This window comes from Talpa occidentalis, unplaced genomic scaffold (assembly GCF_014898055.3).
Source record: "Talpa occidentalis isolate TD23 unplaced genomic scaffold, MPIMG_talOcc4v2.1 talOcc4.9, whole genome shotgun sequence".
Classification (NCBI taxonomy): Eukaryota; Metazoa; Chordata; class Mammalia; order Eulipotyphla; family Talpidae; genus Talpa; species Talpa occidentalis.
Window position 1 is genome coordinate 22,075,251 of NW_023605305.1, and position 287,027 is coordinate 22,362,277.

Here is a 287,027-nt window from a genome sequence, read left to right on the forward strand (position 1 = left end):
TGCTTCAGGTGTCCCCCACTCTCACCTGTGCCCTCATTCATTCTCTCACCCAGCCAATACTGAGCACCTAGTGTTTGCTAGGCACTTTTCTGGGCAACAAATACTGGTCAAATAGTTGCACAGAGGAATATTTAACCATAGGCTGATGGCTGCGCTCAGAGAGAAACCTGCAGAGTTGGGAGAGTGTGGGGCTTGCTGGGGTTGGCAGTGAGGGGCCCAGAGTTGTCAGGGATGTTCTCTAGGAAATGGCTTTTGAGCTGAGATTCAAAGGGTTAAGAAGAATCAGCCAGGTGAGAGGGAATGAGTGTGTGTATAATTTTGAGTGGAGGGAACACTGATCCCCAGGCCCCTGGAGTGAGGGAGCATGGATTCCCTAGGCACCTAAAAGAAGGCCCTTGTGTCTGGGAACAGGAAGGGGGTTCAACAGGAGTCGGCTGGAGCAGAGTTGGGCTTCCACCTAGATCCAGACTGCAGGGAGCCTTACAGACTCTAGGCAGGGTGGTCAGTTCACATTTTAAAAGATGGCACAGGTTGCAGTGTGGAAACCAAACTCCTCTCTGCCTGGAATGCTGCCCCCAACCATTTAGCCCTGGGCAGAGGGAACTACAGGGTCCAAAAGGCCTTGCATCTGAAGGGAAGTGATGTTACTTCCCTTCCCCAGTGGAAGGTAGGAGGCAGTTTCTCTGCCCAGCAACAGCCCAGCCAATGAGATAATGCCATAAACCAACCAATGAACAACTGCCACACATCAAACCCCCAGTTTGCTCCAATCAACTCTTTGCTTATGATAGACCCTCTCAGATCTATATAAGTTGGTTCTGGCATTTGTTCTGGAAGGAAGGGTGTGTTTGTCTTGCCATGAGATAAGCACTTTCCAAATTGCCTTTGGTTTTTTTTTTTTTTTTTTGAATAAGCTCATTTTATTGGTGAAACTTTGTATTAGAGCTCAACACTTCCTGAGCTCACTGATCCTGCACAGACACCTGTCATGGAGCTGGTGGTGTGCTGGCAGACGCTTAACACTGATTTTCCAAAATGGGGGGGGGGGGGGAAACGCCCCATTTGTGGCTTTTGCTGATTTTAAGAAATATGCCCACCATGGCTGCTTTGAAGTTACCTACCTGATTTCACTGGATACGGGGTTTGAAGGGGATACCCACAGTCTGATCTAGGAAGTGCTATGAGCCACTGTGGTCCACTGCTGCCCGATCAAAGAGTGCAGGAGCCCATGCCTGCAGTCTGGCCAGGTCTGGGTTTGGCCCACCTGGCCTCAAGCTGCCATCTTCTGGGCATAAGGGGCATTTTGGCTTTTCTGACCTGACCCCTTGTGCTCCACCCCCACCCCGTGTCCTGAATGACTGCCTGGCCATGCTACTCCCTCTCCCCAGTATGGTGACTTACCCTCACTCCCCACCCCCACCCCATTTATCTGGCAGTTGGGGGCTTCTGCATTTCAGCTCTGCTTACCCCTAATGGTTTCCCAATTCAGCTGTTCCCTCTGATCCTTATCTCACATGCCAGCAGACCCACCTTCCTTAAATCCTGTTCTTGCCTATGATAGAAGCCCACCATGCTCCCTCCACTCTGGCAAGGTGAGGTGCAGATTCCGCACCCTGGCTCTCTCTGACTGTACATCAGCCAGGCCTGCTCACAGTTCCTTTCATCTTGAATTATGTCTCAGGTTATTTGCACATACCTCTCCCTGGCCTGAAATGTCCTCCCTTTTCCTTCTCAGCTATCTTCCAGGCCCAGCTTTTTAGTCTCAGAGGCTCACCCCATCTGCCTTCACCCCCTCTGAACTTGGATACACACAGTTTGGTTGAGGGGGGCAGCATGGTGTCATGGCCGGGGCACAGGCTATGGAGCCAGACTTCCTGGGACTGAGTCTGGGTTCCTCTTCTATTCACTGTGTGACCTTGAGGGGCAGGTCACCTCATGCTGCTGTGCCTCACTTTCCTCCTCTGTGAAATAGGGATGATCATGATGATAACAGATGACCTGGGCATGAGGGTTAAATCAGGCACTGCTGGTAATACACTTAGAAAGGTTTCTGGCACATAGCAAGATTTTAGTAAACCCCAGAGGGTATCTTCAGCTGTAAGGCATCCTTCTAGCAAGTCTAGTGCAGCCCCAGCCACCCCCTGAGCACCTGTCTTCAGTTCCAGTCCCCCTTCTTGCTCTGAGCCCAGGCAGCTCTCCCTGGCTCCTCTGCTGGTCCTTTGAAGGGACCCTCTTTAGCTCTCGGGCACCCTCTTCTATGTGGTCAGTGTTCCGGCCAGTGGCTAGAGCATGACATCAATCTGTGCACACATCTGGGGTTCCTGACCTGGTCCTTTATGGGGAAAGTCTTGGGAATCCACAGAAACTGCTCAAATGTCAACAACTTTCAGGGGACCTGGAATTTTGCAATGCACATGTCAGTAATTTTTTCATTGGAGAAGCATGGAAATGAAATTAAATGAGACGCATGCTCTAAGAAACACTGGAAAATCCCAGCCACACCCGAGGAAGCCACAGGGACACAAGTCCAGGAAACCCAGCTGGATCAGAGCATGAAGAGCTGGCCAAAGTGACCTAACTAACAACCACTCACTCTTCTCTTGCTTGTTTCATCCTCGCGATGTAGTCACAGGGAAGCAAGGAGGACCCAGTTGTTTAAAAACAAATGGGAGAAAACCCTAAAATGGGGGGAATCATGTCCATCCACTTCATTTTTTTTCTTCTATAGATTTGGAAGGCACAGACTTGAGGCAGTGTGGACAGGGTATAGGGGCTATTGCTTCTCCTGACCCCAAGGGGCAAGGGAAGGAGTTTCCTGGTAGCAGAGTTTGGTTAATTTCCCAAGGGGACGTAAAGTGGCCAGCATCCGACAGGGGCTTGCTTCCCCTTTGAGATCCTGCATCAGGACCCCGGGGCCCTGTGTGTCAGGAGGAATGGAACATGGGGGACACACTGGGTTGCCTTGTCTTTGAAACCCCCATTTGTTCTTCCCCCAAGCATGCTTCAAGTCCCGGCAGGCAGGGAGGTGGCTGGGGCAGGCTGGGAAGATGTCATCATCCGTGAGAATGGCTGCAGCCAGGGCCCAGGCTGGGCCGACAGGCATGTGGCCAGTGGATCAGAGCTCCACCATCTTTCAGGACACAGAGGGGAAGTGGGCTGTAAGCCGGAAAGGTGGCAGTTGGCACAACAAAAGCAGGGCCGGCCTTGGCGGAGGCCAGGGCTCCCTGATGGGTTTACTTTCTGCCTGGTGATTACCCATTACCTCCCGTCAGTGCCTGATAAACCGTTATCATGGAATTATCTGCCGTGGGCTCCAGCATCAGTATGAAATCCATTACTGTCCGTCAAGCCCTGTGGCTAATGGGAAAAACCCGGCAGCTGCCCGGTGCGCCAGGCGGGGCTCGGACAGATCCGTTATCTGTCTATTACTCCAGCAATCACACCTCGTAATGGAATCTTGGATGGGAAATGACAAGAAGTCCCAGGATATGTCATTGTGACGGCCAGCTGATGGGCGGGGCCGCCTGCACGCTCTAGAGTAGAGTGTGGTGGAGAGGGGACCCTAGGGGCTGGCCCTAGTGCCAGGCCCACGAACTGGAGGTCAGTCCTTTGCTTGTGGCCCAGGAGCAGATTCCCAGTACAAAGCCTGCTAGAGGCTCGATGGGTGGACATGTGGACAGGTGGATCTATGGTCGGGTGGGGGGTGGGGTAAGAGCTACATCCCAACAGCGTGGAGTCTGTGCTTCCTTCTGTCCTTACTGGCTCCCCCTTCCTGGGCTGAGTGCCACCCTGTGCATGGGCAGAGGTCCATGCTGCAGCAGCACATGGTGTGGCCCTGGGGTCAGCCCTGATTGCAGCCCTGATTGACCACTCCCCAGCAGCATGAGCCTCCATGTAGGATTGTAGCAGTTGGCTGATACTCTGCAGTGTGTATGGGGCGGGGGTGGGCAGAAGAGGGGGCATCCCCATCTTACTCCTCCCTGTTTCTAACAGTCACTTACAGGAAGCATGGACTTGTTCAGTACATTGGCTTTGGAGCCAGTGGGGGTTTCAATCCTGACTCTGAGGCCGAGTCTGCTACTTGACATGGAGTTGTGTCATTCTGGGACAGTGGGACTAATGTAGTGGAGTAGAAAGGACCGAGGAGCACCACCCCCTCTGAGACTTCATTTCCTCTCTCCCCTTGCTCACTCTGCTTCAGCTGCACTGGCCTCTCGGGGGTCCTCGAACATGTCAGGTTCACTCCTGCCTCACGGCCTCAGGGTCTCTGTGCCTGTGGTTCCTTCTCCAGAGCTGCTGGAGGAGGCCTGAGGCTGTCACAGCCCTGGTCTGGAAAGGTGGGGAGGACGAGGCTGTGGCTCGTCTCAGAGCTCAGTGCGGCCTGGGAGCAGGAGCAGCCTCCGTAAGCACGCAGACGTGCTCTGCAGGCGTAGGGCTAGGTGGTGACCGAGCTGGAGGGCTCAGGCTAAGTAAGTGACACGAAAATGGAGGCCTGAGGCCAAGCCCGGCAGGACCAGCAGTGGTCAGAGAAGGTGCCCATGTCACTGAGCTCTTTATAGGGGTTATCTTTTTGAGTCCTCATGATAGTAGTTGAGGCTCACCCCATTATTATCATCTCCACTTTATAGATGAGGAAACTGAGTCCTAAGGGGTTGAGTAAGCTGTGATGAGCTGAGACTGGGGTGCAGACAGCCTGGGTCCAGGGCCTGACTCTGAAATTCCTGATCACGTCACACACATAAACACACACACACACACACACACACACACACACACACACACACAACCTCCCACCCCCCACACACCCACACCCCCCCATACACTCCCCACACCCACCCCCACACACCCACCCACACACCCACACCCGCCCACACCCCCCACACCCGCCCACACCCCCCCCCACACCCACACCCCCACACACCAACCCACACCCACACCCACACACACCCACACCACACACACACCCCCCACACACACCCACACCCCCCCATACACCCACACCCCCCATCCACCCACACACCCACACACACCCACACACCCACACCCACCCACACACCCACACCCACCCACACACCCACACCCACACCCACACACACCCCCCACCCCAGACCGATGCCCCCCAGCAGAATTCCTTTAGCCCGTACTAGTCATCAGCCTCCACATTCCCCAATGTGTCAAGTTGAATTAACTCATGGAAGCAGAAGAGGGTCTTGGGTGGGGTGAAATTGGGGAGCCGCTAAGCAACCTCCTAGCTTGGCTCGGCCCCGAGGAGACTCCCAAACCCAATTAGCAGTTTTATTAAAGACAATTGGATTAGAGGCCTCTGCAGCAAACATTTACTTGGCTTGAGCTGGGGGAGTTTATTCATTTTTCATTAATGTGTCTGCATCTCTCTCAATTGTCGGCCCTTGGAGCTCCTGGCTGGCTGGACACCCCCCTGGCTGTGTCTCCTCTCACCTGCCCAACCCCAGCTCTTCTCCAGCACCGGGACAACATCTTGCTTCTCAGCCCCCTACCCTGGAGGGGCTCTCCAGCAAATCTATGGCTGAAGGCAGAAGAGAGGTACTGGAGGCAGAGGGGTGGCTTGTCCTCTCCACTGTCCCCCAACCTCACCTGCCAGCTTAACAAAGGTCCTTTCCTTTGAAGCAAAGAGGGGACTTCACCACCCACCCCCTCCTTTACTGCTTTCCCCTCTGGACTGGGCACTGTGTCTCCTCTGCTGGAAAGTCTTTCCCCAGTTCTTTGTGGGGCTCCTTGCCCTGCAAGTCTAAGCTCAGCTATCACCTCTTCAGTGAGACCCTCCCTGATGACAATTCCTCAGGTGACCGCCCCAAGGTTTGCATTATATCACCACCCCCTTATTTCCTCTGTAGCTTGTATCCAAGTGGACATTATTTTATTTTACGTTTGTTAGATAAGTAAATAATCCTCAGAGCAATCCTGCAGTGCTAATACGATATTATCTCCATTTTACTGATTGGGAAATAAAGGCACAGAGAGACTAAGTAACCTTCTAAGGTCGCATAGCAGGTTGGTGGTATTGCTTGGAGTAAACCCAAGTTCAGTGAAGGCAGAGACCCTGCTCTTTCCTTGCCAGTCCTCTTAGTGAATGTAGGGTCCTGAGATGACCCTCTTGCTTGCACAACTTCATTCAAGCACAGAGAACACTAGGAGCCCCGGGTGGGTGGTGTGTTGGCCCCCAGCCTGCTGACCGCTCCAAAGCAGAGGTGGGGCTGTGGAGCCAGGCCCAGGAAGGGCAGCCAGGGGCCTCGAGTCCTCTGATCCCCAGCCCAGTGGGGCCAGGAGGCTTTGCCACATGCAGTGGCGTGTATACCTCCCACTGTAGATATTAATTTGGGGGTTTATAGAAAAATCCATAAGCTGTGAGTTATCCAGGGCGGCGGTCGCAGGGAGAGGCACAAAATCAATAGTGAGAGATTGTCCTATTTCACGGCTTCTGTAAACGGGGCTGCTTGGGCCACTCCAGGCTGGGTGCAGGCAGGCAGGCGGAGGTCAGTGGGCTGCCTGGGCCTCCAACACAGTGCCTCTGGCTGCCTGCCCTGGGGGAGGCTTGTTGCAGCGCCTGCTGGGGCTGATTTGTATTCTCCCTCGGCACTGTCAAAGGGCTCGGTAAATATTTATTAACACTTCTCTGCAGGCGAGAGCGTCTTCTTGGCTGCGGCTCCTTGGGCATCAGACTGTGGCAGCGCTACTGCTCCGATGCTCCACGCTGCACCCGGGGGCTGGCCTGTGTTAAACAGCAAGGAGGCCCAGGCAGAGCAGGAAACAGATCTCAGCCTTGGGTGGAGCACAGTTTCATCATCAAGGAGGCCTCCTGGGATTTTGAAAAGAAGCAAAAGTTTTGGCTGAGCTACCCTAGTCTTGGGCAACACCTCTCTCGGTCTCCTGCCCTTTGCAAGCTCAGCCCACACTTGGCCACGTCTTAGCTGAAATCAGAGGTTCTTGAACAATGGTGTCTAATGGAAAGATGCAACAGTGAGCCTCATCTATTAAGTAGCCACGTTAAAAAAGATAAAAAGAGCGGGTGAACTTTAATATCTTTCATTTAACCCGAATATCATCATTTCAATGCATCATCAAAATTAAAAGTTGCTAATGAGATGTTTTAAATTCTTTTTGCCACAGCAGTCTTTAAAGCTGGGCATGCACGTTATACTTAGAGCACATCTAAATTTGGATTAACCATAACTCAAGGGCCCAGCAGCCACATGAGTCCGTGGTGTTGAACAGCTCGGTTCTGGAGAGCACTGTATAGTCGTGTCTGAGCCCGGTGCCACCCAACCAGACCCAGGGTGGTGTTGGGGATGGATCTGGTGGTGTGACCATCTAGTGCTGCCCATCAAACATATCCAGATATTTCTGGGACTAGTGTGCCAAGTGGGTGTCAGGCCACCCTGGGGCTCTATTTTCCATATATACTGGGTGTGACTTGTTCTGTCTACCCTCTGAGGTTCTGGGTCACAATCCCAGGGTTCCAGGACCTCATGGAGATTGCAAATATATGGAGTGACATCTAACAACGAGAAGACCCCAAGGTGCCCCTGAGCTACCTTGGGGCATGCATGGTCTACTAAAGCACTGACCTTTTTCCTGCATGGTGGAGTCCTAGTTACTATTTGCTCAGACCCCACATCTGTTTTGTGAACTTTAAGGTGTTCCCTGGGGCCTTTGGGATATTTCTCACCTCAAGTCACCTGGGATTTGGTCTGGGTGGCCAGCACACTCCAGGAAGCCATGCTAAAAGCTCAGCACTCACCACCAGCTGTTTGTGGTCAGTCCTGGGCCTGTCAAGGAGTGGAGGGTGCTTGAGGCGTAGGCTCCTGCCCCACAGACCACCCCCAGCCTGTGGTATGGCCATGACTGAGCATCCTGGGTCACTCCCCTCTTACTCCCAGGGAGCTTGTGCTGGAATGGCACAGATGTCCTGGATGACTGCAGTCACATAAAATGTGCAGAGAGGTGGAGAGGAGGTTGGGAAGCCAGGATTTGAAATGTTTTTTTTCTCTTTAACAGTCTTTACCTTTGTGAGCTGGGGGAAACATCATCTCTTACTGCCACCCTGATTTCCAGGTTGAGGTCTCGGTATTGGAATAATCACCAGGATCTAGCTCACACCAGCTCTACCTTTCACCCCTTGGAAAGAGGAGGAACTTTTGATTGATAGATTTAAAGAACAAGGTGCCCTGTGTGCTCAGTGCAGGTCTTTCCTCTGTGAGAGGTTTCCCATCTGCCCTCTTCCCCATGGCGGGGCAGGCCCTGCCCACTGGCGACAGGGCTGCAGTGCAGGGGCAAGGGCCAGTGCAGGGTCCATCTTGACAAGGCCACGTGACTCTTGCACCTAAACCACGTCCTTCTATGTTCTAAAGCTGGTGGTTTGATCTCCATTTGTTTGATTCTTGTGGGAAGAGGCGGAGGGACTTATTGGGCTTCCGTAAGCCTCATTAGTGTCAAAAAATCATCTTGTCTGAAAATTAAAAAAGGATATGGATAATGTTTTTAAAAAGTCAGGGGTTTTTGCCAAAGACTTGGCTTCAAATCCACTGCCCGCTGGGCATTGTCCTTGACACTTCACATAGGACATCCCACTGAATGCCAAAGATATTTTATCACATGGTGAAGGTGTGCAATAAAAGGAGCCTGGTTGTGGGGAGACTAGGCACGTCACCCAGCCGGTAGGGTGCCGGCCTGCTACTTACTACCACATGACCTTGGACAAGGTGTGGTTTCCCTACTTACTGTGTGACCTTAGGAAAATTACTTCTCTGAGCATCAGTTTTCCCAGCTATCAAATGAGAGTATCAAGAGTTCCTTCTCCCTGTGATCCCAGTATGCATCTCGTGGAGCTGCCACATGATGGGCAACATTTACCATGGAACTGGAGGGACGTAGGGGGAGGGGTGAGCCATAGATTCCAGCCAAGGACAAATCTGGAAACTCCAGAAATTGGCTGTCTTAGCCTCCCCTGTCCTTTCTTTTCCATATCTGCCCAGTATCCTTTCAAAAACCCACCCAGCACCCACCATGGGGACGTGGAGAATGTTCTGTGGAGAGTGTTCACCTGCCAACTCAGTGTTTTGGGTCGATTTCACGCCAACATGTTTCAGCATTTGACATCACCAGATCAGGCCTCTTTATTTCCTTGCAGAATTGTGGATTTTTCTCATAAAGTGTTTACTGGGTATGTAAAATATAATCACAGCTTTATGAATATGAACTAGATTATTTTAATGATTGCAGGTAATTTAAAACTTAAGGGCAATCACATTTCCCAGCCACCTTATGGTGCTTTAAAAGCACGAGTGAGCGCTTCTAAAGAGCCGTGGTCTCGCTCCCCTGCTCTTTGGCAACATCCCTGCTCCAGCCTAGTGTTACCGTTATCTGATTATTGTAATTGATGACATTAGGAATAAGGAATTTGTACAGAATGATACAGGCGCCTGTCATGCCACAGTGGTTTTATTCATTGTTGGAGAAGTTCATAAAGTTGAAAGGAAGCCTGTACGTGGGCTAACGCAGCACAAAGCATGTTTCAGTCCTTCCTGACTTCGTAAATAGAATGATTCATTCCCGAATCCTATTTGAGCTGATCATTGAAATAAGCCCCGAGCACCCAGTTCCCTCCTGCTCTGCATCCCTGGGAGTTGCTGTCACCCAGCCGGTCCACAGTCAGCTCCGGGGGGCCTACTTTCCTCTTCACTCATCTTTACTGCTGAGCGCACCCCCCGTCTCCCTTGGGGGGCCCTCTCCCCAGTTTGCAGTTTGGCTGCAAAGCCAGTGCCTTTTGGTTCTGACCACAGATAACACATACAGGGATCTGAATGCCCTAGAACCCCAGCTTCTTTTTTTAGAGGGCCATTGAAAATCTCTATGGGTTTTTGCTGTCCATTTTGTAATGAAGTGTTTATCATTCATTGAAAGTTGCTGTTGCCCTCAAACAAAAGCAATTGGTTATTTTACTGAAAAACGGGTTTTGGAAACAACTACAAAAAGGCAGTTTTGAAAGTGCAGCCTCCTGAGAAGACACAAGAGCACTTCTCAGACCCAAAGGGGGCACCCCTGTGTAGAGGGGCCTTCCCTGCCCAAGAAGGTGCCTCCCTCTTTGCTCTGCGGGAAGCATCGCACTTCCCGTGGGCGACGGAAGGTAGGCTGGGACCTGCGGCTTGCATCTGTGCATATGTAGGAGCTCTTCCAGCTTCCTGACCTTGTTTTTGTAAGGTTTCAGTACATTACTTTTCATGTAACAATGTGCAGGTATGGCATTCAACGTCATATGGATTATTCACTGCAATGCTTCCCAACCATCTTGTGATACAGACTTTATTATTCCCATTTTAAAGAGGAGAACACTGAGGCTCAATCACTTACCTAAGAAATACAATTTAGTTAATGGCAGTGACAAGATTCAAACCCAGATTGGTTCAGTTCTTACTTGCTATAATGCGGTCTTTAGAGAAAGAAGGTAGAGGAATGGAGGGGTGTGCATGCGGGAAAGTGGGGGTGCAGGGGCCTGAATATTTGGGGGGCATTCCTGATTAATAGCTTTTGGTTTTTCTGGAAACTGGGAGTCCTGGGAGAAAGAGAGGAGGAGTTAATTAAGTGATGATTGGAGATCTGTGGCGAGGAGAGGAATTTAAAAAAAAAAAGGGGGTTTTGGGGGCAAGGTGGGAGGGTTGGTTGATGAGAAGCATTTAGGCGCTGAGAGATGAAGTGAGAGAGGGTGGTCTCTGTGAAGGAGAGACTCCAGGCTGCGTGGTTGCGTGGTGGCCTTGAGCCCTGCCTGGTGGCTATGGAGATGAAGAGGGGTGAGAGAGCAGGTGTCTCATGTTCCTCACCATGAGGGGGCAGCCTGCTGACCCTAGAGGACCACACCCAGCTGCCCCCACACCCGTGTGCCCCCCACATCACCGCCCTGGCTGGCCCAGAGCCACGTTCTACAGGGTGACTGCAGATTTCCGGCTTGGGGACATGGTTAAGACAGGACGATTTTCCTCTCATTCCTGCTAATTTGCTGCTTCTGCTTAAGCTCGTAAAAAGTTTGCTAGCAAAACCATTCCGGCCTGAGTTCCTGCTGGAGCCTGCTGAGCTGCTGTAATTAAGCTTTGATTAGCCGTCTATAAATCCCCTTTTGGAAGCCAGTGTTGCCCTTGGAGGGCCACGGGTAACACTCGCTGCCTGTGCGCCCCAGAACTTGGGTCAAGTCTTCCAACCGTGGTGGCCAGTGAGCAGGTCAGGGCTGATGCAGGCCTGGTTCTCTGTGGGGCGAGGCGGGCCTTGTAGGGAAAGACCCAGGATGGCCCGGCCCCTCCTGCAATGCGGGCAGGGCTCTGGGAACTGAGGGTGCTGGAAGGAGTGTTCCTTCCGCAGGGCCCTCCCTGGCCTCTGTTTTACAACTCAGAACAATAGACCCTGGCCAAATATATTTTTCTACCATCACAAGCTTGTTGCAAAGTCAGTTTTATAGATGTACTAAACCTGCCTTTTAAATTATCGTCAAGTGTAATAAAACGGCAGAAAATCGTCAATTTTCCTAAGAATGTGAGTAAAGTGAAAGTTAGTTACATGTCGGCGTGGAAGCCGCAGTCCAGCTGTGACTCTGATCAGAAATAAGCCCTGAAAGCTTTGTGGGAACAGCTGTTTGCGAATGGAACAGCCAGGCTTAGATTTTATTGTGAGGAGGTAGAGGACTGGGCCCAGCATGTCTGTAAACTCAGGCAGAGGTCAGCGAGGTGGGGATGAGGGGTTCACATGTGCTCCTCCAAGACCCCCACCCCACCAGCCTCCAGCTAAGAGCTGAGATGGTCCTGGGTGGTCTGGACTGTGTGATGGGAAAGAGCTGTGGGGGCATGAGGAGAGTTCACAATTGGCCATCACCCCCCACCCCCAAAACCACAATAATGGTGGGCAGTGTTTGCCATGCTCCCTGGTGTAAATGGCTCCAAGTACCGAGGGGGTGGAGAGGGGAGAGACGCCTAATAATCCACTACCCTGGTTTCCCAGGACATGGACCCAGTGGATTTAAACCACTTCAAGGACATAGAGAGTAGTGACATGACTAAACTCAAGGCATTTTGAACACTTGTTATTTTTATTTATAATATAGTTAGTTATAATTAGTTTATTTAATTTTAGTCGACACCATTTAATTTTTTAAAATGGCTATGGTTAAAAATGTTTGAAAAATGAACCATCCACTCTGACGAGCCAGTTAAAGCCCCTCCCACATGCCCCTGGGAACAGGTTTGGGGGTGTCCTGCTGGCTGGCAGAGTCCCCCAAGGCAGGCTACCTCCCCTTGCTGGCTGTTGGATCCTTGCCAAGAGCTCAGTGTTTGGAGCTCAACAAATGTTTCTAGAATTTATGAATAACAGGTGGCAGGAAATGTCCCTTGCAACGCGTTTTCTTGTGGCAGAACTGATTCAAAGCCAAATAGCTCTTCCCTCCTAATGACCAGGGCTGCCAGGGACCCCACCAGGCAATCCCTCCTCTATCCACCTCCTTGGCGGGGCTCTGCTGCCTTCTGGGCAGCTAAAACCATAGAAAGAGGGTAGATCTCGGAGTTAGACATTCTAAGCTCAGATCCTGGCTCCAGCTCCTCCGTGCTGTGTGTCCTTGAACGTGGCACTTCATTTCTCCGAGGTACATCAGATAAGTGGAAATAATCTCTTCTTCCTTCAACAAATATTTATTGAGCACCTGCTAGGTGCCAGGCACTATCACAAATGTCACAGACACACAAAAGAACAGAGCACAGCAGAAAAGGTGGGCACGCATATTTAGCAATCGTTTACAAAGCATCATGAATTGTGACATGTGCTAGGAAGGAAAAGGAAAAGGGTATGAGGACCGTGGCAGAGAGACTGCTGCAGAGAGGGTCGAGGCTTCCAGTGAGGAAACACCATATAAGTTGAACCCAAACTCTAAACTGGTCCTACTCATGTCAGCTTCTCACCCTGGCATCTGGTCTCCAGATGCTCACCTCCAGCCTCTCACCGTGGTTTACCAGGGACTCCCCGCTAGAAACTCCCCATGTGCCCCACAGCCTGCCCCGCCAGAGCCATGTGTGTGACTGGCTCTCAATCCTTTCTCCAAGGATGGAGCAAGGAGCAATGACTTGGGGGTGGCCCTGCCTCCCCAGGGTTTTGTATGGTCCACTAATTGCATCGATTTAACACCAGAGCAAGCGGCCAAAGAGGGAATACTTTGGTATTATCATCAACCAGCGAGAAAGAATTGACTTATTTTGACTATATACTTTAATGAAGTTCAATAAATATTGAGCTGAATTGACTCAAATAATCTGATAACAACCAAAGCTACTCTATTGAAGACTTACGGGTCATATGCATCAATTATACTTGTCATCTAATTCCCATGTGACCTCTGGGAGAAGAACTTTCTTTAGTATTGGTCCTCAAATTGAGTTTCAGAGAGGTCAAGGGACTTGTCCAGAGCCACACAGCTGGAAGGGGATAGAGGCAGAATTGAAGCCACCCAGTGTGGTCCAGGCCCATGTTCTTAACTCCACTCTGAATGATTTCCTCCTGTTTGTGCCTCAGTTTCTCCCTTTGGAGAAGGGATGAAGATAGTGCTAACCTGATAACCTGGCATGGTGGTAACCTGGAGTTTTGCTGGGCCCTCAAAGTGCTGGGGGTGAGGGTGAGTTCACTTGACTTCTGACATCATCAGTCCCCACTGGTCCTGGGGGACCCTGCTTGCCTTGCTGGGAACAAGGTGTTCCAGAGCATGAGCAGCCACTTGTCTTCCACGGCATCCTCTGGGTTTATATTCAAGGGCTGCTCTGGGCCTGGACGAAGCATCTCGTGAAATGCTGTTTATCTCAGCGCACAGAGCAGGGCTGCCTGTGGACGAGGCTAGCAGGCCCGCTAATCCCCGCATGCTTCCCCCCCCCCCCATACTCCTGCCGCCTCTGCACTTCTCAGAAATACTTTCTAAGTGTCAGATGCAGCTTGTGGCTTCCCTGTGCCAACAGGGCTCGGGAGCACTGGCAGCCAGCACTGTTGGCTGCCCCAAGACACGGAGGTGGCCTTGCTGGTCCTGGGTTTGCGCGGGCTTGGGGTGGGGGGTCTCAAGGAGGTGGGAGTCAGACCGGGATGTCGGTCTGATATCCCACTATCCAGAAAGGTCTTACCTTTCCAAAATTCTTCCCCATCCAATCCTGATCTAGTGCATTATATCGCCCCCTCCCCTCACTAATGTCCTAGGGTGAAGAAGGCTTAGCTCCTGAAGGCCAATTAGATATCTGATATGATATCTAAAGTGGCTGAGATTAGCAGGACCTGGATGCCTGCAAGGTCCTCCCAGGGCTGGGAATGCCCAGAGTCCAGTTGAAGGAGTCCCTGAGGCAGGTGTCGGAGCACTGGCTTGGGGGTCGGAGGCAACCCAAGGTCTAACCTGACTGCCTCCTAATGGGCGGGTGTGTGTGTGACCTTATTGAAACACTGGCCTATTGGGAGGATTAGAAGAGAGAATGCACATGAAGGGGCTAGCACAGTCCCTGCCTCCTGCTGAGCACTGAGACCCTGCAGATCCTGGCCAGGGGCCCTGCGTTTCCTCTGCCTGCTGCTGGCCCCTCAGGACAGGGTGTCTAGCTGCCTCTGCTCATTTCTCTTGGCTCTCACCCTGGCCCAGGTCAGACCTTCTCAGTGGGACATGGGCCTCTCGGTTGTTCAGCTTCTTTTGAGCTTGCAGGCTGCCCCTCCATCCTCTCACCTGTCCCTCTGCTGTGCTAGCTTCACCCCCTGTTCAACTTAAAACTGCACCCAACTCTTTGTCCATCTGCTCTTGACTCACTGCTGGGCCCTTAGGTTCTCCTAGTGCCCGCACCTGCCTCTGCTGGGGCCAGGAGTCCTGGGGCCCCAGGAGCTGCTAGTCGCTGGTCTTAGTGCTAGAACATCAGGTTAGAGATACCTCCCTTTCACCCACATCTCTGGGCTTGGCTTGCTTGGGGTGCAAAGGAGCACACTGTTCCTGGAAAGGAAAGGCTTTCCCCAGGCCCTGCCAAGGCTAGACTATGCTTAGGCTGCTCCTTCCTCTGCTTACGGGCAGGACGCACTGTTCTGGGGTTGGACAGGGAGGTGATCTGAGTTCCAGGAGGAAGGTCCCTAGGAATTATGGACCCGTTGGCTCTTTAGGGAATGTGTCTCCAACAAGCCGCTTTTCTGGTGCTCTAAGTAAGAAATTCTGCCTTCATTATCTCGGTTAGCCTCCAAGGAAATAAAAATATTTCACCCCTTTGACATGGTTTGTGCACTATTTTGCTTTTACAACCATTCCCTTTTAAGTGCATTAAGGTTTAAGCTCCTCAAATCCTGTTTAAGTACATGGGGATAAGTTGTCAATGAGTGAGGCAATAAATAGAGAACTAGCAAGGGTTGAGAATTTCCTCTTCTTTCCTTCTTTGCCCCCCACCCCCCACTTGCTAAAGCCCACACCCTTTCAGAGCCAGACAGGGGATTGATGTTTCCTTACTGTGAGGGGGAGCAGAGTTCAGTGTCTGGACATGGGGCTTGTCTGGTCTCTCAGCCTGTGCCAGCCCCAGGTCATGGCTGGCTCCTGGCAGTCTGGGGATCTTACACCCCCTTTCTTAGCACCCTCGTTGGTGTCTATCTTGGTTAGATTCTCTAGAAGCAGAACCAGAGAGAGGAACTTTCTTGCCTGTAATGAGCTGAGTGCCCTCTAAAGAAGGGAAGTGAGGAAGCAGGGTCAGGCCGGCTAAGTTCATGGTCTCCGCTGGAGTCTAGCTTTGGGCTGGTCCTGCGGGGAGCTCTGGAACACAGACTGCTTCTTGGAGCTGGTCCCATCTTAAGGAAATGGGGAAGCCTTTCCTATGTCCACCTTGTAAGTCATTGGCTGGGAGCTACCCCAGGTGGTGGGAGATGGGAAACAAAACCTGGGGTGGGGGTCGGGGGGCACCTGGGAGGCCTCACCTGGAAGTCAGTACCAGCCAAGCAGAGGAATGAGTGCCCCGACCAGGTGAAGCTCATCTGGGCAGTAACCCTACTCTGCCCACTACAGTGGCCCATTGTCTCCACAGCGAGCTTGTCTCCCTCTCACCAGGCTTCCGCTTACCCTGAACAAGGTTTTGCTGTGGGCCAAGTCCCCTGTGGAACATCTCATAGCCATCGCACTATTTTTGCCAGAAGCTCACTAGGCAGTGGTTCTGAGCACTTATGTACTGAGGAGGCTCAGAGAGGTTGAGCAAGTAATCCAAGGTCACACAGCTGTTGGGTGGCAGTACCAGGATTCAAATCTACAAAGACCTATTCTGATCCATGTGCTTGTTAGGCCTTCCCAGCTCCACTCTGGGGGACCTTCATTATCTCCGACAGCTCTTGCTTAGCATCTTCTAAATAGTTTCCCACATTTAGGAAGAAGCCAAGGGTGTGGGCCCCACTTTACATGTCGTCCTTACCCACAGAGGTCACTCCTTGTGGTTTCTGGTTCCACGCCCTTCATCCCGTACAGGTGCACACCTCTGCCCCCATCTCTGCAACTTGGCCCTGACTGGGGTCCTACCTCCACCATTTCCAGAGGCCCCAGTTCTGCCGAGAGTTGAAATAACTGACTTGCTCAGAGGGACCCGGTGCTGCCACCACCGTCTGTGTTGACACTTCCTTCAAGACAGGGCTTCCTAAAGGCAACAGACATCTGTCCCTGATAGTCAGAGGCTCACCTGTGGTCAGACGCTGGAGGCTGGGATTCTGTGTTGTCAACAAATTGATGAGGATGCGGCTGTCAGTGGAAAGGGGCTGGAGAGAGGGTGCCCAGGGCTTCAGAAAGAGCCGTCCCCTGCGGGGGCCCTCTGCTGGGCTGGGGCAGAGAATGGTAGCAGGACACTGACAGAAGTGGGGGGGTGGAATATGAAGATGCTGGCACAGTGTGAGCTGACCCTAGGTCCAGGAAATCGAGCTGGTTATGGCACAGAGGCAGGTAACAGCCAGCGGGGTGGAAGCTGTCACTGGTGCTCGCGATAGCTGGTCCTTTTCTCCATCCTGTATACCCGGGAGCCATTCTCCTGCCTGTGTTTGCAGTTGGGCCACATCCAGTGCTTAGTTCTAGTCTATGAAACGTGAGTGGAAGGAAAGTATGTCACTTCCAGGCTGAGGCAGTAAAAGCACTTATATGATTCTTCAGTCCATTTATTCCTCTGAGACAATTATAGAGGAGGCCTTGTGTTCAGATGGTAAAGCTGCAAGATCAAAGCAGCCTGGGCCACCAATTTCCACAATGAAGGGCAGCTGAGGGCTGCCAGACCTGCAGAGAAGTAAATGTGGTGAAGTAAACATCACTGACATCATTGTGATAAGCCACCAAGACATTGGACTGTTTGTTGTTGCAGCCTAGCCTACCCCACCCCCCACCTCACCTCACCTCACCCCACCCAACCCCACCTCACCCCACCTCACCCCACCTCACCCCACACTATGCCACCCTACCCCACCCCACCCCACCCCACCCCACCCCACCCCACCCACCCCATCCCATCCCATCCCATCCCATCCCACCCCATCCCATCCCACCCCATCCCATCCCATCCCATCCCATCCCATCCCATCCCGTCCCGTCCCATCCCATCCCATCCCATCCTGACTAATACAGTCAGAATTTATTGCTCACCTACCTACCATGTGCCCAATATGGTGGTAAATGCTTTACATGTACTATCTCACTTTACACGGATCCCCCTCTGGGTAGGACGTGCTGTTAACTACATTTACAGACAAGGAAACTGAGGCTTAGCAGGGTTAAGTAACTTCCACAAGTTATCACATAACTAGTGCTGACAATCAAGCCCAGGTCTGACCCCAGAGACAGCGTTGCCAGCACATGCCTTTCAGAGAGGCCACCTTAACTCTTTTGCTCTTGTTGTGTTCCAGGCCCCAGGGCTTGGTAGGGTGGAAAGGCAGAAGCAAAAACTGAGTCAGGGCTCTAAGCATAAGTGGGGTCCCTGTGTGGGGTCGGCCAAGGGCCTTGGACAATAGGTCTCTGCTCTTATGGAGTTCACAGTCTGATGGAGGGAGCAGCCAGGCAAAAGTGTGGAAGTTAGAATGAGAGAGAGAGGGGGAGAGAGAGAGAGAGAGAGAGAGAGAGAGTGTGTGTGTGTGTCCCAGTGTTTGTGTCCCAGTGTGTGTGTTCTAGACCAGAAAGATCAAGTGGAAGCCCCTGCTCCAGCCTTACTGGGGAGAGGTGGAGGTGCTGGCGGGGGGGTGCTTTGGGTCTGCCCTCTACTCATCAATCCTTGCCGAGGGGACCCAGTCTCCTGTACCTGTTTAAGGGGCAGGGAACCTGATTAGTGTACCCCTTCCTGCTTCTCAGGTTATAGAGGGGGCTCGCGATGCTGGGAGCAGAGTGGACTGTGGTCCTACCTTCATTCCCCACAGGCAGTGAGAGCAGTGCTGTTTGGCTCAGTTTCAGGTGTTGTAGAGTGAAGGACTGAATCCTTAGCTGGTAATCCCAGCATATAGAGAGCACGTAGAAGAGAGAGCAGCAGACAGATGTGGGTTCAAATCCAGTTTTCACAATTGCCCCTGAGTGACCTTGAACAAGTCTCCTTCTAATGGTCAGTATCATCTTCTGAGAAATCAGGACAGAGGCATTCCCTGTGAGGGGATGGCTTGTCGTGAGGGCTAAGTGGCATGTCGTGAGTTTCTTTCTTCCTCCCTGCCCACCCTTTTGTGTATGCTCCCTCCAAAAGCCTCTGGAGGACAGAGGCCAGGCCACAGGCCCTCTCTAGATGGGGCGTTCTCCTTGGACCCTTTTCTGGAGCCAGGAGGGAGGACTGCCCGAGGGGGCCTCTGGGGAGCTGCGGGTGGCCCTGCCTTCATCCAGAAAAGAAGGATCAACTTGCACATAAAGCTCCCCCAACTTCTCCCAGCATCACGTCCCCAGAGGGAGTTTGCAGGCGGGGTAATGTATGGCTCCATTTTTAGATGTTGCCGAATTCCATTTGCTGGAGATCTGTGTTTTATTGCCGTATCAGTGTTTCTAAATTGCACTATATTTTCTTAGCTTGATGGGAATTTACAGCACCAGGATTGGTGCGAAATTGGGCTCTCCCCGAGGCTCGGAAATCACTGGGGTCGATGGCAATGGCTGCTGTTTCTGCTAATTATTCATATTAAGAAAAACCTGAATCTGAGAAAGGACACCCAGGAGGCCCCTTGGGTGAGGCATTTGTGAGGGCTAGGAGGTCTGCGGCTGCTCCCCCTGTGGGAATCTGAGCTGCCTAGCATGGGGTGGGAGGCTGCGGCATGGGGTGCTGAGGCAGAGACAAATTCCAGGCTGGGGAGCAGGGGAGGGCATGGCCAGCAGCAGTCCTGGAGCCTGGCGTGTCCCAGGGGACACTAGACAGCCAGAGTAACAGGGGCATAATGTTGCGCATTTCAACAGCCCTTTAGTGGCCTCAAAGCACTCTGTGTCTTCTGGATCCTCCTGTGGGGAACAAAGGAGAGAGACTATCAATCCCATTTTACAGATGAGGAAACTGAGGGCCTTGGGGACCCATCACACGATAGAGCTGGGATGAGAACCCAGGACTATCTGACTCCAAATGGGCATAGTCTCTCCCAGCACACTTTGTGGGCTTTGTCTCCTCTCTATCTCCACACTGAAGGCGGGGGTGGGGGAGGGCCCTAGCTCTGAGTCACGTATTGCGCTAAAGATCCCCAGCACCATCCTATTTAAACCTCTTAGAGGTGGGTATTACTCAACCCATTTTATAGAATGACATCAGGATCTTAAGCCACTTTGGCAAGGTCACACAGGCCCTCCTAAGTGGCGAAACTGAGGTTCAGCCCAGAGGCTCTGATTCCAAAGCCCTTTATTAGCCACCTCGCTCTGCTGTTTGGGGTAATGCCAGCCAATCTGAGTAGGTGTGAGTCACCCGACTCTGGGGTAGGACTCCAGATGCATTCTGGGAGTCAGATGGCGCCTGTCTAGTGCTGACATTCAGCAGGCTGCAGCTTTCATGACAGAGGCAGGGTGCGCCAACTGCACCTGCGCTTGATGTTCACAATTCCCAGCTCCAGCCTCCCGGGATAACACGGCAGCACTCAGAGCCTTGGACAGGGAGAGCAAGGAGTCCCGGGGACCCAGCAGAGGACTGCAGGAAGTTTCTGGCCTGTCCCTCTGGCAGGTTCCGGCAGTTTATCTCACTTGGCAGTGATCCTCTGTCTAAAAGCACGTCCGACGTTTTGTGCAATAAAGTTAATGGACTTCTCCATCTTAGAGCAGCTGAATTCTCTTGGAGCAGATGCTGAGGGTTATGGATGTTCTAATTAGGAAGCTGCCTTTGGCACTGAGGAGAGGAGGGGAGGTTTGTGATGTCGCACGCCCTGCAAAGACCCCCTGCCAAACTGCTCTCTCCACGCCGGCCAGGGCAGGCAGGCTGCAGCAGACGAGAGCGATGTTGCCTTCCCTCTCTCAGCAACCACTTTCCTTCCAGCACCACCGGGTCCTCATTTCCAGAATGGTCCAAGAGGACCAGACGAGATGGCCTTGGCCTCCTAAGTCTGAGCAACCACAAACAGGCTTTAGTGTTGCAATCAAATAAAACTTACAACCAAGTTAATCTGACACATTTATTGATGTGTATAATTGTTATTGGACTGCACCGCAATTAGGCATAAATGGTAGGTCGTTCCTGTGCGCGACTGTAATTAGTAATTCTCGTTTTTGGCCCAATCAAGTTTGCATTTTTTTTTTTTATAAGCATGGAAGCTCCCCCGTGTCTATAAACATTGATCATTGACTGTTTTCTGATTCACTTATTCCTTTATTCATCCATTTATTTTTCAAAGCTATAAAATGGTGCTTTGGAGATCTCATTCTAATGCTTATTGGGTGGTATGGATGAGTCATTCTGCGTCTCTTGGCTTTAGTTTACATAGCTGTAAAATGGGAGTGAATCCCCAGCCTGCAGCCAGTGATGTTTAGGGGGTCACTGCTGAGACCTCATCCTCTCCAGGCAGGTAGGGCTGGGAAACTTCTGGTTTTCTACTGCCCAGCCCTTGGGAAACGTGGGGTAGTTTGAGTGCCCACATAGGGCAGAAGGCTCTTATTAAATGCTTGATCTGCTCTTGTCCCAGAGGATGTCTTATCATGCTTTAGAGAATTCTTAGTGACTTGAGACAAAATTGGGGAGAAGGTGGGGAAGCTGGTCCTCATAATCCACTGAAAGCAGAGGCTTTGGGTCAAAGAGATTGGAGAGAGACCAAAACCCTTCTGGAGGAAAGTTTCCCACATTAAGGAGCGACTGGGAAAATGGCCTGGAGCAGGCAGGGACTGTGGGGGCTCTCAGTGAGACCAGAGCTGCGGGCAGGCACATGGAGGGTGGGGGAGGGTAGGGCAGAAAGCCAGGGGGCCTGCACTAGGAGAGTGAGGTGTTAGTGGCTCCTTGAGCTGGGAGACAGCAGCCCTGTTAACTTTGCCCTGGCACTTACCCACTGCAGTGTGGGCAACTTATTTGGACTTTCTGATTCTCAGACTGTTCATCTTTGAAATGGGATCACTGCAGACTGAGGTCAATGTCTTGAATATATTTCCTGCCCTTACTACTTCTGCACAAACAGCCCAAACTCTGACACTTGCATGGCTTTTCCTGATGCTTTATCCTGCCCAGGGTCCACCTTACAGCCTGTGGCTGGGCTCAACAGCCTCTGGAGACCAGCCTAAGCCAAAGATTGTGCATATGTACTCCAGCTCCTGCACCCCTGAGTGGGAAACTCTTGGGTTGCATGTTCTACTTGCTTTTCGACGTCCTGGTGACATGAAGCCCCAGTGGCTTCCCATCTTTACTCTCACATCCCATTGGGAACTAGCAGCTCAGTTTTCAAGGGGCTCCAGCTGTTGAGGAATTGGGAACAGAGGCTGAGCCAGCTCTGCTGGCACTTGGGTTGTGGAAAACCAAGGACTGGACACTCCTAGGATGGAGGCAGGATGGGGGGCTTGTCTGGTGGGAAGCCACGTGGTCCAGGGCAGATTGCTGCTCCGGAAGCCATCTCCATGGGCCTCCTCATCCCAGCTCCTGTCTGGAGGCCGAGGCAGGCAATAAATCCCTTTGGTAGAGCTGGTCCCAGCATGGGCCACCCTGCAGAAAGGCTTCATCAGCGGCCTCATTTGCATAAGATAATGAAACCGCAGTAAAAATAGTAAAAGAAAAAATGGCCTGGCAACTTTGTTTCCATAATGACAGATGCTTCTTAAACACTCAGCTTCTGTTTCCTAAGGAAGTGCCATTAAGGCCTTCCGGGAGCCAAGTGCCCTGCCCAACCTGATTCTTGGGTTGGTGACCTGCAGCCCTGGGAGTGCTCGGGCCCTGACCTCTGCCTGCGCCTGGCAGGCTCCAAATGGATAGACTGGGGAGACAGGAGCAGGAAAAGCAGCTGACAGAAGAGCAGAGAAGGGTCTCTCATAGTCCAACACTGTGCCTTTGCCATGTGTTTTCATAGGAAGATTTTCCTTCACTTATGCACCTGCTGCTCGGGGCAGTCCAATGGGCATCCCCACCACACAGGAGTGGGAACTCAATCTTGAGAATGGGCCAAGGTCACCTGCTGAAATCAAGGTGGTGAAGGGCCATAAAGCTTGTCTTATTTAGAGTCCTTGTCTAAATAGGTAGTTTTGAGACAGGGTCCCTGACTCGGGTGGTGGTGCGTGCCTGGGGAAGGTGGAGCCAGCCCTTTGGGTCTCAGACTTCTGTGCTCTGAGCAGCTTGTATAGGTATGCATAAATCAAGGGGATAGTTACTTGGGACATGACTCCTCCAGACCTAGAATCTCCTTCCCAATCATGTTGTCCCGATACCGCTGAGGCCCTGGAGTTCTGCCGGCCGCCCATACTTTCTCTCTGGGTTGTGAGTCCAGCGAGACCAGAATTTCAAGCACTGTAGCCCACTGAGTCCTGGTTTTCACTCGTTTCTGCAGCTGTTTCCAGGGCTTTGGCTTGGCTAACCTGGCACTGGTGGACTAGAAGTTTGCATATTTTAGGAGGCCTGCCCAATCCACATAGCTTTCTTTGGAATTTTCCAGTTTTCTCAATATTCTTAAAGCAAAGACCCTGGGTCCAACAATACAACCATGACTACTCTGTGTGATCCCCTTGTGACCCCTGGCTACAGTGGATTGGACCAGCTGACCCAAACTTGCCCAGTCATAGCCACACTTCCAGAAATTAGAACAGGGGCCTCAAGAGACTGAGCAATGTTGGGGGGGACCTTTGGACTATAGGGCCATGGTGAATCAGAGTCTGAGCTGTGTTAGGGTCTGCAGTGAGCATGAAAGGAGATAGTGTTGTTAAAAACTTAGCATGGCACCTGCTACCTAGGAAGCCCTAAATAGGGTTCATAGGAGGACCTGGGAGGTTCTGGATGCAAACTTGTCTCCACCAATGACATCTGCTTGCATGCATGGGATCTGGGAGGCAGGAGGGAAGCAGAGGCTATTGTCCTGACCTGCCTTGGCCCTGTTGTAGTGACAGGGGCTCCTCAGCAGCATCACTACATTCTCTAGCTCCAGATTCCCAGAGGGCAAGAAGCAGTTGTGTTGGGGGTGGTGGAGGCAGCAGCTTCTTGGCCCAGGCTTCCTGGCCCGATGACTGGATGACAGCCCTGGGGGTATGTTTTGGCCTCATAGTTCTAGTACAGCCTCAGAAGTTACTGTCCTGGAGGGGTTATTTCTGGGAGCCAGTGGAAGCCCAGTCTGGTTTTGCACCCTTGGCGTCCATTGCTTCTGTAAACATCTGCATTGTTCCTCCCTGCTGAAAATGTCTCATCCTGGACCCAGATTATGTGTAGAGTTTCCCCTTCCTGAGAGTAACTGACTTAGACCATTCTTGTTTGCACTTTGAAAAAGCTCATGCAAGCTCTGATTGGCCAAAGTTGGATAAGATGCCCACTCAACGCCCCAACAGTGGCCAGTGGGCAGTGTCCCAAAGGGCATGGCAACTCCCCAGGGAGCTATGTGGGCTGAGGTGGGTTGAGGAGGGACGTGCCCCCCAGAAGTGAAGCCAGAAGTCAGGTGATATCAGGGTCAGACGCTGGCCCCTCTGTGTCTGACGAGAGTCCTACCTGGACAGTGGAGCTCTGGGGGAGCCCACACAGCTGAAGTGCCCTCTGGCTCCCAGGAGAGAAGATGAGCAGAAAACACAAGTCCAGGGGGGGCCTGTTTTCTAGAAACATTTCTTTATTTAAAATTTAAAACCATATTACTTCATACAGCAAACTGTGCACTTTGATATATCACAGTGTCTTAAAAAGGAAAATAATTGGATTTGTTTGGAAATTTATTTACATCAGCCTAGAATGATTGGCAAGTAACACAGTTACTATGAAACCCAAATTGTTACAAAATGTTTACAAAAAACTATATTCATAGAAATTCTGCATGTCCACAAAGGGCATCCCCTGAATGGCCCAAAGACCAGTGTGTGGGAACCGTGTTGAGCGGGAGTGGGGGGGCATCCAGGCACTCTGGTCTGGGTGGTGGGACAGGTCTGGGGTCTCCCATGGTGCTGTCTGGGGACCCAAGTCCCCATCCCAGGAGGCCCAGCCAGGAAGTCGGCCCAGGCAGAGGTGGGCTGGGGGATTGAGCACAGTGGCATGAGGGCCCTGGAGCCTCCAGTTCTGTTTCAGGGCATTGGGCTCAGATGTGTTCTGGCCAGGGACTGAGACAGTCCTACCAATAGGTGCAGGTTAGCCTGATGCATGGGGTCAAGATAGGCTGTGAACCATGGGACCCTGTTCTGGATCTCTTCTCTCGCTTGCTCCAGAGATGCTCTGGCCCATGGCAGGGCAGGCCCGATAGTTAAGGATTGGAATTGGGAAGAACAGACAGATTTGGGTGGGACAGAGATGGAGGTTGGGGGTGTTGCAGGGGAGAGGCCCTCTGCTAAATGCCATGCAGGGGAGATACAACGAGGGAGAGAAGGCAGATGGCATGGGCTGTGCTAGGACAGGCAGTGCTCAGGCCGCTCATCTTTCACCCCGTCACTGTTCTGCTCATTCCCAGCCCCTCAGCCACTCTCTGACAGCTGGCCTCTGGGTCAGCTGGGACTGGGGAGGTTGTCAAATGGGACAACTCTTGGCTGGCATTATTGGGTCTGCAGCTGCTTTCCTACAACTAGAGGGCTCAGAGTTTGGATCTGTGAAAGATGTGGGGTGTTTTGAGATCTTCTGTTCTAGAAGGCAGGGGATGGAGGGAGGTCCATAACTAGTGCATCTGGACACTGCTGGCAGACTGGCAGTGTCCCTGGGGCCATTCTCATTAAAATAATGTCTTCCCCAGCTAGGAGCTGTGCCTTTGCATGTGGGTGAGACTCCGAGACAGAGACCATTGCCACCTTGACTATCCCATCTTTCTAGGGTATTCCCGGTGAAGCTTGACACCTACCTGGCTCTGGGCAGGCAGGTCTGCTACAGGTCTCAGGGCCAAGTACTAGTGTGACACTGCTCCCCAGCACAGGCCTAGCTGTCCTTGGCCACTCTTGCTCTGGACCCCTCTCCCCTACTTTTCCCCTGTCTTCTCCCCTACCTTTCCCCTGTCGTCTCCCCCACCTTCCTCCTGTCCTCCCCCCAAGCACGCACAAGGCCCATTCACCAGCCCCCTCTAGCTCTGTCATCTTCCCTGTCTGGAGCTTTGACAAGTTCAGGCACTCTGCAGCCCTGGCCCCAGGCCACTTCTGTCCCAGGTAACCCCGGCTTTGCTGCCGCAGCCCCCATCTCTCACCTGGTCCCCATCCATACTGGCTGGGTTATGTACACTCTGTGTGCAGACGTGCAGGGAGGGGCGCGTATACACATGGGCTACAGGTCATATATACACTGTGCATATATATATATATACAGCATATATATATATCTTTTTACATTCATACACATATTGTACAGAACATTAACCTTCTACCAAAAAGGTTTGTGACTTCACATATGGCCTCAGCTCTAAAACTTTAACTCGAGGACAACTCCAGACTGCAGCGAGTGCTTGGTTCATACCTACATGGGGACAGAGGGCAGAGCTCTTCCCTGGTGGCAAGCAGCTGGACCTGTTCTAGATGTGTCCATCCAACCTGGGAGGCTGTTGCAGATGTATCCACTTCAGAGACTTGTCTACCAAGTTGGACTCATTTGTTGCATCTGTCCACGGGGCGGGGCCTGTCCCAGATGTTAAGTCCATACATCTGTTTGTCTAAGCTGATAGGCCCTTTCCAGAATGCTATCCACACCAGACCATTCCAGACATGGGCCAGAGTTTGGCATATTCGAGATGTTTGTGCAGATAGCTGGGAATGGCTGGGGAGGGACCAGCTTCGTGCTGCGTGATGAAAAATCAGCTGCAAAGCCCTCCCCCCACATCATCCCTGGAAAGAAGGCAGAGAGGGAGCATCTGATTGTTCTTGGTGAGTGTCTGGGTCTGACTTCCGCTCTCCTCCAGTTTAAGCAGGGGAGAACTTTGAGCCATTTGGAGCCCTCCACAGGCTGAGCCAGAATCCCTGTCTGCCAGTGCTGGGCAGTGGGAGGGAGCCAGGGTGTGTTCTTCTAGTTGAGGCAGAGTCTCGGCTGTGCGGAGGGAAGGGCACACCCCTCAGAGATAGGGGGTCAGCTCACTGATCAAGGGGACATCATCCCTCTCAAGGGCCACCTGAGTGCAAAGCTCTCAGGGTTTTCTTGTCTGTCCATGGCAGAGGCCAGTCACAGGTCAAGGGGAGAGAGATGAGGAAGCTTCACTGTCCAACAGCCCCAGGGTGGGGTGTGCGGTGTCCTCACTGCTGCCCTTCAATCTGGCCAGTCTGAACAGGTTGAGAGGAGGCACTGGCACGTTGGTTGGGCTAGGAGATGGGGATGGAAGATGGGGCACTCCACTGGTGAAGGCTGGTGTGGGGGACCCCCCAAGGGGAATAGTCCCACCTTCTGTGCCAATCCAAACCAGCGGTTACGCTTCCCAGTCACCCACCCAGCCACCTCTTCAGTGCTTGTGTGTGCGCACACACCCACTGCTCCCCCCCTCCACGGTCACTCCCGCTGGCAGGTAGGTGTAGATTTTAATTTTTGCTGGGGGCCTCTCCCTCCATGCCCAAGATACAGGGGAACGCTCAGGACCCTGGGAGACAGCTCACACTCAGGCAGAGCAGTTGCTACTGCACTTTGAACACTGGGCTGGTCTCAAAGACAAACAGGACATCAGGCAGAGGCGGCACGCCGGCCATGCACACGGACATAAGGCTTGAACAGGAGAGAAGATTGGGCAGTATGTCACCCCACAGCCACTGCAGAGTCTGAAAAATCAGTTCCATATCTTTCAGGGGGTTCTCTAGTTGCATTGTGCCTCTACTAGCCACCGTCTTCTCCTCCTTCATGGAAAGATCTCCCTACCCCTCGCTGCCTCCTTCCTTCCTCCCATCACAGTCTGTATGTGCATAGCCTCAGAAGAACATAACATGTTCATGGAGTGCTGGACGAAGCCCCCACTGGCGTGGGGACATGTGTATGGATGTGGGCGTGTGCTGTGAAATTATACTGGACAAAGGAAGATAGTGGTTAATCGCTATGGTTGGTTGAAAGCAAATTGGAAATAACATCATTAGAGTCCTGTTATTTGGGAATTGCAAAGACATGTTTCCCCTCCAACAGGACACTGCCTTGAGCAAAGGAGTCACCAGCCAGGAGTCCCTGAAGTGTTTTGCCCCCACTTGGCCAGTCTCCCTGTGACTACGTTGATCCAATTTGGCAAATCTTTGTGACATAGGATCTCTCCCCATGACAGAAGTGCAAACAGACCCTGGCTCCCTGCCTTCCTGATTGTCTCTGCCCCTGCTGTGAGCTGGAACGTGTAAGTTTACGCACACGTGTGTGAGCACACAAACCCCCACAGACCCCAGTTCCATGGCTTCTCATGAACAACGTGCACCGATGGCGCTGCATGTCTGTCTGGTTCTGTCCTCCCATTCTCTCCTGCACACCCACACACACAGGCAGACACCTGATGACATGGCTTCTCCCTTTAAATATATTTGGCAATGCTGCTGGTTTTATCTTGTCATCCACCCTCTGCCATTTGGTGCACAAATGTGTGCATGCATGAACACGCACACACTCGTGCATGTATATGTACAAGTGTATACTCACCAGAACCCCATTACAACATGGCTTTTCCTGTTTTTACATGTACGGGGCTCTGCTGCTTGACCATATTTATCTCCTGCATCCCCAATTCACATACATGTTCATGCACACACACACATCAGAACAGTAGGATCCTCCTATTATTGCATGCCCTGGACTCTGTCATGTGTCCAAATCTGTCCTTCACTCCCAGCCCCCAAAGCTCACTCATACGAAGACAAAGACACACATAAATGCATGCACACGCACACACACGCACACGCGTGCACACTCCTACCCATGGAAGCTCATGTCAGCAGGGCTCTTGCTATCATCACACGCGTTGGTTCTGTTGCGGTCCGGCCCTCTCTCCCCAGCCTCCTGTGCACACCGCCTGTCAGAGCTGCTGTGATTCTGGGAACCAGCTGCTTGGGTCCTGCAGCTCACAGTTTAGAAGATGGAGCGTATTTATCCTATGAGCCCACTGTGCTCGCCTGCTTTGGGAGTCCCTGGGGGGAGCTAGAGATTACCCTTCACTCAGCTGAGAAGGTCCTTGAGCCTGAAATGCAGCTCCTCTCTAACCAGGCCCCTGAGCAGAATCAGGAGAGGGGTGGGAGGAGGGTGGCCGGCGTCTCCTGGGTCCCTGTCCAGAGCCGCTGCTCCCTTTCTCCTGCTCAGAGGCTGCCCTCTGTGACCATGGGAAGTCCCGCTGGTCCCATTCTGTTTTCTTTAAGGACACTTTGCTCCTAACCCTTTTATGTCCCATTCTTTTCCCAGGGTCCTAAAATCACAGCCCTCTAGAGCCACCATCACCGCCAGCTGGCCCACCCTCACTGGTACCTCATTGGCTGCTATTTCTCCGTTGTTCCCCCCAAGTCCCACAAGGTCCCAGCTGCTCTGGACATGAGACCAAGGGCCATGATGGCCTTGTCTCTCTGCATGGGTCTTTGGTTAATCTCCAGGAGGCAGCTTGCTCACTGCCCTCCCTTGGGGCTGCTACCAATATGATATCCTGCCCTGGAAAGCTTTCTTTTCCTGGGGAGTAGCTTTAGGGTTAGCAAGTCTGGAGGCCAGTAGTTCTTTAGGGCCCTTCTGGCTTTCTCCACCTACCCCAAAGTTAGCTCATGCAGTGGGACGCCACCCCTCCTTGCGGGGGTTGTGACGACTTTCACTATAATCTAGGCTACCCTTCTTTCAAGATGACAGAAGGAAGTCAAGGTCAACTGGCCAGATGGGAAGTTGCTGATGAGTAGATGGCCAAGAGCCTAAGCTCCCAAATGCTATAAGGGTGTAGAAAACAGCTTGGGAATAAGCACAGTAAGGTCCAAGGCTCAAGAGCCCATGAGATTCCCATGATATCCACTGGTCCTCTGGGCTCCAAATATCGGCTGAGTCTCTGGGTCTCCTTTGCGAGAGATTCAGGGGGTCCTCACTCCTCTGGTCGGAAAATGGAGAAAATTTGTTTGGACATTTCCCCACCTTATACTCCCAGAGTCCTCCTAGAGGAATCGGAGCCAATGGGACATTGTCCATCAGGATTCAAAATGGCGGCCTCCATGCATTCTCCTTTTCTCCTATACCTGAACTCCGTTTCTCCCCTGTGGGGCTCTCTGTTTTCAAAACAGGGGCTACCACGGGTGGTGCCAAGTACTGGAGATCAAGACTGTGTAAGCAGCTCCTGAGGGATGAAGTCCTTCTTCTGCCCAGGTATGTGGTGCTGCCATCCCCCACCTTCAGCTACCATTGGCTGCCACGCTGTGAAATCCCTAAGGTGCCCAAGATTTGCATCTTTCGTCTCACGGTCAAGCCCAGGAGGCCTGAGCTCCTGGGGAAGAAGTGGTGATAGAAGAGCTGTTCCCCAATTTCTTTGGCCTCTGCAGGGCCATGGTTGTCACTTCTGACCATGGAGAGAGTTGAGGGGCAGGTGAGTTTGGCCTGAGAGAGGCATGTGCTTCCTTTGGCCTTGGCTGTCTTGGCTGGCAGCTTTAGAAACCCATAGAAGAAACAAGAGAAGAGTGAAGCCCAAGCAACTGGCCTGGGGGCCTGCTGGTTTCCCAGTGGGAGAGGGCAGAGGGCCCCTGGCCCATTAGCCAGGCAGCCGCTCTGGTCCCCAAGCCCAGTAGGGGGACAGGGGACGCTCCTTCCAGTCTCCTTTGCTTTCCTCCATCCTGCCCCCAGGCCTGTGGGCCCCACCACACCTGTGCCTAGGGGAACACAGGGGCCAGTGATGTGCTGCAGGTCATGCTGTCCTTGCCCGGGAGCCGGCGGTCATTGAATGTGTGCATGTTGATGACAGCGTCAGTTTTGACCATCATGGGAGGCTGTGGCTTGTGCTTGACACGACGCTGGCAGGTAAGGGAGAAACGGATCTCGTCGGCCACGGTGCTGCAGAAGGAACGCTGAGGAGGGGGAGGAGAAATGAAAAGGGGCACATGGGTCAGGCCTGGCCCTGCAGCTCCAACCAGAAACCCCGCTTCCTCCCAGAGCCGGTGCTAAGGCCACCAGGTCTGGCTCACGCCTCCACTCCATCCACCCTCCCTCCACGCAAGATGATCAGTCTATGTGGCAGCCTACAAAGCCTCACGTTCTTGTTTGGAGACTTGGGTAGGTAGGAGCATCTTGTCCCCATCCTACAGATGAGGGCACTGAGGGTCTGATTGGCATGCACATCTGATTTTTCCTCACTTGTTTAGAGGCCAGAAACAGCCAGTTTTGTCCTGTGACCCCAACCTCCACCAAACTCCTGGCCCAGAGCTAGAGCTTAAGAAACACTGGAATGTATGGATGAGCCTTTCCCCAGAGGGGGTCCAGCTGAGAGGCTGGCACTCAGGGAGGTCTAGCATGTGAATCTCAAGGTGGGCAACTGGGAGGAGCTCCCTGGGTGGCTGTGGCCACCTCTGACCTGTGTCTCTGGGGGATGCAAGAGGACAACACACGTGCAGTGCAGGTCACAGGTATCCACGGCTGCGGCTTCTACGAGACCAACAGCCAGAGGTGGTCCTGCGGCTTGTCCAGGAAGCAGGGGGAGCCCTCTGTGCCACAACTTATTTGGTGAGGCTGAGCATCAGCACCTAGGCAGACTGTGCAGGGAAACAGGCCTGGCTTGGAATCCTGGCTCTGTCTCTTGCCAGCTGTGTGGTCCCTCTGCTCACCCAATCAACACAGAATGTCATCCCATCTCAGCTCCTTGTCTTCATTCTGAAAATATTTGTTGAGACCCTACTTGCATGGGCCCTGTTCTAGGTGCTAGCCACACCGCAGTGAAAAAGCTCAGGACCTATGGGCTAATGATGGGATAGAAACAGATAACAAGCGTGAGAGCAAACAAATAATTTTAGGTAGTGAGAACTACTATTAAGAGAATAAGTCAGTTAATGGGATAGAGAGGGGTTGGAAGGGGAGATGGTGGGAGCTTACTTGAGAGGGTGACATTTGGGTTAAAACCTGAATGACCAGAAGATGCCAAGAATTTGGGATCCAGGAGAAGAGCACTGAAGATGGCCGGAGCAGCCCTGCAAAGACCCCGAGGCAGAAACGCACTTGGTGCACTACGGGCTAGAAAGGAGGCCAGTGTGTATGGAGCGGAGCAAGAGAGGAGAGGGTGGGAAGGAGTGGGCAGGAGAGCTGGGTGGGCACCAGGTCCCGTAGGCTTCTTGGCAGCACGTGGAGCTCATTACAATGGTAATGGGAATTCCTACAGAATTTGGTTGGTCTTTTTTGATGGATCATTTTTAGCCATTCCCTATTATTGAGCATTTAGGTTCATTCCTCTTTTTTTCATGTTATAATTAACACTTTGACAAACATCCTTGTAAATAAAACTGCACAAATCCTTGGCTGCTTCCATTGGGAGAATTTCTAGTTGTAGAAACTGACTAGTCAAAATGTGTTGACATTTTAAAAGACTGACCATACTGCAAAGCTACCTTCCAGAAATGTACTCTCAAGGAGCTCCCTAGCAATGCTGCAGCACACCCCTTTCCCCGAGTCCATGTTAACCCTAACACGAGAATGAGCTTCCCTCCTCTTTGCTGACTCAGGGTGACTGGTTACAAAGGACTCTCTCATTTTTGGTGGGTGGCGGACTAGCCTGCTGCTTTTCACTCCGCTCTCCTGCATGGACTCAGCTGCAGTCTCCTTGCACACTGGCTCTGCAGGCCTCCAAACTTGTCTGGGGGAGGTGCCTCCCCTCCAGCTCAGAGCCCTCAACTCAGGTGCACATTTAAATCACCCTGGGCACTTTCTTAAGACACCACTGCCAGGCTCCCCCACAGACCAATTAAAAGAAGAGTCTCTGGGCGCAGGGCCAGGGCATTAACACTTAAACTCTCCCTGAGATGCTAATTTGCTACCTGGACCCAGATCCGCTACCCAGCTACACTTGAATTAATCAGGTGGGTTGGGCCTTGTTTTACCATGCTTGGGCTAGCCTCTTAGCTCCTCTTTAAACTTTTGGTATGGAAATTTCCAAACATATGCAGGAGTAGAGAGAACAGTATAATGAACCCCTCTGTGCCCATCTCCCAAGCTTCAACAGTTGAGGGGGGCGGGGGGGTGGGTGGTGTGCGGCTGGCAAGGCTTCCTGGAGGGGCGGCTGCAGGGGGGGCTGTGCTGAGGGTGGCTTAGACACGGCCATGTGCCGGCATGTGGCTGTGAAGCCAGCGCCCATCTCCCGCTCCCGCCTCTTGCTGTGCCGTTCTCGGGACTTACCTGCTCTCGTTCTGCTGTTTTGCGGAGCTTGTACACGAACTCGCCCACGGCCACGAGCACGGAGAGGACCAGGCCGGCGGCCAGGACGATGAAGATGCCCCCGATCTTCTGGATGCCGAGGGCGCTGGCCTCTTTGTTTTCCTCCTCGGGACACCCGCTGCCCCGCCACCACTTCTCCTTCATGATGTGCAGCTTGTCCTCCTCCTGCAGCTGCAGGATGGCGATGGTGATCTTGTCCCGGTATGGCGAGCCTGGGAGGGGAGGCCCTGGCTGTCAGCGCCTGCACCCGCCCCGGCACCCCTTCCAGTACCCTGGCTGGTGCCCGCCACCACCCAGCCCTCTCAGTATGCTAATAAAAGGAAGTGCCTGCTGTCAGAGGCCCCTCTGTATTTTCTCATGGGAATAATTTTGGGTTATGACATCACGCGGGTTTCAGGTGTACGGCTGAATTAATATCTGTACACACAACCTCATATCTGCCACCAGAATTCTAACTTCCACCCATCACCATGAGGTCCACCCCATCTATCCTCCTTCCCTACCCCTCTGCACACTTCCAGCAGGTGCCACTTAAGTGTATATATGGCATCTGGGTGGCAGGAAGGGTCCTGCCTTGGGGTGGGGCGTCTCGCTTGTGAACACCGTTCTCCTCGCTGGCTCAGTGTGTCCGAGCTGCGTCAACAGGTGTGAGGTCAGGGCCAGCAGGGGCCTGAGCCCCGACGCCCAGCCTGTGCTCGCCCCACTCTCCTCTGCAGGGGGCAGGGCTGCCCTCACGTGCTGTGAGGCTCACCCTCCGCCCCTTCATCTCTGAGTCCAGGAAGTGACATTTTTCTGGGCTCAATGGAACGTGCTGGGTGGGGGAGCAGGAGACTGTGTGCATGTGTGTACATGGGGGCCCCGCCCGTCCCTATCCCTGCAGCCCCTCGCTCACCCATGGGCGTGCCAATGCCATAGCCCTTGGAGTCGATGAGGCCCCCGATCTGGGTGAGGTTGCAGTTCCTCTGGGTGATATACTCGATGGTCGTGGACTCCATGAGCAGTGCGTAGTCCGCCGTCAGGGTCCTCTGGATGCCCTCCTCATTGTTCTTCACCAGCGCCGAGGGCTTGCTGCTCATGAAGGCCCACATCTTCTCGAAAGTGGAGATCTTGGATTTCTGGACCATAAGGGGAGGGAAGATGAACACACAGTTACTGAACACACCAAGGACCAAGCATTGCTCATCCGCTTGCCAGGGCAGGGTCATAGAGTTTCCCGCTGTCCTCAGAGGGAGGAAGTGCTGCCCAGTGCTCAATGAGGAAATGGAGGCACTGGGAGGGCAGACTCCAAATGCACAGAGAGCGGGGATCAAGCAGAGACTCACTCAGGCCCACCTACCTGGAAACCCTGGGCTCTTTGCTATGGCACAAGAGGTTGTCAGACTGATATTGGCAAATGAATTTTCCCTTATGTATATTAAACAATTTCATGTTCAGGCCCTGTTCTAAGTGCTTTATCTGCACCGGAGGTGGTACAGTCATTAGGCCCATTTTACAGATGGGGACATTGAGGCATGGTTAGTAACTTCCTAAGGTTACTCAGGAGCAATGTGCCAACTAGAGTCCATGCCCCTAATCACTCAGTTGTACCCTCACTCCCCACATTGAGAGCAGAGGGGAAGAGGTGCCTTGAGAGCAAAGCCGGAGGTTCTAGGACTTCCACTCCTATTTCCACCAAAGCAGGTGACTCATGCACTGTGTGTCAGGCAGAGGTGAAAACAGCTGAGTGGGAAGGAGAGGGGATGGCCAGAGGAGGGGTCTGTGAGCCTTCTGTCCCCTTACCATGGTGGTCCCCAGCATGTTTGGGGCTGGATGCTGCTGTGGGAAGGAATCAGCATCTATGAGTCCAGGCCTTGCCCCACCTGGCCTGGCAGGGGAGATTCAGAGAAGGTGCTGGAGTGTGGGGGCAGGCTGAATGCCCCCTGCTTTCTGAGGGAATTGGGTGGATCAGGACGATGGCATTCACGAGGATTCTTGGAGTGTAGTGCCTGCCAGCTGCCTGCTCCCAGCAGGATCAGCCCTGCCCCCACTGGTCCCAGAGGAGCAGGTGGCTCTGCAGGTCCCATTGTCTCTGGCTGTTTCCAAGTGTGACTGTGCCTGTCTGTGATGTCAGCCTGTCTGACTGGCACCCAGCCCAGTCCTGGCGTGCGTGCAGGCATGGGCTTGCCACAACAGGCTGGTGAAGCACTGGGGGCTGGGGAGGAGGCTATGCCTGGCAGGAGTTGGGCAGGAAGGCTGGGAGGACAGTGGCCTTCAGGGGCTTCCTAGCTCTAGTAGGGCTGTCCCCTCCCAGATGGCTCTGTAGACCCATGCGTGCCTGGGGTGGAACGAGTCCTGAAGCAGCAGGCAGGTCCCCACTTGGAATCCCATCTGAGCTTAGAATCTGCCAAAGGCTGGTGCTCCTTCTTTGGGTACAGGGCCTGAGGGCACCTTCACAGACAAGCAGCCATTTCCCCATCTGTAAATTTACCAAAGCTTAAGGTGTGGGAGGGCTCAGATGCTCAAACCCCTCTAAGGATGTCATCAGAGCTGCAAGCTGCCTGGTCCAGCTCCCCCACGTCTTCAGTCATTCCTCCATTCAGCTATTCTGATTCTCCAGCTGCTCCACCTCAGTTTTGCTTCCTCTCAACTCTTGCCTCCTCGCCTTCTGTGCCCTCGCACTCCACCTTCCCAGCTGGTCCTGCCTCTGCTCTTGGAGCCCTGGATGCCCTCCCCAGGAGCTACTCTTACCTTTAACAGTATTCCTGATTTCTGGCCTTCTGGACCCCAGAAATTTCTTATTTTCTAGATGATTTCTGATGTCCAGGTTCTCTCCTCCAGCTTCCTTTCTCAGCCTGCTACTTTCCTGTCCAGAAGCTCTGTGTTAGGAAGCTTCTAACTGGCTCCAGCGAGCCTGTCTCTGCATACTTTACCCTTGTGCAGTCCCCTCCCCTGGAGTGTGGGCTGGTCTGGTGACTTGCTGAACCATCTCCCCAGCCCTGTGAGTGACAGGTGTCACTCCTTAGCCGAGAGTGCTAGAGACTGACTTTCATCTTGCCTGCATTCTCTGTGGCTCTTCCCTTCGCTGCTCTGATGGAAGCTGGTGGCCAAGCTGGGAGCCCCCTCATAGAGAGGTTCGGAGGGAGGGCAGCCTCTAACAAATAGGCAGCAGGGCGGTGAAGCTCTTGGTCCACTGACCCAGGAGGAAAACCAAACCAGTGACCCTGTGAGCAAGCTTGGGGTGGGACCTTGAGATGCTTCAGCCTCAGCTGACACCTTGAGTGCAGCCTGAGGCCCTGCACGGACTGGTGTGGCCTTCTTACCCCACAGACCCTGAGAGCATAAATGTTGTCGTTCTAAGACACTCCATTTGGGGAATTTATGATGCAGCAATAGATGACTGATACACTCTTTTAACTGCATACTCACATAAGCTACTTCTGTTTCCAATAAAGTTTTTTTTTTTTTTTCAGGTAATCATGTCCAGCTACTCCTCTAATCAGATTATCCGAGTCCAATCATCCTTGCTGGCCAGATACACATGTTCCTCAGATACCCTGTCCTGGTTATTATAACTAGAGATTGTTCTCCCATCAGGTGGCTTTAGCACTTTACCAGCCTCTTCATCCCAGTCTCTCCTGCTTTCCAACTTCTCTCTCTTCCACCAGAGCTGAGAACCAGAGTTTGATGAGGTTACCAGGGCTCTCCTTACACATCCTATGTATCCATGCATCCATCCTTACTCCATCCATCCATCCATCCATCCATCCATCCATCCATCCATCCATCCATCCATCCTTCCTTCGTTCCACCCATTCATCTATCCCCTCATTCGTAACAATCATATTCTCTCCCTGGCACCCACATTATTGACATGCTAATTCAGTTCATTGCCTAACTATCTATCTCATCCTTTGCTATCATCCATCCATTTGTTCATCTAGCCAATCATCTGTCCATCCACCAATCCATACATCCATCCTCTTACCCCATCTCTCCATCTCTCCACCACCCATCCACCTCTCTACCGCATCCACCTCACTTTCCCATGCAACCAGTCAGTCATCAGTAAATCTCAAGCCTCAGCAAAAGTGACTTGATGGTGAGTTCAGGGAGCCTGTCCCCACCATGTGTCTCAGAATGGATAAACATTTCTCCTCTTTCTCTAGCTCCTTCCTGCATCCTCCCCCAGTACCCCATCCCTCCAATACCTAGGCCTGCCTGACATCAAAACAGATGTTCTTTCCAGTAATATTTCACCATAAATGGAGAGGAAATTCCAGTTGGGGACTGGAAGGATTGTCAAGGCAGATGCGAAAGGACAGATGCCAAGAGCTTGGGCCAGTTGAGGTGACAATAAGCCTTGAACTTGGCTGTCATTGCTGATTTCAAGTGGTTCTACTGTCCCAGCAATAGCTGTCAACAAACTCACCCTCCACCACCTTTAGCCAGATGCCTCTGAGATCTGCTTCCCTACAGTGGCCACTCACTGTGCTTATCCTCTATCTTGGGACCCCCGATCTTAACCACCTCCACCTGTTGCCACCTGTTATTAACCACCTCCACCTGTTATTCTTAAGTCCTGTCTTCTGTTCTTGAGAAATTCCACAATTCCAGAGCATAGCCCTCTGTGGGATACAGCCAGGGCCCCTCCTAGAACCCATTCTCCTGGGTCTGGCCCCCAGGGATCTGAGTTCCCATCACAGGCCTGAGCTATAGTTACCATCCCAGGAAATGGAGCCCCACATGCCTAAGACTCCTGCATCATCCTGCCTGTCCCAGCTCCGGTGGGAACCCTAATAAGCATTGCTTCAGGGCCAGTCACCCAAATCAATTAATGGAATCATTTGGAGCAGCCAATACAAGGCGATGTGCCAGGACAAAGAGGCTTTTTTTTATCAGTGAAATTGGCAAGAAAGTAAGTTTCAGGCTCATGACTTTCAATTCCAGCCTCCTCAAAGAAGTAAATTGATTTTCTCCAACTGAAGATACTTAATCTTGAGAATTTAACATTTCTGTACAAGAAAATGTATATAGGTGTATATATAAATATATATCAATTCCAAAGGGAGCTGAATCGCAGAGAACGTGTGTGGGGAGGCAGTGGCAATGTGATTCCATGCAAGACCTTGAGTATTTTCCATATGGGAAAGGAGAGCTTTTCCCAAATTAACTGGCTTTCTTATCCCTGGGTGTAGGATCTTTGGCCTTATCGACTCCACTCACTCTAACAGTTAATCATGTCTCTTGGGTTACTTCTGTGGGGACCAGGAGGACTCTGAGTCTACGGCGCCTGCTTGCTACTGCCGCCCACTGGCCCAGGACGGACTTTCTGACCTGCTGGGTATCTGCACAGGCTCCAGAGGCTGGTCCCTGCAGGGGGTACCTAGGAGGTGAGGGCTGCAGGCTGTCCCCTACAGGGGGAGTCAGGAGGGGAAAGCTGCAGGTCAGAGGTGGAGGTCCAGGGAGAAGGTAGCTCTATTGCATGGACTCTGGCATCACACCAACTTGGATGCAGAACCCAACTGCTTCTGTGATCACAGGCCAGTGATGTCACAGCTCTGAGTCTCACTTTCCGCATCTGTAAAATGGGGGTTAGCTTAGCACAGAGCATGGTCCCTAGCAAGTGCTTAGTTAAGTGGCTGGCGTCATTATATCTCTGGCTCCTTAAGTCTCTTAACGGCTGTTTTCTCATCTAGAAATTAGGGGTATTTTTGCTGTGCTGAATTGCTAAAGAAACAGAACGACACAAAATTCGGGGTAGACACGCCAATGCCGACGGGCCAGGCAGGGTACGGTACGTAGGTGAGGGATGCTGCGTGGAATTCCGATAAACTGGAGAAGCTGTTGTCTTCCCAAGGTCACTTCTGACAATTCTTCTCTGGGATTCCCCAGCTCAGAGAGGCCAGATCTTTCACATTTTCAAGAAGTTAGAAATATGAATTTTTTAAATGCAAAAGTCTCCCAATTTTAAAATGCTGGCAACTAATTAAATATACATAAGGAATGCGTGGCTCCCCTTCCAAATCACCTCTGTGGGCTGAACAGGCCTATGAATCACTGGTAAAAGCAGACACTGAGTCACGTGCAGGTGGACCAGATCAGTGTGGCTCTAAGCAGTGATATGAGTTATCCTACTGAATCATCACAGTGACTCCGGGAGGTAGGTCTGTTATATACCCATTACATGGATGAGCACAGTGAGGCCCAGAGGGGGCCTCAGTAACTTAGCAGTTATTAACAACTTTGCACCATCACTCCCTGCTTCTGTTAATCTGTAGCTGCTCCTGTCTCCCCACTCTGGGTCTCTTGTCTTCTGAGGACCCCTGGCTCCTCTTGAAGTGTTTCATTCTGTGCAGAGGCAGTTGACCACCCTGTGACACAGGCACCAATGTCCCCTCGCAATCCCCTTCCGAGGGACTTAGAAGAAGGGAGATTCTCCAGTGCCCACTGGCTGGTTCTTCTCCATTATGCTCCAGTCAAGTCCTTTGCTGGGGGTTGGGGGGAGCTATGGGCCAAAGGAGAGCAGACCAGGCCTGCTGCCCTGTCCCCTGGGCCAGCCGCTGGAGGCACATCCAGGGGAGAAAGCCTTTGATTTACGTGTTTTGTGTGCCTGGCACGGGGCTGACCGTGGTACATCCAGGAGCTCAATCAAATCCTCTTGCTAATTGCCACGAGTTGGGAAAGAGCGTCCATGTCACAAGGTGAGCCAATGGAGGCCTGGAGAAGTGAAGTGACTTCCAAGGTCACCGAGCAGAGTCGGCACCCATGACTCAAGTCCTGTCCTGACTTTAAGATCCACAATTAGGGGCTGCGCCAGGCTGCACCCTGAATTCCACCTGCTCCCTGCATTTTCCTCCTTCCTGCCCTGCTTCCACTTGGAGGCATGGCTGAGGCTGCTCTGATGAGAGCCCAGAAGCTGGGCCAGGAGCAACAGCGCTGAGATCAGGGAGCCTGCCTGCTGAGCGAAGAGTCTGCCATAGCAGGGGGCTTCCCCAAGTGCCCTCCATGCTCAGTTACTGGGATGGGGTGAACCGGAGCAAGAGGGAGGGCTTGACAGTGCCTAGGGTTGTGGGATCCTGGCCTTCACGGCCCCAGCTCCCATCCTTTTCCAAAGCGCTGTCGCACACAGTCCCACCCACATGGGGCGTGCCTCCCCCACCACCTCACCAGGGAGGACTCACTCCCAGGGGAGCTGTCTTCTGCCGTCATCCCCCTTCAAAGCTGCCGGCCCTCCCCAGCGAGAATGTACTTCCCCAACATTCTCCTTTACATTTTGCCTACATATTTTTACAGCCAAACAGTGCTTTCAAAGGCCTCCTTTTTCATCTCCTAATTAATTTTTATCTTCCAAGACGGAGGGAGGACAACACAGGAGACGCTGTTTGTGATATCTGCTGCTCCCCAACAACTGTTCGAATAAAATTTCCCTTGGAAAGATGGGTCTGCCTCTAGCCACGCAGTCTCCATGGCTGCAGGGGGTGGGGGTGCTGGGGTAAGGATCTGGAGCCCCACCCCGGAAGTTGCTTCCTGCTGTTGCCATATTTGGATAGAAAGGATTTTCTCTCTCATTCTGCTCTCAGCCATAGGGGCATTTTACGATGGTTTGGGGCATTTTACGATGGTATGGGGCTTTTTACAGCAGTTTGCAGCCTCACCAGTAACACAGGCTGGCCAAGTCAGGTTCATCTGCTGGACACTCCAGGACACGCCACTACTACTCAGCTGCTGTCCTCAACACGGTCTCTTGCATTTGCTCCACTTGGCTCCTTTTATCCCATCCTTTAATTCAACAATGGCATCCACTCAACATGAAATATCTGAGCAGCCATGGTGTGCCAGGACTGTTGGAGGCTGGGGGTACAGCTCGACAGACTGGTTCCCCTCTTCCCAAGTGACTTTGGGACTGTGGCTGAATATTTAGAGAGGCAATGTGGACTCAGCGACTGAGAGCACTGGCGACTGAGAGCACTGCACTGAGACAGACAGCCTAGGTTCAAATCCCAGCTCTGCATTTTACTAGGCGTGTGACATCAGGCCAGCTCGGGTTACTTTCTGAGCCTGACTTTCATTATGTATAAAATAGATGATGACAAGCAAGCCTCTGCCTTCCAGGGTTGTTCCAGGGTGAGACGAGTAAATATAGCTATAGCGCTTGGACTCTGCCTGGCACATAGTAAGTGCTCAGTAAAGGCAATTACTGTTGACTGCCAGTGGCTCCCAGGCATCTGTTCAACCCCAGTGCCAGCACATGCACAGACAAAGGACCACAGGAGAAGACGCTGCGGTGGCTGTGGGAGGGCGCTGCATGTGCGGACAGCATATTTAATCTTACATCCTGGCTCTCCACCACTGACGTGCTGTGCGATCACGGGCACATCATCCACATGCCCCACCCGCTCCATCCCTCACCATGGGCCTCTATTTCTCTAGGCTAAACGCAGGCTCCCTTCCAGCTCTAGCTTGCAGTCACATTAAGGAGGTTGCACTGGCCTGGGGTGAGTGGAGGGTGGGGAGGTATGACTAGGAAGCCCAGCTCTGGAGGGCAGGGGCAGGAAACAGAGGCAGGGGAGGAAGCAAGCTTGCCCGGGACCTCCTAGTGCTCTGCTCCCAGCCTGGGTTGCCACACGCAGACTCCTCTCCGCCTACCCGACAGCCTCGCAGCTGCTGCCAGCCAAAGGGAGCCTGGGAAGAAGAGCTTCCTTAGAATTAAAGCAGGAGATGATGTGACCAGACAGAAAGAAGAATTAACTGATTGGGAGAGCAAGTGGAGCTGGTTCTGTAGGGGGGCTGGGCGCTGCTGTTTCTGGCTGAAGTCCCTTGTGTGTGGGGCCCATGAGCACCAGCGTCCCAGCTGGGTGACAGCGTCTGTTCCTGCGCTGCCCTCCTCACTGCACTGTTTGCAGGAAGGTGATGAGGGCGGGGCAGACTGCGGGTCCTACTTGATGCTGGGGACAGCAGCTCGGTGGGGAACTGGGCTGAGGCTCTTGGAAACCAATCTGAGCATCTGAGCATGGAGGGAGGCAAGGGCATCCAATCGGCGGCGATGAGCCGGTGCTGGGCCTATTTATGCTGCTTCTCTTTGATCGGGAGCCCTGCTCAGAGGCGGGCTCATGGGTAATGCATGAGAGATGCTCTGGCACAGTCAAAGGGCCGGGCCGCAGCCTGGGGGTGGGCACAACCAGGCACACGCGCACGCACCCACCCAAGCCGGGCCGTCACACACACATGCATGCAGAGGCTGTAGCATACATCGCCCTCCTCCCACCTAGGCACATTTGTGGGGACATTCAGGCAGATGGACGTGCTTACACTCTGCGCATAAGACATCTGGCATACACTCGTGTATACTCACAGGCACACAGCCACATATCCAGAGACGCTCGCCAGAGCACACCCACCCAGATGCACACACTGTCCGTGCACAAAGGCACATCTGCACCCACACAGGCAGACCCTGTGCAAGGCCTCACGTGGGTGCAGACCTCCACAAAAACACACTTACATGTATGATATATACTGCTATGCGCACAAACATGTACTCACATGCTCATCTGTTCACACTCATGGACACACGCACAGGGTTCCAGAGGGCTTCTCATGCACCCACGGCAGTGCTTCCACGTTCCCCTCACTCCAAATGCATGGTCATAACCTTGCAGGCGGGAAGGCTGCGTTTACCATTTCTCATGGGCGGCAGCACCATCCAGTGGGGTACCCTTAGCAACCCTTTTCTCTTCACTAAGCATCTACCCTCAAGGAGGGGCAGTGAGTGGAGTTAAGGCAGAGTGCAGGTACCCAGGAGGTGGAAGGCTTTTCCATCCAACCCTTCCTATTGCCCTGGCTCAAGCCTCATTGGAGGTTCCATCCATCACTCAAAGATAGCCTGGAAAGAGGTGAGGGCTGGGGCAGGGAAATCCCCAAGGTTCCCAGACTGATTAAGAGCAATTGGCTAATGAACAAATACATGAATGAATGGACGTGGAGCCAGAGCTCCCAAGTCCTGCCTGTGTCTGAGAAGTGATCGGAGCGGGGCTTCTCTAAATGCGGTTCCCGGGCCAGCGGCACCCGCTGCACCTGCACATTCTCATTCTCACCCAGACCTGAACCGAAGCTCTGAGGGTGCAGGGCCAGCAATCTGGGTTCCCCAGGCTCTCCAGGTGATCTGAATAGACCCTCAAGCCAGAACCATGATGAGAACGTGGGCTTGGGAGGAAGACGGCTCCGGGTCAGCACCTGGCTCCTTTAGCTGCGTACTCTTGGATGAGCTGCTTAGATGCTCTGCACCTCAGTTTCCCCACATGCAAAGTGGAAATAATTACAGTGCCTGTGTCACAGGATTGGTCTTGAAGATTAAGCGAGGCCAGGCATTCAGCACAGCGCCTGGCCCGCCCGGAGCTCTCAGCAGCTGCAGCGATTATTATCATCACTTTTCTTTCTGAAGAACATTTACAGCTACCGGCTCTCAGGAGTGGGCAGCTCCTAAACCCTCAGCTACTCTGGCAGAAGGTGAACAAACACAGAGGAGGCTGAGCCAACACTCTACAAAGCAGGAGGAGCAGCTACAGCCAGATCCCTGTTAGAGTAGAAGCCTGAGCGGGTGAGGGGCTTTATGTGGACACCAGCCTTCCAAGGGCGTGGCACGCTACGGGAGTCTGTAAGCTCTTGCTCAAGAGCTCACTTCCTCTTTTGAGGATGAGCCTCTGCTGTCCTCAGTGGTGGAGAACTCGTCCCCATGCCAGCCCAATCTCTTAGAGATGGACCCAAACCATGGGCAGGAAGTCCACTGTCCCCAGAGCCAGGCGTCAGGGCTCACGCATTGCTCATGCTTGTGTCTGGGCTGCCCTTCTTTCCCTTCTCCTGCCGCAGCTCTCCACCTGAACTCCTCTGCTGATTTAAGGAAACAGCACATCCACGCTGCTTGCCCCAAGTACAGAATCTTCTAGGATCTGTGCTGGGATCAACCCAAGTGGCCATTTTGCCTCAGTTCCCCTGAGTCAATTGGCCCCAAAAAGAGAGGGGCTGAGTCCTGGGAATGTCTGCCCCGCTGGCTCTGTGGTTAGGGAAGCGCAGTGAAGGGTGAGGGAAGGTCAGCTCCTGGTGCTACAAAGGGAGAGGGCCTCACCTTGAAGAAGGTCATGGTGGCCCCATCCTTGACAGCCCCATACTCAATTTTGGTTTGCTTGGCCAAGTCATCCGCAGAGTCGATGGGGGATTCCATTCGCTCCACGGTCAGAAAGGCAGCCAGGTTGGCCGTGTAGGAAGAGATGATGATGAGCGTGAAGAACCACCAGATGCCACCAATGATGCGCGTGGAGAGGGCCTTGGGCATCAGTTCAGACCCTGGCAGAAGAGAGGAGACAGGTGGTTCCAGACAGTTACAGACTGGGGCTGCCCTGCTCACTCCCTGGGGGCATGGACTCCACTAACAGTCTAGTTAACAGCCTAGATCCTTCCCCAGACCAGTGGTTCTCGGTGTCTCCCTGACCAGCCGCATCAGCATCACTGGGAGTTTGTTAGAAATGCACATTCTTGGGCCCCAGCCCAGGACCTACTGAATCAGCAACTTCAGGGGTGGGCCCAGAGGGTTTGAGAAGCCCTCTAGGTGATCTGATGCAAGCTAACATGTAAAACTTTCTGCCAAGATACAATCGCACATGCATGTTTCACAGGCTTGTCAGACACTCCGCTGCCCATCTGTGGACCACTCAGGTGGGTCAGAACCCCTTGGGGGTCAGAAATCCTGGGTTCTGGAATGAATCCTGATCCTAACTCCCTTTGTGATCCCGTGCCAGACACTTCTCCTCTCTGGGTTCTGCAAAGATTGGAGAATTGTCCTTCCTCTGTCCCCGCCTCACATAAATACTGCGATGCTGCAATGATATAATTTGAGGAGAAATTGTGTTGGAAATACAAGAGGTATACAAATAGAAGATTGCTATGCAGTGCTTTGCAGGAGGAGAAAAATCAACATTTTTTGAAGCTCTTTGCCAAAATAGATCTCTCTTCCTCCCCGACCTTGGGTGTGGAGCACAATTTAGACGAAACCTTCTAACTGAAGTAATTAACTAGGCAGCTTTCAAGAGATTTAAATAGCAAGTGACTCCTGAACTTTCCAGAATATTTGGACCTGCAATCTGAAAAGCATTTGCTTTGATATGAATGATTTTTTTTTTTCTCAAAGAAATCACTCAAGGGAGAGTTTTTCAAATACATAACTATTTTTCTCCCTCCTAATCAAAACCTCGCAGGGACTACATCGGGGGCCAGGGCTTTTGAATAGCAGCAGGAGGTGGAAGAGGAGAAGCTATTACTGCATCGAGGGGCTTCCAGGTCTTCCCCAACTGTCACCGAACAAAGATGATGGACAAAGCAGCAAGGTGAGGCTTCCGGATACTCATTAATACTGGAAACAGAATGAGGTGTTTCCCTTGAGAGCTGCTTGCCACTTCCCAGCTGCTGGAGACCATCGGGGCTTCTCAGTTTTCCCTCGCAACCAGCCCCCGAGTCTCACCTGGAGCCCTCCCCCAGATTGCTTCAACCTAGGGCTAGCGCTGGCCCCCCTAAGGGAGACTGACTTAAGTTAGTTTGCTTGGTGAGCTCTGCCAGACTGTTGGACCCCAACTCAGATCTGAGCCCCTGCCCTGGCCTTTGTCATGGCTGGAGGTCTCTATTGGGGTGGGGGTACTTATATCTCTTTTTCTTCTCCTTCAATTGAGTGGCCAGCACAGGGCCTGGCCTGTAGTGGGTACTCGGGACACAGTGGAGTGTCATTCATTTATTCTTCCATTTGGCATTTGCTGGTCGATGTCCGCTGAGGACATACACAGGTGGACATGGAAATAGTTCTCTGTCCCTCGGGTTCCCTTCCCTGTCCTGGTCCCTAGTCACTCACTGGCCATCAGTGGGCTCTATTATAGCAGAGACGTTGGTTGCTTTATTCCCCAAGACAAGGGGTTCTGGGTTTGTGACTCAAAAGGCAGAAGCAATGACCCAGGCCGGCAGGGCTGGGGAGGGTTCTCCCTGGGGATTTTCCTGGATGGGGCTTCTCTGTGCCCAGCCTCTAGCCCATGGTATCTCTGCACCACACCCCTGGCATCCAGAGTGGGTACTCTACTTTCTGAGATAGCTGAGTGGCTGCAGCACCTTCCCAAGGGTGGGCCTCCAGCCAGGTGCAGCACCTGGCTCTCCCTCAGCAGGATGTAAGGGTGTAAGATCCCCATCTCTGATGTACTCAGGCTGAAGTCCCTACCGCAGACATGACCCTCCCTACTCCCAGGCTCTCCACAGCCAGGTCCTGTCCCCACTACATCCAGAAGTTCTCTTAGTCCATCTCTGCCCTCCACCCCCATCACCAGTATCTGGGTTCAGGACTGCCCATCTCATTCCTGCAATGGCCTCCCACCCAGCCCCCCAAGCCCCCGTCTCTCCCCTTTCCTATTGACAGTCCAACTTTGCTCAGCCAGATTTATTGTGGTGAGGCCTACATGGGGTTGGCCCCAGCAAGCAGGCTGCTCTCCGCCCATTACAGCTGGAGCAGGAGGGACTGGGGTGATCCCTGCATGCATGGATGGGGTGGCTCATCTGCTCTCTCCTCAGCCCCGGAGCCAGCCCAGCCACGCAGTGGTGGTGGCCAGGGAGCTTTCTAGGTGCATCTGGCTTTCTGATGGCTCAGCAGGCTGAAGCCGCCCTTGGGGATGGATGGGCTCTGCTGACTCCACAGAGGCCAAGGGCACCCTTGGAGGAGAAGCACCTCTGAGAGGAGGATTGTCCCTGGGAGGAGCACTCCTGGGAAGAGGAGCACCCTGGGGAGAAGGGCCCAGGAGAGGGCACTTACCTTGCTGCATCAGGGACCCCATTCCAAACCAGAAGCTGTTCAGCAGAGTGAAGTTGTTTTCCACCACCTCGGAGCCAGGGTTGCAGGGGTGGGCATCGTACCACTCATAAGGGCTGAACCTATGGCAGGAAGGGGAGCAATGAGTCTGAGCTGTGGGGGCCTAGGGGAAGGTGGCCAGGCCCCAGGAGTAGCGGTTTAGCAACACTGACGGGTCGACCACTTTCGGCATCAGTGTCCTCACTGCTCTGCTGGGCAGGCAGGGGAGGGGAAACCAGGGCCATTTTGCTTCTTCTTCTTTATTGCCAGTGCCCTTTTCTGGTGATAAAAGTAATTTAGCAGAATGTCTCAAAAGTAAGTGCACATGCCCTTCAACCTAGCGCGTCTGCAGCTCATCATCCACCCCAGGAAAAACACTTGTGCATGATGGTGTTTATCAAAGCATTGTTTGTAACATGGGAAGCAACCTCGACGTCCTTCAATAGAAGAATGATTAAATAAACAATGCCACAACCATACTTTGAATATCCTGCATCTCTTAAACAAGGACGAGATACTTCTAGATGTACCGGCAGGGGAAGATCTTCCGCACATATTGTTTGGTTTATAAAAAGAGTGATAAAAATAAGAACAAGATGATCACATCTATATAAATAGATTCCTGAAGACCCAGCTATACACCTGTGTCTGTGGGTTTGTATAGAAAGGCAGACCCAAGAGTCTGGAAGGATCCATACCTAAAAAAATGTTAGTGTTTGCTCTGAGGAGGGGCATTAGAACAGCAGAAGGCATTTCAGGGAGGCCTAGTCTCTATATGTACTATATGAGCATCTAAAAATGAAAATGAGCTTTTGAATTACTTATATACTTTAAAAAAAAAAAAACCTTAAAGCGGAAAAACACATTGTGAGATATTCCAGTTGTATGGAAGAACCCAAGAAGAAAGTGAAAGTACTTCAGGGTCCCGTTCCCTGAGGAGAACAATGTGCTAGATAATTTTTTGGACTTTTCCCGTTGAATATACAAATTATTTAAAGTGCCCCCCTCCACCTTCTAAGAAAGAGAAGTCCTGATCGGGGGAGGGATCTGGTCTGCTGTGGGCACGAGGTCAGGTGGAGAAATCAACCTGAGAGCAGGAGGAGGGGATGGAGCTAAGGGGCTGAGAGGCTGCCGTGGTGGTGGGTGGGGCCGATGCTGAGCAGAGACCTGGCAGGGAGAAGCGTCCCTGGAACTGTGCGACAACGTGCTGGAAGTGTGACGCTGTGCCTCGTCCTTCTTGTCTCCCTACAAAAAGCTTTACTAAATCATACACTCATCACCAAAGCTCCCGTGAGAAGAACTTTGTTTTCATGCAGCTGGAAATCTTACTGTTAGGGAATTCCAAAGTGAGGCTTCAAACCAAGATGGGGATTTTCAAAGGAAACGATCACAAACTGGCTGGAGGCGCTGAAATCCACAAGGCAGAGAGGCAGGACAGAGAAGAGGGGAGAGGTTGTTTGGAGAAGGGCTTTTTGGAGAAAGATTCTGGAGAGATGTGCATTGGGTGGTCCCGCTCCCCTGGGAAGTCAGGGAGAGGGGCTTCCAGAGGGCTGCTGGGGGGCTGGGCAGGTGACCCTACAAGAGCAGATGTGGTGGGCAAAGCCTGGGGAGGCCAGGGAACGGGCAGACTGGTGTTTCTAGAAGGAGGCAGGGGAGTGTCACAGCGGGACCAGACAGCGGCCCTGGGCACACTGGGCAGCGATGCTCCCCTTGGGCCAGGTGGGCCCCTGCAGAAGAGAGACATGTCTGGAGACCAATTTACCTCAGTCCCTATCACTCCCTGCTGCCTATGTCTTATGCTTCCTGTTCTGCCCATGTGCACCTGTGCTTGTCACCTCTGATTTAAAGTGACAAATGTGGGTTTAAAGCCCAACTCCATCAAGAAAAAGCTTTTTGACTTTGGGCTATGACTTAACCTCTGAGCCTCAGTTTCTGCTTCTGTTAAGTGGGGATACTTATAATCTCTCACTGGACAGCCCTGAGGATCTGGCAGGACAGGTATGAATCATGTTGCGTGAGTGCCACCAACATCACAAGCGCATGATGCTGCTGTTCATGGCTCTGTGGCCAAGACCCTTGGCTCTCTCCTCTCTCCTCAGGTGTCCAGTGTCACTGCAACAATGCCAGAAATTCTACCTCTTCCAGAAAGTCTCCCCGGATTGATCTGGGGACGGGGGCTCCTACATCCCGGCCAGGAGGCTGGGGTGGAAAGCAGGCTGGCTGCCAGGAGCCGATGAGAGGCCAGGAGCTAGCTGGGTGGAGGGGGATGGGACACGTATCAAGTGGGCAGAACTGATGCTGGAAAAGACTGAGCTTTTTTTTTTTTTTTTTTTTTTTTGAGGCGGTGGGGCGCTGAGAGGCCAGCTGGAGCTGCTAAAATTATGGCGAGAGCTCCAGAGAGTGGCTCCTGGCTTTTTCAAAGACTTGTTAGGTCATTAGACACAAGAGGCGTAATGAAGGCTTCTCTGTGGCAGCCTGGGCTCCGGCTAGGCTGAGCAAGCAGGCAGCACCAGGCCAGCCGGCAGCAAAGGGCTTCCAAGGCAGGACAATTTCATCTCTCACATCCTTCCCTTTGGTCTCTCTCTGTGTGGGAGGAGGGAGCAAACGGGAGGAGGGGGAGAGGGAAGACTTTCAAAGAAGACTCAAGAGAAAAAAAGGCTGAAATACCAAGTCCTTGGATCTCAAATTGCCTCTCCAGAGAAGTCTCTCTTTGCAACCTGTTAGGATTTAGAGAATAAAGAACCAGGGCAGGCGCAGGGGCTGGAGCCTAGAGGGAGGGGGCAGAGGGCCCAGCTGGGGAGGGGGTGGGGAGCTGGGCAGAGCAGCCACCAACTTGAGGCTGGGGCAGAACACATGCCCGGTGGCCAGAGATGTTGGCTGCAGGTAAAATACTTGGTGACCTGAGTTCATTGCTGGAATGGCCGTGGCCAGAACTGAGCCTCTCTGAGCCCCAGATATCTCCCTTCCATGGGCGTCTGTAAGAATTTGGTAAGATAATGACTGTGATGCAGAGCACGGTGCTGGGCAAACACCAGGTGCTCAGTAAACACTGGGTTTTGCCGGACCCCAGGCACCTGCTGCCGCCTTCCACCAGCAAGGACGTGCTATGTCCATGTCATGGGAGCAAGCGAATGTGCAAGGGTGTTGCTAGCATGTGTCCCAGACAGGCGTGTGCCCCGCTTCTGCTTGTGTGCATGTGGTGAGTGACCCCCTGCTGGTGAGGGTTAGATGGACACAGTCTGTTTTCCAAGTTGCCAGCTACCCGCTGGGCACCTGCTGCACCTGGAACTTCTGACTGCCTGGCCTTAGTGCTGCCGCTGGGGTATTCTTCACATCTCCTAGGCCTGCTTCTAGGACCTGGGATGCAGCTGCTGCCTCTCAGGGTCACACACACAGGTGGGACCGGTAAAGACTGGGGGATTCAAGCCTGAGGGCCATAGAACATTTCCTAAAGCATAAGAAGGGATCTGAGCCTCAGGGAGGGAGAAGCGGGCATAGCAGTAGCCTGAGCCTTTACCTTCCATGCCAACGGCTGAGACTGTGGGGATTTCCTGGCTCCTAAGCCTGCCGCCTTGAACCAGAGCACTGACGAAGGCGCCACCCTTACCTGGCGATGACAAAGAGGACACAGCTGACTCCAAGGTAGGCGAGGAGCACATACATCCAGATGTCCGGGGACAGGGGGTTGAGGAAGGAGAAGACGCTGGGGTTGGTGCCATTGGGCTTGCGATACAGGATGCTCACGCCGAGGGTCATGAAGGGCTTGGAGAAGTCAATGGCCTTCTCACGGACGTGGGTGATGGTCAGGGGAGCCACGGCCAGATCTGCCTTCTGCAGCGAGAGACGTAGAGAAACAGACAACAAAGCCCAAGAGTTGCAGGAGACAGAACATCCCTTCTTGAAAGTGGGGAGAGGAGGGAGTGAAATTTAGTCTGTTGCCTGGGCCCCAAGTCACTAAACCACTCTTCAGCTTCAACATTTACCAAATCTTCTTCTGGGCCAGGCCTTGCTCAGGGTGCTGGGGAAGTGCCCGAACTTAACTCCTACGCCCTAAGGGCTCATGGTCTGAAGGAAGAGGTACTGACACACAGAGAATGGAGCTCTGGGAAAGCTGTGACCATGTGGTCCATCCTCTGCTTTGTGAGACGCGTACAACTCAGCAACCTCCAAACATTTACTTATTTGTGATTTTCAAACATCACAAGGACAAAGAATCCACAGCAACTCTTATTTAAATGTTTTTTTCTTCTATGTACTTCTTGACTAATTCATCCCGTTCTGGGTACTCTACATATCCTCAAATCCCCCAAAACCAGTTGGACAAAAACAATGCCCTCCGGGCCTCCCTGGTGGCGCAAGGCGTTAAGCACTGCACTATGAAGCAATCCGCAGCCTCTGCAGCACGAATTCGATCCCCGGCCGGCCAGGGAGCAACCCACACAGCACAGCAGACCTCTCCTGTCTCGCCCGCTGCTCCCCTCAGCAGTGTATTTCAGTCAGTCAGTCTGTTCTGCTCCCCGGACTGTCTCTGGTGAATCCTCTCATGCCCGACACAACTCTAGCCTGTACCCCAGCTCTTGCATGCATAAAAAAATAAATCTTAAAAAAAAAATGCCCTCCCTGGAGGCGGGGGGGTGCAGAGAAGAAACTAAACAGGCGAACAAACCCAGAGCCATCTTCAGTAGGTGAGGGGAGGGAAAGAACAAAGCCCAGGAGGAGGAGAGCGCTGTGTGTAAAGCTAGGAGTGTTCATATGTCGAAAATTTTTAGCCCATCGCAGTTTTAATGAGGGGAATAATTAAAGTTCCATCTCTCTGGGCTGAGCTTTTCCTGATTAAAAATCTACAATCCCTCATTCCTCTCTCTGGCCTCAGCCCACTGCTCTCCCCTACGTGAGGCTGCATTTGGCGGCTTCCTGTTCATCACATTCCCTTCTTCACCTCCACACTTCGCATACCTTTTGGTCTGCTTGGAATGTTCTCTCCCTATTGTCTAACCCTTACGCCTTCCATAGATGCTATCTCTTCCAGCAAGTCCTCTGTGATCCTCTCTAATTGTAAACTCTTTTTGTAACAGGGTGGTCCCAGGAAAAGAAGAGGTTCTGGGTTCCCTGCCCCATCCAAGGGAGGGTGGAGTTAAGCAGGGAGAAGAAGCTGGAGGGGAGACTAGAAAAGGAAGGAGGAAAGATGGAGAGCCAGAAGGAGACCTGGAGGAGGCACGTGGAGCAGAGAGACATGTGAAGAGCGCGCGCTTGCTTCTTGGCCCTGGACTGGTTAAAACAGACGTGGGTGAGCGACCTGCGGGCGGTTACAATGGCAGGGTTTATCTTGATTTTGCTCCTTTTGTCCCGGATGTGCGGGGGCCCCTTCTGCCCCTCCCCTGTGGGTCCCCACCAGAAGGTGCCTTAGAGGCTAGGCTTTCAGGCCTCAGTGGCCCTGCTTTACGCCAACCCTGTTTGGCTGGACATTTACCCATTGGGGGGATGGGTAACTTTGGGTGCTTGATTTGGAAACTTATTCTTCCCCTTTTCTGCACTGCTCACCAACTCTATTAAAGTTCTTTTCCACTGAAGGTCTTACGCACTAGAGTGTTTTGTCCTGATGTGGTGGATGACAGAACCTATTTAGAGCGGGCAAGTTTGGGGGTTCTGGGGTGCTCCTCTCCATGCCCTTTAACATCTTGAAGCTCTCTCTGCCCTATAGTAAGGTCCTAACCTGCTCAGTTCAAATGGCAGTATGTGTGGTCATGGGACTGCTTGTCTTATCTGCCTATTTTTTGGTGTGGTTGGGACTGTGTAATTTACTTCTTTGTTTCCACATTCCTAAGCCCATCTCAGCTTCTATAATATTTGCTGGTTAATAATGTTTCCCTCTGAGAGGCTGTGCCCGGGGTTCCTGTAGATATCTACACATCAGAACCCAGTTATCACTTCCCTTCTTGCCTTCTTCAAGAGGGGGCAGGGCAGAAAGGGAGGCTGGGTCCTAAAGACCAGCACGAAAGACCCCTTTGTTTAGGAGGAGGGCTGCCGCTGAGTCCCTCTCAACGCAACATTCTCTAGGCAGTCATTCACTGACTCGGTCCAGTTTCATCCAACCATCCATCCCCCAGAGTCATCCATGCAGTATTTTGAGGTGCACAAAGGATACACAGCTGAGCCAAGGAGGCTTGATTTCTGCCATTATGGACTGTATAGTCTAATGGGGGAGATGGACATTAATCAAATTGCCTGCAAAATGGAAGCTGTTAATACTATCTTTAACTCTACAAACCTCATGAGAAGAACCAGAAATCAAGTTGCAATCAGACTTCAAGGAGGGGAGGATGGGATGAGTAGAACCCCAGCTCCCAAAAGGCTCTGTGGTGGCCCTGGCTAGATGGAGCATTCAGGCAAACATTTGGCAGTGGTGCTGCTCATCCTGCTGCTTCCCCTTCTAGTGGCAGCCCCCACACCTGGCCCCTGACACTTGGGGTCCAAGGATTCAATGAACTTCAGGATCCAGGGAAGACAGGGAGGAGGAGCCTATGGCAAAGGATGGTTTTATACTGGGGCCTTCCTTTTGTAAATTTCTGAATGTGTGAGTTGGAACTTGCTCTGATTTGAAGGGAAATACACAGCTGCTATGACCCCAGAGACAATTCAGTTTAGGGTGTGTACAAAGGGAAATAACAAAAGGAGAGAGAATTACAAGGAAAGGCTCAGAGAGACTAACATGTGTTTGCTTAAGACCCACTGTACCAGCCTGGGATAATGGGGTAAGAGACTCAACTCATGTTGCTCCCAGTTACATAAACCCCTATGGGGGTGCTGTACATAGACTCTGACTGGGATGGGAGACAGGGTGGGAATCCCTGGAAGGTCCCATTCAATTCTGAAGTTCTAGGACCCTATATAATCCTCTATATGACAGTGGGCTTTTGATTCTAGAGCATGGCTTTTCTAAGCTCTGTCCCTCTGAAGAGACCCTATTCTAACTCCCCAGTCATCATCACTGTTCAGAAAGCCTTTGGAATGGTCTCTGGGAACTCCAGTGGATTCATAGGAAGAATCTCACAGTCAATGGTGGCAAACCTTCCTTTGACTTTTGATGACAAGTTGGATGAAAATGTTGATGACAAACACACAAGGTGTTGGTAGCCAGTGCTTGCTCCATCATAAGTGTTCCAGGACCGGTGAGGAGGCTGGCACAGGATACAGCTCTCGTTCCAAGCCCAGATTCTCAGAGCCTTCAGAGCTTCCCCCACTCTCCGTACTCTCTGTTATAACAGGGTTGAGAGGCGGGCATCTGCATCCTATGCCTACAACAGCAAGACTGCTGGCCAACCTGACCTTCTTTATGAAGAATTTTGTTGTGTGTTCTCCTTTAGGCTGTAGGAAGGCTGAAAATTCTCCACTTCAATTTTGGTTTAGGCAGGGATACTACTTTTCACACTTGGCTACAATTACCCTGAAAAAGGCATGGTTTTCTCCAACTTCCCTTGAAAGGGTGGAACAGATGTCAAGCCTTTGCTGTTTCAGTTCATTACTCAGAATGAAAGGTCCAATCTTGGCAGGTTCTTCCTACTTGTGCAAGCTTTCTTTGAGGATGATTCATAAAATCATAGGCTGTCAGAACTGGACAGGAGAACTTTGAGATTATCTATTCCAACCTTGTATTTTTTTATGGAGGGAAACTGAGGCTCAGAGAAGGTCCAAGGTCTTTACTCTCAGATTTATAGGAGTCATGTCCTTGAATAAACCAAACCTCTGACTTGTCCAACAGATTCATTCATCTATGAATGAGTTTTCAGAAGAAATCTCCCTGGTGATGACTCTCGTAGCACCAGGTATTTCTGCTTCTGACACTGGTCAGTTGGATTTTAGAGGTGCTGGATGATTCCCCTGGCTTCTGCCCCCACTGGCCCATAAACCCATGAGAGCAGAGCCTGAGCCAGTCTCTTTTCATGATTTTGTGGCCCACCCCAGCACAGTGAGTGGTCTTAGCAGGGTTTCAGTAGAGCCATGGAGACTCAGAGAAGGGGACATTGCTGTTTTAGGGGAGATGGCCAGGGAGCAAGTCTCAGAGCCTGCTGGCTGAGCTCAAGAGGGCAAAGCAAGTCACAGATGGTGTCAGTAGGTGATTACCCAAGTTTAACAAAACACAGTGTTCCTTGTAAGGCCCCAGGTACCATCCTTGACAATGCACACCTCTCGGGACTGAAGTGCTAGCGATTCCCGAGGGTCAGTGTGCAGCACCTGTGGTGCGCACACCACTTCCTGAGCTGAAGGCTGCTTCACTGCAGACACCGCTCCTCTCCCTGGGCCACGCCCTTCTTTGGAGTCCCTACTCTGCTAACCAGTTACCTCCACTCATACCTTCAGAGATGCCTAGAACCCATGGGAGTAATTTAAGGCATGGATGTGAGAAGACTTTGGAGAGAGGGGGAAATGAGAGAAAGCAGGCAGTAAAAGTGAAGGCAGTGACTATTAGGAATGGGGTGATGGATGGAGAAATCACTGTCCTGTCTAATCACGCTAGTTGCTCCCACGGTTAGGGGTGACTTGGGGGAGGTGGGAGTATCAGCAGGCGGAGCAAGCACCTCCAGCTGTCCCATCTTCCTCCATAACCCCGGCTCCCTGAAGGCTATGTAGCATGGGACAGAGGTGAGCAGTGTCCAGAGGACTTTTAAGTGCTGCTGGCCAGAGGCCCCACCCAGGGCCTCCAAATGGACCTCCGGGGGCAGATATTTGCAAAGGCAGGCATTCATCACTTTTACATCTACGTTCAGGCCCTTAATAAGGAAGTAATAATATTGCCAAGCCTTTACCAAGCTTTCTATGAGCTAGTGAGAAGACTAATTATCCGACGACACTAATAAATGGTTATGATGTTATTAAAAATGGCACCAAGCTAGGATTAATAGGTTCATCAATTGCAGGGAATTGGGTTTAACAAGGTCCCCTGCATGGCCCGTTAAGGCCATAGCATTGATGGATCCTGGGATGCATGGAGGCCATGCATGAGGCTCCTCTTCTCTTTAGCTGAGGGTCAGCTTAGGTGGGTCTGGCTGCTGCTGGGCTGTTCTGAAAACACCTGCTTGCAAAGGGCTCTTCAAAGCTCTCAAGTCGCTGGAGCCCCTGGGCGTGGTGAGATTGGCATCGGCCCTGCTCACTCCTGCATGTGGACCTGCTCTCCATGGGATCCTCTCCTCCTCCCCAGCCCAGCTCCCGGCCTCAGAACTCATGGGGAGCCCACATTCCAGAGCCCCACTCATAAAGCAGGGGGAACAGATAAGAGGGAGATGTCTCTGGGGCCTGCTAGCTAATTTCCATAATAATTACAGTTATTACTAATACAGGTGACAACACCACTCCCTTCCATTTACACTGACTTCTACAATCTAAGGGCTGCTTTCCGCCAGTTGTCTCCTCTGAGTCTCACTACAAGCCGGGAAGGAGGCGGGGCAGGCGCTATTATTTTTCCTGTCGAGTTAGGAAATTGGAGCTCAGGGAGTTAATGGAACTTCCTGAAGCCCCTTCCCAGCCTTGAAGGAGTAACCACTAATGAAAAAATAAAAATATTATCAGCGAATACTGATACAGTGAACAATATGTATTTCACGCACTTGTGTAAACTTAGTCCTCACAATAGTCTTATGGGGTAGGTTCTATTATTATCATTCCCATTTTACAGATAAGAAAATAGGGCATAGATTGGATAAGAAACTTGTCCAGGAGCACACAGCTGGAACGGGGCTGCGTGGGGATCAATCTCAGCCCCAGTTTATGCTCTGCATTATTAGCCTCTCTGGCCAGCCTTGCATGAGAGCCCAATTTCCTGGGGCCTCGGAAGCCCCTGCACTGGTAAGGCTCTGCTTAAGCCTTTGCTCTGAGTTCCAGCCTCCTTTGCCCTCCCAACCTCCAAAGCCGAGGTGAGCAGGAGGACTAGCAGAAGACTCCGAGGCTGCCTGCCCCCACCCAGGGAGGCCGGGCAGTAATAATATGGTTGACTGGCAGCTTTCAGGCTGCAAAGGCCTACTGCACGAGCCCACCTCCTCCCTGGCTCCTTGTGGAGGTCAAGAAAGGGGGCTTAGAAAGCAGAGAGCCTCCAAAGACTCCACCACCTTGAAGCCCAGCCCCATCACCTTGTTCTGCCTCAGCTACCCTGACAGTAAAATCGGTGGCCAGGATATGTGACAGAGAAATATAGGAGGTCTTGTGTCCATCAGGTCTCTGCCTTTGATAGAAATAGCTTCCAGAAGTTGAGGGCCCTGAGCCGGAAGGCAGGTAATATTTGTCACATGCCAAGGGGTCCTCACTGAAGTCCCACAATAACCAGTATTATAAATTGCTAATTAGTCCTACTTTAGAAGTGAAGGGGTGGAGGCTCTGGGAGGTGGATGAATTTACCTGGTTGCATGTCTATGAGGTGGAAAAGCCAGGACTTGACCCCAGGCCTGCTGGGCCTGCAGCCTCCCCTAGCTGCTGGTATCTGTGTGCTTACCCATCTCACAAAGTTGCCTCTGCACTAGGGCTTGCTGTGGGCCAGGCCCTATACCTAGTACGTCCCTCTACTTTCCAGTCTCAGGACCCTCCTAAGAGGAAGGAGGAATTAACGCTCTCCTCACTTGACAGATGAGGAACAGTGAGAAGTCCCGAACGACATAGCCAGTGAGTGAGGAACCCAGGGCGTCCTGGTGCCCATGCTGTGGTGGCCTAGACTGGTTTTTCTCTGTCTTTCTCCCAGTGTCCTACAAACCCCACACCCCCCTCTAGCTGCTCCACCTCCCCAAAGCTCCATCTGCTTGTTTTGGCTCCTTGCTCCCCAGGGGCCTCTCCCCATCTCAGGCAGAGTATGGTTCTGCCTCCAGCCAAGGAGAGGCGCTTTCCATCCCTGTGTGCCTCGCCCACCCCGTTCTCCCAGTCCCTAGCTCCCTGGACCACCTGCCTCCTCACTGGATCCAAAGGGCTAGATCTTCAAGGCAGTGACAGACCTAGCCCGGGCCCCAGAATTTGGCGATGTTTTCATTGGTGCCTCCCCTGGCCATCCTTTGGTAGCTCAGCAGGAGCTGAGGAAATCCTCCAGAGGGGACTCATGGAAGATGCCTGTGGGGAAGTCTGAGTCAGACAGGCCAGTGCCTATGTGCTTGCGCGGAGGGGGCATCTGGGAGTTGGGGAGCATGGGTAAGGCAGGTCCAAGGAGATATCTTCCTCCCAGGAGCTAGCCCCACCATCTCCTGGCCCGGGGCTATCAGGATGCCTCACCCTGCCAAGCACACAGGTCTCGGGCCGGTCCCCTGGTGCTCCCGCCCCACTCACGTGGTCGATGAGCTCCTTGATCATGCCGTTCCACTGGCCCTTGTCGTCCTGGGCCCCGTATTTGCCATCCTCCACCAGCCGGATCTCGTAGGAGAAGCCCAGGATGTGGGACAGTTCCTTGAGCAGGTCAATGCAGTAGCCCTCGAACCTGTCGTTCCCGAACAGGGTCCTGTCGGACTTGCGGAACATGACGAAGGGCTCCTCCTGCAGGGGCAGAGGAGACAGGGGCTGGCTCAGGCTGAGTGGGTGAAGGCAGGCAGGCTGGTGCTCCAGCAGATGCAGCTGGGCCACATGTCCACATACTCATGAGAAGGGAGGGCACTTGATTACGGTGGCGTTTCATCATTCTCTCAACTTTGACACTGTAGGACCCTAGGGCTAGGGGAGCAGAGACCCTCGAGGGGGTCCTGGGGTGCAGAGAGCCACTGGCAGTCTCTTGCCAAGCTCCTGCTGCACCAGAGGCTCGATCCTCTGACCCTGGGTCCCCAGTAACGCCACCTCAAGATCCTGTCCCAGCCCACAAGCGATTTACTCTAGATTTTCGACAGTCCTTTGGGATGCTTCAGAGAAAGAGGTAGGGGGTGTCTGTCTCCCCAACAGGTTCCTGCCTCCCCACGGATTCTGAGACAACCACTTCTTGCTCTCACTGGGGAAAGCTGGGTCCTTTGGTTTAGACTCCACGCCAAGTCCCAGTGCCTCTCGCCTGCCTCCAACCAGGAAGCAGCTCATGAAGTTGGAGAAGACAGACCAAGGGCCGGGGAGTGCTGGGCTGGCTGGAGCAAAGGGGACGTTGTTAGCATGTATGCCTCCTTTGTGCAAATTCTTCTCTGGGAATGCGGAGGCACCGGGCCGGGTGAGCAGGTCCTGAGTGGGGCTTCAGTCCCAACCATCCTTTCGGTCGGAGGCGCGTGCAGCGAGCAAACTGCACGACTGCACCTGTTGCTAAGGGAAGACCTGTAGATGAGGTTCCATCTTCCCCAGAGGGCTGCCAACCACAAGCAGGTTCCTGAGCAAAACTACCACTCTCTGTAAAATGGGGATAATAACAGAACCTACCTGACAGGGCTGTTATGAGAATTAAAACAATCTACGAAAAGCACTTAGAATAGTGCCCAGCAAACATAAGCTACCATTACCATCATCATCATCATCATCATCATCGTCATCACCACCACCACCATCATTAACATCATTATCTCTTTCTGTGCGCCAGGCGTCCTGTTTCTGCAGTGATCTTCCCCAGCCTAGAGACCTCACCCAATGTCATCAAAGGTGAAAAATCATCGCTGGCAGCGGAAAACCATTTCGAGAAAGGTCCCCGAGCTAGATCACTTCCTGACCCTCTCTCCATGCCCCTCCCTGGCCCTATCCTCTAAAATTAGCACTTCATTTGTGAAGCCACCACTGCCCCAGAATCTATACATCTCCATATAAATACGCTGCCTTCGGAGCAGCTGTAAAATGCCATTAATTTCGGGAAGTGCTTTGCGGATGGCATACATATTTAACAGCCAAAGCCCAGAGCATTAAAATGGTGCTCGGCTTAGTAATGTGTCTCTAGACCTGCAACATTTCCTAGGGGGTAATTCTGAACTCCGCCAACTACTTATTCATGGACTATTTCACAATTTATTACTGGAAATGTCCAGACAGCCAATTCACAAGCTCTCTCGGCTGCTAATCGATTGCTCAGTGAAGGTGCCCTCAATTTCATAACTTCACGCTCTCCTATTGCTCTGGGAGAACGGCCACAGGAGCAGGGGTAATATTTCTCTTCAACAAGTCACAGAAAACAGGGGTCCAGAAATATAACCTTTCCCGACTTTTCATTGCCAGGGCTCTTAGATGAGTTTCTCTCGATCACTTATACCCACATGAAAGCCAGGCCTAACGCTAAGCTTCTCCCGGCAGAAGACCTGCGGATTTGGAAGAAGGGGCCTTGTGGGTTTGGGGTAAACCCAGGGTTGACCATCTCATAGGTGTGCTCTGCAGGCCCTGCCTGACTCAGGTGGTCACAAAGCATGGCCTCAAGTATGTCCAGTACCCCTGGCACATCCCTGGATATTCTGCCAGCCCAGGTCTGCTCTGACACCGAGGCTGAGTGCCCGGGACCCACGGCCTTGGCCTCTGCTTGTCAGAAGCATGCCAGAGGCCCGGTGTCCCGAATCCCTGCAGCTGGCTAGCAGGGTGGCTGTCCCAGCCCATGTCTGGGCCTTAGGTTTTCTGTGTCCACTGCTGGGTGCCATGGGCCCTGCCTGGTGGCTGAGTCTATGTGGGTCACGATGTGTGCACAGCACAAAAACACCCACCGGTGCGTGTCCAGACACCTGTGCTAAGCTGGCCCCACACCCACATGTACCCACACACAAGCCAGCGCTGCCGCTCACTTCAGCAGCCAAAAGAATGCTGAACCTTCAAAAGCAGGGCCCCCAGGAGCGAGCCGGTGTGCTTTCTCGTTGTGTGAGCTGAGGTTTGGGTGGATGAATTTTTCATGAGCTTGTGGAAGAGCGGAACCTGATCAGAGGCTGGGCCAGGCGGGGAGGGGTGTAGAGGGGCGGGGAGGGCAGGCTTCCAGATGCCTGTGGCTGCGCTTCTGGCTTTAGCAGCAGGAAGGCCGCCTGCAGATCTGAGGGGCCAGAGGGGGTAGGTTCGGGGCTCTGCCCATCTTTCTGCCCAGCGTAAGGCACCCTTAAGCACTCAACCCTAGAGTTCAAGATAGGAGAGGAGAGGAGAGGAGCTGGGTTGGGGGGGTCACCCGCACACAGCTGATGCCTCTGCCACATCCAGATTCTGGGGAACAGAATGAGGAGGAGGATCCCCTATCATGAGGGGTTTGAGTCCGGGCCCTGTTCTCTAGGGCAAAGCATTGGATATTCCTGCACTCCTGCCTTGGTACCTGCCTGTCACTCAAAGTTCTGTTGCCCTGACAACGCACTTCCAGACAGACAGGGACCAGTGCTCTCAGCAGGAGGTGCTGACCCTACTTACAGGCTGCCAAGCATGGGACTGGGGCTGGGTTTTCAGCCCGAGCCATAGGCCTGGGCCAGGTTGGACCACTCCCCACAACTGGTGCACTGTCTTCAAGAACCCCAACCTGAGAGCACCCCAGGCCTCTAGCAGACCATACTGACTTTAAGGGGCACCCCTTGGGGCATGTGGATCAGTTCCAGGTTTTCAGGTAGCCCCACACCAGTCCATTCACGGAGTGGGGGTCTCTCAGGAGTGTCCGAGGACATTTCAGCTCTACGCGGACTTTCTTAGAGCCCAGTGTCAGGGCTGTGTCATCGACTGTCCCCACCAGCAATTGCCAGGGTCATCCTTCCTTTCCCAGCCTGCAGGAAAGCCTGGGCATCTCTCACTGCCCAGAAGTAGACCCAACCCTTCATGACCTCTGGGCAGTGGGAATGGAGAGGGCTGAGCCTCAGGACCCGCAGACCACGTGAGGATCTGAAACTACACATGGTCAGTTGAGATGGTCAGCGGGCATCTGCCTCAAGTGGCCAGCAGCTGTGCCAGAGGTTGAGGTATGGGGCTTAGGGGCAGGGAATTGTCATGTTGTCAGGGCCAGGAGCTCAGACCACGGCAGGGCAGGGGATGAGGCAGTGGCTGAGATCTGGAGTTTTAGGTATCAGTAGGAGACAAGAGCTAAGGGGCTCAGGAGGTCACAGCCCTCAGGCTTTTGGGGGCCAGTGAGAAAACACCTATATAAGAGCAACCAGCTGTGAGCCCTAGGGAGCGGCGGGGTCTGTGGTGAATCAGGGCACATCCACCGGGCCTGGCGGGCACCCACAGGCAAGTTCAAAATTGATAACGTGCCCTGTGTGGGAGATGACCTCTGTGACCACAGGCAGGGGGCAGGCTTCTGCGGAGTTCAACATTCTGTTTGTGGTCAGAAGCAGAGACTTTCTCCAGGACTCTCACTCTGACTACTATATTAAACCTGAGCTCACTGGGCACTGGGTTTGTAATCAATAATGATAATGATAATGATAATAGCAGCTATTACTTAACAGCATGCACTCTGCCATTTATAGTTATTAAATCATTCATCCTCTCAACTCAATGAAGTAGAAAGAACTATTATGCCCTTTATTTTCAGATGAGGAAACTGAGGCAGAGGGGCTAAGCCATTCTTCAGGATCATACAAGTAAGCAATGAAAGAAAAGTCAGGGCTCAAACCCAAAGATTTGTCCTTTCAACCATCACTCAGCTTCACCCCTGTGCCCTGTCACACTGCATGTCCCAGAGCTGCTGGGCCCAGAAGGGCTTTGCTCCTTCCGAGCTCAGGGAGCCTGAGAAGTAGCAGGATGCTGGGAGCGAGACCTGCAGTGAGCAACGAAGGGCAGCAACCAGGACCTTTGCAAGAAGTTGTGGGGCCTCTCCTGGTAGCGCAGGCGGTTGAGCGCAGCGCTGTGAAGCTGTCCTCAGCCTCTGCAGGGCAAGTTCGATCCCGGCCTGCTGGCGAGGGTCCCACATGGCGTGATGTGGCAGACCTCTCCTATCTCACCTGCTGCTCCCCTCAGCAGTGTATTTCAGTCAGTCTAGTCTGCCTGTCCTGTTCCCCACTCCGTCTCTGGTGAATCCTCTCACCCTCCTGTGCATCTGGTCTGTGCCCCGATTCTTGTATGCATGAATAAATAAATCTTTCAAAAAAAAAAAAAAAGTTGTGAGCGTCTCCCGGGAAGTTTCGGGAACAGCATGGGATGTCTGCTGGACTCTGTCTCTGCGGTTGTAGGAAAGTCCCCAGTGTCTTTGCAGAGGGCCTTACGCCCTTGAAATAAGGATGCTGCCGACTTGATGGAGCGTCACCCTTCAGGTGTGTGTATTTTGCATCCTTTTGGTAAATTGTCTTTCGCTGGCCTCTCACTCTTGGACTATTGTTTTGTAGCTGAATCATCTCAGCCCATTTAATCATCTCCACCTAGTCTCGGAAAGCATACTAGTTTTACCTTTTTTAAATCTTGTATGTGAAGTGTTTTATTTATATCTCACATTTTATGCAGCACTGCTTTTAATCTTTTACCACCTTTTTACTATTTTATTTTTACCCTTTTATATTTTACTTTGTCACCCTTTTATCCTTTTGCTTTTTGACATTTTGGTTTTTACTTTTTTTCACCTTGTCTAGCCAGGGCTGTTAATTATTTATTTTAATTTTTTGTCTTTCCTGATAGCTTTCGTTTTTATCTCATTCCTTATTTTCTTTTTTCTCTTTATTTTACTTTTAACCTTTTTATTTTGTTCTCTTTCCACTCGCCTTTCATCATTTCTATTTTTATCCACATCCATATTCCTTTAATTGCTCATCAGTTTTCACGCTAATTTCTTTGCTCTTTTTGTTGCTGTTTAATCTTCTAGATTATTTTAGTTAACAAAAAGTCGATCACTAACAAAAGACAAGCTGTGTACTTTGGGGGAAGATACCAGTGGAAGGCGCACCCCAAAAGTGCTGTGCAGGCTCCAGCCTCTAACCCTGGCTCCATCAGCAGAGGGCCCAGACCACCTTCGATCTCCAACACCCAACACTTTTTTCTTAACATTATGTTCATTGAAGTCAAGTAGGTTTACATCATTATATTGGCTTTGGGGGTTATAGGTTTAAACCTCTACAAATGTATGTTTTCACACCCTGCCCACTACGAGCACCCCGATAATCACCCATGATGTGGTTATGATTAAAGGCCACAGTCGCTCCCCAGAAGCTGATGGTGCCCTGGCGTCTGCGCTCACTGGGGCTCCAGGTGAGTGGGATTCACTGTTATTTCCTTCCTGCCCCGAGGTGCCTGCCACCCCGCCATCCAGCATGTACCTGGTGAATCTCCCCAGAGGGAGGCCCCCACTCCCCAGTGGGGTCTGGCTAAACTGCTCCGATAGGAGGCAGGTGGACAAAGCTATCCGAGTACCGTGCAGGGCTGGGTGACCCCTCCAGCCCAGTTCCCAGATTCCGTCCCCTGGCAGGCTCTCTCTACCACAATACCCCAACAAGGCGGCACCCCCTTTGGGGACCAAACATACTGGCTCTATTGTAAGGAGAAGCTGATCAGCACATGAATTGTCCTCAAAGAGTCTTTGGTCAGAATCTGCTGGACTGGCCGGCTGCCTCCCCACCACATGGCCCGGCCTGGGTCCCCAAGAGCAGTGCTGTGTCTCTGAGGGAGTGTGCCAAGCCTCCGGACATCCACAGGTCTTCTGCGAGGGACCGGCATGTAGAATGGCCACCGTGCTGGTCAGTCCCGGGGGGCCAGTGGCCTGGGTCTGTCCTCCCCACCCAGAGCGCCAAGGGCGGCTGCATGACCCAAGGGCCACTCTTTGAGTTGAATGGTCAGAAGAACAGCCCTGAGGAGTGAAGGGTGGGAGCATGGCCAAGCGCTCTTGGGGAGGAGAGCTGTGGGGTGTGGCCACAGCCAGGGTGACTGTGCAGCCTTTTCCCTGGGAACTGAGATGGGAGAGGTGGACCCCAATTCCTGGTACAGAGACAGTTTTATCTCCTTTCCACCACTCATGGTTCCTGCTCAGGCATCAGGGAGGGGCTCAGGGAGTAGGTGGGGTGAGAGGCAATAATGCAGGTCTCTGAGAAGCACTGGCCACCAGGTCTCAGGCAGGCAGGAGGACTAAACCCTCTGCCTTTGGGAAATGGCTGCTCAGTTGCCCCCTGGGGCCTTTAGCCCATGGCCATGGGCAGAGATGCTGTGTTCCAAATGCTCTCTGAGGGCTTCCAAGCAATCCTTAATGTTTCCATCCTCCTGCACCTCCTCTCCACCATCTTCCAGGCTCCCAGCAGCCGGGAAGTGTAACTATGGAGGGGTTTCTCAGCTCTAAGGCCCCCCTCCCTACCCCTCATGCCCTCCTGCCAACTCTTACCAGCACTGTGGTGACAATGAGTGACCTGTTTGTCAGGGAGTCGGTGACATTAGGGCCCCGGCCTTTGGCAACTTCCGTGATGTTGAGTCCCTCGGCAGGACTCCACACCCCGACCTGGGTGGATAGACAGACAGAGATTAGAGGGGCGAGTCCCAGCCTCTCCATCCTTCCCCTGCACCAGCAAGGTCATCATCTCATTCCCACTATTCAGATCATCCCCTTCGCTGCTAGCAGGTGTTGAACTCACCTTCCTGATAGCCCTGCCGCCTCCCTCCTTCATAGAGGAGACCCCCTAAGTGTTCGAATCTGATCTGCCACCTCCCCTTGCTGGCAAACCCATCACTGCTGAAGGGGAACTGCAGAGGGAGAGGGTAGACAGCTCAGGTTGCTCAGAAGAAACCAGCTTGGGGTAGTGCAGATGCCAGGAACCAGGGGTTCTGGGTCATAGCCAGGTCCTGTACTCCCAAGAGTCACTCTGAGCCTAGTGGGCTGCCCACCTTCTGGGGAAGACCCTGGGCACCTAATTGCTTCCTCATTGGGTCTTAGCCCCAGGGCTAGCTTCTGGGGCCTCATGCCTTCCAAAGGCCAGGACAGAGCTGGAGCAAGGGAGATGTTCACTAAACATCTGTGGGATGGGCGAGGAGCCCAGCAGGCTGGGCAGGAGGCTGGTCTGGGTAGTTGTTCGGGGTGGGGCTTGATAGAACAAAGAGTGGACACCCCTCACCACAGGTCTTGGATGCCATTGGGTTTGATGGCAGGTTGCTTTGTGGTTTTACTTCTAAAGTTGGCAGATACCTGGCCAAGGTGACTTTCTGTCGCTCCCCATAGTGCCCTATATTGATATCAGGTCCAAGGCTGAAGGGAGGTAATTACTCTAATGTCCTGGACCTCTTGAAGGTTCTTTGGATCCATCTCTGCCCCATCACAGCTTCTTGCCCTCAAGGAAGGTTTCAGCCTATCTACTCTGTCCTTGGCCCAGTTGGGGCTACTCAGGAAATTTAATCAATTAAACAGAGAGATCAAATGCAAACATCCCATTAAAAGAGCTGTGCAAATCAGATAGCAGAGAGACATGTAATTATGCTTGGGTAATTCTGCCTTAATCCTCCCAAAGCCACTGGCTGGAGCTGGCTGGATCAGCTATGACCCGGCTTAGCAAACAGAAGTGATGATACAAGACGCAGTGTGGCCATGTTTGGGGGCTCATCATCCTCTCTAGGCAGGACCTCTGTCTATGCAGACCCTCCTGTCCCCCCAAGTCGAGGGGAGACAAGCAGATAGCATCAAAGGGGCTCTTCTCTCTGAGAAGGGGCTGAGTTCAGAAGTAGGTTTGGCACAAGGGCCCCTAACAGCTCCCCTGGGTGCAGGAGGCCTCAACAGACATCTGTCCAGTGGCCCAGTGAATAGCAGGAACTCTCACCAGAAAGCATCTATTGAGCTCCAACTGTATGCCCCAACAGACACCAGGTGCTATGAGATGTGAGAAGTTAGGATTGAGGAGGGTCCAGCTAGTGGACGCTCTGCCCACAATCCAGGTGGCTGTGACCAGGAAATTCTGGTGGGTGCCTCTGCAGGTCAGCCTTGTCTGGGTATAGCAATTTTTGAGTATTAGTTATGGTCAATTTGCCAGTTTCAGGGAGGGCTGTTGGGAGAAGGATGCTGTGGGTGGGCTCAGATGGGAAGAGCGCACTGATGATCAGTTACTAATGTCTGCCATGGGCACGGGCATGGGAAGTGGTATCAGGTCTGCCGTCTGATCACCAGCCTTAGATTTTAGGTGATCGACAGAGATAGATCACCAAGAGAGGAAGAGTAGACAGCAGTTTGCAGTAGTACTGCCAGAGGAGGAAGGGGCCTCCCCAGCACTGCTGGAGTTTAAACAGAAGAGGGAAGACCACCTAATGAGAATGCTTATGGTTTGTATAGGTGGACCCACTGGCCCCCAGGGTCTCAGAGCAGAAGTCACAGCCCTGGTCTTTAAGGGACAGAGGCTCTACAAGGCATGAAAGAGTTACAGAGAAATGGTGTGGGTTCCCTGGTCACACCTCCCCAGCACAGGGGTTCCTTAGGTCCTTGGGAAATTTAGGAATGAATGGAGTGACCCTGACCACAAGGTGCAACCCAGGCACAGCCAGATCTGTGCCTGAAAGCGTGAGCCAAGGAGACAGGTCATTCTTGCTGCCAGGGTGATTATGCAGGGCCTGGAGGGAGGATGTGTAGACAATGGGGTTGTCTGGGGGAGGGGCAGCGGAAGCTAGGCCTGGAGAGCAGGTTTGGGAGAGGCAGAAGGGCCCTGTGATGGGTGGATTTAACGAGGGCACCAGGGAGACCGGGCAGTTTCAGACCAGAGCAGAGCTGTGCCTGGGAGGCTTCATCGTGTGGGTGCTGAAATGGCCAGAGGACTCAGTAGTACAGGTGAAAAGCCAGGTCAGGATGTGAAAATAATCCAAGAAAGAGGCCTGAGCCAGCTGGTAGGGGAGGAAAGGAGAGTGGTCAAGGCCTCCTGAAAGCCCACAGGCATCAGAGGTGGCCCCTCCGCTTCCTGGTCTCTGCTCCAGGCACTTTGCACACCCCGCTCTCAAGGTTGGCGAGGTGTCCTTGTGGTTCCCAGGGCCAGTCCGCTATGGGAGAGGGTATGTCCGAGTCCCTGGCCCAAGCTCCCAGGGGACTCTGAGAATTGGGGCTAATGTTAAATTCCCCCTTCTCAGCCTGGCAGCCTGGCTCTGACAGAATATGCTGATGGTTCCCAGGGTCAGAATCTGCCCCTACAAACATTTCCTCTGATAGCCAGATGGGAGAGAGAGCACAGCTCCAGGTGGGCCTGCAGTCCTCATCCAAACTCCCTGGAACTAGAAAAGCTTTAGAAATCCAGTGCTTCTAGAATCAGCATCCATCTGCTTCAAGGGTAAGATTCCCCTCTAGTCTCCCAGACAAGCATTCACTGCTTAATCTCTGCTTAAATGCTCCCAGTGACAGGGAGCTCACTACTCCTCAGCAGGCATCGCCTTGCCATTAGAAACTTCCTCTTATCAAGGACATGTCTGTGTTCCTTGAAGGGATTTAGAGACAGCTGTTTGCCCTATGAGCCTTCCATTTCTCTTCCCAGGCTAAGCACCTATAACGGCTCACAGGGTGATGGTCTGGGGTCTGCTGTGGCCAGGACCCTGGGTTCTGCACCCTCCAATTTGACCTGGCCTTTGAAGCACAGGCCATTCCAGGTGATGCCAGACCCTCTCCAGGCAGGTGGGTTGGGCCTGGCCCCCTCTTTCTGGGCCTCTGCCTGGGCTCTGTGCTGGGGGGTATCGGAGCCCCTGTGCCACTCCTGACATCCCTCTCCTGAGCCCACGCACCTTCTCTAGGCCATCCTCCTTCAGGCTGATGATGTCCAGATCGAAATCCGTCCGTAAGCCACTGGTTTTGTTGAAAACAATCCGTCCAGTTAATCCTTCCCATTGAGCCTGCCGGAGGGGAGAGGGCAGAGCGGCAATTCCTCGGGCTCATAAATCATCATTCGGTACAACTGTACAATGCTTCATTTTAATTACTCCTTGCACTGATACTGTTCCCCCAAGACCATGATTAATTAATAATCACCTCCATCATTGCTCGGGCTGTGGTGCGAGCCAGCGATTTCCATAAATTCTATTATGCTCTTTAGCCAGCTTTACATTTGCACCTTCTCGTGTACAACATCGATCTCGGATGCGCTCAAATGAACCCCCCGCCTCGAAGTCCTAAGAAGGGGGAGCCCATGTCAGATCCCCAGAAAGGGCAAGGAGGCGGTGGACAGAGCTGGGGGAAAAAAGCTAAGGGACATCGCCAGCCCTGGTTGTGAACCTGGACACTCGGGGTCACCCCCAGACAGCTGGGGGAGAGAGAGGTCCCCCCACCCCCCCGCCCCAGTCCCCTGCATCCACTGGCTCAGGACTCTGGGTCAGGGTGCTGGGCCCAGCCGTCGCTGTGTGACCGGGGGACCTCTTTCACCTCTCTGCCTCAAGCGCCTCATCTATAAAATGGAGCTAATGATAGTATCCATCTTACCAAAATGCGATGAAGGTGAAATGAGATAAGTCACATAAAATATTTAGAACGGTATCTGCTACACCTGAGTCCTGAATAAATGGGTCGGCAAACTGTGGTGATCAGCCCAAACAGGTCTGTGCTGGTTTTGGTAAACACTCGTCACAGCCACACCCAAGCATTTACATCTTATCTCTGGTCGGCTTTGTGCCCTGCAGGTGGATGGCTGACTGTCTGGGCCCATGATATTTGCTATCAGGCGCCCCCCACAGTTTGTGGACCCTGTTCTAGAGAATACCTTTCCTGTGGGCCCAGAGAGTCAGCTCTGCAAGGCCCTTCCCACAGGAACCTGCACGGTAGCCCCATGGGCCAGGCGGGGGTGGGATCACAGACCAGGAAGCAGCCCCACTGGGGGTCTGTGGTCCCCAAGCTCAAGAGTGAACAAGAGGCAAAACTGAGTTGGAGTTTGGGGTCCTAGAGCCCCACCTCTTCAGCTGCAGCCCCATTCCCTCCCCTCCCTTGTGAGTCGCACATGATAAATGCTCCAAAGGTGTGGGCTTTCTGTGGCCGGGAGGAAAGAAATGAGCGCACATATCCTGGAGTCCCCGGGAACACAGGAACTCTGGGGACTGGAGTGAGTCCAGGAGCTCATGCGGCCCCACTGTCCAGAAGGGTGGGGTGGGAGGGCAGTGTTCGAGCGAGCGTACAGGCCGCAGGGGAAGGTCCTTGTTTGGCCCATGCGGTTCAAAACACACTGGGAGTCAGGATACCTCTGCAGAGTCTGACAGAGGCCCCAGAGTCTCTCCCTGACTGCAGGCCCCTGGGGAGCCTTGCTCACACGCACAATTTTTCACTCAAGTTCACGGCGGCACAGATCCCTGCGGGCCTATCTCGAGAGCCCACACTAAGAGCCTTGGGACTCTCCAAGCACTTGGCTCTAAAGCCTTCTGGCAAATGTGGTGATGGGCACTTGGGAAATGTGCTCAGGAGGTGTGTGTGTGTGTGGGGGGGGGGGCTGTCCAGCAACAGCAGGGAGAATATAGCTCTGCACAGGGCTCTACCCAGCTTGAGCTCCGCACAGGGGAAAGGTCTCTACCTCACAGGTGTTCAAAAGGTGCAGCCGGTGCTTAGCCTGGTGTCTGGCATATTCAACCCTGACGAGGTGGTAGAGGCGATCATTTTCCCTTTGTTGCTTCCTTCCGTGGTGCCCCCTTGATTAGATCTGGCCCCTGGCAGGGGTGCTTGTGGTCTGTGGCCATGGCCTGAGGCATCAGCGGAAGCCCCATCATAGAGCCCTGAACTCCTTTCCTGTCCAGCCCATCTGGGTCCCACCACGGTCTTGCCCCAGGTGGGTGTCATCTACACCCCCATTTTACAGTCATGGACACTGAGGCACAAAGAGGGACTGAGCTAGTCAGGTCCAAGGTAGCAGTGGTGCGGGGCTCGCTGGTTCCTTCTCTGCAGGAGCAGAGCGGAAGGGGCTGGGGGCGTGTGTCCAAGTGGAGTGGGGGGAGCTTATGGGACCCAGGGAAATGGAGCGGGGATGGGGATGAGCTGACCCACCAGAGAAGGTGGAGGCTGTGGCTTGACTCCACAAAGAGGCTCTGTCTCCCTCCCATTGGCCCCCCAGTCCTTCCACCCAGCCCCTCCCCATCCCTTGGCTCCCCCTCTCTGCCAGTCCCCAATTCCTAAGGCTACCTTGAGGCGGGGCGGCGGGGGTGGGGGGGCCCAGGGGAAATCACAGTAGGTGTCTTCAAACCTGCCCTGGGAGGGGAAGCCTTCTTCCTTGTCAGCTACAGAGGAATTAAATGCCAGCAGGTGCGTGGCCTGTCTGTGGGCGGCTGGGCAGGGCCAGGGCTGGGGCAGGAGGCTGCTGGCAGCTCCTCCCCGTGACATTTCCCTGCCCGCCTGCCCCTTCCAACCGCCGCTCAGGCCTCGCTAAATGAAAGATGCTTCACACGCTCTGAACTCCGGCCTGGTATTTTCCAGCTCCTCTCGAAAATGCCAAGTCTTTAAAATGATTTACTGTCATGCAGTCAGATGGGGAAAGATGGGGAGATGGGCACTTGGAAATGGTCTGAAGGAAGCCTGTGTGCTGGACTCAGGCCGGGCATCCGGCCCTGGTTGTGGCCAACCGTGGGTGAGTGTGTGGTGGTTCTGGGCCTCGGTCCCCAGAGCGCTCAGGTGGAGGTGAGAGAAAGGTGTGTCAGAAAAGGGCTCCATAAAGGAGCGTGAGTATGAGGCCATCCACTGGGCTGGGGCCAGGAACAGGAGGGCCAGCACACCAGCCTGGGGTGCTCAGCTCCGGGTGGCAGCTCTCCTTTCTGTCCCTAGGGCAGGGAACAGTCCCTTCAGGGCTTCATAGCCGCTCCTCAGGCATTCTGAGGGGTGAGAGGTGATCAGGATGGGGGTCCTTGAAGCTACTGAGATCCCTTTCAGCTGGAAACTTAGCACTGAACAAGAACCTGCTGTGGCGACAGTCGCGATGAGGGAAATAATGGCGAAGAGCAGTCAACCTGAGTACCTGCTCTGTGCCAGGTGCTGTCCTAAGGGCTTCAGACTTACCATAACTCACCGGACCCTACAACACCCTGCCGTTACCTCTGCAGTAAAGACAGGGACCTGAAGCAGAGAGAGGTTCAGTAATTTGCCCAAGGCCACACAACTCAAGTGTGGTTAAGCTGTGAAACCACTTTTTTTCTGCCTCTGAAGGCTCCTGGGATTGTGGGATCATGAAGTCAATGGCTGCCCAGGCCAGCCAGGCCATGCTCAGGACATGGGACAGTCGGACTTCCTGTGTCGTTTGCCTGGGCTGGAGGAGCAGGGACCCAGCACTGACACCGCAGTCCCTTCTGGAGGTTCATGTGGATTGGAAATCCATTCCGTCTGAGTCCCAAGCGGAGCCTTTGACCCCTGCGCACTGAGCATACGGCCCCCAGGGAGACAACCCTGGGGAGGAGTGTGGGGTGGGGTGCAGATCCTCACCTCCTTGATGAAGTTCATGAAGCGGCCGCCAAAGCGCCAGGCCTTGTGTCGATGGCACTGCAGGGAGTTCACGGTCATCTGGGGCGCCCGCTGGTAGCACACGGACACGATGTGGACAGCGTCGTACAGCAAGGCCGCGTCGGTCTGGAGGGGAGCGCCCAGGGCCTGCCTGAGAGCGGCTCCCACGCCTCCAGAGGCCTTGGCCACCCTGTCCCACCTCCTTCCCCTCTGCTGCCATGGTGCTTGGGATCCTAGGGAGGGAGAGGCCCTGAGGCGCCAGAGGTGGCCCTGTCTTGCCCCCGGTGAGCAGCAGACTTGGGTGACTGCTGCTCTGTAGACATCCCCACTCCTGCCTTCTGCAGCATAGATCTCCTCTGCCAGTGCCCCCACCCCACCTCATTGCCCTCGTTACTAGGCACTGACCACACCGTCTCCTTCCTGCCTTCCCAGTTGCCGGCTGGCCACGGCCAGAAGATCTCCCTCTGCTCCAGGCCCCTGATCCCCACCCCAGCTCTCTGTAACCATGCTTAACGACCAGGTCCCAGTGGGTGGGTCTGTGCCTGATCCCTAGCCTAAGCCTCACGTCTAGCTGACACACAGCAAGTCTAAATAAGGGGAGTGGTGGAGGGAAGACAGAACCAGGGAGGGAGGAAGAAGAGGCGCCCCCAGTTCGGGCCACCGCTGTACCATCATCACTCCGTCCAACAGGCCAGACTCGGCCCGGGGAGCCGCCTGCAGCCGTTCCATGGACCACTTCTCCACGATGGCGGAGACGTGGGGGTTGTCCACGTTGAGGATGCGGAACCCGGTCAGGTTCACCCCCGAGTAGCGGTAGGGCTCCAGGTCTAACGCGTACAGATCCTGAGAGAGAGAGGCGGGTTAACATGGGGGCCCTGCAGTTAGCCCCAGGCCCACCCCTCCACTTACTCTGCCCCACAGCTCCTGCAAAGCCCAAGGGTGAGGCTCAGTGCTAGAGCCCCCACAGGAGCACTGTTCTTAGAGTCCATTTGACTTGGAATCCCCATCTGCCCCGTGGCTGCCCCCACAGCCTCCTTGCTGGACTTCTCGGGGAACTGACTCAGCCTGTTTCTTCATCTGCAAAATGGGCATGTTCCGTCTTTATGGGACCCAGCGAGGCAGCTCCCACACAAGGCCCGGCCTTCAATATGAAAGTAACTTGATCACGGTTACCACGGTCATTTCCTCCCCAGGGGTGGCTGGGTCTGGGCATCTCCAGGTAACCCAGAGGGAGACTGAAGGAGCATTTTATCGTCCAAGGAAGGTATTTTGGGCCAGCTCTTCTCCCCAGGACCCAGGAATCACCAGTGCCCTCTCCTCTCCCCTCAACCCCCCCCATCCAGAGTCAGGCCAGCCTGTTCCTGAGGACCAGTCACATCTAGCCCAGGACCCTGGGCAGGACAGTGGGCCTCAGCTCCCTACCTGTCCCCGACCCTGTAGCTCCAGCTCTGCACAGTGGGCTGGCAAGAAGAGGCAGCAAAGGGGCAAGGGAGGGCAGGCAGAGGAGAGTCAAAGTTAGGTAGCGTGTCCTGTCAGTGTCGCGGGAAACCTGTTCACAGACCCCAGGGGTGGATAATTCTCCAAGCATGCAGCTGGGTTTGATTTCCCTGTCAGCGCCTGGTTAAAGGCCCAGATTTGGGTCAACTTGTAGATTTTTGTCTGCAGAAAAGAAAATCCCCAAGGTTGTGTTTTATTGCCCCGCAGGACATTAATCCACGTTGTATCTTAGCAGTCTATCCTAGCAGTCTTATTCTATGTTTTTTTTCTTTCTCCCAAATACCCATAAATACTCAATCCCTCAAACGCTCTTTGAGCCAGCGCCGCCACCCTGCTGGCTCCCTATTAATGAGTTGCATACATCTTTGACACATGCTCATTCTGTCTATGCACGAGGCATGTTTTTTACCTCTTGAAAAATGCAGTTTGACAGCCTAGATTGCCCTGTCCCACTAGTGGGGAAACTGAGTCTTAAGGTCATTATCTATCTCAGCCCCTCCTCATCTATTGTCTATTCCACACTCTCCCCTTACTAGGTTGCCTTCCACCCTTTCCCCTGTACACTGTCTAGCCCTCTGACCTGGCCACTCTATCTCCGGCTGGACAGCAGTGGCTGGGTCACTATACTGCCCCTCCTTGGCTGCAGCCATCTGGAATAACAGCAGCCCCGTCAGTCCCAGCTTTGGTGTAATGGATGATGGCTGCAGAAGGTGAAAGACACTCCCTGGGGCTCTTTTGCACTGTGCTGGCTCTCTCTGGTTTCTTAACTGTCCCTAACTGATGCAGAACTTCTATTCTCCTGAACCCCCAAAACAAGCCCCTTGTGGAATGCATTGTGTTTGTTCCCTCTTTGGAGATTTAGGGAATGGGGGTGAGGCTTGGGCATATTTGAGCCTGCAGCAAGATAGATTTTAGTCCCAGCCTTGTCCAAACAAATCCAGCTCTGAATTGGGATGGGGAAGGGCTGTTGGGAGCGGGAAGCAGGGTCTTCAGCAGATGGGGGGTTGCCATGGAGTTGGCCAGAGGGCATCTACATGGCCCTAATATTGGGGGGAGTAAAGGGAGCACAGAGCTCAGCTCTGCCCATGGAGCCCCCCATCTGTTCATGAAGTAGGTATTTCACAGCATTCCTTTTACACTTGAGGAGGCAGGGTGACAGGTGACTTGCCGGTCACAGAGATGGTAAAGGGCAGAGCTGACCTTGTACCCAGCTCCATTTCTATGGTGCTGGAGATGGCTCTCACTAGCTTGTGAGAGGTAGTTGTTAGCATTCCTTCCTGACTCCGCATGTGGTGAGATCACCTTGGTAGTGTGATATGGATGGAAGGAGTATTTACACCATGGGAAGTGGCAGGTGCTAGAAATCTCATCCCTTTGGAGAGTGGTTTGCACACTGTTGTCTGCTGTATTCAGAGACCCTTGTGCTTTATATTCCCAGGGACTGTCCAACACAAGATATGTATCAGAATTGTCTTTGTAGCTTTTGGGGGAAAGGTATTGACCATACAGAGTCTGGAGGGGGGTGGGTGCAGTAACTCTGCATTTTGAGAAGTAACAAACTACGTGGTTATTCCTGACTGGGAAACACGGAGAGGGGGTTCTTGGCTTTGATGGGGGTAGGGATACCTAAGAAATCACTGAAGAACAGGAGAGCAGAGGACACACTGGAAGGAGGCCTCTTTCCATACCCCCTTTTGAGCACAGTTACAGAGGCAGCCTGAGTAAAGGTTAGCAGCACTGACCATGAGGCCTGGCCATCTGGGGTCAGTTCCAGCTGCTTTCCCTGCCTGATAGCCTCATTTGCAAAATGGGGATGAAAACAGTGCCTACTGTGAATGTTGCCAGGAGGAAGAAATGGGTCAATAGTTGTACTCAGAAGGTGACTGATGCAGAGAAGACATCATGTGAGTGTTTGACAAATATTCACATTCTTCCCCCTCTGGCAGCAGGTGTGATGGCTGGCGGGCACACTCCCAAGGCCACTGGAGGAGAATATTGAAAGAGAGGAACAAGAGCTCTTCCCCCAACTGTCTTTGAAGGCAGCGAGTCCGGGGAGATGGGGATTTTGTTGTGCACAGTGGGGTATGTAGGCTTGGGGCCATGTAGGCTTGGGGCCATGGAAGAGAAGCTAAGCTCTGCCTCCAGAGGGGCACACTCCTCACTCTGCCCCTGCACCGGGCACCAGTCTCTCCTACGATTCAGTGTAGACCTAATATCTAATGCTTGAAAGATGCCCCAAACACTAGCATATGTAGGGCTCCAGGAACAGGTTCACCCCGTCTTGGAAGCTCTCTCCTCAGCGGGGCTCAGGCCCTCAGCCTCTGGACCAGTGTTTGGCCTGCAGGTGCACAGAGGGGCTGCAGGCAGTCACAGCCTGGGAGGGGCTCGATGGGGTGAGCAGTGCTAGGGTCACCTTTGCCCGGTCCCCCTGAGCGTGAGCTTAGTTGCCAAGTGTAGCAGGACTTGTGGCACCAATGTGCCATCCCCCTGTGACATGAGGCCGGTGACAACAGGGAGCTGGTAAAGAGGCCTCTTTGTCCAGCTTCAACTATTTGTCCAAACTGCCCTGGACTGAGATCCCCTAATGCTGTACACAGTGAACTGTGCACAACCTTGCTGCTTGGCAAAAAGTTGCTGTTCTCGATGCCAAATGTTGACACACTGAATTCAGTATCGACGAGGGACCTTTTAGAAACATTCAGCATAACATAATAGACTAATTCATTAGCACCCCATGGGTCTGACTGGATAGAAGCTGAAGCTCAGAAAACATTGCCTTAAGGAATGACAGATGAAAATATCTTTCCCATGATGTAACTGTTATTGCCGGGAAGTGGCATTAATTGTGATTGCCTATCTATTAATTTATTATAATTCTTTTTTCACCTCCAGGCTTTTACCTACACATGACATGTAGCAGGGGCTCAGCTGGGGCTGATTAACGTGGGGTTATCTGGGAATGGCTCAAAGCTGGCTGGAACAGATAATGGCAGCTGGGGTAATTAAAATGTCTTCTGTGTGGGAGAAGCAAGTTTGGGGAATTTTTTAGAGGCAAAGAGTCAGTGATGTGGATTTCCTAAAGGGAAGGAGATAAATGCCAAATGCCACTGCCCTTCCAAATGCAGCCACCACTGACCAATGGGCACGAAGAGGCAGGATCACGAGGCAGACATCTGCGCCAACAGGGCTGGGGGAGAATCCTGGAGCTGGAAGCTGGATGTGGGGTGGGCAGGGGCCCTGGGGCCATAGCCAATGCCCTGGCACATGGAGGGCTGTGGGGTCCTATGTGCTAGGTACAAACACACACACACACACACACACACACACACACACACACACACTCACATTCTACTGCAGAACTGTCTGTATTGCTGATACTGTGTCCCCTGACCCTCGGGAAAGGACAAAGGGTGTGAACAGTAGTGAGCAAGGCCAGAGGTCAGAAGCCAAGGCCTCCACCACTGATCTGCTATGAGACTGTGGGCGAATCACTCAACTTCTCTGGACCCTGTTGGCCAGTCAACAGGGAATGCACTCTGCCTTGTGAAGAGGAAAATCAGTGAGGTGGAGAAAGGGTTTTGAAATCTGTGAAGTGTGGGTGCTGCTGGGATTTGTGGACGCTCCATTCCCCCCATTAGTGTCAATCACCAGATCTGGAAGACTATGGCCACGTGGAATCGGAGCCACTGGAGGAGGCCAGGTAACGCTTGGTGCAGCTCTCAGGGTGACGGGTTTTGGCAGAGGGCTTAGGTGCTGGACAGCTCCTGGCTGCTAAAGATCCTGGCTTGGCCCCTTTCCTGTTGAATGACCTTTCTGAGCCTCAGTTTCGACTGTCTATAAAACTGGGAGATCCTATCTCTCTTGGGGAGTTGTTTTGAATTTTGGATGAAGTGGTTATTAATACCACCGTGGCATTAATGCCAGACAATGTTCTAAGCACTTCACCAATGGCAACATACTTAGTGCTTTGCGTAGCAATCCTATGAGGTAGTGCTGCCACTGGGCCATTGTATCGATAGAAAAAGAGGTAGAGAGAGATGAGAGTGGCCCGAGTCTGTGGTGCTATCATGTTACTATGGTTTTTTTTTAGAGATTTATTTATTTATTTATACAAGCACTGGGTATAGTCAGAGGCACGGGAGGGTGAGAGAATTCACCAGAGCCAGAGCAGGGAACAGAACAGGCAGACTGATGAAGTACACTGCTGAGGGGAGCAGCGGGCGGCAGGAGAGGTCTGTGTGCCATGTGGGACCCTCGCCTGGGGGCTGGGGATCGAACCCGCACTGCAGAGGCTGTGGACAGTTTCGCAGTCCAGCACTCAACCGCTGCGCCACCGGGGAGGCCCTATCATGTTACTATGTTACTGTAATGAGGATGCTGGTAATTTCCCTGGTTACTTTCTACTTTGTATTGTATTCATTCATTCATTCATTCATTTATTCATTAGGCAGGGAAGCAGTGAGGAGCAACTACCATGTGTCACACATTATTTGGGCATATAGAGGTGACCCAGGCACAGTCCTTGATCCTTATATGCATGAGGGAAGGCCACCAGCTGGAGAACTCTGTATTGGCTCCATCATGGGGTTGGGGCCTCCCTCCTACTCAAGGGTTTAGTTCAGTACCTGGGGCCTCTGAGAGCATTTATATATATATGGCTTCCTGGGAAATGAGAACATGAATGATCAAACTAAGGAAATGAAAGAATAAGAGAAATAGATGCTGTCTGGGGCTAGAGGAGGACCCGGGGCACCTGGACCCTGGCCTATACATCCCTCTAAAAGCTCCAAGCAGGACCCCAGGTGGATGACAGCATGATTCTGGAGCACCTGGATCCCTGGTGGTGCCTTCTCTAGAGTCTTGCCTGGAAGTTCAGGCCAGGCCACATTGCTGAGGGACCCAAGCTCCAGGCCCTGCTGCTGCCCAACTATGCAAGGGCACATCCCCTCTGGACTTGGAATGAGGGCAGGTGCTGGGGGAGCTGCTTTGAAGTGCATATTTAAAGTTAGGATTGAGAAGGTGCCTGGTCTCTGTTACCAGCTTCTGGGATCCCTGGAGGTTCCCAGATCTGGTCCTGGGCTCTCTATGGGCACAGGTGTGGGGGCGGGGAGGGGAAGGGTAATGAGCAATGGTGTTCTGGTAAATTCTCAATAACCAGCTCTCAGGGGAGGAGCATTTGGAGCATTTGCAAACTGTGGTTGACATAAGCTTCCGCCGTGTGAATAAGCTTCCGCCGTGGCTGATTCCAAGTTACGGGTGTGATGTCACTGAACCTGGTGCTGGGAGGAGATGAGCACAACAGGCCCTTGCAACCAGCTGCCTCCAGTGCTCTGCTGAGCACTCATTGGCCTCCTGGCTTTTCTTGTGCTGTTCTCCTGTGTGGCATACCCTCCCCCTCTCTTGGTGGACACCCAATGATCCTTGGAGGCTCTGCTCAAGCAACTGCTTTCCTTAAAGTGAACTCTCCCACCTTCCACCAGGCTCTCAGCACCTGGCATCTCCTTGCTGTGCCCCATGGCTGTCTGTCCAGCCTGTGATGTTACTTCTCCCCAAGTGACACCCCAGGGGTGAGGGTCTCTTTCTTCTGCTGCACAGGCTGTACATAGAGATACAGACCAGGCAGGATGGGAGCTCCAGGAGGGCCGGGCCTTGTCCAATCATCTTGAGCTACTCAGACAAGCACAGGCACTGGTGAGGGGTGGTAACTGGGTGCTAGATGAATAGATGACTTAGTGAGAGGCCCATGGGGCTGCAGGAGCTTGGTTCAGTGGCAGGGTGGCAGCGATGCTGTCACTCACCCCATGCCCTGGCTAGGTCCGAGAGACATCCAAAGGCATCTAGTTCCAAGCAAGGCGGCTGGGTGCTGGTGCCCCTTTGGTACCAGGATCTCTTTACTTGCTGATCTCAGGCCACAGCTAATTATCATAATGGGTTTAAATGGCCCTGCATGTTCTCAGAGTTTGGACAGGACCCATCTGGAGCCTGCAGGTGGGCTGGTTGGTTGTCAGTGAGTGGGCAGACTTCAGCAAGGATACTAGAGGAATCTGAAGTAGCAATTCCAGCCGTTGAGGCCTGAGATCTGCGTGGGGCAACGTGGACTGTCACCATCATCCCACACACTGAGATTCTACAGCTCTTCATAGGTGCCAGGCACATCACCCAGCATTTTACTCTATTAACTCGTTTTGTCCTCACAACGATGCTAGGAGGGAGATGCCATTCTCATGCCCACTTTACAGAGGAAGAAACTGGAGCAGGAGCTCTATGTCAAGGCCAGCAAGCAGGTTCCGGAGTCCCTGCTATTGGTGACAACACGATATCACTTCTCAAAATGGGCATGCACAGGGGACCCTTGAGCCCTCCCCAAGGCCACACCTATAGGCCAAGGGGCCAGGTCCAGCCTGAATCTCCTGTAGCTGCTGCAGCTGTCCCCACCGGGCTGCCCCTGCTGAGACCCATGCTGCCCAGGGCCGGGAGGTACGTTACCAGGGTGGTGAAGATGAAGTGGTAGTACTCGGTCATCATGCCCATGGCCATGGCCTGCGGGAAAGCAGAGCGTTACCAACCCACATGGGTGAGTCAGGTGGTGGGTGGGGGTCACTTGAAGGGAGCTGTTCTCTAAGACCACCTCTAAACAGTGACAACGACTGGCTGGGGGACAGCAGTGCACTTCACACTGGGGTGTGCAGCAGATTAAAGGGCAGATTTTTGCTTCCTAGCCCCCCGCTACCCCATGCCAAGAGTCCAGACTCCTCAGGGCTGATGCACACAGCATCTCTGGGCCTGCCAGGCATAGATGTACCGACAGAATGGGCCCAAGACCACCTTCTCCAGGGCACTGGACCCCACTCTGCTGACCTCTGTCCTGGCTCCGGAGAGAAATCCAGAAGGTGGGGCGACTACCATCCATCCAGGACCGAGGAGGGATCCTGCCCCAAGCCTGAGCCTCTCCAAAAGGGCTGAGATTTGAGGCACCCCTGCATCCCAGGCCTGGCTGACCACAGAGGAAGCCATGGTGCCATGGGACAGTTCTCCCATGCGATCACGAAGCTGTGCTTTACATGCTACAGTGGGGGTGGGGGTGGGGTGTGTGTGTGTTTGTGTGTGTGTGTGTGTAATATATCTTACTAGGAACCTATAATCTATGCACTAAGGACTATAGTGCATTTTCAGCAGAGTTCGTCAGAGTGCTGAGCCCACACAGCACTCGGGGGAATGTCACTCTATGAAGCAATGTGGGAAACGCTGTCTGTCTCTGGCTCCTGGGGACTCGCAACCCACACCCCCTTGGAGAGACTCCGGGGAGCCCTCAGTCTGCAGCCTTGCCTAGCCTTGTCTATAAAGTTCAGGGTTTAGCTGAGCATCAAGTCTTTTTTCCAGAAGTTTTCAAGTCAGACAGTTAGGAGTAAATTCTGGCTTCCTGACCAGATGACCTTGGATGCATTACCTTCCCTTGAGCCTCAATCTCATTACCTGTAAACTGGGCATGAAAATCACCCCCACTTCCAGGAGGAGCTACAGTGTGCCTGCCTCAGGAAACCCAACTGTCACTGTCATCGTCACAAGAGAAGGGACGCAGGGGCACGGTGGCTAGGAGAGCGAGGGTGAGGGCCGCGCACTTCCTCGGCAGCGCCTGTGAGGATGCCCACACGCCCACCTGGGCTGGTCACGAGGACAAACTCTTCTCTTGCCTTGTCTCCCTGACCCTTGTGACTATGAGGTTCTGTTCTTTGCTCTATCTGCAGAGGAGGGGTTCATTTGGGTGCGCTTTCTGGGGAGCACTCCTGGCAGGTGTGGCGTCAGGACTCAGGTGTCAAGGGCACTTTCTAGCTACTGTGTGAGGGGCCCTATGTGAGGCCTCTTCTCAGGGAGATGGAGGCTGCTGGGCGGCTTGGGTGTCCCCTGGGAGGGTCCAGCTGGAAGGTGGCACAGGACCCCCCCAGGTCTTGAAAGCACTCCTGGTCCCTGCTCACTGCCCCTCCTGGCACTCCCTGGCCCCTGGGCCCCCTCTTGCCACCTGCATCTCGCAGGGGCACGTCAGGGCCTCACAGAATGCCTCCTCTAAACACGGGGAGCTCTCGGGGACCACATAATTGCCTTTGACACAAAGCACTGGCTTGAATGGGCTGCGGAGCACCAGGAGGGGGCCGTGGGCGATTTCACTGTTTCTTAGGGGCTGGCAGAGCTTGCTCCCGTTCCCATGAGGGGCTGCGTCTGGAATGAAGGCTTGCCCTGGACCGAGATTCCTTCTCCTCCCCCACGACACTGCAGTGCTGAGCAGATGGTGCGTGGAGCCTCGATAAACCTCCTAGTAATAGGAGAGTTAACACCAAGTGCTGCAGGCTGGGGGGATTAGTCTCCAGAAGAGGTGATGGGGAGCTGCAGGGGCTGCCCCGAGACCCCTGGAGCCTCTCCGTGCTTCCTAAAGTGTTCTGTCCTTCGTGGCTTTTTTAGGTCTCTCTCAGCAGTGCCTGCCTCCCACCAACACGGAGGTGGCAGGGACATCGGCATTCACGCGTGCCCGCGTGCACCAGGCCTGGTAGTAGCAGCTCATCCGTCGTCTCATTCCACCCGCACACCGACTGGGAGGACAAAGACCACAGTGTCCATTTCACTGCTGGTCAAACTGAGGCTCAGAGAGGCAAAGTGACCCCCCGCCCCCGCCGCCAAGGTCATGCGCAGAAAGGGGCAGAGCAAGGGATCTGACCAAATGGAACTGACATCACACCTTATCTGCAGAAGGGAGGTGGGGAAGCAGCAGGCAGGTCCCCATGGCCCTCCCCCTGCCCAGCGCTCCTCACCTGCTTGAGGATCTGGGCAGCCATGGTGTGGCTGCAGTCGAAGATAATGCGGAATTCTCGGCCTCGCTTCATCTCCTTGAGCAGTGGGCGGGAGTCGTCAGAGTCGAGGGGGAGCTGGCGGATCTTCAGGCGGATGTTGTATCTCGACGGGGCCATGATGAGCTCCTGCAGCCGGATGAGCCCTGAGGCGACAGGAACATGTGTGCATACCTGTGTCCACGGCTGCAGGCACCCCCAGACGCGGTGCACACATGCCCATGTCACAGGACTGCAGACACACATGCACACATGGCCCATGGATGTATCCAGACAGGGCGTGAGCACCCTCAGGCACAGATATGTGTGAGCAGTTGTACACACCTGCACGTGCACCTAGAGGTATATGTATAGACAGACAGAGATGCACACACACAAGCTTGTTTACACAGACAGGACACACCTTAGGCTGATAAACATGTGTGCAAATGCAGATTAAGGTGTGTGCATACACAGATGCATGTACACACATGTAGTTTCAAAAGTAGGCACAGATAGGACAGCAAATTCCCACTGACCACACCCATCCTCTCCTCTCTTGACCCAGGGTGGATGAGTGGACAGATGTGTGGAACCCCAACCACAGGCCACCCCACCCCTGCAACATGGTGAGGCTGGGGACCTGCTGCCAGGCTGTGGGTGCAGGTGGTGGCTCCGGGGGCAACTGTACTGACTGCTGGACTGGAATGGGAGAAGTCAGGGGGTATTTGTGCCTCAGTGACCCTCACCTACTCTTTCAGGACCAACGCAACCACCTCCTCCTCGAGGTCAACCTCTATTGCTGTGTCCAAACCCTCCTCCCAACCCCTCAAATCAGTGGCCTGCCCCCTTAGCATCAGCCTCCTCTAGCCTCGTCTCAGTCCACTGTCCTGCCGAAAGCTCCTCAACCTCACAGGCTTGGTTCTCTCGCCCCAAGCACAGGGCTGGCCCTTAGGTGACACTCAACACAGATTTCCATAATTGGGTGAGTTGCTGTTTTTTTTTCCCCATACTGAAAAATCCATCCTGCACCGTAGCATTTTGCTAAACCACTTAATCTGGGGACTTCCAGGGAAAACTGAATGTCACTTCCTGGAGACAAATGACTTGCTTAGGTCTAATTAAGTTCATTTCTGTCCTTATTTCAAGGTCCATTCTTGCTGACTCCTCTCTGCCTAGCCTGGAAGCAACCCTGTTGTTATTCTCTGCCTACCCCACTGAGCCAGGCCCACGCAGGCCATCTCCTCCCACTTGCCTGGTTCCCTGCCCACCCTCAGGCCTCAGTTTCCACATCTGGCTGCATTATCCTCTCGTCCATTTCCTCACCGACGTCACTCTGGTTTTCTTTTGGGGAACAACTCCCCCGGGCTCAGTTGGTGTGATGCAGCAGGGGTCTCCCCCCAGTGCCAGGGCACAGCATGGAGCCACGCCATGGCCAGTCAGCACACACACTGCTCTAGGCATAGGGCGGGGCCTAGAGACGGATGTGTGATACTAGGGAGTGACTGCCAGAAATTGTGCTGGAGCAACTTAAACCCCTTTTCCATTTAACTTCAAATAGGGAGGATGTAAGTCTGGGGCTCGCCATATAAAACCTGGGAAGGATTATAATAGGGCAGAAGTCAGGAAGGACAGAGGGAAAGTTAAGTCCTGATGACATCCATTTGAGCCTCTGCACCTAAAGGAACCTGAAGCTGAACTTACTCCTGAACTTTCCAGTAAGGGCAGCCTACAACCCTCATCCTTAACCCTCTCTTTTTGCTTAAGCTATTTTGTGTTGGGTTAAAGTTTGCCATCAGCAGTCATAATGTCCTTGATCTGAAGAGTCCCCTCCACTCCCAGCCCATTTGAAAAGGCTTCCCACAGAGTCCCAGTTTCCAAAGCCATTTTCTGGTACATGTACCCATGTCTATTCAGTCTCTCACCCCTATTCCTAAGGGTGGAATGTCAGGGAAGCAATCTGATTGGTGCCCATCAGCCACTGGTGGCAAAGGACAGAGTAAACCCCTGGGATGAAGCCTCCCAAGTGCTCCCTATCGAGCTTTGTTGTGACTTGATTGGGGGCAGGTATCCGGAGCCCCAGCCCCTGGAAGGTCTCAGGCCCAGGTGCCTGTGTTGGGAGAGCCTCTGGACCAACAGCTGCCCCAACACTCAATACCAGACTTGATGGTGAGGAAGAGGATATGACCTCAGGTCAACTGACCTCAGGAGGGAGGGACCACAAGCTCAAACACACACCCAGCTCCTCCCCGCCCCCAACTGCTTCCAGAAATTCTTCATTTGACTAAATGGTGCCGCCCACTCATACCTGTTACCTCTAAGGCCCAGAGTCACACTTTGCTCCCACTCGCTCAGTTTTCAGACTCACGCACAGCATCAGCAGGCATGTGGGTTTTGGGGATTGGGGACATGAGGACAGGGACAACCTGGATTGTGGAGTAGAGGCCGCCAGAGCCCTCTTGTCAACCAAGCGCACTGCCCCGTGTAATGTAAAGTGACCCACATTCTCCAGCAGCAGATGTCAGGCCTCCTTCCCATCAGTGTATTCCCAGCGGAGGCAGGAGGCTCGACTCGGCCCACCCCAACAGAGCACTGGGTTCCTTTGTTTGCCTGAGATGAGCTTTCCTTCCCGGCTGCTTCCCTAATCAATCTCTCTCAAAATATCTGCAGTGAATCATGGTTGGTGGAATCATGCTTTTTACTTACAAAGCACTTCTGCACTCGTTACCCTGCGTAACCATCCCCCGGTCCTAGACGGCATGCAAAGCAATGCTACAGACAGAGAAACTGAGGCCTACGGAAGTTTGGTGGCCACCGCCCCCCCCACACACACCCCAAGTTCCTCCCAGCAATGGTCAAAATTTGAGACCTGGGTCCTTTTTTCTACCCATGGTCATTCTAAGCTCCTTCCTTCGACCTAGGCTTGTCTTTGTGTTCAGAGCAGTTAGGAAGATGGCCCAGGGCAGAGCTCATAGGGCAAACTCTGTTGGCTCCTGTGATAATCATTCTCATATTGCCATGATGATTTGGCATCTGGAAATCACAGGCCAAACTAACATCCAAGGTTGTTTACATCATGCCATCCCTATGATTGCAGAGGGCATAAACATACTATCAACTCTCCAGCCACAAACCCTAACCTCCTTGTTTTGCTCCCTGCCCAACAGGGTATGTCCCTACCTGCCAACATTTGCCCCTGTGGTCATAAAGACTCTTGCCCCTGCTTTCCCCTCACCCTTACCTCCTGCCCCCTACCTTCTGCCCAGCCCAGGTGCTTCGCCAGGTGACCCTGGGTGGCACAGGGTGCCGGCTCCTGCCTTGAGGGCACCCAAGTAACACTCTAATCAATGTCATGTCACTACTTCTCTGGGCCATCTCTTGTTCATACCTACTAAATCCTGGGTACATTGCAAGGGTAACCCTAATTCTTCATACACACCCCATAGCCACACCTTTTGCCATGTAATAACTTTGTGGTGAGCACCCTCCACATGGGCAGGGGGCCTGGACCACCCATGACACTGGGCTCAACCATGTGACCTGCTCAGAACAACAGGGTAGCAGCAGGCGTGACACAGGGGATGCTGGAATGGTGCCCCCTGCACCCGTGCCACTGTTGTGACAACTTGCCTGAGTTAGCTGTGAAGATGCACGACACATGGAGGAGACCCAGTCACCCTTGTCACCTCAGCCCGGGCTAACCCAGATCACTCAATACTCAGCTTCCCACAGGCAGGGCAGTTTCCTGGTCCAGCCGAGACCAGGAAAACCACAGAGTAGGCACTGAGTCTGCAGATGTTTGTGAGCTGAACAGACACCTGTTGTCTGGAGCCACTGAATCTGATGAACCACTAGGTTTGTCAGACAGGATGGCTGCAGAAATGGGTGACCTATACGTCTCTGCTAGCATCTGGGAGCCGTGGCTCACCTGGGTGGCAATGTGCCAGTCCCAAGAGACGGCTGGATTTGGGAGGAGCCACTCAAGGGCAATCCCGTTCCTGACCGTGCTTGGAGGAGCAGGCAGGGGCCCAGTGAGCTCTGCAGGGTGGTCTGCTAGAAACAGATTCTCCGCCCTGACAGAAGACATGAGTCAAATTAAGAACATTTCCTTTGGTACCCGCCATTCTTGAATCCTCTCCCCAGCCAGACTGTCCTCTGCTAACATGGCCACGCCCATTCTACCTCCTGCTCTGCTGATGTGGTTCTCTCCGCTGTGACGCTTCACAGCTCCTCTCCCAGCCCATCCAGCTTCAGGGTCCCGCTCGTGGCTCGCCCCTCTGGTCAGTCAGCCAGACTCACCGAAGTCCCAGAGTTTCCTCTCCCCAAGTGTCTTTAGCTCTACTAAAGGACATGGCACTTGATTCTTAGTTTGGATAACAGGGAATGACCCTCTGGGTGGGCACCTGCTCCCCATACAATATCTCAAAAGAAGATGTGAAACCACATTCTCATTTCTTTTTCCTCCTCCTAGTGCCCAACATACTCTTTCAAGCAAAATATAGTTGTAGTTTATTTTAACTTGACTTTCAATTCAACTCAATTCAACAGCACCATCATGCCAGTCTCTGCTAAGCTCTAACAGAAAGTTCCTGCTCTGGAAGCAGAAACAGCTGGAAAGATAGACACAGACATCTATTAAAATGGGCTGCAGAAACACTGGAGGTAACTTGGAGCTGAGCAGGAGCACCCCTCAAAGGCAGGAAGCACTGGGCCAGGTTAGGGAAGCCCTGCCTTCAACGATGCCCAGTCTGGTGCTATTGCAAAACTTAGGAGAAGCTTGTAGAATCCTGAGATAAATAAATAACTTCCCGGCTGTCTTTTCTGAGGGATTCTCTCCCCACGAGTCCCACTACCCATTAGGAGGTAATCAAGAGCTGACATTGAATCGCAGGCAGCTGAGAGCTGGAGGGCTCTTTCAGGCTGCATGCTGCAGCTCTTGACCTGACACGTGGGCAGAGCAGGGCTAGATGGGTTAAGTGACTTGCCACGGTCACTCTCTATTAAGAGGCTGGGCTAAGGAACGTCTTGGAACTCGAGTCTTTTGGAAAGAAAGAGGAGGAGAGCAAACAGCTCTGTGCTACTTAGAGAGCCTCAGAGCCTGTGCACACATAACTGCCAGCTTGTGTCCAAAGTCTGAGTGTGGAGCCAGCAGGGAACTGGATGTGCTCACTACAGATGGGAATGTGCAAGCAGAGGATGCAGGTGCTCAGGTGGCAGGTGTGGCTGTGATGGTGCAGGCATAGGTGCAGGCATGCAGGTAGGAGTGCAGGTGCTCCGGTGGGTGCTGAGTATGCTGCTGGGGTGAGGTGGCAGGTGAAGGCGAGGCAGGTGTGAGGGAGACTGGGGCAGAGTGAGCTGTGCCTGCAGCTAGTAGGGAGCTCAGGGATGAGCGACAAGGTAATTGCATGAAGCTTGGCTGACCTCCCCCCTCCCAAGCAAGTGCTGACCTTTTCCCCAGGGACTGCTGAGTGGGCCAAGCAGTTAAGAGCCCGATCCCTTTCCCGCCCCCAGCCCTGCCAGGCCTGACCACCCACCTACCTGTACTGTCATCATAGACCACGGTGGCCGACCGCCACTTGAGGTACTGGACCAGGTCGAGGATGGCGTGGCTGAGAGAGGCGTAGTCAGGGTAGAGGTTCACGTAGAAGGTGTCCTTGTTGTCCAGCGGGTGGTGCTTCCAGCGCAGCTGGATGTGGGGCACCTCCAGGGCATTGCAGATGGACTGGACGGCATTGGTGCAGGAGCCCTGTGACGGCCCGAAGATGGCCACCACGCCCAGCGCCAGCTGGTCACAGGCTGCAGAGAGGAGGGCAAATGGCTCAGGGATCAGTGCTGGACCTCGCCATGCAGCTGGGGGCCGATGGCAAGGGGGGCAGTAGTGGTGATGATCCCATAGACACGTGGGGAAAGCAACTCTTTAAGAGGTGACCACCGCCAAGCTTTGGGACTCTGTTTCCTTATCTGAAACGGCTGGAAAAGCCCCGGCCTCATGGAACCACAGGCAGGTCCCAGGAGATCCCGTGTGCACGACCCTCCGCACAGCGTTCACGATACAGAAACGATCACTTTTGAAGCTGACGTCAGCGTGATGACACAAGCTGACACAGCTCCACACCAGTCCTGGCTCTGGGTGGGGACGTGAGAAACACACAGGAATCAAGCACCTGCTGGCTGATGACTCTTGAACCTCCAGCCCTGGCCTGTCCCTGAAATCTAACTGGTACCTCTCACCTCCTCTCAACACCGCCACTTATGTGTCCAAGAGGCATCTCCAGCTAACGTGTCCACACCGTTACCTCGTTCCTCTAGCCTCCCTGTCTCTGCAAGAGGCAGCTCCACTGCCCCGGTGCCTTAGGCCAAATCCTGGTTTCATCTTGATTCCTCTTGTTTTCTCATACCCCACATCCCACTCCACAAGCAACTCCTGTTGCTTCACCTTTGAAATACACCAGAGCCTGACCGCTTTTTGCCACTCCTAGCCTGGTCCAAGCCACAGTAATCATCTTTCAATTGATGATTATAGAAATCTCCTCCCTCTGGTTCCAGCTTCCTCAGTAATCCTCCCGGCCATCTGCTCTGCACTCGGCAGCTGGAGCGAGCTTTCACAGCCCAAGGTGGAGTGCACTGTTCCTTTGCTCCAAGGGCTCCTGACTCACTCGTGTAAAAGCCAAAGCCACTTACAGTGCCTGATGAGCCCTATTCCCCACCCCCAGGACCCTCCCCACCCTGCCTCTCAGCCATGATCTCTACTTTTCTGACTTCCTCTCTGGTCCTTCTTCCCCATCCTCACAGCACTCAAGTCCCACTGGCTTCCATGATCTTCTTCCAACATCCTAGGCATTCCCTGACTCCCTGCCCCAGGGTCTTTGCACTTGCTATTCCTCCTGGCTGGAATGCTCTTCCCTCAGATAGTCACATACCTCCTCCCCCCCCTCCCTTCAAGTCTCTTCATCTGTGTGTATTAGGGGGGCAACATACTTGCTCCTTCTTTAACAAAAAAACCTTCATCACAACCTGGAAAGCCAGGTGGGAATGGAAACTTCTCATTCATGTGGAACTGGAGCCCCCACCTCCTCCTCTTTGATTGCTGGCTTCACCCTGACCCTTCTGGGCCGTGTGCTCTCACATGTCTGAGCTCTGTCCATCCCAGGCCACCCCCAGGCCACCTCTCAGAGTGTAACTATGGCAGTGTGGCTCGCCTTCCAGAGGACAGCCTCTTGGGCAAGGTCAGTTGGCCAGGAAATTCAGGGTTCTAGGTTCATGGGGCAAAAACAGAGCACAGGTTCCTAGTAGGAAAGTCCCTTTGGTTCCACTCACCCCTTGTCCTGGGAGAGTTCTGGCCAGAGGAGGGTGAAGGCAGCCCTTCAAAGCACAGGCACTGAGAAATGGGTCCTCTTGCCTGGGCTAAGGGTACACCAGTGAAATCAAAGACACAGTGTACTTGTGAGTCTGCCTTAATGTGTGGTCTCCAGAGTGCTTTACCTTTCCACTGACATCCGCCCTCCTCCCTCACTGTCTCCTGGGAATATCATATAAGAAAGTTATCTTTCCTGAAACTCAAGAACCTGAAACCCCCAAGAACCCAGAGAATGCCACTGGCCAGGTGAAAGGCCAGCACCCCTGGGGGGAGTCTGCTGGAACCACTGGAACATGAGACAGGACAGCCACATGCAAGAGTCCGCACGGGTGAGCCAGAGGGCCTCTCCTGCGTGACTCCTCCTGATTGATGCCAGGTGCAGAAGAGGACAGACAGCAGGGCACATGGTGCCTTCTTGGGACTGGAGGCCAAGTCAGGGAAATGCAGTTTTGTCCCTGCTGCTGTTACCCTGGCATCAAGAACCTGGGGTAGCTCTCTGTGCGAGATAACCCCTGTGATAACAATGCTTCAAGAACAGGACCTTGGGGTGTCCAATTTAAGAATGGCCCTCCTTTCAGTGCCATGCCCCCAGGAGGCCATGCTGTAGCCTGCACCACTGCCCAGCCCTGCTGCTCCTTCCTGCTGCCATTCACACTGAGTGGATATGCCGAGCCTCTGTGCCAAGCAATTTGACCCTCTAACAGCAGGCATGCCCTGAGTAAGAGATTACCCATGAATCACTTTGAGGCATGGAAGTCAGATATCAACATGGAGAAGTGACAATGAGTAAGTGACAGCTGACCAGGCCAGTCACTCTCTCTTGCTCAAGTCTAAGACAGCGGGCACCCTACAAAATCTGTAGGCTTCCTTCATATTCTACTTCCCGCTTCTGTTTTGACCCTTTGAGGTGGCCACTGATGTCTCTGCTTTCTTTTCCCTCTAGGACCTTTAGACTGATGACTTAGCCCAGTGACTGGTGTGGCTCACTGCCTCTCACTATCATCACCACCTCTCACTACTACCCCTAAGAGTCTGCCTTTTGCATTTCCCTCTTTGACCTATCCCTTGAATCAGGTGGGCAAATACTCTCCTGCCAACCCAACCTCACCCGCCCAATCTCTTAGATCATGCCCCTGCTCTGGCCCAACATCTGGCTATCCTGTTTGACTGCAATAAGAAAGAGTGGGCCAAACACATATTATGGTGATGCAGAGGACTGTAAGAGAGATCTTGAAGGAAGTGGTTTTGACATTGTAAATATCATGACAAAGGTAACTGTAATGGCAGTCATGATGGTAGATGTGAACAATACTGTTAGATATGGTTGGTGATCACGGTGATGACACTGATGAGAGTGGAATAGGTGATAGTGTTGATGTGACATACTGTTGGGATGGTGATGATGGGGTTGCAATGATAAATATGTCAATGGCATGGTGATAATGGTAATGCTGATGGTAGTGATGATGATGGTGATGTTGGTATGGTAATGCTGAAAGAGAAGGTGGTAACAATGCTGACAGTGATGATGGTAATGGCGGTGTGATGAAGACGCTGAAGCCATGACATCATGGTGGTGATGATAGCAGGGGGAGATGCTGGCAGAGGTGATGGAGGAATGGTGAAGATGCCAATGCCCCAGCAGGAACAGTGGTGATGACAGTGGGGATGGTGTGGTGATGTTCGCTTAGATGAGACTGGTGATGAGGATGCGGCTGTCATGGCAGTGAAGGAGAAGATGGCAGGAGGGGCGCTGATGGTGGTGGTGATGGTGTGAAGAGTGGAGGTGATGCCATCATTGATACTGGTGACAGAACTTGTGGTCATGGTGTGTTGGTGCTGATACTGGTGGCAATGTTGGCAATATGGTGATGATGGCCGTGCTGGCTTTCATTCTGCCAGAGACCCAGTGACTAATTCTCACTGTTGCGGGGGGCAAGGGCCTGTGCTGCCTTCACCTATTTCTTGGCTGCTCTCCACATCCCTTTTCCTGTCCCTTCCATGTTCCTTCCACCCTGAGGATGTCTCTGCCTGGAAGAACACTGTTGTCCCCAAGGAACCGGGGCAGGTTGTGGTAGCAACAGCAGCAGCAGCAGCAGCAGCAGTAGTAGGCTTATCTCCAGATGTTTCCAAGGCAGCAGCCAGTCCTTGTTCTGGCAGCCCTTAGCACATACACTGCAGTAATTTCATTATTTGTGGCTTCAATTTTGAATCCATTTTCTGGTCATTTTACAGTAACTCAGTGGTTCACAGTCTTTGCAGGCAGCCACAGCCTGAATGCAGTCCCCTCCCCTTCTCCATGGCAATTGTAGTTATAGCAAAAATTATCCCAATCAATTTGTGTCTTAAAAGGAATTGAGCAGCCCAGAGAATAAGTGAAGGCAGAGGATCCTGGGGAGTGCTGGGTCGATTCCAGGCCCGCTCGGTCAGGCTTGGAGAGAAACACAGCTACCCGAGCTGCTGGCCCGGAGCTGCCTGGCAGCCACTCATCTTTTAATTTTCCACAAAACATTTACAGATGAAGACAATACATGAAAGCCCCTTTCAGAGGGGAAAGGCTTCCTGAGCCCCAAATGGAGGGAAGAACTAATATTCAACCAGGCTCCGTGCCGCTGCCTGCCTCCCCCTGGGGCCTGCGGTGGTGGTCCAGCAGGTGGAAGAGGGAGTGGTGAAGGAACCTGCGCCTGCAGAGAAGGAATTATCATCAGGTTAATTAGAATTAGGCCCAAGTTCACCCCCTGCAAGGGTCTAATGATGCTCCCAAGGAATACATTTTTAAAAAGCAAAGATCAAAAGAAAACATGAAAATCACGGGAACTTGGAGCTCCCTGAGGGCTGGGGGGTGCTTAATAGGGAGCATGATCCAACAGCAGAAATGCCTCCTGGGTTAGACAGCAGGGCTTCCCGCCACAGCAGGGCTCTGTCTTAGGTATAATCAGAGGGGCATTAAGGGGGAGTGATGGCAGAGAGGAGACACAATTTTTTTTTGAGCTATAGCAAGATAAAGTATATTCATTTTAAATACAAACTTTCATGAAATTTTACATATAACTGCACTTATGTCACTACCACTTGGATCAAAATACAGAACATTTCCAACACCTAAGAAGGTTCCCTTGTCAGGTACTATTCACTGCTCACTCCTCCCTGCCCAGAGGTAACCATAGTGTACACAAGCCACATCAGCTCTGGGAAGCTCATCTGTGATGTTGTGTGTGTCAAGATATTGTCCTTTTTTTATTGCCAATGGTAATTCATTTGTATAACTATACCCCAAGGCACCCACTGTCCTGTTGATGGCGTTTTAATTTATTTCCACCTTTTGGCTACTGTCAGTAAAGCGGCTTGGACATCCCCACAGGTAGACACACCTAGCTTTAGGAGATCTTCTGGACATTTCCCCGAGAATTTGGATCAGTTTTCATTCTCACCAGCTTTGTGTAGAGAAAATAAACCTCAACCCCTACCTCCCACCCAACACATAAAAATCAATTTGGGGTAGATCATAGAGCTTACTATGAAAGAAAAACAATAGAGCTTCTAGAAGAGAACTTGGAAATACCTTCATGAACTTAGGATCAACAAAAAAACACATGATGGAAAATATTGATAAATTGGATTTCTTTAAATTAGGAACTTTGCTCTTCAAAATAAACTACTGAGAGTGAAAACCAAACTCATTAGTGACAGACGTAGGCAACACATATTTCCAACAAAGGACTCTTAGCAGGATATATAAAAAACTACAAATCAATAAGAAAATGACAAGCAACTTGATTTTTGAAATTGGTTGAAAGGCTCAAAAAGGCACTCCAGGAAAGAGAAGATTTAAATGATGTTAACATATCAGAAATTGTTCCACATCTGGCTCCTCAGGAAATACAAAATAAAGCCACACAGATGCCCACACGAGATCACCCAAGTGGCCAAAATTGAAAACAAGACAGACTTTATCAAGAGTTATAAGAGAGTAGAACAACTGTCCCGTCAGCCGTTGCCAGAGGGAGTGCAGGTCAGTGAAGCAACTTTGGAAAATTGTTTGGCTGAAGAATTGTTAAACTGCGGTATATTCATATATTGGAACACGGTCCATGAAGAGCAGTGGGCTTCTGCTGCCTGCCACACCGCAGAGGAACGTCGTGGGTGTACTGAAGGGTGAAAGGCACAAGATTTGCAAAAGCACGCACTGGTGGTTTCATTCATACAAAGTTCAAAAACAGGCAAGAGGAGCTTCTGACAGCAGCAGTCAACAGTGGTCCTGCGGCAGAGCCGTGAAGAGCAAAGGCATGTGCAAGGTGGTGGAAGAGAGGGACAGTGATCACATGCACACCTACACACATATACACACAACATACAACAGCCAAGCCTGTGAATGAAAAGTCCAGAGTGTAATAAATTGGAAGCAGGGGATTTGATCTGATCTGGGATCTCAGGGAGGGCTCGCCAAGGACCCAAAGTTGGAGAGCAGAAGGATGAGCTAGCAAGACAAAGGGCAGAGGGCATGCATGGGATGGGGCAAGGGAATTACAAGCAGAGGAAACGGAAGCATGGCACCCCGAGGTGGTGCTGAGGGAGTGACTGGCAGGGATGGGACAAGACTGGACATACTTGGACAAGACTGGACAGACTCTCATCCTGATCTGGGGAAAGTGGGGTAGGCTCCAATCAAGTCATGTGACGTGGTGTAAGGCAGGGAGGGGCTGTGGTTCTGGTCACTTGGGGTTCAAGTCTGGAATTCCAGAGTTGGACGTTTCTGCTTGGGGCTGCCCACCCACCACCCGGGAGCTCCCGTGGTATGGACTATGAGTCCAGCCAGAGGACTTGCCTTCGAGGCGCTGAAGTGCTGCCTGGGGCTAGCTGCGGGCTGGGAAAGCCCCGGCACTATACTGCAGGCGCCCCGCCAGGGAGTCACTGTATCATTCTATGATTTCTAGGAAAAACGGACAGGAGATCCAGCATCGCCGTGGGGGGCTGTGTCATGTAGGCCTCGGCATGCGATTCCAGGCATTTGTTGTGTCCTGACTTTCTCACTGAGCAGCTGTGGCTGAGGTTAGTCATCTTGTAGCTGGGCGAGGTCAGGCAGAGGGTGCCAGCAGGAACTCCCGGCAGAGGGTAGAGACCTGACTGCACAGTGCTGGCCACAGGGCTGGGGACCGAGGGGGTGGGGGGGTGGGCAGGAGGAGGGCACATCAGCACAGAGGGAGGGGTGACCAGCAAAGGCTAACAGGGTGGGGTGCCACTAGTCATTCTGTTGGCTCTGAGACTCAGGGGAATGGACTAAAAAAATGTCAGCAGTGACTATGTTCAATGTTAGGGATGCTCTGACCATGAGCACACAGGGCAAGGAGGGGTGGGGTAGGTGGGGCAGGGACTAGCTGTGAGTGCACAAGGCCTGAGGGCCCTGACCTGATAGTTCAGTCTGTGGAGAGCAAGGCAGCCACATAGTAACAGCAAAGTTGCACTGGCACTTGCTACATGCCAGGTACTGTGCTAAGCACGTAACAGAGGTGTGCCCATTTTGCAGGTGAGAAAACTGAGGCATGGGCATTACTTCCAGTCACACAACTAGTATCAGAGTTGGCCCATCAAGTCAGGCAGTCTGGCTCCAAGTCCATGCTAGCAGCCTCTCTGGGCTCAGATGTTTACCCACAGTGAGGTTTTGGCAAACAAGCAGGCAGCACTTGGCAAGTCTGCACCTGGAAACACAGGGGACCTTGATAAGCTACAGGGAATCCCTCAGAAAGACCAAGGGACCCGTATGGGTGGGCCTCTATCCTCCCTAGAAGCGTGGATGATGCTGTGCCTAAGCTTAGCTGACAGAGGTGCTGGACAAAGGTGCACAGGCTCCCACACCCCAGCCTCACATCAGTGACTCACTGAATCATTCAACCATCAATTTACTGAGCACTTACTACATGTCGGTGTTTTAGGTACCGGGACTGTATCAGTGCACGAGAGAGGTTCCTTTCACTCATGCCAGGGAGAAGGGAGAAGCCTAAACACACACAATGACTCAGCTAGAAACTGTGATAGGGAACTTGAAGAAGAAAAGCAGGGGGCCGTGATGGTGTATCATAGGGAGAATGACCTGGGAATAGTTGTCCCTGGGAATCAGATTGCTTAAGCCCAAGATTTTTAAATGGAGTTCCATGGAACTCCAGGGTTCTATGGAAGTTATCTCCAGAGTTATATAAGCCTTGAAATTAAATTTCAATATATTATATACATAACATGCATATGTATATATGTATTATAATATATGTGAACTATATTTCCTAAAGCAGTAACCAAGACGCACACTTGTATACTTAAATGTGTTACATGCCTCACTGGGAACTGTCAGCTCCTTTGGGCGTTGACAGATTACCTTGTTTTTTGTGTGTGAGGATCTTGGAACAAAATTCTCTGTCCTTCTGTGCAGTTATTGGAGTTTATTGTAAATGTATCACTAATGAGGACAGATGCAGCCCAACATTTGTTTTTTATTTTACTTTTAATGTGTGTGTGTGTGTGATGGGGGAGACTTTAATTGGATATGCTACAACTTATTTTTATAAATTATGATTTCTTTGTTATTATGTAGACAAAACAAAATATAGAAACATATTGAATACTGAAGCTGATTCAGACTTCAAGAGTCATCCATGGCCCCTGGGGCCAAGTTGTTACAGTCACTGAAGCAGTCCTGTTGTTTTTACTGTCTTTTTATGGCATGTAAGTGCTGCACGTTTGAACTTACACATTGTCAGTTTGATGTAAATATTTAAAAAATTGAAAATTAAAAAAAATGCTTGAAAATGCCAGCTTCAGTTCAGAGGTATGGGAGACCAGGGTTAGCCTCCTTACTGCTACCTCCCAGCCTCATATCCTACCCCCACCCTTCACCCCCCACCACCCTCCTGTGACCTCTCATTCCCTCACAGCCTGTGCCAGTGACCTGGGAATTCCTGACGAAGACCCACCATTCCTGAGGGATGACACAACCTGAGCTGAGCTGGAATATAGGCAGGATCCCAAACCAGGAGGGAAAGGCTCTAATTTCCATGCCCACCCAGAGCTCCGGCCCATTTTCAGGACCTCGGATAGCAGACAGCCCTGCTCCTTAGGTAGGGAAGAGAGACCAGTCTGGGGTCTGAACACTCACCCTTCTTAGTGGCTTCAAAGCTGTCGTGGAAGTGAATCCTCTGGATGTCGTAGGTCAAGGTTGTATTGGGCAGCAGAGTCCTGTTCCTGTTGATAATGTTGGCAGAAAATCGAAAGGCATGTTCTTCCGCGTTCATGACCTGGGCATTGGGGCCGTCTGCATACTCAAAGATTCCTCCTGTGAGAGATGGGTAAAATTGTATGTAATGGAGAAGGGAGGGGGAAGCTAACAAAGATGTTTGGCTCAGAAGATTCTGTGGACAAGATCTTTCCCCCTAAAATGTTCAATAATACCCTAGATAATTCCCATATACTGAAATTGTACTAGACCATAAGAAATATGAAAATCCTCCTAGTTCATTTTACTCAGCTATCAAATTGCTGACAACAGAGACTGACAAACATAACCAAAATAAAATAAACAACTTATGAATATTTCTATGAAAATTCTTGATAAAGTTCCAGCCAATAGAATCTACTAGAATATTACAAGGATATCATACCATGACCCAGATGAGTTGTATTCAGGCATGTAAGGGTAGTTCAATATAAAGAAATCTATGAATATCATTCCATCACATCAATAGCTCAAAGGAAAAAAAAAACACAATAAACTCACAAAATATAGGAAGGCATTTGATAAAATCCAATATCTACTACTGTTAAGAATGCTTACTAAACTGGCACCAGAAAAGATACTTCCTTGAAGCATCTTTAGCTCAAATTGGCCTTTAATATTACATTGATGATGAAACAGTAGAGGCATTTTCATTACAGGAAAAAAAAGAGGGAGGGTAAGAATTCACAACACACCATGAACCAATGAAATAAGAAAAAAATTTAGAGGCACACCTCTTGGAAAGAGAAAAATTCTTGATAGCAAATTATATAAATGCTTTCTAAAAACTCTTCAGATAAACCCTGAACATTAAAACTAGTAAGAGCTGGAATGAACCAAGGCAAGTTACCACAAATTCATGGTGCTTTTTCATATCAGCAACAACCAGTGAGAAAACTTAATGGCAAAAGGATTTCCTTTATAATATCAAGAAAAATATACAATAACCAGCCAAATAAGAAGTATGGAATTCCAGTATTAAAAATGATGAGAACACGGTAAGCAGGAGAGATAAGGGTAGACTTAAATTAGGAGGTGTGTCATGAACCTGGATAGTTGGGTTCAAGGGTCAAGGTGTCAGGTTTCTCCAAATTAAATTTTCAGCTAATGCAATTCTAATGAGAATCATGGAGGATTTTCTTTCGTTTAGACAAAAATGACTCTAAAATGCATCTGGAAAACCAAAAAGGTAGTAACAGTCTAAAAAGAGATGAGAAGTGACTTGAACTGCCAGATTTAAAATATATAAAAAAGCCAAAATAATTAAAACTATGTTCTCATAGTTTTAGAAATGTGGAAATATAAATAGCTCAATAATAGAATGAAAGAAAAAGCTCCCAGAAAGAGATTCAAGTAGAGATAGGTAAGACATAAGAAAGGGGGCTATATCCAATGGGCAGGTAAGAGATGAATTATTCATTGGTTGTGCTGGAACAATTACTCAATTTATTTGGGAGAAATTTAAGTTAGATTCAATCTTAAACTATATATCAAAATAAGTTCCAGATGGATTAAAGATAGAATAGCAAGAAATTAAGGCAAAGAAGGAGGAAAGAAAAGCAACAAAAATATAGGTGAATATGATACCATACTGAAGAGCAGGCCTTTCTGGGAATTCCCAAAAAGTCAGAAGCCCTTGAATATTGATAATCCCATAGAAATAATATAATAGATATATACATGTCATATATATGAGATATATATATATAATTTGACTACCATAAACAAGATTAAATGGCAAAAACAAAGTTGAAAATTTTATAGCATATATGGCAATATGAAGGTTGATGCTCTATTTTTCAAAAAAGTACTTAAAACTCAACAAAAAAAAAAGACAAAAACATTCCAATGGAAAATATGCAAAGGGCAAGCATAGCTGTTTAACAAAAGCAAAAATACTACTACAAAGGAACTATTCATGTAAGAAGAAACGTGCATTCTCTCTAGCAATCAAATAAACCCAACTAAAGTCTCTTTTTTTGGGTCAATCCCATCAGCAAACAAAGAAAAAAAAATGGTGAGGGTGTTTGGAAACAGTTTGCTTAACTATTGGTGAAAGTGGCCCACCACCTTCCTTGGAAGCCACTAGAAATACATCAGAAGCCTTAAAAGTGGTCATACCTTTGACTCAAGACTTTGGCTTCTAGCAATTGACTCCAAGAGTGACTGAGTGCACAGGCCACATGGGAGAGGGTGCTAGGGCTGTCAACACCAGGGAAATCATAAGCAAGCTGCAATTTGCTATGTATTTCCATATTATGGCAAAATTTAGTATTTAAGAAATACCCACAATATATTTTTAAGTGAAAAGATGAAGGTGATAAAGCAGGAGATGCTGTGTGACCCCAAGTTAGAAGAGGAAGAACTGAAAGAAGAGGGAGAAGCTTTATTATTAACGCAATAGGAGACATTTCAATAGTCCTACCTGATTAATTTTTTATGTTTTTAATGCTTTGCTAAATTTTCCAAATGCACCTTATTAATTTTTTTTAGATTTATTTATTTACACAAGAGCTGAGGTACAGGCCAGATGTGCAGGGGGTGAGAGGATTCACCAGAGACAGAATGGGGAGCAGAACAGGCAGGCTGAATGAAATACACTGCTGAGGGGAGCAGCCGGTGAGACAGGAGAGGTCTGCTGCGCCATGTGGGTTTCTCCGTGGCCGGCCGGGATTGAACCTGCGCTGCAGAGACTGTGCACAGCTTTACAGTGCGGCACTTAACCGCCTGAGCCACCAGGTAGGCCCCAAATGCACCTTATTTTTTTTAAAAAAGGCAACTTCACTAAGGGTTTATTTACATTTAAGAAATCCCACAAAATTCACCTTAAGTATACAAAGATCATTAGTAAATGCACTGAGTCCTGTGATCACCACCCCGATCCAGCTTCTAAATATTTCCATCACCCCAAGCAGATCCCTGTGCCCACTCATGGCCAGGCCATCATTGTCCTCACCCCCAGCCCCAAGGCAACCACTAACTTAACTTCTGTCTCTAGAGATTTGTCTTTTCTGGACATTTCATATAAATGCAAACACTCATCTGGCTTTATCACTTAGCAGAGTGTTTTTGAGGTTTATCCATGTTGTAACAGGGATCAGTGTATCATTCCTTTTTATTGTAAAATAATCTTAGTTTGTATGGATATACCATATTTTATCCATTCGCCAATAGATGGGTATTTGGGTTGTTTCGATCGTTTTGAAAATTAAAAAATAAAAATAAATGCTTTTGAAAATGAAGAAATACATCACCCCGCCCCCCATACTCTAGCAGGCTCACAGAGTGTAACGCACAGTAGGTGTGCACGTAGTCCATGTGGGTGTGCATAAGCGTGAGGAGTGCATGCACACAGACAGGAAGAGCACACTCAAAACACTGAGGGGCTCTTTCTGGGAGGTAGGATTATGGGTGACTTTAATTTCCTTCTCTGTGTTTTTCCTGCATTTTCAAAAAGTTCTGCAGGGAACATGTGTTACATTTCTAATCAGAAAAGTCATGATGTGATCATGTCTGTGTATTTAAAGGAAAAGAAATGATCAAAGCATCATATGACCCAATAATTCCATTTCTAGGAATATAAATTTACACAAAGTTAGAGATACAGAAACACATTTATGTATAAGGATAATCTTGACATAAGGTTGAGAAAAATAGAAACAACTTAATGTCCAAAAACAGGAGAGTACTCAAAATATTAAGATCCACCCATATGGCAGAACAACTTGCTGGCATTCACAGTCGAGGTATGGAATGGCATGGAATGGTGTCTGGGTCTTGCTCTGAAGGGAGTGGATGCAGAGAGGGCACAGACAAGGCAGGCTGCTGGCTGCTGGGCCTGGGTGGTGGCTACACTGAGATTCATTTTGCTATTCTCCCCTAGTGTCTATGACAACACCCTTCAAAATAGAACTTTAAAATCACGGTGTAATGAAGCAAAAATACCAAATTCTGGTAGCGCAATCAGAAAAGAAACATAATATTATTTGCAGATGCTTACTACTGTTCTCTAAAACTCAAGAATCAGATGAAAACCCAGTAGGAACTAAACAGAGAACACATTGAAAGGCCAGCACACAAATATCGAAAAACACAGCCTTCGCATATATCAGCAATAAACTGTGAGGAATTATAAGGAATAAGAGACTCTATTCACAAAAGCAACAAGGAAAAAATAAAATACTTTGCAATAAACGTGCAATTCCTATATCAAGAAAACTACAAAACTTTACTGGGGCACATAAAAGAAGACTTGAATAAATGGTGAGACATAACTTTCTCCGGGAAAGGAAGGCTCAATATTGTAAAGATGTCAGTTCCCCTCAAATTAATTTATAAATTTAATGCAATTCCAATTAAAATCAAAAAGGACATACCAGAGGGCATACACCACAATGTTAACAGAGGTTCTTTCTAGAAAGTAAAAAGATAATGGATTGCTTTTGCTTAGTGCTTTTTCTCTGCAAGTTCTCTGCATTGAAGGAGAGCTTTGGTAATAAGGGAAAAAGCTTTAAAAAATGCTTTTAAAGAATATTTAATGACATAGAAAGTGCTAATCCTCCCTCCTCCCCCCAAGCAACAAATAATATTAGTTTGATGCCTACTTATCAAATAAAAAGTACGCGTTTATATTTACAGCAAAAGGGAAGGATTTTTACCAACACGTTCTTTACTAGTATCTCTAAGCAGAGGAGGTTTGCTCTTTGCATTCCCTTGATCTTTTTCAAATTATTTACAATCACTTTCATGATTATTTTATAATTATGACACAATAAACAATTATGATGCTTTATAATATAGTCATATACATATCTATTAATAATCATATTAAATTATTTTTATTATTTTAAAATGTAAAATTTTACAATGTCTTTGAGTCGGAGAAGAGGTCTGGTTAAAGCACAGTCCCATCCCAAATCAGGGTCAAAGGCCGTGGGGCAAAGAGTAATTTCCTGGGGCTTCACACCTGCTTCTGGGCCCCTCAGGCCTTGGCAGGAGGTGAGGACAGGAGGGGAGGATCCTTCAAAGGGTTGTGCTCATGGCTCAGGCACTGAGACTCCAGCCAGGGGGCAGGGGGCTCAGTCTCAGACTATGTAGCCATACAGCTTTCCCCCTGCCACTGGGCCCTGTCAGCCCTGGGCCCCTATTTTCCAGGGGTGCTCAGTCACCAACTCTGCAATTCCTGCAGTGATGCTAGGTGTGGAAGACAGAGGGGAAGAGCTCAGACAACAGCCGGGCCTCAGCCCGCACCCTGGCTCCAGCCAGGCAGGAAGTCATTCCCTCTCTCTGAGACTTCGCTTGTCCCTCTGCACAAGGAGGCACCTACTCCCAAGAGCCCATTGTTGTGAAGAAAACAATGGAGCTAGTTGTAGGGTGGTGAGGAGTTCAGAAAGGCAGTTATTAAAGGAGGAGAGACGGTATCATTTAGAAAAACAAGGTATTTCTGGCTTTCATGTTCTAGGGCAGGAGATGACAAGTTTTTTTCTGTAAAGGACCAGATAGTAAACATCTTGGTTTCTGTGGGCTGGAGAGTCTTACTCAACTCTGCCATTGTGACTATATGTGAATAAATGGTGGCAGCTGCATTTCAATAAAACTTTATTTGTGAGAACAAGCAGGGGGCCTGTGGTTTGACCCTTGTTCTAGGGGAAGGGCAACTTTTATCTCAGAAGTACTTCAGGGCCTGGATGGAGACTTTAAGACTATTAAAGTACTAGATGCAGGCAAAACAAAGAAAGAAGGGATGCTGAAGGGACTCACATGCCCAGAAGTTCACATCACCTGCCTCTGCTCTGGGAAGAGTCTGTAGTCAATGACTAATACTGGGGCTCAACAGGGTGGTCCCTTTGCTTCAGCGTGGGGGTAATTCTGTGGTGCTTACACGCTCCAGTCCACCCAACACCCCCCACCTTGTATCAGGCAAAGGCCAGTCTTACCTGAGGATGCATCTTTGCCCCCAGTCCTGTCCTGCTTTGCTTACTCCCTGACAGGGTTTTCCTAAAGTGCATTCTCCCCCTCTGTCAACCCCATGCATTCTAATCCCTGCCTCCATCTGCATCTGGGGGTCCCGACCTAAGTTGGGAGTGCCATTACTTGGGGATAATATCGATCACACTTATTCTTTCAGGCTTTTGGAGGAAGGCAAGATGGTACTAACCTCAGTAACTGACAAGCCATTGAGGGTATTTCTACTCTCTCCCTTCTGGGTCGTCTCACCCCCTGTTCTTTCTGTGCAGGCAGGGGCTTTGTGAAACTCAGGCTTCTGATGGGCAGGGATTCGATTTCAAGCCCCACCCCATGGAAGAAAGGCTGTTTTAGGTTTTGGCTGCTGGAGAGAGCACCCATTCCCTTGGAGGCAGCTCCCCCATTCAATTGGCTCCTCTCCATTCTCTCTTCCCATACATTCCTCATGATCGTTATTTAAAGAGGCTAATAAGTAGGTTGGCACCGTTGATTAATGCATAATCTTAATCATGATTGCATAGTGTAATTGGCATTAATTTGAAGAGCCAGTTCATTATGAAAATAATTGTCACTGCTTTCTGCTTTAATAAAATGGAGCAGAGACACCAGGGTTGCCGAGGAAATGGGGTAGGGTGTGTGTGCGCGAGTGTGAGAGAGCGAGAGAGAGGGAGAGTGTGTGTGTGTGTGTGTGTGTGTGTGTGTGTGTGTGTTGGGATGAGTTGCAGAAGATGCGAGCAGGGGTGGAGCACGGGTGCAGCTGGAACTTCTCGAAACAAAATCTTGAGTGGAAGCCCAATGTCTAAAACAAACAATAATAATAATCACAACAACAACTGATTATGTGTTGGGGGTGATGCTGAGTGCTTTCCACCCACTTCATGTAATCCTCGCAGGAAATGCTGACAACCTCATTAAGTGGGAGCTAGAGCTGCCCCATTCCACACGAGAGAAACTGAGGCCCCGAAAGTTGAGGTTGTTGAAACATCTATGTGGCAAATTCTCTTCCGCCACCAAAACCCGTTTGCTAGACCTAATACTCAAATTTCCAGGGATTTTTGAAAGCCACTTATTAAATCATTGGCAGCTTGAAATTGGCTATGGTGAGAGTAGTTACACCATAGAGACAAGCAGATCCTATAATTAGGACTTTTTTCTGGAGAGCATGTTTACGAGCATACCAATACCCAGCCCACGTCCCTCCTCTGGACTCTTAAAGACTTGAGGTCACAGCTCCTGAGAAGCTGCAGATCAGGGCTCCAGCACACACAGCCTGAAAGCTGCTGCCCACTGCCAACCTCAGCTACAGTGAACCCGGGGCCTGGCTGGGTGAAGGAGGGCTTGAACGAGATCTGCCAACAGGAACCAACTTCCTTCTTGCTCTTTCTACCAGGATTTGTTGCCCTATGTTTTGAGACACATTCTGAGAACTGTACGTATAAATGCCCACGTTTTTAAGATTGTTGTTCATAGCTCTGGGACTGCGCCCACCCGGTGGAAAGTCTCTGCCTCCCAGGCACACATGCTCGGGTACCCTGTGTCAAACCGAACGTGACCTCACCTACTCACTGCTGCCTTGCCACTCTCATCAGTAAGGTCAAGGCCCTGGGGGCGGTCCCACCCAGGGGCAGGTGGCCCCAGACAGCCCATAGCCCGTGATTTCATGACAATCCAGGGCTGGTCTGGAGTCTGCTGAGATGTCCCTTTCTTTTTTTTCCTTTCCTTTCCTCCCCTTTAAAAAATTTATTTATTTTTATTTAAATCGCAGTGCATTATAACATTATGTAAGTTCCAGGCGAGCCCCTCTCTTGACCAACTTTGTGCTGTGCATCGGCTCTTGCCAAAGCATCCTGCATACACAGCCCAACACAGGGCGCCTGGGGCTCGGGCAGGGGTGCCTGTGCAGCCGCGCTGTGCCTGTGACCGAGTCCCTGGGATACTCAAGTTTCCAGGCACCACCTCTCCTCCGGGGTCTGAGTCTGCTCTTTCTTTTTTAGTGTGCTTTGTTCTTTTTCTGGAGTTTCCAAGGTGTCTCAGAGATTAATTGAGACGCTTATCAGCGAGATTGTTGCTAACAGCCTCTTCCAGGGCCCGCCTCCCTGTCTGTTCTGATCAGGGCTCTCTCTTCTCCCTGCCAGGGCCCCCGCGGCTTGTGCAGCTCATGAGTTGCAAGATGCAGGCTTTGCTCTCTATGGTTCCTTAGCCAGTCCTTCGAGGACCCTGGTGGTGCCTTGGAACTTGTTTCTTTCTTGGGCCTCTCTACTGTTGTCTCGGCAGGAGGAAGAGGTGGGGGAAGAGCTGGTTTTCCCCGCTGGCCATAGTGTGTGGTTTATAAGCAGAGCCCTGCGGGGCAGGTCCAGGAATGGGCTTTCGGAGGTGCTGGACAAAGAAGGAGCGAAGGAGCGAGCGTGGATTTCCTCTTGTTCATGCCTTATGTTCATTCATTCATTCATTCATTCATCATGCAGTTTATTGGCTATGCCTACAAACAAAGCCCTATGCTGGGCACCGGTTGAGCCAGAGACAGGTCAGGCATGCTCCCACTCCCCAGAAGAGAGGAGTGGAGGGACACAAATAAAAACAATAAAAGAGTAAAAGCTCTTCACAGGGTGAGAAAGCTGGGGAGGTCTCAGAGAAGAAGGAGAGGTGGGTGACTTCCTGGAGAGATGGCTTCTGACCAGCTCCAGGCAGGTAGTGGGAGGAGCTCAGCAGCCAGCAGGGCAGGGTGGCCTCCCTCTCCTGTCAGTGATCGGCTGAGAGAAGGAGAAGGGGCTGGGAGGACACATCAAAGACGACCCAGAGTCAGGACAGGAGGGAAGCCAGTTGTGCGAGTGGACCTGTGGCCAGATGGCCCACGGTGTGTGAGTGTGCCTGCCACTTTCCAGCCTTGTGACCTTGGGCAAGTCCCTTCAATGCCCTGTGCCTCCTCCTCAGCGTCTGAAAACAGGGACATTAAGAGCACTCCAACAGAGGGCTCTCGAGAGGCTTAACTGTCATGAATCATCCATGGCACATTGTGAGCCCTCAACAGGGGGTAAGAAATGATTGTTATGAGGTGATATGAGGAGATAGATGAAGCTGGGGAGGCTTTAACTGGAGGGGGCCATGGAGAGAAAGAGCAGCTCTGAGGACATGCGCTCCTGCGGGGTCCCGGGGGAGAGGCTCCTGATAGAGTCCTGGGGCCTGGTGGCAGTTGTTTTAATTGATCTGGTGATATGCCGAGCTTTGTCTGTATAATTCAGGGACACGAAAGTCAAATATTGCAGAATCGACCGTGTCGGGAGGATGGCTGGAGGCTCCCGTGCTGCCCAGAGACCCTGATGACCGATGGGCTGTCATCAGGCGGAGGAGCAGGAGCCAGGGCTGTCGTGAGAGGCAGCTGTGGAGGGGCCCAGGGAGCAGTGAGCGCCCTTGCCAGGGGGTCTGAGGAATGAAGACCTGGACTCCCCATGTGGCCACCTGACACACCAGAAGCTGTCACACCTCCTGGATGGGCAGAGCTGCCACTCAGCCCACCCTCCAGCACATGTGCCCACAGCAGACAGGCAAAGCCCCTAGGCTGGTATCTGAGGCCCCCTCCCACCCCGAGGGACCAATCTCCAGCCTCAGTGGCTCCAGCAGGAACTGCCCACCCACCTGCATATCTCATCCTCCCTTTCATGGCTCCCTCCCTGCCTGTGTGCCCTTCCTCTGCCTGGGTCATCCTTCCTTCCTTCTCTGTTTCATCTTTCAAGTCTGGCTTCCATGTTTCTCTTCTGAGCCTCATGGAGCAGGCATTGTCTTTATTTCCTTGACTCACTCCAGCAGCCACCTACAGAGCCTGGCATGCTGACTCTCAAATGCTCGCTCACAGGGACGCAGACATGGCCAGCACATGGGACAGGCCACAAGAACCAGGGAGTTGAGCTCAGCAGTGGGCTCCACCCAGGAGGCAGGAAGCTGGTGCATGAACCTCAGATTCCTCATCCCTCAGGGGCTGATCCTGAGGTTGAGCTACACAATTCCTAAAGGGGGCCAGTGGGACATAGCCCTAGCCGCCCACAGGTGACCCATTTGCTGACCCGCCTTCCCTGGCTCCCCTCCCTTCCCAGCCTTGCTTCTCTGTTTCTGAGGACACCTCCTTGCTTGCTAACCCCTCACAAGGCCTGAGTTTGGGGGCCAGACGGCCTGTGGGCTCTGATGCATCCTCTGGACCCTCCCTGGTTATGTTTGGTCATTCAGCAGGCAGGGGCAGCTGTCTTCTTGGCATCTTTTCTTGCCCAAAATGCCCAATACTCTTATTGCAGAGGATGCCGAGACCAGCCTGTTTATATGAAAGTGCTCATGTGTGTACATACACATGCACGCACACGCTGCTTGTTTTTAAGAGCCCATTCCGGTTTAGGACTTTGATATTTAAATGACAAAGCAGAAAACCCACACATATCCTCAGACCATCTGCCAAGAACATGCCCAGCCAGGGGACACCCAGGTCCTGAGTTTTCTAGCCCAGCCTACTTCCAGTCCAGCCAGGATGGGATGTCACTAGATGAGGAAGCCATGACTGAGTGCCACCAATAGGCCCTCCAGACCCCTGCCCCTTGCACAGATGAGCAGGCCATGCCTGGGGACATGGCTAGTGGCTGCAGAGATAGGACATGGTTCCCCCTGGTTTTGAGTGGACCCTACAACCGGCCGGAACTGGGGCTGGTCTCCAAGCACCTGGGGCACCTGCTCCACAGTGGTATCAGCATCTGAAAGACAGCCCTGCCTTCAGCAGCCCTCTGTGCCAGCCTGCCCGCCCACAGCGCTGCCCCGATAATGCCAATCTCAGGCCACTCTGGGTATGGAGTGGGCAGAGGCCAGGGGCAGAGGAGAAAAACCTGGGAAATTGGCGGAGAAGGAAAGAGGCAGCATGTTCTGCATTATTACTCCCATCTTCATGTTTTAAATATCAATTGCTATGCAGGTTAAATACTTATTCAGATGCCTTTTAGCTTAAAAGCAAGCTAATTGATCTCTGGAGATCCTGAATGAACAGTGAAGAAACTGCACTAATTATAGAATCAACTTCCACTTCTCTATTTTGTTTTGTTTCTTCCCTGACAATGCTGCTGGAGTGGAGAGAGGAGCTTGGTGGAGCAAGAACACATGTTGTTTTCATTAGGCAGCAACAACAGAGCTGGCTCTGCCGCTGCTCCCCGCCCCGCCCCTGTGTGGCCCCTGACTGTGGAGTGAGCTGACCCAGGCCAGACTCCTGGACATACCTGCCCCAGGTGGTGCCCTCAAAGGCAGCGATTAAAGATGCTGAATCCACTGTGGTTGTCTGCCCTCAACTCATCCATCCTCTCCTTCTGCCTCTACAAAAAAAAACAAGCAATCCACCCAACCCAAATGCTGCTCAAACTGCCCAGGTCTGGGGTCAGAGCTGGTGACTTGGCACTGGCCCCCTGGAATCAGATTGTGCAGCCCTGCTTTACCGCGGCACCCTTCGGGTGCCCCAGCTCCCTGAAGCCTATACCCAAGGGGGGGCCTTGGGTTGCTCAGCTAGTCACGGTAGGATACTGTCTCCTGCTTGGGAGAAACTGGTCTACTGCATTCTCTTCTCACTCTCCCCAGGTTCTGACTCCATCTACTCCGCAGCCTTGGGGGGAGCAGAGGAGGCACCTCGGGCTGGGCTGGAGAGAGTTGTGTGGCTGCTATTTCAGGACATCAAGCATCTGCCGTCAATGGACAGGCAGGCTCAAGGCTTCCAGATGTCTGGGAAAGCAGCAGTTCAGCACAGCCGAGCAGCTTGCTTTTCTGCAGGACTTCTCTGGGCATTTCCTCAGCTCACATGCTGCCCCCGAGAGCGGGAGAGTAAGCCACGTTCCCCAAACTCACTTGACAACCGCGGAAACCTTCTTTGGCAGAGCATCTCACCGGAAATATGCTTTGGGAATTGCTGTGTCACAGTGATTTGGGAAAAAGTTTGCTTTCCTTTCCCCTTTCTGAGGTGTTAGCTTTTGGAGGTCCAGGGCTAGAGCCTCACATCTGTGCGCCCCACATACCTGGTCTCCAGTCCTTGGCACCAGAGACACACAGGAAAGGAAGAAGGAGACAAGCTGAGTATTCCATCTACTTAACACCAGGGGCTCCATATGACAGATTTTCTTTTTGACTGGATTGATCCTGGGACACCAGTAACTGGTTGTTTTAACACAGCTTAGAGGTGTGATTACTCTGGCAGGCGCTCATTAATGTGCTGGTGTGTGCGCATGTGCGTGTGCCTGAGCACCTGGGCAGGTGCTCACCGGGGTGGAGGCACAGCAGGGAGGGAAGCTCGTGGGGAGCCAATTCATCAGCCCATGCTTTGTGCCTCTCTCCCCAAGGCATTGCGTTGAAATAAGAGATTCTGACTTAATTATGATCATTAGCAAATGAGGCTGCTCGCATCTTCACAAGCTCTCAGTGCCGACAAAAGGATTCCCGGGCGACCTTGGCTCCCACTGATTCCACCTCCCACTGACTCCTAGAAAGTTAGCTGAGTATCAGAGCTTGCTCATCACTTTCCTGTGCCTGGCACATAGTAGGCACTCAATAAATATTTCTCAACTATAAATGCAAGTCTAAGCAAGCATGAAATGACTAAACAACAAAGCTCCAGGGAGGTTACCAAGTGGATGGCGGCTTTTAAGCAGAGTGACTGCCTCGGGGTGACAAAAGGGGACAACACAAAATGTAAGACTAGGATTCAGGGCTTTTAAGCAGTGGGGTGGGGGGTATTCCCTTATAGGAGCATCCAGATCAGAAAGCTGAACACTGTTGCCAAAAGTCACACACACTCCTGATCCCTTCTTGTCACACCCATTCAGAAAGCCCCAGGCACTTTCTAACAGACAGAACATCAGGTGCAGTGGCAGAACTGGAGCAAAGTTGCAATCTCAAAATTTGCATGGACTGTCAGCAGCCATGGAGAAAAGGAGGAGCTTGAATTTTTAAAATACAGGTTTTAAAGACACCATCTGCTAAACCCTGCACTTTGAACAAATGCAGAGGCAGAATTCTCTGCATAGCTATCTGCTGTGGGTTTGCAAGAGCGCCAAAAACAGTTCAGGAATTGTGCCACAGAAGTGAGAATCACCAGCACTTATTGGGCCTACATTCTAATACTTCTCCACTCATTATTTCATTTGATCCTCACAAGCCCATGAGGTGCAGTCCATGATTATTTTCATTTTTTAGAGGCAGAGACAGAAACACAGAGAGTTAGTGATTTGTCCCTAACTGCAGCTCCTGCAGATGTAAGTCACGCTCTGCTCTGGTGTGATGCAGGAGCCTAAGGTTGAGATAGCACACGGTGACAAAACAGAGCATCTAGACCAGAAGCGAGATGGAATCTGCTTCCTAAACCTCACCTGGGAAAGGATCCCACCTGGCTGTTAACACCAGCGTCCTTAAATCCATCGGTGATTCCTAAATTAGCATTCTGAGATTCATGTTTAATGTTTGGTAAACGGTGTGCGGCTCTCAATCTACACTGCGGTTTTATAGTCTTTTCCAACTAATCCTTTCGCGGACTTAAAAGGTTATCATTAACAACAACAAAAACGTCAAGTATTTCCAAGCAGGGAATTAGACCACAAGAATAAAACAAGGGAAACCTTGTTTTCCAAAAAGATCAAGTGGAGGCTGCCTTCCTTCCAGCAGGGGCCCCGCTGGGCCTGGGTGCACCGGCTGTCGCCCCTGCCCAGGAGAGGGGTGCTCTGCCCACCGCCACGCATGCCGCCTTTGATGCGACGGCAGCCTCCAGGCTGTGGGTAAGGAACAGGTTTTTGTCTGGTTAAGGAGCTCTGTCTTGTGATCCACCTTCATGTCTTCCCCGATGTCTCAACTCAACATTTCTGAAATCAAATACAGCCTTTTCTCCCCAAATCTCATTTTCTCAGGGCTTTCCATCTCAGGGAAAGGCACCAATGGCCTTCAGTGACCCAGCCTGGAAACCTCGGTGTCGTCGTCACCTCCCACCCCCATCTCCCACGTCACCCTTTGCCCCCCAATGACTCTGGTCCGTCTTGCCCCGTCCCCACTACCACTCTCCAGCTCACGTCCTGCACCACAGCACTGGCCTCCTGCCTCCCACGCTCTTCTTCTCCCCCTTCTCGTCTCCAAGTCCCCTTCCGTGCATCTGCCTGGCGAATCCCAAAGCACAACTTGCTGAAGGCCCTGCTCGGCCCACTCTCTCCCTGGCTTTCTTCTGCTCAGAGATCAGGGCCATCGTATTCCTGATTTTTGAGGTCTTCAAAAGCCTGGCCCCTCATCTATCTCCTTGCCTTACCTCCCACTAAGCCACGCCAAATGCAGTTCAGCCACATCAGGCAGGTTCCCAGCCACGCCATGCAGTGCCTCGTCTTTGTGCCTCTGCTCATGACGTGATGCTTCTTGTTGGTGGCGGCACAGCACGAGGTCCCTCTCATGCAGTGGGACTGGGCAAATGCTTTACGCATACACCCTGATGAACCCTCACAACAGCCCTGAATAGTAGATTCTCACCATATTATGAATGAGGAAATTGATATTCAGATAGTTTCAGATTCCCAAGGCTCACACCTGGAACCCAGGTGTATCCAGGTATGGCCTCTTAAACAACACCAATTGTCCCAAGCACCTGTTTCCATGTTGGTCCCCCCAGTTAGACTGCAGGGCCTTCAAGGGATGGGTGGTCTGGAGCCCGGCACAACACCAGGAAACAGAGTCACTGGGAATAAAACCCATGTCTTTGCCCTGTGTGAATGAATCCTCAGGATGGCCTTTCTTTAATTCATTCATTAATTCAAGTTTTCACTGAACACTTACTATACACCCAGGATTATACCAGACACTGGGATATACTGTGTTGATCTAAGCAAACAAGCCCCCCTTTATGGGCCAACCTTCCTGTGGTAACAGCTATGAAAGAAACAAACCAGACGAGATCATAGCTTATTTCTAAATTAAATTCAAAGCCACAAATGTTCATTGGTACTTTCTCAACAGAAAAATGAATGCTTCAGTCATCTACCTGGGTCGCTGACAGACTGAGGGGTAAAGGGCCAAATAAAGAAATAATTAACAAACATAAGGGTGACAACTGTTATGTTGTGATAAATGGATGGTGTTTTAGGCAATGAAAATGGCAAGGAAGAATCCTGGAAGACTTCTTAGAGGAGGTGATATTTAAGGCGGTCCTTGAAGAGTGAGCAGAAGTTGAGCAGAGCCATGAAAGTACTGACTCAGCAGAAGAGGAGAAGGGTAGAGCATCAAAGAGTCTGGTGATTTTGGCAAGCAGGCAAGAACCAGGTGTGGTCATGTGGACGCCATTTCCCCCCAGGTATCAGCTTTTCTCACTCCCTGACTCAGAACAGACGAGCTGCCTCGAGGAGCCACTGTTTCTTCTCTAGAGCTGCTCTGCTCTGCTCTCCGCGGACAGTCATTGTATCCCTGCAGTGTCTCCCAGCACATGCTGTGGCTGCCAGTGAGCTCAGAAGCAGTGAACTAGAGAGTCTTACAAGGAAGCAGAGCTCCCAGCATCTCCCAGTCCTGCCTGCAGCTGGAGAGCATCCTTGTCTTCAGGAGAAAGGCGGAGGGTGCAGGGAAAAGGAGGCACAAAGCCTCCCTGGGACAGCCAAGCTCCCACCCTCAGCAGAAGCATGCAGCCTGTGGATACTGGTGGATGCTTCTTAACTCCCAGCTCTCAAGAACAAGGCCCATGTCCCACCCTTGGGCTCAGCCCAGCTGCAGGCCTAGGACCATGGCTATGAAGACTTGGGATGAATTAAGTTGATGCAGCACCTGAGGTTCTGTGCAGGGCCAGCCCCAGCCCCTCTGCCATTCCGGGTGCACAGCCTCAGATGAGCTTGCCATTCTCTGTGCATCTTAACCACAGATTTGGGGGCTGATCTTGCTAGTACATGAGCACAGTCAATACCATTTAAGTATTAGTATAATTGTCTGTGTGACCTTGTAGCACTGCTTAACCCCATCTGTGCTGCCTGTGTGCCTGGCTCTGGGAGAACATCTTCATGTCTCGGTTTTCCCGCAAGGACCAGAGTATAGTGATCTGGAGCCAGACTGTTTTGGTGCAATTCACATCCCCAGCTCAGCTCCCAACCAGCTGAGAGTCACCGCCGCTGCATGTCAGTCTTACATCTGTGAAATGGGAATTCTGCACAGGTTAGTGGAGGTGACGTGGCCTGTGGCCTGGTGCCATCAGAGACCTCGGGCCATGCATCCCTGCTGCTCTCTGCCTGAGGCTCAGAACAAGGCCTGCTCTTGGACTGACAGTTCCTGGACCAGCCTCACCTTTTGCTGTTGGGGTAGACTGTGATTCTCTACCCTGGCTCCGGATCTGTCCAGCATCTGCCCCTTCTTCCTGCCTCTGTCCACCTGATGTTACCTGGAGCCTTGACCCAATTGCCACCCAGGCACCAGCTCCATGCTCCAGCCCTGTTCTCCTCTGGGCCCCTTCCACCCTGCCATTCCTGTTCTCCGCAAGAGGGAGTCCTGGCTGCCCCAGTGCCATTCCCCACACCCATGCCTGGGTTTTGCTCCAGCCCAGGGCCTCTTGCTGCTTGCCTGGTAATGGTTGGGGGAGTGAGCTGATGGGCAAAAAAGAGGCTCCATTTCTCTCTGGGACCAATTTGTGAGTTTTCAGCAGCAGCTCTCACTCTCCGTTTCTGCCTCATCTCTGCTGCCTGCTGCTCCCTCTCGTTCCACTGCCTGTTAGGATTCTGAAAGAGGCCAGAGTGGTGGGAATCACCCTCAGCCTGCCGGCCAGCCAGTAGGTGAAGCCAGCGCCCTTCCTGTGGTATGTGTGGGGGGAGGAAGTGGGGTGCAGTGGGAAAGGGACTCTAGGGAGGCTGAATACTGGGGGGACATACAGATGCATAACCACCCCCTTGGGTGCTGTTTGTGCTTGAAAATTGGGCAGTAACACAGCCTGGGCTTTGCACAGAGCAGGTTTTCTGCCCTTGTCAGCTGATAACAGGCTGGTGCAGGGCCAGCCTCAGCCCCTCTGCCATTCGGGTGCACAGCCCCGGATGAGCTCGCCATGCTCTGTGCGTCTTAACCACAGATTTGGGGGCTGATCTTGCTAGTACATGAGCACAGTCAAATACTGTTTAAGTATTAGTGTAATTGTCTGTGTGACCTTGTAGCACTGCTTAACCTCTCTGAGCCATATCTTGTTTCACAGGGTTTTGTGAGGACTGAATGCTGCACGTGTAGCCCACAGCAGAGCTTGGGGCACGGAGAACTCTGATGAGCGACAGTAGCGTCATTTCATGACCATATTTCATTGATTCCAAATCACACTTTTTTTTCTCCCACATCCCTGAAATGGAGATGTACTTGCAATAGGTGATAAGAAAGCACCGTGTCATAGTTTAATTGGTGGCATTTTTTTTTCTTTCTTAGGGAAGTATATAAAATTATGTATCTTATAGTCAGTGGTGTTTTAGAATTTATGAGCTCAAAGCAGACCAAGGCTAGAGGGAAAGCTCCCACGGAGGGCCCGGCCCCGTGTGTCCTGAGGTCACACCACCTGTCTTGTCTACTCCCTCACACAGATGAGTCTCTGGTCACCTGGGCCTCTGCTGCCACCTCCCTGACATCTGTCCTTTCTTTCCTCTAGGAGTCTGCACTTCATGCCCTTCCAGACAGGGAGGTTCGGAGTCCTTAGGTAGAGGGGCTTTGCTCTCATGCTGCTCACTGGGGCTCAATAGAGGGTGAGGCCCATGTGGTCACAGCCCCAGGTGGAGGCCAGGGGAGAGGGGGGTGGTCCAGCAGTGGGTGTGATCCAGTCCTCATTGGGTCACTAGTGGGGAGCTCTGCCCCTCTAGTAGCCCCTGGACTGTGGGAAGACGCACACAGACCAGCTGGCTGTGAGCCTAGCAGTGTGTAGTCAGAAAAGGGACAGTGTCCAGAGTCCTGGCTGCTTCGTGGCTCCTGGGGAAGGTGGAGGAATCTGAGAACCCCAGCAAAGACAAGATTTGGGGGAAGTCAGCTTGTGGGTTCTGTGCTATGGTGCACACCTGCTACCCTCAGCCAAGGAGCACCCCCAGGCCCTTGAAAGTTCTGCTGCCACCTCAACTCCTTCACCTTCCTCCCTGGGGATCCCCCTTATTTGAACCTCCCATGACTGAGCCACTAAATGGTTAAATGTCCAGCCCCACACAGGGCTTTGATTGGCTACTGTCACTCCCCTACTAGACTGGTGGTCACAGACTATTAAGAAACATCTCCCTAGCTCCCCCAAGGTCTCAGCTCAGACTTTCAGTCTCCTGGGTACTGGCGCCGATGATATGGGTCGCCTCAACTGGGAGCAGGGATCCAACCTCTCCTCCAACCCAGAACTCACCAATAGAGCAATGAGTGGCATGGCCTAGTTGCCCGCTGCAGCCTGGGAGCCCACACCAGGCAAGGAGCGGCACAGGCCCTCACCCTTGGTCTGCGGAACCATTAAATATGCAGAATCTCATCTTGTTCCCGGGCAGCTGAGGGCTCTGAGTCGCAGGAGGTGACATTGCTCTCCAACAGGTAAGTTGTTCAACAGATGGGCAGTCGAGTGGCAAAGAAATACATTATTAATGTTTCTGGTTAAATTAACTGATTAAAACCACCCCAGGTAAAAATGTACGTATCAGCGCTTTGCCTGCAGCAAATGAGGGATAAATGGGATATGGCTGCGTCTTTGTAATGAAACACAGACAGGGGCTGTCTGGAAAGGTTTTCTCTCTTCAGCGGCAGCGGCAGGAGGTGGGGGGCAGGAGGCCGATCCATCTGTTAAAGGGACCTCAACTGATTGGGGCGGGGAGAGGCCCAAGGGGGCTTCCTCAGGCCTGCATGGAGACCTGAGAGATCTGGAGCCTCTGACCCCTGGATTTTTGGGCCCAAGGAGAAGCAGGGGAGCAGGAGGTGGGATGAAGCCTGGCCCTGTGGACTTTATACAAGCCAACCTCCTGGTGGAGTCTACTTCCTAGTCTGTAAATTCAAGAGAAGAATGAAAAGATCCTGAATGCTTTTCCCAACTCTTCTCTACATCTTAAGCTTCTAGGATAGCAGCCTAAGACCCCTGCACTCACCTTGTCTTTACCCTCAGTAGATAACCTAATGGGCAGCTGAGCCCCATCTGGGATGTTTCCAGACACTCTCTATTCTGGCATTAGCATAAAAGGGCACTCAGGCATCTAAGCTGTCGATTACACATACACACACACATATGTGCACACATACACAGGCATGTACACATACAGGCGTGTGCATATTCAGAGCTCCCACATGCAACTGTACACATGTGCACACAGCTGGACAGAATAGCAAAGTTGGCCATGGGTGCTTATGGGCAGGAGGGTACAGGGCACACCCAGCTTGGGCACATTTCAGAGCCAGTGCTGGAGGTGTAAGGCAGGGAGGGCACTGCTGGGGCAGAGGATCAAGGGCCACTTTGCTCATCAACAAAATAGGTTTCATTCCAGGGTTTGGGGAGCTCCCAGAGGCTGTGACCCAATTCAGATAAGAGTGAGGTTTTGCATAAATTAACCAAGTAATCACAGCCCCACCAGGGCTTCTCTACCAGTGATCTGGAGCCTCTGGAGTCCCCATACCCCAGACCTGACTGCTCCTGGAAAAGCAGGGCTGATGCTCCTACCCATACCTTCCAACCTCCTGCCCCACGAGGCCTCAGGTGCTGGTGGCCAAGGGCCAGGAGAGATTGAGTAAGAGAAGTTGTTTTCCTCCATCTCTAATCTGCCAGCTGTGTATGTGTGTGTGTGTGTGTGTGTGTGTGTGTGTGTGTGTGTGTGTGTTGGGCGGGGTGGGGGGAGATAGAGGGTGGCAAGGGGTGTGGATTCGGTGCCTATCACCCACTGCAACCACTGAGTACCATGATGGAGAAACGGGGGTGGCCCCAGCTGGAAGCCTTGTAACTACGCCCAGCCCCAGAGGAGGCCCTTGAGGAGGTCAGCTGGCATTAAGGTATCATTAGCTGTTTACCCTGAGAAAGTTCACACTTTGGAGGCTGCGCTTGAGCTGTCAGAAACACTGCATGCGGGAGTCGGCAGCCCTGCCGACTGTGCTCCCCAGGGCCCAGCAAAGCAAATATTTAGCAGGCGCCCGGCTCTTGAGCACACGTGCACACACCTACGCTCACGGGGCACAGCATGCCAGCACACAGATATAAACATCCACACACTTACTCCCTAGGCACACAGAGACCCAGAAGCACACTTGCCATTGATATACAAACATACACAGCTGCAGACATGCATACACAGACCCACACTCTCGGGAGAACAGGGTGTCACCATATGCACAGAGTGCTTACTATGTGTCAAGCATTATTTCCAAGTGGTTCGTATGCATGATCTAATCCATTTCTCCTGACAACCCTAAATAAACATTTCAGATGATAAAACTGAGGTTCCAGCAGCCAACTCCACAGCTAGTGCTCTTGTCATTCACTACACTGACACACACCTGCCACCCACAGGCATGTGTTCACTGGATACATGTGCAGATATGGATACACAATCACACAGAGGCAAACTGGGGCTCACACACATGAACATTCACGTGTGGGCACGTGCATGCACAGACACACAGTAGCACGCTTAAAGGGCTTCCTTTCCAGCTCATGGACCTCTTTCTTCCTAGTCCCCCCAGGGGTCTGGACACAATGCCCCAGGAAGCCAGCTCAGGCCCTCTGAGCCCTTCCCTGCAAGCTGCCCGGCTCCTGGCTGATGTGGATAACAGAGCCGGCAAGCAGGAGTGTGGGCTTTGATCAGGAGCAAGTCCAGATGGTGGCAGTAAGCCCCAGATGTTGTATGGAAACAAACAAGCCTGCTGAAGTTGGGAGCTGTGCTCCGGCATGGCCCTGTCACGGGCGGGGCTCAGCTGGGGGTGGGGCCAGTGCGGCCACTTCCACAGGCCAAGTTTGACACAAGAGCCTAGCAATAGAAGGGTCAGACTTCTCCAGAGCCCTGGGAAGTTCAGCAAAACACAATTTGGGTTTTAGCAGCCCAGGAGAGGGGAGGGGGTGTTGGCTGGGGGACCCTAAGCAACTCTCACTCATCTCTGCCCCATGAGCCTGGCCCACTTGGGAACCCAGGCCTGACCCGCTGCCTTCAAGCCACTAAATACCCCTCCCTGCCCACCAGGAGTCATCACTCACTCATTCCCAAGGTCTCCTCCACTGGTTCCCCAGGTCACTAAAGGCTGATGGAAGCTTCTAATTTTCAAGGTCGTTGCTCACTCTCTTCCCACGTCATTGCACGATGATTTGGCTAGTCACTGCAGAGATCCTTAAGACCCTTTCCTGCTGACTCCTGAGATCACAGAGATTCCTAGTGCCAGTCTTGAGCATTCCTGGGGCCCTACTTCAACATTAGGAAGGCCTAATTCTGCCCTCTGCCTCCTAACAAAAGTGCTTAAGCAGCGCAAGATTCTGACTTGATAGCACCACAGGGGTGGGGGTGGGGGGTATGGGTAGAGAGGGCTTCAAGTGAACTTGGTAATTAACATGCAGTGTACAAACTTGAGGGTCCTCCCTCCTTTCCTGTCTCATCCCTATTTTTTCCTCCTGTCCCCTCCCCATCCCAGCCTCTTTTTAGCAGACTCTCCCCCACCTACGGAGAAGCAATCTGCTATTGTCTCTGGGGCCACAAGCCAGGGCCTCCTCACCTCTCAGACTCCCCAATATTTTTTGTTCACTCTCATTTTTTACTCTAGAGAAAGATCAGAGAAGTCACTGAGTCTGCATGGATTCTCCTGGAAAATTTGCATGAAAAGAGGTGATACGCCAAAGAAATGAAGCTCTAAGAGTAGAATTTCAGACACAGAACTACAAGGAGCGCCCTTAGAGCTGAGCAGACACAGCTCCCTTCCCCAGGTACTGACTGAATTGCTAAGTAAGGAAAACATATACAAATAAAGTGTCATGTCCTGACATTTGATAATTTAAGTCGAACGTCTAAGAGCATCTGCTTAATTACACACGGAGCGTGTGTGAACACGAAGACACAGGTTCCAGGGGACGAGAAGACCCCTGCTCACAAGCCCGAATAGCTGTGCAGCCCGGGGCGAGCAGACATCAAGATTTGTCTTTTGAGGTTAAATTAAAGCCCCCGTTTCATTTTTGACGCAACACAATTCTTCTCATTTTCTCCATCTACCTCCAGAAACCAGGGCCTTAAGTGGAAAAGATGCATGGAATAGCAAATGCAATTCAACAAATATTATGACATGCTCTTCATCACTAGCCCTAAATATTTAACGGTTCAACTTTATGGGCTTTTCATTTTGTTTTATTTTCCTTTTTGCCAGATGCGATGAATTTAGCACTTAACAGGCCCTGTGCTGTGGAACTGCTGGTGTCCTAGTTTGCAAAATGCACAAAGTGAATTTTATTCAGGTACTTGTGACCTCGGTCCACTGAGGCCACCGCGCCTTATCTCAGCTCTGCCCAGCTGGCTTTCTATAAAAAAATAAAAGCGAGATAGGGGGAGGGAAGGGGGAAGGGGAGGAAAGAACGGAGAGGGTCGTAAAGCCTCCCTCAGCCAATTCATTCCTGTTTAATCCATCTCCTCGCTACAGAAAACTCCTTTGTGGTGATAAGACCAAAGGTCGGTAATAGATTTCAACAGGTTCCAAGAGGCTGTTGACTGCTTCGAGCCAAGTGGGAGAGTGTGAGGCTCCCTGAGAGGCAGGGGGAGAGAGATAATTGGAGACCTGGAGCCCCCGTTTGCCCTCCGGTTCCTGACTTCGCAGATTTAAGAAGAAAAAGAGATTGTCTAGAATGCTGCCTCTGGAATTGTGTGCGCGAAGGAAAGAGATCAGAGGTGGGGGCACTGGGACTTGCCTGACACCCCTGGAGCTGATGGCACAAGCCCACTTGTCTTGTTCAAAGAGAGAGAGAGTGAGCTGGGAGGGAGGCCAGAGACTCTCCTGCAAGTGGGAACTGCTTCTGGAGAACTAGGGAGGCCTTGGAGTCATCTTGGAGGTGCCTTCAGAGCTGAGTCTCAATGGAGAGGGAGGGCAGAGGTGAGTAGAGGCAGGGGCTGGGTGACTTCGCCAGTGGTTCTTAGCAAAACCCCGAGTGTGCAATGCAGTGTAAGCAGACACGGAATCCCTAAAGCATGGGTTAGCCCACAGCCCCTCTAGCCCAGGGAGAGCTCCACATTGTCACTCCAACCTGTCCCTGCAGCTGCCAGGTGAACAAAGGAGGGTGCACCTGCCAGGTGTGTCTCAACAAAAGTGGCAGTGGCCTGGGGTGGGAGGAGCAATGACGTCAGCTTTTACCCTACTAAACCAGTAGCTACCAACACAGGCCTTGGCAAGGCATTCTGCTCATATGCCTGGGGGGACAGTGTGTGGGACACGGCCCCAACAGCCGGCCGCGCCAGGCTGTGGAGGGAGGGCCAGCTGGCCGCTCCTGTTCTCAAAACCCTCCTTGGCTTTATATCTCCCCGGGAATCCAGCCTAGATGTCAGGCAGGCCAAAAACAAAACAAAACAAAAAGTCCCTCCCCCCAACCTATCTCAGCCTCATTCTCTTATGTGCTCTGGACATAGCGGGCCCCTCACTGTCCCCTATTATGCAGGAGGAAAATGTTCTGATGGAAGTAATATCAACTATTCTCAAGGAAGGAGAGGTGAGGGGGCACCCTAATCAGCCTGGGGTGCGCTGTCAGAAGACACTTCCTGGAGGAGACCGGCACCTGGGGTGGACCCTGCAGAACTGGTTATACACACAAACAGAACAGCTCGGCTCACACTTATTCAGAACTTACTGTATATAAGCTCATCATCAGTGCTTTGCCCATTTCTTGAAATCCTAAAATCTCCCCCATGGCATATATACAATTATTACAGATGAGGAAAATGAGTCATAGAGCAGTAAAGGCCACCTCACACAAGTCCACCCCACTTGTAAAGGACAGAGCTGGGCTTCAGAATCAGGCCTACATGCTAGTTCCCTTGCCAACCCCCTGGACTGTGAGTCTTTGCAGTCAGAGACTGTGACTTGCTCCTGGTACCCAGCATGGGCTCCGGCAGAGACCAGGCATTGTGAATGTTGCTGGGTAGGTTGATGGACAAATGAATGAGTTTAGGTATATTTTCATCTGAAATGGATCCAGGCAGTGACAAGATATAAGATGACAAATCAGTAAAAAATCAAACCTTCTATTTGTCCTAGAACAGTCATTCCCAAAACACATGTGGTGATAGGGTATGAATTCCTGGAAAAGCGCAGTACAAAATGGTGCCAGAGTTAGGGGAGTTTGAACTGAGTTAAACAAAGCTGAACGAGGTCTCTTAACTCAGGGCTTCTTACATTCATTTGGTTGGTGAATGTCTCTTGGGGCTGGAGTCCCAGCAAAAATTTGGGATGCACCACCTTTGAGTCGCCTTCTTTGGAATATAAGAGCTCTTATGTGATCTACTATGGAGCAACAAATGAGCACCTCAGAACCCACACCTGGAGGCTCACTCTCCTTTCCCAGCTATGCTCAGCCAACTGCAGAGGCAGTAGAACCAGTTACTCTCCGTGGGGGGAGGAGAGGCTTGCTGACCCCTGTATCTGGCCCGGCTCGGCTCTGCATAGCACAGCCCAGGACCATGTCCTTCTAGCACTGGGCTGCCTTCTGGCCACTGTCACAAGCAGCTGGTGGAGCCAGTTTCTTTGGGGTCTCCCCTCCATTCAGTCTGTTTGAGGTATTTGTCCCAAGTTTCCATACCAGCATGCTCTTTCTCTATAAAGTAAATATGCCAAATTATTACCGACCTGAGATGGCTCTTAATAAAAGCATGATAAACACGGAAATTCAATAAGGAGGGAGGCTGAATAGAAACAGAAACACCTGCCTGCTCTTACTGCTGAAAGAGGCTCCATCTCAGCGCCAGCCTCCTGGAAAGAGAGGCACGAAGGGGCCCTCCTTCTGCAGGTCTCAGCCAGGCTCACCTCCTCATAGGTCCTCTCTGATCATCCTTAAGAAGCCATCTCCCTGCTACCCCTCTCTGTGAATCCTACTGGTGTCCTTCATAGTTCTTAGTCCATTTTGTAATTATCCATGTATTGATCTACTTGTTTATTATCTACCACCCTTACCAGGCTGCAAGTTTCATGTGACGTGGGCAATGACTGTTTTATTCCCCACCCTGTCCTCAGGGCCCTGCACGGCGCTGGCACGCAGTAGGTGGCTGCTCTTGCCTCTCTTGCCTGGGGAGAAAAGCATTTTCCTTTGCCATACACCTCAGAGCTGAGACATCTGGGGAGAGTCCATCTTCCTGATTTGGCATCAGGATCCGATGAGAGCTTCTCCAACCCACTCCCACAGAGCGGCGTGTGCGGCTCCTTCTGTCTGGGTCTCAGATGCTCTGTCTCTGGAGCCTGGCACGGAGCCCTGTCTGTTCCCCCGCGGGCTGGCGCGGGTAACTTGCGGTCCACTCCTGTCACTCCCCATCTCTCAGTAGACCGTCCATCTGATCCTCACCCTGTCTGGTCCTGCTTGGGTCTGGATCAACCCTTCTGCCAGCCACTCACCCCTGCCCATCCTGGGTGAAGCTGATCTACGCTTAGGGTTTTCTTGGGGCCCAATATCCCGCATACTACTGGCCTCTAAGCTGATTCTTCCTTTCTTCCCACTAAGATGAAGGGCCTGTGGGCTGTGAGCCTGCTGCTGAGAAATTCCTGCTGCTCCACCTGGCTGACTGACACTAGTTTCGACAGGGCTTAATCGTATTCCGGTTCTGATTTTTCTCATGTACAGGACTCCTAGGTGTAGAAAACCGGAACTGGGGTTTGGTTAGCAACCCTAATCTCTAGAAATTCAACAAATATCACCCCCAGGCAAGTGATGCCCACGGTCTGCTCTGGCCCTCAGGGCTGTCTGGGTCCCAGCCCTCTTCTCCACCGGGGTTGCTGCTTTGGGAGACACCCGGGCATTTCTGAGGACATCCTCGCCTTTCTTTGTCCACTGCCAGGGCCACGGGGCTTCTGTGTCCTTTCCTTTGTGGGGTCAGACCCAGAGGGCATGGAAGCCACATTCCCACATTTTCTTCCTAAAGGTGACTCAGGAGACAGGATGAGCACCCTAGAGCCAGGGACCCCTCTCCACTGAGGAGCTTCTGGGCCAAGACAAGATGCCGCATTTTCCAAGCTGCTACTTCATGCATGCCTTCTCGTGCCGCGTCCTCAATGGGCTCTATTCTTTTGTTCTCAACTGTTTTGAAGAAAAGCAGAGGTGGATAGACCTGGCATTCTCACGGATGCATCCACAGCTGGCTCTTGCCTGTACACACATGGTGGCCAGGTACTAGGCCTGTGTGCTCACGGTGGCCTCTCCAGCCCAGTGCCTGGCATGCACCTCTCTCTTGAATGAAGCTACTGGGACAACGGAGGAGGGAGAGTCATGGCAAACCCCAAATCACGGCAAACACTAACAACCAAAACATGCCAAATACACACTTAGTGTCAGCTGATTCAGCTACAATCACATCCAATATGTAGAAAAACATTTACCATTCATGCCGCAGTCTGTTCCACTGTCTGTCTCTCTCTAAGCTCTCTTTTGTGTGTGAACAGAGAACAAAGCCCACACTAACATGGCTTGTCACCGAGCGGACTGAGCTCTTTGCTTTCTAAATGGCTTGGCAGCACCCAAGGGCCAAGACGGCCAACATGGCAGCTTCAGGGTCTCATCTTGCGAGTGGTGGCCCCCTCATGCATCCACTCCCCCATCTTTGCCAAGTGACCTCACTGTGCGGGAGGTGTCAGACGCCAGGCCATGCGTGACAAGCAGGTATTTTCATTGTGTTTTCATCAACGTTCTCCCCTTTGACTCACAGAGTGCTGGGTGTGGGGGGTGTTTTCATGTTGTCTATGAAAACGATATGGACCTAGAGGTAACAGGTAGTCTGAGACCTGGCATCTTCTGAAAGATGGGATCGCTGATTGGTAATAGACTTGACTTTGCTTCACATCTGCTCCAATATTTTCCTTATGATTATGTATTTTCCCACCGTTCATCTACAAGCCAGCTAATCCACCCATAGATAACTCACTACATCATAATCAAAGGTGGACTATCTCTGGTTGCTTTGGCTGGTTGGAGGCAGAAGTCACTCATGTGTCTTACACAATTTCTCCAGTACTACTTCCAAGTTCAGGGGCAAGTAGGTACAGTGAAGGGACACAGGGCTGGCAGAACTCACCTGCTCTGCCCGGTGGACTGCTGAGACGGGGGAGTCCTGAGCTGCCACCATGCCCCTCTCCTCCTGCTTCTGCGGGGAAGGGAGACCTTGCATGCGGACTTCTCACCTGCCTCCACTCCGTACTGCTGGTCCCCGGGGGTGGGGAATGAGTGACCCGAGGTTCAGGGTACACTGGGCTGGAATTCCAAGTGGGCAGGACCTGAGCAGTAAGGGCCCTGGGGTTACCCTCTGCTCTCTGTTTCAGCGTCTTTGTGAATGGGTGGGCAGGTGGGGACAGGTCTGCTTTGAAAGCCTGGCCATGTTGGGGAACGTGAAATGGTGGTGGGTTGAGGGGAGAGGATCTCACACAGATGCTTATTGAGCTTCTACATGTGCCAGGCTAAATTCCGGTCCTCAAGGCACTTACAGTCCAGTGGGAAGAGAAGGAAATAGACAAGGAAATATACATGTGTTGGGAGGTGTTGACTGCTATGGAAAAACAAGTGCACAGAAATGGCTATAAATGAGGTTGGGGACTGGGATGGGAGGGTAGGAAAATTCATCAACAGTCACTCTTTTGACAAAGATCTATTTGCGTTGGCTCCAGCTGATCACTGGTTATTTCCTAAGATCTCAATTTCTCTCTGATTGGCATAAAAACCTTGGCATTTACACACCCCGTCTTAGGAAAACACCACACCACCTCCCTGTGGGCCAGTAGCTCCTGGGCCTCACGGGGATCCCACTGGTGGTTCTAAATGTGCCCAAGGTTGAGTTGTTCTAGTTCAGACAAGCAAGGCATGTTCTAGTATTTCCTTCCCACATCTTAGGTTTTCATTCTCTCCCATAAAGGCTTGCTTTCCTCTTTTCAACCTGACGATGATTCTCTTTGACAAAGAAGAGAATGGACGTTCTCTGCATTATTTATCTCTCCCTGTGGCCAAAGTAGCTCCATTCCACTCTGGAATCTGTTTGTAGTTTCCTTTTCTTCCCTGAGATACAAGTTTCTGGGAGAGCACATTTAGGAGGTAAAAACGGGAAAAGTGCAGGGCAATAGCATTTTCGTTTTCTTTTCAGAAAGCAGTCCTAGGGAGTGGGGGGTTGCAAGTCTTCGAGCACACCATCAATTTGCGGTTAATTGGTTTAGAATTCATTAACCACATTTTCCTGCCTGCCTCTGCCTGTCTGGAACGGTGCTTGAGTTTTCCGATTCTTTGAGTTGCCAAACTAATAATTCACCTACTTTATTTCCTGACTCGCAGTTAGTTTGTTTTAGTCTAAATAATGCATATTCAGCTTCATTAGCATATATTTGGATCATTTCCGACTTGAATGTATTCAATCCCATCAATTTACCATTAGCGGGATCATTCAGGAGGGAAGTTTCCATATCTTTCATGCTTGTTCAGTCCTCCTCTTTACTGGATGTGGGGGCAGGGCAGGGAGAAGAGATGGGGAAGGGAAGGAGAAGGAGAGATGGTCTTTGCCACACACAGAACTCTCACGGGTCCTGTTATCCAGAATTCAGAGGCCTCCCTTTGTCTGAACTGGACGAGCAAATCCAAATGTGGTTGGGAATCTGGAAGCTAATGCCAGTACCGGGAGATGGAGAAGCCTGAAAATACACCGTCAGTGGTGACTCTTGAAGGTTTTTTCAGCTACCCAACCGATTCTCAGATTCTCTGATACCAGATGGTTGGCCAATGATTCCATGCAACTAACCGCCAGCGTTAGCACAGACCCTGGGGGTTCAGAACTTAGTGCACAGGTCTGCCCCCCTTCAGGTGATAGCGTAAGTCCTGGGCCACCTGTCCTTCTGATGGACCAGCTAGAAATTCCCTCCTCAGGTGCCATAATTCCATAGCATGGCTCAGAGAACTCAGAAAAAAATTATTCACATTTACTGGTTTATTATAAAAGATACAACTCAGTAAGTGAAGTGGGAGGGGTGTACTGGCAAAGCATAGGAGGGAGGTAGTGCTGGCACGGCCTCTGCATGACCACCCTGCCTGCACTGGAAGCTCTCGCCATGTCATTTAGGGGTTGTTATGGGGGACTGATTATAGAGGCATGATGAAGCAGATCATTGGTCATTGGCAAGTGAGCTCAATCACTTGCTCACCTCCCTTCCCTGGAGGTGTTGGGGATCGGGATGGAAGTTCCAAGCTTCTAATCAAGGCTTGGACTTTCTGGCTACCAGCCCCCATCCTGAAGTGATGTAGGTGCCCGCCAAGATCATCTCATTAGGAAAAATGTCTTCCCTGTCACCCTCATATCTCAGGAAATACCAAGAGTTTTTAGGAATCTGCATCAGGAACTGAGGACAAAGACCAAATATATTTCTTAATATACCACAGTGACATTCTGCTAGGTAGATGGGCAGCCAGGATGGATAGCCAGGGACTTTCAAAAAGCAAATTGCAATTGATGATGAGTTTCATTAGGGAAACATGATATTCATTCACTCTGCCAATTACTGACCCCGGTACATGCCAGGCAGCCATGGTAAATGAAGCCGCCTGAAGCCGCGTGCCACAGAACATACAGCATGAAGGAAGTGGTGCCTGTTATCAAACAGACACATGTGATTGTAGGTAACAGAACATACATCCATTTATTAGCCTCTCTCTGGCTCCCCTTACCCCCTTTGCTAGGCCTGGAGCAATGGGAAGAAGGCAAGAGAGGGCTCAGTTACTCCACAAGTGATAGAGAAATTGAGACATGGCAGGGAAGGTACCAGAAAAGGAGGTGCAGCACCAGGAAGGGAGCCAGGAAGGTAGCTAAAGAGGGGAGAGGAGAGAGGAGTCGTGGCTCCTGGAGAGCTGTGAAGGAAGGATGACAGTGAAGACACTGAGCAAGTGTGTGCTGCGCCATGGACGCGGACCTGCTGCCCCTTCTCGCCACACTAAGGCTGCATCTTCCTCTGGGAGGAGTGGGCGGGCGGGGGTGTGCATCTTACTACAAAGACAGGTGAGGCTGCACAGCAGGACACTGGGAGAGATCAGTTACCTTTTGTTTATTATTACAGTCTGCAATAAGATGCATGAAGGCGAAGAACAGAACTAGGGGATGCGTGGAGGTGTATCTGAAGACGGGATCTTTGAGTTAATACCTGAAGGATAATAGCGGAGGTGAGTGCAGGGAGGAGCCTTCCATCAGGAGCAACAGCGAGGTGAACTCCCTGAGACAGGGAAGAGCCCAGCTTCTTCCTGAAGCAAAGTCATCCTGGCCGGGGCAGGGGAAAGCCGTGGGCTCAGGGGAGGAAGAAGGTGAGGTTCAGGAAGGTGTCTGGGTGACTGGGAAAGGGAATCACATCATGGAGTCTGCAAGCGGGAGAGTGGAGGGGCTCAGTCAGGGCACTCACCTCTTGGACCTCTGTCTGGGCTGCGTGCCAGGAAGGCGGGGATGGGGGTGTAGAGGGTGGGTCCCTTAGACCCAGAGCAGCTCCGGGGACCAGGGTGAGAGGCAGTTGTGAAGACTGAATTCAGACTTGCACAAAAGGCCAGGGTGAGGAGCCCTGGTTTCTTACCATCCTGTGCAGCCCAGAGGCAAGGGAAGGGCCAGAATCCAGAGCCTGGGTGTTAGAGCCAAAGGAGCCTCGGGTTTGGGGGAGCCTGAGTCCCTGAGACTCCTGGCCATAGGACACAAGGACAAGAATGCAAGTCAAATGGAAGAGGAAGTACTGCTTTATGAGTCACTAGATGTGCAGAGCCCTCTACACCCACGCTCCTTCCCCTTTCCCATATCTTCCTGGAAGTGCTGTTCTGGAAAATACAGTATAAATTGAGAGAGGTAAACCTCAACTTGTCATGAAATGAGGGGCGTGTTACAAAGCCGGTGGGAAGGCCTTCTGGAATGGAATGGAAGAGTCTCAGCAAACTGGAGCAACAGACTAACTCTAAAAGGATGAAAGTCCCTGGCATGGGGTAGGCAGGACACAGCTTCACAATAGCCCCTCAAGCGATCAGCAGGCCCCACCTGAGGCAGCTTCCCAGAAAGCTTGGTAATCAGCCGCCATGTTGATGCAGGAGAGAATCTACAGGGAAGAGGTGATATCTTGCTCCACTCTGCACGCAAGGATGGAATTGGACTGTTTTGAGGTCCAATTTGACGCTGGAAGGTGGAGCTATTATCAGGTCTTGTGAGCTATTTCTCATCATGGCTTAACTATTTAAGACCTCATAGATAAACAAACAGCATGAGTTTATTGTGATTTAATGAAACAGAAATCTTGGTGGAGAAAAACTAACTCAAAGACATAGATATTCCCGCCTCCACCACGCCCCCACCCCCTGCCAACCCCATCCCTATATGACTGGGACAGGGACAACTAAGACCCACTTCCTGCCCCTGTGGAACTGACAGTCCAGCTGAGACAAGTTAGATACCAAAGGAAGCAGGAAGGGAGGGAAGAGAGGAGGGAGGGCGAAGGGCAGGGAGCATGGAAGAAAGAAACACTTCCAACTGTGATGGCCTCAGGCCTATAAAGAATGGTTAAAGTCCACCTCTATTCATCAGAACGCAAGGGTCATAACCTCCAGGGACTGACCCGGTCAGAGGCCACTGCCGTATGTGTCAGCTAAACGGTCTCAGATAAGTGCTGCCCAGGCTGCAGAGAATGGTCTCTGCTGGACACTGTGGCCTCTGCCGACCTCGCCTGCCAGCAGGCCTTCTGAGTGGGCACACATTCTTTTATCAACAAACAACAAATAAACATTTCCTTAAGAAATACCTGGGTACCCAGACTGGGTCGAGTGGTAGGAATGAACCCATGAACAAGACCTAGTCTGTGCCCCTCAGCGGCTCATGGGTGGGCAGGAGAGAAAAACACAATTTTAAGGCCATTGGCAAGTGCAGAAAAGAGAGGCGGGCACAGCTGTCTGGAGGGCGGGGCTGGAGTGGGGGGCGCTGCTCCAAAGTACAGCATGCCAGACGGCCCCCACCCCTGGGGCGCTGTGCTGGCCCTAACCCAGAGGGAAAGGACACACCATTCTGTGCCAAACATGGGGGTACAGACCTGATTTCTCCCCCAGAAAACACATTAGGATGCTTTCTGCTGAATCCAGCCCTCCAGAAGCCCAGAGCTAAGCCACCGACCACGGCACAGGGCTTTCCAGTGATTGAACAGGAAAACCACGACTTGCTGCTGCCAGAGAGGGAATCAATACTGTCAGTCAGGAGCCCACAGTGCCGTGTTTCTGCTCACTGGAGAAATGCGTTTTCAGCCTAAACTGACTCTGAGTTCTCGCTGCTAAAAGACCAGGAGAGGAACGTGCTTCCTGCGTCAGTCACAGCTGGAGTGGCTTTCCTGCCGCCCCCCCCAGCAGTCCGCATCCCCCACATGCCACTCTGCTAGGACAGTGGTCCCCCACCCTCCTCCAGGCTGTGTTCCGAACGGAAATTGCTGTGGTATAATTTAAGCCAATTCCCCGACCCTAGTCATCAGTTGAAGGGTAAGCAGCCCATCCAAGTGGGGGTCTTTCAAAACAGGAGCCATCACAGCATAACAAATGAAAATATAAGTTCCCAGAGACTCTGGGGACATGAGGGAAGCTGAGGGTTGAGAGAGGGAGAGAGAGAGAGAGAAAAAGCGAGAGAAAGACTGGTCCCCATTCAGCCTGTCCCTATGGCTAAGCCAACCAACCCTTCTGCGTGCAGCTCTGTGAGCCAATGTGATCCAATGAATGCTGCAACTGACATTCCTGCCACTTGAGATGAGAGTTCTAGCCCTTGCAATCAAAGCCTAATGTCCCTCTAGCACGGTGCACAGAAGTGGAACATGAAAAGCTGATCGTGCACCCACTGAGGGAGCCAGTGGGAGAGGCACAGTCCCAAGGGATGACATAACCCAATGGGTAACAGCACAGTCAGAACAGCAGGCTTTCTCCAGGAGAGATGCTGCAAAGGGCGGAGCAGGAGAAATGCTTCTGAAAACAACAACAGAGAGAGACCCTGCCCTTGGCTTTGTGCATTTGCAGGCAGAGGACAAGCCTCTTCTGCAGACAGTGAACAGGGTCATTTGACTGGAGCCTACACCCACCGTCCCAGCTTAGAGACGGGGCGCAAACCACATGAAGAAGAGAGAAGAGGCGCCGCATGGGGGGGGGGGTGATTCCAAAGATCCATTCTGAGGGCACAGCGCTGGGGTCCTCACCAACCCCCTCAAGGAAACGGCAAAGAATTAGAAGCTCACCAGGATGAGTTACAGAGGCAGTTCGTAACACTGAGTAAACTGGTTGAAGGCTGTCAATAATGCTGTTGTCATCTTCGTAAGGTTTTAAGTCAAGGAAGCCTCAGTGCACCCCTCTACCCCCACAGGCCAACTTTATAATTGCAAGCAAGTTTCTGTGCCCAGAATGTTGCTAGTTCTTACAGAATGGGGCTGGGAGAATTCCACGTAAATCAGGGGACGGGGACAAGAGTGGAGACGAGGAAGGGACACCCGGAGAACTGGGTCACTAGAGCTGTTCTGGACCATCCAGACTCTCCCTCACCACACCTGGGAGTGTGCAGGCAAAATCCTGGCAGACCTCTCAAGTCTGCATCCCACCAACCAAGGTTCTACTTGTTCTAGACACTGTTCTAGAAGTGAAGCAAGCAACAAGGAAAGGAGCAAGGCAGCCACAGGCCGTAATGAAGATACCAGATAACATTCACGTCCAGAATCTCTCGGCCAGGAGATGAAGGCCCAGGGAGGGTAGGTGTTGCACCCTACGCAGGAGCCCCAGGGGCTGAAACCCAGCTCCCCTTTGCTGCACCCCAGCTGCTTCTCCACCTCCATTCTGTGGCCCTGGTAACCCCAGGGATGCCTTGTGGCTCTATCCAGATCTGTCTGACAGTCTCCGGGGCAGCCCCCGGGAGAATGCCTCCATAGCTGGTGTCCCTGTCTCACCAGGTACATATTTAGAAGGTTGTCTGTCTCCAGCCTACACCTGTTGCCCCAATCATTAAAGGAATCCACCTGCACTTACAAAAGTGTCCAGGTTTGGACAATAAATTATATGTCTCCCCATCTGTGGAGCACCCAAGGCTCTGGACTCTGTACCACCTTGGTGTCACAGTGAATGTTCTGCATCTTCTGCAAATGTTGGACCACATAAGGTATCACGCCGCATTCCCCAGCCACCCACTAATCTGGATGCTGCATTTGAGCAGCCTGCAGAGGGAGAGGCCTCTCCTGACATGGCCCCCCTGCCTGGCCTCATTGCTACTCCAGCTATGGCTCTGCCTTGCCTGTTAACCCCGCTCTGGCCAACGATTTCTCCTGAAGACAGCACCCACACTCACTGCATCAGAACCTCCTGGAGAGAACCAGTGGTGCCCTGGCACTGGAGAGCACCACTCAGTGTTTGCTGAGCTGGAGAGGAAACTAAACACCCTTAGGTGACTACATCTCAGAGAGGGGAATGGGCCCCCAGTTTGACCTGAACACATGCAATTTATTTATTTTTTTTTTTAAAGATTTATTTATTTATTTATACAAGCACTGGGTACAGTCAGAAGTTGCGGGAGGGTGAGAGAATTCACCAGAGCCAGAGCGGGGAGGAGAGCAGGCAGACTGAAGAAATACACTGCTGAGGGGAGCAGTGGGCAGCAGGAGAGGTCTGCGTGCCATGTGGGACCCTCACCCAGAGGCCGGGGATCAAACCGGCGCTGCAGAGGCTGCGGGCAGCTTCGCAACCCAGCGCTCAACCGCTGCGCCAACGGGGAGGCCCTACATGCAATTTAAATATCACTTCCTTGCAAGAAAAGTCAACGAACTTTTCTGTGTGTATTGGGCCCCCCAGCCTTTACATCCCCAGGTTCCTGAGTCCTCCCCTCCCCCCAATGGTGTCTGGCTTCTTGGCCTTCAGGATCCTGGGCTAGCAGCCCTCCCTGCCCAGCAATGACTGGTATGGGGAAGGTGCAGTTGTCTGCGATGGCATGGCTTCAGCTCAGGGTGGACACCAAAGGACCTAGAGGCAGGCCCTGAGCCAGGGAGCAGCGGCCTACCTGCGCATCCACCCAGGCGGCCAGGCCCCTCCCCGCAGCCCAGCCGGCACAGCTGGGCAGCAGCAGGCGGCCTCTTCATGCAAATTAAATAAAACAACCTTTTATCTGTTGGCTGATTCCCTCTTTTGAAGAAATCAACTACAAATTCATTTTTCGGGAGAAGCAATTATGATGATGGATGGAATGTCAGAGAAAGGGAATCAAACAGCAGCCTAGAGGCCCAGGCTGGGGGTGACTTCCCGGGACAGAAGAGTGGCTGGCATGCTCTGCCCCTCCCTGCCCCCTTGCAGTTCGGAGGGTGGAGGTGGGAGCGCCTGCTGCACCTTAGCTAGCAGTATGCTATGGTTCAGTAAGAAGAGTTTCGAAAAGGCATGAGACATAACTTCTATTCAGTAAATCACAAGCAGTTATTGTGCTGGGAGCTCTAGGCCTCACCTCACGTAGTCTTCACAATTGCTCTGCAAAGACTATTTTACCCCTTGCATAGATGGAGAAACCAAGATGCACTAACTGACATGCGTAAGATCACGTAGCTGAAAGGGGACAGAACTAGGACCCTGCCTTCATCCCATGCAATGTGCCCTCCAAGGAACAGCCCCAGCAGCCAGGCAGTGCAGCCCTGTGCCCTCCAACCTGGCTCCAGTTTGCAGATGGGAAAATGGAGGCTAGATCCAGGCCATGGAGCCAATCATTGGAGGAATCCATACACTTATTTAACCAATTATTTAACCAGTTTCAGGTACTGTTCAAGGACACAGTGCTCCAGGTTCTGGGCCAAGGGCTTGAGCTGCCCTAGCCTATAGATTGGGAGATTTGGAGAATAAAAAAAGCCTGTGGGCTCAACACAGGACCTCAGGGGCAGCCCAGCAACACCGCACCCCTATGGTATGGAGAGGACAGTGGAGGATTGCATGATTCTGGGTGCCAGCTCAGAGTCAGGAGCCCCTGCCACTCAAGGAAGGGCTGAGCTGATGGCAGCGTCTACCAGCCTGTCAGTTCTGGGGAATCCTTTGCAGAGATGGTCTGGGCTTCCACTTCAAAGGCTCTTCCGGTAAAGACCTGCTAATTGTTTGAAACACATTTTCAGTGAAGTGTGAATTCTCTCCCTCTCCAAGACTCCTGTGCATTCCAGGAGAGCTCAAGCTGCAGGAGCCAGAGAGGTTGTTCCCTTGTCAGAGCAGAGGGCGATGAGGGCACCGGGCACAAAACCCCATCCCGTTGGCCACCTCAGCCCTTGGGTGCGCATCATCCTAGGAAAGTTGAGGTGACACCCTGGAGCTATCAACCCAGGGGAGGTGGGGACTGAACCCTGGGGGCTCAGTGGGCTGAGGACCTGGGGCTCATGACAGACTACCCACCATGGGGTGACAGTAGGTTACCCATCTATTCAAAGTTATGGCTAACAATCCCATGAGGCTTGCTGTGAGGGGTCATGTTCAATAGAATCATATACCCCTACTCACTACCACCCACGTTGAAGCCCAAGAAACCGGGACTATTATTTTGTCCCTTTCTAGAGAGAAGGACATGGAGGCAATGAGAGTTTAAGTCACTTGGCCAAGGTCACCATCCTGTGCCAGGCAGAGCAGAGGGGACCAGCCCCTGAGCAGCCAGTCCGCTCTGGTGCAGGAAGCAGGCTATAGGGGGATAACGCCTGGGAAGAAGCTAGTGACTGCAACTCATCCTCCCCTGTGCCAGGCACCAGCAAGGCAAGGAAACCGAGGCCACTGGAGGAAAGAACATGAGCCTTAGAGCCGCAAGTTCCCAGTTGGGGTGGGGTGGGGGGCGCAAGGGAAGTAAATCTGCCTTTCTCTGACTTCAGCGCCTTCTCCATAGAATGGAAATTACAGTACCCACCAGCAAGGTCATTTCCAGGAGCTGAGAAAATCAGGCACTCGCATGACCCTGAGAGTAAGAGGCTCCTTAAGTTTTGTGCCCGAGGCACCTCATTAGTTTCTTCCTTGTCCTAGCCCTGGAGATAATTACAGGTTCAGAATTTGGTCCAGAAATTTCCTGGCAAGAGTAGACAGTAAGTGAGCAAATGGATAAAAGAAGAATGAATGAATAGTAGCTGAATTAATGCCCATCAGCTATTGCTCACTCAGTCGCGCCGGACCCTGTGCGGGGCTCCAGGCTGAGGATGTGTGGGCCCTGTTCCGGGGGATCTGGCAGCCTGGGCGGCACGCCCCGTCTCTGCCTTAAGCTGCCCAACCAGCGGCAGGTCTCCATCAGGCACTGGCTCAGTCTGGCCCAGCAAGCACCTGCCAGGGCCTGGCTGTTGTCAGGCTACAGCAGATCTGGGGGAGGTGAGGCTTGGCTCTCAGTACCTCTCACTCCCAGCTCGGGGCCTGCACTTCAGGCTGGGCATTAGGGGAAATCTGAGGAAGCCACCCCCTTCCACCTGGCTCATCAGCAGGTCCAGACGGGCTCCTCAAAGGGTGGCAGCAAGAACAAGGGTGAGAAGATAGAAGGGTGGAGGGGTTAGCAGGAGCGAGCAGCATTCCAGGGTCTGCTCTGCTAGGATGCAGAACAGCTGGAAGGCACCGGTGCCCTGGGCACTTCTGAGACCTGCTCCCTGGAGGTCAGCGTTAGACATGGCCAAGGGGCAACTGGTTCGAAGTCCTTGAGGCTGCAAGGGTCCGCAGGCCTCCCCTTGGTTTCTGCAGCCCCCTCACCCCCAAGTACGCAGGGGATCTGGGGGTGTGACAGGAAATTGAGACTGGAAGGATATTAGGGCAGGGGGAGAGAAGGAGAGGAGCAAGGGAAGAGGAGAGCAGAGGGGGAGGAGGAGAAGCTGAGATGAACGGCCCCCATGTCTAGGGCCACAGAGCACCCAGGATAGCACAGAAGGGAAGAGGAGCAGGGTGCTGGTGCAGAGGAGAAGAAGGCAGTCCTGCCATTCATGTCAGGAAGTCCACTGCACCTCACCCTCCCCTGCAGCCCCTACAGCCCCTACAGCCCCTACAGCCGCTACAGCCCGCTCCTCCTGTCCTCTTCCTGAGACCTCTGCAGACCTCCCAGCTAGGGCATGTGACCCAGCAGCCTCCCTGACAGAAAAATGGGAGAACAAGAGCTTCCATTGCTCCGGGTTGCTCTTATTTTCCAAGGGAATGTCGGCGGGAGCTCAGCCTGTGCCTGGCGGGGCACAGAGAGGGCAGAGCAACGGGCAGCAGGCACCATGCTTGCTTACATTGTGGCCACAGTGGCTGAGCAGAGCCCCACGCCCGCTCCAACCAGAAAGCCAGGGCCGAACAGGCCCAGGCGCCCGCACAGCGAGGCCACGCGGCCCCTCCCGACGGCAGCAGGTGTGCCCCGGGCCCCGCCCCCTGACCGCTGGCCACACTGTTCATTAAGCAAATGGTTCACAGTGGCCAACGATCAGCGGAGCACGAGGGTGGACGCGCTCCTGAGTCGGCTTCATCAAAGGCCAGCGCCAAGCTAATTTAAAGATCTAAGTGGAACATATTTCTCCTGATGCGGCAGTTTCAATCGACTTGTATTGTCTCCAAATAAACACTGGAGTCACAGCAATTAGTTTTCTGGACAGAGTGCCAGTTTAGGGGAGAAGGGGCAGCAACGTGCAGAGGGGGTGGGGGAGCACGATGGGACCGTGCAGCGAGAGGGGGTCTGAGCCAGACTCGGCGCCAGGCTGGGTCCTCTCCAGGCAGGGGAGGGCGCTCAGGACATGGGGTTCAGCTGGGGTCCAGGTGTCCATCACAGATTTCAGAACTGGCGGGCACTGGTGACAGTGTTAAGACTGATGCTGCAACATCATTTCCATAACAGACAGGAGGACACTGGGGGCCTGAGAGACAGTGCGGGTGGCTCCAAGATGTCCATCAAGTCAGAGGGAGGGCCGGGGCTTCCTGACTCGGCTGTTAAATGTCACTGATACTGCTCTACATGCTGTGATTTCCAAGGTGCTGGTGATGTGATAGTGTCACGAATGAGCACCTAGCCCTGGAGGGTGGATGACTACTCTCCCTTCAGGGTTGAAGAAGCTGGAGCTCAGAGAGGTTAGGTGATTTGTCCAAGGCCCTCAGCTGATGAGGACTGGAGTTTCTAGAAAGTACGGGTGCAGAACAGGGGAGGGGGGAGGGGAGAAGGCAGCACAGGGGAAAAGGAGGGGACTGTTCCAGAGCTGACAACTACCTGCAGCCCACTCCATGACCTAGACTTTCTATTCCTCATCGTGGGACCCAATGTACTCCTAGGTGCCTTTTTGCTTTTTCCTCTTCTCTCAACCTCAGAGTAGCAGACAACTCCACTGCTCAGTGACCATGGCATTTGCCCGCTTCTCCCTTCTCCATCACGTGGGCATCCAGGCCCTCCTCATCTCCTGCCTGGACCATGGAGCCCTCCTACCCATCTGCTCTCAGCTTCCAGTTCCGCCGCTCCCTCGGCTCTGCTGGGTTCTTCTTCCCCAGGCTCCGGTCGACTCCCTCTTTTGCTCAGAGGCCATCAAGACAGGAGGCCACCTACTGAGTCAAGTCCAAATTCTCCCTCCTGGCATCCAATCCCCCAACCCACCAACCCCCACAATCCCTGCCCTCTGACTGCGGGGTTCTCTAGTGTTCCCACATGCTCTTTCCCTCACTGGGTTCAAGTTTCAGCTCGGGGCATCCTGCCATGGCATGCCTTCCAGAGAGCTCACCCCTTGCCTCCTTCACCCGTACCCTCCAGTCTGTTCCTCAAAGTGCTCTCAACAACTGCACCTGCCATCTTGGGGTTTTGGTTCTCCTGCCCCCTTATGCAAGGCTGGCTTTCTTCAGGCCCTCTCCTCAGGGAGCAGCCGCACCGCACAGGCACTTGACCCTTGGTGAGTAAAGAACTGCCTGCCGGTCCACAGTTGTACTCTGCTTCGGTGCCCAGTGGCACTGCACAGCCCTTCTAATGGCCCCATCACTCTATCACTCATCTTTGCACTGTAGCTAAAATGGGAAACCTCTTCCTCCAGGCAGTCCCCTACCTTACACCTATCTTAGTCCACCATATGATGGAGTGTTTGTAAAGGGCTAATATTTCATAACTTGGCTTATAGTTTTCCTAAGATTGAAAGGTCAAATCTTGCTTACCCTGTTCCCCCACATAATAACTGGTACCAAATAAATATTTGATACCGAGTAAATATTTCTTGGGCATAACAAAGAGAATGAAAAATTGATCCAGAAAACATTTTCCTAAAACTTCCTTACTCCCAGCTAAACTCTGGGTTGGCTGAGGTCCTACTGTGCACCAAACACCATGCTGAATGAATTTCTGCTTACCAGGTCTTGCACTGGGAGAGGCCCTACTGTGTGCTGAGAGCCTCATGCCAAGAAATCATCTACGGTGCACCAGGTTGAGTTGGCTGTGGATCATGTAATATTTTCACTGTGTAGAAGTCTTGTATGGATGAGTTCCCATGATGGGAGTGGCAACTATGTACACCTACTGTGTGCTAGGTCCTGACCAAGGCACTGGGGAAGCAGGGCAAGCAAAAGCCAGCCCATGTTTTCAAGAGCCTCACAGTCTGCCTGGGACCAGCAGTAAATGGGAGAGGAGGGGATGGAGGAAAGCACAGGGAGATTAATAATAACTATTTATTCTGGCAAATTATGAGCGTGTGTAGGGCCATCTGTGCACATAGCTCCATGCCCGCTCCTTGCCAGCAAGGCCCAGCACAGGAGCCCCCCTCGGCTCTGGGGAGCAGCTGGGCCTTCCATCAACTTGTCACCGCCTGCGGGAAGGGGGCACCGACCTCCTTGTCACCAGTCCTCCAGTCCACTGCCCACCAGGTAGACAGGCAGCAGCTCTTCTAAAAATACGGCCAAGGTCGATGGTACACTGAGGGTTCCTCCCTGCTGCCGAAGCTGAGCTGGTCCCTCCACAGGCTGGAGGATGCTCAGACACCAGGGCACACAGGGCAGTCCTGGGGACTCCCTGAGGATAGGTCAAGGGCACAGCTGGGCAGTTCAGAGAGTTTGGGAAGGAAGGCGCCACACCATCTGTGGGGAGCTGGATTCACCAGTGGGTGAGGGCAGGGCCTGGGGAGCTCTTTCTGGACACCCAGCCAGCAGCAAGCTCTTTCCAGCCCTGCTTGGTTCCACCAGAAGGTCAGAGACGGACCTGGGTCCTGGCCCCAAACAGACAGACCTGAGTCTTTCCTCAACTTCCTCTTGACCAGATCCCAGACTGAACCTTGACTTTAACTGTAACTGATCCCAGTTACCTACTAAACCCCAATATTCCTGGTGGCTTCAAGTTCCCTTGACTGAGGCTGCTAGAAGACTTCTATCTTCCTGATCTCCAAAACAGGTGAAAAGGCACTGCTAAGAAAAGCCATTGAGGCCACATAGGGCTTTGAGTCCCAGTGGTCTGGAAAGAGGCTGGAAAGAACATGTACCCTACAGTAAAATAATAACAATAATGACGGCTGGCATTCACTGAGCACTTGCGTACAGGTAACACTTTAAGTGCTTTGCATGTATTAATTCCTTTCTTCCACATAACAACCTCATTTTACAGATAAGGAACAGAGGCACAGAGTGGTCAAGCAACTTTCCCAAAGTCACACAGTTGGTAACTGTCAGTCAGAATCTGAATTCAGGCTACCTGGCTACCTATGCATGTGTGTGCCCATTATACTGGAGTTGCTAGGAGTAGGTGCCAGCTCATGCTCTCACACACAAAGGTACTTGTGCACGTGCATACGCGTATGCACGCGCGCACACACACACACACACACACACACACACACAAACTCCCCTCCCCCATCTCATTTTCTTTCTTGGAAAATTGCGATGAAATGATTATTATTACCCCAGTCCGAGAGGTGTAGAAATGGGGACTCTGAAAGGAGAACTGGCTTGCCAAAGACAGCACTGCTGAGAGGCGATTAAGTTGATATTCAGACTGAGATTTTTAGATATAATCATTCCTGCTTACAGAATGCATTCCACTGAACATGAGCAAAAAGAATTGACAACACATATAATTGCACCATCCAAAGAACACCGCTGTTTGCATTTTGGTACAGATCCTTCCAGTCTTTTCTCCATCTATAAAATAATATTTTGCAATAAAGGAAAATATTTTTCTAATGTGGGTACTCGGTGTTTTCCTAACAGCCCCTAGCAGCTGAGTGTTTCGGTGGTGGCCAGTCCTTCAGCCTGTCTTCCGCACTCCCAATAGACCGGGTCTCCAGGAGAAACACCGAGAACGGGTCTGGCAACCTGTGTCTGGGCTGGGCTGTACCCTCTTTGGCGGGCACCACAGAGCAGGCATGACAAGGACGGCGGCATAGTTGGTACCCTCCATCTCACTGCACAATTTGCTCTGGTCAAAGAAGGAGTCATCGCGAGATTTGTCTGCTTATTCTTGGGGACTGTCTTGAAAAAACATGATGCTGCAGACCCCAACTAGGGCTTTGGGGATCACAACTGGAGGGAAGGAGCTGATCTCATGAGCCTTTCTGTGTCCTCACCTCCCAATGACATGTTATCCCTACGCTATGCTGTGGTGCAGGGGAGGTCGGAGATGGGGTGGGGCCCCTGGAGCCTCAGCTGCAGGTTGGAATCAGGGGTCAGTCAAGCCAGGGCAGAATGAATGTGCTTGGACCCAAAGGGAACATTTCCCAGGGCAACAGTAAGAAATGAGAAGACATGAGCACGCCACTGGGAACAGGCGCCCTGTGGAAGGAGCTGGGGGCCCAGGAAGCCACACCTCTGGGGGTCACCAGCACTCCTGCAGCTGCAGCTCACAGGTGGGAGGCAGCACACAGGGGCCTTGGAGGGTCAGTGCATGTGAGCAGAGGGCGCACAGGAGACTCCAAGTTCCACAGCACCTTCTGAAGGGAAGGCCCACCACAGCCCTCACCAGGGACAGGAATGGACCAAGGACAAGGGCACCTGAGAAAAGGGACAGCAAGAACCTGGGGTCCTTGGGCCCAGAGCAAGGACATGTGGAGGAGGGAGAGCAGACACCCTGGGGTCTTCATCTCTCCTTCCTTCTCCTTTGTCTTTGTCCGACATCCCCCCTGGGGAGGCCATGTGACTGCTGGGGGCCAAGCCGCCAAGCCCAAGGCTCCTGTCCTACTTGTGTCCGCCCCGCCAGTGCCGTCTTGCGCAGATTAATGAGGCCACGGCTGAGGCCCTGCGCCGGGGGACTGGCCTTGTTTCTAGGTGACCAGGTACTTGAGCCCAAATTAACTTTGACTACCCTTTGAGCTCACCCCTCAGGCAGGGCAGGAGAAGGAAGGGGGAAGGGAGGAAGAAAAGGTGGCATGAAAAGAAGGGGGCAGAGAGGAGGGAGGTGAGGGAGAAGGGAGCAGGCGGGCAGCAGAGGGCAGCAAGGGGCAGGAGGACGCAAGCAGAGGAGCAGAGTCCCGGGGCAGGAGGACCAGGTCTGGAGCAGGCAGAGTGTGGCTGTCCCTGCTGCCCCCTGCTCTGCCCGAAGGCCCCTGGGGCTTGTGCAAAGAGGACTTCATGTGAGGAGGAGCAAAGGAGATGGATATCCTGCAGGTCAGCCTCCTCGGCCTTCGTGCTTGGGGCAGGACTAGCCGCCTCGCGTCACAGATGCGGAAGCAGGTCCAGAGACGGGACTTGAATGAAATCACGGGCCAGTGGGAGTGGCAGGACTGCAGCCCAGGCCTCCTGACTCCCTGTCCAGTGCTCTTTCTGACTCCCTGTCCAGTGCTCTCTGCTGTACAATCTGCGTCATATGGTGAAAGTCCACTTATCTCTCAAAACACTACTTAAGGAACCCCTCCTCAGGCAGTCTCCTCAGGATTCCCCAAACTCCTACAGTGCTTCCCAGGACCCCAGAGTCTGGGGTCCTCTCCCCTGAATGCCTGAGCAGGTGCGTGGGCAGCGAGTCTGCCCCACTTCCCAACACAGAGCAGGCACTGCATGAACGAGTGAGTGAATATATGAATGAATAAATGGGATGAGGCTCTGGGGTCAGATAAATCTGGGTGTAAATCCCTGCTCCTCCTCTCATTAGCTCTGCGAGCATCAGCCTCTCTGAACCTCAGTTTTCTCATCTCAGACTCTCTGAACTTTGGTTTTCTCATCTCTTAAATGGATCTGTTGCAGAGTTGGAATATAAATTATAGCATGATCCCTCATTTATTCATTTGTACACGTATTGAGCTTCTTCTGTGTGCCAAGCAGGCCCTGTGATGTGCGCACAGGATAAACAGGTGGTCCATGCCCCCTCACAGCATTTAGGGCTTGGTGTGGCAAACAAACAATACAAAAGAAAGTGAAAGAACATTCAATCAAGTCAGTGCTAGGAAGGAAGACAAAGTGAGGTGGCAGAGAATGAGGGTGTGGGGGCCTGATTTGGATGGGTGGTCAGGGGAGACCTCTGTAAGCGTGGAAAGTCAAGGTCTGAAGGATTTGGAGTCCGCCGCGTGATGGGGAACAGCTTTCCAGCAGAGGGAACAGCATGCGCAGCACTGTACAGGCAGATGGCGGGGTGCATTGGGTCACCTTTGAGGTGTCCACTTTGTGTTCTTGGAAGGGACTCTGACAGCTGCCCAAGCAGAAGAGGAGGAGGAGAAGGAGCCTGTCTGTGCAGGCTGGCCCCCTCTGCTGGCACCAGGCACACCCTGGCACAGTCCTAGCCTCCCAGTCCTTAGTTGAAAGGAAGTGCTGGAAGCCAGCTAAATAAAGACACCCCACCTCCCTGGTGGCACAAGGGGTTAAGATGTAACCTATGAAGCAATACACAGCCACTGCAGCATGAGTTCGATCCCCAGCCACGGAGCTACCCACATGGCGCAGCAGACCTCTCCTGACTCATCCACTGCACCCCTCAGCAGTGTATCTCAGTGGATCCACCTGTTCTGCTCCCCACTCTGTCTCTGGTGGGATCCTCCCACTCCCCACGCCTCTGGCCTGTACCCCAGTTCTTGTATGCATAAATAAATAAAAAAATCTTTAAAAAAAATCAAGACTCCCCAGTAAGCCTCTCACTGGGGCTGTGGCAAGTGCTTGGGGTGGCAGCAGGATCAGAGAGGGATGCTGGGCTGGCACAAGCTGCAGAGGAGGGCAGTCCAAGGAGGCCTCTCTGAGGGTAGGAGGTTGACTGAGATCTGCAGGATGAGGGGACCAGGGGGCAGGGCAAGCAGAGGGTTTGAATCTTAGCCCAAGAGCATGGCGAGCTGCTGACAGCGTGAAGCAGGGGGCGTCTGTGATGGAACCTGCAGATACCACGTGTGAACAGATGGCGGGGCGGGGGCCAGAGCAGATGCAAGAGCAGCTGAAGTGGTGATTACAATGGCCCAGGGCAGGTAGAAAGAATGGAAAGAAAATGGCCCTGGGTGTGCTCAGAAGGTGACATCACAGGGTGCGGTAACAGGCTCGGCCAGGGAGGGGGAGCAGCGGCGAGCTGTGGGTTTCCAGCTTGTGGCAGTGCACAGGACACCTGATGCTGCCCTTTGCTCTTTGCTGGGAGTCGGGTGCCTGAGGTGTCCAAGTGGAGCTGTGGACAAGGACTTGGAGACCCAGGTCCTGCGGCTCAGAGACATACACACATGGGCTTCGTTAGTTAATAATCAAAGTGGCCCTAGAAGAGCTGGGAGGAAGGTGGGGGGTATAAATAGGGACCCCAGGGCCTCTGGGGCAGGAGGAAGTGTCTGGATGGCACAGGGACCCCTAAGAGCCACTGCTGGGTCTCCCTCTCCCGAGGGTGCCTCTGCACTCAGGCTGTCCTTGTCCTCTCTCCCCCATGGGGCCACCGTGCCCAGCCCTGGCTCAGACCAGCTGACCTGAGAAGGAAAGGGAAGCCGAGGAGAGTGGGGTCTGAGGCGGCCATGAGGGCGAGAGGAGGTGGAGGGCACAGGCTCAAGAGGGGAGAGAATTGCCAGGAGAGGAGCTGTAGAAGGGTCCCTAAGACAGAGGGTTCTCCAGGCCCAGATGGAGGGAGGGCATTGCTGGACTGGCCCTCCCGGATTGGCCCTGGCCGTGCTCTCCTAGGACACCTGACATGCAAAGTTGGGGATCTCACCACTGCACTAGCCTGGGATCCCCGGGGACACTGGACCTGCTTGCCCCCGCCTGCATTTCCCAGTGCGGTCACATCGAGGACATGCTCAAGAAAGGGCACCAATGCCCTTCAGTGGCAGAAGCCATGAGCAAAGGCAGAGGGCCAAGTGTGCCCGAGGCGGACTGCAGAGAAGCCTGAGCCAACCTCTCCTTGCAGGCCAGCACTGAGCAAGCACCAGGAGCCAGCAGGGGAGCCGAGTGGGTGCAGAGCTGAGTGGGGGATGGGCACCTCTGGGCCTTTAGGGGTGGGGGAAGGGGCTGAGGCTGGAGGTGGAAAAACAGGTCTGTGTCCAAGAACAGGTCCCAGGGGCGAAACCTGACTAGTGTCAGGAAAGTGTCCATACCCACGTGCATGGACACATGTGGGTCCACGCAACACACATGCAAGCCACATGCAAACACCTGCGTATCCACAAGGACACACCCGCACATATCCATGCACAGATAAAAACACAAACAGACAGCCAGGGACATGTAAGTTCAGGCCACACCAAGGGGCATCAACACACAAGTGTGGAACGGGCACATGCCTGCAGGAGTGCACAGAGGGGCACCCTCCCATGTGCACACACACTACACACCAGGAGCCCTGGGGCAAGGATTATTCCTCCAAGCGCAGGCAGAGGCCCAGGCTGGCTCTGTGTTAGGTGGGGGTGCTGTAGCAGTGTTAAGCAGAGGTTTCACCCACGTGGGCCCCTAGCCCTAGGAAGCCCTAAATGGCCCTAAGCAGAGTAAGGGGGTGCCCAGAATGGGCTTCAAGCTCACTGATTTGCTGGGGTTTGGACGTCAGCCCGCCAGCTGCTTCCCCTCCTAAAATAGCAGTCGTCGATAAGTGACAGCCCACCTGGCTAATGGCAGGGCCTGGCACGGGTTGTCACAACCCTGCCAGCAGCCTGGGATGGGGCAGGCATGGAACGCGGGGGCTGGGCCCAACCCCACATTGCCCTGACTATACCTCCCCATCTCCATGCCCCCCAGGAAGCACACATGTGCACACATGTACCGTGGACAAGCAGAGAGGCCGACGGCAGGGCACTGCTAGAGAGAAACACAGGCCCCGAGTCACCATGGACCCTCACGTCCCTGAGCATAGAAGCTCAGACACATCCCCAATGAACACATGCGTGTACACACACACACACAGACACACAGACACACCCTTGCCAGATGCACAAGGCCACAGGGCAAAGGCACATCCATCCACATACAGCAGAGCCCCACAGACAGTATTATGCAGGCAGCACCGAGCACACACATGCCTCTCAAACACCCCCAGCATCCCCAGAACACACAAACCACACACACTGAGGCTCGCACATATTGGCCACAGCAGCCGGAGGCTCAGGCATACCCTGGCAGGCACTGTATAGTCACAGATGCATCAGATGCACCCAGGCAGCTGGGACCACAGCCACACATGCAGACACACCTTGCACACACAGGCACTCACGCACAAGCACGGTGTGTGTGCCCACCTTCTGCAGGAGGGTCCTGTCATTGCCTCCCCTCCCTCTTCTTCCTGGACAGAGATAAGATCTGATGTTGGCTGGTCACGCATCAGGGGTGGACATGACCAAAGTCAAGGTCTTCACGATGAATCTGGTCTCAGGATCTGGACCAGATTCTTAGAGCTGGTGGGTGACCGTGCTGAGAGCCAGACTCTGGGTGCCTCCTCCTCTCCCAGGAGGCCAGGCTCTCTGCAGCCAGTGGGACATCCAGAGGGCCTCTGGGAGGGGCCTGACCATGACATTCTGCTGCTCACCTGCTCAGCACTCAGCCTGGGGAGCAGAGACCCCCAAGGAACTCTGATACCCCTCCTACCTCACAACCAACTCCTCCTTCCAGTTCAAGCCAGCAACAGCCGGGCCAGTGGACAGGGAAGCAGAACCTTGGAAGAGGGGCCTGGGGTGGACGCGGCCAGGTGTGATGGGGCCACCTTGGCTGGAGACTGGACCGAGGGTGCTGTGTCAGCACAAGGCCAGAAGAGGAAAGTTATTTAGGAAGATTAAGTGAGTAGTGCAGCATTTCACCAACAGCCATTAAATGACTCGAAGCCGCGATTGTGAAACTGCCACGATTTACTGGGAGGGCAGATTCCGAGACACTCCAGAGAGAGCCACGCCACTCACTCCTTCCTCGTGGGCGTGTGGATAGACGGGTTTCTGTCTCCAGGGAGAGGGCCACTCAGGGCCACGTCCACCCCCACGCGGCTCCCTGGGTCAGCACACTCCATCTCCATCCTTGCAAGTCCCGAAGGATTCCTGCAGGAGCCTGCCCCAGGCCCCAGCATCCCGGAGGGTGGGGGGTAAGTAGGGGGAGCACAGGGCAGAGGCCTGTGCTCAGAGGTAGGTGGGACAGGATAAGGCCCTGATGGGACAGTTGGTGCCAACAGGTGATGAGCGCATCATTAAGGACTCATGGCTCTAATCTCGCTACTTTGGTAGATTTTGAAATTTTCTAAAGCAAAAAATATATATATATACACACACACACACACACACACACATATATAATATATATATATATATAAAGCTTTGGATCCCCCTCTTAGAGGTAATCCCCCTCTTAGAGGTAATACCATTCATTCACTTAATCACTCGTTCATTCACTCCATTTTCTTGGAGGCCCTGCTCTCTGAGAACTTGCTGGCCAAGAGTGGACTCATCTGCATCCTTTCTGAGGCCCAGAAGGAAGACCCCCTCAGCTGGACCTGGGGGTCACAGAGCAGAGGATGCCCCGTAGGTCTGGAGTGACAAGTAGGACAATGCCTGCAGAGTGAGGGGCTCAGTGGTTGGCTTCTTTGGGGACTGGATGCTGTTTGCAAGGCTGCAGAGATGGGAGGGGGTGAAGCTGGCAGGGGGCTGGGCTAGCACAAGGGAGGATGTTACTCAAGGCAATTGCTGGGCTGTTCTTTTAGATGAGCCAGGCTCCCATGCAGGGCAGGGGTGAGGACCCGTGTGTCTGGGGGAGCTAGCTGGTGGCAGAGGGAATAGGGCAGGGGATCCCCACACCGGGGGGGTACCACAGCGTGCCAGGTCAGTGCCAGACAGCACCCTTCCCCTACCTCTCCCATTCCGGGGAGGTGCACGTGCCACTTGCGGACCACTGCAGAAGCAGAGGCTCTGCCAAGCAGGCCCGGATAAAGCTGGTGGGGTGCTATGCCCTCAGCAGGGCCTGCAGTCAACTAAGAGAGAAGGAAATGAGATACTTCCACTGCAGAGAACTTTCCAGGGCAGGCGTGTGGGGCGGGGGGTGTGGGTGATTCTGAGAGGCTCCCATGTGCCTACATGTTCTGTGACGATGGGGACGATGCCTGTGCCAGGGTTTAATGCACTACTTGGCACCTGCTGCATGATTCAGAAATACTGTTGAGTGAATGAAGTGAAAGGCAGGTGAGGCTGCTGGATGTCCCTGGAGCAGGGGACGCTGAGGACAAAAGCAAAGGGGGCCTGGCTGGCTGCACAGTGGCCTCAGGGCTTCGAGACCCACCTCTGGGCTGAGCCCACGCTCCTCTGCCCCATTCCAGAATCTCTAAGACATAGGAGGGTAGGTGGGAAGACTGGAACCCCATGGCTGGCCCCCAGGCCCTCCCCATTAGCACCTCCAAGAGTCCTGCCACTAATCTCTCCCTTCATACCTGGTGGCCCCCTAGGGTCCTCTGGGACACAGCACTACCTGCCCGTCCTGCTTCCTGGTACACTAGTCCCTACCCCCACCCATGAAGACCAACTGGGTCCAGGGAGTGAGGACCCCAAGGCCCCTTGTAGCCCAGGATCAGCAGGGGGTTTGGGGGCTACAATTCTACGGAGAAGAAAGGGTGAAGGCTTGGCCTTTCTCAGGGAACCACTATACACACATCATTATCATCACAACTTTGGGGTGGGCCAGTGATCACCCCCAAATTGGAATAGGGTTTAGAGAGATGATCTGCCCTTGACTGTCATATCCTAGACTTATCCTCCTTGCAATCTCTGGTTTCTGCCAATATCTATACAGTGAGTGCCCGTGTGTGTACACACACCTACAGCACCCCCCAAGCCCTCCCCACCACCAGCCCCCAAGCGCCCACCACCCCCACCTCAGACCTGCTGGCTCGGGCCCCGGGCTGGGGGTGAAGGGGCGCGCAGAAGCAGGCAGCAAAGGGGCCTAGGCTTGATTTCCAAAGTCTGAAATAGCCCACGACAAATTATCTTTGTTCTGACAGACTGATTAGCATAATTATCCCATCAGAGGGAAAAAAAAACAGGAGGGAGAGGACAGAGGCAGACAGAGAGACCTTCCAGGGCACAGACAAAGACAGCAACAGGCACCCAGAGGCAGCACCTTGGAGGCAGCAGTGCCCCAAAGAATGAGCAGAATGCTGGCCCCAGGCAAGTGCCGAGGGAGTCCCCATCCTGCTTCCCCGGGCAGCGGGACTCAGGGCGGCTTCAGGAGTCGCGTCCTAAAGGCTGTGCCCACACCAATCTCAAGGTCCTGCCAGCTGACAGCAGCGCCCTGAGACAGCAGAGCCCAGATGAGCCAGACAGAACTGTTTTGCCAAAGGTCGCAAAGACCCTTGCAGCAAGGTTGTCCTGCTTTAATTCCCGCGCCTCCCCTTGTCCCAGCCTCCTTTCTGAGGAGCCCAGCATGAGCTGGTGCTCTGTGCCAGGCGCTCGGGACTCAGCAGGGACCAGGACAGTCTCTGTCCTTGCTCTGGGAGGAGGACAGAGCAACCCAGCCAGGTAATTTCAATCCGATTAACTGGACTAAAAGCAAGAGTGCAGGACACACGAGCAGGCCGTGGAGGGGAGAGCTGGAAGGGCTTCCCAGTAAGGGAGCTAGGAAGGATGGGGTCACAGCTAGGCTGACCAGGGGGAGCATTGCCCCCCATGGGTCAGACAGCCTGACAGATGCTGCTGATCCCGAGCTGCCGAGCACCGGCGGCCTCTGAACGGTTTGCTTATTAGCTTCTGTCCTAGGGAAAGACCCCGGCCAGTCGACACTCACCATTTCTCGCACATCTCCCCCAGTCCCGGGTACATGCACCCTCTCTGTCCGGGTACATGAACCCTCAGTGTCCATGCTCAGAAAGGGGCTGCAGATAGAAGGTGCCAGGCTTGGTTCTTGCTCCTTCCACGCTCTCCTCTTGAGGAGCTCCAGGGGTTAGTCCCAGGCCCAGACTCACTACTCAGGAAAGTACTAGAATGATGCTTTCAGGGAAAGGGTTGACCACAGGAGAAAGCCAAGCAGCCCAGTGGGTCTGAAGAAGACCTGGGGGGCCTGAGCAGAGCCAGGGCACTCTAGCAGTGAGGGTTGATTTACCCTTGGGGGGGCAGTTAGTACAGAGGGGAGCAAAGGACAGAATATGAATAGATCAGAGAAAGAGATAGAAAGGAAGAAAAAGAATCATCAAGACAGTAGAAGAGAGAAGGACACACAGAGAGACAGAGGCTATGAGATGAAGAGACAGAAGAGAATGAAGAGAGAGAGGGGGGAGAGAAGGACCAAGCCAGGTGAAGAAAGACCAATACAAAGAGATGGGGCGGGAGTGGGGAGCAGGCGGCCAGGAGGGAGGCAGAAAATGCTAGAGAGAAGTAAACAGCGGACAATTCTCTGGAGTGGGTGGAGGTGGGGAGGGGCAGCAGAAAGACAGGGAGGGTGGAGGGAAACCGAAGCAGGGAGCACCAGGAAGGAGAAAGGGGTGCGGAGGAGACGAGAAGGGGGTGCATCTGCGTCCAGGCCAGATCAAGCCTGGGGTCAAGGCCCTGGGAGGGGAGGCTGCATGCCCAGTGTCCTCTAATCCATCTGTCTGTCCACGGGAGCTAGTCCGCAGTCTTCCACTCCATCAGGCTGGCAGGTCTTCCTCCCTCTTGCCTCCTGCCCACTTGGCTCCTTAAGTGTGTCTGGGGGAGGCGGGCAGTGGAGGAAACAGCTCCAGGAATAAACAATCCTCCTGCTCAGCCTCCTGAGACCAGGACACTCAGGACGCCAGGCTGGTCCTGAAAGTCACACCCAGCACGCTTCCTGATGATTTCCTGCGTGCCCAGAGGAGGCTCGGGGGTTACATTTATAACCGCAGTGTCGAGGAGAGCTTTCTGTGTGCCAGGCTCCATGCTAGGCTCTCTTGACATTAGCTCATTGTGTCCTCACAACAACTTCCTGAGCTGTGTCCTGTCACTCATCCCCTTTCAACATCTGAGGCTCAGAGGGGCTTGGGAACTGCTCAAAGTTGCACAGCTGGGAAATGGTGGAGATGGGATTTGAACCCCCACTTTTAATTTCTATTTCTTGTGAACTATGAAGAGATGGCCCTGGCCTCTGTGGGAGCTCCCCACATTGTTTCCTTTAGGATACAATCCCCAGTGAGTGGCCACTTCGCCCCCTTCATGCTCTCTGGGTTTATATGACCCTGAGAGGCACCTCGGCATTGAATGTCTGCCACTGACAAGCACCTCCAAAACAGGCAATGTGTCACACCCAACCCCTGGTGACCTGGACCCAGATTGTACCTGTCAGTCCCAGGGAGCCCCAGAGACCAGGAATTAGCTGAGGAGAGCAAGGAGACTGTTTAGAACCAGCGCCTTCTCCTCTCAAGGGGAAACCCACCATCCTTCTCGTTGTACCACCCTGGCCCTGCCCACGGGACAAAGCACCCTGAAGCAGAAGGTCCTGAGAAGCCACAGCCAGTGCTGGGGAAGGAAAGAGCCACCTGTGAGTCTGGGGCCACCAGACTCAAGCAGCCAGGAGAGGCCTGGGGTGGGTAGGGGAGGTATGTAGGGTCGCCGTACCCCAGCCCACGATGGCTCTGAAGTCCTGCCCCAGATGTTACCCCTCTCTTGGTCTTGCCCAGAAAGGCACCAACAGAGGGTTCAGATGACCCTTCTGTGGGGGTACCATGCACTGTCCTGCCAGCCTCATCTAGCACAGCTGACAAGGACTCTGAGGACAGGAGGTGAGACCACCTCCTGCAGGTGACCTGGGTTAGCCTCCACAGGGCCCTCTCCCCCCACCACACACACACAGAGCATCTACAGGCAAGTTCAGACAACTTTCAGCCACAAGCCTCTGAGCCCCGTCCTGCTGATGCAACTGGCATGGATAAGTCCTGACCTGATGCTTTCTCAAGCTCCATCTTTTATGGTTTTCACAGTAACTAGAACTACAAGGAAAAGCTCCTGATGTCCATTAGATAGATGAGGAAGCTGAAACTCTGGCCTGGTCAAGACCAGTTTCAAGATTTTTTTTAAGATTTATTTTTATTTATTTATGCATACAAGGTCTGGGGTGTAGACCAGGGGTGTGGGGGTGTGTAGGATTTACCAGAGACAGAATGGGGAGCAGAACAGACAGATCTAATGAAATACACTGCTGAGGGGAGCAGCATGGGAGAGTCTGCTGAGCTATGTGGGTAGCTCCCTGGCTGGGGATCAAACTCATGCCACAGTGGCTGGTGATACCCTCTTAGTTCTAAGACTTTAGCTCCTGTGCCACCAGGGAGGTCCAGCTTCAAGACTTTTCATGTTCTTCCCACTATCCCCTGCAAGTAGGCCACACACCATGACCAGTACAGCCAAAACCAACAGCATCCAGCTCAAGCCTCAGATGCCACTTTGGTAAGTGGAGTCTTTAAAGGATCTGATGAAAGCCCCATAAGGAAAGTCCCATAGCTGTGAGGTGCCACCACCACAGACCAGGTCCATTAGATGACTTGGCTTCCTAGGGAAGGTTTTGAAATGCTACTAATTCTCCCAATAATAAGACAGATGCTTGTTGATCCCGTTACAGTTTATCACACAGCAGAACCACTCGAGTGACAGCTAAATCCGCCAGGCCCTGCACCGAGACGAAGAAAGAGTGCAGCACTCCAAAACGGAGGCTCAGGTCTCATCTCAGCACTGCTCTCAGAGTATGACCTTGGGCAAGTCACTTAACCATCCCAGACTTCCATTTCCTCATCTGTCAAATGAAGGCGCTGAATTACGTGGTCCCCAAGGTCCCCTGAAGGCTGAGCCATCTAGGATCCTGTGATTCGTGATTCAATTAAAGTTCACTGGGCTGTCTATCAGCACATTTAATGACTCTTCAATGCTGACCAAGGCAGGCAAAAAGATTATAAATGTAATTTCATTGAAATAGGAAAAGATGAGAAAAAAGCCAGCAAATAGCATCTTAACACAGAGGCTACACTTACCAGCATACAGTGAGTCATTGCCTTTGTGTGGGGAATGAGGAGAAATGAAATTGGATCTCTGGAGCTCACATGGGTTTGTCTTCCCAGAGCCTTGGAGAGGACCGCCATAACCAAAGGCCAGAAGGGATCCTTGGGGTTAATTCAAAATAGAGGCAGAGAGGGAGGACAGTCCCAGGAGAATACGGATTAGGTCTGCCTAAAAGAGGAATTTATGACAACCACAGTCAATTCTCCTCCATTTGACCCAAAGGCCTCCAGACCTTCTGGAATGTGGTGCCAAGAGACCCTGAGATGGTTTATATTGAGTTCCAGTGGGAATTTTTGGTCCCAGGGAGGTTAAAGGTCTTCTAGAGAGCCTCAATTCCTTAAGAAACATTGCAAAAAGGGTAATTTAAGCAAAAATACTATTTGTTTCCCAATTTACAAGCAATTACACATGATTTACAGTCCAGCCTGCCTCTTGCACAAGCAGCTCTGTAATTTACAAGACCATAAAGTCGGGGGCTCCCATGCTCCTGCCACCATAAATCTGGCCCGGATGGTGACTCAGGGCAGAAATGATTAATCTGCCCTTCCAGAGATGAGCCTTCACACTGCTATATTAGCTGGGGAAGCATCATGCTGAAATGGCAATTCTCAGCCCCACCTGAAACATGGGTTTTGCTTTGGGAGAGAAATGTGGTCCTTGATCCCAGGAGGCTCTGGGCCATAAGGCATGCTAACCAGTAAGGGATGCCAGGCAAGGGTATGTTCATATGCACCCTGTCTTTTGTCCTGTGGGTTCACCTGTGACATAATAGAAAAACGTATTTGGTCTCTCCTCCCAGTTCCTGATGATATTTGGTCCTTCATCAGAGTTCCTAACACAGAATTCCTAAAATCTTTTTAACTTTATGAGTGATGGTGATAGACATGTCTTGGGGTGAGTCAGTCTGGACTAGAGCTTCTGCTAGGACAGATGTGGACCTGTAAGGTCAGAACCACGGACAGCTCCTAAGGTTTGGCTAAGACTGGAAATGACCATCCATTAGTCCTGACTTCCCATAGTTCAGGTTAGCTCCACTTGCGAAATGAAGGTGAGAGAAATCCTAAGCTTGAAAGGCCAGAACTCAAGACAGACCTGGGAGAGGGTTAATTCTCATCCATTGAAGAATCCTCTTCCTTCCTCACAAAGCTGGGTATCTCTGATTACTTATGAATCACTCTGGTCACCATCCATCCATCCATCCATCCATCCATCCATCCATCCATCCATCCTGGATTCAGTGGAAGCTGATTTCACAGTATTTTCCACATTAGAACATTCTTCCAAAGTAAAGTCCACCCCATGTCACTCCTGCCAACACTCTCATCCTCATGTGAATTCTGACCTTCAGAATTGGGCCCAGGGAAAGAAGGAATAATAGATCCAGGCATGGTGAGTCTGTTGCTCATCCATTCAGCAAATACATACTGAGACACATTGTTGGTCAGACAATGTGCATGTTTCTAGGGCTACAACAGTAAAAAGCAGACATGTAGAATAATCCTTATCTTCATAATAGATTAAGAAAAATGAATTCATGCTAATAATTACTAATATTTTGTTGAAGTCTTACTAAATATCAACTCTTTCCCTGAGTTACTCTATAGACAGAATCTTATTTATTCTCCTAATAAATCCTATGGGGTAGGTGACATTATGATCCGGTCAGTCAGCTAGCAAGAGGGAGAGCCAGGATTTGAATCCCAACTCCAGTACCTACCCTCTAGACACTAGCCAATGACAATAGTTGATCCATGCTGTGACTGAATGGAAGGGGCCTATGACTGTAGCTGTCATAAATTCCTCTTTTTTTGTAAATATTTATTTTATTTTATTTTATTTATACAAGAACTGGGGCACAGGCCAGATGTGCAGGAGGGTGAGAGGATTCACCAGAGACAGAGCAGGGAACAGAACAGGCAGACTAATGAAATGCACTGCTGAGGGGAACCGCGGGCACGACAGGAGAGGTCTGCTGCACCATGTGGGACCCTCACCAGCTGGCTGGGATCGAACTGACACTGTAGAGGCTGCAGACAGCTTCACAACACTGTGCTCATCCACCTGCGCCACCAGGGAGGCCCAAATACCTCTTTTAGACAAGATATTCTAGTCCTTGACTTTCTTCCTCAGTCTCTGGTCTTCTCTTTGCCTTTGAGAGGTAGAAGACTCGGGGCCTCCTTCTCTGGCCTGGTCCTTTCTACTGGGCACCAGAAAACATTGAGAGTGCTTCTGACTATTGTTTTCTTCTGGCTTGACCTGCCCACCTCTATTTCCAGCAGGACCTGACTAAAGGTCACTTCACAATGTACATAGAGTTTAGGCCACTTGAGAGTGTAACTGGAAACAAAGGAGCAGAAACTCTTGGGTCACCTGTGGCAGAACAACCTCCAGGAAGGTGAGAGGCGACAGCACAGGAGGTAAAGAGGACTCAGGATAAAAAGCTAGAAAGAAATACAACCTGACCAACACAGGTGGTTTGGGGAAGGGAGGGGTCCTGGCAGAAGGTATATGGCGAGAGGTGAAGGTCAGAAGAGTAAATAAAGAAGATGCACTTTGATGGCAGATGGGCCTTGGTTAGAAGGCTCACTTTGCCTTCTAACCCTAATGCTGTTTCCTCATCTGTAAAATGGAACTAATAACAAAAATACAACCTCATGAGATTTAACTGAGACAATGGATCTATGAGCCACAGTTAGCACTCCAAAAGGCTGGCAACAAAGCTGATATTGATGACTTAGACTTGTCCAGTAAGCCTGTCTTAAGAACTTGGCTCCCAGGTACCTAGGAGAGGAGGCCCAGATTTAGCTCCAGGTTCTCAGTCTTACTGAAGGCAAAGAACAGATGTTCTGTGAGGAGAGCAGCCCCCCACCCCTCAATACCCCAGCCATCCCCATCTAAAACTGTTCATTCAGAGAGGAACATCCCTATAAGCCTCCACCAGCGGCCACACGCACTATTATTCTTCCCACAGTTCCACCTCCCTGGTGTCTTTCTCTCTGTTTCCTTGTCTCTTTGACTCTGTGTCTCTTTCTGTTTAGCTCGCTTTATTCATGCTCGCTCTCTAGCTTTTTTTTTCCTGTGTCATTCAGTATTCGCTGCCCTCCCCCACCCATCATTCTCATTATTCTGCAGGGCAAGGGAACCATTGAGACTGACACATGCTCCTATAAGGCAAGTCAGAAGCTCTTTGTTAAGGGGCCAATTGGGAATCCTTCCCGCAGGTACTGATACTCCCCAAAGGGCAGGGAACATTTAACCTATGTCTAGTCATGCTTTGGGAAGCTCAGAAGATATCTTCACTCACCTTCTCAAAGGCTCCTGACTTTTAAATCCTCCCACTTCTTATACAAATGCAGGCCCCCCTCCCCCAGTCCACCAGTCCTGGGACACAGTCGTATTAGCTAGTTACATTTTCTGCACAGTGGCCTCCCCAACTCCATATTCCGCAGGCAATATGTAGGGTCGACCAGGCCTTGATGGGGACATTCCTTGCTGAGGACATTCCTCCAGTTACTCAGGAACAGCATGGCCTCAGCCCCCTAGTGGGTGCCTCAGGATCTGACTGCCTGTTGGGACAGCAGCAACACCCCTACCCAGGGCACACCCTCAACTGTTGTTTGACAATCGACAATTTGAGCAAACAGAATAACTCATCCCAGAGACAAATCCAAGGCAGAGAATCTTCCCAGCCATCTCCCAAGGGAGGCAAACTAATTAAGTGGCTTCATGAAAGTGCCACTGTGGAGGCAGCCCCCACTTCCTACTCCCTCTGCTCCCCACAAGAAGACTAGATTAATGAAATTGACTGAAAATGCTGTCTTCTCTTTCCCAAGATTACTCTGGCTCCCAAGACAAAGAAAGCTTCCAGAAAACCAGGCAAGCACCTCTCAGCTCATCTCCACAATCAGCCCTGGAAGGTCTCTTGCCAAGAGACCCCTTGGCTGCTGAGCAGGTTCCTGTGAATGGCAGGGCCCCATCAAGACAGCCAGGGGGAAAGAGGAGAATGGCCCCAAACCACAGAGGTCACCCCTGTCCCTGGCAGCCAACACAGGGGGCTGTATCTGGTCATCCTCACTCCATATGCCCCACATGAGACCACTGTGTGTGGGGGGAGAGTGGTGAAAAAAAAAAGAGTGGGCTCCATACTGGAATGGTGGACTTTGTTGTTTCTTTTCTGTATCAGAGTTTACAGAGTTTTAATCTGGACAAAGCAGTCTCTTCCCACACAATCACTAATTCATTCATTCATTCATTCCCTCATTCATCAACATCTGTTGGCACCAACTATGTGCTGGGCCTTTGGGCCTTGGGGGTACAGAAATGAAACCCCTAAAGAAGGGATTAGTATTAGAGAGGAGCTATGTGTGAGCTGCTCTGGGCGCCTGTGATAGGGAATAAGTCACTATTTCCCGAAGGTAACAGAAAGGGTTTTATAGCCAAGGAGATACTGGCACAGGCACAAAAGGATAAGTAGGAAACCATCAAGGGGAGACAACAGAGCTCATAGTCTTCAATAAAATCACACGTCCTGGCTTTAGGAAATAACACAGGTCTCCTCAAACCCATCCCAGGCAAAATGCACCCAGAAATCAAAGCAGTCCCCAAGGAATGTGGTGAAAGTATGAAGGGACAGAATCCGCTGCATGAATGAAGAACAAGTCAGCTAACAGAAAGTATGATCCTATCAAGAGTAACATTAGGAAGCACTGCTAAGAAATTGCATCCTAACAGGGAGGGAAACATACGATGTTTCTCACCAACAGCTGTGGGAAGGATGAGGTTGACAGGCAGGGCAAGGATGCTTAATGTCAGGTGTGATCACAGAAAACTGAACAGTCACTGGTCAGGTCAGCTGCTACTTCCTGGGGGACAGTGTTAGCAGGCACCAAAGGTTTAACAGAAATGTATAAGGGTTGGGGTGATCAAGAAAATCTTACCAGCACATATTTTCTGTCGCTTGGGAAAAGCCCGCTCAGTGATCAGAGCAGTAGAATTCTCTCTGCTCCTAAAACTCCTAACCCTACCTAACAGGTTGTTCCCATGGCTTTTATGGGTGGCGAATGGGGTCCCCTCACTGTGTCAGGTCAGGCTGCCCTAGGGAAAATCCTTAAACATCTGAGTCTTGTATTTGAGGCTTTCACTCTGACCCAAACTACATCTCCAGGCTGTTACTTTCACTACAATGCTCTCTCATCTACCTGGGTCATTCTACCCACTAGTCACCTGACCAGCTACACCGTTTCCACCACTGTAAGCTCAATTCCTGGCACAGAAATGGTACTCTAAATAGCTTGCAGAGTGAACAAAAGGGTAGATGGAGAGATGAATGGTTGGATGGGTGAGTGAATTCCTACTGCTATTCTATTTGCTTGGTCCGGAGCTTTGTCCAAATCCAAAGTATCCTTGAAAGCTTGACTCATAACACCGCTCCAGGAGTGCTCCCTCCCCAGCCCATTCCACTGCACAGTGATTACTTGTTTTCCTTAATTCCTGGTAATGGGTCTGCTGTGCTCATAGGAAATGAATCATGCCTTGATTCCAGAGACTGTCCTGCAAGTGTTTTTATATGATGCTCGGTTATGCAATTTGCATTTCATGTCTTCATTCTCCAAGCAGCCTGCAACTATTACAAGAAAGACCCTGTGTTTTGTTCCAAGATAGTCCTGGACCATTGGGCAAGTCCCAGTGGGGAGTCACTAAACTCCCTAGGCGATAATGTGATCCTGACAAACCCTCACTGGGGCACCATGCTGACTCCTAAAAGGCCACTAGCCAAGCAAAGCAGAATTTTCCTAATCCCAGATCTGCTGCTGTGTGTTGGTCACATCTCTCTGAACCCCTGTTCTTGGTGGTTCTGAGGGGAATGTGAATTATGGTCCTCTCTCCCAGCTCTAGGGATGGGCAGGCAAACTGGCAAATCAGCGTAGTCATTCTCACTGTCACAGAGGTCAACTCCAGTAAGGTACATGACCAAGTCCAAACCAACCTGGAGACCTTGTGCTAGAGCTAGCAGGGGAGATTTTTCTGCACATATGGAAGGAAGCTTATGTTATCAAAGAGAGAGGCCACAGCTAAGCCTTATAGAAGCAAAGTCAAAGGACAGCAGGGCTTGATCCCCTGGGTCTAGCCTTATCTGAAGCCAGTCAACCCCTAGACTGTCCAACTCAGAGGGCTGGCAATTCCCTTTTACTTGGGATACTTTGAGTTGGGCTTCTAAAATCCGAAGAGTCCAAGACCTATGTTTCTCCTCTACCATGTGGAGGGTGGGAGATGAGCAAGTTGCTCTGCTTTCAGAGGCAATCTGGAGAAAACAGGTTGTGCTTGGACATCAGAAACCTCTTAAAGGTTCCTGGCCCATTCTTGCTGCTTTGACCCAAACCAGGCAGGCACTTGAGTGGTCTCTGATGGCTGTTGGCAGCTCTGACCTGTCTTTGAAGACCTCCAGATTGGTAGCCGAGGAAAAGAGAACTTTTCCTGACATCCCTTCTCCAGCAGAGCTACCAGCATCCATATGCCCCCAGCTAACACTCGCCTTTCTCCGGCTCTTCTTGCAGCCACATTATGCAAATGGGTCCAGTAGTCACAGAGCCCTGGAGATGCTTTTGGAGAGAACAGGAGACTGTCTCCTGCTTACCTCTCTGCAAAGAATGTCTGCTGCACAACCACTCCCCAGGGCCAGGCACCATCTGTTGTTAGAAATCCCCTTTGCTAATTATTAAACTTCTCTGAAAGGAAATGAATCAGGGAGTCAGACAGGAGGGGGCTTGAGGAGGCACTGGCAATTTACTTAGCAGCAGTAATCATCCAGCCGGGCCACACACGGAACTCCCGATCCGTCTTTGGCATGGGCTCCGCCACGTGCTTAGCATCCCAACAAGGCCGTGATTTCTGAAGGGGAATCCACCGGATCCGGGAGCCCCAGGAATTGCCTGACAGACCTGGGCTGGGATTAGAGCTGCCTTGGAGTCCCCAAGGATCCCATTCTATCTAGGTCCAAAAAGCTAGTTCAGGCTGAAAGTGGACAGATCCTGTTGGAACGGCCCAGCCCTACCTGATTTTAACACACTGGCTGACCCCTGCCAGCCCTCGGGTGAGGTAGCAGATACATAGACAAAGATATTGCCCCCTAAGTATACTACAGAGAGGTAGCTGGGGGTGCGAGCAGACTCTTGAGAATGGGAGGTGGACCCTATCCTGATAAAGACTCCCACCATCTGCAGGGAATCCTACATCACTATTATTTGAGCATTTCCTCTGGCAGGCTGGGCCAGATTATGTTCTTTCCTTCCTAGGGTAGGCCAAAGGACGGAGTTGAATGTGCATATCCAGAGGAGGAGCCAGTGAAAATGAAGGAGTCACGTGAGCGACCTGGAGCAGGGGGGATGAGGGGTACAGAAAGGCAGCTCTTGGGCAGGTGTGGAGGACCCCGAAGGCCTGTGTGATCCCTGAACTCTCCCCTTAGAGGCCGGGGAAACCTGGAAAGGATTTACAAGGGACCACCTAGGGCTTTGCTTTTCTTCTGTTCTCCTGGGCAGAGCCTAAACTCCCATGGATCACCAGTAATATCTGATGGCCTTCCCAGAGGACTACTTTAATAGCGATGTATAGATTTTTAAGATCTATTAAAATATAAATAACATACAATAGCCCAAAGATGGAAACCATCCAAATGTCCAGCAGGCAATAGTGGAAAAACTCTGGTATATACACTCAATGGAATATTATTCAGCCTAAAAAAGAAATGAAATTCAGATGCAGGCCACAAAATGGGTGAACTTGAAGGACATTATGCTAAGTGCACAAAAGGAAATACTGTATCATGCTACCTACGTGAACTGTCGAGTACCGAGTCAAAGGGACAGGAAGGAGAATAGAAGTTACCGGGGGTAGTGGGGGGGACAGTGGGGAGTTGGTGCTTAATGGGTTAGAACTTCTTGTTTGAGATGATGAGAAAGCTCTGGAAATGAGAACGTACTTAATGGCACGAGGTCACACATTTAAAAATGGCTCAAACTACAAAGTGTATGTTATGTCTATCTCACCACAATAAAAATAAAAACCTTGAACTTCTAAAAAATGCATATGGAACCAATATATTATGACCCATGACTTCACAGATAATATTGCCTTGGACAAGACTAAGAAGATCAACGAACGTATTTCAAGTGTATTGAAAGAAAAACAATGAGAAGTAAATAATAGTACAGGTATGATGATATGGCAAAAACTGTGAAGGTGGGAAATGCTGCCCTAGATGGAATGAAATTCCCACTGCCGTGGGCTCCAGAGTACCCTCCAACCTTTGTCTTTTTATAAAACATATCACACTTGTAAATACTTATTTCCTTGTCTGTCTCCCACTGACCTAGAGGTCATAGGCCAGCAATGACCTGTCTCTCCTTTTCCTTTCTGAATCCCTGCATGAAGCACACGGGAAGAATTAAGTGCAGAATGGAAAAGGATTGAAACAGCAGTTATCAGGAAGGTTTCCTGGAAGAGGCAAAACTCTAGCTGTGGCTCCAAAAGATTTGCTCTGGTGGCAGAGGCAAAAGGGTGTCCCAAGTAGGAGCCCACAGTAGGGAGACCTGCAGTGTGTTCTGGGACAGAGAGTTGTGTGTCAGAGCAGGGGACTGGGGTGTAGGGTGTGGGAGAGTGTGTGTGCTGGGGCTGCTGGAGAGGAAGATGGAAGGCCAAGTGAGCCCTTGAGGTTGCTCAGGCAACTGAGGGCACTGGGGTGTGAGTCCCTGTAAGTAACAGGAGCTCCAGCCTCTTCCCTTTTCTCAGGGCCTCACATCTCAGTTACTTTCCTCCCAAGAAAGGAGGCTTGAACCTGGGGATGGTCTTCAGGGTATCTGTGTCCCCTCATATTGTGTGTAACTTGTTATATGAATGTGCATTTTTAGGGGCAAAGGGTCCGTAACTTTCATCAGAATCTAAAAAGACTGTGATCCTTTTAAAAGTAACAAATGAAATCATGATTCCCCCAAGCCAGCTTCCATTGTTTTAAAGGTTTGGTACCTAGCTCTCCCTCTCCAAGAGATACATAAGAATCATCATTATACTTAAATTTCTGAGTTCTGCCAAGAGAAAACCTGTACCACCCTGTTTAACCCGGTGCTGGTGGTAAAAGCCAGTGTCTGTGCACAGCTGGCTGGGCAGCCCTGCACTGATGATCTCCTAGAGGCAGCTCAGTGCAGGGCAGGCAGTAGGTGCTCAATTAGCAGACTCTTTTCCCCAGACACTTCTCCCTTCAAGAGCCAGAAATACAGAAACTGTAGAAAATTACGATAATAGAGACGTCCTGCAGCCTCCCCATGAGGCTTTTTGAGATAGCCCTGGAGGCCCTTTGAGGGGAGGGGGCTGGAGAGCCCCAGAGCCCAAAGCACAGTTTCCTGGGACCAGCTGGCTGATTCTGGGGAAGCTGCCCTGTCCTGCTGAAGGGGGCGGGTGAATTCTGCCAGATTTGAATGCTTCCTAATTCTCCTGAGGATTTCTCTTCTGACAGCCAAGACCCACCCACCCATTAGCAGGACTCAGCGGCCAGCACAGTGAGAAGAGAAAATCAGTGAAAAGGAAACAAGCCAATAAACAGAGTCCACCCACTGCCAGAGCCCCCAGTGGCCCTGGAGCCAAGCCCAGGGGTGGGACCTGGGGGCGGGATCTCCCCTGCATGGCAACAGGGACCCAATGAGGCTGCTCTTTGAAGTTCCCAGGCCACTCTCTGCACATCCTGGGCTCCCTACCCCCTCATCGTGTCCACTGATTAAGGCAGTGTTCCCTACTACAGCATAAACGAATGCATTATGTCTTTGTTATGCTAATGTCATAGCACGACGCAATTTAAATAGCACTTCCAGAAAAATTAAGTATGTTCATTGACACAGTGAAATGTTTTCACCCTCGATGTAACCTTCACAGATTCTGTACAAAATCCATCAGTCAGTGAGCTATTCATTTGCGAATGCTTAGCAATTATTATGCTAATGCATCACAATGCATTACAGTAAATTCTCTGTAAGTGGCAGGAAGTGCAGCTACCTGGCACACACCACACCCAGATTAAGGGACATCTATCAATATACTGAGTCATTGTTGCAACTTGAGACCGCCCACATTTTGAGTTCTACCTTTCCTGGAGGAGTGGTCTTTCCAGACTCTAGAATGAACTAGAAAGCATGTATCAACATATCCTTTAAGGTTTCCTAGCAGGGAGGTGTAACAGTTAGCTATTGCTGTGTAACAAACCACTGTAAAACTCAGTGACTTAAACTAATAAACATTTGCTATTGCTCGGGAGTCTACAGATCAACTGGATGGTTCTACTGATGTGGGCCAGGTCAGGTAGAACTAGGCTGGGCTTGCCTAAGTGTTTCTGGTCTACAGGAGCAAGCTGTTTTACAATGGCCTGTTTAATGGCAGTTGGCTGACTGTCATCTCGGGCAATGGAAATGCCTTGGCCCCCTGTCTCATGATCCAGCAAACACACCAGGCTTGTTCATATGAGAGTTGAGGGATACCAAGGGAGGGAGTAAGAGCATGCAAGGAGTCTTGAAGTCTAGGCTTAAAATCAGTATAATGTCCCTTCTGCCACATTCTATTGCTGTAATTGACTTCCCCTCTTGACAGGAGATGCCGCAGTCATATTGCACAGATCATGAATCAAGGGAGGAATGAAAACATAGAGCCATTTGCCGTCTGGGGATGTCTGGATTCTCCATATGAAGACCAAGCATTGACCATGCTCAGATGATACCTCACGGCGTGAGAGGAGTACAGTCTGCTGGCAGGTCAGGGCCAGATGACTGTTGGTTATGGTGATTTCTGTAAACTGAATAGCCCCACTAAGTATGGTATCCAGCCCCGGTGTAATGAACCAATCACTGGGACAGAAGAGGGTTCCAGAACCACCAGCCCTCACTATAATATAGCTGACTGTGGGACTGGTCTGCACCCCTTGTTGGATCAGTGACATGGTCTAATGAATCAGCAGGCCAGGGCTAAGTATAATCTGTGGCTGGGATTGGTGTCTATCTCTGCTCCACCCAGATCTCAAAGGCCTGGTTTTGGTCTCCTACACAACTGAATGAGAAGTCAGACCTAGAGGGCCTAAAGCTTGGTGGTGCTCTGGCTCAGGGAAGCGTCAGGTCTAGAACAGGCTGGTGATGTGCCTGCCCCATCTGCACGGGCTCCAAGGGAGGCTGCCCCACCACAGCCTCTGCTGCCTGGGAGGCCACGTTTTGGATCACACCCGCGTTGGTCACAGCTGACTGATGAAGGGGCAGGCATCTGATCCAAAGAAAACAATCTATGGCCTGGCTCACAAAGAAGGGTTGATTGAATCAGATTTCTTCTTTTGGGAATCAGGGCCGAGAAACAGATCGGATTTGCTGGTCATGGCAAGAGCTGCAATGAGGATGGTGATGTGTCATCGGGCCAGCAAGGGCACCGTGGGCCCCGGGGAGCCAGTAATAGGGGCACAGGAGCTAAGGATTTCAGAGGGTGGAGATGGAGGAGGGGGACAAAGAAGACTCACTTTTCACAGGGCTGAAACCACACTGCCCCTAGGGGAGGGGAGGGGGTGGGAGGAGCAGAGGGAGAGGCTCTCCAGAGCCCCCTGGATTCCAGAGGGCTTTTCACTCAGCTCCAATCCACAGGCATCTTGAGAGTAAGCCCTCTTAAGTGGGCTTTTATTCCTTGCAGTTCAACAAACCCAACCACAACACTCCACAAATTCACGATCCCCAGCATGTCCAGGTCTCCTGCCACCTTCTCAGTTTCCTAGTAAAGCTCCCTTTGAAAGAGTCTGACTTTACTGTGGCAGAACCAGCAGGACAAAGCATGGACCCCCAACCGGTCTTCCAAAACCAGCCAGAGAGAGATTTTAAAAATGCAAATCTGAGCAGGCTGTAGCCCTGATTAAAATCTTTGGATCCTTCTCAGTGCTTTTAAGATGAACCCTAAATCCTCCAGAGACTTCTGGAGCTCCAAGTATAATGTGCCATGCTTCTTTTTACACAGGGTCTTTGCCCCTGCTGCTCCCTCTGTCTGGGATGCTCCTCCCCTTCCCGGGGTGCCATGTGCCCCCAACTGCTTAGGCTCAGTTTGTGTGGACACTTGCTAGGTCTGGACATCCTCAAGGACCCTGAGTCCTTCCCATGCAGACTCAGGACTCACTGGACCCACAGTGGCACAGGCTACTAACAGTTACCAGGAAGCTCCAGACCCGTCCACTCCAAGTCAGCCCTACCCACTCCAAGTCAGCCCTGCCCACCCTAGTGTTAGGAAGGCCCACCTTCCCTCAGTGGGGCTAGCTCTTCTCTGGCACCCACCACTTTGGGGAAGGAGAGAAGATTATCGCATGGGAGTCTAGGGATAAGCTTAGGACCTCAGCAATAGTACATTCTATGAAGACCTGTCTTGCTCTTTTATTTATAGAGGAGGAAACTAAAGCTTCCACCATTCCAGCTTCCCTCCTCCCCATTCCTGTCCCACTGGCTTGGCCATAAGAACAATGAGCTATATAGCCAGAGAAAATGATGACCGCAGCTGAAATTTATTGAATGCTGACCATATGCCAGCTACCATGCTAAGTGTTTGACATGGATGATTTTATTTCATTCTTATAACAACACATTAACCAGATGAAGAAATCAGTGCTCTGGGCTCCCTTGCTAAGTGGTAGTGGGATTTAAAACCAGGCAGTCCTGCTGCAGAACTCTCAGCTGCTCTGCTCCACTGAGCTGCCTCTGTAGACTCAGGCTAATTTGGGCTTGTCCACGGAAGCAAGTGGCTGCAGGTATGTGAAGGGATGGACCACTGAGCTGGGTCTCTGAGAAGCAGAGAGGGCCCAGCATCACCAGCACCCCCTTCGTTGGTTGCCTAGTGACAAGGAAGTAGGGTGGTGAGGCAGCCAGCCAGGGCCAGGGTGACAGAAAGGAACTACCAGTGGAGCTCCATTTTGCTGTTTTGCGATGATGTTCCTTAAGGTATGATGGGGGGGGGGTGTTGTTCCCATTTCACAGTTGAGAATACTGTGAGGAGGATTTATCAAATCGTCCACAGCTGCTAAGTGGTCAAGCTAGGGAGTGCATCCAGGCCTGCTGCTCAGAGCCCATCCTGGTCACTCCTCCAGGAGGGCGGGGTGAGGAGCGAGTCAGGCCTCTTCTTTATTAATTACTCTTGCATATTCTTTAAGGAGGCTCTCCAGGCTGCCTATGGCATTCATGCATAGTAGGTGCTTTTGAGCACCTAACATGTATCAGGCACTGTTCTAGGCACCCAGGGTCTGACATTGGACATAGTCCCTCCAGAAGGCTAGGGTCTCATGCAAGAGGGTAAATGAAAAACCAGTAAGGGTAGAAGATCACGCCAGTGGCAAATGACACTAAACTGAGCTGCCGGAGTGTGTCTGTGCCTCATTGAGGGTGCCTGCCAAGCAATGCAAAGCTGGAAATGGGGAGCAACATGTGGGGGGAAGGCAGGGAGGAGTCCTCCCTGGGTCCTCAACCCCCTCCCAAGTCTTCCCTATTGCCCTGAGCTCCAGAATCCCACTCTTGCTGTCACCACCGCAGCCAGTTCAGCAAGTACAAGGTAGGATACCCCAAAAGGCTCATCTCCTACAGACTCAGGGAAACAGCCAGCTTGTCTAGGGGAAATGGGCAAGGCAGGTGGTGCTAAGGAGAAGCAGCTCCTGGGAGGGGGCTCTCACAGTCAGGCTCCCAGGCCAGCCAGAGACCTACGGCGCCTGTGGTTGTAGACCTGAGGGAGCCAGGGTCTCCCATGCAGCCACTGCTCCTACCGCTCCCAGAGGACCAGACTCAGCCCCCTCCCAGAGGACAAGCAGGAAGGACACAGAGACCCTGGGAAAGGCCACTCAGTCCACAGCTGACCCCGGAAGGCCTTGAGTCCTTGCAACTCAAAATGTGGTGACCCCTTATTGGACCAGGGCCCTGAACCACCCGCCCCCCAGCCCCAGGGGCTTGTTAGGAATGCAGAGTCCCAGACTCCACCCAGGCCCACAGAATCAGATGTGTATAGAACCACCCATTGGCTCAAGCTGGAAAAGCACCACCTTAGATGACTTATCAAAGGGACACACCCCACACCCCCTGGCCTGCAGAGAGGTGCGGGGAGGGAGTCTGCTGCTAGGCCAGGCCTCCTGAGGGAAGGTCCAGGGTGGATGGGGCAGCTAGGAGCCTGGCTGTTTTCAAGTGGGGAGGCAGGTGAGTGGCAGACAGAGGGATCAGGTGAAGAGGGTCAGAGAACTCTGAGGCTGGGAGAGAGAGGGAAGGGCAGGGGAGGTGAGCAGGACTTGGAGGAGGAGCGGCTGCCAGCCTGGTTGAAGGATGCTGGCCAACAAGTAGGGCAATGCGCCCACTGCAGCTCTCAGAGGGCGACTGACAACTCCCCAGAGCCCCATCAGCTCCATGGACAATTAAAACCCGGCTGTCTCAGAGTGAGCCCTGGCAGCCCCTGGCCCACCTGCTGCTGCGGCAGTGGCTTTGGCTCCAGCCCGCTCCTATCTCAGCACACATGCGTGCTCACTCACACAGCCCCATGAGCACACACTCCCTGCAGTCCTCGCGCCACATGTCGGTGTGTACCCACGCGTGTGCACACCCGAGTAGGGGACATGTTCTCCCCTCCACATGCCACGGTGGCCAGGGCTGTCAGAACTGCTGCCTCTCTCGGCCAGGTGCACACATGGTGCAGAGCACACACACACTGCCCTGCACACAGGACACTTGCACGAGCACACACAAGCACACTGGCATGGATGGAACCCACACCGCACTGTGCATGCTTCTGCTCACACCCACATGCATGCACGGCACGTTCACTGGGTGCATGGAGCAGCAGGGGGGGGCAGTAATGAGTCCTGGAAACACTCATGAGTGCTTCCTTTGTGCCAGGGTCTACCCCAAGCATGCTCTTGTCCCTACTACTCCTCACTGCAGCCCTGGCAGGGGGAGCCACAGTCATTCCCACGTGTACTGAGATCACACAGTTCAAAAGCATCAGAACTGGGGCTCAAGTCCAAGCGCTGGACCACTGCTCTGTACTGCTCCATCCCATGGAGCTAGTCATTTAGGGATCTGGGGACAGGATCTCTGGGTACTTGAGAGGTCACATCCGGGAGGGCTAGGTGCACTGAGCTACAGTCCTCTCTGTCTGCTCTTGAAGGTCCTGGGCTTATACTCCCGTCCTCACCCGTGTGGGGTGGGGGTGAGATTATGCATGGATGTGAACATGGCATCACAGCAAGGAAGCTTCAAAACTGAGAGTCTCCTTGTCCCCCCATCCCTGCTCCAGTGGAAAAGAGGTTTCTCTGATGTGGCATCGGGCATGCTGTGCTTTCCCTTGAAGTCAGCGACCACGGTGAATGATATATTTGTGGGACTGTCTAACACTTAACTATTTGTTCTGTAATAGGTGCTCATTGGGCACCTACAGGTGGTGGCACTGTCTGGGCACAGGCCTGGCTGAGGCAGACCCGCCACTGTCCACACCCGGGGCAGGTGTTCAGTCCAGACCGCCCAGCAGCCTGCCTTTGATGCAGCGAGGCCCTCAGTGAGGGTCCAGACTAAATTACCGGATGTTTGAAGAGGACACACGGCATCAACACACCCTTGCACCCACACACACGTGCGCCCCACGAGCGCCTAGGAGGCCAGCACACTTGCTGTGTATACTCAGCCTCAGCCACCACATGCTGCTACTCATGCCCACAGCCCACAGATGCACTCTCTCATACACATGCACTCACACTGTGCCACACACCCTCTCACAAGCACACTCTCATGCCATTTTCACGCCCATGTACCCCAGCACAAGTGGGGACAGGGGTGTAAACCCAGAACTTTCAACAGCAGAGAGGGCAGCAGAGAGGAAGCTTGTAGCTCAGGGCACTGGCCCTCCTGGAAGCAACCCCTCAGACACCCAGAGATCTTGCCCCCAAATCCCTAAGTGACCCTTCCTGTTTTCCTGAACTGGAACTCACAGGCCCCGGGAATCATGAGGTTGGGTCACTGTGGATGAGGGGCCTCAAGAGCACATTTTAAATGAGCCCGGGCCTGGCAGGGAAGGGAAGGTGTGGGGATGGAGGCAGGGGTGGGGGGGAGCGGGCAGCCCTTGGGCTTGGCAGGGGAAGGGAGGAGGCAACACAGTGCTACACTGCTACGGGGCTGCGGGGGGTGAAAGACCAACCCCCCTCCTTTCCATGGTGACCCCTCTGGCCTGGCTGCAGGGGCAGCACCTCCACAGGGGTACCCTCTGGCCATGCACACAGTGAGGGTGCACGGTCCAGGCAGCAAGCACTGAGCACAGGCTGAGGAGTAATCAGAGCATCCCAGGCCTCGGGACAGCTCAGGCAGGGCCTGGCATGCGCAGAATGGGCAGACAGGGAGGAGGCGGAGCCGGGCTGGACAGGAGGCCGGGCGTGGCTTGAAGACAGATAACGGTCAGAGGCTTCATGAAGCAAGGGCAGGAGCAAAATGAACTTGCCAGGCACTGACACTCAGAGCGACCCCAAACAGAGCACCCCATGTCCACTGTTCAGGACTGCTGGGGCTAGGCATGGCGTCCCGCTCTGGAGACCCTGGGACAGGCTAGAAGGGCCAGGGAGAAGACTCGGATCAACAAGGCGGGGGTGGGGGAGAGGAAAGAGTGCCAGGGGTCTGGCAGACAGAGGGCAGAGGGTTTTTCTCTGTAGAGCTCTGTGGAGGAGACACTGCTGCGGGGGAGGCTTGGGGGTGCTGCTCTCACATTGCCTTTCTCTCCCCCCTCAGCCTTCAGAGCAGGCCAGGAAGTTCCTGCCTGTCCCTCATAAAGCTGCCTGAAGTGCTAAAAAACTGGCATTACCCTGGGACTCCTGGTGCTCCCTCCCTCCCAGCCCACAGCCCCTCCCGGTGCCCAGGGGCCACCATCTTCCTGGGACACGGGCCTCAGGGCTCTGTCTTCATGGACTCACCCTGACACCTGTGCCAGGGGCATTAGCCCAGTGAATCTCATACCCACATGAACGAGCCTGCGGGCAGTAAAGGGATGTGCACGTGAGCACACTGGCCCCTGATGCTCTTTGGCTACCCTGGTCCCTGTGTGGGATGTGCGCATTCCCACAGTGCCCAGGATGAGTCTCACATGGAAAGGACAAACTTTCCTGCCGGGACACTGCAGGACAGAGGAAAGGCTGCCCCACAGTGACCACTAAATGGTAGAAGGGGGCTTTCAGAGGCTGCACCTCAGCAGCAGGCATTCCCTGGCAAAGACACTCCTGCTTCCTACTTTCCAGGCTGCTGCTGGCCTCTGCCACCCCCTCCCCAGACCTCCTGCCACACACCAGAGCTGTGAGTGAGCCTGCTCTCACCTCTGTTCGGTGTGACACACTTGGGGCCCGTTTCTGTCTGATCTCCACTAAAGTAGGACCCATCATGAACGGTGTGGGGGGGCTTCTTCCCCGCACCTTATACCCACCCTCCTCACTGTGGTGTCCTTGCAAAGCTGTAGAAAGGGATGGTGGAGAAATGTGCTGGTTCCAGGTAAAAGTGGAAGAGGAAATCTTCCTGGACCACAGCTTCCATCCCAGCTAGTACTTACACAGTCCAAGAGGGGACCCCTTCTTTCAACCTAGCCCCCAGGGACCCAGACTCACTGTCTTCTCCTATTTGAGCTTCCAGGGAAGATCCTAAGAAACTGACTGCCCAAGAATACCGTATCAGCAAAGCTCAAAGTAGAAGCTCAAAGCTAGCACAGAATGCCATGACTCTTCAACATTTCCTCAACAGTTGGTTCACTCACTCATCCATCCATCCATCCATCCATCCACCCACCCATCCATCCATCATCCATCCATCCATCATCCATACACCCATCCATCCATCCATCCATCCATACACCCATCCATCCATCCATCCATCCACCCACCCATCCATCCATCCATCCATCCACCCATCCACCCATCCACCCATCCACCATCCATCCATCCATCCATCCATCCATCCATCCACCCATCCATCCATCCATCCATCCATCCATCCATCCACCCATCCATCCACCCACCCATCCACCCATCCATCCATCCATCCATCCATCCATCCATCCATCCATCCATCCATCCATCCATTCACCCACCCATCCATTCACCCATCCACCTATCCATCATCCATCCATCTATCCTCATGTTATTCATCCATTCCCCAGGCAATCTATTCATCCCTCTCTCCATCCACCTACCCATCATTCACCCAGTAATTCAGGTCATGTCTCCTGAGCCATGGCTGTGCCAAGGCCTGTTCTTGAGCAGCTCCCAGCATGGTCAGAGACTAGATGTGCAGACAGATAAATAAGAAGGCAATGTGATAAGTACGATCACCAAGCTATAATCAAAGAGCTGTGGAAACACATCGGCCAAAGCCTGCAGGAGCGAGAGAAGACTTGGCAGAGGAGGTGACATTTCAGCTGAGTCTTGAAGAATGAGTGGCAGTCTTCCAGCCTGAGACGTGGGGGCGAGCTCATTTCGATGCTCCTCAGAGGTGTCTTGTGGCAGTTTTAGCTCCATAGCTAATAACTTTGGGGTTCAAACTAAATCCTCCCCTACCATTGAGCTCAAACCTGAATCAGTCATTTTAGCTCTTGAACTAAGAACTGGGGCCTCAAAGAAAATCATCATCTATCCCTCCCAAGGACACAAACTTCCCCTAGGATCCCAGCACACCCATTTAGGGTGCTATGCCATAGCTCTGGCTAGCTGGGCACTCCTTTCTCAAGAAACTCTGATCGAGGTTGAATCATCAAGAGCAGAACCCAAAGCAATGGGCAAGACACGGTCAATATTAAGCCAGTGGGTCAAGGAGGGAGCCAGTGGGTCAAGGAGGCAGGATTCAAGGATTCTACACCCATCGGGTGGCTGGTGCAGGAGTTCAGCTGCACATCTGCCTTGTGGAGCTTCTTCTAAAAGCAGGCGCTAAGACGAGGATTTGATGCCAGTAGTTTATCAGGGAGGCAATGCCAGGAATCACTGGTGAAGAAAGAGGAAGGGAGGCGGGGAAGGATAGCAGCCAAAGGGAGGGTGTTGCTGGGTGGACGACGGCCGTGAGCCGGGGCGTTCCAGGACAGTGCAGACCAGCACATCCACCAGAGGAACAAAGAAAGGCAGCGCTTACCCTCCAGTCCCTACCCACCACTGATGTGGCTGCTCTGGGGGCAGCAGCACCCCAGCATTCTGGCCAGGAGCAGGGGTGTTGAGTGCCTGCAGCAAAACCCTGCCAGCATAACTGGCATGGTGGGTGCCAAGGGACCACCATGGCACGGCACCCACTGCTTCTGCTGCAGAGCCTCTGACCACCGCAGGGAGGACGGGCTATCTTCTGGGTTGAGGGCTGTCTTAACATTTCAGACACTCGAGGAAACCAAAATGATTAGACAGATTCAACTCTGAACAGTGATCAGGGACAACTCAAGAAGGTAAGTGACACCCACCTGATGACTGCAGCCTTAACAGAATGCAGGCAGGGTCCAAAAGGTGCCGGGACAGAGGCCCTAAAGAGCTTTCATGAGAACGTCTGGACTCCAGAGCCCTGATCCGCCTGGCCCCAGGAGCCCAGGGCAGGGGTGGCAGAGATGCCAGCAGGGAGCAGCTGGGTTGGTGTGCAGTGAGGGGCACTCGACAACTTTACTGGGCACCCAAACCACCCAGAGATGCTGTGGCGGGCGGGAAGGCACCCTGGCGGTGGGCCAGACGGGTGAAGATCAGAGTACCCCTTCCAGAGAGGCCTTGCAATGCACCCCGAGCTGCTGCAGGCACAGAGTAACTTTACTCCTGAGTGTTGCAAAGTGAAACTCCACAAAGTGCAGAGTCACAGAAAACGCCAAGATTCTTCACACATAGAATAATGAGGCAATAAAACTCAACTATAAAGTTAAATAATTTACCATAAATATCTAAAGCTCTCAAATTATTCTCTACATTAACTGCCTATGTTTAAAATGATCTTTGCATTCACTATGTCACAGATGGCAAAAGCAGACAAGAGAGTCCTTGACAACTCTAACTGCAATTAGCCCTTCCCAGCTGCGGTGATTTAAAGGCCTTTTCAGTGAAGCTGAATGAAACACCCGCGCTTTATAAATAAAGGCTTTACCAGGGCTGACAATGAAGTATTTGAAACGTACAGGCCCGAGCTGGTGAGGGGGTGGCGGGGAGAGTACTGTCACTACATCCTAAAACTCTGAAACCAAAGCAGCCCGTGCCCCCATCCTCACGCCCCTGTGATGCTCAGACACATTCCCCCTCCAACACACGCCCACCCTCCAGCCCTCCAAACACAGACACGCCCACCCTGTCCCTTTGCACGCTCCCCCTTCCCACAGCCCAGCACAGGGCGCCCTCCACACACACACACACACACACACACACACACACACAGGTGTCTCTAGCCCTGCACATACACACACATGCCTCTCACACACGCACACATGTGCACACAGGTATCCCCAGCCCTGCACACACATGCACATGCCTCTCACACATGCACACACACACACAGGGGTCCCCAGCTCTGCACACACACACACACATGCCTCTCACACACACATGCGCACACAGGTGTCCCTAGCCCTGTACACACATGCACATGCCTCTCACACATGCACACACAGGTGTCTCCAGCCTTGCACACACATGCACATGCCTCTCACACACGCACACATGCGCACAGAGCTGAGGCTGCTGTGCGTTTCCGAAAAGGGTGCTGGCATCATGCACAATTTTTCAGCATGTAAAGGCTAAACGCGGCCCGTGTCTGAGTGGAAGACCCACGTGCCAACTTTGGTGGCGGGAGCAGGGCCGGGAGCCCTTGCCCTCTTCCCTGGCTGGCACAGGAGGAGGAGCACTCCCCGTGCTGTGCCGGGGAGGAGCTGCCCTTCAGCGTGCTTGCCAGAGCACCTTGGAGACGGGAGGTAGGAGGCTGAAGCGGAGTGTGCGAAGGAGGTCAAGGTTACCTTCTGATTGCTGGGGAGCGCTCCTCCCAGGGGCCTGGCTGGTTAATTGCTTGGAGTCTGGTGTGGCAGAGGAAGCTGTCAGCAAAATGGGCCCTCTGAATCACAGGCTGTGATCTCTGGGATCTTCTGGGGGAGACCAACCTGAGCCCCTACCACTTCCCTGCCCAGCCTCACCTGTCTCGCAGTGGACACAGGCCGAATCCCTGCTCAGAAAAACTGGGCTGCCCCTCTTGTTCATCCTCTTGGGGTCCACAGGGTTCTCTTCTTGCAGGAAGTATGCCCTGCTTGTCCTAACTCTCAGCCTCTCCCACCTGGTACCCACGACGCAACCACAGCCCTCTTCTACTGAGCAATTGCTTCACCCCAGGCGGAGCCTCTTCTAACAGTTTCCCCTTTGAGCTTCACTGAAATTCTTTGCAGCAGATACTATTATTCTCACCCTCAATTTTCAGAGGGAAGAAGTGACACACAGGGAAGTTAAATAACTTGTCAAAGATTTTAGACCAAGCAACAGTGGGGACTCGAACCCCCAGCAGCCTAGCATCAGGACTCACGCCCTTAACCCGGACCTTAGCAAGGTTCTCACTGCTCCGCCTCCAGGTGCCCATCCTGACTACAGCCCTCCAGAACCCAGAGACCTGCCGGGCTGAGCCCTGAGCCCCCACCCAGTCCTCCTGGCCACCTCCTGAGGCTGAGGTCCTGTTTCTGAAGTATGAGCCGGCCTGAGAATGCGATGCCCTCGCCTCATCCTGCCGTCTGCTGGGCGAGGCTTCCCCACACAGCCACATGTGCACATCTGGATCCCCCATCACGAGGTCCTGTCCACTTCCCAGCTTGGAAGGGCCAGTGCCTGACAACAAGGTCAGCATGTCCCCACCCCTTGGGGCAGAGAGGACAGTGGAAGGAGGGGGCTCCTGACAGCCTCAGAGGCCATTGGGAGGACTGGCCAGAAGTTCCAGAGAGGCATTTAGACTTCTGAAGGTCTCTGCCCCAGACAACATCCCATTAATTTGCTGTTCTGAATATTTAAGTTCCAGGGAGCTTCCTGGGCTGGGGCCCAACTTACAAAGGAGGAGAACGGAGCTCATTTTCTCTAATGGCAGACAAAGGCATATACAGGCTCTTGGGTCGGAGGAAGGAATGGGAGGATGCGCATGGGTGCAGCCAGGGGCTGGCGTGAGATCTGGAGCAAACTGCTGAGCCTGGGGCCCCAGCTGCTGCTGGTGCCAGAGTTCCAGGGAGTGAGGAGGGTGGTCCTGGGGGCCCACTGGGACCCAGTGAGGAGAAAGGTGCTTAGCTGCAGCCTCAGGCCCAGGCTTTGTGGGGTCTATGAGCCTCCTAGAAGGGGGCAGTGAGTGTGCCTCTGTGGTCTTTGTAGGCATGGTAATGGTCTTGTGTCTCAACCCACCAGTCTATACCCCTGCTCCCCTTTCCTTGGTGTGTGGGTGGGTGACCTGTCTGATTGAAGCAGATGGGCTCCAGAGTCAGCACCACCACTTCCTTGCTGAGTGACCTTAGGCAAATCACATCACCTCTCTGAGCAATAATAACCCTCACCTGGCTAGTTGCAGGGAGGATGTGTTCCCCCTTCTTGGACTCCCCACTGCAGGAGTCCCAGGCCATCACAGGATGGAGCCTGATGGGGCCAGAGAAATCACCGTCTTTAACTCCTGCACTGTGCAGGCCCAGAGAGGCAGCCAGCAGCCCCAGTCACACAGTGGCAGTGCCAGAGGCCAGACTCCAGCCCAGGTCCAGACCTGCCCTTGGCACCCAGCTGCCCCTGTCTGCTCGCCTCCACAAGAGGACACTTTATGAGCTTCCAGGCACCAGCCCTTGTTTTACAGGTGAAAAAGCCAGGCTGGGGAGATAAGCAGTATGTGGACCCACCATGGGCAGGAGAGGCCGGGATTCCCGGCTCCAAAGGGAGCTCTGCCAGCAACTTGCCTTCCCCAGATGGACTCTAAGGTCTTCCAGGGCCACAGCGGTACCCCAGGGCATCTGCTTTTCCTGCCCAGGACTGTTAACAGCTAAGGGCATGGGCCAGGGCCAGCCACTGCAAGGCCGGAATCCTGGGTGATGGGGGAGGCGCGGCCTGGGGAGCAGGCTGGGGAGAACTGGTGTGGTCAGCCCTCCACGCCACTCCCAGCTGCAGATGTGTGGTTTGTTGGGAGTGCAGACAGGGCCAGATGGGGCCTAGAAATTGGGGCAGGTCCATGCCTGGCAAGAAGGGGGTGCCTGAAAAATTCTTTGTAAAGAAATCCTGTCTCCCATTCACCGGTAGAGCCAGCACCCTCCCCACATTTTCTCTTCCTTGTGTTCATGATTACTGGACACCTGCAATGAGTGGGCATGGGCACAGAGCTGGACACAATGCCATCCTCTGCCCTTCCTGGAGTTTGGGGAAGGAAGGAAGAGCAACTTCAGGGAAAGATGAGCAGGTGAAACACCAGGCACTTGTGAGCGAGGATACCACAGTGTGGGGACAGGAAGAGGCTGGAGAAGGAAGGGCAGTGGGCTGACAAAGGGCTTCCAGAAGTTGGACCTTAACCCGAGGGCAATGGGGAGCCATGGAAGGACTGGAAACAGAAGCAGCTCATGATCTAATATCACACTAGACGAGTCAGTTCTGGTGGCTGAATAGCAGGGGGTGAATCTGGGTGGATCTCCTAGGATCTCCATCTTCCGCCGCAGCCAGGTGGAAGATGAAGGCAGTGGTGACGGGGAAGGTGAGTGGGGTACTGAGATGTGTACTCGGGACCTGGGGAGGCAGAGAGGGTGGACATTGTGACCAACCAGATGGGAGGGAGCATGTGCACCTGCAGGCGCTTGGTGCAACTTTAAAGCACCATCCTGAGCAGCCGGCAGAGCAGGTCATGGGACAGAGCTCAGATCAGGCGTTCGGCCTGGCCCAAACTCTGCATCATTAGCTCAGCTGATCCTCACAGCACTCCTGGAGTAGGTTCTCAATAAATGCCAGGTTATCTTTAGAACTCTTTCATCAGTTGGAACCAAGAACTAAATGCAATACTATCAGTTATCATTTCTGCCATTCAGAACAAAGTGGTACTGTCACCTTCCATGTTAGACCCTTTATTTCTAATAATGCTGCCCAGAAATTTTGGAGAATAATTCTTTGCAGACTCCACACTACACTGAGCATCACTCTAAAGTCCCTGGCTAACAAACAGAAAAAGAAAAGAAAAAAAAACAAAAAAAACCAAACCCAAACCAAAAAACACTCCTAAAACTCTTCCACCCAGGATTTCCTAGCCTGCTTTGTCTTTCAATCCTGTGGGATTCCGAGCCGGCACGCAAGGCCACCTTTATCTCTGCTACAGTGAGCCTTGTTCAGTACGGCTCAGCCTGGCGAAAGCCCTTCACAAACAGAGAAGCAGAGAGAACTCACACTTGAGATGGCGAGACACTGCCCGTGACCTTTGCAGAGTGACTGGGAGGACCCGGGAAGAGCACAAGCCTCAAGCCCTGCAAAAGCCCACCACGGGAAGGCAGTTTTATGCAAAAACCCCACAGCCATCAAGATCCTTGTAAATGTTGCTGCTGTCATCCAGTGTAATTGCAATTTCCCACAATTTCCCATTACATGTGAAATTAATAAGCATACATATACCTGCCATCCCATCAATAACAATTCTCATTATTGTTCACAGTGGTCACGTCCAATCCACCTCCTTTATACAGAGGGCAGCCTCTGGGCACCTCTGTTTTGCATCTTGTACCTCCCCCCACCTGCCCCCTCCTTCCCCAGGTCTCAGATGATTGACTCAGGCTGGCAGCCCATCCACAGGTCAGCCAAGACCCATGACGATGGTTTCATGTGAAAAGTCCATGGTCTCACCAGATTCTTTCTCTTGGGAATCGAACTAAGAAATGCTGAGCATGAAGCCATTGGCAATGCAGATGAAGGGCCCCGAGGTTGGAGAGGATAGAAAGGTCCTCCTATCAGGGACTCCCCGGGTGGCGCAACAGTTGCACGCTGGGCTGCAAAGCTGCCCGCAGCCTCTGCAGCACCAGTTCGATCCCAGCCGCCAGTGAGGGTCCCACATGGTGTGCAGACCTCTCCTGCCACGCCCGCTGCTCCCCTCAGCAGAGTATTTCGTTGGTCTGCCTGTTCTGTTCCCCGCTCTGGCTCTGGTGAATTCTCTCACCCTCCCACACTTCTGACTGTACCCAGTGCTTGTATAAATAAATAAATAAATCTTCAAAAAAAAAAAAAAAGAAAGAAAGAAAGGTCCTCCTATCAGTCTCAGAAAGAAAGAAAGAAAGGCCCTCCTATCAGTCTCTGTGCAAGTGACAGTTGGGGGTGATGGGGTAAGAATAACATGTGAGCACACATTCTGAGGCAGAGAATAGGGTTAGAAACAAAGGGCAATCAAGAGAGCAGGGCAGAAGTGAGGGAACCTGAGTTCTGAATTTGGGCTACTCCTATGGCTGAGGTCCCCAAGGATATCCTAGGTCCAAGCCTTCTTTGGGCTTCTGCCCTACCCAAGCCCTATTGTTTCACTTTTACTGGGTCCCAGGCACAGGTGCTTAGCAGCCCTTACACACCTAGGGCTCAGGCCAAAGACAGAGCCCTGCAGCCTCCAGCAGAAACTCCTTTACATATGAACAGACCTTTAATGAGCAAGCACCCTTGGAACACAATTCTAAGATCAGTCACTAATCCTTCAATTGTCCTTGATATTTGCATTTCTCCACCTTGCCCACAAGAAGAGCTTCAGAAGCCTTTCTAAAGGCCTTGCCAAATTCAGGCATGTGACACAGGAGTCTTTAAGAAAGCTCTGTTTTCTGTTTTTCTTCAAGGTGAACTGGTGTTGGGTCCAGATATTCTCAAACTTCCTCCTCAAACCAGCTCCCTGACCTGTACATAGTTTCTGGAAACCATGCTCCCTTCTGAAACCTACCCATCCCAGGCTTGCAGGACGCCCCCTCCCCTGTTCTCCGGAATTCACAGGCAGTGCTTCAGTAACCTCAGTGGCAAGTTGTCAGTGCCCAGGTATGGGGGCTCCCCTATAAGCCTTTCCAGGGCTGGTTTCTCCCCAAAGTCTGGGCTGCAGCTTTCAGGCTGACAATCCTTCCCATCAATGTTCAAAACAAACTAGGAGTGAAATGCCACCTCTGTGCCCCTTGTCACCCATGAACGTGAAAATCTTTTCTTGTTCTCAATAGAAATTGAAAAGACATTTCACTCTCCTCTGACCTGTCTTTCGCTCCCTTCTTTTTCTATTTCCCAGCCCGCTCAGGGGCTTTCCCCCAACACTATCATTACAGTATTATTACAGGTCTCTTAAAGGGAAGGGAACCCTTTATGGGACATAAGCTGTGCACCCATCCCTGTGTCGACACATCACGTGGAAGAATTCTTTCAAGTCTTGCTGCTTCCTTTCTAGGAAAGAGAAAATAACTGACCCAGTCACACAGCAAGAAAGGAGATGGCCAAACCATTACTTGTAGCTCCTCAAACCTGCTTCTACCTTTGACTACCTGTGTGCTACGGGGCAGGGAACAATGATCTACCTCAGTTTCCTCATCTGAAAAAAGGTGTGACCAATACTTCCTGCCTCACAGGCTGTTGTGAGAATTATTCCAGTCATCACATGAAGGACGTTTAGCTCCGCAAGCGGCACATGGTCAGCACTCAATAAACAGCACGCACTGTGATGACTTGGGGTATTCCTCTAAGCGTATTCCATCTATTGACTTAAAGGCTCAGCATTTGTCTTGGCATCATGCCCTGCCTGGGCAACAGTGTCCCAGCTATCACACCCCCTGTGATGTGCCCTCTTGACCAAACTCCCTTTTTCCCATCTTTGGAATAGGACCACCGTAACTCCAGTCTCTCCAGAGAGCTCCCGACAACCAGGCAGGCTTCCTTGGAGCCGCCCCACCCTGTCGCCTCCTGGTCACTGCAGCTGGGGCTCCCACCTCAGGCCTGGAAGCCTGCTCCCTGTGGTGTGTCCCCAGCTTCAGTGAGTCACTGGCTCAAATTCATCCTCCCTGACAGGACAAACAGCTGGTTCCCAGCCCTCTTCACCAACTACCTTCCAGAACAAGATCCTGAGCATCTCTAGATCCAAGTTCTTTGTTCTAGGAGCTGTATCTGCCCCAGGCCAGTCAAGAACCTCCTGGATACTCTGGGTGGGACCCTGACCACTCCCAACTGACATCCCAGATTCTCCCCTCTCCCCTCACCCCACCTCTGCTCTGTGCCAGCTTCCAGGAAGCTGTTCCACTTCCTCCACACCTGGCCCAGGCCAAAAGGCACTCTTCACGGATCAGAATCCCAAGCCCTCCCTTTCAGGGACCTTGTAGGAAAGGCCTCTGAGTGGAATGGGGGAGGTGGCCTGGCGCACTCCCTGGCTCTCCACGCGCTTGCCGTGTCACGTGGGCAGGTCTCTCTGGGCCTCAGGTTCTTCACCCATAAAATGAAACTAATAACACTGAACCCGCTGGGCTGCAGGGTGAAATGAGGCGATGCTCAGAGGGCACACGGCTTGTCCACAGCGATGCATTCATTATTTCAGGGCAGGTGTTCCTGGTCCCTTGGGCTTCTTGGCGGGGAGAGCAAGGGCGGGCCTTCCCCTCCCGCTGGTTTGGGCTGAGTTCCCTGGACCTGAGACCTTCAGGGCTGAACCTGGAAAATTCCGGGCGAGCGGGGCCAAGTGGGTCACCCTACGTTCACGTTCAACCTGGAGGACAGGGCATGCTCCATTTTGTCCTAAGCTGAGAAGGGCTGGGACAAGAGCGGAAAACCAAAAAGATGTGAAGAAAAGCGGGTTCCTCACACAGAGACATGTGACTGTAGGCTCCCAAGTAGCTCCCTCTTAAGTTTCCCAACCAGGCATTTTCCTGGTAACTTTGGGCATCGCTGCTCCTGTGTAGGGTAAATGATGTCAGGCTTCTCTGCCCTCCTGCCATTAGGATTAATGATGAATCCTGCAGTCCTGAACGCATGCATGCCTGATGCCGGGCACCTGGAGTAGGGTGTGGGCATAAGTAGGTGGGCTCACTTGGACTGAGACTGGGCCTATACGGGCGGCGTCATGGGGATGCCAGAAGACGGGAAGGAGAACAAGCAAGAGAGCGAAACGGAACAGACCAGAAGAACAAGCAAGAGAGAACAAGACCACGAGAGAATGCCAGAGAACCCAGAAGAAGTGAAGATTCACTGGGGGCTGGGAAGGCTGCCAGCCTCTCGGCCCCCCTACCTGCCGTGTACCTGGTAAAATGTAAAATAAAAGCCTGGAAAAGCCACCGAGGGCTCTGGGACTCCTCCTTGGCCTGTCTGCCAGGATCATAGAAAACCTGCCCTGTCCCTTCCTGCAGCTACAGTCTGTGGGCTCCCAAGTAGCTCCCTCTTAAGTTTTCCCAACCAGGCATTTTCCTGGTGACTTTGGGCATCACTGCTCCTGGCACATAGAAGTGTCCTGTCATCTGCAGGTCCCCATTCTATCAGGACTTGGTCGGGGTGCAGGTGAGGATTAGCCTCCCAGGGCCCCTCAGTCACACCCTGGCTCTTGGGTACCAAAGCTGTTGGAATGGCGCCTTCTCTGGCCTAGTAGTTCTCAACAGCGAGTTATTTTGCTCCCAGGGGACTTGTGACAATGTGTGGAGATATTTCTGGAAACACAGTTTGAGGGGAGGATATTAACCGGCACTTTTGGGTAGAGGCTGGGGGCTCTGCTAAATATCCCAAAACGCACAGGACAGCCCCACAGCAAAGAATTACCTGGCCCAAGATATTGAGAGGAGACTGAAAAATCAAGGGTTCAAGGAGCCCATCCCTGTGTCTGTAAGTAATCAACCTCAGCATCTAAGGCCGCCCCTCACTGGGGAGGCTAACTGGATACCCCCAACCCCACCTACTTAAAACTGGAAGTAACAAATGCCAGGGGCAGACCCTGAAAAGGGGTAGCAGGTCAGGGTAGGGACACACATTCTGGGCCTGAGGCTGGCAAGGAGCAAGCTTTATGGCTTGTTCTGTTCAGAGTTTTAATTAAGCGTCTCAAATAAGGATTTAATTGGGCTGTAACAAGCCAGGCTATTGTATGCGAGAGAAACACCTGGGGATTATTAGAAAACATTTTTAAGGCAGTAAAGCTGCAGCAAACACTTGCAGTTGTTAAATCAGGAAATATAATTCCAGAGCTCAATGCCACACATGGTGAGGGTGACCCAGCCCCCCTACTCCACAGGGCCAGCTAGGAGGGGCAGGCTGCAACCACACTCCAACTGGGAGTGGCAGAGGTGCCCTTGGGCAGGGGGACATGGTCTAGAGCCCTTGTCAGCAACTGTCTCTCAGGAAAATGCCAGTGGGCAGGCCCAATCTGAGTGGCATCAGGGATGACCATGCCTAGCCTGAGTGGTACTGTGGTGGTCAGGCCCAGCCCAGGCTCGGTCCTAAGAAAGACCAGAAATGACCAGGCCTCAGGTGAGGATGGCCAAGTCCAGGCTGCGTCCTGGAAGGGACACTGCCAAATCCAGTCTAGGAGTGGCCTTCTCAGTCTGGGAGGAGCTAGGGGTGACCATGCTCATTTCATTGGCTCTCTCTCCTCAACTAGAACTGAAGCTATTAATTCAGGGACCAAGATCCATTTTGTCTCCTGCTGTAACTTCAAAGCACAGAATGCCTGGCACATGGTGGACATAGCTGGATAAATGGATGGATGGATGAATGAATGAATGGGAGGGGCCAGTGGTATCCAGGTCCATCTTCCAGGAGCCAAAACTGCCCCTCCCTCAAGCCCAGGTTTCTGAGTTGGACCCAAGTGGTGGTGTTAACATGAGCTGGATTTGGGGGTGGAAGGTCCTGGCCAAAATGTTTCCTGCTTCTGGGAGAGACACCTAAAGGCCCACCATCAGGAGCCTTCTCCACCAGGTTCCAACAGGAAGCCTACTCTACAATGCCCCACTGCTGGTCTTCTTACCCCACCCCCCATCACTTCTGACCACAGGGACTTGTAATTTAACATCACCTTCCCAGTAAGATTGTGGCCTCCCCAAACTGGCCCGACATCCAGCTACTCTCTCCAGCATCAGCAAAGGCCAAGATCCAGAAGATGCTTTGTAAGCATCTGGTGGGGGGATTCATGCATGACTGGAGGATGGAAGTGTCAGTACCAGCGTCTTCTTCACCACCATCATTTCCTGGACTCCCCACCATGTGCCAAGCCCTGTGCCCAGGGCTTCACTTTGCACATCAAACCCTGTCCTCTGATGCTTTTTGTAGAAGAGGAACTTGAAGCTCAGAGAAACCCCAGTTCCCCCACTTTGTTGCCCCTCCCAAAGCTCTTGCCATGATAGTTGAAGGGAACCTGTGAATGGCAGCTTGAATTTGAGTTCAAGCTGGCAAGGGGAGCAGACAAGACTCTGAGGTGCTGTGCTTCTGACGTGGGAGAGGGGGAGGAACAGGGATCAGGGCCCAGGGATACCAGGCCAGGGAGAGCAGCTCAGGGAACTGACGGGATGTGGGGTCCAGAGTGGAAGGATCAGGCACCCACAGTTGGGACTTGGGTGCATGGTGTGGTAGGGAGCAAGTGGGGCAGCTGCACATGGAGGGACCTCCCAGAGACCAGGGAGTGAGCTCGGAGCACAGAGCTGGGGTGCTGAGATCCATGGCTGGGGGAGGGGCCCAGGTGCCCAGAGGTGGGGGCAGCAGCTGCCAGGGGAGCAGACCCTCTCTCCAGGACCAGGGTCAGAGGCTGCTCTCTCAGAAGGAAGGTGACTGCAAAAGGAGCCAGGTGAGGACCAGAGGAGGTGAAGAACACAGGACTCAGTCTCTGACCTTCAGGGAGGCTTTCTAACAGGGTCATTTCTGGAAAGTACCCCAAGACCCTGAGTCTATCTCCCCATCCCCCATCCTGAGATATTGGAGAGAGGTCAGAAGGAATGGGCACTTCATTCTCCCCACTCCAGGCCAGATTTTCCAGTTCCCTCCCCCACACATGGGCCCATCACAACACCAGGGCAGTACTCTGTTGGGGCAGCACCCTCAGCCCATACCCAGCTGGGGGAGTCCGAGGGGCAGGCTGCCAGTAGCAGCCCAGCCCCTCACCGCTCAGCCTCACAGCACTGCTGCATGTCTCTGCTCACCTGCCTTCTTCCCAAGGCCCTGCAGACCCTGCCCACAAGCCCACATGGCCCTTCCTCCCTGCAGAATATTGGGTACCCTCTGTATTTTACTTGAATTATGATGTCTGTGGCTAGGGTTTCACAAGAACGTAAGCTGTCCGAGGGCAAGGATGTTCGTTGTTAGGCTCTCTGCTCACCCTTCAGTGCTCAGCAGTAATCACTCAATAACCAGACCTGATACACTGGGCACACTCAAAACACAATTGTTGAATGAGTGACCTTCAGAAACCAATCCTCTTATTTGATCTCTCTGCTTCCTGTGTTAAGGTTGACAAGAGAACTATTAGCTTTGTAAGTCTACCTCTATCATGTGTATGAGTGAGTAACCATTACAATAATAATAATTAATCTCCATTGATCACTTTCTATGCGTTAGGGCCTTTCTATGCGTTATGTTTCACACACATAAATCTGATTTAGTGTAACATTCACACCAACCCTATGAGGTCAGGTGCTAGGAACCCAATGTGACAATTGGTGAAAATGGAGTTCAGAGAAGGTAACATGCCCAAGGTCACACAGCCATGTGCCGGGACCCAGGCTGAGTACTATCCATGAATTAGGGCAGTGAATGCTTACAACTATCTCTGAGGCAATAGCTCTATTTTACAGAAAAGGAAACAGAGGCCCAGAGAGTGACTGGTCAAAGGTCATATAGGGAGCACAGTGCAGAGCTGAGACTCACGCCTGCCTGTGTCTGAATCCTAATTCGGCCTCCTTCCCCTCTGCCCACATGGACAGGAAGCCTCCCATCAGACGTGGGTGTTCAGGGGGACTTGAAATCAGAGGAGAGACGGTGCGCCCTGAAAAGAGTAGCCCAGATCCTAATTCCTTTTTGGGGTCAAAATGCTTGTGGGGAGTCTTCTGTCTCTGAAATCCATGTTCAATGAACATCCACTGGCTTATACCAAAACATTGCTCTGGGCCCTGGTTCACTTAATCCTCAGTCAAGGAAACTGGCCATGGTACCTGGCTGCGGAAGACACTGGGGAGTAAAACCATAAGGGAGTAGTTCCTACTTTAATTTCTGCCAATAACTATCCCAGGAAAATTCTGGAAGGACCAACCTGTCATTTTCATCCGTAACTTAAAGAATCAAACTGGCTTTAGATGCTGCCAATGCACCTTCTGCGTCCCCCCTCCCCTGCCTGCAGGACTCAGGAAGATGAACTCCAGTGGGCCAGTAGCTCCATTTTATTGCCATAAACCAGAAATGGCTGCAGTAGACAAGTGGCCCTTCATCTGTCTATTGTCAGAAAGAATTGCCTGAGATCAATTGTTCTCAAGCAAAAATCAATTGCATTTGGCAGTTGTCCTCTCAGATTTAACACGTTTATATTCAATAACTCCATACAGCAGGGGGCCTAACTGAGTTACCTGAGGGACATCCCACACCAGGTTCCCCTGGCAGCAGCTCTGGGCTCCAGCTCTGCCTTCCTCTGGAGTACTAAAGAATTTCTCCCTGTTCACGGTAGGGACCTGGGATGGTCGACAAGGAAATCTGCCAGGCCAGAATCATCACACCAGGTATAGAACTATCCATTTGCTCATTGGTGGGGAGAGACACAGAAAAAATCCAGGGCGCTTCTCCATGTTGAAGCAAGGGGACAAGACTCCATAGGTCCCTGAAAAGAAAGCTGTCTCTGTTTCGCCACCCCTAGAGCGGGATAACCTAGCAAAGATTTGAGCACCAGTAGTTTACTCCAGAGGCGATGGCAGGCTCCACTGGTAGGGGAGAGAGAGTCAAGATAGGGAGAGGAAGGAGCTAAAAATGGGGCACAAATTATTGCACAAATTACTCCTATGGGCAGCTGGAGTGCAATCCCAGCAGGATCACAGCCACAGGGGACCTCTGGAGGCTGCACGGAACCTGCCTCAGGCTTAGCCCAACCAACAGGAGAGGGAGTCAGGGCAGTGATGGGTCAGTCCTCACCTGCCATCGAAGGAGGCCCCTTCCAGCTCTCCATCAGGCACAAATATTCTCAGAGAGCAGCCCAGGCTGCGGAGAAATCCAGAGGGGAATGTCTCCATGCAGGGAGGCAGAGGCCAACCCACTGGGGACCAGAAGGAAATACTAACATCTACCTACGTTAATTCGAATCTCATCCTTTTTCATTGCTTCAGTTCGTGTGTGGTATATAAGGTAGAAAGCAGATTGACCTAAGTGTGCCTGCACAGACCTATTTCTCAGGTACACATGCTAAACTTTGTAACTAATGGCTGATCGTTATCAATCAATGATGCCTGAAAATCACTGCTCTAAATCAGATAGAAGCTGGATGTCAGGTCTTACCAAAGTTGGTCACTTCAAGCACTGACTGCCCAAAATGTATTTAAAGGCTGATGGACAGAAGTGACATGTTGGAGAGCAGGTCGGCCACCACTTTCTCCAGCTATTCTAACATTTACGCCCAACCAAGCTGTGCACGTGACCGTGTGCTGAGGCCCCTGGCTTGTCTCTGTCAGTGCGTGTGCTGGCCACTGCTGCGGAGAACAGACAAGACCAGACAGTCTTGGGAACCTGCTACTGCCATTGTTGTAGACAATCTCAAATTATTTTTGTGGAATGAGACGGGGTACCGATTCAGTCATTAAAAATTAAGCTTAACCAGTGTCCCACAGGCCATTTTTGGACACAAACATGTTTCATGGATCAGAGCCATGGTCTTTCAGCCACTGAGTCTGCCTGAGACATGAGCAGACCCCTCTGCTCAGTCTCCATGCTATCAGCTTCACATGCTGTCAGCCTCAGAATCTAGAAAGGGGTGAAGGTCTGCGGTCTCAGTCGCCACACCTCCCTGCTCCTCACCCCCATGGAATGACCATTCACTTGGCTTTCGTCTGCATTCTGAATCAGCTCCAGGCCTTTCTGAGCAATTGACTGTAAGCACACATCTCTGTTCAAACTCCTGTGAACCTCTTTGAACTTATTCTGAAACTTGTTCTTTTGGGTCCCAAGACAGACCCCCTTCTGTGGGTCCCAGCGAGCAGAACTGTTCTGCTTCCTCCATATTTTCAAATTCTAGATGCAGCTTATTAGCTGACACCTTTTCAGGATTGGGTGGGGGAGTCTATAGTCTCTCTTCCCCTGCTCCCTCATCCCAGTGACTCCCCAGTTTCCATGGCCTCTGCTCAGTGCTGCCCCAGGTGGGCAGAAAAGGGGAGAGAGAGAGGGGAATGTGCCTGTAGTCCAGATGATCCCCAAGGCCAAATGGAGGAAAGTGAAGGGGGCAGGAGAGATAGTTGAAGCAGCATCTGGCCTACCTCTGCCTTCAGCACTCCCTCAGACACCCGCCCCCCCCCCCCCCAAAAAAAAAAAAAATCAGGGCGCCATGGACTCATGCAGGCCTAAGGAATCTGCTCTCCAAAAAGGCAAAGAAAATGGGACAGGACAGAAAGCCATGCGCTCCTGGCTCTAATCCCCACCCCACAGCCCACCCCGAGGGGGTTCGGACAAGACAGGCACCTTCTCTGAGCCTCAATTTCCTTCTCCACAAAGCAGAGATAAGAACACCAGCCTATCTCACAGGGGGTGTATCAATTGGAAAGTTGTGCACAAAAGGGCTTTGAGAGGAAAAAGGATAAAGAATATACAAAACAGGAGAGAGTTGTTGCTGCAATTGTTCCCTCTGAGAGCTGAGTGACCCCTGAAGAACCAGGGAGAAATTGAGTTTCAGGATCTGGAGAGGGGCAGGGACCTGGAGTCTGGTCGAGAAGCTCCCAGGCCTCACCACCCAGCCCTCCCCCAATGGAGCCACTGCTGCCTTTGTTTTCATTTGTACCCTTGATCGACAGGGCTAGGCCTCAGAGAGGGTGTCCAGTGGTTACAGAGAGGTCACTTGGCCCCTTCCCTGCTGGGTACCTAGGCTTCCTTTCCTGTCACTGAACTATGAGTGTGTCTGTGTCTGTGCGCCCATCCTCTAGAGGACATTCCACCTGTGTGACAGGTGTGCTGACCACACTGGTGTCAACCATTATCTGCAGCAGCTGAAGCCCACATTTATGAAATACCTACTGTGTGTGACTGGAGCATGCTCATCTCCCTCACCTCCCCCACAACACCAGTGGATTCCCACCTGCGGTCCAGGCTCTCCCACCTGAGGCTAGAGAGATGTAACCAGCCAGCCCAGGGCTGTGGTGAGCAGGCTGCCAGCAAGAGCCAGGGTGGAGCCTTAACCTTGGGTCTGGCACAGGGTTCCGACTTGTTTGCGAGGCCAGTCCTGGATCTCTGCCGAACAGGCTCTTCCCTCCGCAGACTATTCCATCAGGGACAGAACTCCTGAATCCAGACCCACTTTTGCCTATTGCCTGTGAACCTCACTTGTTTCAGGGTCCCCCTCTAAGCTCTATCACTTTCTGGCCATTCTGTTGCCCATGGTGTACCTCCCTAGTGGCCACGCTTACCTGGGCCTTCACTGGATGTCAAATACCAGCCACTCTGAATATCACACTCTGCCTTGAAAGGATCTGCCCCCCTCACCCACCCCAACCTGTGGCTGCATCTCTGGCCCAAGTCCCACCCTACCATTCTGATCTTCTCTTCCCACATCCACTAAAAGCCACAGAGGATGTACTGGGAGGTCACCGGGAGGAGGGATGCAGGGCAGCTCACAGATCTAGACCTCAGCAGTGTACAGTCAAGAATAAGAGCAGGTGGAGCTTCCAGAAAGCCAGACAACCAGGAAGGCACCAGGGCTCTAATAGCAGAAGACGTCAATGTTAGCAGAGGGGTCAACAGAGGCTGGGCTGCCAGGGCAGGTGTCAGGGAGGAAGCAGGATCTGGTCTGGGCATGAAAGGGTAGAAAGCAGGTGAGTAACAAGGATGGGAGGGCTGGCGTGGCAACAAATGGCTGTTAGAGCAAGTCATGAGAAAGGACAGTTTGCTACATCTTTCGTTTACATAGTCACTCATTTGCTTACTCATTCATTCATTCATTCAGCAAATATTTATCAAGCACCCAAGTGTTCTAAGCACTCTGAGGCATGGGCATATCATGGTAAATAAAACAGACAAAAGCCCCTGGCCCCATGGAGTTCAAGGGAGTTGATGGTTGCTGATGAGGATAAAAAGCTAAGTGAAGGCCAGATCATGGAAGGCCTTGAATGCCAGGCTGAGGAGGTTGGGCTCCTTATAGACTGGAGAGCCCTTGAGTTTCTGAGCGAGGGCAAAGTGACGTGCAGAGACACAGCAGAGACTGAAAGTCTCTGACGTGGAAAGTACCCAGGGTAGGGGTGGCGACAAAGATGCAGCAGCAGAGTAGGGCATGGACGTGAGTCAGCGGGGAGGCCTGAGGCTGGGGGCCTTCTCTGTGTCTGTGGTGTCTCTGCTACCTCTAAGCAAGCAGCCAGCAGGGCCAAGTATGAATCACAGACCTTGCAGGGCAACTTCAGCTGTGTTCACTGGGGGGCTTCTCCCGCCCTCCAGGCCTTAGTCCTGTGGCGCTTGCAGGGACCTTAACAATGCAGTGTGGGAGGGACCCAAAGGTTTGGCAAGGCCTAAATATAGCCTCCAGGTCATGTGGTGGGAAACAGCTCCCCTGAATTTACTGAAGAGCAGAGGTTGGCATGTTCCATCGGGGAGTGTACTTTGTTTCAAGTCACGCCAACCGGGCTGAGCCTTCTTTAAACACAGAGAAAACATGAAATGATTTTCTGCAAAAGCCTCAGCATGAGAGGAGGCATCTAAGGGAGGTTCGAGTCAAAGACCTTCGTGGTCAATGCCCCGCAGGACTCAGGTGAACTTATTCCTTAAAAATCTAAATCCCTCTGGACAAAGGGCAGTCTCTGGGCAAACCAGGCACGTGGGTGAGGAGTGCTGTTCCCAGGCATTGCGGGGGCCCGGGGTGAGGGAGGCAGGGACAGCCAAGACCAGGCCTGAGATAGACGGTCTCCATTGCTGGCAGGAAGACTATCATGCCCAGAGCAAGAGCGTTGGCTCCCCAAGGCGGAGCCTTAGCAGGTGGGTACCTGTCTCCAGGCACTGGAGAGAAGACTGAGGGATGAAACCTGTCTACAGCCAGTCAGGGGGGTGAGTGGATGTAAACCTAGGTCCACCGGCCATCAGAAGACACTCTGAAGTCCGAGACACTGTTCTGCAAGCCTGAGGCAGTGCCACGTTGGCCCCAGGAGCCCATCTCTTCTCAGAGACACCCCCCTCATGCAGGACAGAGCCCCTGCCTCAGCCCAGTGGAAAGGTGTGCCCACTCCCCACCCCAGTTGGCCAAGGAGTTTTTCCTTTAGGAGCATCCTGTCACCCCTTGCAGCGCCCCCTCTTGCTGACTTACATCTTTCTGGCTGTGGAGATACCTGGTAGGGGGTTAGGTAAGAGCCTGGGTCTGGAGGTGCAGGGCCAGTGTCCTACCTCCAGGGGGCGCGCGGTGCGCTCACTGCCCCTACCAGCACCGAGGCAGGATGGCCCAGCTTGCCGGGATTGCTTTGAGCTCCCCCTTCCAGCACAGCTCTAATTTCTGAGAAATGTCAGGAGATGAACGGCGGCCCATCCCTTAACCCTGAGTCAGGCGACAATTCAGTCATCATCACAGAAGAGCAATGGTGTCCTCTTCCCAATCCTTTCCATGGTAAAAAAGGAAGAGGCAGCTGTGATACAGTAAGGCCAAGGGTTCTGAAGCCAGATTATCTGGATCCAAATCCAATCCCCACCCGTTTTTGCTGTGTGACCTTGGACAAGCTATGTACCCCTCTGAGCCTCAGTTTCCTTATCTGTAAAATGGGGACGCAATAGCCATAATGATAATGTCGACCTCAAATTGTCACAAGAATTAGTCAACACATATAAAATGTCTCACATATGGTGAGCACTCAAGAAATGCCACATTATTTTATTTCTCAGTAAACCTTATTTTTAGTGAAATTTTATGTTCACAGAAAAGATGAGCAGAAAGTATAGCTCCAACCCCGACAAGGGCACAACCACTCTACTATCAACATGCCCAGAGTGGTGCTACGTGTGATGATTGATGAACCTCCATTGACATGTCATAATCACCCAGCATTTCCATCAGGGTTCACTCAATCTCATATGTCTATGGCTTTTGAAAAACACAGAATGACACATACCCACCTTTATAGTATCACACAGAATCATTATGCAACCGTAAAAATCCCATGTGCTCCACCTATTTATCCCTTTCTCACCCCAGCTATTTTTTATTTGATTTATTCATCTGATTAAAAGATTTCCACACACTTTACTTTAGATTGCCTGGGTGGAAATGATCCAAGGGTAACAGCATAGTGTGGGACTTGAGATTTTTATCCTACAACAATCTCAAAAAGGAGGGGAAATTGAGGCCTGAGCAAGCTCAGTGACTCCCAGAGGGAGGCAGGCAGAAGCTGGGCCAGAGCCTGGTTCCCTTCACTCCCAGCCCCAGATTCCTCTGTGGAGCCTGACTCTGGCAGCCTCTCCAGGCACAAGCCCCTGGGGGTTTGCAGAGTTAAGTTTGCATGCAAATCATCTTGGAGGAAAAGACTTTTTTCATTTTTTCCTTTCCATTTGAAAAAGAATTCAGGGACTGGGATTGAAATGGCAGTACGTGACTATGGCTGCAGGGGTGTGAGTGTGTGTGCACATGTATACGCACACACACGTGTGGTCTATTTGTGCCGAGTCCATGTTACCAGATTTTGGGGAAATGACAGGTTCTTGGAGAAGGAGATTTTAATTAGGTTAGAGTTGCCTCCAAAAAGTACTAAAATTAAATAGGAATCCATAATGTATGGCATCATAGCTAATGGTATGCAAATAGAGCTGGGCCTGGCCTGGCCTAGCAGGAACTTGGGATCTCAGTAATTGGGAAAAATTTCTCCAATGTCCCTTGCCCCTGGATGCTGATGGGAGGGGCGAGGGTCCCAGAGGATGGAGCTTGAAGGGGGCAGTGCTAATGAAAAGAGGCCAGTGGTGGGCAGGCCACTCCCAGTGTCATGGCAGGAGAGGTGCTTGCAGAAAGCACCCCTATATCTGGGATAAGGGAGAGGGCCCTTGAGTCCAACTTGGCTGTGTACCGGCATTTTTGGGGGTGGCTCGATTTCCCTGAGGCAGAGCCTTTGAAAAGGGGCAGCTGGAACGCAGGGGAGAAGCCACAGGGCAAATTAGCAGAGGTGAGTTGCCTGTCTCACCACCCAAGCTGGACCTCTCTATGCTCAGCCGCAAATTAGGACGGATGAACTCTACGCCTTCCATCATCCAGTGCTGCCTGAAGGTCACGGCACGTTGTAAACATGTTTAGAGCTGTTCAAATGGACATTTATTCTTTTAATATTTATTTTTGAGAAGAATACATAAGAGGTAACATCTGCGGGATGCTTTCTGTGCATCAAGCATTTCTCCCACCCTATTCTTTTTATGGGCAAGGAAAACTGAGGCACAGAAAACATGATAGACAGGAACTGGTAGATCCAGGATTTAAGCAAGTCTGAGTCAAACCCTTCTCACTTAGCAGCCATGCCAAGAAAGCAATTAAAGTTGCTCCCTAAAAAGGAACCCTCACATACTGTCGGTGGGAATGTAGACGGGTCCAGCTCCTATGGGAAACAGTTTGGAGATTTCTGAAAATATTAAAGCTAGACCTACAAAATGACCCATCAATTCCACTCCTAGGTATCTACCCAAAGAATGCAAAAATACTCACTTGAAGGGACACGTGTACTATTTACAATAGCCAAGTTATGGAAATAACCGGAATGTCCAATAGCGGGTGAGTGAATTAAGAAGACGTGGTGTCCACAATGGAATACAAGATGAACTCTTGCCATTTGCAACAAGATGAATGGAACCAGAGGGGATTATGCTAAGTGAAACAGATCAGAAGGAGAAAGACAAATACCGGATGATTTCACTCATATTTGGAATGTAAAGAAACAAAACAAAGGAACAGACAAAATGAAACCAAAACAAACCCTAGAAATCTGACTGTAAAATTGAGACTATCATAGGGGTGAGGAACAAGGGGGGCCAGTGATCCATGGTGAAGCATTATGGGTGCTTTGGTGGTAGATGTGGTGTGGTCACATACATCTGGAGAGGTATGGACCTGTGCCCCTCCATCACATACTGTGTTGTGATCCAATGATGCTCAATAAAAAATAATATAGCTAGAAAATGAAGATGCTCTGGAGAGAAGGGTCACAGTACATATTTACACAGGACAGTAGACACGACTGGGGCAACCCAGACAACCTCAGACCTCATGGTCACAGACCACACACATGTAGAAAGCACCCTGGAGTCGGCAATCTGACCGTCCACGCGCTCTCAAGTGAGTTGCTACACCTTGCTAATATTAGTTTCCCATCTGTCCACATCTCCCAGGAACTTTCCTACACAAAAGCACAAAGACTGGCCAAGCAGTGCAGCGCTACAGAAAGAGTCCAGGGTGCAGTGACACAGCCATATGGAAAGCCCTATTCCCAAATCCCAAGTAGTGACGATATGGGCTCTTCTGCATCGAGCTCTATGGATCAGACACTGTTCTAAGCATCTGACACACACTAGCTTATTTAATCCTCACCAGCTAAAAGCAGCCAGCACTTACAGGGCTCATATGTGCCTGACACATATGCTTACTAGTGCTAAATCTATTCTTACAATCCTGTGCACTACCTTTTTACCCCCATTTTACACATGGCCAGAGGAAGTTCAGAACTTGCCCAAGGTCAAGAGTCAGGCAGCCAGACCCCAGTGTCTGGGCTTGTGACCAGCAGGTCCCACCCCCTCCTCCACAGGCACACTGCCTTCTCTGAGCATGCGGCACGGGCTCTTGTTATGTCGAAGAGGGTAGAAATGTCTAAGCACTCGGCTCCTGGTGACAATTCAGTAAAATCTCCCATGGAAAGAACAGAGACTCCAACACTATCACATGAATGAATGAATAAATGAAGACCCCCAGCCTGTTTCAGCTCCTGGTTCTTCCAAGCAGGGAGGCTGGAGCTGTAACCGGCTGCCATTCCCCCAGGAGGGTCACTGTGGTGGGTCTCTTGGAGGGAAGATGCCCAGTGGCAGTGGTGGCTGGGTCCAGTGTGCCCTGGAAAATGAACTGTTCTTTAAGGTCTGAATAGACAGATCCACTGTCTCCATGCCACCCCCATGCCCTGGACTGGAAGAAGGCTTGCCAATGGTCCCAGAAGTCTCCGAGTCCTGTCCAGGCAGATTCTGGCTCAGGTGGCTCCAGGTTGTGGTCCCAAGAAGAGAAAAATGAGACAGGAAATGGCACCAAGGCTTTTGAGATGTAAAAAGTATATAGTCCTTCTTTTGTGTTGGAATGAGTGCCAGGGGGCCATTGTCTATTGACTTTTCATCAAAGTAATTTATTGATCAATACAGCTAACATGGCCAGTTCAGCGATTTTGTAAAAAATAACCATGTGTTGGGGACGAGGAGCACTTTACTGGATTGCGATGAGTGGGGCCAGGCAGAATCGCCCGTGTTTTATGGCCTTCTGGGAACTGGGCCCTGGCAGTTATGTCTCTGTGGCTTTATCTTCATGACACCAAAACACTGGGATGGAGAGAAAAAAGATGGTCCAATCTTCCAGATGTTTTGTCTAACCTGACAGCAAATATCAAGATGTTCCTCTGCAAGGTCACAATGATGAACCTGAACCCCTCCAGGCAGGGAAGAAGGAGATGGGCTAGAAGAGGGCAGCCAGAGACAGGCATCCGCAGGGTGGAAGGAAGCAGGGCTTTACCTTGTCTGAGCACCTACTGTTTACCAAGCCCCACATAAATGACATTAACCATGTTTTTCCAGGATGCAGCCATTATGTCCCCAAGGTCATGGACAACTAAAGGGGAAGGAATGATTGGCATTCAGATCCGACTTCAGGATTTTCTTGATCCAGCTTTTACTAACATGGCTTTGAACAAGTGGCTTGGCCTTGGTGACCCCCAGTTTACTTCATGTGCAAATTGGGGAGCCTCAGTCCTGCCTTGCCTGCCGAGCTATGAACAAAGATATGAACGCACTTGGCAAACAGGAGAGAAATCCACTACAGCATATGGGGTCTCTGCCTAGAATTTCCCCAAAGCACCTAATCTAGACCCAGACACTAATCCATCCTGGGGGATCCATCACAGATGAACCAGGTGGTCTGCTGTCTCATCTCTGACACTTGGGTGCCTGGGAGAATGTTTGTTCTCCTCCTCCCATATGTGTGGGTCACCCATGAGTACAAACTCTGGCACATGCATCATGGAAGGAGCCAATCAGAACCTTTGCTGCTTAACTCCCACCTGCCCCCAGAATGATTCAACACCTTTAGGCCTCACAGGCTCACTCACCTGGATGCTGGGGATTTGCCAGGAGACATAAATCTCCCTGGAAGAGAAGCACAACTCATCAAGAGCAGCTCCATGCAAGAATGTAGAGAAAGGAGAAGGAGGCTGAGTCCTGAGCTTGAAAGGACCAGAGGAGCCAAGGGTCCAGTGTGGGAGTGGTGTGGACCTCGAGCCAAAACCTGGGCCAGCTCAGGAGAGCCTGAGATTTGAGCCCAGGGCATGCACTGGATCCTCACCCACTCCATATTATGCCATAAACCACCTCTTCGCACACCAAGATTCTCTCACGACTTCAGACATCTGGAAAAATTGCAATGAAACAATAAATCCCATTTTCTCTAAGTATGGAAAGATGATGTAGAGTGAGTGGCCAAGGGCCAGCACTAATGCCTGACCTCCAGGTTGGAATCCAGGCCTCAACCTACTGGCTGTGTGAACTCAGGCAGGCCCCTCCATCCCTGGCCCACAGCTGTCCATCTGCAGAATGGAGACAGCAGCACCATCGCACAGGGCTGCTGTGAGGATTAAAGAATGAAGACCTAGAAGAGCTGAGAACACCATCTGGCAGGGTAAGTGCCCAAGAACTACTGGCTATAGTTTTTTCTTGCCTTTGGTCTATGAGTTCTCTATTTTGCTTGCTTGCTGAAGTGCTAGCCTGTCTCCTGGGCTGGGCAACGAGGGAAGTAGTCCTGTCCACCCGGTAGGAGAGAAAGAAGCCAGATCTCCACGGAGACCCCAAGGACAGACAGCAGAGGAGGGCTGTGGACTCCGGGAGACCCCCCGTCTAGGTTCTTCTCTTCTCAAACCCTCTATATGTGGCTCCGCCTCCACCAGGGTGCCTGTGCCACAGCCTGGGCTGCACAGGAAAGTCACTTCCAGCCACCCAGGAAGCACCAGACCTGAGGGGGCACATGTCCATGGTCCTCTCTCCTCAACTGGTTCCAGGCACCCAGGAAGCACCAGACCCCCTGACCCCCAGCTGGGGCTGAGGACCCCAGCATCACCTGGGAAGAATGCAGGTCCCTCAGACACTTTCACAGAAGCTGAGCCTCCCATCTGAGCTCTAGGGCCAATCGTTTCGAGGAAGTTGAGAATTTTCAGTCCCTACCATGGGGTGGCCTGAGCTCAGCCGGGGAAGTGGGGCCCAAGCTGCACACCCTCAGGTGCCACAGGAGTGAGCCACTCATGCCGGGTCCCTGCTGTGACACCAATGCCATCAGTCAAGGATGCTCTACCCGCAGGAAGGAAGCCAGATGTCTAGGATATCAAACTGGAAGCATGCTTGAGTCTCAGGATTCCTGAGTTTGGATTTGAGGGATAATCCATCTAACCAAAGCACATCCCAGCAGGCAGGAGCGCAAAGCCAGCCCCAAACACCAAGAGGGTTAGAGCTCCCACTTGGTCCAGACCTTAATCCACTTGCACAGAAAGCTGGAAGTTCTGCTGAGAAAACATCTCCCAAATTAATCTGAGGCTTCCCGTGGCCATCTGGCTCCAAGGGGCCGCTGGAATAATGAGATCTCAGGATCTGGGCAAGGCAGGCTTTTCAAGCACTAGGCCAGGAGTGGAGCTTCCTTGTTTGTTAAATCTTCCTTTTGCAGTCACCGCCTGACAGGGTCCGTGGGGAATTCGTGACATCGAGCCCACATTCTCACTGTAGGTTCCCCACCCCCTGGAGCCCGGCCAGTGAAGGTTCTAGCACCCCAGTCCTGCCTCCTCTTCCCCATGCTCCCCTAGCCCTCCACAGAGCAGAAGTGTGGCTCCGCGGTCTCCTACTTTACACCCACCCCCTCCCAGAGCCTGGAGGGGGATGGGAAAGGGTGTGTGTCTCTGTGGCCTATTATCCAGGCCCAATTAGTCACTGGGTCTGTGTCAGAGCGATGGGCCTGCGGCCACTGCGAAGACTGCAGGGAGCGAACAAGGACAGAGGTTGTTAAAATGCTCCTGCTGAGCGCTGATGCCCACACCATGTCCTGGAGTCTCAAAGACATGGTAATGTAAAGGGACTCACGCAGATTTTCTGCCTAGCACATGTTAACTCAACTCTGGCAATGCCATCCCGGAGAGAGACAGCACCAGCTAGGAGTCAGCGGATGCCAAATGGACAGGTGCCCCAGAAGCACCCCAAACGCACCATTGTCTACTGGGGGTGGGGGTTTTCTCCCCGGCGCCAAATCACCGTGACTCTGGGACTCAATTTGATTGTTGGACTCTTATTAACCGCCTGTCTGGCTTGGGCAGCTGCTGGGGCACACAGGGGAAGGGAGTTGGGTGCAAGACCAGCCTGTTCAGATTGTGGTCACGCCGTGACTTAGGGAAGGGTGGCTTCACCTGGAGAGGGCCGGGGCCCCTCGAGTGGAAAGTGGGAAGAATCTTGCCCACCTTAGGGCTATTGTGAGGGTGAAATGAGATACTGAGATCAGAGAAGGGCTCAGTGAGCAACAGCTGCTACTATCAGAACATACGGGAATCAGATAAGGTCCTTGCCTTTGAGAACACGCTGGTCCAGGTGGCTCAGGACCTCAGTGCCTGCAGGAGCCCATAGGAAAGGTAAAGTGAAGCAGGGGAGAGGAAAGCATTTGAAATAAATGCCCTTTTGCGCTGTCTTTTGTCTATTCCTGATAATAAAGACAGTGTTCCCTCTTATGACAGAAAGAAAAACAGCCCACACATGATGGTAAATGATCCTGACCCAGGGGACACACTTGTAAGGAGGGGTGGGGGCTGTGGCATGTGGAATATGGGAAGAGAAGCTGTCTTACACAAGACATTCCAAATTTTAAATGTTGACTAACTCAACTTGAAAAACTAATCTGACTTAAAATTAAAATTAAATTAATGGAGGTGGGTGGGAGAAGGCAGAGGCTAAAAACAGAAGTCCTTGAATTCCAGGCTAAGGAGTTTATCTTCAAGACAGTAAATTGTCAAAGGTGTTGTGGTGGTTGGTTGTTTAAAAACAAGACAAGAAAGAAATAAAGAAAAACAATCTGACAGGCAAGCAGTGTCCTGCTTGACACAGTGAGCGCTGGAGCCATGAGGGGGGCTCGTGGGAAGGGAGGTCGCTTCAGCCATGAGAAGTGCTCTGAAAAGTGGAACAGAACAAATCTCCAGGGAGGCTTGGGGAAGGTCGCATCCATTGACTGGGTGCATCTGAGGAGGCTTCCTGAAGGAGGTGAGACTTATGATAGCACAAGACCTACAAGAATAGAAATTCAGCTGGAAGCCAAAGAGGGGAGGGCACTCTAGGTGGGGAGCACAGAATGCAGAACCATTCTAGCTGCATCAGGCTGAGGATGGCTTTTGGATGTGAAGTGGTTTATGAGCTCTGGCTGGGCCTGCCAGTGGCCAAGGACGGGACAGAATCAACCACAACGTGAAGTCCTGAAGGATGGGAGTCTTGCAAACCTACCACCAGCAAAAGAGGGGGCATTGGAAGCTGTCCCTACATTCCTTGCAGTTACCAAGAAGGGCACCCAGGTGTCCTGACTAGAGGAATGTGGCCAGGTGAGGAGAACGAGAAGGGAGAGGGGCTGGCTGAGAAAGGCCTGGGCTATGGGAACAGGAGCAAGGGTATCTCGGGGATCCAGGGAACTGGCAAGAGTCCTTCCCCAAGCTGGTTTCTAGACCAACCCCACTCCCCTGCTCCATTTTCTGCCTATTTTCTGTATAGACAGATTCAACAAATATTCCTACCTTGTGCTGGGCACTTAGGTCTTGGCAGTTTTCATTTATCAGTCAACATTTGTAGAATCCTTGAATTCCTCATCTACAGAGCAGGGAAAAAGTGCCTACCTGTTAAATGACTGAATATCTAAAGGGTGCTCAGCACAGTGCCTGACACACTGTAAGCCTTCACTGCTGATGTCAGCCTTGAGTGACGGCTATTTCTGAACCTAAAGTTAAACACAGTGTCGGCAGGGGATGCCGGAAATTGAAACTACAAAGGAAGCATAGCCCAGTGCCATCTGCACAGAGCTGCCACTCCCACTCCTAGGTGACCTGACACCTGTCCAGCAGGCTGTGGTCTCCCTCCTCCCACCCTGCCTGCCTAGAAGGGGCCAACTCCACCCTCAGTGGGAGGAGGGGTTTGGGCTCAGCCACAGAGAAGCTCCTTGTCCCTTGAAGAATTCTAAAGGAGAAGTCAAGACCAGAAGAAGCACCTTTATCTGGCCTCCATGCCAGGCTGTCAGGGCCTCTCAGAAGGCTTGGCTGGACAGCCAAACATACTAGGCCCCAGCTGCTTTCTGGGGGCAGCTGTGAGCAGTGCAGCCCACCATCTGAGGTGGTGCCACCACCTCAGGTGCCAGGACACAGAACACACCTAAGGTTTTCTAGTCAAACCAAGGAACATTGAGGGCTGGAGGCCAGCTGAGCTCACAGACAGTGGTTGTGGCGTCTGTTGATGGAGGACGCAGAAAACAGGTGCCGAATTGGGGAGGACCCCGATCTGGGGAGGCTGGCGTGACTGAGGTCTGGCCACCAGTGCTCAGGCCTGGAGCAAAGGGACCAACTTGGCTTCTGGCGAGGGCCCTGGACCAGGTATGAGGACAGTTGATCTCTGAGCAACCCTCCATTCTGCTCCAACACATCTCCCCACCCTTTCTCATCTGGACTACTAAGCTTCTGTTCCTACCACCTGCAGGCACACTACACAGGCACAGGACGGCTTTCCAAAGGTCCAAATCTGGGTAGGTGGCACCCTGTCATAAAGTCCTCTTCCTTAAGGTTTTTAAGCACTGCCTTGAAACATACAAAATTGCTAATATTTGACCATGTTTGGCCTACAATGCTCATAGGAGTCGACAACACAAATTTCGTGTAGTCCAACTTAACACAACTGTCTGCCTCTCAGGCATTTATACATGCTGTTACCTCTACCTAGAACCCTCCCTCCCCAGCACCTTTACCTATTTGTCCCTTTCTCCTCCCTTGGGTCTCAGCCCAAAGGTCACCTCCTCAGAAAGCTTTTCTGATGTCCCCCCACCTGAGCCCCAGAGCAGTCTGCACGTCACTCTAACACCCATACTCATAATGGCTCCCTGATGTCCATATTTCCTGCCAGACTGCAACCTCCATGAGGGCAACACTCACATCTGTGCCATGCACCCTTGGGCCCCAGCCGCTGACACAGCACTTCACATAATGTGTACTCAGTACAGGCTTGCTGAGCAAACAACACAAGGGGAGTGAGAGGGTGAGGCCCTACCCTGACTGGCTGTGTGACCCCGGGCCATCTTCTCAGACATCACCATCCACATCTGCAAATGGTACCAATGGCAGAGACATGGGCAAACTAAGTATATCAGGTGTTCCAGTGTATTTGGCGTTAGGCTACTCAAAGTGTTGACAGGCCCTCCCTGGAACTTGGTGCATCCAACAGTCTCCCTCCTGATCCCTGGGCACTGCCAAGGGGTGCACTGCTGTGTGAGGCCTGCAGGGGAAAGTCTAACTTTAAGACTATAGTTACTGCTCTGGGCTCAGGCTTGTGAAGTTTGTATAATCCAGAGCAGGCACTTCCCTGGCCTTTCAGGAAACTCAGAAAGTATGGATTTTTATAGCATCTCTAGCTGCACAGTTGGGGTTGCCTAGAATTTCATAGTGAAAGCAATCCAGAGCCTCCCCCACTCCCCCCCGTAACACCCTTGGCCAATCTGTTCTTGAGTATCTCCTTTCACAGGAAGCTCACAACTCCACAAGGCATCGTACCTAACCTTCAAATAGTACTGACTATGAGCTAACTGATATTGAATCAAATGCTGCCATCTAGGACAGAACCCCCAGGATCCCAAATTTCCCTTCTGGGAACTCTAGGATCAGGTATGCTCCCTTTTCTAAGCTGCAGCTTTCAGAGGTTTAGAGAAGACTGCGCTTGCCTTCATACCTCCTGGGCCCAGCCTGGAGCAGCCTCTCTGGTGCTTGGGTTTCACACCTACACAAAGGGTCAGCACGTGCTGTCCCTCCTCTGGGTGGGGCTGAGCCTGAGTTGGAGAATGATGAGCAAATGTGCCCACAGAAAGGGGCTGCAGAAGCTCCAGACATTCCTTACTACAGGCCCCAGGCTCTGGCACCAAGGCAGTTCGCAGGAAAAGCTGCCTTCTGCCAGTGATCAGGCTCCAAGGCTGCTGCCTCTCCCCCCCCCCCCCCAATGGCCTCTGGGGGAGATTGATGCCTGCATTGACGGATCACTCCAATGTATTAGGTAGATAAAGAAATTGATTATTCCATAAATCATTGTCTCCATGAAAAAAAAATGCCAATTTTTTTAAAAAGAAAATATTATAAATCTGTCCAAGCCTGTGTGCACCAAAGTGTGGCTGTTGCAGTTTAATTGTCTGAGAACCTTTGCTACAGCCCCAGAAAGAAAAGTCCCTGAAGCTGCTGGTTCCCAATCAGACTTCACTCCTGCACACCATGGATGGTCAAGTCATGTCATGGGAAAGATGGCTTTACCATGAAGTAAGAAGACTCTGAATTAGCCCTAAAGAAGACCTTTCTCACCAAGGGGACAGAATGGTTTTCCTTGGAGGCTTAAGAATTGGATACCAGGCCTCCCCGAGTGGCGCAGTGGTTGAGCGCTGGGCTGCGAAGCTGCCTGCAGCGCCGGTTCGATCCCCGGCTGCCAGGAGGGTCCCACATGGTGCGACAGACCTCTCCTGCCACGCCCGCTGCTCCCCTCAGCAGTGTATTTCGTCAGTCTGTCTGTTCTGTTCCCCGCTCTGGCTCTGGTGAATTCTCTCACCCTCCCGCGCTTCTGACTGTACCCAGTGCTTGTATAAATAAATAAAATCTTTAAAAAAAAAAAAGAATTGGATACCACCCCCTGTCCTGCCTTTCCCTTCCTACTCACACATGCACCCATGTAGAAAAAGTTATGGTTCCATTCTGCCAGGAGACAAAGAGCTGCATAAAATAATTCCTGAGGGGAACGTGAGGGTGGGGTGTGACAGCTTAGGAGTGAAAACTCTCAGAACAACGCAAGTGATGATATGACTTAGGAGGAGCAAGGGCAGAAGGGGAAAAGAAGTGAAGGGTAAAGGAAGCAGTATGGCTTCCCAGCTGGCTCTACTGCATGACCTTTAGCTTGCCTCTTCTCTCTGAAACCCCTTATCCCTCCCCAGCATGCTGGATAACAAGGAAGATTCAAATGCAGGGCCCTGGGCTGAACTGTATGTACCCAAATATTCAAGGAACCACCCTATCACTGAAGGTCACCTACTGGACCTATGCAGAAGCCCCCAGGAGTGCTGCTTCATCCCCTCACACCCCTCCCCTGCAGTCCCCTGCCCTGTGCACCCCGTAGCACACAGAGTGGGCGCTCCATAAATGTTTGGTGAATCAATGAGTCAGCCCAGAGACCATGTGAAAGAGACAGGAAATAAACACTAAATTACAAACAGCATAAAAATAGCCACATTTCCAAAGCAGATTTTTCTGATTCTGCGAAACCAAGTAGGAGCAGCAAAAAGCCCAATTTCCTCTTACTAAGCTATCTCAAGTCAGTCCCTGAAGCAGCCTTACTGTGTAGACGCCATAGCCTGCTTCCTCCCTGTCTATTCAGGATCACTCTATCTGCTGCAACTTCAAGATGCCATCTTGTCTCCTCCTAAATCCCTGGAACCCATTCCCTAAATCTCACTCCTTGTTCAGAAGCCAAGGCCAATCCCTCCAACTCTAGCATTCTAACACTCATAGCCCTCTTTGGCTTCTAGTCCAGGTATTCCCAGCCAACTCTCAGTAGCCCAGTGATGGAAAAAGTCCCTCCTTCTCTGAAGCAGGCTGAGGTCATTCATGGTGTGACTTTCCTGTCTGGGAGAGACCTTTGTCAACACCCAGCCCAATCACGAGGCTTCTCAGACACTTCGAGGTGGTGGAGCACCTGGTACTGCTGGGGTTCTTCAGGGATATGGCACAAAGCTATGACACATTTAATTCCCATCACCTGAATGAGGAGTAATTTTATTTACTAGCAGAAAATATAGCTCTATTATAGGTAGGCATGGCTTTGCAACTCAAGAAATAATAACACAAAAAATACTTTTAAGAAATCACATTCAGCAGAATAAAAATACATAACACAAGTATACTTTCCAAATGCAATGTGAAAGATGATGCTGACAAGCTGAGCAAAGACGCTTGGTATCAGGTGTGATATTTGACAATGGAATGTTCACTCGTTTTGTCATCTGCTACTGCTCCCTAGCAGACAAGCTGTACAAGGCACCAAAGGTTTAAGAACAATTTATGTGTGTATGTTGGGGTGTTGAGGGTGGAGGGAGAAAATTCCATCAATTGGCTTCATTTTCTTTTACCTTGAACTACACAATTCGAATGACCACAAATAATAGTCCCTACTAGCCTACTATGTGCCTGCTAAACACCTCAGTTCAGTTTATAAACACCAGAGTCCTGGAGGAATAGCATTTGGAAAAAGAATGCCTGTTTAGCAAGACCTTACAATAACCACATCACCCCTACTATAAGTGTGAGCATGCAGGTGGCGCCCACTCACCACCCCAGAGACTGGCTGCTCTCCGTGGTGCTGAACTCAGAGGCTAGGGTGAACCTTAATCTCTCTGCCTCTCACCAAACCACAAAAGGGGTGAATCATTATGTGAGCTTTTATAAACACAAGTGAATCTGATTTATATTTCTCCCTAAACATTAAAAAAAATGTCTCAGTCTTTTTTTTGCCACATTGGAGAAATCTAGTCTCTTTATCACTCTTAAGACTGCAAAGTTATGGGAGACGGGGATGACACAACAGACTATGGTGGACACCATGGTGTCTTGGTGGTGGGATGTGGTGTGGTGATAGGCATATAAAGGGCATATAAAGGGCCTGATCTTATACCTGTGTTGTAAAGCAACGTTACTTCAAAAAAATAAAGTTAAAATGAAAAATTAATTTTTTAAGACTGCAAATTTAAAGTCTCAAAATGTGTGTGTGTGCATGTGTGCCTGTGTGTGTGTGTGTGTATGTAATAGGGAGTGGAGGGAGTCTACTTAATAAACCAGGGTCAGAGATCCATGTTTACATTGCATTTTTCCTCGGGCTCACCAAGTGATGTGGCACAAGTTATTTCCTCTTTTTGGTCCTCATTATTCCTGAAAAGAGGGGGCAGGTATGTTACTCCTGCAGTTCCAACATTTGGGGTGCCGCCACTTGTGTTCTGGTTCTTCCATGGACTCAGTGACTGTCAAACAGGGTGACTGTGCCTGGCCTCCTCTAGCAATGAAAAAATTTCTAGGATCCAGAGGAAGATACAAAGCTCAGCTTCTCTTGCAAGAAGCCAGGATTCAATCTCTGCTAACCTCTCCCCCTGCCCTCAGTCCCCATGAACAAGTCATAATTCAACTAAACCTGAGAGATCACCCATATTTTATTTACTGATTTGATGTTATGAGACAAGTAATATAGACGGGTGTCACCTCTATTAAACTGGGCAGGAAAAATGGCCATGTAGGCAACAGGCTCTTTTGGCTCATAATGTATCACCTATTTTCTTGGATTAGGAAGCAAGAGAGAGGAGAGCCTGGTGGACTCATGTTCAGGAGGGGAGGCTCAGGGCTCCATAGCAAACCTGAACTAACTTTCTTCTCAGTTATTCTAATAAGGTAGACAGATCAGCCCAGTCAGCTGGAAATTGGGACCATCACTCAAGTCCTCAGTTTCCCCGGTGATCCAAAGGAAAGTCGCTGAACTCACTCATCAGACTTGGGGTAAAGAATGACTATTGTGCCCTGATTTGGGAAGCCTTTGGTGAAGATGAGAACATTGAATTGATCATCTCATATAAGTATATGCCTCCGGTACACAGGCATATATGTATTCACACATTCACACCCCTGGCACCAGTGTGGATGACACACACATTTATGGATAAATGCCATAAATCAAGGGCTAAATAGCCCAGGCTGACTGTCCATACATCCTGAATCTCCAGACTGAGTGCCAATAAGTTTGCTTTACACAAAGCTGTCATGTAGACCTGTTGTCTACACATCCTAGTGGTGTGACCACTAGCAACAGGGGAGCTATGACCTGTGACTCGAGGCAATGTAAATGACACAGCCAGTCCTGACCACCAGCTGTCCCAACAGGCTTGCCTACTATGGACGGAACAGCAGAAGTTCTCTTCCTGGAGTTGGCCCCCAGTGGAAGCAACAGAGATGCTGAGGGGTAAGTGGGAAGGATCGTGGAATCTTCTTCAGTCTCTTCTAGAAGCAAAGAGCTTGTGTCCTCTCAAGAATAAGATCATCATACGAATCAGACAATGATGTAAAGTCCAGCCCTTGGCCTGGGAAAGAACGCCCCTCTCTCCTAAATACCCCAGTTCTACCCAACAGAATACATAAAAAGGTCTTTGCACAGAGGATGCTGAGTTTATATGTCATAAGAAATACTGACATTATTAGGGACTTGATTTCACAGAAGAATCTAACAATGTCTTTCATGAAGTCCTTGTTGGCAAGGTGGAAAAAGTGTTCAGCAGAATGATAGGGATGCTGGGTGGACTTAAATTCAAATGACATATTTATAAATTAATTTATTAATTCAACAGATTGATATTCATCACCTACTATGTGTCATGCATTTGCTGGCTGCACTGGATAAAAAGGTGAACAAGTCAGCTATGGTCCCGGCTTACCTCCACGGTAATAAAGAATGACAATTCAGTAAGTGCTATGACAAGGGAGGTACTGGGTGCTGTGGGAACTCATGGAAGGAGATAGGAGTCAAAAAAGGCTTCCTGGAAGAAAAGTCCTATTCGCTGAAAGATGACTAGACATTGGCCAGAAAAAATAGCAAAAGCGGAAGCCCAGAGTGAGGGAAGACATGGCGGCTTGAAGCAGAGTGAGTGTGTGAGGCAAGGAGGGATAATGCACGAGTCTGGAGACATCAACCATAGCCAATTACAAAAGGGCCTGGAAGCATGAGGAAGCCTGTGGGGTTGTGAAGCTGGTCAAAGTGTGGGTTAGAGAATCCAAGACCACTGAATAAGGCTGACAGACAGTGACATGAGTTGCTTCCTGCCCAAGGTGTTGATGGCAGACATAGCTGAAGCGAGGGAAGGCATGTTTATTCCAGGCCGATGGCGTGAAGCATGCCAGGTGATAGTGAGCCACCCGGCACAGTGGCTCTCAGCCCCAACCGCATTGTAGGCCAGTATTCACTTAACCTCTCTGCCATGGATGCCTGGAAGGAGTCCAGGGAGGAAGAAGATGAGCTTCATGCCTACCTCTTGAGGATGGAGTAAAGGGAACAGGTTTAGGTGGCCCAGAAACAAAGAACAAGAAAAAGTACAGTTTCAATGAAAGGATTTACTAGGGATAAATGACAAGTCCTACCTAGGTTTAAAATATCAATGGCCAAAAAGAAGATGAGAGAAGTTATAGATCAGCAGCAATGCCTGTGGAAAAGACCTCATGATATCATAAGGCCACCAGCTCAGCAGAAGTCAACAAAAGTGACTGTTGGGAAAACTGCAATAATCTGGGGTTGTATACCAACACACCAGCTGGGGTCTGAGGAGGAGAGGAGCTTACTGGATTAGCTCTGGACATCACGCTGGAAGAACTGGGCATCTGTAGTCTGGAGAAACGCCTTTATACTTCCAGAGGGCTGCACTATGGGATGAGGAGCAAATTGAACCAAAATCGGTAGATAGGGTGATCATAACAGTAAGTCTAGTGGGCAACAGGGAGAGCTGTATGCATTAGCCCACTCAATCCTTTAAAAACCCTATGAATCAGTGTTATCACTGTTATTATTATTTTGAGAGATGAAATAATTTGCCCAAGCTTTCATAGGTAGGAAGTGATGGAGACATCCTTGAAACTCAAGCTGTCAGTTCCAGAACAATGCTAGATCACTAAAATATACGGAGAGTTTTCTCTGTGCCAGTCACATCAATTCTCACCATGATCTCATGAGGTCAAATCTATTATTACCCCCAGTTTACAGTTGAGGAACTCTAGTATTGAAGAAGTTAATTGACTTACCCCAAGTGACACCCTAGGGAAGGTAATGAAAGTTCAAGCTCCAAGGGGTAGATTTCAGAACCGACACTCTTATGTACAAGTTACATTGCCATCTCTAGAACTTCAGGGAGACAACTTCTAGGGGAAATCTTAAAAGAAAGATTGGAGTAGGCCAAAACACTTGCCATAAAGAACAAAGCAGGGTCCGAAAGGGGTATGCTTCCTGTTGCAGGTGGTAGTTACTAGCTATGCACTTGGTAGGAGGGGTGCTCCAGTGATTAGAAAGTGGTTCTCAAAGTGTGGTGCCCAGATGAGCAGCATCAATATTATATGGGAACCTGTTAGAGATGCAAATTCTCAGGCTTCACCCTATACCCACTGAACCAATCACTCTGTGTTGCTCCTGGTGATTCTGGTGCATGCTAATGTTTGAGAACCAAAGGCCTTGAATAACCCCTGAGGTTCATTTCAGTCTGGATTCTATAATTCTTCACCATAGACAGGAAATGTGATGCCTGGAGCCCTGGGAAGTCCTTGGCTCCTTGCTCCTGCTTTTCCGCCCAATTGGGCAGGATTTTTGGAATGGCATATTTCAGTTCTGCAAAGCAAATGCAGGAAGGCTTTGCAGAGGACTCCCTCATTCCCATATTTAAAGAGCTCACCTCTGCAGTTGTTCTGAGAACTCTATAAACTCCCTTCCATCAGCAGCCGATCTGCACCAGTCCCTTTAACAGAGCAAGACTTACTGTCTCCTATGGATTGGAACCCTCTTCACACAGCCTGCATCTTTTCTTGCTCCTCTTTCCCTCTGCCTTCTTTAACCACCATTCCGCGTGGCACCAAAGGATTTGGAGTCCAAGCTGCCACTCCCCCTGGATCTCACTCCATCTCATTATCTCCAATCTGTATGATCACCATGGGGACTCTCTCCTCCTCGGCTTTTGCTGTGGCCTCATTACCTGGTGTCTCCCAGCAGAACCGCAGAGTCTATCTCTTGGGGCCTGGTCTCTAGCTGCAGACCTTCTCCAGGCTGCACAGGCTATCCATGAAGCAAGATCGGATCCCCCATGCAAGAAGGACTGAGCAGGACTCCTCAGACCAGTCTTTCAAGAGCATCCCATCACCAGGGTCTTGTCAGCTCTAAACACATGCAAAATCCATTCCTATTTCTAAAATGCTGCAAAGGTCCAGCACCCCATGGGCTGCAGGTGTGTGATAAATAGCGGGCCAGGAAAAGACATGCAGCAACATCCTAGGAAGGACGCTTCTCTTGCTCCCTGGCATGGTGGGTGAATGTCAGTGTATTCTGGACCATGCACTCCCCTGAGGAACATGGGTATGTGAGCAATAGGAAATGCCACATGTTAAGTTGCATGACATACTCAGCACCAGGCTTGGCACAAGGCAGAAGGTAAGTGAGAAGCAGACAGCCTCAGAGCTCAGCCTGATGGCAGAAACCTGGTCACACCCGGGAGGAAGCCCCCTTTTTCTCCCAACATTTACTAAGTATCAGGCAGCACACCAAGAGCGTTGTAAATGGTATCTCCTTCAATCCTCACAATAACCCTACGAAGCCAGAACCATAAGGTTAAACCACATGGAATTTTCATAGGTCAAAATTGGTTTAATTGAATATTAATATTTCTACCTTATAGGTGAAGAAATGGAGGCTCAAAGATGTTGCCCAAGGCCGCAACACAGTGCGTGTCACGTCAGACCCATGCTCAAAGTCAGAGCCACCACATTTCATTAGGGCTGAGCAACATGACTACATTTTAAGATACCAAGAAAAAAAAGCATGCAAATCAACTTGGACATGGCAAGCGAGACACGTACTGATTACAGAAACGTAAAAATGGTGGGGGCGGCCGGGAGAGCCCATCTTAGAATGGGTGAGAGATTTTATTTGAGTCCAAAACATTCACATTGCCTCTTGGTAATGATGGGGGAGAGGAGGCCTGGACAGTTCCCTGTCTGGGGGGCAAGACACAGAGCGCGAGAAAGCCTTGCATACCCCAAGGCACAGCTGCAGTCAAGGTCAGCAAGCACAGGAAACCAGACATAAAGGCCAAAGGAAGGAAGGAGGTGGATGCAGGGAAGTGAGCTTGGGGAGAGGGTTGTGCCAGGCTGGAGCAGGCGGGAGTATGGATGCCCAAGGCAACTCCAAAGGACATCAGACAAGGTAAGTTGGGGCAGAGTGCTCTGGGGGCAGTGGGGCCCGCCAACAAATGTGGCTAATGGGAAATAAAAGCAACAACAGAATGGCTGGTGGTCCCCAAACCGGTCCCCTTGCTCTCAACCCAGCATCCTCTCTCCCAATCACGCTCAATTAAGAGTTTGTGTCTCAAGCACAAAGAAAAACAAAGGAAAATATTGACTTTAGGAGGAAACCACAGATGCTGGTACAGAGCCCAAGCCAGGGCGAGGCCAGTGAGGCCCCTGCAGGCACAAGAGTTAAGGAGGCACTCACCCTGTGGGTCAGCGGGCAAGTGCAGGGTCAGCGTGCGAGAAACTCCTTTAACCCTGCTCCCTAGCCACCTCGCTCGCCTGGCCCCAGTGCTGGCAGCAGACTCTCCAAGGACCACGAGGAGAAAGAATGACCCTTGGCCAACACGCAAGCTTTTCTGAAAAGACTTCATTCCTATTTTGATGCTATGCAGCTGCCAATATCACTCCCATTTTATAGACAGTGAAACTGAGGCCCTGCCAAATACCATAACCCCTCTGATCACACTTGTCCAAATCTGGCACTTCTGTAGGACTCAGCGCAGTGCAGTTTCCCTGACTTCCAGACCTGCTCAGTGCCTGGTGGTCACATTATCCACTGGGAGATGGAGCATGGTGGACGGGCCAGGTAGACTCAGGTTTGCCTTTGTCCACGCAGAAGTGGCGTGGAGAAGGGTGGACCGGGCAGCTCTTGCACCTAGGTCCCCACATGCACACTCAACCCATCACACTTGTGGGACAGCTACACACAGTCCAGGGCACAGCAAGGGGGCCTTATCGTATTATTCACCAAACTCAATTCCTGGCTAGGCAGGCTCTATTTAGAAGGTTGAAACGTGACTCTTGCTTAAAATAAAATGACCATAAAACCTATTAGCCTGGAAAGGATGTTGGAGGGGTGAGGAATGGGGAGGGACAGGGGAGGTAAGGGAAGACAGGAAGGAAGAACAAACCACTAGGTCGTTCACTGATGAGGATGGAAGGCAAGGGGAGTCATAGACAGGGGGCCCCCGGGCTTCCTCAAGGCTCTGAAGCTGTCTTCCAGGAAGCCCAGCGGGGATGTGGAGTCCCCAGACTAGAAGGATTCCTGTGATTGGCCTGGCCATCCCCAAGGAAGAATCCATCCTTTATCTGGGGCTTGGATAAAAGTCCTGGGCAGAGTCCAGATGCCAGGAAAAGGAGGTATAGCTGGTATAAGCACATGCATTGGCAGGAGGGCTGGTAAAAACCACCATCCATGTTGTTCTTTTGTAGGAAGCAAATCTGCCATGTGGCCCATCAGAATGACTCTGAAAGCCAGCACGGCAGGGTTTAGTGTCACAGAGCCCATGAGCCATCCCACTCCAGGCCAAACACTGCCTGACCTCCGAGGCTGTGCTCAGCACCCAAAACTACAGGGATGGGCATGGCACTCAGCACCTGTATGAGTCTTTGCTTTCCATCCTCAGACTACACAGCCAGGGCCCTCGAGTCAGGCTGACCAAGGTCTTATCCTGCTGCTACCACTCACTCACCACGTGGTCTTGGGCAACTGGCTTAACCAACCTCCGTTTCCTAAATGGGGGTAATTCCTGCAGGGTGGTGAAGGCAAAGTAAGATGCTGGAAAACGGGCAACAGTGACATTTTTAGAGTACTTACTCTCCACCCACATAACTAGTCATTGTTTCAAAAGCACTTAGTGCAGTGCCTGGTGGCTAATAAGTGCTCAATAAATTGGGGATGTCGTGATGTTGTTGTACCATTGCTTTATTATTTTGGTTTTGTTTTAGACCCAGGTGGGGTCCCAGACAGGAGATGCTTGGCCACCTCGGCACAGACACACTGCCCCCTGGTGCTGCTGCCGGGGAATCAGCACCTGGGAGAAGCACTGTTCCAGAGAGGAAGTCCGTGGCCCTGTCTGCACCAGGCCCTGGGCCCATCTGAGCATCCAAAGCTCCAGCCGCAGCCTTAGAAGGACAAGGCAGGGCCTGCTGGCTTGGGAGGGAGGCCCCGTTCCTGGAACTTCAGTCTCTCTGTTGCCAAGCCGATCCTGGGGAGCCCAGCAGAGCATCAGCTCTCTTGGCTCCTTCCAGAGGGTCCTGAGCACACCAGGCTGAGGCCCTAGGAGGCACAGGCAGGGACAGCTGACTGTGACTGGCCTCAACAGATCAGAAATGGTCCCAGCTGCTGAGCACAAAACCAGGTCTCTCCCTAAAAGAGCACCCCTAAGCAGCCCTGCAGCCTCCCCTGAGTATGGCCTGGTAGTTCCCCCAAGTTCTAATGCCCATAGGGGCATCTTCAGAGGTACCCCCTATCCCTTGCCATGCGAGGGTCTCTGTTTCTTGGGGCGGGGATACAAATGCCTATGGGAACATGGGACTCAGAGAGACTTACAGGCTCCACAAAGAATTGTAAAAGCACCAAGCTGCCTTGCATTCCTGAAGGGGTGGGGGATGACAAGCACTTTCAAAGCCCTTTCAAAATAGCACATCGGGGCTGGACTTGTGAAGTCAGCTGTCATGCCGGGTGCAGGGGGATGTGGGTGACCTTGGAAGAGCCTAGTGGGGACACAGTGCCTGGCTCACCCTGCATAAACTGCCTCTAAAAATCCCAGATCATCCTGACGTCAAAAGACTGTTTAGCGCAGTGCCAAGCAGGCATCAAGAAGAAATTAAACTCCAGCTCGAGACGGAGGAAAGCCCAGTCTGACAGGAGCAGCTGGGCTAGAAAGTGGAGGCAGAAATTCCTCAAGTTAATGCTTTCCAAGGCCTCTTGGGCCACTCCCGGGTCTTGTCTGAAGCTATTTACTTCCAGGGGGGAAAACCCTATTGATCTTCATTCAGTTGCTGTCTGCTCCTACAAGGCAGCGATGTTTCAGCGCATCACCAGTCACTGCGAGAAATTTCTCATTGTTTTACACGCAGCGCCTCCCAAACTCAGGAGACAAACGAACATTTAGGACCGTTTGGGTGAGCCGATAGGAGAAGCAGATAGGGCTGGTTTGGGAATTCTCAGGGAGGGGACCATACTCCCGTGGGACAGACTGAGCTGCTGGCTGGGCCCTCCAAGGCCCCTCCTCAGGACCGCACAGCTCAGTTCTGTTCTGTCTGTAGCAGCTTGGAGCATCTGAGCTGAGCCAGTCCTGCCCTCCTGCCTCCTCCCCTGCTCCCCATCACACCTGCTTTATGTCTCTGAAGTTATTTGGCTCTGAACTTCCCCCCCCTGACCACCATCCACCAGAGCTCCCCAGTTGCTACCACCACTGGCCTTTTCCAAATTCCAGGCTGGCCTGCAATCCAACATGTAAGGTTTCTCGGATGTTAACAAAAGGGGAGGTCTGGCCATGAAACCTACAACGGCAAGGACAGTCCCCACCAGCCTGCACTAAAGGAAACTTTGAAGCCACAGACTATGCCAAACCCTCAAGGCTAACCCGTAGTTTTCAGACTGGGAAATTGAGGCTTGAGGTGGGGGTAAGAGTGTGATTTGATTAAGGTGGCCCAGTAAGTTGGTGAAGATGGCAGAAAACCCAGCCCTCCTGCCCCTCAGTTCAGAGCCTTTCCACTCAAGCTTCTAGGTCACGTAACCAGGAACTCCAGGTCCCCCCATGAGGTCACTGAAGTCCATTTGGCTAAAGGGACCCTTGCATTAAACTGTTTTCCATGAGTTAAGACCAGGATCCATCCGAACAATAATAACTATGATGATAATAATAATAAAATGCTGAACAATATGCCTTGAAAACCTTCAATGAGCAACACTTGATAATCACACAGAGAATACATCTCCCACATATTCATATAAAATAATCAATGATCATTTTTTTCTGCAGACTACAATCCAATTACTCTCTCTCCCTCACTCTCTCCCTCACTCTCCTTTGTTACTTGCAAACCATCCAAGCAATCAATGCCTTGACCTCTCCCTCTGATAGACACAATTACAAAAAGACAGAGCAATGCAATTCATCTATTCAAGACGGATTGTTTGAACACTTTGTCACACTGCTGAGCTATCCATCTCCTTGTCTAAAAGGAAATTTCAGCCCCCAAAAGAGGCACAAAGAGAGGGGGTAGTATGCTGCTCCCCAGCCCAGACAGCCCCTAGCGTACCTGCAGGAAAACCCTCTCCCCCAGGGCTGGTGCTCAGCAACGCCTGCCTGCTGGAGAAGGATCCAGCTCCCAGCACGGCCAGCTCAAACACCCTAAGGAACCCAGTTCCTAGAGCCTCAATGCCTGCAGTCCCAGTTAGTCCAGAGATCTCAGGGCAGGCAGGGATGGGAAAAGGGAACTGGCATCTGGCCCGATGAAGGGGTGTGTCTGGGTTTCAGGATAAAATGTTCTCTCCCTGTGCCATGGCCCTGCAGCCCCCTGGCTCTGACTGAAGCTCAAACCTGGGCTCAAAAGAACTGAAGTTCAGCTGCCCAGGATGCTTCAAAAAGCCTACAGGCCCTCAGAACCTTCCCATCCTCCATGCAAGCTGGCTCAGCTCCTGCGGTCACGTTTGGCATCGGCATAGCACCCCAGTCCGTGGGCTGGGAACCAAACGGGGCAGGGCACTCATATATAAATGGCTTGGGCCGACACGCTAATTAATCCTGGGGCTTAATACGAAGAAGATTAAAAGAGAGGAGGGCTTTGCCATCCTTAATTGCATTATTACATGCTGAACCCAAGAAAGGGTGGGCAGACTTGGAGCTTCCCCTCAGAGCAGTGAGGAGCCCCCCAGCCCATGCCAATTTCATAGTCAGAGAGGGCAGGTGAGGATATGTCATCCTGCCCCTCTTCAGCTCATACTTCTGATGCTGCCTTCACCTGCTCCTGTGTTCCAGGGTCCCCAAAGACCTTCTTCCCTGAGGCTGGGCCGTGAGCAAGCCCAACCCACCCCTGCGGTGTAAGGACCACAGAAGAAAGATCCTGCAATGCGTGGGCTGAGCTCATGAAACCTTTTGGGTCCCCTCTTTTTTCCCAAGGGCACCTTATCATGCAGGTCTCTTCCAAAAAAGGGAGGGAGAGGAAAAAATAAAGGATGTGCTGGCCAGCCACTAAGAGGCTGCCTGTCCCACTGCCCCTTGAATGGTAACCAAAGCGCAGCCCCTGGAATGGTAACCAAACTGGGTGCCGGGGCAGCAAAGGTGCAAGAGCTAGAAGACTTGTTTGGCTTGCCAGTAGCTGCCTGGGCAGCAAAGGGTTAAGCCTGGCCATGAGGGCAATCCCCAGAGTCCGGATCTGGGGATCTGGGCTCCTCTGCCTCCCTTGTAGCTTGGTGGGGTAGGGGCCATGGGCTGAAAGACTCCAGCATGGCCAGACCTAATGAGGCATGTGCCCTTACCCTCAACCAGATGTCCAGCTATAGCTGAGAGACCCAGGGAGGAGACAGCCCCTCCAAGATTTCTGACCGTAGCCTAGGAAAACCTCAAGTACACAAACCAAGCCCTACATTGGCTCCCCAGACCTCCTTTATGCCGCTGGCAGTCTGGGATCCTCGTTTGGAGAAAAGTGGCTCTGGCTTGGCAGAGCCCTGCCAGCCCTGTACCAGACGCTGGAGGTGGCGCTTTGAGAACCCAGGTGGCCCAAGTCTCTGGCCTGGCAGCCTACGCAGAGCCTGCATGGCTGAGGCTCCCGCGTGGCCAGGCCGGGCCCAGCCCTGGTGATCACAAGCCTCGGACACGGACCGCCTCTCCACCCCCCAGCCCCAGAGCGCCTGCTTCCAGGGTGCCTGGGGCGGCCACAACAAAGTTAAAGCCTTGAGTAAGAGTCTCCATCGAGAAGAGAAGCGAAGATACCAGAGACCCAGAAAGCCTCGCGCAGCACCGCCAGCCACCTCCAGCTGCGGAGGGATTGAGGCTAACTTTAAAAACCACTGGCATCGCTCTCCTCCTTGGCTGCCTAGGCAGGCTCTGTGCTCCCTCCCCCCACACCTCGCCTGCGTTGCCCCAGGCTGGAGAAAAGGCCTCTGCTCCTTGGGTTGGAGCAACCAGCTGGAGGAGGCAGAAGCTGACCCTCCCCTGTGCCAGGCCACGGGGCTGAATGGGGACCACTAAGGCCCAGAGCCACCACCAAGAGAGAAGATCCACTGCCCCCGTCATGCGAAGCCCTACCCTGCGCCCCTGCCGCATTCCCGAGAGCCTTGTCCCGGGTGGGGGCCAAGGGCCCGCGGAGAGCCAGGGAGGGGAGAGAAGTTGGCGCCTTCCCCGGGGTTCCCGCTCTGCGGAGTAGCCGGGTCCCAGAACTCGGGCTGCGGCGGGTCTTGCTGGTAGTACCCGGGAAATAAGCCCGCGACTCGGCTTGGGGCTGGAACGCTCGCCACACTCTGCCAGGTCTGGCCTCCTAGATGCGCGCGAAGGGCCCCTCGCCAGCCGCGGCCCGGCTGCTTCCTTCCCAATAAGTGAGGCCCGTGACCCTGGCTTTGGAACTTTGTCCTCACAGGGGCCAGCTCCTGGGGCTCACAGGGTCCCCGCAGCCTGGTGAGCGGCTGGGGGAAATCTCCTGGGGTTGCGTTCAGAGCCCCTACCCCCTCCGGCCATTCCCGCCCTCGCCCAGGCGCATGGAGACCCCTGGCTCCCGGGAGCCCTTACCGATCCGGATGACGTGGGGCATCCCGCGCGAGTCCGGGATCCAGAAGGCGCACACGAGGAGCCCGGCCCAGTATTCCCAAACCAGACTCCGGAGGCGCCGCCAGGGAGCGGTCATCGTTGGGCGCCGCCGAGCGTGCCCGGGGCGCGGCCGTGGCGGGCTCCCCGGGGCGGCAGCTCTAGGCGCTGGCGCGCAGCAGCCCCCTAGGCGCCGCCTGGCCCAGCTGCCCGGCTCCCGAGCGCCGCTGCAAGTGGGGGGCGCCCCGTGGCGCCGCGCACATCTTACTGGGGGGCCACCCCGCGGGCGCCCGCCCCGCCCGGCTGCCGCCCACGGGCCGCCCGCGAGCGAGGCTCCTGGGCTCCGCCCGGACTCCACTCGGACTCCGCTCCGGCTCGCTTCGGCTCCGCTCCCGCGCGGGCTCCCACCTGCCCCGGCTGCCGGGCGCTGGCGGGCGGGCAGCACGCGTCTCCGGCCGCTCCTCCTCCAGCCGCCGCCGATGCTATCGCCCCGGCTCGCACAAAGCCCCGGAGTGGAGTTGCACGCGCGCACACACTCCCTCCCAGCCCCCTCCCCGCGCCCTGCCTCCCGCCGCCCGCGCCGCCCGCGCTCCCTCCGCGCACTCCCCCGCGCACACACACTTCACACTCACACCCGCCGAGGCGTACACTCGCGCGCTCACACCTGCTCAGGGGGCGGGGAAGGGGCCCCGGGACCCGGTCTTGGGGGGGACGCCCCGAGAATGAGGACTGGCCTCGCTTCCCAGACGCCCCCATCCGCCCCGCCGCCCCCGGCTCCTGCCACTGCTAGGGCACCGAGCCTGGCAGCCCGGCGTGGAGCGCGCGAGCGCTGGCACCGCGAGCCTGGAGACCGCGGCCGCAGCCGAGCGGCCCGACCAGCTGGAGAGGACGCGCTGCCGGGAGCAGGAGGACCCGAGCCGTCCGCGGAATCTCGCTTCCCAGCTCCCACGCAGCTGACACCGGCCGGACAGGCGCTGCCAGAGGCTGAGACTGACCCAAGAACTGGTTTCCCTCCCGAACTCCATCCCTCGTGGGAGCTTAGTTGGGGTCCCGGGCTTGGGGAGACAGAATTCAGAGAATTGTCCAGGCTGGGTGAGGGGCGCTGCGGGGACCGGCAGGGGCTGGAGCGCCCAGGCCGAAAGCTCTGCTGTAGACGACAAGACAACCGCAGCTGCAGCTCCAGGGGCCTCAGCGGAAGATGGCTAAACCCTTAGCCACCGAGGGGATGTACCCTGCTACTTCCCATCCCTGTTCTCTGACTGTGCAGGAGGGTCTGGCTCCCCCGGTCCACTCCTCTCCGGAAACAGATTAAAGAGAAACTAATTTTCCACCACGGGATGGGGGGAAAAGCAGGACCCATGGGGAGCAAGCTAGAAAGGGTTAAAAAAATACCTTGTTTATTAGCAATAATAAATTTTTTTTTCAAGTAGCGCTGGGCGTCGAGGGAAGGGAAGGGCTGTGGAGCGAGTCCAGAGCAGGAGGCTGCGAATTACGCAGTTAGGCGAGTTTAATGACCTTTTTGACAGAGACAAAGCAGTGCTGATACAGTAGATAAATAAACGGATCTGTCACCGGGTAGCGGCTAGGCTGTGTGTGAATTTATTTTTCTCATTTAAATAATTTGATCTATTCCATCATTCCCAATCTCTCCCATTTGCCAGCTGTCTGGTAAGAGCTTGGCCCCCAACATCTGAAAAGCAAATCTTTAATTTTCTTACAAATATACTGTTGTAGAGGAGCTCTAGCTGGTTTGTTAATTTCCCCGGCTTTTCTCTCCCGCCCTGTCTGGGCTTAGGGGACTGGGGCGTTGTGTGGGGCTGTGACTAGTGCAGCGTGGGCGATCCTAACAATTAGGAGAGGCGCCCTCCCACCTGAAGTGGAGGCCACCTTGCCTGTGGGAGGAGGAGGGCTCTGCCCCCACTAAGGGAAGAGCTCTGCCGGTCTGGGGGGTATCCTCAAAGATTTGCCAGCAAACAGAGATTACCGGCTGGCCATACGTGGGCCTTCGTCACCCCGGAGCAGGAGGCGCTGGTTTCCCGAGCAGTCACTGGAAAATGTTGCCCAAGGGACCAGAGGGAAGGACATGCAGACCAGAGCCAGAGAAGCAGCAGCTGCCACCTCTTGATAAAGATTAACGGGCCCCCAGTGGTCTCCAGCGAGGAAGGAGCACAGGAGAAGGGATCAGAAGCCCCACCTTCCTGGATAAAGCTGGGAGAGCCTCTTCATTCAAAACTGGACACCCCCAGCCCCATCATCTAATCAGCTTCTAAAACTGCTTTAGTAGCTCCAAAGAACCAAAAAGTCCTGGATGTTCTCTAAAGAAGAAAATTCTGGTGCCTGATGGAGAAATAGAGAAGGGGTTGGTAGAACCTGAACTCATGGCAAAAGATGCAGACATCCCCAGCTGTCCCCAGGGACCATTCGATGATGGGGAGAAGGGGAGAGCCTAGGTGGGTGCTGACTCTGTTTTGGTTTCCTGCAGGCAGCCTCTTGCCCTCAGAGGGCAAAGTGCAGGGCATAAGTGCCTGGCAGGAAAACTGAAGCAGAAGAGGCAAGGGATGGCTCCAGGGAATGCGTGCTCTGCACCCCAGACCAGAGTCCAGGGAGAGGCCAGCGGGAGGGCAGGCTGAAGGGAGCAGGTGGAGGAGAAAAGCCAGCAACAAGTTGTGCTAGAAAAGGGAGTGGATGGAGGCAGGGAGGAATCTGAGGCTCCCAGAACCCAGAGGGTAGCACTGTCACCTGCAGCCCCCTTGGCACCCCAGAGCAGCAGCACAGCTGGGCCTTGCTCCTGCGGCCTCCCAGCATGGACGGGCATTCTGCTGCCCAGGGAGGCTTTTCTCTGCTGCCACAGTGGCTGTGGTGGGAAACAGCCTCCGGCCAGAGCGGTCATGGGGCTTGTCCCTGGGTCTGGAGCCCAGCTGCTGCCCTGGGGTCAGAGTCCTGGTGTCCCCAGCCCGGACTGGGCTTTATTCTGACCTAACTGCAAACCATTTTGTAGCACAGAGGTCTCCCCGAAAGGACAGCAGTCTGCTCCCTCCCAGTCTGGGGGAGGGTGAAATGCATTACAACAGCAAGAAAATAATGACCAGCAGTTATTACGGGCTTTCTATGTGTCACACCGCGCCCTAGCTCACTAGCTCACACATGTCACGCCATCGACCTCTCTCCAGCCAATACGAACAGCATCTGTGTGACTCTTCCATTTCACAGATGAAGACTGAGCCTTGGAGAGGTTAAGAAGTCCCAACTCACACAACTAGTAGGAAATGTCCCTCCCTCCTCCACTCCCTGCCTCTTTCCTTTCATCCTTCTTGGCATCACTCTTTGTCAGGCACTGTGGGTGAGGAGCCAGGATTTGCCTCCAGGACTATCTGATTCCCCTGCTTACAGGCTTGACCCTTGTCTTATCCCACCTGGTGAGAACAAGGACAGGCTCTAGGAGATCACCTCTTCTAGAGGCCGGGGGCTTCTGGCTACTGGCAGAAAGGCTAAGGCGGAACAGGACGTGAGCCTGGAACACACTGGGGAACCCTGACATCCTCACCTCAAGAGGTGAGACCTGCAGCCCCTTCTTCCTGTGGTCGTGTTCCTCTCCTTGCTGCCCTGCCACCAGCAGGCACCAGGGCTGGCACTGTATCTCCTGGGGATTGGAAGCCACCAATCCTGGTATTTTGGATTGTTGGTAAACAAGTCTACCCAACAGCCCGGCCTCAGCTCCCCCGCGAGGCAGCCAACTCCGGATTTATGAGGCCTCCAAACCTCATTCAGACTAATGCAGCTTTTCATTCCAAAATAAAAGGGGCCGCTGTCTGAAGGACAAGTGCTCCCGCATTTCATTAAAATCCCGAGGAAAAAAAAAAAACAAAACAACCCAAACCGGCTGAGCTGGCCTAAGTCGCTGCCAGGGAAATTCATGACTCCCACCCGCTCACAGGTGGGGGGTAGCGGGGAGAAAGACCCGCAAGGCTGCCAGCCCCTCCCAGCCCCCCTCCCTGCCCCCCCCCACCTTCTGGGGGGTGGGAGGGGAGCCCAGTGATGGCCAGGCTGGCTCATTTGGAGGAGTCCCCTGTGTGTATGTTTTGTTTAGACTGAGCCACTCCAGCTCTCAATCCCCCCACAATCACAGTGAGTGATGAGGCCCTGGGCTCGAGTTACCGAGATTCATGATCTCCGCTTCCCAGGGAATCACCGAGCACACGCGTGTGGTTGCTGAGTGCAGATTCCTAGGGCTTGACTGCCCTCTGCTGAAGCCTGCCTACGTCCTCTCCCTCAGGCAGCGTGTCTGCAGCCCGTGGAGGCTGGACGCTGCCCTGAGGGAGCCCACTCCCCCACATCCTCTGCGCTGGCCTGCATGCCAGCAGCCGCTGCAGGACCTGCCCACCCCCACCCCGGGTGTCTTGGTGAGAATGGGGAGGAGAGGCTGCCTTGCCCCCACCTCACCCTGGAGGGGAGCAAGGGTGAGAGGAGGCAGCTGCCAGCCCTTGCCTCATCTTTGCCAACCATTCGAGCAGGGAGGGGGAGGGAGAGGACTTCTCAGTACCCACTCTTTGTTCAACTCCATCATCTCCACGGCAAAGTGTGGGTAGACCACAAAAGCCAAGCCTCAGTCCTTCACTGGACACTGCACCCCACCAGGGACAGAGACCCTGTCATCAGCCTGGGGCCTCTGTCCCTTATCCCCAGCCCCTGAAGGAAGAGGCACGGCAGCCGCGGGTTTCCAGCAACCAGCCTAGGGAAAGCTGCGTCACCTTAGATTTTTGTCAACAGTCAAGAAGTTCATTCCCACTGAAGTCAATTCCTGTGTTTATTGTCAGCTTAACCCGCTGCTACGAGTTATTTCTCGGCAGTGAGGGAGACAGGTAGACAAACCACCAGAGATATGCTATTTTACTGACACCTGCGTTTCAATAGTTCGGGTGCAGTTCTGGTGGAGGAGTAAATGGTACATGGCACGCCTGTTTGTAGCTCTGCGAAACGGAACAGCCCTGGATGGTCAGGAAGCCTGTCGGGTGTGGTTGCCCAAGGAGAGGGGGAGGAGAGAGCTGCCCTCTGCAAACAATCACCTCTGGGGTCTGGTGGCTGGTCCTCTTTATCCAGGATCAGTAATGGGGTGAGAACAAACTCACACTCACTCTTTCAAGTCATTAGTCATTCCCGAAAGAATTTATTCATGCAATCACCCAGGCATTCACCCAGCCATCTTTCAGACACATTCATTCATTCATTCCTTCATAGACTCTTCTGCTCAGTCTTCCCTGATCATTGATCCCTGACCTGCCCATCCTCTCATCCATCCATTCCTTAGTTACTCTACTCATCCAGTCAACTCAATGATTCACTCACTCATCCATTTATTCATTTTTGCCTGATTATTTGCTCACTGATTCCTTCACTTATTTATTCACTCATTCGTTTATTCACATTCATTCACTCAGATTCATTCACTTACCTAGTCATATGCTTTTCTGTGTAGAACCTCGATTGTTCACTCATTCATTCATTTACTCTTTGCTCAATCACCCTTTCACTCAGTTACACTCACCCACTCACTCCCTCACTCACTCCCTCACTGTCATCCCTGCACTGCCCCCTACTAGACTGAGCAGATACATGCTTGCTTCTGTCCGCAGTCACTTTTCACACTGAATCTCAGCTTGCACCCAACCTCATATACAGGGTGCCCCGGAAATGTGCCGTGCTCCCTGGTCAGGCACCAGGCTTCTTGGCTCCTTCTGAGACCCAGCTCTCATATCCTCTACTTAATCACAAAATTTAGCATTCAGCTGTGGAGACAGTCTGAGCATTTCATTGCCAGCAAAAACTAAATTCCACGGAGACCCAGAACCAGGTATATTGAGGGTAGTAATACTTGAGGTGCCACGTGATGCCACCACGCTGGTGCCACACTGGCTTTCATGCGTATGATCGCTCTGTCCTTGAAACAGCACAGAAACAAAGGAATGGGCTCAGAGGAGTAAATAACTTGCCCACAGGTGACTTGTGGGAGCCAGGCAGAAGCAGGCAGGTGCCTTCACTAAGTGTCAAGGATGATGATTGAGAAGTGAAGGCATGAGCGAGTAAGGGAGAGAATGGAGAGAATGAGCAAATGCATGCATGAGTGATTGTGGCGTGACTGTGTGGATGCTCCATGCCCCACAAGTAAGTGGCGAAACCGAGCTTCTGACTCCAGTTTCTGGACTCCAAGTCTAGACTTCTCCGGGCAATTGAACAATTGCTCCCTCTCTCACACTCTGACCTTGCAGGGTGTAGCAAAAGGCAAGGGTTAGAGGAGGGAGGTGAAGCTAACTAGCACATAAGTTGGCCAACACTGGAGAAGCGCCTCCCTCAGAGCTGCAGAGTTCATGCCTGCACCTGTGCCCTGCGGGCGGAAGGCTGCGTCATCGCTCCCTAGAAAGAGAGACAGAGCGAGCCTGGAAAATCCAGTCACAGAGATAAGAAAATAAACAAGTGAACTTCTCCAAGTTTGCCAGACTTCCCTGCCCGAGGCCAGCTTAATTAAAGTTGATGTAGAATTTTAAAGTGGGAAAATAATTAGGGCAAGTGGTAGAAAAAAGAGAGGAAGGAAAACATTGTTTTGTTTTGTGTTTTGCTCCCTCTTAATTATGCCACAGACTGTCTCTCCCGTGGATCCCATCCCAAGCCTGCCCTCCGCCAAGATTCCAGCAGGTGGTACACTGTGTGAGCGGCGCGGGCACACCTGTGCCTCTCTGGCACGCAGGTACGGCGCTTCTCTGCCCGAAAGACAAGCAAGGCGGCAGCCAGCCAGGCTGGGAGTGGAGAGGAACGTGTGCCTTCAGCACCCAGGAGGAGGACCCAGGCAGGGGCCACGATGGGGACAGCAGGCTATTTGGAAGAGGGGCCACCTCTCTACCCCCCGCGGTTCAGAGGAAAGTGGGTGCTAGGACCCCAGTTCCCCATGATGCCAGACTGGGCTCTGCTCAGGACAGTCCCAGTCCTAACTTTATGGTACAGAAGCCTCCTGAAGATTCAGCCCCTACCCAACCTTGCTCCAGAGAGAGATGTTTCCTTCAGCATCAGCATGTGGAACTACTGGTGTTTGTGCCTGGGGATGGGGCTCAGCGTGGCCCCACTTCCAGCTGCAGCAAGTCTGTGTCTCAAACCACCCCACACCCAGCACTTGGCCTTCACATGTGCCTTTGCTCTGTTGCTGCTCTTCCACAGCAGCGCGGCCACAGCAAGGCTGAGCAGCAGCCTCAGGAGCCCATCAGGGCAGAGGCAGCCAGCCTGGAGGAGAGCTAGCGAGGGCTCTGGGGCAAGAGCAGAGCAGATTCTTACGACTTCATTGAGCAGGGCTGGACCCCTGTGCCTGGTGCCGTAGCTTTACAGATACACACACACACACAGCCCCCACCCCCCACGCCCCAATGTCAGTATGAACTCTAGAACCAGACAATCTGCTTCACCTCTGTCTGTCTCTTATCAGTCGACTAGGCCTGGGTAATTTTCCCAATTTTCTGTGCCTCTGTTTCCTGTCTGTAAAATGGGGGTAATAGATATATTTGGCTTCCTGGGTTGTTGTGAGGATTAAGTGAGTTGATACACAGCTCCTGAGTATACCCCCAGAGAGGACCCCTTCCCCAGGTCTCTCAAGGTTCACTGGGATGTGTGTGGGTGGTGTGGGGAGGGGCTCAGAAGGAAAGATGCCTCAAGTCATCTTTCTACCCCGCCCCCCCCACATGGAATCTGAAGGAACTGTGGGGTTGCTGAGTGGGGAACCCCTCACCCCCAGGGGAACTTTGCAGTTCCTGGCCTGAGAAACAAATCAGAAGAAATCTATGTAGAAGGAAGACACCCTCCTCCCCACACCCCATCTAGAGATGCGAGCCTCAAGAGGGACTGGGGTCCTGACATCCCAGGGACCCCAAATGCCACCGAGCCTCCCAGAGGGCAGAAGGTAGGTAGAAGGAAGGCGGTGGGAAGAGGAGGTTCAGCCTAGGGACCTGGCCCGGGGTATGGAGGAGGCCCAGCTGCAGGAGCCAGACCCACCTCTGTTATCTCTGAGGCGCCAGGAGGCCTGTGTAACAGGGAACCAGATTCTGCCAACTGGTTAAATTTCAGGCTCCCTCCAAATACCCGGGCTGTGTTGGGTTGGGTTGAGTAAACAGGCCAGGCAGGGACAGGTGCCAGTGACCACAGCCTCATTTGTCTGATTTGGCTTCTACTGACTCTCTGGACTCGGCCAGCCCGGTCCCTTCACTCTGAGCATGCTCGAATGCCCCTCTAAGCACCGGAATCTCAGAGATGCTCAGAGAAGCCCAGAAAACCTCAGAGAAGCTCTGAGTCACTTGAGGACAGATGGGAACCAAGGAATGGGGACAGAACAAGATGCAGGTGCCCATTCTTCAGGGATGCAGAAGAACCTGACATGACCCACGGCTCTGCCCATCGATTGCAGGAAGTTCCCTACACTTCAGGTTCGGGGACTTCCATGGTGGCCACACTGCCCCACGGAAGAGAGGAGGATGAATGAGTAGCTAGGACAGAGCTCCTGGGTGCCCCAGAGAGAGCACAAGTGTGGGATGTGCCCTGGGGAGTCAGGAGTCCTTACCTATGTGGTTGTCTTCTTGCCAATTCTGCCTTCTGTAGCCAGAGGCTAGGACAGAAGAGCGGGTGTGGGCAGGATTCCACAGCCCATGGTGGGGGGTTGAGGGCCTGAGTCTGTACACATACCACTGAGCAAAAAATAGTAACAATTTTCCAGATACTTCAAAAGAAAACTCTGACACCAGTCACACCTCAGGTAATTCCAAATATCTGCTCGGCCCCTTCCTCCATCTGTCCTCCTCTTCTTCAACAAGCATTATGGGTGACCCACTGTCATGGAGAGGCCAGGAAGGGCTGGAGTGACACAGGGGGGCCTTGGGGTCTCAGGTGGACTCCATGGGGAGAAATGGTAGAGGTCATGGGGCACAAGTAGTGATAGAGGAGATACAGGAGGGGATCAAGGGCCACAGAAAAGGATCAAGGGACTATGTGATGAGTTTGGAAGGGACAGAGAATTTGGGAACCCAAATCAGGGACAAAGGGGGCAAATATGGTGTCATTTCCAAAGTCGGAGCTCTTGGGAACTAGGCAAGATTTGAAAGTGGATAGGCAGGAGCTGAGGTGATCAGGGAGAAGCACAGAGGACATAGTTAGGGGTTTGGGGACTAACCGTAGCAAGCATCTTCCCTGTAAGCCATTCCCAGCCTTGAAGAGAAGAAATGCAGATAAAGACTGATATCAGGAGGAGGAGGAACAGGAGACCAAGACGTTTTACCAAGAGTAGCTTCTGAGCAATGAGGAGTTGATGGCCAAGTCTAAGATCTGCTCCCAGGAGAACGTTTGCAGGAAGCCCACCCAAGGTCCATGCATACAGGAAGCCAGCAGGGCCGGCGCATGCCCAAAGTACCCACTGTGTTCTAGGTGACCTCCTACTCAGTGTTCCCACCCCATGCACCTGCTTTTGAGGATCTCTCAGGACTCCTGGAGCGAAAGGTCTAGAAATCTGTTTGGCCATGATGGGGCCAACCAAGCTGCCATGGCTGGCAGCCTGTCCCCGCCCTGCAGGAGCCCTGCAGAGGGAGAGCCTTGGGTGAACCCAGTGCTCCCTTGCTGGAGATGAGAGAGCAGTTTGGGGCCAACCTGCAGCCTTCCCCTCTGCCCCCACGAGCCCTGGTCAGAGCGGTGTGGGAGTAGGACTCACACCGACCACCGTCCTCTCCTCGCGCACGCACATCAGCCAAGGCTGATTCTCCTTCAGAATCACCTGGAGGAGTTTGTTCTAGCAGCAGCCATAGTGAGGGATCACTTACGTCAAACTTCATGTATGACTCAGTGACTTTTAGTAAATATACAGCTGTGCAGCCATGGCCACAACGGAGTAGTAGACTTTCTGTCATCCCCTCAGTATCCCATTTACTTGGGGGACTTTGACTCAGTGCTCTGGGGTGGGCCTGGGAATGTGCATTTGAACAAGAATCTGGGACAGTGGTGTTTGGGGACATACTGGACCCAGCCACAGTTGGGAGGGACCTTTCCACCGTGCAAACTGGGGGCACAGTGCTTCTGCTTGAGACCCCCAAGCGGCTCCTGGACAATTGTGTGGAGCTCGGGAGGTAAAAAGCAGATAGTGCTCTGGCACAGTTCTAGCACTTCACATGGGTTGCCCTCAATCCACATGCCCACCCTCCAAGGTAGGTACTATCAAGCTTCCCACTGTGCTCTGAGGAAACCAAGACGAGCAGGGAGTGGCGGGAGTGGGTTCTGAGCCCAGGCAGCAGGCTCCGCACCCTGAGCCTCCAGGGCAGCTCATGCATGGTGGGCTAGGAGTCGCCCTGCTCTCCAGCAAGACCTGACCTCCGTGGCTTCCTCCCCTGCCCCCACTCCTCTGGACTTCAGCCCAAACAGACCATCCTTTCTTGCCTTTGAGCCTTTGCGCAAGCTTTTCTTCCCACCTCAATCAACGTGCATTCTTTTCTGCTGCAAATTCCTAGCTATGTTTCAAAACCCAGCTTTAGTGTCATCTCCTTGCGATCCTTTGTACCGCTCCCCAGACCACCTTAACTGTGCCTGTCCCTGGGTTTCCGCTGCGACTCAATCTCATCTCAGTGAAGGAGTGATTCTTTTAATGTGGCAACTCATGCTGTGTCCCCAACTTGACTGTGAGCTCTTTCCCTGGGTAGGCGCAGCCTTGTGTTTATCTCCGCCCTTACCATGCCTGGTGCATATAACAGCAATGGCCCCGCCAGGAGCGGGGACTGCCCTGCCAGCTCCTTTAGCCCCCAGCCCCGAAGGGTCCTCTCCTGGGGCGTCACAGCCCTCTCCCCCCTGGCTTGCGCTGTGACGTTTAATCTACAGAGGACCACATGTCTCAAACTGCAGAGGCGATGTGGGTGCATTCTCCTCTCTAGCTTGAGTGCTGCCAAACCCTCCATTACATAGTGGGGCACTCAGTAAATGCTTGGAGGAAAGATGAGTGTGCAAGGGAGTGCATGAGGTCCCAATCTCCTAAGTTCCCTGACAAGGACTCTGTCTGATTCACAGCCTCTTTTCACTTATTGATGCCTGGATCTTTCCTAACTCCACTTATGCAGGAGGTTAATTCAAGTGTTTTCCAGCTTAGCAAGCAATAAACAATTTGGTGTTGCGGCCAGTTGTTCTGCGTGTCATATTTATGGATTGGAAGTGGGGGAGGGGTTGGGGGCCTTATTAAGTTCAGTGTTACAGGGAATGTTACATGCCCTTCCTTAATTACTTTCTTCCCTTTAATTAGATGTTGAAGGGAGGCATGCCCCAGGGAGGAGGGCTGAAAGTCACTACAGAGAAGGAAGGTATTGGTGGCATTCTGCCATCCTGCCATGGACAATAGCATCTGTGGGGGTCAGCTGGGGGAGGGGGTCATCCTCTATAGAAGGGACCCCTGCAAACAGAGAATTTTGAGAGCATGGCTCACTCCTTGCTGTCTCTAGGGTCCTTCTCCCCAGGGCCCCTGTTCTCCCTCCCAGTTTCTTTTCCTACCTGCTGGGAGATGCCCAGCCTCCCCCTGCTGCACATGCACCCTCTTTTGGACTCCACTCAGAGGTCACAGGATGAGCTATTATCTGTGACACATATGTCCTTTGTCATGCATAGTGTGGGGATCCTGGGCACCTCTTCCCCAGCCTGGAAGGAAGGCCAAACCAAGAGTGAGACCTTCTCCCCAGTACAAGTCTATCATCATACCCCATCTTCCTGGAGCATGCCTGAATCCCCAGCTCAAGGATGTCTGAACCAAGTACTAATGCACATAGACATAGTGCTAGGGCGTCCGGTTGACCTCGTTGAGCCTCTTGATCTCTGGGAAGCACTAACTACAGTCCTTGGTGAGTGAGTGCATGTCAGCGAGGATGAGTGTGAGAAAGCACAGCAAGCCCTGATCTTGCCCTGGCGCCACTGCGGCTGGAGTTGCAGTAGAGTTTCTGCAAACTGAGAGCATGAGCTGCTGCTTCCCAGAATGGACCAGAAGCCACAGGGGCAGCCAACGCAGCTGCTCTGGCTGCATCCAGCATCTGACAGCAGGGAGGGTTCCTCCAGGACCCAGTTGATGGGGGCCCGGCGGGCCCTCCATCCCTCACTCAGGCCGGCTCCCCGTGCCAAGCCTCTTCCTCTTTTCCCCACTGCCTGTGGGGAGATGAGCTCCAAACCCAGCCCATCTGCTGCATTTTTCTGAGACTCCCGAGACGATCCAATTCCACACACCAGATGGGAAATAGCATGTACATTTCGGATGGTGATTAGTGTTTTTGTTTTTTTCCCCAAACGCTCGCGTTAATGGAGCTCCTTCCTGAAAGTAAATTGGAGAGACTTCAGTTTGATAGAGTTTCTTTGACCTCGACCTCCCTCTCCCTCCAAAGACATGACTTCTTTGGGGTGTGCACGTGGGGGCTTCTCTGCTCAGGTCATCACCTGTACTGACCAGGGGCTTACACTCTGCAGAGCAAAGATGGGCAGAGGCCAGGCCTGCCAGGTGGCCAGAGGACTCCATGGAGCCTAGAGGTTCCCAGGGCAAGTAACTCCAGGTGAGGGGTCCCCTGCTGATGCTGGGCCAGCAGAGCCAGCCTCTGTATAAGCAGCATTATACTCCCCCAAACCATGTGCACAGGAGTTGGATTTGACAGATGAATCTGGGCTTTTCTTGGGCTTATAACTTGAGAAGTTCATATATGATACCAAAATCTTAAGGGGTACAACTTGGTCTATTTCTACATTTGAACCAATGCATGGCACACAACAGAGCCAGAGGATGCGTGCTGAATGAATGGATGGGTGGATGAAAAATAAGATGGGTAAGTCAAGAATTTCTGTGCATGCAGTTATTTGCAACACCCATTTTCCTATATATTTGAAAATTTGCACACACACGTATACACATACAAGCACCTATAAACTTTCTCCCCTGAAACCAAGAAACTAAAATTCAGAAAATATATGCTTTATATTATACTTACCCATTTTTATATAATATATAAAAGCATATTTATATAACGTATATTAAATAAAAGACACGTTGCTGTACTTTTACATGTTGCCTTGCTCCGTTTTCATGAGAATGCTTTGGAAACGATGGTGTGATTCAGAAAAGTCTGGAAATATGACCAGGGGCACACACATAGCAAGCAACAGAGGGGGATTGAGCTCACAGGCCACAGGGATTCAGTAGCAGGTTTGGCGTGGAATCCAGTTCATGTTTTAAAAGGGCTCTACTCTCCCTGAACTGGGTGTTCTGGGGCCAGGGAGCTGATGCTGGGAGAGCTGTCACAAACAGGTGAGGAGAGTAGGTGTGCAGTAAGAAGGGTCTAGAATGTGGGTGGTGGAGAAAGAGAAGAGACACAGGCCTCTTGCAGGTGAAGCTGAGAGGGGAAGGAGACCAGCAGGACAGGGATGCCAGCCTCAGCAGATGAAATCTCCGGGAAAACCAGACTGGGCAAGAGGATTATGAGGGACACTTTGGGACCAGTGGGCTTGAGCGCTACACAGGTCATCCTTTGGAATGAGACTTTAGAGCTTGGAAAAGGGGTCAGAGTGGGGGGGTATAGATTTGGGAATTTCATTCTCATGGAGAACCAGAATGAGATCTCCTAGGAGAGTGCAGATTGTATGGGGCCTTACACAGGGGAGAGAGGAGTTGGGAGGAGGGTGGACTGAGGATGTGCCAAGACATGTGTTCGCGCATGTACTAAACACTCATATTAAGCATGGAACCATACTTACCTGTGTTTAAACACACTCAACGTGCTCACATGTGCATATAATGTGCATACACATCTACAAATACAAATATGTGTGTGTGCACACACATGCATACACCCACCTTGATAAAATGTGACAACTCCTAGCAGCAGAGGGACTGGATGAGGGGTCATGCAGAACCTCTTCTGAAGAGTGGCAGACAGCACAGCAAGGATAGGGCTCTTGATTTCTCAGCTCCTGGGGCCTGAGCAGAAAAAGGGGATTGTAAGGGAGTTTCAACAAGAGGGTGGTTCCCAGCCAGCTCATTTTTCTTGGGACCTTCACTCATCTCTGCAGCCTCCCCCAGTTCTGGGACAAAGGGCCAGCAGGTCAGCCTCCGCCCGCTGCAGGGTCTCCTGGTATGTCTGCTACGGGAAAGCACATCTCGTGTCTCCACAGATGGGACATTGCCACGTGGAATCAGTAGCCAGACAAGCTGGGCACCCCAACCCCAGCCTGCAGATGGGTGCTCACTTGATCTCAGTTTCCTAACCTGTAGAATGGGACAGTAACACCACTTGAGCATCTGAGGCAGCGCTCAGCAAATCTGGTGCAGAGCTGGGACTTGATCTCAGGTCTCTTGACCTTGGGTGACTTCCTTTGTGGCTTTCTAGATGTTTGTGATGTAGCAGTTCCAAATAGACCTATGAGGATGTTCAGCTGGATTTGGAGATGCCTTTCCTGCCACTTTGATCCAGACGTGGGGCAGAACCCATGTGTGTGCATGTGGATGTGCATGTGCACACACACGCCTGGCAGTCCAGGACACTGTCATCTGAGCCCTGCACGTTCATTTCAGTAATGGGAAATCGCAGAGTAGCCAGGAAGGAGGGGCAAGGCCATGCTGAGTATCACAGTCAGAGCCCACGGTGCCTTGCCATTAGAGCTAATGCCAGGCTCATGAATACCAGATGAATACGTTGCACAGACCAGCCACTTAGGCGAAAGTGGGGCTGCCTTTCTTTGGGAGAGAAATTCTCCACCCCGGGGAGGCTGGGAAAAGGCCCCTTTCCTCTCAACACATCTCAACACCCCCCTCCCCAGGGCTCTCTTTGGGGTGGCTGATAGCCATCTGGGCCTTCTGGGAGGCTGTTTAAAGGGAGAATCCTCAGGCGGCTGTGTTTCTGATGCCACTGCCTGCTCTCTGCTCCCTTATCCCCTCCCCACCAGCTCTTGCCTAACTACTAGGAGGGGTTGAGGGCTGCGTGCAGACCTGGTTCTGGCTTCTTAACAGCCTGGCTGTTCTGTGGGAGGTGCTAATTCCGGGGCTTCTGGCTGGCCTGGGCAGGGAGAGGGACCCTAGGCTGGGTAGGAGGCATAAGGAGAGCCTGCTGCCGGGTGCTGAAAGTCTGCCATCATGCCCACCATTGAGACCCCAGCCCTATTCTGGAAGTAAAGAACATTTTTGGAACTCACATCATTGAGGGGTAGGGTGGAAAGAGAAGCTATCTGGCCCACAGACCTGCCATGTGTCACCAACCAGCAGAGTCCAAGCCCCTTTGTCTAGAGACCTTCTCTCTGACTCCAGGAAGAGCCTCCTCACAGCACTGCCTGTCCTCACCACACCTGTATCACCCCTTGACTTAAATGATTTTTTTCCTGGTCATTAAATGCAAATAACCAGGAATGAAATCCTGTTCCATCTCAGGTGCTCCTGAAAGGATCAGATCATTTCCTAAAAGCAAGATGGTCTGGGATGAGGGAGACAGAAGCACAAGGTTACCCAAGGTGAAGAAGGAAGGAGGCAGGGCTACACCACTGTGAAAAGGGGGTTGCTCTCCAGGACCTTGTGGCTCCATGCTGCTCCTACTGGCAATGTCCAGGACTAGAAGGAGACCTGGGTCCTGATTCAGAGAGGGAATGACTCCCAGAAACCCACAAAACAGTAACTACCTATTATAAGTCTCCTCTATCTGCTAACTTTATTTGAACTCACCCTTGTAAGAAGTTGGCTCTGTAGAAAGTCTTTACTTCCCCTTTTAACCTCTCCATCCACGCATCTAACCATCTGTTCATGCACTCCTCCATTCAATAAACTGATATTGTGTATGTGGACAGAGGCACTTGGACAGAGCTGTAGCTACAAGAATGAACTAAGCTGATTCATATGGCCCTTGGCCTTAGAGAATATGCTATCTGGTGAGGAAGTTAGACATGAACAAATAGTTACATAAATAAATTATTTCAAACAGTCAGAGGTGTGTTCTAGAAGAAAGACACCCAGTTCTCTGAGAATCATAACAGGGGGTTTTAATGAATACACACCTGTGTGGCCTAGAAGGGCCATGAACTGGATCGTCACCTCCCTCTGTTTAGATAGTATATTCCTATTAATGCAGCCCAGGGCTTAGAAGTCCCTATTATTCCCACTTTCCCTAGGCAGACAGGCCAGGAAAAAGAATAAAAACAGTGCCAGAGGAAGGACCAGGGACTGGAGCTGGGGGTACTGAAAGGAGGGGCAGAGTGTGGGAGCAGGACACCAAGGGCAGAGGATCTGGATGAAGTTGCATCAGGAACTGGCACGGAGGTGCTGGAGGAAGGTAGGGAGATGGCCTCAGGAATCTGGAATTAGGGAGAAGCACTTGAGTAAAAGGAGGCTGGCAGTGAAGGAGAGAGAAAGGCAAGTCCAGGAGGAGGAATAATTGCCTCCAGCAGCTCCTGGGCAGGAGCAGCTCCCCAACAAAGGCTAGGAGAATATGTGGCCGGGCTGCACCAGCTCGCTCAAAGGAAAGGTGAGGGTGCAGTGGCTTTACTGGTGAGCAGTGCGCCACCCTGCTCTCTGTGGAGAGGCCTGCCCTGCTGCCAGAGGTCGGGTGAAGAAAGGGTGGCTCATTCTATTCCACAGGGAGGAATTAAGGCTTAGAGAAAGCTTTGAGCAATGGTGGTGTTGGTAGCTGGGACTCCCCTCACCTTGGCACCAACCATCAGGTGACCCGATGAAGACCCACAGTTCCCTGTCTCAAGGAAGCCTGGAGGAGTATGGAGAGGTGACCCATGGTCTGGCTTGTGAGGAGGGCATCAGCTGGCAATTTTAGCCACTTCATAGTTTTTAGCTTTAATGGAAGGAGCTAGTCCACATGTGTAGGAGGTTTTAAGGGACACCTGCAGTGGGTGAGCCTTACTTTTCCAAGGGAAAGGAGAAGGTGAAGGAGAAGAAGGGGAAGAATCTTTGCCTGCTTCCTCCTGGCCCACCCTCAGCATCAAGTCATGCCTGTCCAGACCCAGTGTCAGAATCAGGAAACTCCTCCAGCAATGAGCAAACACCCGGCCCACTGGAAGTCATCAAGCGCAATCTTCCACCATGCATTTGGGGGAAGTGCTGCCCAGAGAGGGAAACAGGCTTCGCTAAGGTCACACAGCTTACCCACTACAGAGGTGAGGCTGGGTGGCCTCCCTCATCCCTGCCAGAGCCGATCATGAACACTACAGTGTTTGTCACTTGCTAGATGCCAAGGCCTTCTTCACATCCCTCCCCGGCCCACTCCTGGACAGATGGGAGGAACCCCAGAAATGAATGCAAATATTTACTAGTAAAAACATTTGAAAATCCATCATCATAACAACAGCTCCTATTTACTGAGCACCTACAATGTGCCAGGTCTGGGCTAAGTGCGTCACATGCACCCTTTCAAGGAATACTTCCTGAAGCTTGTCTGTGAGGTAGGACCCATTATAGCATTTTTACAGGTGTGTCTCAGAGAGATCCCATGATTTACAGCTGTTTCCTACTAATGATTGTTATTTATATCAATAATGACAGCAGTAAGTGTTTATCAAGCAGTTACTGTGTGCTAGATGCATGGATTACTGGTTCTCATGGATTATCTCGCAATTTTAGGTCAACATTAGCACCATTTGCACAATAGGAAGGAAAGAAATAAGATTATTGCCCAGGATCACACAGCTTGCAAATGGTAAGGAATTCAGAGTGTCTGGTTCTAAAACCCTTGACTTGACACTCTTATCCCAGAGCTAACAGGTCTCCCTAAAATAATAAGCCAAACTTGGGGTATCTAAACAATTTTCCAGAGAAAGAATGATGAGCCTATACTAGTTTTTCAAAGAGGTTTGTAATCCTAAAAGTGTTGAGGTCCTAACACTCAGATACTCTGCACAGGGCTGTACCTTGGGGTGATCCAGCCCTCACCTCATCCCTGCAGTGAAGTGGCACCAGCCAAGAAACCTGGAGTCACATTCCCCGTGAGGGAACTGATAAGCTCTATTTCAGGCCTGTCTCTGGAGCACCTAACACCCCACAGTATTTTTATCCACCCAACTCAGGCATCCAAGTGGTGATGACAGTCGTCCTCTGTGTTCCAGGTGACAGCCAGGGGCACCTGATTTTCTGGACTCTCACAAGCTCTAACCTAGACTCTTGGCCCAGAGACTGCCAACGTCGGAGAGAGATAGATGATTTAATCGATAGCAACTTACTCCCTGGCTAATGGGTCCGAAAACTCGAGAAGCCAGGCTTCTGTGTCGAAGCATTCATAACTTCTCCATCCCAACGACTCAATTGATCGTCAAATGCCGTTTACCTCTGAGTGATCATTGGTGAATGCGAGGTAGGAGCAGCCCCTGGCCAACACCGCCCACCCATAATAGCTCATGATTGTCCTATGGGCAGCTGGCGCTGGGCGCAAGACTGTACAAGATAACTGATTGTTCATAATTGTCAACCAAATTGCATCCATGGTATCGAGCTTAAAAAATGGGCCCAAAGATGCATCTCCTATTGATCTCTTCAGGTTATAAACAAGACGCGGCTGCTCCTTGGAACCAGGGACCTGGCTGCCATTGATTTGTATTCTTTTTCTCCTTTGAATAGCCTGCAATGGCACTTGAGGGCTGAGTTTTAACCTGAAATTTCTCAGGGTCTTGCTTTTCTGGAGTTTGTCAGGGAGGGGCCCTCAGAGGGGCCCTGTTCCAAGATGCAGTCACGCAGGCTGAGAGGTTGGCTTCCTCGCTGGAAGGTGGTAAAGGGCTGTCCACTCCCTCTGACCTTCCTGGGTCCCTCACCCTTCTGGGTCTCCAGTTCCAAGTCCTCTCAGCTGTAAAATGCTCCACAAAGTCCAACTCAAAGGACCCCTGGGGCAGTGAGTGACCGCGTATCTGGTGCTCAGCCGATGTTGCCCATGAACATGCAATGGAACTACATGGCAGTGACTCTCCCTGCCTTCCTGGACTTCTAAATGTCTGATGATACAGGAGTTCGGGCTTTGCCACATCTGGAAAAATGGTAAGGATAATAATACCTAACACACACTCACATCTTTAGAACATGACTTTATTCTCACGAGAGCTCTGTAAGTACGATCCTTTCCTCATTTTACAGCTGAGGAAACTGAGGCACAGAGAGGCAAAGTGAGGTGTCCAAAGCTGCACGTGAGCCAGCAAAGCCCACCCAAAGTTGTCCGTTCTTGACATGGAAGAGCAGATCTCTATGCCATGCACCTCCCAGGCTGGCAGGCAGGCCGAGCAGGAAGGATGGAGCCTGGCTTCAGGCCCCTGGCGGGCCCTCTCCCCACCTCACGCTCGCCCTTGGTAGAGCAGCTATCACGGCCATCTTACTGCTGGGAAATGGAAGCCCCGAAAGCTGATGTGACTCCCCCACGGCCACACAGTCACTCGGGGGAAGAAGTGAGATTTGAAGCCAGGCCAGTGTGTCCCCAGAGACCAGCTCTTTCCTCACTAGCCAGTAGCAGCTTCCGGAAACAAAAAGAGTGATGACACTGAAATCCGCCTAACACGCAGGCCTCAGCGTTTATAATCCACATCCATTCCCTTCTCTCACCAGACAGGAGTTATCTAATCACTCCCATTTTGCAGGCAAGGAAACTGACATCACACCCGAGAGGTCATTTCTCCCCTTGGCTCTTGGTCAAGTCACTGCTCAAGCCTATCAGGTTCCAGGAATGTTTTCCAGCAACAGGCGGCTGGAGAACTGGCAGCAGCAGCGATAGCTGGCTCAGGTGGAGGGTGTCTTCCAAGACCCCAGGGGATGGCCTGGAGTTCATTTCAGAAGTCGGGGCTCAGCCTCAGGCTAACGAGCCACATTTTGGCAGGGCATCTGCGAGGAGTGGGGCAGGAACCACACAGCAGGGCCCTGCTTAATGAAATCGCCAGCTGGGAGGTGAGGGGCCTGCCTGCCCTTTAGATCCATCTTCGCAACTCCTGTACCCCTCTGCCCTCCCCCTGCTGGGTGGGCCCAGGCAGCAGCTGTCTCTTTAATAAATCTCGGCCATGATGCTCCAACGCCCAGAAACTGAGATAGGGCCTGGACTGCTTCCTGCACTGGGGCCCTCTGGCTACCTGCAGCACGGAGCTGTCCCCACAGGTGACTCCAGACCTCCAGAGAATTTCCTCTGCAGGGGGGTCCTGCCAGAAGGGAAATATGGCCTAGTCTGACTGGTAGCTTGCCTGCTTTTATTTAGTCCCCTTTAACATGCGTTGATGTTTGGGATTGGTCTCAGCACCTGCTTTATTTAAAACCCACTTTCTTGATCTCCACAGGAATGGGCAAATGCTTATTGTGCCTGGTTTTTGATGGCCCAAACCTGAAAACAATCTCAACGTAGCAATAACAGGGGATCTATTTAGAGAAACACTGAGTGCCTGAAAGACCCCTTCTTCAGGGTGAGCCTGCATCACAGTCACCGGAGGGTAGGGCTTTTAAAAACAGATTCCTGCCCCCATCCCCCATCCCCTGCACATCCCCAGATCTAATGCCGTCCTTCTGGGGAGGGGCATGAGAATTTGCATTTCCGGCAAGTTCCCAGATGATGCTGGGATGAATGTTCAAGAACCACTACTAGTCTGCGCTGCAGAATACGATGACTTTAAAAATAGTGCTGTAGAAGAATATATGTTGATTGGAGAAAATACACGCTATGTTACTGAGTGAAAAGGGTGGGCTGGCAGCAGGCTGGCGGTGCAGTCAGCAGGGTGTGGGGCCCCATAGATGCTGATGCAGGCAGAGGGCAAGGCGGTGAGCTGTTGGTGCACAAGGGGAGGCTCTGCAGAGGGGCTGGCCCAGGTTTTGGTTCCAGCTCTGTTGCTTAGTGTGACTAAGTGTGAGTGACCTTGAACAAACTGAGCAGTCGCTCTGAGCTTCCATTCCTCATCTGCACAGTTGGTGTGACTGTACTGCCATCTTCCAGGGTTGGGAGGACAAAATAAGATGGTGTGTGGGAAGCTCAAGTGCAATGGGTGGTCCGTATTGTAACAAGCTACTCATGTATCCACACATTAATAAGGCGAATATCTGTGGATTTAGGTCAATTTTTAAGATTTGTTTTTTCCTGTATTTTACAAGTTTCCAGGTTGAGCATATGTTACTTTTATAATTAAGGCAAAACCAATAAATATTACATGTATACTAATTACCTCCCAAATCCCCAAGTTCTTTTGTTCAGATTTCTTCAGACATAGGCAGCATTTAGAAAACAACCCCGAACCTTTGAAATTGAAAAAAAAAAAATCATTTCTAAAGGCAGATTAAAAATGTGGGAAACTTTGAGAAGCTTAACACACTCTAAACCCTGCCAACCCCATCACTGAGGACCATGGTCCTTTGAAGCTAATCTTGGCAGCAGACAGCCCTCGTGGGCTGCTCACAGGCTCTGTCCAGAAGGTTCGAGATGATGGGTCTCAAAAGTGGGTGCTGGGGCCAGTGTATGAGGAATAGGGTCTTCTTTCTTTAATACAAGCTCTAAAGCAGAGGTTGCAGCCAGAGGAAGGGAGACATCAGGATAGAGCCTCAAGAGGTCTCTACTTCCCACTTCCTTTGTGGGAAACACCAGTCAATAGCTGTACCCTTTGGGCCCATTTGCCTGCTGGTAGGTGGAAGGACAAGTGAGACATGGAGGTTCCCAGGCTGGGGCAGCAGGGCTGAGAGGAGCCTGGCAATGCACTGTTCCAGAAGCTGCCCCTGGCTCCTGCTTTTCCTCTCACCAAGCCCGGTCCCCCATGGACTCAGACCTTCCTGTCCCTAAGTCTCAGCTCTGTGTGGGGCTCCCTGTGAGGGTCCTCTGCTCCTCTCCACAGTATTAACAATAGACTAATAATCTTTGTGTGTTCACTCACTTCATGTCAATTTTCTGCTAAGCACACCTGGTATTAATTCATTTAATCTTCATGATACCTGGCTGACTCTGTGACCCATTCATAGTTTAGTACTATATCACTACCTCCACCCTGCATCACCGTGCACCTGCTCTCCTTGGTAATGTAAGTCTCCTGCTTTTTCTAGCCTCTGGCTTCAACTCCACTTCCTCATTTGTCTTTGGCGTTTCTAGGAGGCCCCATATGGTCTGAGCCCTGCTTTCTTCTTCAGGCCTATCTCCTACCACGCTTTCCTTAACTGTGCCTGCTGTAACCATACTGCTCTCTATTCCTCAAATCCGCTCTGCTCCCTTTGCCTCAGGGCCTTTGCACATGCTGTTTCCTCTGCTCAGCTTGCTGAGTTTCCCTTTTATGCAGTTAACCCCAAATCACCCTTCAAATCTCAGCTCAAGTGTCATTTCTTCAAGAAAGGCTTGTGTGATTTCCTAGCCTAGCTCAAATGTCTCTATTGGGGATTTCATAGCATCATATCCCTATCTATCATCGCACTTGCGGTTTTCATTATAAATACATTCACACAGTCTCTTTGTTTAATGTCTTCCCAACTGTTCTATAAGCCCACGAGGACAGACACAAGATGTATTGCACTCTGCATCATGTTACCCACTAGTGCTCTGAGCTCTCTTCAGACCTAGCCCCACCTGGGTACCCAAGTCTCCGCTTGCTCTGTGTCTCTTTGCTCTCCCTGTCTCCAGGCTCTCTCTGTGTGATCTCTTTGGGCTCTGCTTCTTTGCAGCTCTGCAGCCCCATCTTACTCTACTGAGGGCCCACCTGTTCAATGGCTCCAGGGCAAGGTGGCACACCCCATCTGGGTTGTGGGCAGGCAGGGGAACATCACACTTTCCCAAAACTGCCTGACCCTGCTGAGCTCCATTTCCCTCTATGAAGGAGAAATGATAATTGCTCAGAGCCCCAAGGTGCCTCTGGGGTCCACACAGCACCCAGTGGCAAACCTCACAAGTTCAGGGTTTGGTGGGGCTGTGGGCCTACAGATACGTGATCTCGGGGACCACCTCCAGGGGAGCCAGGGTGCTAGGTAATTGCTTCAAGACCATTACAGGGAATGGGGAAATCTCATGCCTCCCCCCTCCCCAGGCCCATGTATGGTCTTTTGACACTTTCCCAAATGATTTCAAGTGACCATGTGGCAAACGTCTTTGTGTTTAAAGAAAACTGCAGGGCGTTGTAGGAAGTGGAACAGTTGCTTGGCAGTACGTCAGGGAAATTTTGCTCCTTTCTTTAGTTTCATGTTGTGTGTAATTTTTTTTTCCTGATGAAAACTGCATGTGGTTCTAGGCAAAAACAGGTCTGGATGGGCTGGAGTGAGAACTTGTCAGTTTGAGTTTTTGCAGAAAAATTTGACACTTTCCCCAGGATGGGGAAACCCAGGGTCCAGGGGGACAGCCCTGGCAGTGCTTCAGCAGCAGGTCCTGGGGGTGGGTGGGGCACCTGCGTGGCCCCTCCAGGGCTGCCCCATTAAAGTCCAGTGCAGGCATCAAATGTGAGTGCTGCGGTCACACTAGAATTCCTAGTAACTGCATTTTTAAAAGTAAAAATAAATACGTAAGATGGATTTTGTCACTATATTTGATCTGATATCTCGAAATTATTACCATTTCAACATGCAACCAATGTATATGTTATTAATGAGATGTTTTACATCCTGTTGTTCATTCTAACTCTTTGGAATCTTTGGTTTTACCCTAATAGGGCATGTCCCTAGGACTGGCCACATTCCAAGTGCTTGGTAGCCACATGGGGGTGGTGGCCACTGTCACACAGGTAGTCTCAGGCCTCTTTAGCTGAGAGCTTCACCCCTGCAATTAAATAAGGGTCCAAGCTGTGTTGTCTTTCTCAGACTGTTTTAGTGGCTTTTCTGCCCCCAGCTGGCTGCCAGTTGACCAGTGCCCAGGACCTAGGCCTGCACCTTCTTGCCTGCTCCCTCAGCAGCAATGGCATCCTGCCCCTTTAAATCATACCCTGTGCCAGTGAAGCCCACATCTCTGCCTCCAGCATGAACTCTGGCTCAGTACAGCCCACTGCCTGCTTAGCAGAGCCCACCGGGAGGCTACCAGCCCTGTCAAGGTGAGTGTGTCTGACACAGAACTGCCGTCCCTCTAGATCCACCTCAACATCCACTTTCCCTGGCTCAGTGTCTGGGACCACTCCACCAAGGTCACATAAAGGTCACCCTCAAGTCATTCCTTATCTCATTCCTACCTCCCACCCTCTCGTGGCCTCTGCCTCTAAAGTATATCTCAAGTCAGTTTGCTTATTCCCACCATGACCACTCTGGGGACCCAGCCACGATTTCCCTCCCACCATGGTCACCAGCTGGCCTTCTGCAGCCCTTCCCCCAAACACAATCAGGACAGTTTAAAAATATGAATCGAGATACATCTCTCCTCTGCTTAAAATTCTCCAGGCACTAAGAATACATTCCAAACTCATGTAGCATAGATGACAAAGCCTGAGCACCTGGCCTTTGTCCTCTGTGTCTCCCACTCTCTGCTCTCCCACCCCTCCAGCCACATCGGACCCCTTTCAGGAGCACTTCAGGTTTCTTCCAGCCCCCTGAGTCTTTGCATTTGTTGTTCCCTCTGCTTAGCCCTGCCCTTCTCCCATCTCTTCCCATCACCGGCTGCATCTCATCCTTGACATCTCCATGCAAGAGCTGCTTCCCAGTGGGCCAGGCTAGTCCCACGCCCCTTCCCCAATCATGATCACATCACCCTATTTTATATCCTTCAAGCCATTTATGGCCACCTGGAATATTCTTGTTTATTTACTCACTGGCTTGTATTTCTCTATTTCTATCCACACTTTCATAGGCTCCATGAAAGCAGGGATACTTTATGGCTTTTCAACGCCTGTCAGAGAGTAGGTGCTAACTAAAAAATTGTTAAATGAGCAAATGATGCTGAATTTGAATCTTATCCCTACCCTTTAATTACTGTGTAATCAGGGGCAAGTAACTCAACCTCTCTGAGCTTCATCTATAAAATGGAAATAACAATATTAGTAATAGCCACATTTGTCAGCTTTTGCTGCAGTAACAACAACCCCAATATCTCATGGCTTATCCTAACAGACATTTATTTCTTGCTCTCATTACATGAGGACTGCTGCTGCACTTGGTCAAACTTGGCTGGGCTCCACATGTCGAATCCCAGGTCTTAGACTGAATAATGGCCATGATCTAGAATATGCTGCTCTCATGGTGAAGGGAGGGAGAAAAGGGAAGGCAGAAGATGCTCTCAAGGGACTCTTCTGAGAACGAGAGTACTGCCCCACCTGCCTATGTCCCAGTGGTCAAAGCCAGTTACCTGGCCAAGCCAGAACAATGAATCCAGTTTACACGAACCTCTTGCAAGGAGAGGAGAGAATAGTTGAGGACCAGAGTCCAGTTCACAGTCATAGCTAGCACTGATTTAGCACTCACTGTATACCAGGCTCTACTCCAAGCCCGGAGACAGCTGCTATCATCACTGCTGTACAGATGAGGAAGCAGAGTCACACACAGTCCAGTCACCAGTCAGGAGGAGCCGCCTCGGCGCTGGCTCACAGTGATTGTACGCCTTGGGATTGCATGTTCAACCCCGGTGAATATTCTCTTCAGCCTGCTCCTGCTAGCTTTTCAATAGTGATTCTTTCTAGGAAGTTCCCTTCTTCACACCAAGAAGGATTTTTCTGACCCCACCTATCCTGGCCTGGTCCATGTGATATCAGACCAGGAGCTAAGTCAGGGATAAGAAAGGAAGAGCAACAAACAAACGTCCACAGGGTAATCCATGTCCCTGTACATCCCAGCTAGATGTCCTTCCACAGAGGGAGGAGATGTCCCCTCAAAACCCAGAGGAGGCCTTCACACCCTGTGCTGCCTAGCAAAGTTCAATCATGTCTGACCCTGGGGTCATGTCCTCCATTGACCTGAAAACCTCACCATCCTTTAGGGAGACAGGAACAAACAATAAGTGTCTTGTGTTCAAGTAGACACGGGTGTTCATATTCGCCAAACAGCCCTACAAGATAAGTACCATCATCCCATTTTATAGACAAGAAAACCAAGGCTTTGAGAAATGAAGCAACTTGCTCAAGATCCCAAGGCACAAGCCACAAAGCTAGAAATCAAGTCCAGAGACAACCCAGGCTCAAAGGGGTGCTCTTCCTGGGGATGAAGGAGCTTTAATCACCGATGAGAGTAAGCACACTTGCCCTTCACTGGAGAGCTCCACGGGGACTGGTTTCACACCAAATCACACTTACCAGGCTTGTCTCCTTGCATAGTAATGGGATGGCTCGTTTATTCACCTGGTCTCTGACACACTCTTATTCGTTCACTCACCCATTCACCTACTCACCAACTCCTCCACCCATCCAGTCGTTAATTTACTTCTTTATTTATCCACTCGTTCTGCAAGCCCTGTCCAGCTATGCCTCACCTCTGGCTTGTATGGAAATTCAAGTTTCCAGGGTGGGGGACCTGGGTCAAGCCCAAATTGAGGGATTGGCAAAACCAAGCCCACTCCAGGTAACACCAAAAGGGGTGGGGAGGAGGCCTGAGCACAAACAGCATGTTGGGAGGGCAGCTTCAGGGGGCAGGTACTGTTCCAGGGATGGGGGGTGGTGACAGTGGCCCAGCCCTAAGCTTGGTGCAGCAGCAGGAAGGAAGCTCTCCCCTGAATCCAGAGGATTTGGAAGCCTGAAGCTCTGAGCACCCTTAGATCTTGACACAGAGGTGGGAGGGCACCCTAATCAGGGGATACTCAGGAAACGAGAGGGACTGGTCACCCCAGCCACCAGCTACAGAGAACCCCCATTGCCCAAAGGCCCAGGCGGGCAGCACTGGGGCCTGTCCTCTCTCTCTGCTCAGCCTCTTTTAACCAGGGTTGAATGGCAGCTGCTAGAATAGGACTGAGAAAATGTGGGCGTAGGGGAGGCCATGCCAGCATCAACCTCAACTATCCAGATAAAACATCTAGAAAGACAATGTTGACACATCAACCAGATGCGTGTCTGCACAAAATCCACTGTCTGCAGTTCTGGAACCATCTGCATGGCCCATCAATATCTTCCTGTGCAGATACTGGGTGTCGTGGCAGCCCCACCAGAGACAGTGAGCAAGGGGAGAAGAGGAACAGAAGGGCGAGGGGAGGGAGGGAGGAGATGTTTGCCAAATGATTAAAAAATTAAAGGGATTTTTATGCAGAGAAAATATTTAGCTTGGCATTGTCTTCTCAACCAAACGCTGGCTTCCAAGAGAAAGCACTGGCACGGGCAGCAAGCAGTTGCTAAATGGAAACAATTGTCGCCTTCCCAGCAGCCATAGAAAATGCTTTTGTTTGGGCTGGTGGTGCCTGGGCCAAAAACAGCGTCTTCGGAAGCTGCCCCCAATTTCTGGGAGGCCTCGGGAAGCAGGGACTCTCCTGAAATCCATTGTCCCGCCAGCACCTGCTAGTCTTCCAGGTGATGCTCCACAGAATGGCTGCATCCCTCTCCAGGGGCCCAGGTGGGGGCCGGGGGAGGCCAGTGAGAGGCAGGGAAGGGGGGCGAGGAGGGAGGCAGACAGAGGCAGGGAGGGAGGGCGAGGAGGGAGGCAGACAGCTGCTACGTGGAAAAGACCTGAGCACAGAGGATGGTGGAAGAGCTCAATAGAATCCCACACAAAGGCGTGACCTCCCGCTACCATCCCCAAACTTGGCTCCACCTGAGGAGCACCTGGAAGAGCCTTTGGATGGTCACAATAGAGAGCAGCCCAGGCTTTCAGTCCTTGGTCTCTCATCTACAAACAAGGCTCTGGCAGAATTCTGTTTTATAGGGAGAGGAAATTGAAGCCCAGAGCAGCCGAGCATTTTTCCCAAATCACAGATCTTAGGGAAGAGGATTGAAAATCCAAGGCCAAGGGCTTCCTCATTAGGCAAAGAAACCCCACAGAGGCAGTGTCTCAGGTGGGCCTGGGAACACGCACTGCTGCGTGCCCCAGTCCCTGACCCAGCACTGAGCTCTGAACCACCTTCTCCTCTCCTCCAGGCAGGCCCACCGCAGGGCCTTTGCACTGGCTGTTTCCGCTGCCTGACAGACTCTTCCCTTGTCCCTGGGACTCATTCTTTTGCCTCCTTTAAGTGTCACCTGCTCATGCCTCTCAACTTAAAACGCCAGGCTACTGCTTCTCCTCCCCCCCCACTGATAGCCAATCCCCCCAACACTATCTGCACCATTTTCCACACTGGGCCTTTTCCATGTTCTCTTGTTTGTCGTCCTGCCCTCCCTCGTTCCCCCAGAAGACAAGGTCCACAAGGATGTTCACGCCTTTTATTCACGTCTGTGTTCTCAGTGTCCAGGACAGGGCCTGGAACACAGGAGGCCTCTGTAAATATAGTTGAGTGAATGATTGAGCTGCCATCGACGTGACCTGGGCACGAACCAGGACAGAATGGGGTAGGGAGGTGAATTCTAAGCCTACACATCTTGGATGGCAAATCCCCTGCCCCCATGAACAGAAAGATGCATTCAGGAAGTCAGTGAGAACATGAGGAAGACAAGAACCAGACTCAGGCAGGCTGCTCCTCCTCCGGCTCTCTGCTGAATGTCCAGCAACGTCTCCCTTGTGCTGGGGTCGAGCCACAGCCATGACACCCACAGCGCTGGCCCTCACCTCACTCGCCTCTTTCCATGGCCCTGCTCTCAGTGGCCCCTCTAGGCCGAGCTCAGAGCAATACCCAGAGGAAGGGGTGGGTGATCATGGAAGGAGGAGACAGAAGATCAGGAACAAGATGGGACCTGGGGTGGGGGCGGGGGAGGGTTGAGGACACCAGAGTGGGTGGCTGAGGACACCAGAGGGCCGAAGAAAGGTCTCCAAAGGGACCTAAGGGGCTCCACAACTTTTGTGTCCCTCAGAGCACACACTTGTATTAGTGATCAACTTTGGTTCATGACACAGTTTCATCAGATCCTCTTTCACCCATTTAACAATGAAAACAACAAAGAACTCACTCACGCAAATTAGAGGTGACTGGTCCTTTACCCAGGAGCTCTCCCTAGGCCCCGCCCCCTGCCCCCAGGGGTAATTATGATGCTGAGTGGCCCTCCCCTCCCCTCCTCTTCTCTCCCTCCCCTCCCCTCCCCCCCATCTTTCCTTCTCCACCTTGCCCCTCCTCTTTCCTCGCTCCCCTCCTTTCCTTTCTCGCTCCCCCCTCCCTTGGCTGTAGCACATGCCTCATGCCTAAACTATTGTCATTTTGTTCCTTTTTGATCTTTTTAAACAAAGCCCCAAATGGAACGCAGTCCTCTGAGACTGGCTTTTTCACATTCTGTGGCTTTACCAGGATTTATCTGACCTAGTGTGCGTCGCCGCAATTCATTCATTTTTCATGGCTTTATATCATTCTACAGTGTGAGCTTTAGCACAATTTATTTAGCCGTTCTAAATCTTGCAGCGCTGGATGTTTGGGTGGTGTCCAGGCCTTGGTGTCTTCGTGTTTACTTTCTGAAGGCTGCTCGCGCCTTTGTGTATGTGTCTCCCGGGCACAGGTGCGGGGCTCGTGGGCGGGGATCTTTGGGATGATCGGTTTTATAAGACAATGTCAAATTGCTTTCCAGGGGCGTTGTGCCAGTTTTCACTTCTTCTGTCCCACTTCTGCGAGTGGTCTGTCTGCTTGGCACCTGTAGACCAAGACTACCTGGTTCCCACCTCTCTGCTCATTGTTTAGTTCAGCCCCACCTTCCCTCAATCCACATGTGAGGCTGCCCAGTGTCTCAGATGAAAGTGCAAAATCCACTCACCCAGCCCAGGGTTAAGCCTGAGGGCTGAGGGACTTCCTGGTGGCACAAGGGGTTAAGCACAGTGCTGTGAAGCTATCTGCAGCCTCTGCAGCACAAGTTCGATCCCCAGCTGGCCAGGGAGCTACCCACATGGCACAGCAGACCTCTCCTCACTGCTCCCCTCAGCAGTGTATTTCAGTCATTCTGCCTGTTCTGTTCCCCACTGTTTCTGGTGAATCCTCTCACCCCCCATATCTCTGGTCTGACCCCAGTTCTTGTAGGCATAAATAAATATTAAAAAAAAAAAAAGCCTAAGGCTGAGGTAGGCTGTGGGTTCAACTCCAAGCTCCTCCACATTCCGGCTGTCTCATTAGGAATATTATTTAACTTTAGGGGCCTCAATTTTATCATAAAATGAGGTTGTTAATAAGACCTACCTCATATGGCTATTATGAAAATCAGGTGAATTAATGAGAAGCACTCAGAAAAGTACATGGCAGAGTAAAGCTCTCGATAAAAGTTATCTAATGTTATTGTTTTATACCCCATCCCTTACATTCTCTTGTCCCTTTCTTTCAGCCTCTAAGCCATAGGTTGTGAGTCTTTTACTCTGTGAAATCATCCACTATGGAAATGTCCACTATTTGTCTTTGTCATTCTGACTTGCTTGACTGCACATCATTCCCTCGAACCCCCTCCATTCGGCTGTAAATGGCTGCATTTCATCTTTCTTTACAGCTGAATAATATTCCATAGTGTGGATGCACTTCTGGCAGTGTCTGAGATGCACCACCACACCCTCTTCTACAGGTGGCATCCTTAGGCTTCTTGCTTTTTACCAACTGAATGGGCATGAGCGGTATCACATGCTAGTCCCCCAGCCCATCACAGTCCCTTGCATCTTCACTGTTCTCCTGCTCACCTGGGGATGCAGTATTCAAGTTCGTTTTTCTAACACCTAAACAAGACCTGCCAAGCCCAATCCTTTATCCGAACTGAGCTCAGGGCCCAGAGCCCTCATGCAGGTGTCCTGAAAACTCCCTCCACCACCACTTCTGGTGCCACCAGGGCCCTTTCTTTCTCTCCTTCACTCGTCTCCTACAGCACACACATGTAGTTCCTGGTCCCCAGGTCACTTGCACACCCTCCTAAATCCAAATGTCTATTTTCTTTAGAAGTCCCACAACCAATGGGGGAGAGCGGGAATCACATCCTAAGTTACCTACTAGTTTTCTGACCAGTATTTTTGGGGGAATAATCCGCAGGTATCTGCCACATCTCTTCTGGTCTGCCTGGCCTTCCTCGGCCCCCTGGGCGCACTAACATACCAGGTCCCTGACCCCAGGCTGACAGGCCAGCCATGACAAGATGGAGAGCAGGCCCCATCGATGTCAGCAATGTGTTCGGCTGCCTCTGAATACCTGCCCCAAATCTCAGCCAGCTTCTCTGGATGGTTCTGCCACTGCCTAGGACCTGAATCCCCACCCTCCTTTGGTGAGCTTACTAGGCTCACCCAAAACTCTTTGATCAGCACAGTTGGGAGCAGATGCCAGGTCTCTTTACCCCCAATCTGGTGCTCCTCCCTCCACAAGCATGCAAGTCCTGCCTTCATTTTGCAGCTACCAGGACAGGGAGAATTTGACCCCACCCTCTGCTCTCACTTCCCCCAGCCCTGCTCTCTCCATCTTTAGCACACATGAGGTCTCGCCTGGCTGGTCAGAGTGCCAAGGCCTCCATCACCTTCTGCAGAGGTAGCTGGCACCAGCCGCCGGCACACAGGCACCTCTGCTGGGTTGGCATCGAGGGCTCATTAGTCAAGATGCTACAGACATCTCCAAGTTCATTTTCTACTTCTACCTTTGGCTGTCTCTCCCTGTCCCCATCTCTCTGTCAAGTCAAGGATTCTTCCTCAAGCTCTCTTGATCAAGAGGAAATAAGAGCACTTGAACTGGGGACTCCAAGTTCACTATTCAGGCTCAGGTGTCTGTTCTTTGCACAGACATTTAATCCCAACCTAATTGCTCTCCTGAACTCTCCCACAAATGCCGAGAGTTGGCACCTAGCAGGTGCCTGGTAAATATTTGTTGAATGAATGAATGAGCTGTTTTCCTTCCTTTTCCTGGGAACACAGTCCCTAAGGGGTTTCTCCTAAACGGCGCCATATGTTATGCCCACTCCTTGCGCCTTCGTCTCTGATCAACCAGCATCAAATCCTCCAGCTGTTTCCCTCAGTTGCTCCTGTTTTCTGTCTCCCTTTTCTGGGGATTCTTGCCCCACCTCTGCCAAGCACCGGGTCAGGGCGGGGAGGGTGGCCCAGTGGCTGTGAGCAGGGGCTTTGCTGTCCGGAGCAGAGCTGTGTAAGTAAGAATCAGCACTTGTACCTTGAGTGACACATTTGCATTCCCCTCCCTGACATGCCTTCCTCCCGCTCCATCACTCTGCCTCTAAACCAAGCGTAATTGCTCAATCTAATTTAATCGAAGTGCCGAATGGCTGAGTCGAGTGAACTCTGCTCAGCCTCCCCAGGGGCAGGTGTGATGGGCATGTTTGGAGCCTCCTGCTCACTGGGTGGGCCCCAGGGAGGGAGGCAGAGGTAGAGGGCCTGGCACAGAGGCCCTGCTGCGGTCAGAGCTGCCTCGACAGTCTTCACCTGCTCTGGCCAGGGGACAGGTAGGGACCGGTCCCTGGAAGGGAGCCCTGGTAGATGACCCCTCCCCTGGGCTGGGCAACCCCCCACCCAGCCTTCCCTCCAGGTTTCAGGCATTGCTTTGTTCATGCAAACCCTCCTCCTTGCTGTCAACTGGTCTAGGTCCCAACCGGTTTCCTCTGCCCCTCCCCCACACCTCTTCTTCTCCCCAGGCCACAGAGCTTCTTCAAAACTGTGAGTCCTAGTATCACCCTGATTCACCTCTCAACCGCCAGGGTCCCCAAGGCCACCAGGCTGGTGACTGAGTCGCATCCCACCCACTGCGTAGGGCCGGAGCCTACCCTGGGTGCCCGCCAATTCCCGGGAGACAGCTCTCATGGCCCCTCTCCTCCTGATTTCCTGCTGAGTTCCAAGTCACTCTGGGAGGTGCCAGAGTCCTCTCCTGGCAATGAGCACAGCCCCTTCCTCTGGGTTTTGCAAAGCCCAGACTTGTGTGTAGCTGACTTGCCTGAAGTTTGGGAGGCACAGATGGGGAGACCTTGCATCTGGCCGGAGCTGTGCGTATGGAGACACTTGACAGGTCAGACTTTGGGCAGTCAGTCCTCCTGGGAGGCTGAGGCTCCACTAGACTGCCAGCTCCTTTCCTCCCATCTATTCCCAGCCCAACCCTGAGACCTAGCTTTCCTTTGTCTTAGCTACCCCTAAAACCCCACATTTTCAGAGGGCATTTCACATCTTTTTTTCCCTCTCTTTTTTCTGGCTTATTCTGGTCATGTCTTCAGATAGGGAGGATGGCAGTGAACTTCAATGTTTACACCCGAAAGATCTTTAAAACTCTTTCCTAGACAAGGGCAGGTCTTCCAGAAGAATTCTGGCTTTTAAAAATAAATTGTCATTTAAAAAAATCTACATGATCACATTCATTGCACTTGATTGTCCATCAGCATCTAACCAGCAATGTGGAAATGGCAAGGACATGGTCCCTATTCTTTGGGGGTTCCAAGTGGGGCAGGAGAATGTAGTGACACAGTTACAGCAAAGGAGAAAATGTTCTACCAGGGGCCTGAGTGCTCGTTTCCACCTGTTAGTGTATATATATTTATTTCTGTGTTCACCTGTCTGTGTCTCCATGGGGACAAGGGACTGTGTCTGCTGTGTCTTGCATGGTGTCTGGAATACAGCAGGTTTTCAACAAATACTTAGTGACTGATGAATCTGCCCTCCGTACATGCATGTGCATGCGTGCAAGCTGTGTGCCTGTGTAGGGGAGCGTGTCTGTCTGCAAGCCTGTGCCCACCTGTGTGGGTAAGTCTGAGGGTCGTGTGAAGAGTGGGTACCAGTACTTGTATGTATGCATTTGGCTGCAAGTATTCAAAATGGCAGGAGTCTCGCTTCTTCTATTCACCCCTGCCCAGGTAGGATGAGCAGATCCCAGGTGGAATCCAGGGAAGGGAAGCTGGGGAATGGTCTGGGGGCAGGACGCTAGCTGAAGGCCAGCAGAGCAGACTCTGCCAGAGATTGCCCTGCAGTACCATTAAGGCCCGGATAGCCGTGGGCACCCCTGGCAAGGCAGACCCTCTGTGAGATGACTGCAGGTCTGAGCAGATGTAGCCATTACCCAAAGAAGTCGTAGCCATTACCCATAATGAGTAGATGCCAGGGTATTCTCTCATCAGTGCACCTTCAGCAACTTTACACCTCTTCTGGTTAGTGCCCCCGAGCTGGGTACTGGAGGGAGCCCCAGAGAGGTTCTCCCCCAAACCATACTTCCCTATTCATAGCAGCTATACTCAGTCCTCCCCAAGCTGGTTTGTTGTGCTGCCCTCCCCACTGGTCTCTGAATTCCAGGGCATCAGCGGTCAGGTCTGTCGTTCTGTGTATGCCATGCCTGGGGGTGTCTGAGGCCCATCTGTTCAATAACTGAATAATAAAGGCGTGCCCAGTCCCTCCCTTCTATGAACAGAGAAAGGATGATTCTCGGCGCTTACAGTCTTAAAGCTTACAGAGAACATCACCATCCACTGTCTTCTCCGCCCCAGTCTGCGCCCCCTTATGAGTCCCTTTTATTACTTATCAAAGTGGAATGAGTATACAAACAAAATAGGGGGAATGGTAGCTAGAAGAACATACTGCAGGCATAGAACCTAAAACAAGAAACACAGGCAAAGACTGCTCAGAAAGTAAAGTCTGCTAACAAGACATACTTGGGGAACAACAGCGAACATGGCTTAAAGAACCTGCCAGCAGCCCAGCCTGTGTGCCAGGGCATCCTCTTAGATGACTGCAGAGCCCTGCCAGGCAGAGCCTGGTGCAAGGGAGGGGAATTGCGTCCAGGAGTCTGCCCAGGTCAACTTGCCAGTTTCCTTCTCTGCAAAAATGCAGCTGAGAAGGTCCAGTGCACCCTACATGCTGATAGCGAAGATGAAATCAGTGTTCGGCGCGCAGTCCCTGCCAGTCCCTTACAAGTTTCCTTACAGACAGATGCCACTGCAAAATAGTTTCTCCTGTATATCCTCCTGGCTTGGGGCTGAACAGTCCCAAGTTAACATTGATGTACTGAGTACATATGTGCCAGATGCTGGGGTGGGCATTTGACACGTAATCTCAATGAATCTACATAACAAGCCTATTATTATTCCCAATTAATAGATGCAGAAACAGAATCTTAGAGGGCTCAATATCTTTAACTCAAGGCCGCACATGCTAGTGAATGAAAAAAATCAGATTAGGGGACCTATACTGAAGCCAGAGTTTCTTACCAATGTGCTTGAGAGAGGAATTACTTAGTGAAGGTGTACTTTGAACCTCAAATTCCCATTCTGTGAGACAAAGGTTAGACTAGACCACTGGTTCTCAGAATTGTTAGCAAATAAATCCTTTCATTCTAACAGAACCTTCTTGTGAAAATAAATAAAAAGGGAGCGATTGTGATCTAGGCAGACAGGCCAGAACTCAGAGCTCCTCCCCAGCCATGGCTGTTCCCCAAGGCAACCCCTGGGGTACCCCCAGGGCCCCGGCAACTGATATCAGAAATACCAGAAAAGAGGATCTCTAAGGGGCCCGGCTAGCTCAGATGCCCTGGGGTTCAACTCAACAAACACTTGTAGAGAGAGTCCATGCAGAAGGGTATGGAGATGAGGTTGCCGAGAAGCAGGAAGGAGGAAGGGAAACCAACCCCCTCCTCCCATTTATAAAAGTGTAAAGAAACTAAAACACTGAGATAAGGAGAAAAACTAGCCTGGGGCACCTCAAAGTCCCCAGTACAGGTGTTTACTCCAAGCTGGGGGTGGCCTGGGCGGGGCAGAGGCAGCTCAGCTCCTGTGCCACCAGTGAGGACTCACCAGCCTGACTGGAAAGCCTTTTCTTGCAAGTCCTGATTTATGCAACTTCTCCCTGCAAATGATGCATTAAGTTGCCAGCGAAGATTCAAAATTGTGAAATAATTGTGGTGGCAAAATTATTCACAAATCCATCCAGGCCCAGTGCTTGGGAAGGCGGTCAGATTTACATGGAGCACATGGTGACATAATTCAGGCTAAACAGATAAGCTTGTTCCGTGCCTGACAGAAGCAATTCCCTGGAGACTGCTGGGTAATGCCAGGCCCATTACACCCAGCCTAGAGAAGGCAGGCCCGTCACCATGGGGGTGACACACAGTGACAAGGGTCACACCAGAGGAAAGTGTCTCCACAGAGCCAGAGCAAGCTTGGGAGGCAAGGAGCAGGGGCATCCTCATTCTTGAGCCTGGGGGTCCATGTAGGGGTGATAGGCACCCAAGTGGGAACTGCGCTCCAAAGCTGGCCAGTGCATCAGCCAGCTTGTCCAGTAAACCCCTCAGACTCCTGGGGGAGGCCACGGTGTCCTTCAAATGACAGAATGGGTCCTGCCCCTTCAGCGGGCTACATCCGTTCGGACTGCATCAGGTGCCAGGTGCCAGGTGTGCCATGATGGTTTTGTCAATATCTCTCCCCCTAGTCTCCGCTTGAATACTTTTTTTTTTCTTTTTGTCAGTTTAGGTTGTTTTTAATGGCACTTTACCAACGAGGCAGGTGTTTTTTATATTCCCCACAACAGTTTTTTCACTCTTATCAAATAAAGCTGGTCATGATAATAGCTAACATTTGTTGAATGCTGTGCTGAGAATTTTATAAACAATTTTTCATTTTAACCCTCTAAAGCTGTGATTCTCAGACTTTCTTGTACCTGCCTTGGGTGGGTTTCTGAATCACAGAAGACTGCAGCGCCAGCCCTGGAGTTATAGATCCCAGGAGGCCGGCTGCGGGTCCAGAAGGTGCATTGGCACTGGTTCCCAGGATTCTGACGCTGGTGGTGTGGGAACGACTCTGACGACACTGGTCTAAAGAAAAGTAGTTCCAATGATGCTTAAGCGGCAGCCATGCTCTTGTTCTGTAGATTGCCTGAGTTCAGATGCTGGCTTTCTGCCTCAGTTTCTCCATCTGCAAAATGGGCAGAACACTGTAACTACCTCATAGATTGTTACCAAGGGCAAATAAACGAACACACACAAAGCTCTTAAAAGAGCACCTGGCAAATGCTTGATAAAGGTGAGCTGACTCTCATCTCCAGCAGTCGTAAAGTGGATGCATTTCATACCGGCAGTAAATAGCAGGTCTATCTAGCTCTGACTTTGAACTCTACCACCAGCTCCTGGTGTGTCCATGGCCTCTCCTCTCTTTATCTCAGGCGGTGACCATGACACTGTCCAGTGTCCCTGGGGCTGGTGACCTATGGCAGGTCTTATCCAGGGCAGCTACCCCTTGATATGCATAGGGTGAGTCTGGGTTCCAGGTTTGAGTTCTGCTGCTAGCAGTGTGACGCTGGGGGCATCAGTTTTTCCCTCTGAGTCTGAGTTCTGCCCCCTGAGAAAAATAGGCCTTACGTTCAAGGTGAGTGAAACTTTTCACACCAGCAGTAGAGTCGGATCACAAAGGAGCCTGAATGGTGAGTGATTATGGCTTGCACTCAATGTCAGAGGTACTCCAACTTTTCCATTAAAAGACTACTACAAGGGAGCGTTGTTTCAAGTCAGGCAGTTTCTTTGAAATGCTGTGTTTTCATCTTAAAAATGCACGTAGATTTTGTATTCTACTCCCTAATATTGCCATGTTTGTTTGCACATGAAGATAATAACATTTTTTTCTGAATCTTCTAATAAAACAGGCATCAGGGAGCCATGTATCATGTTTGCCTGGGGCTTCGGAGCCTCCCTGGTACGTGTCTGAACACATCTGGGGAGGCTCTGCCACTAGAATAGCAAACCCGGATTTCTGAAGGACCTGGCCAGGTTGTGTCGCCCCTGGGATGACTCCTCAGCCACCACACCACGGAACAGGGGTGCTGACCACACTGGAGGGGTGCTGTCCCTACCTCACAGGGGAGATGCCTCCAGCCCGGTGTTGACTCTGGTTCCTGTTCATGGGGAGATTATACATCAAGTGCTTTTCATTCAGAATTGGAAACTTTAATATGTTTTACAGGAAGCCCTTTTATGTGCCAATAAAAAACGAGCGATTATAGCAGACGATGAAAAGCAGCTAGAGCCTCGGAGCTGCTGTGTGTTTAGAAAGAGCAGGTACTTTTCCCCCAAGAATGATACGATTGGGTCCTTTCTCCTTCATTATGGAATCAGGCAGCAAGGAGCTCTTGTTACAGAATGCAGAGCTTTTCACAATTGTGTGTGTGTGTGTGTGTGTGTGTGTGTAGGGGGGCCCAGAGAAGCAAAGCCCCCATGACTCTACTAGCTTAATGCCTTCCTTTCTTCTTTGTGCAGCGATGGACATAAGCCAAGGGCAGTAGCCATGACCACCAGGGGCAATTAACTCAGCATTTTAATTACCATTCCTTCCCTTTGGACTCCAAACACTCTCCACTTCTGGAACCAACAAAAGCCAAAGTTGAAGAGACCTTGAAAGGCCACCCCCACCCACAGTGAGCACAAGTGGGACTCTCTCATGTTCTTAAGGAAAGAAAGGTAGATCCTTTCACTTGCCCTTGGAAAGCATTATGGGGGTGACCACTCCTCCCACCATGGTCCTGAGAATGGGTAATGGGGAGAATCCTGGGGTGTACTTGTGAATCCAGACCCATGGTGCACATGAGCTGTAGCCATCAAGCCCTAGTGCCAGGCAGCAAGGAGCAGTGCCAGGCTGGAGAAGCCCCTGGCGAGCATGCACCAGGCCCAGTGAGCCCCACTTCATGCTAAGTGAAAGGCCGGGATGAACATTAGATTCATGTGGTGTGATTCATGGGGCTTAGCTCTAACTTTGAACTCACAGTGCCAGCCCAGATTCTAGTCCAGAATAGGCTCCAAATAGAGGGAAACAGAGAGCCAGTTGTCATGTCCTGGGTCCCCATCTTGGCCTTACCACACTGGGCCAGCAGCTTTCCTCTGCCCTCCAGAAGCCTTTGGCCATATCGACAGATATTTGTGATTGTTACAATTGAGGAGTGACGGGTGTTACTGGCCTCCAGAGGGTGGAGGCCAGGAGCACTGCTAGACCTCCTGCAAGATGCAGACCAGCCTGCGGCATCAACAGTGGTGAGGCTGAACAGCCCGCCTGGGCAAATGACTGAACCTTCCTGTGCTCCAGTTTCCTGCTCTCTAAAATGGAGATGGCACAGACGGTACCTCCACAGTGGGAGGTACCGTGGTGAGGAGTCGGTGGGCTAACGGAACCAATGGGCTCAAAACGGCATCTGACCCAGAATAAGGACCACTAACGTGCGCTGCTGATGCGGTGATTAGGGTCCCCCAGGACAGTGGGAGCCAGGGCTGAGGAAGGGCGTCCGGTGGATCTGCAAGAACAGATCCAAGGATGGGAAGGAGGGGAGGCATCCGAGGCAAAGCGGAATTCAGCCTCCTAGAGCGCAGTTTAGAGGGTGGGAGGGAGGGTGAAAAGGAAATGGACCGAGGGACGGGGTCCTGAGCAACTTTCACAAACCCAGCTGACACTTGAGGTTCACTTTAGGCGGTGGACATCCAGAGGCAGGAGAGCCAAGAAGACCCCTGCAGTCCGTCACCGTGGTGACCTGTGCTCACTCTCCCTGGCCGCAAGAGCTCGGTGGGCACAGCATGGTCTTGGCCTCCCGCACTGGGAACAACTGGGGGGCTTGCCAAAGCCCAATTCTGCATCCCAGGGGCACCAGATATGTTGTGTTGGACCCTGAAATGGTTTGAATTATGTCCCCCAAAAGACACGTGCACCTGGAACTTCCAGATGTGGCCGTATTTGCAATAATTTGCAGATAGACATTAAGGTAAGACTCGAGGTGAATTCAGCCTCCTAGACTGGGCCCTCACAGAAAAGAACAAGACACAGAGATGCTGGGAGGGGAAGGTCGGGTGATGATGGAGGCAGGCTGGAGAGTTGCAGCTCTAAGCCAAGAAATGCCTAGGACGGCTGGCAGCCACAGAGGCCAGGAGGGAGCTGGGGGACAGATTCCTTCAGATCCACAGAAAGAACCAGCGGGCTGAAACCTTGATTTTGGATTTCTGGCCTTCAGAACCTACATTGCTTGGTGAGACACCAGGTTTGTGACACTTGTTTCAGCAGCCCTAGGAAATAGATACAGCTCCCAAGACAGAAGAGCCTCAAGGCCAAGGATCCCAGCAGACCAGGCAGCTGGACAGGGCACCTCAGGCTTGGCCCTGGCCCGGGTCACTCTCGGGGCCTGGGGCACAGCTGTCAGCATCTTGTCCTCAGATAACTGGCCCTCACAGGGGCCTTTTCTTCCCCCAATCCCAGAACATTGCACACTTGGCAAGAGCTCAGTCTCCGGGCCAGTTAATAAGGCCACTGGACGGTCAGGTTAAGGCAGCACAAACAACCAACTGTGTGGGCAGAGAAGAAGAAAAGGGTGAAAAACCAAGTACAACTGAAGCTTTATTAATTGTACGAGCTGTTTAGCAGTAGGAGTTGAAAAGAGAGCAGTTAGCTGTTGAAGGGAGAAATAGAAAACTCGGGGCTTTCATTCATCTGGCTGCATCCACGCCAAGCGCCCCTTGTCCGAGTGGACACGGGCTGCCGCAGAAATGCTCAGGGCCCCGCGAATGGGCACGCTCGGCCTGGGAGAGGAAGGTTCAGTATTGAAAGTGTTTTCTCCACAGCCAGAGGTGCCCATTTCCAGTCCTTTTCAATTTGTACACTTTTCTCCAATGACTCCTTGAGGGTAATTACAGTTCTTTTCACAAATGAAGTATGGAAGATGCGAGGGGGAGAGAGAGGCGCGGCTGTCAATAGTCCCGCAGGAGGGTGCGGTCTGTCTACGGAAGACACGGAGAGCATCGATCCTCCCTCCTGTGGGACGTGGAGCGTGAACTGAAGGCACCCCAGGAGGGGGCCAGGGACCAGATCATCTTCACTTCTTCCAAGGGGCCCCATGTGGTTGAAAAGAGGAGGTTCTGAGCCCCTGGAAGCAACCACTCTAAGAGATGGGTGCCCCCGACCCTCTCCCCAAACAGGTATCTGCAGACCCAAGGGCTTGCGTTTTGTATTTTCCTTTGTTGCTTGAACAATTTCAGGGCCCCAGCCACAGGCAGCAGGAGCTTCAGCGATCCCGCAGCCCGCATTTCCACCATGACTCAGAGATGGCCAGAGATGCCTCCTGCAGGCAAGTGTGCAGCACAGCTGCAGGGACTGTGGAGGCCCGGCCGAGGCGGCGGGAACAAACAGACATCCCCAGGCTGGACCAAGAAGCTGAGATTTTCGAATGAAATGTCACAAGTATAAATGTGCATTTGGCCCTTGGGTCTCAAACCCAACTGCAGCTTACGGCAGCCCCCCGCGCAGCTCTGGTGGTATAAGTTAGGAGTAAGTACAGCAGCCATCTGTTCTGCTGTGGGCACCAATCAGCAGATGCACGAGAGTGTCCTTCAGGCCAGGCCCCTACTCGGCACTGCACACCAGTGTCCCTTCAGTCCCCACAATGGCCCTATGAGATAGAAATGCCCCTCATTTGCAGATGAGGAAACTACTGCTGAGAGCAGTCTGGTGACGTCCCCAGGGCCCACACTCACCGAGCAGTGGAGCAGGACTGGAAATGCAGACAGCCTGGCTACAAAGGCCATTGCTTTGAACCTCTGTGCTGCAAAATGCCAAAAGGCCTAAACTTGAGCTGCTTTAGCAGAAGCCTAACACCTATACCTAGGAAGTGTCTGCTGAGGCCACGGTGCACTGGGGGGGATGCTCAGGTGGGGTACCACTGCATGAAGGACAGAGACAGTTGAGGATGTGAGGAGTAAAGGAACCTACAGATGCAGGATTCCACTGTGATGCTCCTTGCAGACCCTCACTCCCACCGAGCCCTTGGCCTTCTTGAGACCCCTACTCTGAATTCGTCTCTATTCCCAGCCCATCGGTAGCATCCCAGGACCACTGCCATCCCATCCTTGCCAACACTCAAGCTCCTTGTCCTTTCTTTCCAGCCCATCCAGCAAAACACCAAGTCTGGAGAGGGAGACTGGAAAGTCCATTGTAGCCTGATGACATGACCAGTTCATGGGCTACCTGGGGTGGGCACTGCCCCTTGTCATCTTTGCCTCCAGTTCGCTGCTGATGCTTTGGTTCCTCACCTCAGCCCTATGTCATCAAGTGCCTCACCCCAGCATGGCTCTCCTCACTCTCAGTGTATTGGCCTGGCCTCCACTGGAGAGAAAAGGGATGGGAGAGAGGTATTTGCATGGGAGGGAGGTATTCTGTCAACGTAGGGCCCCCATTTTTCATTTTTAAAAATGGCTTTATGAGGTGTAATCTACACCTCATAAAATCCATCCATCTGAAGTGTTCAATTCAATGATTTTTAATGTATCAACAGAGTTGTACAACCATCACCACATTCCAATCTTAGCGCCTTTCCATCACTGCAAAAAAATCCCGTGCCCACCTGCGCCCACTCTCCATCCCACCCACCCTCAGCAACCCCTGATTCACTCTCTGTCTCTATAGACTTGTCTTTTCCGGATGTTTCCTATAATTGGAGTCATGCAACATGGGCTCTTTTGTGTCTGACTTCTTTGCAAAGCATGTTTTTGAGACTCAGCCATGTAGCATGTCAGTAGTTGGTTTCTTTTTATCGCAGAACAGCATCCAATGCATGGAGAGTGCACATTCTGCTTCCTCACCAGTTGGTGGGTATTTGAATTGTTTCTACTTTTTGGCTATTATGAATGATGAATATTTGTATACATGTCTTTTTATGGAAATATATTCTCATTCCCCTTTGGGTAGACACCTAGGATATATATCCCATTCTTAAAAGTATTCTGGAACCATCCCTTCTCACACTTCTGCATCAGTGACTGCAGCAACTCTCCTACTATAGGATTCTTCAGCTGTGATCTATATGTCTCCTTCCCTGTTGCCTTGGGGTCTTGCTCCAGCAGTCACCCCTTTCTCTTTCATCACTAGCATTTTCCTCCAGAAAATGAGTATAACAACAAAAGCATGTAGTGTTTTGGGGAGACTGAGTTCATTCACATTAAGGTCAGTGGACTCTAGGGCAACCCCAGGATCCATTTCCTGCTGTCCAGGCATTTGTGTGACCTCCCCTCCCACAGTGTAGGCAGGACCCAGGCCTTGCTTCTAACCAATGGAATAAGGCAGAGGTGATGGGGTGTCACTCCCATGACTATGTCACATTTGTAAGTGGTCTTAGAGGCTGGAGACACAGACTCTTCTGGCTGGCCTGATGAGGTTCACAGCCATGCTGTGGAACTCTGGACATGTTTTAGGGACTGCAGGTGGCCTGCAGCAACTGACCTCTAGGAACGGTAGGTGGCCTGTAAGTTCTCAGGGTAGTCTCTACTCAATAGTCAGCAAGAAGCCCAAGCCCTCAGCACCGCATCTCCAACGAAGCAAATTCTGCCAACAATCTGAGTGGGTTTAGAAGTGAATTCTACCCCAGTCAAGCCTCCAGATGAGACTGTGGCTCAGCTGACACCTTGACTACAGATCCAAGAGTGCTCAGACCCTGAGCAGACCCACTAACCAGTGTCAGGAATCTGGATTCAGAGAAAGTGAGATAGCAAATGTATAGTATTTAAGCTGCTGTTTTTTCTTTGTGATTTGTTGTCTAGCAATGACTACACCTGTGAAGTGCTTAAAAGAGAGCCCAGCCCAGCGTGAGCTGGTGCTCGTGGTGGTGCTACATCAACTCTTTTCCTAGCAAAGCCCATTTCCAAAAAAGCCACCAGAATCCAGTGATTCTTTGTTTTCCATCCTAGATAAATTCCTTCCAAGAGTTTTCTATATTTACTTGTTGCTGTTTTATACATCCCCATTTAATTCCTTTGCTTCCTCTACTCTGTTGAAGGTGTTCTCCTTAAGGTCACCAATCAGCTCCTAGTTACTAAATCTCATGCATGGTTTGAGTTCTTCTTGTACTTGACTTCCCCATGGCCATTGCTATTGGGGAGTGAAGTGGCTTAGAGCCTTGTCCCAAGGAAATGCTCACTGAATCTAAACCTCTTTCAGGAGAACCCAAGAATGATCAGACCCTAACAGTGTGGCAGCTAATACCTTTTATTCTCTCATTCACTCGTTTCTCTATTCACATACTTGACTGCTTCCGGGTACTGCAGACACATCGCTAAAGCTCTCAATAACAAAGGGGTGGTCCCTTCTCTTAATGGAGATTACATCTGGGTTTAGGGTCCTAGAATAAAAGCCAACAAGATTTCATAAAGTTGTGAGTATTATGAAGACAAATAAGACAGGATGGATGATAGAGTATACTACATCAAGGACTATGTTAGATCAGGTGATTGGAGAAGACCTCTCTAGGGAGGTGACATTTGAGCTAAGTCTGAATGACAACAAGAAGCCAGCCATGGAAAGAACTGGGAGGGGGAGCATTAGGCAAGGGTAATGGCTAATGCAAAGGCTCTAAAGGGGAGCAAGTATTGGAGTGTCCCAGGAGTGGCAAGAAAGTAAGTCTGGAGCAGAGCTAAACAAGCAGGAAAATGGTGGGAGATGAGGCGAGAGCCGTGGGCCAGCCAGTGCCCTATAGACTGGTGTGGGTAATCTGGGTCTTATTTCAAGTGCAACAGTGAATCAGTAGAGGTTTAACGCAGGAGGGTCCACGATGTGATTTGAAATTCCAGCTGCTGTGAGGAGACTAGATGTGGGGAGATGAGAGCCAAGGAGGGAGCTTAGTTGGACAGCTCTTGCATTGGTAGGGGAGAAACTGTGATGGTTTTAACTAGAGTGAGGTAGGTCAGGTTTCCCAGGAGACAGACTCTGAAATCCTGTGACTTGCAAACAGGTAATTTATTGGGGAATACACTCAGGAACAATAACTATGGGGGAGGAAAGAAAGCAGGAGTAGGTGGAGGGAAAACTAAACTGTCTTGAAGTTGCAATGGAGTCCACAGCCCACTCCAAGCGTAGCTCTGCAGCTGGGAGAGACCCTCAGTGCTGCCCTGAATTGAGTCAAGAGAGACAGGGGCCCACCCCACACTCACCCTGGCACCGGGTATAGGACTGTGGCCAGGGTGGGGGGGTCTCTTTGGCTGAGGAGGACTCCTGGAGGATGACTCAGTAGCCCAGGGAATGAGCATCAGGACATATCATAACATATGTCATGGCTGGTAGCTGTAGCCGTGGACAGAATTGAACATAAACCCTTAGCAGCCCTAGGGGAACCCAGTGTCTGGCTGGTCACAGGAGACAGCATGGGGGGATTAAAGGTGACTCCTTAGTGTCTGGTTTGAATACAGAAGTGAATGCTGGTGCCATTCCTTAGATGGGGCACAGATTTTCATGAGAAAATAGAGTTCCGTTTTGGTCATGTGCAATCTTAGGAACCTGATAGACACCCAGGGGTGCTGTCTACTCTGTAAGGTGACAGTGTGACAGGTGGGGCTCAACAGAGATCAAGGCTGAAGACATTGTTTGGGGAGTTTGTCAGCCACTAACAGAGGATGAGGACCCTGTAAAAGACACTGCAGAGAGGGCCACGAACTGGGGGAGACTCGGGGATAGTAGAGGGTGCCCAGAAGCTAACAGAAGAGCTGTTTTAGGGAAGAGGGAGGAGTCCTCAGAGTTGAGTGCCAAGGAAAAGCAACCGTTGGACTGGGCAAGAGTGGGTGATCTTGACAAGAGCAGTTTTGGTGGAGTGGCAGGAATCGAAGTGTGGGAGAAGAGGTGAGGGGTAGAGCAGTGATTGCAGCGACGGTAGACCGTGAGTGATTTGAAGTGGTTGCTCCGCAGAGAATTGGGTTGCTCTGCTCTCCACACCTGGAGAAAGATGTCGGGTCAGCGGAGGAGTTTTTACAAGATGGGTCACCGTGGTACATGCCATCGGTGCCTGGGGACGCAGGTGAAGAGGGGGTGGAAGGTGCAAGGCCCTTGAGGAGGAGAGTTGGCGTGCAGGCGGGGCATACACGGAGCCCTCGGACATGGCAGGCAAGAGTCCAGCCTCCGTGTCATGGAAGGGGAGACACTGAGTGCGGGTTTAGGTACCAGATTAGGAGAAGGTCAGTAGATCTGATGGGGTGAATGTGAGTTTCATTTTGTTGATGAAGCAGGTGAGGAGAAGGAAGGTTCGGTGAGGGATGGGGTGAAAAGCTTGAGATAAATACCAGAATGTGAACTGTTTAGTCCCCACTGGGAAAGGCTGGCTCAGGAGCTGGCATCTTAGGAGCAAGTCCCCCTGGGTGCTGGAAGGCTGCCTGGGGGACAGACTCGGAACAAAGGAAGCTGGCTGAATGGAGGGACCAGAGGCTCCCTCGGCATTCTGCATCCCTCCACCATGCCCTTGAGCCGGTCCTGCCTTTGAAACCAGAAAATTCAAAATATTGTGCCTGAGTCCTCTATATCTGTCCTTAGAAAAGACAGAATTTTCTGAGATGGGAAGCGAAGGTCCCCTCTCTTCTAGACTGAGGTGCCTGTCACTGCTGCAGGTACTCTCACTTTCTTCTGCTCTCTGACCAATGGCTTTCAAACCAGCACATCCCTATTTTTCATTCCCTAAACATAGGCCACAGTCCAAGACTCTTAGCTCTCAAACTAGTTTTCATTTCTAGAGAATCCAGCATATCTCTGCTCTGATCCACTGATTCTAACAGACTCTCAGAGGCTTATCTAGGTGCCTCATTTCCCAGCTCCCAGTGCCTCCCTCACATAGAAGTAGCCTCTTTACCTTCCAGCATTCTCCTTTAGCCCCCGTCCTCTCTCCTCATTGTCCGCCCCCTTTCAGACCATGGCTTCTCTGCTCCCCCAAGGACTTCCCTCCCCTTGGGCACTGGCACAACTGGGGTGCCCCTTCACGTCTCTTTTCTTCTGAACTAGCCACCTTTGCCTTGTGTTCTATTGGCTTCCACAGGGTTCACAGCCGGATGACCTGATGAATTTGGAATCACTGCCACCCACCCAGAGTCCTGTTCTGAGCGCTAGACGGTAGCTCCATGGTTCCATTTGTGTCTTTCACAAGTCAAAGGCACCGCCTTGCTGAAGCCCCTCCTGGTCACCCTACCCCCTTCGGGAGTTTATTCTCTGCGCAGATTTCAATTTTAGCATCTTGTAATACTAATTTTTAAAATAGATTCTATTTTTAGAGCAGTGTGAGGTTCACTGCTAAATTGAGCAGTAAGTACTAATAGTTCCCATATGCCCACTGTCCCCACACATGCACAGCCTCCCCCAAAACAACCTCCCCGTCCAAGCGGTGCCTTGTTTCAATCGAAAAACTTATGTTAACACCTCATTATCACTTGAAGTCCATAGTTTATATTAGGGTTCACTCTGGGTGGTGGTGTACATTCTATGGGCTGTAACAAGTAAACAATGACACGAATAATGACATGCGTCTACCTCATGGTCGCATACAAGGGGAGTTTCACTGCCCTGACTCCTCCATGCCCCACCTATCATTCCCCTCTCCTCCCAACTCCTAGCAACCACTGACCTTTTTTCTTTTTTTTTAAAGATTTATTATTTTTATACAAGAGCTGGGGTACAGGCCAGAAGCGCAGGAGGGTGAGAGGATTCACCAGACAGAGCAGGGAGCAGAGCAGGCTGATGGACTGAAAACACTGCTGAGGGGAGCAGCGGGCAAGGCAGGAGAGGTCTGCCTCGCCATGTGGGTATCTCCCTGAACGGCCGGGAATCAAACCTGTGCTACAGAGGCTGTGGACAGCTTCATAGCACTGTGCTCAACCCGCTGTGCCACAGGGAGGCCCAACCACTGACCTTTTTACTGTCTCCATGGTTTTGCCCTGTCCAGAATATCATGTAGTTAGAAGCCTCTGCCTTCCAGACTGGCTTCTTATCAGAGAGTGATACGCAGTTCAGGTTCTGCCACGTCTGTTCATGGCTTGATACTCATTTCTTTTTAGCACTGAGTGATATTCCATTGTACAGATGTTCCACAGTTTATTCACTCATCTATGAAGGAAATTTTCTAATGCTAATTTTTCACACTTGTCAATTGACATGTCTGTCTCCTGCTACTAGATAGGAAGCCTCTCAAAAATAGAGAGGACCAAGTTTTCATAACCTCGGCACTTAGCAAAATGCCTGGTAGGATAGTCCTCAGCAAAGCTTGTTATATGAATGAATGGAAACTAACAAGGGAATGACTCCTATTCCACGGAACCCACGGCACCCTGTGTTCAAAGCTAAATGTAATCTCTCCTTCTAGTGCCTCCCTCTCATCATGCCCAAATCATTCCGACATTCTTCTTAGGTTTCCTGCCTCATAGATTCCACTTGGGACAAAAATTCCAACTACAGGATAGATTCTTCTTTCCCCTTCACTTCCCTTGTCCAACTACTCCCCAGGTTCTATTGATTTTACCTGAAAATGGCTCAAATTATTCTAGTCTGCCATACCCTTTGCACCACTGAGGCTCAGGTCCCATCCATCTCCCATCTGGAGTGTTCCAACACGCTCCCTGCCTCTTCCTTATTCCCACGAGGGTTCTCTTCACACTGGCCCCTGAATGGTTTTCCTAAAAATATCCCCCTGCTGCCCAAAATTCTTCAATAAACCCTCATGTTTGGGGGATTACAGTGGAATGCCTTATGAAGACATTTCAAAGCTATGCATGATCCAGGCCCTGAGACAGCGTGTGCAGAGCTCTCAGCACAGTGCCCAAGAGAGGACGAACACAATAACTGTTCACATTATTACCATTATTACTATCTAGCCTAGAGAGGAGGAGAGCTTGGGAGGACTTGAGAATCGTCGTCAAGCATCTGATGATTGGGCCTGTGAAATATGCATCATCAGACACTTTCTATTTTGTCCTGAGAGACAGCGTTGGACAGACTGGGTGGTGGCCACAGAGAGGCAAGTTTCATTTCAATTGAAAGGAGATCTTTCTAATATTCAGAAGCATCCAAGAATTGGAAGGATGTGAACACTCCTTTGGGAACACATACGGAGGTGTCTTTAAGTCCTAATGGAGTAATTCACTGGATTCCCAAAACCCAGGTAGTTCCCAAGGGCACCTGAGCCTCAGGGGTCAGGTTGGAGCTCAGAACCTCATGGCACTTCCTCTGGGTTCTGTGAGATGATGGCAAGAGTCCTGCCCAGAGCCAGCTCTCCGAGAGCCCTGCCCCCATCCTGCCATCACCAAGCCCTGTTTCTTGTCTCCTTCCTGTGCCCTCCATTCCCATTGGTACCTTTCCTCTCCACTGAGGGCTCTCAGTCCTGTCCCCTCCTCCTGGCCAATCCACCCCCAGCGCCTAATCAAAGTGATTTTCTTAAGGCAAAAGGTGAGACCTTCTATTCCTCGCCTCTAAAATCTTCAAGAAGCCTAGGCCCTCTCTATCCCCTCCATTATAAACCCCAAATGCCTAAGCCCATGGCATCTGGCTGCACAATCCAGGGTCAGGTAGACTCAGGTATAAAACCAGCTCTGCCACTGCCTGACCTTGGGCAAATCACTTGTTCTCTTTGGGCCTTGGTGTCCCGGGCTATTCGTTGGGGATGACCATGCTGACCTTGAAAGATAGCATGAGGATAAAGGGAGAGTCGTGAAGACTAACTCCATAGTTAGGACACCATAGTTCTGGCCCACAGTCCCAGTGTCACCCCCACATAACCCACCCCGCTCCAGCTCACTCACTGCCCCTGGGCCACGAAGTACATCAGACCACTGGACAGCTGCCAAGCTCACTCCCTGCTCATCCTTTCAGGGAAAGCTCCAACCCCACTTCTTCCCTAAGCCTTTCCCCTGCAGGTCTCCTCCCACACATTCACTCTGATCCTTTTCCAAAGACCACCAGCCCCGGAAGTTGTGTCTGCTGTGTCTCCAATCCCAGCCCCTGCCTGGTCAAGTCTGTTTCCATGTCTCATTTCCTCTGGGTCATAAGATCCCCGAAGGATGGGACTCTAGTATGGTTTGTTGCTCTGCTCTCCATCAGCCCACCTGATGGAAGAAGCCACTCAGCTGGAAGGTAAGAGGATTTTAAAAGTAGTTAAAACCTAAGGACTCTCAAAACTTGTTAGCTAAATACAGATATGAATGAGAAGGAAAAGTGGTCAGCCAAACCAGACTCCCATCCCCGAGCCTCTGGTCTGCTCCCACTGCAGCCCTGGAGCAGGTGGTCTTAGGAAGAGGATGGCAGTAAGAGCAGGTTTATCTCCATTTCCAGAATTCCCCCAAGGAACATGTAAATCTTCAACTCCAAAGGTTCTTCGCATTGAAAATTTCCAGAGGCAGGGAAGTGAGACCTTCAGCTGACCTTCTCTGGTCAGTCACCTCCTGTCCTGAAGATCGGAAACTGCTCAGAGCTTCAGCCTCTCTCTGGAGCTGCACTGGCCCCTGGATCCCACACCCCGGAGCAGGGGACAGCTGAGGAGCTCCCTGGACCAAGGGCTGGGGCTGGGATTCCCCGTCTGCTACTGAGAACATCCATGGCGGAAACGCAGACCACCAAGGGGATTCTAAAATGGGAGGATGGACAAAGAGGGCGCCCAGGCCTCATCTAGCTCAACCAAGTGTGACACACAGCAAGACGAGGGTCCAGGTCAGGGCCGTGTCCATCTCAGGGAACAGTGCCCAGAGCCTGGTCTGACTCAAGCAGCCAAGAAAGCCAGCCTTGCCCGGGCCACTGAGAGGTAGAGACCCTGTGCTAGCTCAAGCCACACACAACACTCAGGCACACGCAGGCACCCACACCTGCATATCTCTTTTCTTCCTGCAGCAGGAGGTACAAAAACCTGACTAAGGGCCTGCAGTCCAAATCCCAACTGCAGTCTGACCCACTCACATTCTGCAGCCCCTCCAGACCAGGCGGCACCCCTGTCCCCCTGCAGCAGCTCCAAGTCTCCAGTTGGGTGTTGATTCTCCAGCTCTGGGGAGGGAGCCGCAGAGCCTGTGCTCTGGCCTGGGCATGCATGCCAGCTGTGCCACCCTGAGCCAGGCCTCCCCGGAGGCCGTGTCCCATGCCTTCTCACTCCATCAGCATCAGCACCCCTCTTCCCATGGAAGGAGGGCATGGAGCTGCAGCAGGAGACAGAGACCCCGGTCCCCTCCAGGGAGTGCACAGCTCCATTCCTTATAATCAATACAGAGGGGGTCACGACCCAAGGGTTAAATGAAATAACAATTCAGAACATCTGGACGTCCAGGGCACACATTAGGGGCTTAGTAATTACTGGCCTATGTTCTTCTCTCCCAGATAATCTTCAAATGAAGCAGGACAGATTATTCCATGGTCAGATTTCTAGGGCTTAGCATGGTCCCTGCAATGGAATAGGTGCTCAATAAGTGTGGAATTTATTCTCTAAATGGACATTCAATTCAGGAGACCAAGATATCTCCCTCTCACTCTCTTACACACACACACACACACACCCCTCCCTCTCCCCCCTCCCAGGGGTGAACTTGGCTGTGTTCTCCCCTCTCTCTGGGATGAGACTTTGCAAGCCCCAGTCCCTTCATTCATTGCCAATGAACCATAGGCCTCCTGGGCCCTCACTGTCTGGCTGATAGGGGAGGGAGCAGGCTGTGGGCCCAGCTATTGTTTATTCATAACTGGCCACTGAGGGTGGGAATGTGAAGCCCTTCCTGCCTCCACTCCCACTTTCATTTTAATGAAATGAGGTGACCCCCCCAACCCCCACCCCAAACCTTCCTAAGGTAAGAGTGAAATTGATTTTCCCTTTTAACTCGAAAGCAAGATAAACACATGGCACCCTTAGGGGCGGAGGGGAAGCACTTAAAATAGCACATCTCTGGGAGCAGCCTGCTGCATGCAGAGTTCGTCACAGATGAGGGCTGAATGCAAATCACAGAGGCGGCAGCTGGGGGCCCCACCCACCCTGGGGAGCAGGTGAGAAGCAGCACCTTCACCCCTCTGGACCCTCCAAGCAGCACCTTCTCCCCTCTGGACCCTCCGTCTCCCATGGCTAGAGAGAAACTGATTCTGTTCTCACAGCCAGACCTAGAAGGACTTCTCTCAGGTCATCTCCGCCTCTGCCCACAGCCCTGCAGGGATGGGGAGCGTCTACCCCACCCCCAGGTTGCTCACCAATGCTCTCCTGTTACAAACATCTCATCAATCCACCCTCTTTCCCCCTGGACACAGGTCTGAGGCGGAGTCCCTCGCCCCTCCCCAGCTCATTTGCAACCTGGAAGGATTAGAGAACCAAGATCACCCCCAAGTCTTGCCTGACCCCCAGGACTCCCAGCTGCTCCTTGAGAGCCCATCCCCTACAGAGATGCTCCTTTTGTCTAGGTTCCTTTGGCAGGACAGCAGGACGCCTCAGAGGGGATCGAGCAGGGCAGGCGGGTGTCGGGGATGGGAGGAGGGCCACACTGACAGACACCTGCATACGCCACATGGAGAGCATATTCAGGATAGAATTTCTTTCCATTATCTCATCTAATCTTCACAGCAGCTCTACAATTTAGGGACTCCTATTACCCCGTTTACAGATGGGGAAACTGCATCGCGGGGATACAAAAGCAGTGAGTTGTTCTTAATCACTGACTGTACCCTCCCAAGGGGAGATTGTCTTCATTGTTCTGATGCATGGGTTTGGATGAGTGTGGCCTCTGTGCACAGTGGGGATGTCCGCTGTGCTTTATTGGGCACTGCAAACTAAGCAAAACAGAACCAAAAACCCAGGAGATCTGGGTCTGTGAGCCTGGCACCTGGGGTGACTTAGGGCTCATGGTCCTCTGTCACAGTGGGGCTGGAGGCTGTGGCGGAGCCTAAGCTTACCAAAGCCCTCCTGGGTGCACCGTCACTAGTGGCTCCATCCTAGCCCCCAGGGCTGGCAGCCAGGGCCGTGCCTCCAGCATCAGGACCGCCTCTGAGCACGGCCCCACGCACACCCACTTTGGAAGCTAAACGCCTCTTTGGAAGCTAAACGCCTCTTTTGCATTTAAAAGTCCTGTGTGTACATGCAGTCGAGCATTACACAGCCACTTAGCACAAAGCTGTCGCTCTATATTTATTGACATGGAAAGATGTCCACAACATATTGTCGAGAGAAAAAGGCTTTATACACAACAGCGTGTGGAGTCTGCTCCCATTCATTTAAATCTGTGTACATATGTGTTTACAGTCAGACAGGGGTGTCAGAGAACATTCGCCAAAGTGGCACTAGAGGTTGCTTCTGGGAGTCGGATTTCCAGTGACTTTTTAGCTTTTTTTCTGGGCTCTTGTCTGTGACTGGTGTTTATCATAATGAACATAGATCCCATTTTACAAAAAATAAGCATCAGCACTTTGCAAGAGCTCACTGTGCTATTTAGTCAGTCTTAAAATACAGAACAGATCTGATTTCCTGTCTCTCCTCTCTCCCTCTCCAGCCCTTTCTCACTCAGAACCCTCTGCTGGGAGGGGTTCAGGTGAAGCGACCATGATGTCAGTGCTGCCCATCAGTTCAATGTGGGTCCACAGATTCCTACCCCATAAGGTGGTGAAGGAGTAAGTGAGCCCAGTTACATGGAAGCCCCTGGTCGGCACCTCATGCATCATCAATGCTGAGTGAAGTTGGGGGACCAACCACACTGATGAGAAGACCCAGAGCCAGAAGCCTTGGGAACACCACCTCTCCCTGTTAAGAGGGGAACGTGCTTCAAGAACCTGAAATTACTGACCCACAGTCATGCATATCTCCTGCTCATCACCTGGATAATTATTTAATATATATGTTTAACTAGGATGCTCACCTCCTCTCCAGGGGCTGCAAAAGCCCACTGCCTTTTTGGTGTGACTGTCAAGCTAAGAGTGGGTATTTACATATTTAAAGGGTTGAAATATACAAATAAGACACAAAGAAGAATGTGGCAGAGACTCGCCAAGTCTAGAAACTCATTAGGGGTTCTTTACAGAAAAATTTCACGTTAGATTAGGAGTGGGGTGCAGGAGCATGTCTGGCTGCCAGAGAAGTGACAACTAATGATGGATGCAAAGGACAGAGCTCAGAAGTCAGGGTGGTCTCCCTGTCTGGGGTGGCAGGTGCCAGTACTCCCATGCCTGAGTGATCGAGAGAGACTATCTCTGAGAACCTCTAGGGAGGTGGGGATGCGAGTACACATGTGTGAGGACTTCCATCCCAGAGAGTAAAGTGAAATGTTGGGGTTGCCGAGAGGAGTTTTGATTATGCAGAAAATGGACCCCACCAGTCGGTCATTATTATTATACCCTCTTTTGAAGGAGCACACCAGGCCTGAGAGAAGACAGGCAACTAGCCCCAGGCCACACCACGGGGCTGTGGAGACCAGAGATTTGGGCCTAGCTCCTGCATCCTGGCCTTGCCCGCATGGCTGTTTGTGGGCAGGCCGTGGTGGCTTAAAGATGGGACCTCAGGTAAAGTTACCTGGACTGTCAATTACCCACCTGTGTCAAGAGGACCCCAGGAGGCCTCAGGTGCCACTGGCCCTGCTGCTTGGTTCTGACTGACCTGGCCATTGCAGAGAGATCAGAGGCTCTTTGGGGAAGCAGAGGGGAGAGTACATCACCTTCTGGCCCCTAACCAAGTGGGTCAGGCACCCTTGTGTGGGTACTTCACACGCTGCACATCCTCTTCCAGCTTTATACCCACCCACAACAACCCATTTTGCAAAAGGAAAAACTGAGGCTCAAGGAACTTACACACAATCGTATAGTTGACAAATGGCAGATTGTGGACTTGAAATCTGCTTTCTAACTCCAGAGTCTACACCTCCTGACACTACTTCTTCTGGTGGGTGGTTAGGGGCACCTCCTCTCATCTTTTCTGAAGATGCCCCCTTGATACCGTTTTAAGGAGATGCACTGGCAAGCAAGCGGCCTGCCAGCTCCCACTAGCTCTGTCCCAGAGAAGCTGAGCCAGTCAACTGTAGTGGGATTGGGTCTGCTGAGACAGACTAATGAAGCAATTTAAAAACAATTGTTTGGAACACACAGACATCTGGGTAATAACAGACTACAAGACAACTGACCAGTGAATTTTCTCTGGGCCACTAACAGAGCAAAATCTGTCTCAGCACATGCAGATGGCACAAGATTTTCAGGGGGCTCCCACAGGCTCCTCTTCGAGGGCTAACTTGCTCCCCTGGGTCGGCCCACCCACTGCTCAGTGTGGCTGGCTGGGTGCTATGTGAGCGTGTCTGAGGACTGCTTCTGTGCAGACCCACAGGGACACACAGGTACACATTCTACTTGGTCTTCCTGTGCATGCAGAGCTACGTGCACATTTGCATGCATGGGAAGGGCACGGTGCACACATGCAGCTGCACACTCCATGCACACACATTTGCCCTGTGCGCATGAGGATATATAAATGTATATGCAGGATAGGGTGCAATTGGCCCCAATTCTTCACCCATCCCTGTCTTCCCATCGTTCACCATGGGACTCTGTAGTGCTCTCCACTGAGGAGACCAGAACAGAGTTCCCTGACCCTTGATGCTGCATTTGGTCATGTGACTTATTGGGCCAACAGTTTAAGGCAGCTGTGATGGCGTGTCAGTTCCAAGGCAAGGCCTTACCTTGCCCTCTTGCCCTTAGGCCAACGTTATGAAAACAAACATCTCTAGGCTAGTCCCCTCGCCCCAGCAGGAGGATGAGAGCAGGTCTGGCAGAGCCCAGCACATCAGCCAGGCCCAAGCAACGCTCAGAGGCATGGGCAGTGATATATGGTATCATCTGATATGCAGCCAGAGCTAACCTGTAAACACACCGAGGGAGACACATGCCCAGAGACACATAGATGTGCATCAGGTAGCCCCTGTGCACACACAAGCATGTAGTTACATGCACACATTCAAACACAAACACCGCTAGCAGGGCTTGTAGGAGACAACAGTGAGAATTAAATCCTATCCTAGGCTATCTCCTCTCTGGAAGGCTTTTTTGCTGCTAGTGGAGAGTCTGTGTGATGTGTTTGCCCAAAAATCCTTTTATAGACTTCAAACCTGGTAAACTGGCTCCACAGTGGTGGGGTTTTTCTGGAAGCTACTCTGAGCTGCTCTGACAAAGGCCCCAGTGTTGACTCAGATCACAGTTTCTTCAGGAAGGAGGAACAGGCTGTCACCTTGTGACTTGGAGCAAGAACAAAGGGAACTGCAAAAGTGATGTGGGAGGGGCAAGGAGGCGCTGCTCCACCCATGGGGGCAACAGCAGGGCACATGCTTCTGTCCTCTCACTCTGGCCTGGCCGGTCACCAGGTGCATGGATGTCCAAGGTGTCAGGAAGGCTGATCCCACAGAGGCCCTATGTAGTATCTGCCCTGGCTGCGGGGGGGGGGGGGGGGGGGTCACGTGCCCTGAGGAACTAGCTGTGAGCATGGTCCCAGTACGGCAGCGACATAGCTAATGGGGGTGAGGGGCTCAGACTCTCAAACCATATGACCTGGACGCTAATCCCATCTCCACCACACCCCGGGGCTAGAGACCTGGTTTCTCTGCACCTCACTTTACACATCTACAAAGTAGAGACAATAATATGTGAGGATGAAATGAGACTGTGACATGAAAGCCCCTTGGTGACTGGTGTAGGAGCTCAGGTGAGGGCACTAAGTGCTGCTACCATCCGGAAGCCCCAGCAGGGGCTGAAGCTCGCCTAGCTTCCTCCCCTTTGTAGAATGCAGCCCCAGGGTCTGATTCGCAGTGGCATTTGAGAAAGTGTTGAATGAGGGAATGAGTCACAGAGGATGTAGAGGACAGAACGTGAGTCTGAACGAAGGCCACCAAGGTTTCAAGAGACATGGATTAGGGTTAGATGGATGGCGCCTTTGCCCACAGCCCCTTCCTTGAACAAAGCCCCAGAGACCTTCCCACGCATGTTCACATCTAGGAGGCTGTTAAATCCTCACCATTGTAGAAAAGGGGAAACTGAGGTTTGCAGAGGATGAGTGAGCTCTTCAGACTGCAAATCTTGGGAGCTCTTCTTCTCTCAGTCAGGACTTCTGAGATTCACAACTCCCCCTTCCTTCTCATGGGAAGATGGGTTTGTAGAGGAAAATCTGAGACTGCAGGGTGGGGAGGACCCCGTATTTCCTGAGCAGGAGCCCCTTGCGCCTTCTCGGGCCCCTGAACATCCTGTGATGGACGCATGACGTCATCTGTGCACCTGCGAGCTGATGACACACGCACACTCAGAGTGGATTCCGGGCCTCACGTCTCAGGCATGGGAGGAAATCAGCCGGCGTGTGTGTGGGTGGAAAGGGAAAAATCCAGCCACCTTATCAACAGAAGTTCATTGAACACCTACTACACGCCAGCTTTGTGTGCTAATGGCCAGGGTCATAAAGACAGAAAAGACACTGACCCTGTTCTCCAAGGATCACACTGTGGAGGAAAGACAAAGGGTGGACAGAAGTTCTTGCTAGGTTAGACTTCTAACCCTACTGCAGAGGTCAGGCAAGCAGAGCCAAGTGGACATCAGTGGGAGTTCCCCCAAACAGTCCAGCACCGTTCAAACCATTATTATTGATCTGCTTTGGTTAGAGGCCCAGCTATCCTCTAGGTCTTGAGCAATCCAGCTCTGCCCCCACATCGGCACCCTACCCCTCATCAAAAGTCCACAAGATGACACTCATTCTCCTCCCCTTTGGGGAGTCTTGCTCCCCACTGGCACACATGCTCTAGCCACTCATCTGGGCGTCTCTCCCAGGACTCTGTTGGAGCGGAGTCCCTCTGAAAAGTATTTCCCCTGTGACTGTAAGCTTCCCATGGTGACTCAGGACCTCTCATAACAAGGTGCCCCGGGCTGCAGCTCACACCTTAATTTGGCACTGCAAGGCAGTAGCACAGACGAAAGAGTGCAGAGTTGTGTCTGAAGGAAGAGGAGGCCCAAGCAGGGTGAAGGCTGGAAGGAGGCTGCTGACCTGCAGGTGCTAAGGTGTTGGGGTGTAAAAGTCTGACCTGGCCCCAAATCACAGCTGCTCTCATGGCCAGCCTGGGAGTGGTGGGGAGAATGGAGCAGTCAAATAGCTGAGACCCCAGGCTGTGGAGGGGGCTTGGCATGGCTGTTGTCAGGTGCATCCATGAAGGACAAGGAAAGAGGCTAAGAAGTTTTGGGGGGGCAGGAAACAGAGAGGCAGAACAGTCGCAGGCTTGGAGAGGAAAAGGGGATGGTGTCCTGGCTTAGCCATGAGCACTCCCCTGCCCTTGTCCACACATTTGTTCATTGAACAACTCTTTGTGCTTGGAAAGTTCAGAGGGTGGGCCTTAGTGGGGACATGCGTGGCAGGTGGGCCATAGTGGGGACATTGGACTTAATGCCTATTGATGTAGGGAGGCAGACAGAAAGAACTGGAAGAGGGCCCTTAGGACTAGGTACAGGCAGGGAGGAAGAATGGTCTAAAGCCTAAAACTGGGGGCCCCAACCTATTCAGGGGCTGGGAGATGATGAGGGGCCTCCAGGGGAACTGAGGAGCAGCCTGGCGAGGACCCAAGTGAAGATAGGGCTTTGGGAAGGAATGGCCAATGTGTCACCTACTGCAGCTGAGGGTGGAGGCCTGACACTTGGGTTTGGCGGAACAGGTTGAGATGGCCTAGATCTTGACCAGAGATGTTCTGGTGGAGTGGCTCAAGAGGGTGAGAAAACCTGGTCTGCACCCTGTCTGGGAATTGCTGCAAGGGGAAGCAAAGAACTGGGCCTGGAGCTGCTGGGGAAGGCGAGACTGAAAGTGGGTTGCTTTCTAAAAAGATTGGACATATCATTAAGATGCCATGCTTATGACAGAATGTTCTAGTCATGATGAGAAAAGATGATGGTGCTGAGGACAGCTGTAGGGCCAGTCCGTGAGCAGGCTGGAGGGGATGAAGTCCAGGGGACACATGCAGGGAGTGCAGAGGGTGCCAGGGCGTTTCCCCCATAGCCACGGGAGAGAGGCCAGGCCGTGTGGGCACAGGGGGCTTGCAGGGGTGGTGGGCGCTGGTGGAGTTCACGTCTGATTTCTACAGTTTACTTGGGAAACTGAACAGCAAGGGGCCAGCTGACCCTGAGAAGCAGGGACGAGGGGCTGGAGGGGAGTTCCTGTTCAGACTATTTCATCCTCAGCAGCCACAGGCAGGGCCACGCTGCATCTTTCCTGACTTACTAGGGGAAAGGACACGGCTGCCTCTCCCTGAGCTGTCTGCCCCTCACGCTGCTGAGCTCCCGGAAGGCCCAGTGAAAGCGCCGCTAGCACCAGGCCCTCCACAGACACTCTCAGCAATTCCCCCACAGGGTTTTGCAGAAGCCCATCCTGAGGACGCCAACTGCCCAGCTGTGTCCAGCCTGCCCCCGCCAATCTGGCCAGCCCAGCTCCAGCGGGTGGGAGGGCGGAGGGGTGGCTGGGAATCAAATGGCAATCTCCTGCAGGTGTCCTCTGAAGGCAGTGCCTGCGGCCAGCCCCGCTCACAGCCAGCGACAAATGTTGTATCCTGAGACTCTTTGGTGTTACTGCTAAACTGTGTGATTACACTTGTCAGGCCCCTCAGAGGAAGGCAGATAGGCCTCGGCTGCCTTCGGGAGCCTCCAGGATGGAAAAGGAGAAACAGCTGTCAGCGCGGGCCTCTTCCTCACTCTCTGCTCCTGCTCTCAACCTCACCACACCGAGGCAGTGGGATAGGGCTCTGGGGGTCAGACTCTACCCCCGGCAGCTCCTGCCCCAGCCATGCTTTGTGCCATCTCTCCACACACACTCGCTCATCTACTCCTTAAAACAGCCACAAACTAACATCATGCACGTTTTACAAATGATGGTACTGAAGCTCAGAGAAGTTAAGGAACTTGCTCAAGCTCACCCAGCTGGAAAGTGGCAGACAAGACTCAAAGCCGTGTCTGTCTATTAATAAAGCACTCCATACTTCTCGGCACTTTTCCTGAAAGGATTTTCCAGAAATGGGTCACTAAGGGCTCAGGGCTCCTGTCTTGTCTAACTCCCTCCCCAGTCAATCTGGCCAGGCGCAGACTGTTCCAGGTTCAAATTCTGACTCAATCATTTCCTACCTTACTACTCTCTTGGATATGCTGGATGATCATCCCTAAGTCCCTGTTTCTCCAGAGGTCAAACGGGGCTGTGAAAGAACCTCTGTCCCAGGGTTACCAAAATAGCCCTTGATGTGCTGAGCCTCCTCCTGCACTATACCCCAAAATGTGGGGTTAAAACCCCAGGTACGAGCAGGGCTGAAAAAGGCCATCTCCTCCTTCACTCTGGACATCAGATCTCTATTGTTACAGCCTCGTAGCAACATCATATCCTTGGCTCACATAAAGTTTATAGTTCCCTTTGCCTCCCAGATCTTTTTAACATAAATATCAACAAGCCAATTGAGCTCTGCTGTAAAGAAAGTGAGTCACCTAGAGCTGGGAAAGCGCGAGAGCAAAGCCCCTTTGCAGAGGAGAAACCTATGTCGTAGCACCTGCTGCCATTATCCAGCAGGCAGCAGATGAGTGCTCCATGTAGATGGGGTTGATTGTAAATGCAAATTGGGAGTGGGCCGGAGATTGACTGGGAGGAAGCAAAACAGTGGGTGAAGGATTAAGACCTGGAGGAGGGAAGAAAATGGTGAGCAGAGGAGAGAAGACAGAGTCAGACAGGAGCTGGAAGCCAGGCCTGAGTTCAGAACTGCGGAGCCAAGGTTTGGAGAAGCCCCCTTGCTGCTTAAGTAAAAGCCCTGCAAGGGTGAGAACCAGAAGAGCCCTGGGAGAATCCCCCGACATTGGGGAGGCCTCCGGGTGGCCTTGTAAAACCAGGGTGGGGGGGCGAATAGCCAGGGGTGCCCCCCCCCAGCACAGTTCATTAAATCCACATGACCTTGAGAGGTCAGGATTGTTATGCCCCTTCTACACAGAAGGAAACAAGATCACTTGGCTCTGCCTGGTGAGAAATCCTCAAGAAACCTCTTGCCAGAGCTTTTTGCAAACCTCCAAATGACAGGGTGCGTACGGCTGTCTGAGGCTCCATCGCTGGCGCAGGGCAACACCAGGGGCAGGCACAGATGAAGTTGACTCCAAAGCCATGCTGCACAGGTCTTGAAAGCCTCCCCATGGGTCTGTCAGCCTCTCAGTCCAGGCCCCCTGCCAGATGTGCCAAATACTACATCATGGCTTCCCTGGTGCCCACTGCACCAGAGCAGGGCCTAGAAAACCAGGTGGTATAAGTTGGGGGTCTATTGTCTGCCCCCTAGAGGGCTGGGGCAGAGAGAGCCTGTTATTTGGGGTTTGGAGAACTAGGTCAGAGTGAGATAGACCGGGAGAAAAGGGAGGGAGGGAGGCTAGGAAGGAGGGCCGTGCCCTGAAATGGCAGGAGAGTGTGCCTTGAAATCCAGTACCTCCCCCTGAGTACACTGTCCCACAGAGTATAAGAGTATGTCAGCTCTTACCTCCACCTGAAATAGGAAAAAGGTATCTTTTTCCTGATCTCCTGATTATGGGGACCCCAACTCCCTCATTCGGAGGTAGAGAACCTATCGAGGACAACTCCAAAGGACTCAGGTTCAGGGAGCTGGAGTCAGCTAACGGCACACTCACAAGTCCTCCACTGCCTACCTGTGGCAGACATCACTGATATTCATGATGCTCTTTCTTGATAAGCCTGGATGGTAGTTTTATTTAGGCAACACATACCCTGAGGGCTTTAGGCCCCACCATAGATTCAGCCTAGCAACAGGACAACATGTAAGTCTTAGGATGCCAGATGAACTTGACTGTGGAGGTCAAGGGCAAATCTCTAGCAGACCCTTAAAATAAGCTCACAATTCATTGGTTTAGGAGCCAATTAGATCATTTGGTGCAGTATTTCCACTTTCCTGGCACTGGTCACAAGCGGCCAGTGTTTGAGCCCTGAGTCCCCAGAGGACTGGACAGGACAGAGGCCACATCTGTGTATCTCGCCTTTGCTGGCTTTGGGCCCAGCACACCAATAGCTGCAATCAGTGCTCAGGACACTGAATGATCCAGCTGCCGTGTTAGCTCCACTCAGTGCCTGTCCCTCTTACTTTCTGGGAACAATTTAATCAAAGACTCAGGACTATTTTTAACTGATTAGGAGGGAAGTCTGGAATCAGAGTTTCTTCTTAACAACTGTGCTGCCAATAAGGTGATACTACAAACAACTGCAATTATTCCAGAAAACACAGAGCAAGCATCACTTGGGCTTTGCCTGGCCTGCCAAGAGTTCCTGTTTTTACTGGAGTTAGCCCCTCCACAGTCAGCTGTTAGGTTGCATTAGGGCAGCAGGAGAGACAATCATCCACTAAGGATATCCTCAGAGTCCAAACCCTCACAACTAGCCAAACCATCTCAGCATCACTTATAGGACAGCAGGTCCCCATGGCAATGCATCAGGATGTGATGGGCTGACTTTAAATAACGAGGCACCAACAGATCCATGTGCAGACTTGAAGTTATGATCCTGGCTGGGAAACAGACATTGAGAATATAGGGGAGTTTGAAAAGGAGAAATTCTTTTTTTTTTTTTTAAAGATTTATTTATTTATTTATACAAGCACTGGGTACAGTCAGAAGCGCGGGAGGGTGAGAGAATTCACCAGAGCCAGAGCGGGGAGCAGAGCAGGCAGAAGGACCGAAGTACACTGCTGAGGGGAGCAGCGGGGAGCAGCAGGGAGCAGCGGGTGTCAGGAGAGGTCTGCGCGCCATGTGGGACCCTCCTCCGGTGGCCGGGGAGCAGCCGGGGATCGAACCGGTGCCGCAGAGGCTGCGGGCAGCTTCGCAACCCAGAGCTCAACCGCTGCGCCACCGGGGAGGTCCTTTTTTTTAAAAAAAAAGGAGGAATTCTTGAGAGAGATGGTGGCTAGCTGTGCAACTCAGAGACCGGCCGAGAGGGCAAAGGATGGCTGTGCACACCCCGGCATGCTTCTTCCCTATGGCCAGTGTTTAGAGCCCCACCACACCTCCTTCTATTATACAGCATTTTATAAAGCAGGAGTGACAAACTCAACCATCCCCCATATTCTGCCGGTGACAGACATCATCAATCCATCATGGCACTTTTTCCTGCTAAGGCTGGATGTGGATTCAGGCTGCTTCCTCCCAGAGCTGCAGGCAGCTACTACCAATTGAATGTGAGATAAAACTTAGCTGCTAATCTCCTTTTATAGTTAAGTTGGGCCAGAATGGGAATTATTGACATTCTCTCTACTGGCCATGAAGGATCATCTTGGCATTTGCTTTAACTTTGATGTACTAGTGCAGAACACTCGAGAGGATGTTTATGGTTCCAAGCAGTATGTTTGGCCTGACAAAGCTGGGAGCATGTGACCCACATGGGGCAGGACCTTTTCAAGTGCTGACTGGAGGGGGTACATTTCATGTTTTGTTTGCCCAGTACCTCACCTGTCTTCTGGAAGAAGCTGCCCCTTGTTTGGTATAAAGCTCCTCCTCTCTCCAACAACCTGGTTTTAGGGAGGCTGTCAGTCATAGTACTTATCCCAGGCTACCATGAGTTTAGATGTACACTAACCATGACAAGAGACCCTCACTGGTTCAAGCAGAGGCCTTCCCTGCAAGTTTTAGACCTAAGGAAAGAGGGGCTGGTCCTCTCTGCTGGTTAAACTGTGGGGTTTTAAACAAGGAAAGTATGAATGGTCCTTTCTTGACATATGGATGAAGTTGGTATGAGGAAACAATGCTGACACATGAAGAATAGCAAGATGATAGCTGAGGGGTGGGTGGGTGGGTGCATGGGGAACTTGGAAGTTTTTGTTATCCCCAAGGCCAACCTATACTCCTTCAATAATCATGAGCCTTCTAATAAACCTATTTTTGAAGATGGGTTTCTGTCACTTGACCCCAAAAACCTGGACAGATACTGATGCATACCAGAAAAATAACAGAGTGGATGGGACCCCTGGAGACAAAAATGGGAGGCTCCCTGGGATAAGGGCTTATATTGTCTCCCTGGTCATTGCTGCCGAGAAATGGGAGGTGGTACCATGGGGTGGCACTCAGCTCTGCTCTATGGCAAGACATTCTCCTGGCTATATATCCTGACCCACCCCACAATTATCTGCACTACCCTAGCCCTACAATACATCCCTTTCTATTTAAACCAGCTGGAGTAGATTCAGATTCCATCTGCAGCTGAGACCCCCAAGTATGGCACCAGGTTCGGTGGGACCTTCCTTCCACTCCAGCAGTGTGGTGCAGCAGGTAGGACCCCGACCCCAGCTTTAGAAATACCTTAGTTCTAGTCCCTGTCTGATCATTTTCTATGTTTGAGACCTTGAAATCAAGTAGATTTCTCTACATATAAAATAACAATGATTATAACATGTACCTCATAGTGTTGTTATAATGCTCAAGTCAGCATTATAATAGCTGTAAAGCACACAATACAGATATATAACAAATATATAATACCAGATATATAACCCATGACAAACGCTAGATAGAGGATTGTTATTCTTACAGCTTGAGCTTCTTTTCAAGTCACCACAGGTTGTGAAAAATCCATTTAAGAGTGGACAAAAGAGCATTCATGGCATAAAAAAAGGGAAACTGTAACAATCTAGAAGGAGAATTGAACAAGATGAAATAAAATATGAGGAAAGGCAAAGTTCTGATCTCAGGTAAGGAAAAACTGCACAAAGACATGGGGGCTGAAACACACACAGGGCTTGGTTGCAATATTTAGGAGACAGATTTGTGCAATTAGAAAACTTATCAATGTGTGTCACTAGCATAATGTCACAAAAGACAATGCTAATTGTCCTTGGCTTGGTGGAAAGAGGGAGGTGGAAGTCCTGTTGTTCTGTCCACATCCACAAAGTTGACCTTAACTCTGGGGACTCTTACCTCAAGACAGAAGCAGAGACTAGTTTGAGTTCAGAGAAACCACTTGAGATAATAGCTAAGAATTATTGATGTCATATGATGTGCCAAAAGTCACTCCTAACCCATTCTTAACCATTCTCCCAGTTGGATAGACTTGGACTTATAGAAGTTTGGGGAGGGCTGTGCAGAGTCAGTTCTATTGACAGTCAGTTCTATTGACAAGCCTGGCAAATGTGTGGCATTCATGCTAACACTCACCCCTCTCATCCCCTGGCAGACATCGCTACTCAACTGCATACCTTAACTCATGTCCAAATCTGGCTCTCAAATTGTGTGAAGGATACTGCACTCTGAGATGAATCCCCTAGGCCTGTCCTCCACCTTATCAACAGCATAGGCAGGTGGTGAGCAACCTGTGAACTGTGACCAACCTGAGCAGGGACAGTTAGAACCTCTTTCAAAATGGGCTGCAAGGCACAAAACAGAAGCTGGCCAGCCTGCCCAGGAACAGATCCAGACCAGCCATGTGTCCTCAGCACTGCTGGTGTAGACATGTGGTATATGTAATGCACACAGAATGGATCAAATTTTGTGACAGAGAAGTGCTATTTGTTTACCAAATTCCACTTCATTTTCTTCTTTCTGGACACACTGGGAAACTATATATCCCAGCCTCCTTTGTAGTTAAGGTCTTGTGAATGGGTGGGGCCAATGAGCAGAACTGATATCCATCACTTCTAGGCCAGGCCATAAGACCTCCTGGTTGAGGGATTATCCATTTCCTTTGTTTCCCTTCATTCATGACCTTGGAGAATGTGTGCTGGTGATAGCAACAATGCAAGATAGAAGGAGCCTGGATCCCTTAGTCACCACTAGGAGGAAAGCTCCTAGGTTTCCCGCCCAACCCACATCATACTGTGATACGAGCAAAAACTAACCTCTCTTTTGTTAAGCTACCAAGATGTCAGAGTACATTTATTAATTCAGCAGATCCCGGCTTAGCTGACTGCAGGTTAATACTAGTGTATCTTCAACTGTGGTCTGGGGCCACCAGCATTAGAATCACCCACGAACTGCACATTCTTGACTCCACCTCAGGTGATCTAGAACCATAGATCCTAAGAAGGGCCCATAAATTTACAATTATCAAATATTCTTGTAATTCTTATTCTCCCTGAAGTTTTAGAATCACTCACTGCTCAACCACTCATGGGAGCCAGTTTATCATGGCAGGGTGTGAAATAGAACTGTCAAACAGAGTGGAATCCCAGGGTCAGCTGACCAGGACTATCTTTTCCAATAAACACATGTAAGTGAAAGAAACTCAATTCCCATCTAAAGAGAATACTTGGGGCCCAGGAGTCAGCCCAAGGGAGTTGAGAAAGAGGATCCGAAAGAGTCTCAGGATGAACCTGTGGCCTGAGACTCCCCAGGGAAATGTCCTGCACAGCCCAGTCAGGGCACCTTCATCCCTACACTGATACCTGAACCAAGCCCTGATCCTAATTGTCTAAATGTGCCCTCTCTTCCTCTGTGGACAGCACCTGACTGCTACCTAGGCATGCCTGGTCCTGCCCTCCTTCTGATCAGCCCTCCACTTCTGTTGCAACCCAAAATTTATCTCTGATAACCCATGCCTCAGTTTCCTCAAATGTGAATTGGACATCAGGCTGTACCATCTGTCCTGAGCCCTAAAGAACAACAGCTATTACCTGTGCTTTCTATCCCTCTTGAAGAAAAAGGCCAATTAAAAACCAGGCCCAATTTCTGGAGAATCAACACTTAGGGGCACAGTTGGCCTCGCCTCTGTGAGTCCTAGATTATACTCCAAGCAGCTCCTGACGGCAGCACATTGCAATAGATATTAATTGCTACATTAAATTCTATGATATTGCTTAAGAGAATGTTCATTTAATTTCCCTGCAACTGTGGTCAACCTGATCTTTAATCGAAACTGACAGGCACAATTTAAATCAGGTAGCAAACTCCCCTCTCTTTAAAGGAGCCAAGAATGGCATGAATATTAAATGGGTCAGGACAGTTGGCAACACTAATACAGTTTAAATCGGAACAAGCCTCAGCTACAGCTTTTAATTATTCATGCTCTCCTGGTAAGTCAAGCCCTGACAGCAGTGTCACCGGGAGTTCAGGAAACTTCCTGGACGTGACTTGAAAGACAAGCGGGCCAGGGTGGGGGGCAGCATGGCCCAGGGTCCTGAGTCAGGCCGAGCTGTCTGAACAATCTTGCTTGGAGAGCGTGCTTGAGGGCTGCGTGCTAAACTGGGGGTGGTTCCAGGGGCCAGGAACAGAGCCATGAAGAGGCACAGAGAGAAATATGGGGCCATCGACTCAGCGCAGAGAAGGACAGACTTGCAGAGAGAGCGCGAATACAGGGCTAGAGCAGAGACACACGGAGGCAGAACTGAAGTCACACCAGAGGCACAGAGACAGAGCGGAGGGGGCTCAGCCTGGGCATCTGCCTGAGAGCACCAGGGTGGGGCCCAGACTATCATAAGAAGGCAGAAACAACCCACATGGCCACCAAGACAGTTGCCTGGGGACTGGGGCAACTTGCCTTGCAGGCACCGACTCCAGAGTGGCACAGACTCCACTCAGCATTTCTTGGACTGCGCCAGGCCCATAAATCACTCGGGATGGGAAAAACCTGCATGCAGCCTTGGAAACAGCATCTGGCAGGGGAAATAGAGGTAGGCATGGGGAGGGACCAGGGGAAAGGAGAGCAGACAGGGAGCAAACAGGACCTATCAGGGATGACACAGACAGATGGAGGAGACAAATCAGACACATGGCAGAGAAAAAAGGAAAGGCTGAAAGATACGGGGCTGGAGAGACACAGAAGATACCCCCGAGGGATGGACAGAGATGGACACACCAGGAGAGTCACAGGCAGCAGAGACTCAAAGAATTTTCTTTCCACACTGACCTTTGAAATGTTGTTTGCTGGGAACTTGCTGATCTTAAGAACACATCTTCCTTACATCCACTTATCCATTATGCCTCCTCACTGCCCCTTCTGAAGCTCCCCAACTTGAGGTCATTCTAGAATATTCATTCCCAAAACAGAATGTCCAGTATGTGAGACCACTTGATAAACCCAAATATCTGTTATGATGCATTTATCAAAAGTCCCTCACCCTAGCTGTATTTTCTGGCTGTACGACCTTGTGAGTTGATGCACATGGGGTGATACAAGGAGTCCTGCAGCAAGAACCACCTTCAGCTCCCAGCCACGGGACACAGAAGGCTCGGTTTCTTCATCTGGCCAATGGTTAGATGACAACCCTGCAGGATACAGCAACACGTGACTGAGGACAGCACACGTGAGGTACTGCCACAGAACAGGGACTCTTCTCAGGTAGTTACTTTGGAGGGCTTGGGAAAAGGTCCCCAGATTGAGGTGCATGCCCCAGTCCTAAGCTGCCCACACAAAGTCAGCACAGGCAGCTTCCCCTCCACCTCCAAGAGGACAGGGTCTGTCCTCACTCCTCACCACAGCCGTACCCTCTGGGCTGCCCAGTCTTCACTCTTGGGTGCAGACCCTGTGGCTGAAATTTGCATCCAGTCTCCTGGGCTTGCTGATCTCCGACCAGAGGGGAAGGTAAATGGAAAGACGGCCTGGGCTTCCTGAACATGTTTGCCCTCGGCAGCACTTAACATTTACACACACGGGCAGAGGAGGTAAGCAGTCTTACCGCCCGAGCGGGCACACCCACCAAGGAGAGCCAAGTCACTGTCTGGGCCAGGCAGATTCTCCTGTGTAGTATCTCCTCTACCTGGTGGGCAGACGTCTCTGTTACTTCCAAGGACCAGCAACAAGTCCAGAGGGGGTCATGGACTTCAGTGAGGATATACCTGCCTGGGTTCTGCCAACCAGACCCAGACTCGGTAGGGTAGAGCAGGTGCCTTACATTCCCTACCACACACACTCAGTGGACGTAAAGCCCAGGAAAGCAGAGATCACACAGCTTTGTATCCTTGCTGCATTATAGCCTGCTGTTTCCTTGACACCCGACTACCCTGGATAACAGCAAGGGCAGCAGTTAATGTTTCCTTGTGACCGTCAAGACCAGAGAGACAAAGGGACTCTTCAGAGGTCATACAGCAAGTTGTGGTAGAGCAGTCTCCAGGGAGTGCCCCCTATGTCTGTCTTACATTGATCCAGGGCCCCTGAACTTGGGGCCAGGCTATGTGCAAGGTGCTAGGGATCAAACTAAACTTGCTTCTTGGTCTGTAAGACGTCACAGCCCAGTGGGGGAGATGGTGAGAGGAACATCCCATGGCAGAGTCAGCCACATAATTTGAGGAAACTAGTGCAAAATAAAAATGTAGGGCCTCGTACAAAAATCATGAAGGATTTCCAGAATGTGACAGCAGCACATCGAAGCAAACATAGTGATCATCGGGCATGGGGCCTTGTGTCACTGCACAGACTGCAGCCCATGAGGGCAGGCTCTGCTCCAAGGAGACAAGCAAAGGGGAAATAATAGAGGTATTTCTAGAATGGGAGGACTGCAGGGAAGCCCAGACCAGGAACTAAGGAATATGGTATAGTATTGTGAACAAGAACTTAGACATAGAATCAATAGATCCTGATGGTCTTTGGGCAAGTTGCTCAACCTCTCTGAACCTCAGTCTGGCCAAAAGTTTATTGATCTGAGTGAAGGATAAACAAAGAGCAGTAAGAGTCCATGGCACAGAGTGATGATTTACTGTTCCTTGTTACAGATACCCATCTCCTCCCACACCTCTCCTTCTGAGAGGTTGATGGCTATTGACTGGGCCACATGGAGACCACACAGCTCCACAGTAGAAAGACCTCCCTCCGCTGGGGGATTTTTCTCAAAATTTAATTATGTTGGGCATTAACCAGTATAAGAGATGGTGTTAGATATTAACTAGAGGCACTTCCTGCCATAGGGCAGAAGATCCAGCCTGCACAGCATGTCCATTCAGGGCTCATATGCTTCACCTCGATTAACTGAGCTCCTTTCAAGAGCCAGTGCTGTCTTAACACACAAACCAAGAAGCTACCAGCAAGGCCCTCTACCCACCCTCATGCAACTCACAATCTAGTTTTCACTGCAGGAGAGCCAAAATCTTAAATAAAGAAACAAATAAAGTAACAAATAATAAACAAATAAAGTAACAAATAATAAAATAATAAAGTAACAAATAATAAAAACAATGATAACCACAGTGTTGGTAACCATTCCTTGGTGACAAATAGAACCAAACACTGCAAAGTGCATTATCTTTACCCTCACAAAACCCCTATGATAGACATTCTTGATAATCACATATTGCAAATGGCAGCTGAGAGAGACAGATCAAGTCGCTGGGTCAAGGTCACAAACCTGAGTGGCATTCATTCCTCCAAAACATATTATTGAGCATTGGGCCTGATGCAAAGGGAAATCATGGTGAGCCAGAGACACCTGCCCTCATTCTAGTGAGGGAGATTGATAATGAACAGGAAAAATAAATGAAACAAGATAATTATAGACTTTAATTAAAGCAAACAATGGGGTAGACAATAGCATGAGATCTATTCTTAATAGGGCCTAGATTGGTGCCTAGCACAGAGTCAGCACACAATATATATTTGTTGCTGACTAAATGAAAAAAGGAAGTCATGTGATATCATTGTTGATATCTGAGGAATGAGAAGGAGCTAGTCAGGCAGGGAGTGGCTAGCTCTAGGTAGAGGGAGCAGCACGTGCAAAGGTCCTCAGGTGGAAAGAGCTTGAATGTTGGAGCAACTAAAGGAAGGCCAGTGAGGTTGAAACAAAGACACTGAGTAGCACGAGGTCTAGGGAGGTATGTAGGAGGAGCTGGGGTAAAGGAGTTTGGAATCTATCACAAGGGCAAAGGGAAGCCGGTGGGCAAGAACAGAACAGGGATACAATCCTGTTTACATTTTAAGGAACAACAGTTTGCCCTGGAGAGGGAGGTGGTGGATTAAACAAAGACACTTAGTACGTCAGTGCTCTCTCCTTGATAGGCAGAGTCAGTTTCCCCTGCCCTCAAATGTCAATTTTGACCTATTTTTGCTGACAGAATGCAATGGAAGTAATGCTATGTAATTTCCAAGACTGGACATTCAAAGATCTATAGCTTCTGTTTTTGCCACTTGGAATGCTTCCTATTGAAACACAGCAATCTTTGTGAGAAACTCAAGTTGCACGGACAGCTTGTGGAACTCAACATGGAGATAAGAGGCATACCCAGTTATCTGCCTGCCAGGTCAGGTCCTGATGACTGCAGTCCACTGACACCACAGGGAGCAGAAGAACCACTCAGCGGAGCCCAGTCAACTCACGGACCTCTGAGAGAAATGGGTGTTGCTATTGTAGGCTACTAAATTTGGAGTGGTTTATAATATAGCGATAGTAGAAACATGGAGAAGAGATTGAAGGTAGGCAAGAGCAGCTGGAGAGAGACTGATCCCAAACTCAATGACTGCAAGATCCTGCTCTTATCCACCACGCTAACTTTGAAGTGCCTCCGATCACTGGTGCCCTCATGTAACCCACCTGCCTCCCTGTCTCAGACTCAGATCACATTCTCCTGTCAAATCCTGCCACATTCAGGCTTCCATTTGCCTTCTCCTGGTCCTCACCTTTCCCTGGAGACCGAACTTGGCTGAAGTCTATGAAACCAGAGGGGCATGCAAGGATCTCGGCCCACCTTGCCTTCACAGCTCTCCCTACAACCTGTATCCAGCATCAGTGCTGGCCTGAGGGAGAACTTCCCCCCTCCCACCAGCCCTGGGGAGCAGGCCCTGCCCTGCTAGCTCTCCCTTGCTCTCAGACGTGACTCACTGACCTTTACGAGCCTGAGACTTGATGGGCCTGGTGTTTTATTAACCTAATAAAAAGGCAGCCTGGTTCAGGGGCTTAACATTTCTGGAGAGAGGAAGGCTCTGCCCCCCGGGTATTGGGAAGAAGAAATACTGTCTTGGGCTGTGCTCCCCCAGCACTGCTCTCTGGGACTTCTTATGGGGAGGCAAAGAGCAATTCATTGTATTCCCCATCAAACAGCAGCAGCAAGCCACAAAGCTTAATTTAATTTTGTAATCAGTGGAAGCACAGGCAGAGGAAGACTGCTCACTGTTTTTTCCACTTTGCTTTTTAATAGGATATCTGACAGCACACATAATACAGTGGCTTTATGCAATAAAGAATATGCATGCATACATGCACGTGCACACACGCACACACACACACACACACACACAAAAAAAGAGAGAGAGAGAGAGGCAGCTGCAAGAGAAAGCAAAGAATCTGGGTTTTGGAGGCCAGAGATCTTCCCCCTTGCTCATTTGGTGGCTTTTGGATAAGTCATTTCGCTTTTCTGTGCCTCTTTAGTTAACAAAGCAATTATCTTTCTCAGATTTAGTAAAATAATAGCTAATATTTATTGTGAGTTTAATACATGTACTAAGGAATATGCAAAGTATCTCACTGAATCTTAGTAACAAGCTTACACGGTAGCTACTGCTATCATTTCATTTTATTAAAAAGGGATCCAAGGCACAGAATGGTTGAGTAACTAGTCCAAGGACACACAGCCAGTTGTGGCAGAGCTGTTATCAAGAGGGCTTTCAGTTGCAAACAACAGAAACTGACTCTTGAGGTCTAAGTAGAAAAAAATGGTCATCAAAAAGGTGGTGAATAGCCACAGAACTGACTTTCGGATAACTTCCAAGACCATGTCACATAGCTGGCTTGAGGAAGACACATCCACCGCTGTCGAGCATGCCATGCAATTTAAATTATGACCAAGAACTTGCCTTTTGTGCACCTACTCCCTAGGAATTCCACCTCCTACCCCTGCTGCCCCCAGGCCAGCAGCTCTAACATTTCCATTCAATAGCAAAATGCATTCCCTAGGAGCTTCCTTTCCCAATTTCTCCCAGCGGAGACTAGGTCATCTGCCAACTCCATGGTTGCAAAGAGAGCTGGGAAAGGAAGAATTCTGGATTTCCCTTGAAGACTCAAAGCTACTGAGAGCTATGTAGGCATAGGAGGGTGGCTCAGGGCCCCATGCAGCCACAGCAAAT

At 51.8% G+C, this 287,027-nt stretch overlaps 1 protein-coding gene and 1 long non-coding RNA gene across 5 annotated transcripts; both read right to left on the bottom strand.

Moving 5' to 3' along the window:
* Positions 1–25,573: 25,573 nt before the first annotated feature.
* Positions 25,574–214,541, bottom strand: GRIK3 (glutamate ionotropic receptor kainate type subunit 3). Its single transcript, XM_054691641.1, has 16 exons — positions 214,412–214,541; positions 96,726–96,902; positions 87,763–88,020; positions 82,210–82,391; positions 79,895–79,948; positions 72,581–72,754; positions 71,894–72,037; positions 68,239–68,346; positions 64,889–65,002; positions 58,027–58,230; positions 50,339–50,562; positions 46,696–46,814; positions 43,984–44,201; positions 33,775–33,997; positions 32,844–33,094; positions 25,574–30,532 (listed from the first exon to the last, which is right to left on the bottom strand). Exons 1-16 carry the CDS (start codon positions 214,524–214,526, stop codon positions 30,338–30,340), a joined length of 2,760 nt encoding a protein of 919 aa, XP_054547616.1. The 5' UTR covers positions 214,527–214,541; the 3' UTR covers positions 25,574–30,337.
* Positions 214,542–226,671: 12,130 nt separating this feature from the next.
* On the bottom strand, positions 226,672–243,372 carry LOC119237013 (uncharacterized). 4 transcript variants are annotated; one of them, XR_005123173.2, is made up of 4 exons: positions 243,335–243,372; positions 235,604–235,674; positions 228,300–228,422; positions 226,672–226,772 (listed from the first exon to the last, which is right to left on the bottom strand). It is a non-coding gene; the product is annotated as an uncharacterized LOC119237013 (long non-coding RNA). The 4 variants fall into 4 exon arrangements; XR_005123174.2 differs by having other exon boundaries at positions 243,339–243,370; XR_005123175.2 differs by lacking the exon at positions 235,604–235,674 and having other exon boundaries at positions 243,339–243,372.
* Positions 243,373–287,027: the final 43,655 nt, after the last annotated feature.

What these genes read in the sequence shown, in the direction of transcription:
- GRIK3 (XM_054691641.1), bottom strand. Translation starts at nt 214,526, where the DNA reads ATGACCGCTCCCTGGCGGCGCCTCCGGAGTCTGGTTTGGGAATACTGG. An exon ending in CTGCCCAGATCCTCAAGCAG is followed by an intron (nt 79,949 to 82,209) that starts GTGAGGAGCGCT and finishes GCTTTCCCGCAG; the next exon opens with GCCATGGCCATGGGCATGAT. An exon ending in TGGCATTGGCACGCCCATGG is followed by an intron (nt 33,095 to 33,774) that starts GTGAGCGAGGGG and finishes CTCCCCTCCCAG; the next exon opens with GCTCGCCATACCGGGACAAG.